Source organism: Myxocyprinus asiaticus, chromosome 29 (assembly GCF_019703515.2).
Source record: "Myxocyprinus asiaticus isolate MX2 ecotype Aquarium Trade chromosome 29, UBuf_Myxa_2, whole genome shotgun sequence".
Classification (NCBI taxonomy): Eukaryota; Metazoa; Chordata; class Actinopteri; order Cypriniformes; family Catostomidae; genus Myxocyprinus; species Myxocyprinus asiaticus.
In genome coordinates this window covers 15,161,457-15,437,091 of record NC_059372.1, presented here as the reverse complement: position 1 = coordinate 15,437,091, position 275,635 = coordinate 15,161,457, and the positions used below count along the sequence as shown (strand labels likewise).

The following is a 275,635-nucleotide window of genomic DNA, read 5'->3' as shown; positions in this document are numbered from 1 at the left end:
ACCTACTTGAAAAAAGTGTGTCAGGCGTGGAATCTCTCAGTAGAAGACAAAAAGACAAAAATAATGATATTCCAAAAAAGGCTATGAACGTCCCTACAGACAAGGCAGCTTGCTATGCAATGAAAAAAGGATCAAAGTCAGAATATTGATCAAATTGTGTAATATGCAGTGTTGGGTAGATTACTTCTGAATTGTAATCTGGTACTGACAGAGGTGGGTAGAGTAGCCAAAAACTGTACTCAAGTACAATTACTTAAAATAATTCCTCAAGTAGAAGTAAAAGTACTAACATAAATAACTGCTTGAGTAAGAGTAAGAAAGTATCCAATTAAAAGAGTATTCAAGTAGTGAGTAACTTGTTACTTGCACAAATGACATAATGGACGGTAACTCCCCTATATTCCATTACATAATACACATTTAACATGCATTACAGTATTATTATTATTATTATTATTATTATTATTATCAATGGAAATTCTGTCATCATTCTCCACCATGTTGTTCCAAACCTGTATGACTTTCTCTCTTCCTTGCACCACAATAAGGAGATTTTAGACAGAAGGTTTGCCTGAGTCACCATTTACTTTCAGTGAATGTGTTTTTTTCTCCATATTCTGAAAGTGAATGGTCACTGAGACTCATTCTGTCTAACATCTTTTGGGTTCCACAGATTACAGAAGGTCACACGGGTTTGGAACAACATGAGGATAGGGAAATGATGACAGAATATTAAATTATGGCTGAGCTATCAATTTAAAGGGATAGTTCACGCACAAATGAAAATTCTCTCATAATTTACTCACCCTTATGCCATCCCAGGTGTATATGACTTTCTTTCTTCTGCTGAACACAAACAAAGATTTTTAGAAGAATATCTCAGCTCTGTAGGTCCATAAAATGTAAGTGAATGTTGGCCAGAACTTTGAAGCTCCAAAAATGACATAAAGGCAGCATAAAAGTAATCCATACAACTCCAGTGGTTAAATAGAAAATCTTTAGAAGCGATATGGTAGACGTGGGTGAGAAACAAATAAATATTCAAGTCCTTTTTTATCATAAATTCTCCTCCATGTCCAGTAGGTGGCGATATGCACAAAGAATGCGAATTGCCAAAACAAAAGAAGAAGAATGTGAAAGAGAAATTGAAAGTGGAGAATTATAATAAAAAAGGATTTACATAAGTTTGGATTACTTTTATGCTGCTTTTATGTGCTTTTTCTACCTTTAAAGTTCTGGCAACCATTCACTTGCATTGTACAGAGCTGAGATATTTTTCTAAAAACCTTTGTTTGTGTTCTGCAGAAGAAAGTAAGTCATACACATCTGGGATGGCATGAGGGTGAGTAAATGATGACAGAATTTACATTTTTGGGTGAACTATCCCTTTAAAAAAAAGTTGTCACAAAAGCAAAAGCAGGTTCATGTACATTTTTGAAGCAGAGTGCAAAAGCAATTTTAGAAACTAAAACTAACTTTACCACACTAATGCAATCGGTTCAGCATTTATGTTTGGATTTCCGCTCCATCTTCAGTGTAATTATGGCTGGTGTCTAGAATTCTGCATAAATATACTACCAAAATAATGTCTAAAGAACAGGATTGGGACTACACTAACAATAAAATGTCTAGTTTTAGCCCTTCATTTCGACACCTACAATAGCAACAAACATTAAAAAAGGAACTACACCAAATCAACTGGCCAAACAAAATACTGGTCAGAAGCAACAGCTAAACAAAACAAACTTTAAATAGAGAGAACAAGTTGGCCTCATAATTATGATCTATGACTAGAGATGTACATAGCTTTACTATACAGACACAGACCTGGCTACCAAACACAATAAAGTGGAAAAAGAGCGGCACCTATTAAACCTTGTGCCCTAATTACTTTAAGTTGGGACGTCTTCTTTCCACACAGCCTATCACCCCAAGTTTTTTCAGTTGAAAACAAATAAAGACAAGCTCCAGTCAGTAGGGCATAAAAGCCAAACTGAAAGAGACCTGCACACTGTGCAACAGATAAAAAAAATTCTTATAGATATCTGTGTGCATTATTGTCTATATGTTTTTATGCATTGGCAATGGAAAGAATTTTACTATACCAGTAATGCTTCTTGAATTTTTAAAGAATATGCCTACAAATGGCTTGAGAGCTTCTTGGGGGGTGCCAGTGGACCAGAGATCAATCTCAGATTGTAAAAAAAGCTAAGACATGGATCCAGAGAGGGCTTCCATTGTTCTCTACAAGCAGCTTAGTTATCATCCAACTGGATTATCTATGTACATGTGTGCGTGTGTGTGTGTATGTCTGTCTGTCTGTCTGTTTATCTCTCAGATGAACACACATTTTATTGCATATAAAAAAATAAATAAAAAAAGATATATACATTTAATATTGTCCCACATACGACATCAAGGAACTTTTTAATTATGTCGTGACATTTTACAATGCCACACCACATTTTTAGTAGCCTTTTAGTGTTATGTTTAGTAACCTTTGAGTTTCAGTCAGTCTAGTGTGCATGCTGGCCAGTTGAGAGTCAAAGTGCATTTACAACTTTCCTTTTCTTAATATTTCTCTAAAAACTTCCTATAAGGGTTCATGTCATTCTACTATAAAAACATACCATAGATTTCAGAACTTAAAACTTAATCTCCAATGCAATAGTCCATCTGGACTACTTTTTAAAATTATGTTTGAATATAAACATGCACTAGACAGACGTCTTTGACTGTTGTCATATATCGTATCTCGCACCGCTTTAAAAAGACGCGTTAAAAAGATGCAATGTGTTGGATGTGCATCATGTGTAAACCCTGAAATTTAGTTTTAGAATGTTGTGGAGATTGTTTATTCTCTTCTGACTGAGTTTCAAATATTTCATGTTAGCCAATCATAACATGGTTGTTTACGTGGAAGTTTAAAGGAGGCTTAGGTCAAAATCAAGCGTTTCAGACAGAGGGCCAGAGACAGACTGGAAAATGATCATATATTACTAAATTATGACTGTTTTGGTGCAAAAAAATTTTTTTTTTTTTACTAACATTATCAGTGGACCTCATGGAAGATAATAAAATTCTTTTTTTTAAAAAGTGTATGTCATGACACCTTTAAGTAATGCTTAAGTTTGCATTTAACAAATTACTCATTTTGTTGATGTGTGACCTAGTTTAAGGCCTCAAGTACAGTGTTTCTGATGAACTTGCTCAGACCATTTCCTCTGATCTCAGAAAAGTACTTCCAGGAGGTGGTTGAACCATGGTTAATAAATGCAACCATTGACAGTGCCATAGAAATTACAATGTCTGGTTAAAGATTAGGTCAATGTGCATGGGTGGTGTGAGCACTAGGCTGGGCAAGAGAACTGGCCCACAAAACTGTACAGAGAGCAAACAGCTGATAGTCTATCCTTTGACCAGCTGAGGCAACCAGTGTCATTGTCATGTCAACATACCCAAATAATTACACCACCCTAAGTTTTCATACCTCTTGACATTAATGCATTTGGCAGACACTGTTGTCCAAAGCAACTTACAGTTCATTAAAGATATACATTTTATCAGTTGTTGTGTTCCTTTGAAATTCCCAGATGAGCCAAAGGAACTCTTCTAAAGGAAAACACAAAGATGCACAAGTTGTTTGGGGAAAAATAACCATAAAGTTTTATTGCAAACCAAACAAGGTCACATGATTCAAACATTTTACAATTTTACAGTACATAAGCATACTTTTAAGTTTTTGTTTCATATACATTAAAATTAATACATAGACTTAAAATATACAAACTTAAATAGCAATACAGTCTTACACAGTGGAATGTGATGTTCAGACAAAACAGTACATGTCTGAGCTGTACGATTACATCTTAGGAAGCTGGAAGACTAAGGTGAGACGGAGCTATCTGATTTGTTGGTCCAGGTGCCTATCAAAATACAGTAGCAGCAGATCCCTCTAGCACCTCCCACTCAAGTCAAAAGAACAAAAAAACTACGAAAAAAAAAGGCAAGAGCTCTTTAAATTAGGAAAATAATGAAGAACTAAATGTGCAACTTGATCCCAGATGCGTAACTGATCACAAATATATCATATATATATACACTACTGTGCAAAAGTTTTAGAATGTTGCATAGTGAGGATGTCTTCAAAAATAATGACATAAATAGTTTTCATTTATCAATTAACGTCATACAAATTCCAATTAACATAAAAAAGGTAAATCAATATTCGGTATGACCATCTTTGCCTTCAAAACAGCACCAATTCTCCCAGGTACACCTGGACACAGTTTTATTAGTTGTTGGCAGATAGGATGTTCCAAGCTTCTTGGCGAATTCGCCACAGTTCTTCCAATCTTTTTAGGCTGTTTCAATTGCTTCTGTGACTTCATGTAATCCCAGACTGAATCAATGTTCAGTGGGGGGCTCTGTGGGGGCCATACCATCTGTTGCAGGGCTCCCTGTTCTTGTATTCTATTCTATTTGCAAAATAAATGTTTGGGAGTCTAAAATGTATATTTTCCATTGACAAACTAAAGCTGACAATACAAATAACCTTCTTAAGATAAATGTTTTTTTGTGAAACATCTCATGTGCCTAAAACTTTTGCTCAGTACTGTATATATATATATATATATATATCTCAGATGCTGATATATTTCAGTGGTTTTAACATCATGATGACTATATTTATATCTGACACTGACTGGCATGCCAGATCATATTAATTAGTTTAAACATGTGTAAAAGGGTAAGGGGTGTTAAGATGACACTTTCTCATACACACACTCCATCCATAATGTCTCGTTCTAACATCAACAATCCTTTAAAAGTAAATAAACTGAAAAAAATATACAATAATAAACATCCATCAGCATCAATCTTCTCGCTCTCTCGTTCACCATCTATTGGAAAGCGGAGGAGAAACCGTGCAGTTGGATGCGGACGATGAAGATGAGAAGTCTTTTATTATGCGTAAAACTCCAGCCTTTTAACAAAGGCCTTTTGAGCTGCCGTTATGTCATATGCGAATACCCCCATCTGGAGGCAGGGAAATGTGACTGGGGTTTCTTTCTCATAGTGATGCACTACAGGTGTTATTCCATGGGACAATGTTTCCATGGTAATGAGCTACAGGTAAGAGTCTATGAGATGCCGTTTCTGCGTCAATGGCCTACAGATAGGAATCCACTGCAGGGGCGTAAGAGAAGCCTAGGAATGCCTCGGCTCCATCTGTAATGCTGGCTGAGATGAGAGCACTGTCCGGGGAGCAGCCAATTGAACTTGGCACTGGCTCATCAGTGAACTCGGGGTCAAAGTGCCGCAAGTCATTAGGCCCCGTCTGAAACAAGAAATGCATGCTTGTCAAAATGATGTCTTTGTATATGACTGATATGCATGTGTGTGTGTAATATATATGTCAATAGTAAAAAAATTTACATTTTTTTTTTGCAGTAACTGATAAATACATATATACATGCTTGTATAAAGACATATGAACGTATATTTTCTATATCTAATATATCTATCTATATCTAATATATAAATATAAAAAGTATGGTATAGTATATATACAGTACATTATATATATTTGTCAATAGTAAAAAATTTACTGATTTGAAGTTAGATTATTTGGACTGCTGTACGTACAGTTGGTTCAAGCAAGCATGTTCTTATCACATATCGTGGCAGCATGACAAAGTTCTCGTTATCTCTAAAATCCAGGGCAATGTGGTAATAACCTAAGATCAACAAAAGAGCAATGGAACGTACCACATTAGGGTTGAAGGGGGGAGTGAGCTTCTTGGCATTCAGATCATCCCAGTTTATGGGAGAGAAGAACATGTGGTTTTTTATCTCAGTCTACGGAAAGAGTGAAATAGATTATAAATTAGATATAAGAGCAAAATAATTTAATATATTAGACATTAGTCAAACAACAAAGTAATATCACTAAAATTTAAACACACTCATACATACTTACAAAGTCATCAGTGAAGCCCAGTCTCTTGGTGCGGTCCTTTTGCAGCAGACCCTCCAGCAGGTGTCTGGCAGCATTGGAGATGTTGGGTTTGAGTTGCAGTGGCTTGTTCAGGATATTATCGTACATTTCCGCTGTGTTACGACTGTAAAATGGAGGCTGTGAAGCAACCATAAAATCAGTTAACCATCAAGCTCATGTAACCATTCAGTACTACAACGAAAGCTCCGTGTGAAAAATCATATAGTGCTACACTGTAGTCAATTCCAATTCAATACAGTTAATTAAGTAAATACATTCAATTAAAGAGGTACAATTAATTTAATTTTTTGCACAAAATACTGAAATAACTCACCAGGCCATATAACATTTCATACAGCACTGCACCCAAACACCACCAGTCCACCGTTCTGTCATATGGCTGCTTATGCAAGACCTCTGGTGCTAAATACTGTAAGATAAAATAGAGTTAGCTTATTTACTGTAAATATAATTGCACTGAGAGAGACCACATTTACCAATCTGTATATACAGTCAGATGCTGGCACTGAATATAATTTACCTCCGGTGTTCCACAGAATGTAGATGTTGTTCCATTGGGTTCTATATTCTCTTTGCAGAGGCCAAAGTCAGTCAGGATGATGTGTCCTTGTGAGTCCAGAAGTATGTTTTCAGGCTTCAGATCTCTGTACACAATGTTCAAAGAGTGTAGGTACCCCAAGGCGCTTGCAATCTCAGCAGCATAGAACCGTGCACGTGGCTCCAGAAAACATCGCTCCCTTTGCAGGTGATAGAACAGCTATAGAAAGACAAAGATAAATGGAGACAGATTAGGCCATGAGTTCCAGATCCTGAATAGCATATATAATCAAGGCTTTCTAGACTCTTCAATCCTGAACAATGGCAGGAAATGAGAATGTACTCTGTTTAAAGAGCCCCCGTCCACAGCCCCTCAGAGACGTTTGTATAGTTAGACCGAGTCTAAACCTCCACAGCTGCTAAATCTAGTTCCCCCCCCCTCACACACTCTCCCTTCCCACTCATTTCCTGAGGAGAGTTTCCTATTCAGAGCTCAGCATCTTCTCTTTGCTTCTCATGACAGGATATCCTTTTTTCTGTCTGCATCTACCACACTGTCTCCATCTATATCTTTTACTATTCTATTTTCTATCACTCCTTTGTCTCTCCCTCTTTCCTGAAATCTCATTCTCTTTTTGGAATTCTCAAGTTTCTCTTTGGAATGTTCAAAGTATAAAGCCCAAAGTATACTTCAGTCAGATGCAAATGCTCTTCATCTCGTCATCAGCAGAGTGTTTGAGCACTGAGAGCATGCAACATGATTTTTCTAACCACGCGTCTTTGAACTCGCAAAATGTGCATGCGCCTGGAGTTATTTGCACTGATTAGTGTGTCCACAAGGTGCAAATTCTCACATTTGAGCCGTTGTGGTCACAAAGAAGCACTAGAAGATGATGCAACCACCGCTAAACATCAAGAGATGAAGCTAAAAACTACAACAGTGGATGTGGAAGTCAAGTGCACATGTGTGAGGAGGTCTGGAGATACCCGCACACAGTTATATGGAGTAAAATTTGACAGGCTCGTGTTCGACTCTATGCAGATGCTCAAAATACAAGTATACCTAGGGCTTTAGTCTCTCAAACTCCCAATCTCGGCGGTGATGTAGAGTAGAAACATAATTATTATATCATTAGAAAGTTGCATAAAATGTGCATCTGTCCAAAATGCATTTCTGGGTAAAAGTTACTCAAAATGATGGATTAGGTCACATTTGCAAACAAAGCTATTTAAATTACATACCTCGCCACCATTGATGTAGTCCAGTACAAAGTAGAGTTTATCAGCAGTCTGAAAGGAATAATGCAGGCCCACCAGGAATGGATGCTTGACATTCTTCAGTAAAACGTTTCGCTCGGACATAATGTGTTTCTCCTTAACATCACAAAAGGAGAGATCATAGGTTAGGGGGTAATGATAACACAGAGCTCTAGCTAAGCAACAACATACTTCAGAGTGCCAACACAAGTATGAGCATGCTGATCGCAACCTTCTAGGATTATTACACAGTTATTAAATTAATGTATTCTCCACAGCTCTTAGAGTTTGGCCCTGGACCAAGACGTAAACTGCAGCAGGATTTGTACGATTTAATACCTCTTTCTTCTTCAAGATGGCTTTCTTCTGCAGCACCTTGACTGCATAGAACTGCTCATCACTCCGGTGTCGGGCCAGCAGAACCTTGCCAAAGCTGCCTTTTCCAATGACCTTGAGAAAGTCAAAGTCTGAGGGTTTGGCAGTGGGGTTGGAAGAGGGACCGAGGTTGATCTGCTGAGAAGGGCTAGGCTGGAGAGGAAAGAGAGATGATCAGACAAATATGGTTTCATTTATGTAGAAATGCGTATATATACACACATGCATGCTTTTAGTGCTCAACCAAGATAATAATAATAAAAAAATAAAAAACTGATTTACCGGTGGGGAAGGGTTGCTGTTCATTAGCTCGGCATCTTGTGGAGGTGTCAAGTTCAAGATGGACTGAACCTCAGGACTACAGCAAGAAAAGAAAATCAAAGATTGATGATCATTTTATGGTTTACAGCGAAGACAACTTTAAACGCAAACAAACAAGAAATGTATGAATATGCACATTGAACACAACACATTAAAATATGATTGGGCTAATACATAAAAAACAAGGCTTTAAACAACATTTCTTAAAACCATGCTTGTTTAGACAATAAAGCTTTAAAAACATCAACTTACTGTTTGCATGCATAATTGTTTGTGGAAAGCTTCTGGATAAAGTCATTCAGTCCCATCTTTCTCTGTTTCATAAACGCTGCACACAAAAAGAAAGCAAGAGAAAAGAAAAACTCATTTAAAAGTGAGATCACTTAATATTCTCCTCTCTCTTTGCTGTAGGAGGCTCGAGTGGCTCCATTCATCTGAAAAACAAAGCCTACCACTGAGGTTAGCAACTAGTCCTCTTGTTTTAGAGTAGGTCAACTCGGGAGCTGGAACGCTCGTCTCCGTTTGGATTGTCATCGCTGTACTTTTCCACTGCGTGTCCGTAACCAAAGCGACACAAAGCGCTACTGAACGCCTACACTACTGTTCCAACTATTTAAAAGTCCGGGGAGGAGGCAAGAGATCGCGTTCTGACCAAGAGGCGGGGCCTGTCGTTTGCTCCTAGCTTGAGGAGGCGTGGCTTGGCTTATGTACAGCAGCAAGTGGGTGTGTTCGAATTTTGCCACTTTGGAGCCGTGACGTCTATGAGGGTCCAAAGAATCTTCTGCTATGTCATACCGCTGAAAACAAGATCTCCCAGGATCTAACAAACTTAACAGAACTACATGTTCTGTTGAGAGGAACGTCAAAGTGTTCAACAGCAATGCACTTCTGGGAATCAGTAAACGTGTCTTTCATAAACAACCCTACAAACATGGATTAAAGAAAAACAAAAATTTAACATATGTCATACTGAACATTATGATAAAAACTTCATGAGTCTACTCATCACAATTGCGGAATAAGTCTTCTTGATTAGTGTTGGGGAAGCTACTTTAAAACTAAATTAAAGCAGTTTACACTTTTAAAACCGTAGTCAGCTACGTAGTTTTAACTGCATTAAAATTATTTAAATACGTATATATATATATATATATATATATATATATATATATATATATATATATATATATATACACACACACATACACACACACACACACACACACACACACACACACACACACACACACACACACACACACACACACACACACACATGACCAGTCAAAAGTTTTGAAACAGTTATTCTTTATTATATTTTTTTTTCTTCACATTTTAGAATAATAGTAAAGCCATCAAAACTATGGAATAACATAAATGGAACTATGGGAATTATGTTGTGACTAAACAAAATCCAAAATAAATCAAAACTGTGTTATATTTTAGCATCTTCAAAGTAGTCACCCTTTGCCTAGAATTTGCAGACATGTACTCTTGACATTTTCTCAAACAGCTTCTTGAGGTATCACCCTGAGATGCTTTTTAAACAGTATTGAAGGAGTTCCCATCTATGTTGGGCACTTATTGGCTGCTTTTCTTTATTATTTGGTCCAAGTCATCAATTAAAAAAAATAAAAAATTGTTTTATTACATTTTAGTTTTATAATGAAATAAATTAATATGGTGGTATAATTATATTTTTGTCTACAGAACTAATTTCAAACATTTAAGCATACGCCTTCAGATCAAAAGATTTTTAAGATCATGAGAAACATTGCAGTCAAGTGTTTCAAAAGTTTTGACCGGTAGTATATATATATATATATATATATATATATATATAGGGGTGTAAAGTAATTGTGTAAAAATACTTAAGTATTATTTTTGGGTGCAATTTAAACGGAACACTTGTACTTTTACTTAATTACATAATAGTACTTTTTACCAGCCCATCTGGCACCAACAATCATGCCACGCTCCAAATCACTGAGATCACATTTTTTCCCCATATTGATGGTTGATGTGAACATTAACTGAAGCCCCTGACCTGTAACTGCATGATTTTATGCACCACACTGCTGCCACATGACCGGCTGATTAGATAATCACATGGCATGATTGTTGGTGCCAGATGGGCTGGTTTGAGTATTTCTGTAACTGCTGATCTCCTGGGATTTTCACACACAACAGTCTCTAGAATGTATTCAGAATCGTGCCAAAAACAAAAAACATCCAGTGAGGGGCAGTTCTGTGGACAGAAATGCCTTAGAAACCCTAACCTAACCCTAATCCTTCCATAAGTATTTTTTCCCATTCATATTTCCATAGGCTTTTCATAAAATCTTTAAATAAAGAGTTTTAAGCCTTGAACCAAACCAACCAGCTCTGAGGTGAATCACATTACAAACTCTAATTTGAAACCAAAAAGTATTTTAAAATCTGACAAAAAGACAAAGGTGCAAGAGTACCATAGAGTACTATGGGTTATAGGGTTGCACAATTAATTGAATAAATAATTGAGAATACAATTACTGCTTCCACAATTAACTAATCGTAAAAAGTTTCCGTCTTACCATCTTTCACGAGCGTACAAACTGCAATCCCACAAAGCATTGTGAATTACATACTCAAATAAAAAATTATGGACATATTTAAAACTACTAATTTTAGGTTGTTGATTATAAGTATAGAAAGAATATATTTTAAGTTTAAATATCTAGTTTGAGGGTGTATGGACTTGGGAGGCTGACTGGATTGCGTCATTCAAAGTGAGTCATGGAAGTGGGCGGTCGCTGCTGGACTTGTTTGGTGGGCTTTGTTAGCTGCGGTTCTCTGATTGGTGGATCTTTCTCTGCTGGACCATGGGTAGTATAGTTGTTCATCAGGAATTCCATTATTCAACACGATTTGAACAACCTAGGAGCTCACGGTAAGTCTGTCTTTAAAGGTTTATAAGTTATCGTTGAAAATCAATTCGTTTATGGAAAAAATGAACGGGATTATTACTTCTGAAACCAAACTTTTGCACTCTGTGATGTTCAGCTGTGACGTCAATTTGTTGGCGAACCCGGAAGGTTAATTTGCCACTGGTTCCCTAAGGAATTTTCCTTTGTTTTTATGACTGTGTGCAATTTATGTTGTAGAACAAAACATCCTAGTATCTTTAAGTATGTTTACTAATACAGACCTTATTTTACTCATAAATTCCAAACTGCCATTCTAAAAACACAAAGGAAAATCCAGATTAACATGAATTGTGAAAATATTGTGAAAATAGCTACTGTAACGCAACTGAAAAATTTAGTTAAGTTAGTAGCATTGCAACTTTTAGTTAGTTACTCTCCAACACTGTTCGACATAACAGTAAAGGTAAAACAGAACAGAACCGTTGACCATACCTGATCATTTGCGACCTGAGTGCCAGTGTCAGTGCCTCCAAAAACAACCACTGCCATCCACGAATGCACAACATTTATTGACTCCGTCCTGGATCTTATTGCAGCTTACTCTTTCTTCCTTTCTCTCTAGTCTTGTTCCTCAAGCCACACTTCAACCATTGTTCTTGATGACGCATGAATGAGACAAAAGCAAAGGGACTTGGGCCAAATTTCAGCCCTCACTGGAAAAGTACTGATTGCAAGAGGCCCAGTGACATCGAGTTTTATGACTGCCACTTCTAGGAAAATTCAAGCATTCTACTGCATTCCTTTCTCACTGTCATTTAAAGTTATGAGGAAAGATCCATGGACCGTGTTAGGAAATTTAAATAATGCAATGCCCTAGTTTACCACAGTTATGCAATGCCATACCCCAGCCAACTATTAATTAACTCATACATCTAATAATAAAAATATAATAAAAAGTTCAAGAGGTTTAGACTCATTAATGGTTGGGGTTGGGGTCAAAGCCATTTTGACTTAAGCTCGCTATATACACTGTAGGATTTTTACAGTCCTTTAAGACTGTTACTTGTCAGACTGATATGAATGCATTGAGATCGCCATGGCACACTGTGCGACATTATGTCAGACTTTACGTTACACATCGGTGGTCCCAATCGTCCCGATCAGTGAACGTGATCGTAATATAATAGAAGTATATAGATCGTTAATAGTGAATAGAAACGAAATGGCGAGATTTTTTTCTTTTCTTTTTCTGAAAGTCAAGGCATCAGCATTTCCGTTGCTCCAATACCACTCCATCACCTGCCAAATAGGCCTTTAATAAGACATCCTGATCACAAATACATACAATTACAGAAGTTGAGATTGAACGCCAGTGGGGGAGGTAGCCTACAGTAATAATTAGCTATCACAAGCAAAGATTCATGGTGGAAAAAAGACTTCTTGCCCAAAAAATGACGAAGTTCTGCGTTCACATTGGGAAAACAAAAAAGGTGGGTTATTGTACGTCTTTCTCCTCTTTTAGATTAGTAACCTATAGGCCATGCAAAATTTCAAAAATTCATGCAGGCTAATAAAATATCGCGCTTGCAAATTCCCTACGGATAATGCACAAACATGACATAGATTTATATAAATATATCCAGTTGTATCTCCTGATATGGATTAAAACGTCCCATAAATACATAACAATATAAATTGTTATTTATATGAAAATGGAGTGGTGTGAATCTTAACTAGAAGTTTACAGACGCTTAAAGTACATTTATTAAAAGTATAATAGTAATTAAAATAATTAATAATTAAGAAAATGCATGATAAATGTAAAGGGGAAAAAAAACATGTTAAGAAAATGCAATCATTTATTTATTTTCGTTTTGTAAGGAATAATGCTTTCATACTGCTGAAGTGTTACACTTTTCTCCAAGTATTTTCTGTTTATTTATTGATAACTGGGCACAAACGTTGCTATAGCGCAGACGCGGAGCAGGTTTCTTTCCAAGGAGCTCAGTGGGGTTTCTCCGAAAACAGTGAATTGGGGAGCGAGAGAGGAGCGGAAAAACATGTAACTTTCTAAACTTACACTCTCATACGTAAAAGTAAACTAGACATAAAAGTACTACATTTTATACATATTACTGGTTTATTTGATATTCTTTAAAATGCAATAATAGAATAAACCTTTTATTTCCGCTGCCGTTCTCATTGCGCTGTAAATCCTGAGCCTCTTATTAAGTGAGGCTCAAGTGTTCTTATCAGTCTGAATCAATATTGATTTTAGTGTTAAAACCGGGTCACGGCCCCAAATGTTACCCACCCACATTCCACCTGGCACAAGTTGGCACTGTCTCAGTACACCCTCTTAAGAAGACCTCTCAAGTGCTCCATCATTCAAATAAAAACAGTTCCTCAATACAAACTTTCAGCGATAGATTCTACAAGTTCACTTACATGTCAGCGATGAAGTTTTGTCTTTCATATAGGCTAGTCAATGAAGAAGGTAAAGTGGCTGAAACACGGTCGATGAGGAAGTTTGGAAGTGAGAGAAGTTTAACCACCGCATTCCATCCCGGCTGATCTTACACCGGATATCTGAGGGGTGGAGTTTTTTTCAGCCCGCTAACAATGTGCTTCTTCTTCAGACTGTTTTCATCGGCAGACCGGTGTCATGCCACTGTCACAGTGTGTCTCAAAACCTGTTAAGATGCCTACCTAGACAACATTTTTGGCCGTAATAGGCACGTGCATGAGGTCAAGAAGAAAAAGCTGCATCTACACTGACAAAACGTTCTAAACGAATGCTAACGAAACTTGGGAATGGGATTCAACGAATCAAATAAGTTCCAACTGGAAACAGTATCCAAAAATCGTTCAAAAATCGTGAATTTTGAAGCCGTATTGAATTCACGTTCGAGGTATGAAATTGTGAAATTTATGTTGTAGAACAAAACATCCACATATCAGGTAATGTTTACCATAGACCTTATTTCACTAATACATTGAAAACCCCCCCATTATAAAAACCATAGGAAAATCCCAAGGGAACCCATGGCAAATTAGACTTGTGGGTTCACCTACAAATTGACCTCAGGGCTGAACAGCTCTATGGAATTGTATTGAGTAGCTTACCAAGCAGAACTTACTTACTTGATTCTTAGAAGACTCTTGTTTGATCACATTAGAAGTGGTTTCAGATTACGGAAATTACACAAGCATTTTGTTTTAGGATTTTTTAACAAGGGTTATGATGCCTATAATTCTGTCTAGATATGCAGTGCACTAAGTTTTAAAGGGGTCATGACATGAGGAATCAAATTTTCCTTGATCTATTGACATATAAGAGGTCATTGTATTATAAAAACATACTGTAAGTTTCAGAACTCAAAACTTCCTCCTCATTGCAAAAAGAGCATTTGTTGAAACCAAGCTGCCAAAACGACTCATTCTCTACTTCCTCCACATTGTGATGGCACACTGTGGTATATATTTGCATCTGACCGCCTCCACAGCAACACATCAACACCTACTTTAGCTATGCTTTTTTTTTTTTTTTTATCCCCTTTTCTCCCAATTTGGAATGCCCAATTCCCACTACTTAGTAGGGCCTCGTGGTGGCAGGTGGTGGAGGACAAGTCCCAGTTGCCTCCGCTTCTGAGACCGCCAATCTGTGCATCTAATCACGTGGGGCCTCGTGGTGGCAGGTGGTGGAGGACAAGTCCCAGTTGCCTCCGCTTCTGAGACTGCCAATCTGTGCATCTAATCACGTGGTTCATTGTGCATGACACCGCGGATACTCCGCATGTGGAGGCTCATGCTACTCTCCGCAATCCACGCACAACTTACCACGTGCCCCATTGAGAGCGAGAACCACTTAATCGTGTACAAAGGAGGTTACCCCATGTGACTCTACCCTCCCTAGCAACCGGGTCAATTTGGTTGCTTAGGAGACCTGGCTGGAGTCACTCAGCACACCCTGGATTCGAACTCGCGACTCCAGGGTTGGTAGTCAGCGTCAATACTTGCTGAGCTACCCAGGCCCCTAATTTAGCTACCTTTCGTTCATGAGTTTCACCTGTACTAATGGATCCCCCAGTGTGAGTTCTTTAATACCACTGTAATTAAAAAAAAAATCTTACCTTACACTTCACAGCAGACGCACTGGAGGACAGATTATATCACAGCAGGTACACTGAAGGTCAGATTATATATTATCAAACATATAATGTGTTTTTTAGATCTTTGTTATGATGGATTATGATAGATAAGATGCGATCGAGAATGCGGTTGCTGGCTATGCGCGCCACCATATTGTTTACATTGCAATGCAGCATGGGATTTTGAGTTCACCATAGAAGCATAGAAGGTACTAAAAACCTAGCCCTTCCACTTTCCCAGCACCGGAATTGGTTAGAATGAGTGACAGATGGAATGTGAGAAGGCTCGAGTGGACTGACTAGTTTGTATATTCTTTGTTTGACATGGCCGTATCACTGCATCAAAACTTTTATTTAGTGATTGTTTGAATGTTTGTAACATAAAAAAATAAAGATATTGTGATGTTGAAAAGACTATTTGAGCAGCTGGTTCATTATGCCAACCGCTTCAGTCATTCTTTGCTGGTAAACTGCTGCACGAATGCAGATCACACCGTGTGAAAGCAGCAACAAAACCGAGCGTTTCTGACCGAGGGTCAGAATGAGGGTTGAAAATGTTCATGTTTTACAAATATATGACTGTTTGTTTTTGTTTGTTTGTTTGTTTGTTTTTTTTTTGTGCAGAAAACTTTACTAATATTATAAGTGAACCTTAAGGAACATACTGACATAATAAAAAAAGGCATGTCATGACCCTTTTAAGACACAAGAGTTGTACTAAACAATGCATGTTCCCTTAAACTGAAGTGAAACGGAATGCAGATTTGGAATGTACAGGTATGCATCTTTGATTTCTGTGCAGATTAAGAGATTAAATTAGTCATCTTTCAACAAACACTGATTATAGTTTATATAATGACTCTTAGTCATTCTTTAATATACATCTTGATATGGGTGTAAGTAAAAAGTAATTTTCTATAACTATGTATGTTTACTCTAGTAAGATTTCTGTGTTCTCAATCATACATTATATTCTCTGTAGTTGTCTCTACAGTTATTCTCCATCATATTCTTTGTAGTTCTCTATTTTCCGCAATAGATTTATGAAAAGTTTTGAAACTTCTCAACTTTCAGTTCTCAGTTCATTACCTTGTGCCCTTCTCATTCAGGTTCCTGTCTCTCTCTCTATTTCTCATTCTCTGTGTAAATTAGAAGTGGTGTGTGTGTGACTGAAAAGGGGTCTGGGAGAGGATGGAAGATATACAGAGATCAACGAAGGTTCAGCCTTAAGTGTCCAAAAATGTTGTTTATTTATGTTAGAGGATGGGGATTACGTAAAATCCCATTTAAATGCAGCTGAGCACTGAATACAGGACCCAAACATTATACTAATGCAGTCTTGAATCATATGCTGGTTTTACAGCATTATGCAGTTTCATTCAGTCACACACATGCATGTCTACCCTAAGTCACACATATACACTTGTGATGACTCCCTCAAGACAAACTGCAGCACATAACAGTTAGAAACACATCAGAAGTGGGATTCTATTCAGTCAAAAATAACCTTTGTGAGGTCAGTTAGACAGATTTAGTGGTGTATGAGCAATGTGAAATGAACACAAACAAATACACACCCATATATTAAAGATGTGCTACAGTTGAAACTTATTGTGCATTGTGCCAAAGAATTACTACAGTACCGCATTGCAGATTTATGAGATTACTTAAATTAAAATTTAAGTCACTGAAAATTCCCCTATCTTCAGAATACTCCATATGTTGGCAGGTTTTTTAAAAATGGGAAAGCACATTTAATCCAGACCTTAATCCAAGGTCATCAATTATTTTGAAGTATTTTCCTATGTACCCCATTTTTGTTTTCAGATAAGCTCATCACCTTTAACTTTTAAATGACTGGTTATACAAAGCCATTTCATGGTTAGAGAATTTTGAAAAACCTTGCACACGTCTACACTGACAGCACCAATAATTTATACATGAAATCATTATTCTTTATCAGGGTTAGGATCAGGTCAACCAAACAAACATATGTTCACAATCACTTGATAAATCTGCATGGTGAGTTAGCAGCACTATCTGGTGTCATTGGGTGTTTGTCATTGTATGGTTTTGAAGTGTTTTAACAGATGTGCTGTTCTGAGCACAGGCCCAAAATAGTTATTAAAGTTTCTAGTCTAAGCCTACATGGCTCAAGGTATAAACTATGCTTAAACCAGCAGAATGGGAGAGAGAGAGAGAGAGAGAGAGAGAGAGAGAGATTAACACAACAACTGGAAGAGGTATTAGGGAGGCCAGCATGGGGTGCTAACCCTGAGGTCTGTGTGGGTCCTAATGCCCCAGTATAGTGACAGGGACACTATACTGTAAAAAGGCATCGTCTTTCGGATGAGACGTTAAACCGAAGTCCTGACTCTCTGTGGTCATTAAAAATCCCAGGACACTTCTCGTAAAGAGTAGGGGTGTAACTCCGGTGTCCTGGCCAAATTTCCCTCATTGGCCCTTCTCAGTCATGGCCTCCTAATAATCCCCATTCATTAATTGGCTCTATAACTCTATACTCTCTCCTCTCCACCAACAGTTGGTGTGTGGTGGGCGTTCTGGCACACTATGGCTGCTGTCACATCATCCAGGTGGATGCTGCACACTGGTGGTGGTTGAGTAGATTCCCCCTATACTATTTAAAGCGCTTTGAGTGACTAGAAAAGCGCTATATAAATGTAAGGAATTATTATTATTATTATAACTCAAACGAGAAGTGCAGTGGAGTTATCAGAGAAAGATCCTTAAAACTTAGAGAAAGTGTGAGTGAATGAGAGAAGAGATGCCAAGAGAAAGAGAGAGAGAGTACTAATATTAGGCAATGAATGAATGAAAGAAAAGTCTGCTGAGAAAAAGACAGAAGGACTTACTGGTGTCAGACGAATAGCAATAATCAGATTCAGGGTATCCATGGTAGTAGAGGTCCATTGCCTGAAGAAAAAAAAAAAGAAAGAGTAATGTAGATCAGCGCAATGTGTCTTCAGTGAAAACAGTCTTTTGTTGTGTTAGTATTGCATGTCTCTTTTGAACTACAGTATACACACAAGTTTAATGACAGAATGGGTCCTTGGTCCTTTAGAATAGTGGTTATCCACTAATTTTGCTACAGGTTCAAGTTTTTTACATTGGACATCAAATGGTGGCTCAACACAGTACCAAAATAGTTTATCCTACAAAAATAAACAAAAATGTCCTTAAAATCAAACATTGAAATTGAATAGTACCCTGAACTCCACAGGCACAATAATATGTAAAAAAAAAAAAAAAAGTCAAATGTTTTCTTCTTTTTTTCCGAATGCATAAAAAATAGAAGTACGATTTACCAGTGTAACACAATAAATCTTGTATTAACAATGGCCATATTACCAAGTGTAATATTTTTTGGTATAGACTTCTGATTGGACACGCAGCCTTTGATGTTAACAACAAAAGATATGGGAAGTGTTTTCTCCTCCCTTTTAAAAGTTGATAAACCTATTTATTTAGCTATAATTATGCACAGTTATATGGTCAGTTGCATCTTAATATTTTATTTCGAAAATTACTCCCTTATTCTCTCTTTCTGCATCTATGTCTCCACATCTCTTTCCTTACAATATTAGAAGTAGGACTTTGCTTCATTAATAATGGACGTCAGATTTACTGTCTGAAAGAAATTAGTCAGTGGGAAGAATTTGAACACATTTACTATCTAATTTATTTTATCACATGTGCACACACACACATTGCAGCTAAATTATAACTTTCAGATGGACTGTCACATTTGTCTTAATATACGGCTAGCAAAAATGAAACCATCTGACATCTGGCATACAGTTTTGTACCCAAAGCAGAAATCTCCCCTTGTGAGGTGAGCAAGAGAGAAAGAAAAATAAGAGGTGGAGAGAGAGAGAGAGAGAGAGAGCAATTCCTCAAACCTACTTCTTAATAACCCCCTTGGAGACTGAGTTAACAGAATGCTAAAATATGTGACGGATACCATTAGCGTCTTTGAACGAGCACCTATGCTAAGCAAACCCAGACCATGTGTCTCACGGCAATTTTATATTTTTTAAACAGCTAAGATAAAACTGTCTGAACTTTACATGGCTACAGCAAGCTCAGCCAAGAAAGAATGAAAAGTAAAAAGGACAAAGTAGATGTTACACATGTAATACTTGTAGACATTTTAGAAATCTGCTGTGCAATTTGCATGTGCTGATTGTGTGCAGAGCCAAATGGATTCTGAATGCAACTTCCAAAAAAATATGTCATCTTTGCTAATTAGGTTGCACAATTATTAAAGGTAAAAACGAAGTGTTTGTCTAAAACGATGTGGCAGAAATCACCCATTCAGTTGTCTAAAAATAGTTAGTCCAATTAAGTTGCACCATCCGCAAATTTAAACTGATTTTCTGTCATCATCTACCCACACTCATGTTGTTGTTGTTTTTTTGTGTGGTTTTTTTTCATGACATTTGTCCATGTGGAACACAAAAGCAGTTACAGTGCATCCAGAAAGTATTCACAGCGCTTCACTTTTTCCACATTTTGTTATGTTACAGCCTTATTCCAAAATGGATTAAATTCATTATTTTCCTCAAAATTCTACAAACAATACCCCATAATGACAACGTGATAGAAGTTTGTTTGAAATCTTTTAAAATGTATTAAAAATAAAAAATAAAAAAATCACATGTACATAAGTATTCACAGCCTTTGCTCAATACTTTGCTGAAGCACCTTTGGCACCAATTACAGCCTCAAGTCTTTTTGAGTATGATGCTACAAGCTTGGCACACCTATTTTTGGGCAGTTTCTCCCATTCTTCTTTGCAGGACCTCTCAAGCTCCATGAGGTTGGATGGGGAGCGTCGGTGCACAGCCATTTTCAGATCTCTCCAGAGATGTTCAATCGGGTTCAAGTCTGGGCTCTGGCTGGGCCACTCAAGGACATTCACAGAGTTGTCCCGTAGCCACTCCTTTGTTATCTTGGCTGTGTGCTTAGGGTCGTTGTCCTGTTGGAAGATAAACCTTTGCCCCAGTCTGAGGTCCAGAGCGCTCTGGAGCAGGTTTTCATCAAGGATGTCTCTGTACATTGCTGCATTCATCTTTCCCTCGATCCTGACTAGTCTCCCAGTTCCTTCTGCTGAAAAACATCCCCACAGCATGATGCTGCCACCACCATGCTTCACTGTAGGGATGGTATTGGCCAGGTGATGAGCAGTGCCTGGTTTCCTCCAGGCATGACACTTGCCAATCAGGCCAAAGAGTTCAATCTTTGTTTCTTATGGTCTGAGAGTCCTTCAGGTGCCTTTTGGCAAACTCCAGGCGGGCTGTCATGTGCCTTTTACTGAGGAGTGGCTTCCGTCTGGCCACTCTACCATACAGGCCTGATTAGTGGAGTGCTGCATAGATGGTTGTTCTTCTGGAAGTTTCTCCTCTCTCCACAGAGAGACACCGGAGCTCTGTCAGAGTGACCATCGGGTTCTTGGTCACCTCCCTGACTAAGGCCCTTCTCCACTAATCGCTCAATTTGGCCAGGCGGCCAGCTCTAGGAAAAGTCCTGGTGGTTCAAAACTTCTTCCATTTACGGATGATGGAGGCTACTGTGCTCATTGGGACCTTCAATGCTGCAGAAATTTTTCTGTACCCTTCTCCAGATCTGTGCCTCGATGCAATCCTGTCTCGGAGGTCTACAGACAATTCCTTGGACTTCATGGCTTGGTTTGTGCTCTGACATGTACTGTTAACTGTGGGACCTTATATAGACAGGTGTGTGCCTTTCCAAATCATGTCCAATCAACTGAATTTACCACAGGTGGACTCCAATCAAGTTGTAGAAACATCTCAAGGATGATCAGTGGAAACAGGATGCACCTGAGCTAAATTTTGAGTGTCATGGCAAAGGCTGTGAATACTTATGTACATGTGATTTTTTTGTTTTTTATTTTTAATAAATTTGCAAAGATTTCAAACAAACTTCTTTCACGTTGTCATTATGGGGTATTGTTTGTATAATTTTGATGAAAATAATGAATTTAATCCATTTTGGAATAAGGCTGTAACATAACAAAATGTGGAAAAAGTGAAGCGCTGTGAATACTTTCCGGATGCACTGTATTATCAAAATGTCAAAGCTGCTCTTTTCCCCTACAATGAAAATGCATGGTGATCACTGGCTGTCGAGTTCAGTTGCAATTTTGCTTGGTTTATAAAATGTATGTATATACAGTATATACAGTATACAGTTGTGCTCAAAAGTTTGCATACCCTTGGAAAATTGGTAATATATGTACCATTTTTAAAGAAAACGTGTGAGCAGGCAAAACACATTTCTTTTATTTCTTATGGGTTTCATATTTAACTGTTGGTTATAACAGAATCGCACAATCATAAAACAAAACATGGCAACAAAGAAAAAAAATGAAATGACCCCTGTTCAAAAGTCTGCATACCCTTAGTTCTTAATACTGTGTATTGCCCCCTTTAGCATCAGTGACAGCGATCTTTTGTAATAGATGTCTATGAGGCCCCAAATTCTTGCAGGTGGTATAGCTGCCCATACGTCTTGACAAAATGCCTCCATGTTATGCAAAGTCTTTGGTCGTCTTGCATGAACCGCACGTTTGAGATCTCCCCAGAGTGGCTTGATGATATTAAGGTCAGGAGACTGTGATGGCTACTTCAGACCCTTCATTTTTTTCTGCTGTAACCACTGGAGGGTCAACTTGGCCTTGTGCTTAGGGTCATTGTTGTGCTGGAAAGTCCAAGAGTGTCCCATGCGCAGCTTTCGTGCAGAAGAACACAAATTGTCTGCTAGTATTTTCTGATAACATGCTGCATTCATCTTGCCATCAATTTTCACAAGATTCCCCATGCCTTTAGAGCTCACACACCCCCCAAAACATCAGTGAGCCACCACCATGCTTCACAGTGGGGATGGTATTCTTTTCACTATAGGCCTTGTTGACCCCTCTCCAAACATAGCGCTTATGGTTATGACCATAAAGCTCTATTTTGGTCTCGTCACTCCAAATTACAATGTGCCAGAAGCTGTGAGGCGTGTCAAGGTGTTGTCGGGCATATTGTAACCAGGCTTTTTTGTGGCATCGGCGCAGTAAAGGCTACTTTCTGGCAACTCGACCATGCAGCTCATTTTTGTTCAAGTATCGTCGTATTGTGCTCCTTGAAACAACCATGCCATCTTTTTCTAGAGCAGCCTGTATTTTTCCTGAGGTTACCTGTGGTTTTTTCTTTGTATCCCGAACAATTCTTCTGGCAGTTGTGGCTGAAATCTTTCTTGGTCTACCTGACCTTGGCTTGGTATCAAGAGATCCCTGAATTTTCCACTTCTTAATAAGTGATTGAACAGTACTGACTGGCATTTTCAAGGCTTTGGATATCTTTTTATATCATTTTCCATCTTTATAAAGTTCCATTACCTTGTTACGCAGGTCTTTTGACAGTTCTTCTGCTCCCCATGGCTCAGTATCTAGCCTGCTCAGTGCATCCACGTGAGAGCTAACAAACTCATTGACTATTTATACGCAGGCACTAATTGCAATTTAAAAAGCCACAGGTGTGGGAAATTAACCTTTAATTGCCATTTAAAACTCTGTGTGTCACCTTGTGTGTCTGTAACAAGGCCAAACATTCAAGGGTATGTAAACTTTTGATCAGGGCCATTTGGGTGATTTCTGTTATCATTATGATTTAAAAAGGAGCCAAACAACTATGTGATAATAAATGGCTTCATATGATCACTATCCCTAAATAAAAGACAGTTTTTTTGCATGATCAGTCATATTTTCAAAATCAATGGCAAAATTTCACAATTTCTGCCGGGGTATGAAAACTTTTGAGCACAACTGTATATATAATGTATGAATATACACTAACTGAGCACTTTATTAGGAACACCTGCACACCTATTTATTCATGCAATTATCTAATCAGCCAATCGTGTGGCAGCAGTGAAATGCATAAAATCACGCAGATACGGGTCAGGAGTTTCAGTTAATATTCACATCAGCTATCAGAATGGGGAAAAATATGTGTTCTCAGTGATTTCAACTGTGGCATGATTGTTGGTGCCAGACGGGCTGGTTTGAGTATTTCTGTAACTACTGATCACCGGGGATTTTCACGCACAACAGTCTCTAGAGTTTATTTTTGAATGGCAAAAACAAAAACATCCAGTGAGCAGCAGTTCTGCGGATGGAAATTTTCTTTGTTGATAAGAGAGGTCAACGGAGAATGGCCAGACTGGTTCGAGCCTAAAGAAAGGCTATGGTAACTCAGATAACTGCTCTGTACAATTGTAGTGAGCAGAATAGCATCTCAGAAAGCACAACACTTCGAATCTTGAGGTGGATGGGCTACAACAGAAGAAGACCATGTTGAACACTTTATTAGGACCATAATGTCCCTAATAAAGTGCTCGGTGAGTGTATATATAAGGTATATATTAGCTCGGGATTTGAACCTAGGTCCTGTATAAAACTGTATAACTAGACAAACATACCTTGCATGCAAAAAATTGAAGAAGTTGTGTTTTAATAACAAGGAAAAAAAAAATATTTCATTTTCTTCATGTCTGCCACTTGTAAGTGTGTATCACATGTTTTTGTAGGTCTGAGAACACTGGCAATAGAAGTAATCATGACCTCCTCAAATTGTCTGCTGGGTACGTGACTTGTGCCACTGGCAGAACTGTTGTTGTTCTTGAGCCTAGATCTGAGTCAGAACTTTGCTCTATTTAGAGTGTGGCACGTTAAGTGTGTGGATCTGATCTGTTGCTATAAGAGAGTGTAGATGTTCACTTATTTGTGTTATATAGGGATACGTGTGTCACTTTTGTGTATTGGGGTGAGTGTTGAAAATGTATGAAGTCTTAGATTCAAGACCTCACTACTTTATGTGTGTGCCTAATGTGTGTACCTGGTAAACTAAAAATATTTAGACACTTAAGCCACACTTAAAAATGACTGAATTTCATTGCATTAAATACAGAACATTAAACTAAGTGGCATCACATGCAAACAAATGATGATTGAGCTTTTCACAGAACTACCTTCACTTTACTCATTTAATTTTGCAATTACTTTTAACAAACTGTTCAACTGAAGTGAATTTATAAAGTCACACAGGTTCCCAAGCAGAGTAACCACATTTGTTGTGCATAAGGTTAACAATGGACTATGTCCACTAAGTTTGACAACCAGAAAATGTCCAAATACTTTTTATCATAATTTTGAACAGTAACATTTTTATATTAAAAATGTAACAAACTTCTATTTGTGAAATGTTTAGCTTTAAAAGTGTGCTTGTCCTTCCTTTCTTTAAAATAAATGCCACTTGGTTTGCTATATTGTTCTAATGCAGTTGCTTTCATACATTTTTAAGTTTGGCTTAAGTGTCCAAAAACTTTTAAGGGCCAATGTAAATCTGTTTGTGTGCATGTGTAAGGGTGTTTGTGTGCAAACCTGTGTGCGTTGACGTGGTTGCCATGCCTCCTCATTCCCATAAGTGATGAAAGGTCCATTGCAGATACAACATTTCTGCAGTACAGGGCTTCCCAGTAGGGGTGACATTGTCCAGGGGCAGATCATGTGCATCTCTGGCTCTGCCTCCTTCACTTTATTATCACTGTGGTGTTGACTGAGCATCTTCCATTTTCTCAGCTGTTGAAAAACACAAATGAGTTTAGTCATTCTGCCAAAAGGGCCTAAAACTTGAATAATAAATAATCAGTCATTTATTCATTGCAATGGAACAACCTAAGGTTAAGGATCTTGCCCAAGGACAAAAGTTCATGGCATTCTTTGCAGCAGGATTTGAACCTACAACCTTTTGGTTGTTTCTAAAAATCCATACTAATTATACCACCTCAAATTGTCAATAGAATCAAACATTTTATCATCGTTACTAAAACTCTTTGTCATGCGCTTTCCACTGTACTGCTCAGATTTACAGTACTGTAAAGAGCTACAAGAAACAAATGTATGGTATCAGGAATCAAAGATTAAAGATCAGAACAAGAAGCAGATCTAAATTTGAATCAAAGATACAGATTAAAATGACGTGTCTGTGGACAACTGTATGCAGGCTAAATTCAGCTGATAAAAGCTCAAGAGTCAGTGAAAAGACGTCATTGCACCGACGCAAGATTATTCTTTAATCCACAATGATGAGAAAGACACACACTGCTACACATACACACACACTTTGCTCTTTGGCCCTTGATTCCAAGGTTGCAGCACAGATTCCAGGGAAAAGTGATCTTGGAACTGTAACTACCCCTTCTTTGGACCTAGTCTTGTGCACACTCACCCAGCCTATCACACATATTTCAACATGAAAACTGACGATTATGTAAGTGCACTTTCAAGAAAATGTTAAGATAAAAAAAAAAAATGTTTACTCAGCAACTCTCCTTTCCTCCCTTCTCTTTTCTTCTGTCCTCTTAAGAGTGTGTGAGTTGACATTTCTCTTGCCAGGCTTTGCACATCCATTGTATTGAAATCCTCTAGACTTACCAGTCGATACAAAGCCATTACTTTCAAAGTCTTGGGGGTTGTTTGTGTCTGTTTATGTGTGTATATGTTGCCAGGGAGAGAAACTCTCATACTGTAAATCTGTTTGAGGAGATTAGACCAAAACCCTACAATGGGATCAGCCTACATAGAATTCACATGGAATTACTCCAGCTGGGAACAAACACTTCTGACATGCTCGTGTCCTTATCCTTTTCATTTTTTTCCCCCCTTGATGTTGTGTGGGTAATCCAGTCTTTAAATCTACAAAACCTACCTCCCTACCCTAAACCTAACCGATAGTGTCATAAAAGCAAATATGTTATTAAAAACACAATTGCTGAAGCAACAACATCGTTTTGTGGTGCTTTTATGTCACTTTTGGCTTTCTCATTGGATTGAGTGTTTTTCCAGCTACTTCATACCCAAGTCCTTCTCTTTACAAGTGCAACGTGTTTGAACAAGCTTGTAAATGTAATTGGTTATGTAATGCAAATGTTACATTTTTTTGCCTTACAAGTCATGCGCTTTAGTAAAAGTGTTCTGATGTCATAAGAAAGCATTGTGTGAGGAACAGAGAGAAAAGCAAATGTATATGAACTGGTAATCTACCATTTTACTCATGATTTTTGTGAAAATGAATAAAAGTAACTGTTGTTGTAGTGCCTCTAGTGTTCATTTCACCAGGAAATTGCTGTGAAATGTACAACAAGGCACATAAAAATTATTTGGCAAAAATGAGACCAGGTAGTTGACATGAAATAGTTTTGGGAAGTTCACATGTCCATCGGTGCTCCATCTAAAACATTTTTAAACAGCATTTTGCTAATGCTTTTATAATTATTATTCATGTAGTTTTTTTTTTAACTAAAATAATTATTTGACACAACACAGGACTATTTAAAATGAACTAGTGATGGCAAAAAGGTGATAAAAATAGTTCAAAAACTTAAAATAAATGGTGACCAGCAGTCAGAAATTAACTTTTTTATTAAGGGACAATATTTGCCTCCTGGAATTGATTTTCAGGGGCAATTCGACCTTAATTAGGACACATTTTTTCTAACCATATACAAACACACTGTATGTCTTTCCTTGTCTTATATTTTATCTTTTCGTTTAAAATACTTTTAATCAATTTATTAAAATACATTTTCAATTTGAGTAATTGTTATTACCTATCAAAATTAAATCAGCATCAACTCATATTTTGTATGATAATATATCAACTAGGCCTGGAATAAAATATATCAGATGATACAAACAAAACAGAAGGATTCATTACGAGGGGAATTCTTTGTACCCACATTTAGAATTTGGATGCATTTTTGTCAATTTCGGTGGCCGAGCCCGTTAATTTATGACCATGGTAACCAGTCACTGCACATAAAATATACAGTACAATTTTCCTTGTTCATTCATATAAATGTTAATGTAAATAAGTAGGCTTATTTACCAAGTAATCTGGATGTTTTTACATGGACCAACACTAACCCAATTCCTAACCCTACCTTACATTTTTTGCAGCTTTTTCAAATGTATTTACTTATGAATACTTTTACTTTTGAGGACATCCTCATCTGAGGAAAATCTGGGGACACTCACACACGCTAAATTCTGTTATCCCACAGTGTTGGCTTTTAGCAGGATTTTAGAGTGATTTAGGAATAATTACAGAATGATTCAGTGCTTTTCTTCACCAGTACAGAGCTCTTTCTAAATATAATACTGTACCAACTTCACCATGATAACAGTAAATACATAAAGTAGGTGAAGGTCACAAACTTCCTTCAAAGAACTTCTACCTAGCTGACACTTCTGGCCCATGCTTTAAAAGTGAAAGGGAAATTGGCTCAGATCCACACTTGACTGGCACAGTACCAGAGAATTAGCATGCAACAACACAGTTCTTGGCCACCGAAAGACTTGGGGCCCAATACAGAGATAAAGAATCACCTGGACCAGTACAGCGCTATTGTCACTTTAAATACTCTAGTGACAATACTTCTGTGTGGCTAGATCGTGTATGTGTTTTCCCCAGAACCTAGTAACCATTAGCCTCATTAACCCCAACCAGAGATTCATAGGGGACAAAGGGCTACAATGCCAGAGGCTGTAGCGTGAACAATCAGATATAAGTCCATTGCTAATTGGTCCACGAGTATATGATGGTCCAGAAGCCATGATTGTATAATCCTACTACATTATACAACAAAAATACGGTTTTGTTTTTTTGTACTTGAAACGAGTGCTAATAAATGCAAAGTCCACAACAGCTCAGCGGGGTGAGGAAAATTGTTGCTTGATCCGTTTGTTTAAGCGAGGAGTCAAAGCTCTGGAATTCCAGTGGCTGACATCAAAAACAGCTTTGAGTTTACAGGAACTAATGACACATGCACTGGATAGTGGACAGGTGATGGTAGAAGAGGTTGGTGTTTTTTTTTTTGTTTTTTTTTGGTTGTGCTTGTCCTGTTGCCCAGAGGAGCATTTTATAGCTCAAAGGTTGCTCTTTCATGGCTTAGGAGACTTAAAAGAGTTCTAAATCATCGTGAATATCAACTTTATCTCAGCTATTCTCCTGAAATTACTTAGGGGGAATACAAATAGAAAGAAATGAGACTATAGTTTACATAAAGTAAGAGCTTTAAAATTAATGTGGATAGCATAGCTCAGATAATTTGATCTTGGAAGAATCTGATGAGAAATGTATCAGCAAATATGAACACATCTCTGCTGTGCCTTTAGAAACTTCTATGTAAACAAGTGAAATGAGTTTCAGAGTGTTCTGTCAGGTCCAATATAGTTTTTAACTGCCCCATCCTTCAGTAACAGTCTCTTTACAAAGTCTGCATTGCATTGTGACGGGTTGTAATACAATGTACCACAAAACTCTCAATTTTCTGAAATTCCAATGTCTCATAGAACATGTTCTTATACCTACATTTTTGCTAAATTATTTTTACATAGCTCGTTGTATGTATCATGGAAGTTTGCTTGTGAAATGAACACTAGAGGTGCTAAAACAACAATGACTTTTATTCCCTTTCACACAAATCATGAGTAAAAGGGCAGATTATCAGTTTATAAACACTACATTTTAACCATACTCCTCCAATAATGCTATCTTATGACATCAAAGACTTTTTACAATGTAAGGCGATACATTTTAACATTTGCGTTACTATAAATTTTCTTCCCTGCCCAGTAGGTGGCAATATGCACAAAGAATGCAAATCGCCAAAAGCAAAAGAAGAAGAATCTGAAAGTGAAAGTGGAGATTTATAAAAAGGACTTAAATATAGATCTGTTTCTCACCCACACTTATCATATCACTTCTGAAGACATTTATTAAATCACTGGAGTCTTATGGATTACTTTTATGTTGCCTTTATGTCCTTTTGGAGCTTCAACATTTTGGTACCCATTTGCTTGCATTGTATGGACCTACAGAGATAAGATATTTTTCTAAAAATCTTAGTTTGTGTTCTGCAGAAGAAAGAAAGTCATACACATCAGGGATGGCATGAGGGTGAGTGAGTGATGAGAACATTTTCATTTTTGGGTGAACTATCCCTTTAATCTTTCAAATCTCAAATGTTTGGGAGAAATATTTACTCACTTTTAGCACCACTCAGTGGACATTTCATCTCCAAACTGCCGCAATAGGTGTAAGGAACCACGTAATATCATTCTGCAAAAGTGTTGACACAATCACCTAATTTTCATTAAATCAGGTTGTATTTATCAGTATGTCATCAGAAAGTTGCAGAAGAGCAGAACCAGTTGTTTTTGCAGCTTAGATTCGATACATGGAGTTCAAAGAAAGTTACAATATTCTTCATCTCAAAAGAGATAAAAATGTAACTCCTCATATGACCAAGTTCAATCAGTGGACTCTATCATAACCAATCAGATGTTATATTGTCGCCATGACAGCCAAAAATCTTATTTATATACAACAATTCTTTTTTTGGGGACTTTACATAAATCACAGAAGATCTCTTTACAGGCCACAGTGCTGAAGCACCCCCTCTCAATCTAAAGCCGAGAGCAATGTGGCCAATCAAACTTTATGTTCAGTTCAACCCAGTGAAACCTGGCAATATAAAACCTGGCAATGCATGTGTGTGTTTGTGTGACACGCAGACATCATGAGCGATGAGTCATCGGTACAACCCCCCACTCCTTGCATCTTTCTGCCACATTAACTTCACGAACAAACACAAACAAGCACACAAACCCTCATGCAGAGTGAGAAGGAGCCCCACTGCTCTCCATATTTTCACAGGGTGTGAAATAAAAATCCTTCCAGGCAATGCTTACTGTAAAACACGATCATGTTCCCTCTTTAAAGTCAATAATACAAACTAAATGAAACACAATACAGATACATCACATGTCCAAGTTGCTGGGGAAGCAGTTTGGAAGGATGTTAAAGGAATAGTTCACCCAAAAATACAAATTCTGTCATAAATTACTCACCCTTGTATGGCTTTCTTTCTTCCATAGATAGATATTTATAGCATAATGTCCAAGCTGCTTTTTTCCATACAATAAAAATAAATGGTGACCACAGCTGTCAAGCAAGATTTTTAATGAATAACAACTTGGAATATTGTGCTTTTATTATTCTTTTATGGTCCTTTTTTATCTTTTGATTAACTTGATAGTCCCTGTTCTCTATCCCTATTCACTGTATGGAAGAGAGCAGAATGAACATTCTTAAAAAAATTATCCTTTTGTAGTACATGGAAAAAAGCAAGTAATTTAAGTTTGGAACGACATAAGTGTGAGTAAATAATGATAGAATTTTCATTGGGTAAACTATCCCTTTAACTACTTCAAAATCACCTCAGCTGTAACTTAAGCAGTAATTATTAAAAGCAATTTAGGGTAATTGCACAGAGAAAGATCCAATCTGACAGTAATGACGAAGGCAGGCAGTGAGAGTGAGTAGAATCAGATATGGCTCAGGCTGCTTAATGAATTCAACTATTCATAGTTGTTGCTGCTCCTGCGATTCTCATCATTCTCACCCTAATGTATATTACATAACATCACCCTCCGGACAGTGACTGGACAGAAAATGATGTGTCATTGCTCTTGCCTTTTCTCGCTCTCGTAATATTTTGTTCTCTGCTCTCCCATTCTCCCTTTCAGGACATATATATTTTTTAACCAAACCTAACCTTGGTATGCAAGCCACTCAGTGTAGCTCCTACTCAAAATTCATGAATAATACAGCTCTTGCATTAGTTTTTTGGTTATTTGAGAACTGTTTGTGGCAAAGCAAATCATTATCTAATTAACCATATATGCAATGCAACCAACACTAGACCAAAGTTTAGCCTTTTTCATCTGCATATTTAAAACAACTATACAGATGATAAACAAAAATGTATTTCATTTTATAAAAGATTTAACAAATGTTTTACATTAATGGAATGTAGTTATAGTGTTTCAAAATAGAGCAGCATAGGAAAGAGAGTAAGGAACAACCATACATGCATTTTGATGCACACATTCAAATGGTAACAGCACTAAAGGAATATTGCGGGTTCAAAACAGGTCAAGCTCAGTCTACAGCATTTGTGGCATAATGTTAATTACCACAAAAATTAATTTTGACCTGTCCCTCATTTTCTTAATAACAAAAGCAGAAATTGGCTATAACTTTACACAGTTAACATGTTAACACACATATTGTTTATATCTTGTGGCTATACTTTTGAAAAAGTGAGTATTTTAATGTTTACGGATTGGCCTCATTCACTTCCAAGTGCCTCATTGTAACCCAGAGTTTTGCTTTTTTTAAAGGAGGGACGAGCCGAAATACATTTTTGTGGTAATCAATAGTATGCCACAAATACTGTTGATTGAGTTTAACTTGTATTAAATGGAATGGAATATTCATTTAAGGCTACACAGCAGAGATTTCTCTCTCTCCCTCTGTAGGGATGATTGTGATACAGACTCCCTCTGAGCTCTGTGTCATATTTCTAATAATCACTGTCCCTGAGAGCCAATGAGATAATGTGGGGAGCAATTGTAGGGAAGAGACAGAGAAAGAGAGAGAGAGAGAGAGAGAGAGAGAGAAAGAGAGCTCAATACAACTAACCTTGGCCAGTCATGAGATGCTGTTTAGCATTGCTAAATGAAAAGACAACACGCTCAGCCTCTTAAGAGTCTCTACGGCATGCTAAGATTAAAAGCTTTGCACCACATGGGATAAGAATAAACTAGCGAAATGGGAAAATATTACATCAAGAGTGGTTCTGTATAGTAGGTCTTGAAGCAGGGACATAAAAATCATTAAAACTGGGGGGTTGGGGGTATGCCCCCCACTTATTAAAAATATGAAATAATTATTACATTTTAAGAGTTTTGATTTGCTTAACTAAGTTTACTAACTGTAAACAAATTGTAGCCAACCATGTAAAATGACAACTTTGCCACAACGTCAGATGTCTATCAGTTGAACAGGCAGTAAACTGAATGAACATGCACACCCGCAGTAGCGGATCCTGGCATAGGCAATATAGGCAGGCGCCTAGGGTGGCAACGCTCTCTGGAGCGGCACGACAGGGTACATGCCAGGCTGCCCCCGCACAGAGCTCGTAAAATTGCGATGGGAGAAAGGTGCTCCGAATTGTGCCACCCCGCCCCTGCACAGCTTGCAAGATCGCGATGGGAGAAAGGTGCCATAATACTCAGCCATAAAGGCTATATATGGTTAGGATTATGGTATTCTTACATTATGAACAAACATAAGATAACCATGATAAACACTAGGCCTATACCATGACACAGGATCGCCTCAGTGGTTTGCAATAATTAGTATCAACCATGTGATTGCTGGGCACATATGACAACATCATTGATGATTTTGCATCAGTGAAAACTAGGAGAGGAGGGTTAAATTTTAAATTAGGGATTAGGTGTAATAGCACAGAGTAGCAGCAGTTTGTAAGAATTCTGCCATATACTTTATTTATTGACTCTATAATTTAACTGTGCAATTTAAGTTATGTACTATATATACTGTATAATGTCAATGTTAATAGATTTATTTATATATATGCTATCTCGCCTAGGGCACCAAGTAAGCCAGAACTGCCACTGCACACCTGAATATGGTTAGTGCTCATTTACATACCTTTTACCCAATCAGGACTACCGGGCGAATGTTATGTTAATTAATATTCATACGCAAAGATTCATAAAGTGTCCCAAACACTTTTCTGATGGTTCCTATACCCCTGTCCTGAAGGATTCATGTATGGATAGATTGATGGATTGATGGATGAATAACAGAAAAGCTGAAACCCAGAGAAACCAAAGACAAATCATTTCCCAACCTTGCATGTGTAGTTTTTGTCTGGCTGGCAGTGCGCGCATGGGGCACAGGGCTGACAGAGAGGGCTGGGTGGTAGAGGGAGATAGTATCCTCCGGGACTGTAGTAGCAGCAGCCGTACGGTGCAGGGAAGTGTGTGTACCACAGATCCTGCCCTTCTTGACATTTTGGACATGAAGACAGAAAACCTTTAGTCTGGACCTTCTCCAAATCCACCTTTGGATTCTGCATCCATCTGCGAACCTAACGGTAAATACACATAAAACACTTTTTGTGTCAATACATTATAATAGTAAAATAAATAAAGATCCTATAAATTCAATGAAACATGTCATGCTGTCTTAACAACATATAAGATAAATATGTTTGTTGTGGACATGGAATACCCAATAAAAGTTTTATTGCTCAGAGCTTTCTCCTTTATAGAACTAAAAATAGTAGAGCTAAAAATAAAAGTAAGTAGTATAGAGCTATAAAATGAATGTGAATGTGCATTTTAACATTTATGGACTGACCACATTTACCTCTATTGTACTGTAAGTAACTTACTGTTACTCTGATTTTTGCTTTTGTTAAATAAATCAGGGACGAGTTGAAATTTTTGTTGTGGTAATCAACATTACGCCACAAATCAGTGGCATAACTTGGATTTTATAGGACCCAGTGCAAAGAGCCTGTCAGGCTCATTCCTTGGGATTGTACATTTATCATGGATTTCTATCATTTAATAACAACCTGAACCATTTATTGTTCAAGACAGGAATGTGAATTTTTAATTTGTGCATTTGCTCATTTGTGCATTTGCTCCTGTACAGGCAGATTGAATAGAACCAGCATGTCAGGGCAAATACTGCTGTCTCTCTTTACAAGCAGTGTAAAGAGTGTATTTAATGACTTCAATCCCTTGAGTGAAAAGCAATTTTCTGGGCCCCAGGAAATCCTGGAACCCAGGGCAAACACCGGCCGAGAGATTTCCATTTCTCGCTTCATTTTATACCTCTGCCAAATGTTGTTTTTTTTTTTTTTTTTTTTTAAATAGGTTTTTTTCAACCTATCATATCGCTTCTGAAGATATGGATTTAACCACTGGACTCTTTTGTGCTGCCTTTCTGTGCTTTTTGGACCTTCAAAGTTCTGGTCACCATTCACTTGCATTGTATGGACCTACAGATCTGAAATATTCTTCTAAAAATCTTTGTTTGTGTTCAGCAGAAGAAAGAAAGTCAAACACATCTGGGATGGCATGAGGGTGAGTAAATGATGAGAGAATTTTCATTTTTAGGTCAATTATCCCTTTAAGCCCTCTTCTCTTCTCTTCTCTTCTCTTCTCTTCTCTTCTCTTCTCTTCTCTTCTCTTCTCTTCTCTTTTGACACATGCTGCTATCTTCATTTCTGTATGCACCAGCCATGTGAGTGTATGCGTGTTATTGCTAAGAACTAGTCTGTCAAGCAGTAAGAAATGAATTATTCTTTTCTGGAATCAAAGACAGAGACGATGGCAACTCAACAAACACTCAAACACAGACACATGCCACTACAAACAATGATGACTCAGCAACACTTTCACAAAACTATAGTATCCATAGGAAAAACAACATAGTGCTGCTCAATGCAAAGCCAGAGAGCAAGTTATCAAATCCACAAGGCTAAAAATACATTGCAGACTGCAGTTGTGTTGTGTTAACGCTAAACACACAGCAAGACAAAACTACAAACATCAACGTTGGCACTCCAGAATATTCTTTCTCATTCTCTTTTTCGCTCTCTCTCTCTCTCTCTCTCTCTCTCTCTCTCTCTCTCTCTCTCTCTCTCTCTCTCTCTCTCTCTCTCTCTCTCTCAGGGCATAGTCACACATAAATACATAATAATCCAAACCTTCTCACTGAGTCACTCCTGACACACCATCTGCTAAGCACGTGTGTGTGTGTTTGTGTGCTTATATGTAAGATTTTGGACTGAATCGCAATTCACATATTGTCTCCTATAACCAGAGGTGGGTAGTAACACATTACATTACTTATTGTTGTCCCTGCATATTGAGCTGGTATAGGAGAAAGTATCTGAACATCAAAACTGCAACTAATTCACTCACACTCACACTCACACTCACCTTCCTCTTGACAAATTGGAAGGCAGAGCAATTCTTAAAGGAAAAAGACTGTTTCTCTGCATTATGGACCAGCAGCATGGCCTCTGGCCGACCCGCACACTCTGCGGTCCCCAGCTTGATATCTGACAGAGGGACAGAGAGGTGAAAACAGGATTTATGTGTCTTTTGTATTGTCTGATGCAAGTATAGGTAAGACCAGTGGTACGAGTGATAACTCTTACCGAACAAACACTTGTGTACGTGTTTGTGTCTGTGTATATAATACATGAGAGGTGGATGTCTGTGCCGGTTGTAATACCTGTGATGCTGTCCTCCCTGGTTCAGGTTGTCGTGATCGTCACTGCTGACCGAAGCTGTCGGTGCTGCGTTGATGTTGTGGGTTCTGTCCAGATGATGCTGCTCGATCTCACAGCATGCCTCTGTGTCTCTGCAGCACCACGGCTGTGTGTGTGTGTGTGTGTGTAAGTGAGAGAGATATAACGAGATGGAATAGAACACACACCTTGTCAATGTGAGAGAGAGACCTGCAATAAGAGAGAACAGCACCTTCCTCTCCTCTTTTCTCTCCTCTCTCTCTCTGTATGGCTTTAGCACTCCCTCCTTCTTCTTTGGTAGCTCTGATGCACACATTCTCTCTCTCTTCTATCTCTCTTCTCCTCCACCCCTTCCTCTCTCTGTTTCTGCAGCAGTGGATGCTCTCTCTCTCTCTTTCAGTCTCTCTATCTCTCCAATCCCTCCCCAGAGCTTTGATTGTGTGAATGGAGGGATAGGCAATGAATGAATGAAGGCTGATGGATTGGATGGGTGTGTTGAGCTTGACCACTGCTGTTACAGGAATAGCTGCAATGCTGCAAGTCTCCTCTGACACACATACACACACATTAAAACACTCTTGCTCTCCCTTTCTCTCTAGCTCTTTTTTTCTTTAATTGTCTTCGTCAGGAATCATTTATAAATGAGCTGTGATTTCAAAGGTGAATGAGTCAACAGGTTCATTACCCTCCCAGCGGTGTATGTGACACATCTGCACAGAGAAAGAGAATGGGAGATGCATGGGGAGAATCAACATTTTACCATGTTACACAGTTAAAGATGTAATGATGAGGTGATCTAACAGCCCTTGTTCTTGTGAGTCTGTATTGAGTACAGCATCCGGTCGACAACATCTAAAGATTTGTTGATGGCTGAGTCTGCGTCATTGTTGTTGGTTATTGGGCTTTTACAGAATAAAGTCAGAATGGATATTTATGGACATTTAGAACACAAACAAAATAAATAAACAAATAAATAAATGTGTTTATTATTTTTAATATAGGCCTAATATAAATAGTGTGCAACAGTTAGTTCCAGTCCACTAATTTGATTAGGTGTATGGCTTTCCAAAATGACAGCACTGAAATGTTGCACTACTCACTCTGAAAGGTAGTGCCTTTGAAGTGTGTACTCTGAAGGGAGCAAGGCTTTATGTCTCATGTGTGTCCGTTTGGACATATACACGAAGACATATACAGCCACTTTATTTTAAATGGGAATGATTCTTGATAACACACTTATAGCACTTTGTTACAACAAATAAGACTGCGTCAAATTTAACCTGCTGTGTCTTTAATTCAATCTAAACATTTCAACTTGTGTACTGTCTTTTCTTGTGGCGCTTGGTAAACATGAAACACGAAAACATCACTGTAAAATCTAATTAGATGACCTTAGGTTTTTGAAGGCAATCAGTTTGCATGCTTTTTCTAAGTAAACATACTTATTTGGCTCAAGTAAAGTGAACTTAATTATTTAAGTACAGTTTACTAGTTACAAGTAAACTTAACTCATCTGTGATTAAAGTATCGTTGTTCTTAATTGTTTAAGTTCAGTTATAGCATGTCTTATAGCCATATGGTGTATTGGATTCTCCTCAGTACTTCTTAGTGTGCATAAATCTGCACTTTTGTAAAGTACATTTGAATAGAAGAATGACCTAAATTTAACAGGCCTTCTTTCTTCACCAGAGGTAACATTAATCACCCTAATGGTGACTTCACACAAATCACAACTATCAACCAGCTATGATTAAACAAAATACCTCTTTGGTCATTTACCTGATTAGTGTGAATGACGAGCTTTGTGTGACTCATATTGCAGCTCAACATACATCTAAGACTTTTATCTAACTGTATCACCAAAAAAAAAAAAAAAAAAAAAAAAAAAAGAAAAGAAAGAAAAGGGAAACATTTTTCTGGATATGGCGGAAAGATAAATGCATTACAATTTTGCAGATTACAGATAAAGAGAAAATGCATTTTCCATCTTGACTGTGAGAGCTGTCTTATTCACTATAACACACTGTATGCTTTTGAGAGCTAAACTGAGAGAGGGAGAGAAAGAAAGCTTTTCATCCTAGACAAAAGAGGTATTCATTTTATGCATATCACTGATCTTGTTGTCTGCTCTGCCAAATCAAACCCATAATGCCTTGAAAGGAGCAATACGCCAAGAAAGAATAACTGCTATTGGAAAAATGACATTATTACATTCTTGCATGACACGCTCTCTACATATTTCATAGAATACTGGTCAAAGTTGCATCAATTTGAGCACTAATAGGAGTCTCTAATCTGTCTGATATAATCAGTTGCTCTACGGATATCTAAAATATACAAAAGACTAGTGAAAATATGCATAATTTCCTGGAGAGTTATTTTGAGTATAACAGCTGCAGCATACTGAGTAAGAACAATCCTTATGCAGATGGTTGGTCACCAATAAGGCTGGATTACAGTATGTTTGTGTTGGTAGATTTGTTTGGATATTTGTGGATTTTGAATAATAAATGTGTATAAATAAAACACACATTCTGCGTTGACTCAGAGCCTCAGAGGGTGTGTTGCAATCACATTTCAGTGCTTATCTTTTTCAATCCTCTGCATCAAGCCAGAAAATTACAAATCAATGTTATTCACACATGACATTTTTATTGGATGTCTGTATATCTAGTATTTCCAGTGCTTTTGGATTGTACATTTAATTGCCCTTAAAACAGTCAATATCTCTCACAATTTTCCCTGAACCATGCTTATCAAAAAAAATTCTAAACAGAGATAAATGCATAGCCTGTCTGCACACAGAAGAGGATTTCTAACTTGCCCTCCTGTTCCTGACTTCTACAAAGTAAACAGAAACAAGTATATTAGGTAGATACAGTGCATCCGGAAAGTATTCACAGCGCTTCACTTTTTCCACATTTTGTTATGTTACAGCCTTATTCCAAAATGGATTAAATTCATTATTTTCCTCAAAATTCTACAAACAATACCCCATAATGACAATGTGAAAGAAGTTTGAAATCTTTGCAAATGTATTAAAAAAAAAAAATGAAAAAGAAAAAAAGAAAAATCACATGTACATAAGTATTCACAGCCTTTGCTCAATACTTTGTTGAAGCACCTTTGGCACCGGTTACAAGCTTGGCACACCTATTTTTGGGCAGTTTCTCCCATTCTTCTTTGCAGGACCTCTCAAGCTCCATCAGGTTGGATGGGGAGCGTCGGTGCACAGCCATTTTCAGATCTCTCCAGAGATGTTCAATGGGCTCTGGCTGGGCCACTCAAGGACATTCACAGAGTTGTCCCGGAGCCACTCCTTTGATATTTTGGCTGTGTGCTTAGGGTCGTTGTCCTGTTGGAAGATGAACCTTCGCCCCAGTCTGAGGTCCAGAGCGCTCTGGAGCAGGTTTTCATCAAGGATGTCTCTGTACATTACTGCATTCATCTTTCCTTCGATCCTGACTAGTCTCCCAGTTCCTGCCGCTGAAAAACATCCCCACAGCATGATGCTGCCACCACCATGCTTCACTGTAGGGATGGTATTGGCCAGGTGATGAGTGGTGCCTGGTTTCCTCCAGACATGACGCTTGCCATTCAGGCCAAATTTGTTTCTCATGGTCTGAGAGTCCTTCAGGTGCCTTTTGGCAAACACCAGGTGGGCTGTCATGTGCCTTTTACTGAGGAGTGGCTTCTGTCTGGCCACTCTACCATACAGGCCTGATTAGTGGAGTGCTGCAGAGATGGTTGTTCTTCTGGAAGGTTCTCCTCTCTCCACAGAGAAATGCTGGAGCTCTGTCAGAGTGACCATCGGGTTCTTGGTCACCTCCCTGACTAAGGCCCTTCTCCCCCGATCGCTCAGTTTGGCCAGGCGGCCAGCTCTAGGAAGAGTCCTGGTGGTTCCAAACTTCTTCCATTTACAGATGATGGAGGCCGCTGTGCTCATTGGGACCTTCAATGCTGCAGAAATTTTTCTGTACCCTTCCCCAGATCTGTGCCTCGATACAATCCTGTCTCGGAGGTCTACAGACAATTCCTTGGACTTCATGGCTTGGTTTGTGCTCTGACATGCACTGTTAACTGTGGGACCTTATATAGACAGGTGTGTGCCTTTCCAAATCATGTCCAATCAACTGAATTTACCACAGGTGGACTCCAATCAAGTTGTAGAAACATCTCAAGGATGATCAGTGGAAACAGGATGCACATGAGCTCAATTTTGAGTGTCATGGCAAAGGCTGTGAATACTTATGTACATGTGATTTTTTCGTTGTTTATTTTTAATAAATTTGCAAAGATTTCAAACAAACTTCTTTCACGTTGTCATTATGGGGTATTGTTTGTAGAATTTTGAGGAAAATAATGAATTTAATCCATTTTGGAATAAGGCTGTAACATAACAAAATGTGGAAAAAGTGAAGCGCTGTGAATACTTTCCAGATGCACTGTATACTGTACACGGGGCCCTATTTTAAGAGCGCTTGTGCTATGCCATAAATCATACATGCAAAGGCAATGGGCATGTCCAGGAAGTTTTGGTATCTTCGTGCAAGCATGTGCTAAGTCTATGCGTAAGCTGGTTTGGCGAAATTGCACACGCAAAGCGCTACTGGGCTGGGTCAAGTGCAATTTAATTTTGAGATTTTTCTCTGGTTTTTGCACCATCTTCATCCTATTATAAAATCCATTCCCTATTCACACCAGCGATATAAACAAAGACAGCACATTCATAAGAAGTCGGTAGTGTAAATGGAATGATTGCAATGAATTAGAAGAATAGAAAATGGACTTACCTTCTTTTGTGCATTAACTGTGTCCCTGTTGAATGTCAGCCATATTTCTATGACAGTGACACACTCTTTGATACGCATGGAAAATGTGGTTCTCATCAGGATTTGGATTTACGCTCTGTTAAATTATAGAAAATGTAAGTATTATTAATAATAATTTTCATCTACTGACACACAAGTCATGGCTAGAATTAACAGTGATTGTATCGGAATGCAGTTCACTTCTACCAGTTCAATTCATGTATTGAAACACAAAAAATTTGACCAAAAATATTTTACATTTCAATTACACTTCAAACGAAATGAAAATATAATCAAAATAACAAAGTGGTAAAACAAAAAATCATACCAAATCCAGACATTTTACTCTCTTCAACTTCTTCCACTGGCCCCTTTTGCAGACTTAAAAATGACTCTACAGCAACAGGTGGAAAAATACCAATACATATTAGATCATAAAGAAATTGTAAATATAAACACAATAAAATTAATTGAAAAATAAACCATGACCTAAAGATAGTTCAACACAAATCTCAAATAATATAAATATAAAATATAAAACGGCTACAACAGTGATTGTCATGGACATAATATACATAAATATATATATACACACATTTTACAACAATAGTAAAGTCATCAAAACTATGGAATAACATAAATGGAACTATGGGAATTATGTTGAACCCAATAAAAGTTCAATTTAGACTCATTATAACCCATTTTGAACAGAATGTAACATGTCAGACATACTTAAATGACAGTATATGCATACAGCAGTTGTTTTATCTTAGAGAGAATAGGGAGGGTTGTATATCTTTCACATTCTCTGCACATAAAGGGAATGATTGAGGGACAGATCGGTTATGCCCTGACTGACTCAACAACACATGGGAGACACAGTGTGTATGTGCTTGTTGTGTGTGAGTGCATTTCATGCTTAAGACTGTAAAAGTGACCATTTCAAATTTGACATGAGGTTAAACCATAAACATATGCTACTCAAGACCCGCCCCCCCCCCCCCCCCCCCCCAACACACACACACACGTCTTCTGTTTTCTTTAAGCCCCTAAACTGCCCGGCATTTTTGAAAAGGTCAGGCCATAAGAGTGGCAAGATAAGACAGAAATAAACAACCATATCTCTGGTGCTAAAACTATGAAGCACCAGAGATATGGCATGGAGAATCACATTATTTTGGCTGTCTGTTTTAGCTGATGTCACAGATTAGCTCTAATGTCTGTTATACAAATAATTACATTGAAAGACAATTTCATTGATATATTTTTTTTTATAGCTGTGATTTCTTCAAAAAATGTCATGTTTTATTCTTGTCCTCACCACAGTTAAAGGGATAGTTCAGCCAAAAATCAAAATAACCTGAGCTGTTAACCTTTACTCACCCTCTTGTTGTTCCAAACCCATATGACTTATGATATATGGCATACTGTGGCAACTCAAAAACAAACACAAAGACAATGTTAAGCATCATTTAATGAACCAAATACCTTTCAACTGTGTTTTATATAATGGCAAGTGATTTTCTAGTACCAAATTAGCAATTTAGCATGATTACTCAAGGATAAGGTGTTGGAGTGATGGCTGCTGGAAATGGGGCCTGTCTAGATTTGATCAAAAATGACTTTTTTCAAATAGTGATGGTGCTGTTTTTTACATCAGTAATGTCCTGACTATACTGAATGCTGAATGCCACTTTGGTGAATTAAAGTACCAATTTCCTTACGAAACAGCAAAAAAAAAAAAAAAAAAAAAGAATTATACAAAAAATACAAAAAACATTTATATATATATATATTTATATGAGATTTATACTTAAAACAAGTAAAAACAAATACAGTGACATTAAACATACATTCTTTGAAACCAAGTATTATGAAATTTTGCTTCTCAGGTAAATGTACCTTATTTTAAGGATGTTTAAAAAAAGCAAGACAAAGAAACTGATTAAGAAAATTATTTTTGCAGTGTGAATGTGTAACTCTTGACTAAGTTGACTGTAGGAGAATTGCAGCTGGACATAAGCATGACATTTCATAAAAAATCTGGAGAAACTCCACTGACTTACAACTACCGACAAACAAGAAGTCACTCACAGCCAAGACCATAAAAAGAGAATATTTAACATGGATAGAAAGAAAAAGAGAATGATAGAGAGTAAATGATGGACAGAGGGAGAGAGATGAGTCAGAGAGATGAAAACAATAAATCTGAGACAGAGTAGAAAGGATGGCTTGTGTTAAAGTGAATTGGATATGAGCAGAGAGATCTCAGAGGACTCGGCCTGGATTTTAACTGTAGGAAAAAAAGAAGAGTACACCTCACTCTGATAGCTGATTGGTCCAGAGCCACCTTCAATTCAACCATTCCACAGGCGGCTTTGGCCGATGGGCTAAAACGTTCAATAATGAGCATCGTTAAGATAAAGAAAACATTAATGACACAAAGAATGATAGAAGTGAAGATCTTCTCAAGAACTTTTGTTTCACACTCAAGCAAAGGAAGGCACACTGCTCTCACAGTTCCTTGAAACCTGTCACATCTGTAGATTTTACAAACAGCCTGAAGTGGAATCTTGACCTAGTTTTGCTTTGCTGCTGCAGTTTTGTGCCATCATGTTAAGAATGCTTAAGAAGAACACAAGCATACACATGCACACATCCTGCGTTGTTTCCTGGAGGCTTAGCAGTCATTAATTGTCCAGTGTGTGTGTGGAATGCCATTGTGCCACGTTACATAACTCCAAAAAGTCTTCCTGGCATTTCAACCAGTGCTGATAAAATTCCACTGCCCTTCAAAATGTCCTTCTAGACACACGCACAAACACACACTCTCAGACTTACCTGGGCTATGACCTCCACAGCACTTATTGTGCATAATGATGAGATGCTTATTATTTAAACTTTTTTTTGCTGTTTCACACCTTGTTGACCTTATATCCCCACCCAGAGGTCAGTTTTATTGCTAAGAGGTTTCTCAGAGATTTAATAAAGCTCTCCAGTCACGTCTCATTTAACCTCCTGATACCCAAGCGTGACTGCGGTGTGTTTTATCCATTTCCCTTTTGATTTGTAACAAGTTGCACCTAATAAACATGCAAAAAATTATAATGTCTAGAGCAAATAGTTTTACTAAAAATGTATGGCAACATACCCCAATCAGCCACAACATTAAAACCACCTGCCTAATATTGTGTAGGTCCCCATCGTGCCACCAAAATAGTGCCAACCCGCATCTCAGAATAGCATTCTGAGATTATATGCTTCTCACCACAGTTGTACAAAATGGTTATCAGAGTTACTTTAGACTTTGTCGTTTCAAACCAGTCTGGCCATTCTCTGTTGACCTCTCTCATCAACAAGGCATTTCTATCCACAGAATTGCCGCTTACTGGATGTTTTTAGCACCATTCTGAGTAAATTCTAGAGACTGTTGTGCGTGAAAATCCCAGGAGACCAGCAGTTACAGAAATACTCAAGCCCATCTGGCACCAACAATCATGCCACAGTCCAAATCACTGAGATACAATTTTTTCCCCCATTCTGATGGTTGATGTGAACATTAACTGAAGCTCCTGACATGTATCTGCATGATTTTATGCACTGCTGCCACACAATTGGCTGATTAGATAATCGCATGGATGATTGTTGGTGCCATACGGGCTGGTTTGAGTATTTTTGTAACTGCTGATTTCATGGGATTTTCATGCACAACAGTCTCTAGAATTTACTCAGAATGGTGCCAAATACAAAAAATATCCAGTGAGCGGCAGTTATGTGGACGGAAATGCCTTGTTGATGAGAGAGGTCAACAGAGAATGGCCAGACTGGTTTGAACTGCCAAAGTCTATGGTAACTCAGATAACCACTCTGTACAATTGTGGTGAGAAGAAAAGCATCTCAGAATGCTATTCTGAGATGCGGGTTGGCGCTGTTTTGGTGGCACGAGGGGGACCTACACAATATTAGGCAAGTGGTTTTAAGGTTGTGGCTGTTCGGTGTATGTGGACAGCGGGACTAAGTTTTGAAATGTTAAATAATACTAAGCTATAGAAAGTCAGATTTTTTTAAATCAAATTGTTTATTATGTTTCCAGGAGTGTTGGTTATTCATGTTTTTTAGATGTTACAGACATCTAAGTAATGGCCAGCATCATCTAATCACTGACAACCATTAAAATAAAATTTTGCATGAAAAATTCTGAATCTATGTACTGATTACCATTGTCCCACAACTGCAAAACATGTTGAGTGGTCCAAGCATCTTCTGCAGCCTGAAACTGAAATTTTGATAGGAAGTTTGGATTGAATGCACTTAGCTGCAGAGAGAGTTATAGGATGCACCCTTGCTCCCTATTTAGTGAATGACTTAAACTCCAGTGTGCTGTCTGTCTGCACTGGTCTCAGAACAGTTTGAAAATGCACCTTATTTTCATCCTAACTCCATGTAAAGCCTCTCAAAGCAACATTTTTCAGCTTTTGGATGAACCCATTGATTCTCAATGTGATAATGCACAGTAAATGTAGGATTTCCGAAAGAAAATGCGCTAAAGTACATTGTGAACATTCTGTTTAGCAGTGTGGCATTTCACGATAAATCATTCAAATTTTAAAAATGGCATATCGGATGAAACAGGTTTCAATGTAGAAACTTTAAAATTAGGTTTCTTACCAGATGTAGTTTTGTTGGCATTTGTCCCAAAGACAAACTCAGCTGTGATCGGCGGTATGTTGTATTGTCACATGACTCCGTGTGTTGAAAGTTTAACCCTTTACTGACAGCACAGAGTCTCCTGAACTGAGATCAGTCATGAATTTAAATTATGCATTGCATTTAACAAAGACAAATTCTTGGGGTCGCACGAGGTGTTTCTCTTTTAATTCCATAGGAGAAATAAAAATAGAAACAAATGAGACAATTGCTGACACAGAGTAATAGAATAGAGTTTTATATTCATGTGGGATAGCAAATTATTCTAAGTTCAGTCACGAAACCTCTACAGTACACGACGCAAGCTGATAGCAGGCCGTCGGGAGAGGCGGGGGGAATCCCAGTGGCCTGGTGACTGATTTGGCTGCTGCCCCACTTGTTTTTATTTATTTATTTACTTATTCATTATGTAAGGGATAATCCACGGCAAAGTGTGCGGTAAACTGGAGGCGAAGAACCCCCGGCGCAAAGCAGAGGGTGGTTACCTCTGCGAAGTGGCTATAGGTGGCACTTCAGCACAGAAACATAATATACACAACACATTACAGATTAAATCATCTTGCATCTCCTTGCTGGACAGCGAAAGATGCATTTAATAGGTCCTGAATTCAATCTCTCACCCTCTGTGCAAAACAAGCTGAATTCCATTATATTAGCTCTGCTGATGAAAGTGGTTAGGACCCTATTTTTTATGTGTTTATCCCCTATATTGATGACCACCCCATAGCCTTAAATACAGAGTCTGGTGCAAAATGAAATCTGAGTGCCCAATACGTCACACATAAAACTCTGAACCTTCTACCAAAACTCTTGGATTTTAACACACCACCAAAAAAAACATGGATTGTGTCTCCATCTTCTGATTGGCATCACCAGCAGGTGGGTGTGTCTTTAAGGCCAAGCCTATACAATCTAGAGGGGGTCCAATAGAATCTATGTAAAATCTTGAATTACATAAGGCACACCCTTGTATCTCTAGATACAGACTTTTTTAGAATTCTAGTCCACACTCCCTCCTCCAATAACAAGTTTAAATCTTTATACTGGGGAACTATGATAATACATGTTTATGGTATGAATGTTAAAGGGTTTGTGCATGCATTTTTATACAGTACGCATGTATGCTGATGTGATTTAAATGTGCAAATCAAGGGAGTCTTAAAGTACTTCCCAATTTGAAAACTTAGAAATGTGCATTCTATCAGATTCGCCCCACCACAGTGAGGGCCGGTTTGCTGATGTGGGCATTTCTGTCTAACATAGTTTAATCAGACCCGCACCCTTTCTCTCTGAGTGGACCCAAAATTAAGACATTTCAGCTACACATTATCAGGAAACAGTTCTCCAGTCAAGATCTACTGTAATCTATACAGTTTGTATCTCCTAAAATATGTAAAAAAACAAAAAAAAAACCAACAAAAAAAACATTGGCTATGTTAATCACTCGGTTTAACATTTAGGAAACTAAGGACCCTACAAAATCACTCTGCCAAGCGAACAAGGATGTCAGCTGATCTAAATGTCTGAGGTCCAACAGGATGACTCATGAATTTCCTCAAACATCAATGAAAATCTGTTGCAAATGATTCCTTGATCCCAGCCAGAGCTCTATGGCTTTAGGTTGCATGTGCTATGAAGGCTTTGGCTCTGGAAAGACCAGTCCAATAGACTCTCACTTGCCTAATACCAGGTATAAATAAGGCCAAAGATCTCTTTTTAGGCCCATGTTTGTCAGTGATGCTTGAACTAGATCCTTCTCTTAATAATAATGGTGGTCACTAAACAAGGGTCCTATTGAGAAACAAATTGGCATTGGCACACATTGAACCAGCACACAGTAAAATAAGACTGTTGCTCCTTCTGTCAAACAGAAAACCCTGTGGCACTTATTCGGGGAGGACTGAGGACAGAGAGGTGATTGAACTGTGGTCTACTATTTTAGCATACCATTTGAGACCTAATAGACAGGTCTGTTTTATTGTCACCCAAACACCATATGTGAGAATCCTCAATTTTCATAATGTCACTATTTGGCTCACCAGACTAGTTAGGATGAAAGTATTTGGATGAAATGACTCAGAACTAATGTTAGGCTAGATTTAGCACTAAACTAGGGTGGGAAATACAGTATATATTAAGCATATGCATTCTTGCCGACACCTCATATCTGAGTCTGTGAGTTGTTTAAGTGACTGAAGTAGGTTAAAGTCAACATGAAATGAAAATTTACCCTATTCACTTTTGTAATAATTTTATTGGTCTTATTGTACAAGATTCTTCAGTGCAGTGTATTCTAAGTACAAAATATGGTTGTCTGCATAATCTTTTATCAAAATGTATAACTTTCTCTGAAATTACTTTCCTTTTTTACTTTAAAGGTTTGAATAGTTAAATAGAACATGGTAATGTATCTCTCTCTCTCACACACACACACACACACACACACACACACACACACACACACACACACGCACACACACAGACACAAATAATTAGACCGAAGTCAAGATTTGTATGGAACCTGACATCACACTAGCCAATTGAAAGTGGTTTATCTGACCACAGAAAGATACAGTCTCCACATGGAAACAATGGTATCCAGGCAACCATATCCCAGCAACTACACATTATTTTAGTGTCTGTGTTACACACAGGCTAATGGGGTGAAAGGTGGTGTAGTTTCTAGGGGCCCACGGGTCCAGGGGCGTACACAACAAATTTTAAAATTTATTTTTTTAATATGAAAGGGGCCCAGACCAAAATATAGTCAGGGGGCCCAGAATTCCTTGTTACAGCCCTTGTTGCATATATAAAGTAATCCATAAGACAACAGTGGTTAAATCCACATCTTCAGAAGCGATATGTAAATATTTAAGTCCTTTTTTACTATAAATATCCACTTTCACTTTCACATTTTGAAAGTAAAAGTTGAAATTTATGGCAAAAAGAGTACGTAAATATTGATCTGTTTCTCTCCCACACCAATCATCTTGCTTCTGAAGATATGGATGTAACCACTGGAGTCTTATGGATTAATTTTATGTGGCCTTTATGTGATTTTTTGTAGCTTCACAGGTCTGGCCACCATTTACTTGCATTGTATGGACCTACAGAGCTGAAATATTCTTCTAAAATCTTTATTTGTGTTCTGCAGAAGAAAGAAAGTCATACACATCTGGGATGGCATGAGGGTGAGTAAATGATGAGAGAATTTTCATGTTTGGGTGAACTGTCCCTTCAAAGTATGCTGCCCTTCTTATTTTTTGATTCCCTGTTTTCTTTTTCTTTTTTTTCTACTGCCCTATTATGCTTTTAATCTGCAAGCAAACAAAAGTAATTAATAAAGTAAACAACAGAAAAGTCGGTAAGAAATGTAAAAATTGAATATCACATTCAATAACTGAGATTCAGGGCTTAAAGCTGCTGCTTTTCACACAGACTATTTATGTGAAAATCCTTATTTAACCTGCGATGGGGGGAGGGGTTGCGCATTAAGGGTGCTGAGGAAACTCTCCCCCTGTCACCCTCAAGGCTGTGAGTCAGGAGTAGACATGCTGTCCTCATCCTTTCTCTCTGCCTGGCTTATGTAAGACTGACAATAAGCATCTTCTTTATCTGATGCTGGTTGGCTGTGACATGCGTGTGATCTAGTGATGATAGTGTCACTATTGTATCTCTATTGAGATTCTGCAATGATTCACTTTCCTGAAATCAGCCTTTGTACTTTAATTCTTTCAGCTTCTTTAGCTATTTACTGTGTCCCAAATGATGCATTATACACTATGCACTTACAATCAGCCGTGTCTCTACATTAGGGGCAAGTGGGGCTAAGCCCCACCAGAGGTGGCGCTGTTGTGCAAATTGCATGGCATCATCATAAATTTATTTTAAGAAATAATATATTTTCCGCAACTTAAACGTGTTTTATGTCCATTATACAAGAAAAAAGTATATATTCTTTTGATAAATTCTATTATTATTAAGGTAAGTTGCGTAAAAGCCATTTAATCATCCTCATTTGCTATGCATGGGCTAGCCCTTCATCCTCAATGTTAATCAACGGAGATCTGGAGAATGTCATGCGCATGTGCAACGAGCGTTCAACGATGGACTGAGGGGCTAGTTTGCCTTTGCCCCTGAGCCAGTCAAAAGCTTTAATCATATTTATGTCAGCTGTTGACATGAGCATCGGACGTTACCGCTCTTGACTGCAGACCTGTGTAGTGAACTTCATTGGAAAGTATTAAAAGCTAATTTCTTTCAAATATGCTGTTGGTTGGATTAGTTAAGCACCGTTCATCATTTCAATGAATTGTATGCCATTGCGCTGAGGTGCTGTGTCGTTGATGCATTGGTTTGTATTAGATATCAATGACTGCTAAATATTGGAAGTCTGTCGTCATTTTGATTAGTTTTGTTATGCTGTTCATTCGAGTTAGTGAGATTATATGCACACACACCCTTTGACGATTTGTGGGTTTACTTTCACAGCCACTTGAGCTTTTTGACGTGGATGTGCACGTCTTAATGGTATTTTGTGCTGAGATTAAATTATTAGGGATGTTTGTGTGGCATCATGTCCAGAGGTTGTCCAAAAAAATGCCTTTATTCGTCACTCTCTGTAAAATTTCTGTCATGGTCTATTTTTATCAGTCATACTTGTTTTTTATAAGTACTAGGGCACTGAGGGGCGTAGCATCTATTATAATGGCACATACATGACAGTAGATAGGCTTTTATGATAGATTTTTTTACTTGTTTGAGTCCGGGGAAACCAGTGAATTCTAGTGTGAAACTTACACCTGTCAATCAACCGCTGCGCCAAAACTAGGTTTTTAAACTTTGCCAGTTAAAGCGCATACACACATGCACAAGTTCACAGAACTTCATAGTCCCTGATGCAAACATAAAGTGTAACATGAGTAGCACATCTGTGAAGCTCAGTTAACACAGTTACTCCACTGAAATAACAGACAATTCTGCTTTAAACGTGATGTTTGCGCTTATTAAATGCATGCATAATTGGCTGAAATGATGCGCTGCTTTTTTTGTGTTTTCTTTTTGTTATTATGCAGTTTGCGCTTTATTATCATACATTACCACACTGAAGTAATGATTGATGTATGCAGTCATGAAATCAGATACCCTCTACTCAAAATCTAAACACAAAAGAGACGCACAATACCAGGTGTAAATGATGATGGTGCCTGTTAATATGCATCTAATACGCACATTAATACCAGGTAATAAACAGGGCACATGCACAGCAGGAATGTGAGGGACAAAGAGTGAAGTCAAAACTTATGCACTAGGTAATTTCTTGTTTCTTTTTTATCTGTCAGACTGACATGTGATGTGTTCCCGCTAGCTTTAGCGCATTAAGCCAACCTCAGTTCAACACTTATATCTCAAACAACGTGCATATTCACACAGCAGATGATGGTAAAGCATTCAACTCACAATTGTAAGATGCAGTCTTCACAGAAGTTGTTTTGTCAGACCAGCAATGCAGCCAGGTAACTCCGCCCCTTCCACTACGTATGGCAAGCTGCGAGCACAGTGCGCATGAAGTATCCAACATTCCACACTCCATTTTAATGGTTGAAGAGTGCATCATCCAGGTACTCGTAGTACACTTCTTGTTGCATTTTCAGTGTAACATACTACTTACACTACTTACACTACAAAATGATGTAGTATAGAAGTGTGCATTTTTGAACGCACATTTATTTTTTTCCCCTCTACTTACCCTTAAAACAATACAGTATAACTAGGTTCCTGAATCTTACTTCCATGTGTGTGTACTTTTTGCTAGCAAACATTATTAGCAAAATCTGACAAAACATCTCTTTTTGAGATATTTGAGGACATCCTAATTCAGACAAACATCATAAATAAGATAAATAAAACTTTTTTAAGTTCTTAAAATGCAGTTTTCTATTAAAGGTTGGATTTGGGTTTGGTGGCTTTTATAAAAACAGTAGTCTATAAGTCTATGGTATGTCCCCATTTACTATAGGTAGAACAATTGTCTATGATTCCTTGTTGTATTGATCATGAATAAAAAATATGAGTGTTTTGTTTTTTCTTTCTGGTGTAAGTTTAGGGCAAATTCTTGCGGTGTTCTGTGTTTGATTACAATGTCGGGTTGAGTCTGCATTGACTGGCAATGGACCTCTAAGACGATCTGTACAAGAATGAGAGCACTAGCAAAGATGTCACTAACAGAAAGGTCAATGACTCTCTTGTCAAAATATTTGTGTTTGTAAAAATGTGGGTAGTTTAAATCAGTTGGACATAGTGAAACATAACAGTTGAACTTTCTTTTCATACAGTCTTATTCCCATAATAAGACAGCAGTTACAAAACTACTGAAATGATCTTCCTGTTCAAAAAGATATATATAATACACTGCTTTACCTTTGCATTATATTGTGATATCACAAGTTTACACTGTGTGTGTGTGTGTAGGCGGGTTTGGGTGGTTTACGAGGACATTTTTTTAGGTTACAAACTGGTAATTACAAGGGTATTATGTTATAAATTCAAATTGCTTTAAAAACATACTAAATTATGTTTTTTTGAAAATGTAAAAAAATACAGAACGTTTTTTGTGTGCGGCTGTGGCTCAGGTGGTAGAGCTGTCCACGCAGGGTTAGCAGTTCTATTCCCGGCCCACATGACTCCACATGCTGAAGTGTCCGTGGGCAAGACACTGAACCCCAAGTTGCTCCCAATGGCAGGCTAGCGCCTTAAATGGCAGCTCTGCTGTCATTGGTGTGTGAGTGTGTGTGTGTGAATGGGTGAATGAGACACAGTGTAAAGCGCTTTGTAGAACTGTTAAGGTTAAAAAAGGTGCTATATAAGTGCAGACCATTTACCATTTTGTGAGGGTTAGGTTTAGGGGTAGAGTTAGGGGATAGAATCTATAGTTCGCACCAAAATGTGTGTGTGTGTGTGTGTGTGTGTGTGTGTCATCTTACTTTAAAATGACTTCTTCATTCTGTACATTCCATTCTGTCTGCTTTTCCCAAGCAAATCATGTGCCCATGCATGAATGTGTTTGTTCAGTAAGTGTGCAAAAGATGATGGTGATGAAGTTAACCATGAGATTCTGGTTTCTCGGACAATCTTAGTAAACAAAAATAAATCCACTTCACTTTTGTAAACTTTGCAAAAATAATCGTAATCTTGGAGCATCCTAGATGTAAGAACAAGTACTATTTTATGACTACAGCTTTGTGAAGCTCCTTTATACTGATTTTTTTATTGATGTAAAACTGGTTTATATACACTAAACTATACTAAGGTTTCAACACTGGACACATATAAAGTGATATATAGAGGAGACCTTACTATTTCTTTCACTTTTTACTCCAGTGAATGTACCTCAGGGTAGGTGTATTTTTAAAAGTCCATTTCTGTATGGCCATATACCTCTAAGTCTTCCCTACAAAAAGGCAATTGAACATTTCTACTTGTATTGCCCAGGAAAAAGATACAGTTCATTTAACATATGTTGACCTTTTATAATAATAGCAGAGCATGTTGTCAGACTATATGGATTAAGTTGTCACAATGTGAACTTTTGTTTCCTAGCTAAATTTAAGAATTAAAACAATTATGAAGCTCAAAATGTTTCATTAAAAAAGTTAATATTCAAATATAATATGCCTAAGTACAAAGTTCAAGCTTTCAGTTAATTAATATGCTAAAGTAGGAAACAGTTGAAAATGTTTTACTTGAAATTGTTTCATAATTGGTGATTTTCGTTTATGTTTTCAGTGTACCAAAATAATTACTGGTAAATACAAGGTGAAGCAAGTTCGCCTCTCCATAGATATTCAGCTAATTAAGGTCTTTGTCTTTGTAATCAACTGTCTCATATCAACAAATTGCAAAAATTATCTTTTGAAAAATCTGTCACTTCCTTATTAGAAGAGGATCGAGGAAGAACTGTGAGGTAATTGTTCTCATTCTCTCCTGATTTCCTCAATCCACACAGCCATAAATCTGAGGGAATCCTTCCTCACACACACACACACACACACACACACACACACACACACACACACACAGTCAGCTTGTCTCCATTCTTGGCTTCTTTTATGCCTTTCTAGGCCTTCGCTGGCTTTAAAATAGCCCCTCTCTTTGGACAGGAAGTTGGGTGTGTATGGACAGGAAGTAGCTGAGAAGAGCTGGAGACAGCTGTCTGCACAACTCAACTCAGGGTCAAGAGTCACACACAACACTAGTCACAACTCTGCAGTAAAGTGGCATATACAGTATGTACACACACATACACACAATAAATAAGTAAAACACTTTTAAAGGAAAAGTTAACCTAAAAAGCATGCACACATTTTACACACACACACACAAATACAAACAAATCTTCACTGCCATCACTCTTTCCTGTCTCTATCATTTGCAAACTATTGTTTATTTTTAGTACTTCATTATTGTTGGACAGAGAGAAAGTTTGATCGTATGTGCAAATCAGGTATCTTTTTTTTTTTTTTTTTTTTTTAAGGGAATATACTGGAAATTATCCTGGAAACTTGTCTCTGACGTCTGAATGTCTAAGTCATTCTCTTTCTTTTAAGCAACCAAGATTATTCTCTCTCTGTTCCTCTCTCTTTTTGCCCATCATACATGATTGGCTGTCTACATTTGTAACCTATGATCAGGGTTGGGGAGTAACAGAATACATGTAACTGGATTACGTATTTCAAATACAAAATATAAGTAACTGTATTCCACTACAGATACAATTTAAATCATTGGTAATTTGAATACAGTTACATTCAAAAAGTATTTTGATTACTGAAGAGATTATTTTGCATTTTATTGTCATTTGTTTCATTTAATATTTAGTCCTTTCAGATGGAAAACATTTATACATATAAATGATGCGATCCAAAGTGCATTTGAACAGCGGTGAAACACTTTGTTATGATGTGTTACATTCATACGAGCAGACAGAGAAGTAAGTTTGAAGTAAGTTTGGAGCAGAAGAAATAGAAATAAACCTTGTGTAAATTGTCAGCTTTACGCTAAGATAAAATACTATTTCTAGCCATTTTACATGCACATTACCAGGCACGATCATATTTTTAATCAAGAAAATTCATAATTTTGATCATAATTTCTTTTTTCTAGTAAGATCTTTGATATTAGGGCAAAAATCATATTCTTGATCATTTTTGTATAGTTTTCCTGTAAAAATATCTAAAAAAATCCTTAAAACAAGATCAGTTAGATATATCTTGTTTTAGAAACAACACTGCACAAGATATTTAGGTTTTTTAGAGAATGTATTTTTAACGTGTATTTTGTCTTACTGTACTGGCAGAGTTTTTGTAGTCAAAACAAGTGAAAAAATCTACCAGTGCTGAAGAAGTAATCCAAAGTATTTAGAATACATTACTGACCTTGAGTAATCTAATGAAATACGTTACAAATGACATTTTACAGCATGTATTCTGTAATCTTTAGTGGAATACATTTCAAAATTAACCCTCCCAACCCTGCCTATAATAACCTTTGAAACTATATCAAAAACAGTTATGCTTTTGGGACATACCCAAGTACATGTATTTGCACATGTGAGGATACACATAACATATCCATTTCATCAGAAACCAAAACAACTTTCACATGTGTATGGAGGCGATGTGGCAACATGTGTTTGTGCACTTCTGTGACGCATATTATTCACATTTCTGACTATGATGATACACCAAAACATGGCAAATAAACACAAATGTAAAGAGAGAATTAAAGATTATTTAAAGATCAATGCAGATTTGGAGGGGGTGGGGGAGTGTACTGTTAGTTTAAGAGAGAGAAAGCATGAGAGTTAGTTAGAGGGAATTTGAAAACAACCATAAAAAAGGAATTGCATCATGCCAATATGGCCAGCTATTGTGCAATAACATCTGTATCAATAATACAGTGATCTGAAAAAAAAAAAAACATTTAGCATATATAAAGTATAAGGCAATCACATAACCATAACTTGATGGGCGCCGTTGAAAAGTAACAGGAGGTCAAGATTTGATAGGTTAGTACAGGCAGTTTGCCCCTCCTGGTAGATGCTGTAACTACAAGCAAAAAGTTTATTCCTCTAGGCTAAAATAAATTGGCTAAAATAAAATAAGACCAGAGTCAAGGGCCCATGCGCAATGATGGTAGTATGCACGTTCAGTAGCGGTAGCTTGTATGGTGCCCTGGGTGAAACCCGCTTCAACACGCCCCAAAAGTTGTTGACCGTGGGGGTTGGGATTGGGTTTGGGTCTGTGTGGGTTCATCATGCACAACCCACCCACCCCCCCAATAACCCCCCCCCCCCCCCCCCCCCACGCAAGATGCCGCCCTGGGCAACAGCCCATGTCGCCCATGCCTAAATCCACCACTGTGCAGGTTGCATACTTCTAAAAATGGAAATGTTAATGGATTAGCTTTCTCCAGGTATTATAGTCCTTGGGCAGCACTTGAGAGCTTCGGGAAGTTTGTACCACTCTAAATTGACTTTGCCTGTGGGAGGCCCTCTGAGATGCCCAATCACATAACACATCAGCTCACTTTAGGGTGGAACAAAGTGACTTTTGTACACTGGTGTCTTTTGTTCACTAGAACCACCTCCGTTTACAGAGGAAACCACTGATGAAAGCAAAACCCTGTTTTATTATGTGACACACACACACATAACACAAGCATTTTGGCCGTGACCAGTGTAGTGTTGCCAGTGGGCACGGTCTGTACCCTCCTTTACTGGAGAAAGGGTTCCGGAGGCAACTATTCTTTCTTTCTTTCTTTCTTTCTTTCTTTCTTTCTTTCTATCTATCTATCTGTCTTTCTGTCTGTCTGTCTGTCTGTCTGCCTGTCTTACTTTCAAACTTTCTTTCAAACTTTCTCTCTTTCTTTCAAACCTTCTTTCAAACTTTGCACCTTTCAAACTTTATTTTTTTAAACTTTTCTTCGAACTTTCAATCTTTCAAACTTTTTTTCAAATTTTCTTTCAAATTTTTACTGATTATCCAAAAAGCACAAGGATAAAAAGACATTTTAAATAAACATATCCAAAGTTACAACGAATTTATGAATCTGTAAAGCCAATATTTCTCAAGTGTAAACTTTATGAATGAAAATGTGCATGGTATGATTTCAGATCAGAGCTTGTCAAGTGTAACATTAACTAAGATACAACATCATATACACTTTCCACTTCTTAAAATGTCTATGTTAATGTATCACACGATTCACACGTGATTCTCATGTATTTATTTATAGCCTAAACCTGAGCACGATGTTAAATTCTTGACCTGAAGTGATGATTTCATGTCAGAGCTCGTCTATCCGTCTCTTAAAGTGGACCACATTTATATCCACATCAACGATTAAGGTGATTATTTGGTTAATATATATATATATATATATATATATATATATATATATATATATATATATATATATATATATACAGGGTTGAGAGGGTTACTTTTGAAATGTATTCCACTACAGATTACAGAATACATGCTGTAAAATATAATTTGTAACGTATTTCGTTAGATTACTCAAGGTCTGTAACGTATTCTAAATACTTTGGATTACTTCTTCAGCACTGGTAGATTTTTTCACTTGTTTTGACTATAAAAACTGAAAAACCTAAATATCTTATGCAGTGCTGTTTCTAAAACAAGATAAATCTAATTGATCTTGTTTTAAGGATTTTTAGATATTTTTACAGGAAAACAATACAAATTTTTTTATCAAGAATATGATTTTTGCCCTAATAGCAAAGGTCTTTCTAGAGAAAAAGAAATTATGATCCAACGTGAATTTTCTTGATAAAAAAATATGATCGTATCTGGTAACGTGCATATATGATTTTTATGATAATAATAATACTGTAATATTTTAATAATAATATTTTTTGCCATATGGGTTTTCCTGCTCATATATTTATCCTTCCCTTAGTGGTTTTGTTCAGAATACTGTAAGATTGATTAAAAATTTTAATGTGTTTAAATAGAAAGAACATAGCTTTGATGTTTCAGCAAAGATTACTTTAAAAGTGAATATTCTCTCCCTCTCTCCATGCCATCTGAGGACACTCCCTGGAAGTCTCCCTGGAGAGTCTCTGAGTCACATTCATTTACCTGCTGCATTCATATAATGTGTGTGTCTCTGTGTGTGTTGGAAGGGCAATGTGGACAAAGAAGAAACCCAGGAAATGCTCCTTTCTCTGCACACTTTGTTCAGGACAGGAAATCAGCTGTTGTGTGCTCATTGAATACTGTAATAACACACATACAGAGACATATGGACTCAAACAATCTCTTGATACACTCCCTGAATGTCTGACAGAGGCGCCTGTCTGAAGCGGAAGGAGTATAATGGACTGAAAGAGACATGAACACAAAGAATCTACACATACGCACAGGGAAACACAGTTGTAGCCTTCTGAGTCAAGATGTCTCTCTTGTGTCTGTTGAATGCCACACCTACAGAGCTCTGAGCACCAGAACAGTCAGGCACAAGACTGTTTCTTCCCTCAGGCCATTCACCTTATGAACAGTTAAAACTGCCCCCTATACTCTCCATTGTGGCAATACAATCATGTGCATATTCAACTATACATTCATATTTATATTCCATTTATATTTATTTGACATATTCTACCTCTTCTGCACAACACATTAAATCACCTTGCACATAACTGTATATCTCTACATATGTATATCACAACATATTTGAACAAAATTATTGCCCTACTGTAGTTTCCTCTATGTATTTATCGTATCTTATTGTTTTATTCTTATTTCACTGTTAATATATATGTTTATACATTGTATATGTATATATGTATGTATATATATATTTTATTTTATTTTTTATTTTATTTTATTTATTTTTTTGCACTGGAAGCTTCTGTCACCACGACAAATTCCTTTTGTGTTTAAGCATACTTGGCAATAAAGCTCATTCTTATTCTGACCTAAACACACCTTTGCTGCAATGGAGTCAAGATGTCTGATTCTCTCTAGGTCCTTTTTCAGTCACATCTTCAAACTGAACATGCCCTCCATCCATTAGCTCAGCCAAAGAAGAGCGGAACTATCCATTGTACTTGTTTTTCTTAGGCAAAATACATCCAATAATTACAGGTATACAGATGGCCTGGAGATTAAACTCCCAAACAGTCTCAGTCACCATTCTCTTTCATTGTATGGGACAATGCAATGCAATGCAAATGAATGGTGACTAAGACTAATATTCTGCCTTACATCTCCATTTGTGTTCCACAGAAGAAAGGAAGTCATATGTGTTTGAAACTACATGAGGCTCAGTAAATGATGGCACAATTTTCATTTTTGGGTCATTTTGCACTTTTCCCTACAGAGAATTTGACCTCCACTTATTATTTCTAATATTTGGACTCCTATTTGTATTTCTAGTTTTTGTCACCTAATGATAAAATTCTTATCATTTGATAACCTGTAAAAAACAAGCCAAAGTGATATGAAGTTATGTCAGCAATGTAAATCAGAAGTCAATTAACAAGCTACCTAATAAAGAGTGATAAGGTGTAAATGATGGTGTTGTGATGCAAGTCCATGAGCAAAGGAAATCAATAAGAATGTAAATAAAGCATTGACGCACTCAGTATCTAGGACGAGGTCAATCACCTGTGTGTTTGCAGTGTGTCTGTGTGTGGAAAGGGAATGTTAAAGGAGGTGTGTTTCTGTCAACCATTCAAAACAGAGGAAAGGCCTCTCATTTAGCCATCTGCCTGAATTTCTTCACTCAATTTCATGAGGAGAACTTGGACAATTGAAAGCATGATTCACCCCCAAATTAATATTCTGAAAGCTGTGTGAATAGGCTTGACAAATTGTAACTCATCTTAGAGTTCACCAAATTTGGCACAGATCTTCAGACTGTTCTGACTTAAGGCCCCGATATACTTCTGGAGAAGTTCTTCTCCGTTCTTCGTTCAAGGGTAAAAAGAAGTTCTAAACAGCCGAGCAACGATATACTATTTGCGAACATTCAGACACCGGTCACACCGCTGTGGGAGGTGTTTAGAGGAGCATTTAAATATGAGGACGCTACATGTAAAATCTTAAAAATGTGTTATCAGTGACTTTATGCCTTATTCTATAAGTAGAATTCACATGATGTCAGTAAAAGAAGATGTTTTAACCACTCATTGATAATTTAAAGTAATATATATGCAGTAGAAAATGCTTATTTTGTCTTGTTTAGATTCTGAATTCATGACGCTAATGCGCTAACACGCTATACGCGGCCATAATGTGGGCGGATTACACGCTGTTATTGTAATTTATGATGACACTGATACAACTGCAAATATGGGTGTATAAAAGTGTAATAATGGGCAGAAGAAGGATGATGATAAGAGAGGCATATCTTACTTTGGGCAGATGTGTGAATTGACTAATAAAACCAAAACAATCGCACGACATTGTCTTGAACGCCGGTGTGTTCATGTTGAATACTAACTGAAAAATGTAAACAAATAGTAGGTTGAACTTCAGGTCACACCGTCTGATGACGTGGACCAGTGGTAGTAAGAAGGTGTTTAGCATCCGGTTAGAAGTTTTCCTAAAAGTTTGCCCAGGCGAGCTGTTCCGAACCACCAAAACTACACAAAAACACCTTCTTTGATTTTCTTTGGCCAGATTTTGTTCCCATTCTGTTAATACGCTTTAAAGTATCATACACAACCTAAATCTCTCCAATAACGTCCCCTAATGACAATAGGAATTAGCACAAGCCATTATCATTTCATCAGAATTGCCTGTGTTGTTTACACATCCAGAACAAATATGCATTCATCAAAAGTGTTTGAGTTTTAAATCAGATGAATGTATATCATTCACTCTGTCTTTACCTCTCTTTTCGATGTGGGTTTGTTGTTTCTCTAAAGTGGAGTGATATGCTGACTCACTATGACGCAGGGTTGTTGATTGATGGGTTGAGATGCTAATTTCATGTGATAAACTGCCTCATTGTTGTGTGCCTCTCTTATGATATTGATGTTGTTTATTTGTGTGGGACACTTCTGACTTATGACGAAAATCATACTATAATCACACTGATGATGAATTTAACCACTTTTGAGTATGTCATCATGCTTTAAGTCAGATCAAGATAGAGACACTGCAGTGTTTATTTTCAGCACTATCATAAAATCATTATTGTCAGCAAGAGCTCACAGTGGTTTCAATAAACCATAATGCTATGAAACCCCCTATATACAGTAGGAAGAAAAATGACAAATGAGATCTCTTTAATGTCTCAGTTGTTTCTCATAGGCAGTAAGGAGATTAAATGGAGAGCAAATGAAGACTTTTGCTTAAGTCTCCTGCTTCTGAGGTTAATCTCCTGATAAAAGACCTCAGAGATCTCAACAATGTCAATCTGCAATTAAAAGTCAGAGATTTTTTATAAGAACTTGGACATATATCTAATCAAATTCTCTAAACAAATTTACACATTGAAAAAGCTGCAACCTGCAAATGTTACCTCAAGTATCTATTTCTACCTAATCTAACCAATAAAAATTAATTTTGTTGGTATACCTAATTATACCTTTGTAGGTTGATTTAGGCAGATAAAATAACACTGAGCAATAACATTTTTCTCTGGACTGTCTCACTGACTGCTATAAGAGAAGAAAAAAATTAAACACTTCTTTTCTGTTAGCTTCCTTCAGTCTGCTTCCATAAAACCCACTGTGACCTCACAATCTCTCTCTCTCTCTTTCATTTCCACACACACACACACACACACACACACACACACACACACACACCGTATCCTTCACACTTAGAAACTCATATCAGACACTAACAGGGGAACACAATTTCACCATCATGCATAAATGTTTCTGTATGTGTGGTTGTGTTTGTGTTGTTACCATGGAGCGAGACCATCTGGAGAAGTTGTAAAACACTAGTCAGCAGAAAGGGATACAGTGAATGTGGTAATACTGAGGAGAACTGGAGACTTTGTCTCACAGAAGACTGTGTGTGTCAGTATCCTGTCATCATCTGACTGACAACGAAGAAGGCTTAAAAAAAGATTATGTCAGAGTTGGGAGGTTGGTGTGAAGTGTACACTACGCACTCTTATAGAGTTGCCCCAAGAAGAAAGCATTATATTGCAAAACATTTCACATAAAATTTAGGTTTAAAATTATAAAACAATAGATGATTCAAATGTAATATAATAATGTATTTAAACAATTTCTGGTTTGTAAAACTTTAACCGTGAACTTGAGGGCAACTGACTGTATTCATCCACTAAAAATCACCTTGGGACCAATTGATTATAATTAAAGTTATCTGCATCAGATGTTTGCAGATACCACTAATTCATCCATTTCTAACAGTGGCTTAAGTATTCAAATACTTTACATTTTGGGGCCATTATACAAACACAGGTTAGTGATCAGTGTGTCCTGACATGACACTGTGGTAGTCCCCTAATCATTTTAAAAGCTCAGACTTCATGTTTGCCCATCCTCCCTCTTGAACACTCACACACCCATTCCCAAACACACAGATAAGTGCCCAAATAATATATACATTGTTAATGTTTGACAGGTTTGACCCAAAATCGTCTTCTTTTTGGCATATCAATGGTGTCACAGAGCTTAAATTTAAGTTAGTTACACAACTATGTTGCATTAAAAGTTGCCCGCCAAAATGTGTTAAATGAAGTCCTACATTCCTATTTGTAGTTTGTGAGAAACAATCCGAAATATAATGTATTATTAAGCGAAACTCTTGAATGACAGTTGATGTTCTGTGCACGTTCATGAGTCTGCACGTGGTTTTAGAGCTCCTACCATCAGTGAATATTTTTACTAAATACATTAGATTTCGGTTTGTTTCTCACCAAACTTTATCAAATGCTTTCATAAAAATTATGAGTCTCATGGAATAATTTATTAGACTTCTGAATTATTCTTTTGAAGCTTGAAGAGGTGGTCACCATAAACTGCCATTGTATGACATCACTGAGCACAACATTTTTTCACAATTTCTCCCTTTGTGTTAAGAAAAAGAAAGAAAGTTATATGGGGTTATAACAACACAGGGGTGAGTAAACAATGACTGAATTTTCATTTTCAGCTTTGTAGAAAATCATTCCTTAATGTCTAATAAACATGCAAGGGACGAATTCTGTAGAGGCTGATTCCGTACAGGCCTAGTCATGAGTTTCATAACAGTGTTAAAAAAAATAATAATATTAAGATTTTGAAGCGTGCTGTCTGATTGATTCCAGGAAGCTTGGCTCAGTAATTGACTGATAGCTGTATGCCCCATGCACATTTCCTAAAATAAAACAACACATTTGAATTTATTATCCTGAATCAGACCTTATTATAGGTCCATGTATTATTTAATTGAAGAGAAGTTTCAAATCATTAAAGTGGCGTGTGATGAGTATAATTTACTGTGTACCTGCCCTAATATATCTGACCTATATATCTCTTCTGCTCTAGTGTAATTCTTTTCCCCACCCATCACTCCTCTATTGGCATGAAGGGCAGACTGGGTGGGTGGTACAGACAAACACACACGTATTCCCTAGACTTCTGTTGCAGGAAGTTTTATTAGCTACGTGATCTTCCGGCATTTTCTTCCTGGGTCACGCACACAAGAGACAAATTAATTAATGAATGGGAATGGGGAGAGGGAGAAGGAGAAGGAGAGAGAGAGAGAGAGAGAGAGAGAGAGAGAGAGAGAGAGAGAGAGTGAGAGAGAGAGAGAAAGAGAGAGAGAGTGAGAGAGAGGGCTTTTGAAATTTCTCCCTCTATTTCCTTGAGTTTATTTAACCTGATTACACTCTAGATTTTTCTCACAACTCTGCAATATTCATCGGAGCATTAGATCCCTTCCACCCAGCAAGGGGCTCGTCGGAAAATTGCCCTGATATGACCTGCTGTTCTGTTCACACAGAAGATTTACACGTATACGTTTATCTGTTTAAATGAGCAAATACCAAGATGTCTGTTGTTTTAAAATAATGATCATTATTGTTGTCATTATTGTTTTTAAATAATGCTCATTAATACTCTGACACAACTAATCATGTTTTGTTTTGTGCTTTGTTTCTTGTTTCTTGTTTTGTTTTTGTTTTGTTTATGTTTGCAACACTGGTATTCATAAATCTAAATCTAACACGACTAATCAAAAACTTTGTTCTTTGTTGTTTTGTTTTGTTTTGTTTCTATCTAAAATATGGCTGTGTTTGAAATGCTGCTGTTCATGAAAAAATCTCAGTCTTATCAAAAACGTTGTTCTTTGTTTCTTACTCAAATCAGAATGAGCTTTGGCAGAACAAGCTTTATGAGCTTTATTGCCAAGTGTTCTCATCTACAGAAGGATTTTTTTTTATTTATTTATTTTTTGGTGATAGGAGAAACAATTGCACACAGAACATTACAGTTCAGAGACAGAATATAAAACAAGGTAGGAGTATAAACAGACACACAAATAATAGGGGTATGTACAGTTATTGAATTAAATATGTGAATTTACATATGTACATGAGATATGTATTTACATTATTGCACTATGGGGGAGTCGTGAGGCAGTTTAATAGTTTAATAATGGCCTGAGGGTAAAAACTGTTCTTGTGCCTGGATGTCCTGGCGCAAACTTCAGGAGCTTGACAGAGGTGTCCTTGGCGGTGCAGTCATTTGTGTACAGGGAGAAGAGCAGTGGAGAGATAACGCATCCCTGAGGAGCACCAGTGGTAATAGTGAGGGTCCTGGATGTGAGTCTCACCAGTCTCACTAGCTGCTGCCTATTTGTCAGAAAGCTGGTGATCCATCGACAGATTGGGGTGGGCACAGGGTGCTGGGTCAGTTTGGTTGAGAGAAGATCAGGCATGATGGTATTGAAGGCTGAACTGAAGTCCACAAATAGGATCTTTGCATAAATCCCAGGTCTGTCGAGGTGTTGCAGGATATAATGCAGTACCATATTGACAGCATCATCCACAGACCTGTTTGCTCGGTAGCAAACTGAAGGAGGCCCAGCAGGGGTCCAGTGATGTCCTTCAGGTAGGCCAAAACCAGTCTCTCAAATGACTTCATGACCACAGACGTGAGAGCGACAGGTCTGTAGTAATTAAGTCCTCTGATTTGTTTTTTTTGGGGGGACCGGAATGATGATGGAGCATTTGAAGCAGCAGGGAATTTCACACTGCTCCAGTGATCTATTGAAGATCTGTGTGAAGATGGGGGCCAGTTGGTCAGCGCAGACTTTCAGACAGGCAGGTGAAACAACATCTGGGCCTGAAGCTTTCCTAGTCTTTTGTTTCCGAAAGACCCGGCACACAACCTCCTGATAGATCATAAGTGCAGATGGAGTAGCAGGATGGGGGAGGAGTGGGGTTCCAGGAGGTGTTGGTGTGTGTGTGAAGTGAAGATCAGAGCAGGGTAGGGGTGAAAGACTGGGCTTTTCAAACCTGCAGTAAAACACATTCGGTTCATCAGCCATTAGTTGATTCTCTACAGAGTGAGGGGGAGGTGTCTTGTACTTGGTGATGCTTTTTAGGCCTTTCCACACAGATGCAGGATTGTTGGCTGAAAATGTGGCTATGTTTGAAACACTGGTGTTCATGAATAAATCTAAATCTGACATGACTAATCAAAAACTTTGTTGTTGTTTTTTTTTTTTCAATCAAATATGGCTATGTTTGAAACACTGGTGTACATGAACAAATCTAAATCTGATGCGACTAATCAAAAACTTTGTTCTTTGTTGTTTTGTTTTGTTTCTTACTCAAATATGGCCATGTTTGAAACACTGGTGGAGATGAACAAATCTAAATCTGATGCGACTAATCAAAAACTTTGTTTTGTTTTGTTTTGTTTCTTACTCAAATATGGCTATGTTTGAAACACTGGTGTACATCAACTAAACTAACACTATAAGCAAGTCCACTTGTTTATTAAGTGTGCAAGTGTATTAGTATATTTTTTTCTTTGTATTATTACCATTTCACAATTAAAGTTTGTGCATAATTACAACACACAATAATAAAACACATTTCTTCCTATTAAGGAAGAAAGATATTGTGCAGGACTGGTCCCGGGGTCTAGGCCAAGAGTGATTACAAGTTGTATCTTCAGATACAACTTGGTACAGGGCATCGTCTGTGGTCAACCCATAATAAAAGCTGCCAGTGAGGGCTCTGCCCTTTGAATGTGGATGGTGTGTGAGCACGCAGGGACGTGACTGAACACATTCACAAGTTCCTTCAGTTTTCTCACACAAACGTGCACACGCCCCTCATTAACTGAGAAAACCTTTCAATACAGATCCAAGATATCACTGTAAGAGCTTTCCCCACGACTTGCCCCTGTTGTGCTTTTCTGCACCAGAGCTTGGCACACACTGACATCAGACTTTTCTTGGTGTGTGTTTGTGTATGTTGTTGCATGCATGTGTGTTTGTTATGTCTGTGCTTTTATCAAACACAGAGACCCCGGTTTTAAACTGTAGGAATCTGTCCCCTAAAAAGTATTATGGTGGTACCATTGTTAAGTAATGGTATAAAATAGGAATACCATGGAACAGTGCACCCTAAAGTCCGCAAAAAGTGTTTAACTAGACAACTAGAAAGTGTACACTATTTGTCTACTATATTTATCGTGTACATATATGCTCTGTTTCTTTACAATGAATGCTACTTGGTTTGATATTTGGTTATTTGTAATGCATTGACATTCATGACAAATACATTTGGGTGTCATTGTAAACTAAGGTAAAAAATGTTTTAACCATGTTCATGTGCCATGGTATTTACAGAGTACTCCAATGTATTTCATGTAATACCACAGAACTGCCATAAAAACATGGTAATGTCATGGGTAAATAAAAAAAAAAAAAAAAAAAACATGGAATTGCCATGTTACCATGTCTAAAAACAAGGTAGTACCATGGTACCTGTGTGTGTCCACTTTTCAAAGTTTGGAAACTAAGGATTAGACACTATAATAGAGAGATTTGTCATGAAGACCAGAGAAGCCCAGCACAGTTATGAGAAAAATGTCAGTTTTATCTTCATGGTGTCCATTACTGGTGTGGAAATCCAGCTCATGAGCTCTGTGTCAAATAGTCAGTTCTCACACTCGGTAAATCTCACACTTGGATAATTCTTGGAAACAGCACATTGATTCACGCACCCAGCTGTGGGAAGTAGCCACAACCCCAATCTTTGTACACATATGGTGTCTTATATTAAAAATTAAAGGTTGAAATAAAAAATTAGATAAAAATTAGATATCTTAAATACTGTATCTAATGTGTTTCTCCTAGACTGCAAAAAGCTTAAATGGAGAGAAAAGTGGAGCAAAGACTTGTGGCTTTTTCTTATATCTCCTGCTTCTCCTGATAAAAATTCTGGTAATCTTATTTTTGCTACAGAGTTTCCAAAGAGATCTAAAAGGGATAGTTCACTCATGCCATCCAAGATGTGTGCATTTCTTTCTTCTTCTGAACACAAACAAAGATTTTTAGAAGAGTATCTCAGCTCTGTAGGTCAGTACAAGTGAATAGTGGACAGAACTTTGAAGCTCCAAAAATCACATAAAGGCAGCATAAAATAATCCATACAACTCCAGTCATTAAACCCATGTCTTCAGAAGTGATATGATAGGTGTGGATGAGAAGCATATCAATATTTAAGTAGTTTTTTATTATAAATCTCTACTTACACTTTCACTTCAACATTCTTCTTCTTTTGTTTTTTGGCGATTTGCATTCTTTGTGCAAATCACCACCTACTAGGCAGGAGGAGAATTAATAGTAAAAATGGACTTAAATATTAATCTGATTCTCACCCACATCTATCATATAGCTTCTGAAGACATGGATTTAACCACTGGATTTATGGATTAATTTTATGCTGCCTTTACATGCTTTTTGGACCTTCAAAGTTCTGGCCACCATTCACCTGCATTATATGGACCTAAAGAGCTGAGATATTCTTCTAAGAATCTTTGTGTTCAGCAAAAGACAAGTCATACACATCTGGGTTGGCATGAGGGTGAGTAAATAATGAGAGAATTTTCATTTTTGAGTGAACTATCTCTATGTCTCAAACTGTGCTCAAAGTAAAGTGTGCAAAAGTCTAAACTTTCAACCTCGAAGATTTCTCAATAAATTCTTCCAAGACACAATTATTTAAGCTATGCTTGATATATTGATTTAACTGCTCTATGCTTTTATTGTTTTTCAAAAATCTATCTGAATTTTATTTGACATATTTTGTTTGACATTTTATTAAAAGCCCAAAAGAGCCAAACAGTGCTTACACTTTTCAGGGTAATTAACCTACTTATAGTTGCCTGTTATTTTAAAAAAACAAAACAAAAAAAGAATATGACACACTTAATGAGGAAACAAAGCATAGTAAAGTACTTAGATTTTGTGATTCTGACTCATGAACTTTATTCCCAATCTTGCTAAACAAAGATGATAATGATTGCTTCCTCTATATAATTTGTAAACCAATTTGAAATGACACATGAATCACACAGAGACTTACTCATCTTCATCTTGAGTGTGTACTGTGTGTTTGAGTACTACTCAGTGTTTGATGGTGACGGCTTTAACCTCTGTGAAGAAGTTGTATGAGTCTTTGCCCCCCTCTCTGCCAATCCCAGAGTGTTTCATGCCGCCAAACGGAAGATTTAAATCTCTGACCAGCCAGCAGTTGGCCCACACCAACCCAGCCTGCAGTTTCCTAGCAACCCTGTGCACACGTCCCACATCTCGGGACCATACCGTGGCGGCTAAACCATAGCGTACACCGTTGGCTCGTGATATCACTTCCTCCTCTTCATCGAAGGGTGTCACACAGGTTACGGGACCAAATATCTCTTCCTGCATCAATGCGGAAGAGTCGGTAACCTCAGAAATGATGGTGGGCAACATGAAATAGCCGCCTGCATTCCGCTGTGGAAGGGTAAGTTTGTCCACACCCTCCCCGCAATACACCTTGGCACCCTCTGCCAGCGCCAAAGCCACATAACCATTAACCTGGGGGAGGAAATGGCAGTCAGTAAAGTAAGACTATTAAGATATGTTCTAAAAGTGTATATCTGTTTTGAGTCTAGATACCTTATTTTATAAGGGCTGTAAAGAGAAACAAGGGCTGTATTCTCTACTCTATTTAACTCCATACTGACATTTTTTTTTTTTTTTTTCAGAGTGATCTCACTGTGAATTCAGCAACATGAAGTTGAAAGTTTGCTTTTGAAATTAGTCTGTGCTTACCAAAAATTCAAATCACTTCCCCCAGTGGCCAAAGCTGGATGTGTTGTTTATGGTATGGCCATGTGTGCGCTCCAGTTTCTGGGTGAAATGTCTTCAGAGTGGTGCCAAAAGTGAGTTGTATTTTTAGTTGTAAATTATGTAACACAGTCAACAGATATGCATATTTTATTAACCATACACCCTAACCCAAACCCTAAACCTAACCGTCAGTGGAGAAAAAAATAAAATTTTTGAGCGAAAATGCAATCTCCGAATCATGCTCACTATCGTTTATGTGAACGCGATTACCTCCTGATTCCAACGGGACCAGAACCCGTGTCTCAGAGGTTGCTCGGGTATTGTGTTATCAGTAGCACTAGAGGGAAATCACGCATGTAACGATACACAAATTTCATGATACGATGCATAGCCTCACGATACGAAACAATACGATACGAGCAACCACAAATGTTTCCTTTAAACTTATTCAAGGATTTGACATAAATGTCTTTTAAATCATAAATGCCACAAAAGTGTCTGACATTGGCAACAAAAAGCAGAGCTCTAAGTAACTTAAACAACAGCACTGCATTTATTTTGTTTGATTGTTGAGAAAAACTAATATGAACTCACAATTTTCTTGAGAAAATAAGTTTGTCTGCACTCATTTATAGTTGTATAGCACTTTTCACAATACACATCGTTTCAAATCAGCTTTTAGTAAATTATGCCTTGTCTGAAAGCCCCATGTGAGCAAGCTGAAGTGACTGTAGCAAAAACTGATCTGCACACATACATTTTTGCCCTCTTCTCCCTGTTTCACTTTGCATGTAAACTTTACCAGCGTTATTACCAGCTTATAACATGTGCGCAAGCATTGTTCTCAAAGCTTTTTACATTTCGAAGTCAAAAGCAGATAATTATAAGTCTCATGTAATTGCAGGTTTCTTACGTTGTCAGATTTTGAATAAGCTGTTTTTTAATAGTTATGACTAATAACTTATGAGCGTCTTGCTGTGTATGTCACGCTCAGTGTCAGCAGGGAGAGGCAGCTGTTAAACTTACTGCTGCTGTTTCTGCCTCACAAATCCACCGATTTGTGAGGTGATGTTGACGTTAATAAAACTACATGTTTGATGTACTGTAGCACCAGGACATGACACCGTTGTTTGGCAAATTCGACAAGCTGTACCTCTACAGTACAATCTACTTGGCATTTGCCATCGATCTTCTCGCCTATATACTGTAAGTGTGTTGCTCTCTTTTCCTGTGAGCATTCAGTGCCGCCTCTCCGGGGAGGAGACTGTTACGCAGCTCTCAGTATTGCACTTCTTAGTTTTAATTACACTATAATGTGTTTGTTTATGTATAGTACAATACATATGGTATTGTATAGTGAGTGTCGTATCGTACGATACAATACAATACAATACAATTTTTTTTACATCCCTAAGAGAAATGTATTCACACTTGAACTGATGCAAAAATGTCTGATGGAGGATGGCGCTTGTCAGCAATTCACTTGAATGGGGTTAACATTAGGGTAAATTAACTTTCGGAGACATGTCGATTTCAAATGTGATAATGTAAGCTTTTTCCACCTTAACACAGTGTCTAAACCTTTCCAGTGCTAATCTACCATGAAAGTGAAAATGCTATGTGATGCCAAATATTCACAGTCAATTAGAACATATGCTAATGTATAATATAAAGTTATGTGTAGTAAGATTTAGGACCAATAAGATTTCACTGTCATTCATCACATTCATGGCTGATTTTGGGCTAAAATGTCTTTGTTTGGCTTTTTAGCATGGTATGGCTAAGTTAGCTCCTGCTGGTAGATGTTGTATCTACACCATTCTGGGGCTATTAAGATAATTGGGAATGCCAACAGATAGCTTTCTGCAGGTATTATAGAACTCCTTAGCTTGGACAAAAACTCATAGAAGATTTAGATAGAAGAGGCTTTAATCACATCGTGCCTAGTTAGGACACTAACAAAATACTATCTACAAACAAAACCTGACACCAAATGAAGCATGTTATGTCAATGAAAACATAGTTATTGTCTGACCTTCTGTAGGTGCTCTTTGCTGATAAGCGCTCCGTTGTTGTTGGAGGGGTCAGAGGGCACTCCAGTTTTCCACTGACGAGTCGCCTCCACAAAACGAGTGAGGAATTCTGGGTAAATGCTCCGTTCAACAAAGATTCTGCTGGTACACAGACAAATCTCTCCCTTAGAGAAAGAAGAAAGAGGGGGGAAAGAAAGACAAGTAAATAAGCTTCTTCAGCATATAATGGACTGAGATGTAAGTACATTTTACAATTATAATTGGGCACCCTTAGCACAGCATTTATGTGTTTATGTGTGTGCCAAATGAATACCTCAGAGCAAAAATGAGAAATATACAGAAAGAGAATAAGTGTAAGAGAACATGATGTACCATGCTGTATTAAAAATATGTATTCTGAGCACCCCGGTGTGGCAGAAAAGAGAACTGCATGGCAGCCGGACGTACTGCTCAACTATGGACTGTTTGAAATGGAATATTAGCATTCTGCTTACTACATACTGTGTTGTATACACTTAATACTACATATTATGTACATTAAGAATAAACATTCCAAACAGTATTGTACATTGTTGTCACATGCCCTCATTATGTGCATGTTTTATTCAGTGATTGGCATATCCTGTTATCATTTCTGAAATAAAAACTTATTTTGATTCTTTTTATTATTATTATTCAATTTTGTGAAAGAAAATGTATTTAGAAGTCCAATCAAAATGAGTCAAGAAAAGGATGTTAGAAATTTCTCACACTGGAAATGGAAGGTCATGTCAAGCACATTGTGGGATACTGTACCTAGCACAGTGTAATATGCACATTTTTGCAAATGTAGTTGCCCATTAATATTTTCGAAGCAAACGGAAAAGTTACATACTCTGCACAGTGTACATACAATATACTGCATAAGTACATGTGATAGTATGCTGAGTACTAGGGCTGAGTTCGGAACAGAGACTATTCAGGCCGAGACAGAGCAGATTGGAAAGCACAATATGGCGGCTGTTGAAATGGAAGTCCTGCCTTACAGGTAAAAGAGCCAATCAGACATTGTCCGTCTTTTTTTTTTTTTTTTTTTTTACCATAATCTGAGGTTAAGAAGCACAATTTATGATACCATTGTTGTCAGATTTTGCTTATTTGATATATGTTCTTTGATCGGTATCTTAACCAACCATTTTGGCCGCCGATGGCCGCCGATTGGAGTGACTTGCCTTAAAAGGGACTTTGGTTCAAAATGGAATACTACCATACTACTCTTCCTATTTCTGCCACATTAAGGCAAGCTATGGCAGAAATAGTAATAGAGACACGTTCTTGAGTTGATTGACAGGTGATGTCTGTAACTAAAAGGCAATTGGCTCTTTTACCTGTAAGGCAGGACTGCCTTTCTATATCCGTTGATTGTTGGGCGTTCCAATTTCTCCCATTCATTGTAAAAGAAGTGGCCCGTCTCTGCGAAATAGTCTCTGAATTTGTATGATTTAGATTGTTTGAGCGCAGTAGTGTCAAATGTTTTGCAACAGAAAGCAAAAGTGTAACTGGCAAAGCTACCGATTATGTAAAATATAACCCGACTGGCCAAGCTGTATATGAACTCACCTGATTAGAGAAGCTTGATCGTACAGTAGTGCTGATGCATTGCTCCATGTCAGCATCAGCAAATATAATAGCAGGGTTTTTCCCACCAAGCTCCAAAGAAAGCTTCTTACAGAACGGCGCACTACGTTCAGTTATCAGTCTCGCTGTATCTGTGCTCCCCGTAAATGAGATCAATGGCACATCAGGGTGGGACACCAACGCATCCCCTGCATGCGGGCCCGTACCAAATACAATGTTAACCACACCCGGTGGAAAACCTAGAAGACACACACCCACATAATGTTTTGAAATATGTAACCAATTCAGACATCATGGTATGTATATTGTGGTCAATGTGATTTTTTCCACTAACCAGCTTCATCCAATAGCTGACACATCATCCAGGCAGTGACTGAAGTCATTTCACTGGGCTTGGCCACTACAGTGTTGCCTGTAGCTACAGCAGGGGCAATCTTCCAGGTCAGGAGGTACAGCGGCAGGTTCCATGGGCTTATAAGACCAGCTACAGACAGACAAAAGGTAATTGCACAAATTACACAAACTATTTGATAAGACCAGCTAAACAAGAGTCATTGTAAAGACCCCTTGTAATCGCTGAAGAAGCAGAGTTTTCTTTACTATGTTGACATATTTCGTAATGAAACAGGAAGGTTGGGGCAGTAGACTACAAATCAAATGGCTTGTCCCTTTATTTTTTTAATTGGCAATAGTTATTAGTTTAAGTCACATCCATGAACACTTGCTATTCGCTAATGCTTGTCGGTGGCAGGTGGAATAAAGCCTAGTGTACACTGCACGACTCAAGTTCGTCTCCTTTGACGTTTTGAGTTGGTGACTGGTCTGCAACGAGAAGTCTCAGATCTCATGACCTTAAATACTCACTGTTTCAAAAGTATTGCCACAATACATAAACAATATGTGTGTAAACATGATTTTAATGTGATAAAATTGCTTTTCTGTGTAAATTTATATCCAATTTTATAACTTTGTTGCCATGACGATGTAATTTCAACAAACCCTAAAATGACTATTCAATCAACTTTACAGCTCAAATTATACAAGAGTTAACAGAAACATTAATGTAAGTGCTTTTATAAAATTATAAGCTTCACATTTCTGTCTTTAAACCAGGGGTGGACTGGCCATCGGGAGAACCTGGACTCTGCAAAACAGGGCCGAATGGGCCGCGATAAGCTGAAATGGGCCGCCGCATTATACAGAACAGGCCACAAAACGGCGCTGCGATATGCCGAAGGGGGCAGCGATATGCAGAAAAAGACAACTTTTGGGCCAGTTTCTATGTAACATCCTGGGCCGATTTCTCTTCCCAGTCCGCTCTTGCTTTAAACCCTCCAAAAATTGGCCACATTCACTTCCATTGTAAGTGCCTCACTGTAACCTCGATTTTTGCATTTTTTTTAAACAAAAGGATGGACGAGTCTAAATTATTTTTTGCCTCAAATGCTGTTAATTGAGCTTGACTTGTATTGAACCTTGAATATTCCTTTAAGGAGGAGGGACATTCTCATTCTACAGAGCATGTTATTGGACAGAAATTTTAAAAAAAAGATTCATCAATATTTTTGGTCTGTTTATCAAAAAGAGAAAGACTGTACATTTTAAGTGTGTATATCTGTTAAGTTAATTTTGTCAACTTTTAGAAGCAGCCTACACAAGCAAATATTGTAGATGGCCTCAGAGCTAATAGATATGTGCTAAACTCCACAAAACTCTCATTTTGATTTCGTGGGGTCTTTAAAATAGTATTATAAACACATAAACACATACCCACTCCCACAGGACTGCGTAATGTGTAGTTGAGACAGTCCATGTGATCCATCTGACTGCAGTCATTTGTATGATGCAGGATAGATGAAGCAAAGTAACGGAAGTTGTATGCTGCTCGTGGAATGTCAACAGTTCGGGCGAAAGTTATAGTCTTCCCTGGGAGAGAAAGAGAGAGATAGTTGGGTAACTGTTACAGGGTAACTTTGGCAGGGAATACAGCATGGACACAGTAATGCTAAAACTGAAAGAAATTGTTCAATGACAGAAAATGAATGACTGATATACCATCCAGACCAATTGATTGGCAGATATGGCGATTATACTGTATATGTATATACAGGGTTGGGGAGTAACAGAATACATGTAACGGGATTACGTAATTAAAATACAAAATATAAGTAACTGTATTCCACTACAGTTACAATTTAAATCATTGGTAATTAGAATACAGTTACATTCAAAAAGTATTTTGATTACTGAAGAGATTACTTTGCATTTTATTGTCATTTGTTTCATTTAATATTTAGTCCTTTCAGATGGAAAACATTTATACATATAAATGATGCCATCCAAAGTGCATTTGAACAGCGGTGAAACACTTTCTTATGATGTGTTACATTCATATGAGCAGACAGAGAAGTAAGTTTGAAGTAAGATTGGAGCAGAAGAAATAGAAATAAGCCTTGTGTAAATTGTCAGCTTTACGCTAAGATAAAATACTATTTCTAGCCATTTTACATGCACGTTACCAGACACGATCATATTTTTTTATCAAGAAAATTCACGTTAGATCATAATATATATTTTTTCTAGTAAGACCTTTGATATTAGGGTAAAAATCTTATTCTTGATAATTTTTGTATTGTTTTCCTGTAAAAACATTTGAAGATCAATTAGATTTATCTTGTTTTAGAAACAACACTGCATAAGATATTTTGGTTTTTCAGAGAATGTATTTTTAACATGTATTTTGTCTTACTGTACTGGCAGAGTTTTTATAGTCAAAACAAGTGAAAAAATCTACCAGTGCTGAAGAAGTAATTCAAAGTATTTAGAATACATTACTGACCTTGAGTAATCTAATGAAATACGTTACAAATGACATTTTACAGCATGTATTCTGTAATCTTTAGTGGAATACATTTCAAAAGTAACCCTCCCAACCCTGTGTATATATATATATATATATATATATATATATATATATATATACACATATACATATAGTATATGTATATATGTATGTATGTATGTATCAGCCTCTGTTATATCAGTGTGACGAGGACGAGGGCGTGGCGTGGCCGGGCCGTGATGGAGCACGGTGGGTGCTGAATCAGATGACCAGCGGGAGAGCGAGATAAGGGGCAGCCGGAGACACCGGTTCGAAAGAGAGAGACGCACGTGGCCGTGCTGCATGTTTGTTTATGTTGGTTGACCGGGAAACGGTGAGCAAGTTCTTCTCTCTCCTCTCTCTCTCTGTGTGTCTCCTCTCACCCTTTCCCTCTCCCCATGCCTCCCCTCGTCTCTCCCCCCAGGTTCACAGGAGGCAGGGTGGGCCACCGGCTGACAGAACGTCCGGAAGGGCAGCGTCTCCACCCCCGGAGATGGGGGGTGGGGGTGGGGTGGGGGGGGTTAGTCCAGTCGGGTGGGGGAGGAGTGTGACGAGGAGGAAGACGTGGCCAGGCCGTGATGGAGCACGGCCGGCGCTGAATCAGCTGATCAGCAGGAGAGCAAGATAAGGGGCAGCCGGAGAGACGCACGCAGCTGTGCTGCACATTTGTTTATGTTGGTTTTAAGTTTACCATTAAACTTTATGTTTCCTGTTCAGCCTGTTCCCGCCGCCTCCTCTTATCTCTCTCCCGCTGATTAGGCCACTCAGCACCAGCCACGCCCTCCTCCTCGTCACATATCCCCACTGCCCAATTCAGGCAGAGGAAAGCTCCGGACTGACTTCCCCACCCCCCCCTTCTTGGAGGGGAGGAGTTGCCCCTTCGGCCATGTCACCAGCTGGTTTTCCCCGCCTCCTGGGTACCTGGGTAGGACGAGTGGAGAGGGAGGGGAGAGGAAAAGGGGGCGGGAGAGAGAGAGGGAGAGAGAGAAAAAAAAGAGTCGTCACTCTGTTGTCGACCACGCCGCCATTTGGTCCTCGGCCAGATGGGTAGCAGTCCTCCGTGACACCAGGCAATGGCACTGGACCTCGCCTCCCAGCGGACGGCAGCTAGCTCCTCTGCCTCCCGGCGGACAGCGGCGAGCTCCCCCGCCCCCTGGAGGACGATAGTGGCTCCTCCGCCCTCTAGCAACCGGCAGCAGCTCCTCCACTTCCTGGAAAATGGCAGCAAGCTCCCCTGCCCCCTGGTGGACGACAGCGGCTCCTTCGTCTCCTGGCGAACTGCTCCAGTACAACCACATCAAGCATCCTCAGTGTCACAAACCTCCGTCAACGGCGAGGGCTCTCTGATGGTGCGCCTTCCTCCAGTCCCAGGTTTCGGCACCAGTGTGGCAGACAAGCCCCTTGTTCATCGGGAAAGGAGGAAGCAAGAACCGGATTAACACTTAATAAGACTTTAATAATAACTTAAAACACTGAACTGCAACATAACAACAGGATGACGCACACACACAGCTCCGTGTGTGTCTCTCTCTCTCCAGCACTCCCGACTCCTCTTATCTCTCTCTCGCTGATTAGGCCACTCAGCACCAGGCGTGCACACTCACAGCCCGGCCACGCTCTCCTCCTCATCACAATCAGCCTCTCAGCTCTCTAAATATTGGTATCAGTACTCATTTAGTGCCCTGTGTTATGGTGTACAGTATCTAGTGTTACCCTGGTCTTTAGACTCTGCCTGGGCAAATTCCTCCAGATGAGCCTCTATCAGGTCTGCCAGTTTAATCAGCACTTGAGATCTCTCAGCTGGGCTCTTAGTTGACCAATCAGGAAAGGCCTCTTTGGCTGCCCTCACTGCAGCGTCCACCTACAAGCACTCAGAAAAGGTTTAACTTAATTACAGATGTCAACCAATAGGCCATATTTCACAAGTTGTCGAGTGTCTTGCTCTATACTAGCAGTTGGCAGGATGTTGTGTCTAAAAAGATTTATGTAAGACCATGAGATATTAAGTGTATTAAAGTGGTGTCGTCCAATTTGTCCAATGCATTAAATAACATGCTGCATATAATATAGCACAAACACACCTGCACTTAGAACTTTTCTGTTCCACTGACCCACACCAGCTTACTTGGGTTAAATAATTATCAAGTGGACCTTGAGCGTCGGCCCACTAGATTTCTTTTGCTTTTTATGACCAGTGAAAAGTATATGGGACCAAAGGTACATCAAACGGCTCAGCAAACAAACTTACTTGGAATTTGTGTCTTCAGCTAAGTAATGTTGTATCGGGTTGCATATTTTATTTTTTTTAAGTGAAACTGCAGTGAAATTTTTACAATTGCATCTAGTTAAAATGTTCACTAATATGCATGTACAGGATTGTTCCAGATAATATTAATGTTTCAAGTATTAGATCTGCAGAGATTCAGAACATATTTGAACTTGTAAAATTAACATCTTTATATGCCGCAATTGAAGAAAAACATCAAGAAAAATCTCTCACCTCTTCTGGTCCACTTTCTGGAACTTTGCAATAAACCTCTCCAGTCGACGGGTCGTAAGAATCTATAAGTTTGGAGCATGGTACAAACTTCCCACCAATATAGTTTTCCAGCACTAGATAATTCATCTTTTTTGCCTCTTTAGAAATTGCAGAAAACTTTTGAGTAAAAATCAGACAAAAAGAGGATCTAAAATGTTTGCACAGCAGTAAGCAGCCCTGTTGCATGTGAGCTTTCACCGGACTGTGGTTTACTCTTTTGCAATGTATTTACTCATGCAATGAGTGGTTGTATAATCCAAAAGGGCTTCTCCAGCAGATATGACAGTCAAAGATTAGTGCATGAGTTGGACATTGAAAAAGACATGCTGGAGATCAGCGCTTTGAGACATTTCTGTAAAAAGTGAATGTGCATCGTTACGAATTAAATGAAATGTGTGACTAAGCCAAGAGTTTTACACAGCCCTATAACTAACAGCAGTGAATCAGACATTCATTTTACAAAGTTACGCTAAACATGGTTGCCTTTGGCTAAAATTATTAAATGTAAATTCATGATAATGAATAAAATGAGTTTATTGATACAGTGACTTACAAAACAAAGATTAAAGAGAACTGTAGTTAGTCAGATAGAATGTAAAGGGATATTCTAACGTTATGTAGTATGTAAAATGCATAACTGAACTGACTGATGGTTCTAAACTCAGTATCTTGGAACTGGATCCAGAATTGAGACATCAACATGTCGACTGTATTTACTTTGGGAGCAACATCATTACGGAATAAGTTAGTAAAGTTTCTTCAATAAGTTACTTCATGTTCTCTCTAGCTTTCTCAACAATGACTATAGAAAACACTTGTGAGAGACACAACTTGATCATTCTGTTTGAGCAAACTATCAGCTACTTCACACTGATAGTTTTATGGGCTGATGATTTTTCTGTTAATCATTGCTTACATGCTATTTTTTGCTGACATTTGCTCAAGTACAGAATGAATGATCTAAAGTATTATATAACAGATGTGTATGATAGAATAGAAAACCCTAAAAAAAAACAGCTCTTTGGCTGAACTTGATTCATTTGTTGACAGTGGTTCCACGTGTTTGAAATTAGCTTTCTTAACTCAAAATTACTATGTAATCTCAACACAAACACTTTGTGTAGAAAGAACCTTGTGGAATTGGGTAAACCCAACAAAATTAGATGTGTCATTATAACTCAGATAAATGTCTTATTTCTTTATGTACTAACTAGTGAAAGTGAATGTTAAATACATGCTGGTTGGAAGCACTACAGAGTGTAGTTTATTAACTTTGCTATGGTTAGCACAGCATTTGCTCAACAAAGATAGCAATCAGTTTCATGCATTACATCTACAGTGCCTGTCCTTGCAGTATTCAGTATAATAGTAACCCTCAAAACTCTAACATAACAGAAACTCTTTTAAATCTCAACATAACAAAATATTAAACACTAACAGGTATCTCCCTTTATATTCATCTTGCACAAAAACACATAAAATAACACTTAATTTTCTCCCTATCGAGTCCTAAGCAAAGCATGCATGCTGCAATTGGAAATCCCCTGCCCAGTTTCATCAAAAATTATTAATGTAGTCGCAACTCAAACGGATTAAGTAAACTTCAGTTTTACAGTTTTAAATGGATAGAACTCAATGAAATCAAGTTGTAACAAAATGTTCTAGAATTTTGTTGCTCAAGATCATTTTAATTAAGTAAATTGAACAAGCAGCAAAAATCTTTTTTGTGTGTAAGCCAGCTAGATTTTATGGATGATCAATAAAAACAGAGATCAAACATAAACAAATCTCTCAGGTTTTACATTTCAGGTTACATTAATGCATATCTTCATGACTGTAAAATGGAAGCAACAGGCTCTTTAAATTTACCAACATAGTTATGGATCTACTCAGTATTGCGTGTATTCCAATTACAAAGTAATTAGTTGCTGTAATCTAATTACTTTATAGTCAAAAATGTTGTGTAATGCATTAGACTTGTAATCAGATTACAGTTACTGACTTTCAATTAATTTCATTATAATTATAAGATTATGGTTATTTCTAATATATTATTTATGTAGAATACATTCATTATGGCCCCGTAATGAGTCATTGTGAAAGAGAAATGTGAGGTGCTGAGTGCATGACTTGTGTGTAATAATGAAAAATAAATATAGACATTATTTTGAATTTAAGCGAAAAAGTGTTTTAGAAAATATCTTAAAAGTAATCAGTAAAATGATAACTTTTTCAATTAAGTGATTAGTGTAATAATCTGATTACAATTTTAGAGAAATACTTAGTAATTTGTAGTGGACTACTATTTTTAAGTAACTTACCCAACACTGGATCTGCTGTACTATAAAACAGACTCTGCCCTCGCAGAGAGAGCTCTCGCGGCCGAAGCTACAGAGGTTAGTTCACTCTCTGTCTCTGTAGCGGATGTAACCCGATCCTTCCGACAGGTGAATACCCAGTAAAGCCGCGGGTCCAGACAGCATTCCGGGCCGCGTCATCATAGCGTGCGCGAACCAACTGGCTGGTGTTTTTATGGACATTTTCAACCTTTCCCTCTCCTTGTCTGTAGTCCCCACATGCTTTAAAACGTCCACCATTGTGTCTGTACCAAAGCAATCCAAAATCACTTGCTTAAATGACTGGCGTCCTGTTGCTCTGACCCCCATCATCAGCAAATGCTTTGAGAGACTTATCAGAGATTACATCTGCTCTGTGCTGCCTCCATCACTGGACCCATTGCAGTTTGCTTACCGCAACAACCATTCCACTGATGATGCCATTGCATCTACACTACACACTGCTCTCTCCCACCTGCAAAAAAGGAACACTTATGTGAGAAAGCTGTTTGTAGGCTACAGCTCAGCATTCAACACCATAGTTCCCTCCAAGCTTGATGAGAAACTCTGGGCTCTGGGCTTAAACAGCTCGCTGTGCAGCTGAATCCTGGACTTCCTGTCAAGCAGACGCCAGGTGGTTAGAATGGGCAGTGACATCTCCTCATCACTGACCCTCAACACTGGAGCCCCACAGGGCTGTGTTCTCAGCCCACTCCTGTACTCCCTGTACACACATGACTGTGTGGCAACACACAGCTCCAATGCCATCATTAAGTTTGCTGATGATACGACGGTGGTAGGTCTGATCACTGACAATGATGAAACAGCCTACAGAGAGGAGGTGCACACTCTGATACGCTGGTGTCAGGAGCACAACCTCTCCCTCAACGTCAGTAAGACAAAGGAGCTTGTGGTGGACTTCAGGAGAAGAGAAAGAGAACACAGCCCCATCACCATCAATGGAGCACCAGTGGAGAGAGTCAGCAGTTTCAAGTTCCTGGGTGTCCACATCACTGAGGAACTCACATGGTCTGTCCACACTGAGGCCGTTGTGAAGAAGGCTCATCAGCGCCTCTTCTTCCTGAGACGGCTGAGGAAGTTTGGAATGAACCCCACATCTTCTACACCAGCACTGTGGAGAGCATCCTGACTGGCTGTATCTCCGCCTGGTACGGCAATAGCACAGCCCACAACCGCAAAGCCCTGCAAAGGGTGGTGCGAACTGCTAGATACATCATCGGAGGTGAGCTTCCCTCCCTCAGGACATATATACCAGGCGGTGTGTGAAAAAAGCTCAGAGGATCATCAGAGACTCCAGCCACCCGAGCCATGGGCTGCTCTCACTGCTACCAACAGGCAGGCGGTATCGCAGCATCAGGACCCGCACCAGCCGACTTCATGACAGCTTCTTCCGCCAAACAATCAGACTTTTGAACTCTTGAACTCTCACGATCAATATACATCAGCACTGCACTTTATTAATCTTACACTGGACTGTCATAAATTATATTCTCTCTTAACAACAAACTGGCAACTGACTATCAACCGACAGCCTGAATGTCAATACAGTACAAAACAACCTACTGTACATTTTATATATACTATATATATATATATATATATATATATATATATATATATATATATATATATATATACTATTTTTTATTGTATAATGTGTATTCTATATTGTGTGTATTGTATAATGTACATTGTATGTTATTATTTGTATATTGTGTTGTGTGTAATTATGTGTATATTAGATTTTAAATTGTGTTGTGTAAATTTGATGTTTATTGTAGGTTGGTATATGTCTCATCACTGTCACGACTGCTATGTTGCTCGGAACTGCACCCAAGAATTTCACACACTATTGCACTTGTGTATATGGTTGTGTGACAATAAAAGTGATTTGATTGATTTGATGTGAGGCGTGTCAAGGTGTTGTCGGGCATATTGTAACCAGGCTTTTTTGTGGCATTGGCTTCTTTCTGGCAACTCGACCATGCAGCTCATTTTTGTTGAAGTATCGTCGTATTGTGCTCCTTGAAACAACCACACCGTCTTTTTCCAGAGCAGCCTGTGTTTCTCCTGAGGTTACCTGTGGGATTTTCTTTGTATCCTGAACAATTCTTCTGGCAGTTGTGGCTGAAATCTTTCTTGGTCTACCTGACCTTGGCTTGGTATCAAGAGATCCCCGAATTTTCCACTTCTTAATAAGTGATTGAACAGTACTGACTGGCATTTTCAAGGCTTTGGATATCTTTTTATATCCTTTTCCATCTTTATAAAGTTCCATTACCTTGTTACACAGGTCTTTTGACAGTTCTTTTCTGCTCCCCATGGCTCAGTATCTAGCCTGCTCAGTGCATCCACGTGAGAGCTAACAAACTCATTGATTATTTATACACAGACACTGATTGCGATTTAAAAAGCCACAGGTGTGGGAAATTAACCTTTAATTGCCATTTAAACCTGTGTGTTTCACCTTGTGTGTCTGTAACAAGGCCAAACATTCAAGGGTATGTAAACTTTTGATCAGGGCCATTTGGGTGATTTCTGTTACCATTATGATTTAAAAAGGAGCCAAACAACTATGTGATAATAAATGGCTTCATATGATCACTATCCTTAAATAAAAGTCAGATTTTTTTGCATGATCAGTCATATTTTCAAAATCAACGCCAAACTTTCACAACTTCTGCCAGGGAAATTGTAGTACATAATGTTTTTCAAAAGATAAAGTATAATCCAGAAACAAATATAAAAATATATACTGTGTGGGTGTATATATACATTACTATATAAAGGTATATATTACACGTATAAAGCATACAGGTAAAATGGGACACTTTCTAATAATTTGTCGTTGTTGTTGTGTTTAAAATATTATCAAAATGGCTACATTAACCGGTGTCATTCCTTACTAGTTTATGATTAACTTACTGTGGGAGACTATTCACACAGTGAAAGACGATTAAGTTGAAGTGTCCCACTTACTTGTGTTCACCTTATATCAGTAGCATTTTGATGGTGCTACAAGGATCATTCAAGATTGGTGATGAAAGTGTTTTTATCTGTTCTGTGTGTTTATGTACTGTATATTCATACACTGATGAGCCAAAACATTATGACCACCTGAATAATATGTCCTCGGCATGTCGGCAAAACAGTGCTGACCCGCCGATGCATGGACTCTACAAGACCCCTGAAGGTGTCCTGTGGTATCTGTCACCAAGACATTAGTAGCAGATCTTTCAAGTCCTGTAAGTTGCAAGGTGGAGCCGTCGTGGATCAGACTTGTTGGTCCAGCACATCCCACAGATGCTCATTTGGATTGAGATCTGGGGAATTTGGAGGCCAGGACAACATAAACCATTCCCAAACAATGTGTGTAGTGTGGCAGGGCGCATTATCCTGCTGAAAGAGGCCACTTCCATCAGGGAATATCATTGCCATGAATGGGTGTACCTGGTCTACAATGATGTTTAGGTAGGTGGCATGTGTCAAATTAACATTCACATGAATGGCCGGACCCAGGGTTTCCCAGCAGAACATTGCTCAGAGAACCACACTCCATCCACCGGCTTGTCATCTTCCCACATTGCATCCTGGTGCATCACTTCCCTAGGTAAATGGGGTACACGGCCATCCATGTGATGTGAAAGAAAACAGGACTCATCGGACCAGGCAACCTTTTTTCGTGTGCCCATTGAAGGCGCTTTTGACGGTGGACAGGGGTCATCATGGGCCCTCTGACCATTCTGTGACTATACAGCCCCATACGCAACAGGATGCGATGCGCTGTGTATTGTGACATATTCTTCCCATAACCATCATTCATATTTTCTGAGTTGTGCCACAGTAGACCTTCTGTCGGCTTGGACCAGACGGGATAGCCTTCATTGCCCTCGTGCATCGATGAGCCTTGGGCCCAAAACCCTGTCTCCGGTTTATCCCTCCTCGGACCACTGTCGGTAGTTACTCACCACTGTTGACCGAGAGCACCCCACAAGCCTTGCCATTTCAGAGATACTCTGACCCAGTCATCTGGCAATAACAATTTGGCCCCTGTCAAAGTCACTCAGGTCTTCACTCCTAACCATTTCTCCTGCATTCAGCACGTTGACCATGAGAACTGATTGTTCGCTTACTATCTAATCTACCCAGACCTTGACATGTGGCCTTGTTAGCAGATGATCAACGTTATTCGCTTCACCTGTGACTGGTCATTATGTTTTGGCTCATCAGTGTATGTCCTTGATAGACACGCAATGAAGATAGATGTGGAAGGGACATGATGAGAGGCCCACACTGAAGCAGAAACACTAAATAAGCCCCATCTCACACAAAGACACAATTCCAATGATTCACTAAACTCCACTACATTTAAAGGGATTTGGTGAGAAAGGTGTGTTTATGATTGGGCAAGTTCAGAGTCGGTGCTTTAATCCTGCACAGAAAAAGAAGCACCCAATATGTTTCAGAAGAACCATGATCTGGAGTGAATTGAACACAAAGCATATACAGGTGTGAGGGATCCATGAGCAAGATCTGTCAGAGCATTACCAGTGTAAAACTGTGTGTGTTTGTTTTGGCTGTGCTGAATGCTGCATGCCTAAAACAACCTGTGCTTCGGAGGATGAAACCTGATCATATCAACATGAAGTTTCATCCCCTGTAGTGGATAAAGAGACTTTAAAATTCCTTTGCTTGTTTGCTGTCCGATTCATGGATGAATCAGAGAGATTCATAAAGCCAAAGCCACATATGGCAGAGACAGTAAGCCTACTTTGCCTGGTGAAGTACACATTTCTGTATGACAGAATTGTTAAAACTTATTTTAGGGCAATGGTGAAGAGGTCCCTAAGACCACGTCCACACTTTTTCAGTTGAAAAACTTGTTTTCTGTTTCTTAACATCATTGTTTTCCAAGTATACTGTATAGACAGTGTTTTTGAAAGTCTCAGTTTTGATTGAGGAAAACGCTGTGGATGAGAAGAGTAGCAAAATCAAAATACATAACTGTTTGGGATTTCTCGGAGCCCAGCGAAGAGAGACAGGCCACACTAATGCTGCCTTCAATCAGACCAGGGAAGGTACCTACAAGTCGGGCATTCGTTATTACGACGTCACGCATTCAGGTGGGAAACCGAATACGGAAGACGGCAAACTTAAACGAATACACCATGAACAACGATGAAAGATCGTTTTCTGTGAATAAGCATAACTGAACACACCTGCATTACTTTTAAACCACCTATACATTATATGATTATTTTAATGAATGGTATCTAATAAATTATTTCCTTAAAATATATTGGTATTTAGTTGACTGTCATACTATAAAAAAACAGTGTTAAGTTTAATTGGATTACAAAGTAATTAGTTACTGTAATCTAGTTACTTTATGCACAAAAAAAGTGATAGCATTCTGAGATGCTTTTCTTCTCACCACAATTGTACAGAGCGGCTATCTGAGTTACCATAGATTTTGTCAGTTTGAACCAGTCTGGTCATTCTCTGGCACCATTCTGAGTAAACTCTAGAGACTGTTGTGTGTGAAAATACCAGGAGATCAGCAGTTACAGAAATACTCAAACCAGCCTGTCTGGCACCAACAATGATCCATGCGATTATCTAATCAGCCAATCCTGTGGCAGATACGGGTCAGGAGCTTCAGTTAATGTTCACATCAACCATCAGAATGGGGAAAACAAAATGTGATCTCAGGGATTTGGACCGTGGCATGACTGTTGGTGCAAGACGGGCTGGTTTGAGTATTTCTGTAACTGCTGATATCCTGGGATTTCCACGCACAACAGTCTCTAGAATTTACTCAGAATGGTGCCAAAAACAAAAAACATCCAGTTCTGTGGATGGAAACGCCTTGTTGATGAGAGAGGTCAACAGGGAATGGCCAGATTGGTTCGAACTGACAAAGTCTTCGGTAACTCAGATAACCACTCTGTACAATTGTGGTGAGAAGAAAATCATCTCAGAATGCTATTGTGCAATGCGGGTTGGTACTGTTTTGGCGGCATGAGGGGGACCTACACAATATTAGGCAGGAGGTTTTAACATTGTGGCTGATCGGCGTATACGTCTGTTTGCGTTTCTGTGACAGCTAAAGGGTGTATGACAATGAACAAGGAGAAAATATAAATTATTCTGAATTTGTTGAGCAGAATTTTTTTTTTACTTTTTTTTAGAAAGTAACTTAAAAGTAATTTGATTACTTTTTCAACAAGTAATCCACAAAGTAATCTGATTATAATTGTAGAGTAGTTAGTAATTTAAAGTGGATTACTTTTTTCACACTTCTACAACTTCAACTACAATTCAACTTCACCTGGCCATTTATGTGCTCGTAACTACGATATTTCAGACTCTACATGAAGGGCACATTAGACAAGGATGGTTGAAGGAAGTCTGCCATCCTCAGAAGAAGAAAAAAAAAAAAAAAAAGGTAAAATGGTGCTGCTGGCAGGAAATCCAATCACACTTAATTTCAGACCCACTTCATTTGCCTGCAGGTCCTCAATGCAACAGGCCTCAGTTCACTTTCTACAGCTTCAGATAACCTCTCTTCATTGAGTTTATCTCCTGAAAAACCAGTGAAGTGCTCTCTTGTGGCATATTTGTTTCTTTGAACTTGAGAGGGGTATTTTAGGGCATTTTCTCAAGGAAGAGAGAGAAACATTCCAGAATACAATCACCTTAAATATGTTTATTCTAAGATATTTCATAAAGACACACAGACCCTTAACAATTTACACATAAACCTCAATAAAGATGACAATAAATACATCATTTTATGCATCACCTCAGTTTTAAGCATGAACCACACTGCGTGTGTCGTAGACAACTGTTTCATGGACACTGTAATGTCTGTTACTCTAAACAGGTTTCTAGTTATAAGCAGTATAAGCATCGCTTAGGGCCCCGAGCCACCAGTGGGCATAGGATTTCACTTAGGGCCCCTATATGCACAGAAACGTCTCTGCTCAAAACAGATGGGTAAACTTGTTGAACTAGTTCCAGGTACATTAAAAGTACCTTAGTGTTCGAAAAGCTCATTGAACTATATTTTTTAAAGAGTACTAGCAAAGATGATCAGATAACAAGGAGACAAAAAAGCAAAAAGTGAAGCCTGTTATATATTTATATAAATAAGCATTACAAAATTAGAACAACAGAAAGAAGAGAGCAGAAAGACTTAAGAGTAGGAAAGTGGATGGACTTCCAAACCCATAAATTTGATTCCTCAAGAAAAAAGTAGAGCCAATCATGAAAGAAGACCTGCCAAGAAAAAGAAAGGACCCTCTACATCTATAAGTGGAATTAACATGGACAAAAATACTTTTCCTCTTAAATGCCATTGTAACTAGTGATGCAGGAAATTAAAGGAAGGAAATGATCATTAGACATTCCTTCTTTAGATGTTTTAAACAGGATCACAGAGCACAATAAGCTGAACTTAGAGAAACAGTACAAAAGAGAAGGATAGGGAAAATTGTCTTTAAGGGTAATTCAGAAAACCCTTTGATGCTCTGTTTAAAGCAGAGCTAATGTCACTTTCCCTTAGGTCTGTGATTAGCATGGAAAAGCACATAAAGTAGGACTTCTTAGAGCTCAATGGAACATTTCGAAAAAAAAAAAAAAGTATTTTGTTACCCTGTTTTAAGTCAGCCACTCTCAGAGCCATAAAATAAGATGTAAAAGTCAAGTACAGTCCCATATTTCTCAGTCTTGTTGCTAATGTTAAATATAGGCAAATCTGCTGGCTTGACATGGTGGGCGGGGTCAAAGCATCATCCAATCAATCACATATCAATGTATTTGCTTTCTGTTAATGGGATAGTTCAGCCTAAAATGTAAATTCTCTCATCATATATTCACCCTCATGCCATTCTAGATGTGACTTTCTTCGGCTGAACACCAAGATTTTTAGAAGAATATTTCAGCTCCGTCGGTCCATACAATGCAAGTGAATGGTGGCCAAAACTCCAGTAGTTAAACCCATATATTTAGAAGTGATACGATAGGTGTGAGTGAGAAAAAGTCCCTTTTTACTACAAATCTCAATAAATCTCACTTTCACATTCTTCTGTTTTTTGGCAATTCGCATTCTACATGCATATCGCCACCTAATGGTTGGGGCTGGTCAAAAGGGGAGATTTATAGCAAAAAGGGACTTAAAAATATATCTGTTTTTCACCCACACCTATCATATCACTTCTGAAGACATACATTTAACCACTGGAGTCATATGGATTACTTTTATGCTGCCTTTATGTGCTTTTTGGACTTTCAAAGTTTTGGCCACCATTCACTTGCATTGTATGGACCTACAGAGCTGAGATATTCTTCTACAAATCTTGGTGTTCAGCAGAAGAAGAAAGTCATACATATCTGGGATGGCATGAGGGTGAGTAAATGATGAGAGAATTTTCATTTTTGGGTGAACTATCCCTTTAACCTAGGAAATTTTAAAGCATCAATATTTGTTATATATTTCCACAAGTTTATAACTTAGTCTCAGTCTCAGTTATATTGACCAAGTCTTATTAAATATCAGCCAGTGTACAGGAAAATTACAGCTCCACACTTTCACATGGTGTCCTTGGAAGAAAACAACCCCTTATCAGCAAACATTTAAACAGATGTGGTGAGAATTTGTAAGAACACTTTTTAACAAGTGGAAAATTATAATTGAGATTTGCTCCTCAAATAAGGTCATACTGCATTCAGCATTACTCTTAATGGTTGTCCATATTTAATCATTTATTTAGCACAAATTAAAATTGCCTGGGGATTAAACACATGTACACAAATATACAAGATGTTTTTGTTTATTTACTGGCTGCCAACACACAGACACAAGTTTTCCACAGTGATTTTTATTTTTCTGATGAAGAAGCTTTTCCCGGATTAAAAACATCAGCCTCAATATACCCAAACATAAAGTTCTTTAAATTAAAACACCTTAATATTAATGTCAAGATCAAATAAGTCAGATACAATAATGTCCTTCAGATGCTTAAAGAGATTGTTTGATTATACACCGATCAGCCACAACATTAAAACTACCTGCCTAATATTGTGTAGGTCCCCCTCGTGCCGCCAAAACAGCTTCTCACCACAATTGTACAGAGTGGTTATCCGAGTTACCATAGACTTTGTCAGTTTGAACCAGTCTGGCCATTCTCTGTTGACCTCTCACATCAACAAGGCATTTCCGTCCACAGAACTGTAGCTCAACTGGTATGTTTTTGGCACCATTCGGAGTAAATTCTAGGAACTGTTGTGCGTGAAAATCCCAGGAGATCAGCAGTCACAGAAATACTCAAACAAGCCCGTCTGGCACCAACAATCATGCCACAGTCCAAATCACTGAGATCACATTTTTTCCCCATTCTGACGGTTGATGTGAACATTAACTGAAGCTCCTGACATGTATCTGCATGATTTTATGCACTGCTGCCACACGATTGGCTGATTAGATAATCGTATGGATCATTGTTGGTGCCAGACGGGCTGGTTTTTCTGTAACTGCTGATCTCCTGGGATTTTCATGCACAACAGTCTCTAGAATTTACTCAGAATGGTGCCAAAAATAAAAATCATCCAGTGAGCGGCAGTTCTGTGGACGGAAATGCCTTGTTGATGAGAGAGGTCAACAGAGAATAGCCAGATTGGTTTGAACTAACAAAGTCTATGGTAACTCAGATAACCACTCTGTACAATTGTGGTGAGAAGAAAAGCATCTCAGAATGCTATTGGTGCTGTTTTGACAGCACGAGGGGGACCTACACAATATTTGGCAGGTGGTTTTAATGTTGTGGCTGATCGGTGTAGATTGCCAGATGAGTTTATGCCTCATTCAATTCTTTCCCATCCACTCCACATCTCTTTCTCCATTAGTCATCCTGCCAAGTCGATTTAATTCTCAACGCTTATGGTTTCCAGAAAATTACTGAAAAGATGTAGTGACGATTGAACAGCAGGTATAATTCACACACTGTCCATGCAGATCTTATGAGAAACTAATGGAGTTGAGAGTGTGCAGCCAGCTTTGTTCTGTTTGTTTTTTCCTGTGTCCCCCCAACTACACACCCTTAAATAATTTGTAATTAAATCTTTAAAACCTTTGACATGAACCAAGGTTAAATGTCCCATATTGCTACCATACGGTCGTCAGAAATATTGAAATTTACAACAATCTAAAAGAAAATGTCACATTATAAAAGAAAAATTAGTTGAGTTGGTTAATCGGAGATGCATAAATGAATGGATGGAAGTACAGGTAAACATTTTGTGTTAAAGTGTATGGATTATTAGGAGGTATTAAGTAAAAAAATTCTGAGGGAAATGTGGGGCTATTACACAGTTCATTTGTATTTTGAAAGCTGAAGAGCAATTCAGACACAAGACGTTCACTCACACCACAACATTAAGCCTTTGAAAAGGTTTGTGTTGTCTGTAAAATGAACTGCGGCTAGCGTCAGGTTGCCTAAAGGGTATCTTTGTGTGTATGCACTTTGTTTTTGTGTACGCTCCGAGGGGGAATTGCACTTCTGTTCAGAGATTTCATCCAGTATGTTCTGATGGATCCAGTTCAGACTGGTGTTTATTCTTTGATCTACAACAGGATAAATACCAACAGTATTAACAAGTTAAAATTTTTATGATGTAATGTCCAGAAATGCTGATGGATACAAGACATTGTATACTTTTCAAGGTCTGTATTTGTTTCAAAGCGTGTTTTACCTCTGTGACGACTCCAGCAGCAATAGTCGAGCCCACATATCTGAGCATGAATCGACCCAGTTCTTTATAATCCTTATAAAGTTCCAGAGCCACAGGCCTTTGTGTTTGAATCTCCACCACTGCGTTCTGTCCTTTACTCAAACACCTGCACAACATAAGTACAACATTAAGACCCTTTTCCTAAATCACAAGTCTAAACAGAAGAAACTTTTTAAAAGAATGGTTACCCCCAAAATTCAAACTTGTCGCATCAACATCAGTCACACCAGGTTTGATGTATCCAATAGCAATGCATCAGGTTTGATTATGTGGAATAGCAAATAAGATTTTAGAGATACAGCGGAGGGGAAGATTTTCATTGAATAACGACTTCAATTTCAGTCTGTTCCTTAGACAAAGCAATTGAATAGGTTCAGAAGACTCGGAATATAGTCAACAAGTTGTATGGACTATTTTTATGTTGCTTTTTTGACCTTTTTGGAGTTTGACAGATCCTGATCACTGTATATTTTCATTGCATGAAAAAGAACAGCACTAACATTCTATAGTGCTTCTTTTGTGTTCTAAAAAAGAGAATTATATTGGTTTAACCCTTTAAGCCATAAAGGTGCTTTTAAAGATTCCTTTTTCAGTGGCATGCCCAAAATTAAAAGCTCATAACTCTACAAAAAAATCAAAGTGGGTCAATTGTTTGGTATAATTAAAAAAAAGAAAAAAAAAAAAAATTATAATATAGATTGATAAATTGAGACACTCAGCCTAAGAAACTGATGAAAAATCACAAAAAGAATGAGTCAAATTAAAATTAATTACTAAATTAAAATTCTTATTTTTCTAATTTGACATTATATATCTCAGGGTGTAAATAAGGTAGCTCCGAAAACTGCTTTTGTTTTTTTTCCCCACCTGTGACAGAGTAAAAAAATTTGTTGATACGACAAAGCAATCAAAAGTTATAGCATTACATATATAATTTATCCTAGTGTTCTAAAACGTCTCCAAGTGTCCAAAAGCAAATAAAACGTAATAGCTTGTACATAAGAACTAATTAAACATGCAAATACAACAATGACTAAAGGTACAGTGCATTCAGAAAGTATTCATACCCCTTAATTTTTTCACATTTTATGTTGCAGCCTTATGCTAAAATGCTTTAAATTATTATAATTTTTTTTTACATCAATCTACACTCCATACCCCATAATGACAAAGCAAAAACCAGATTTTTGATAACTTAGCAAATTTATTAAAAAGAAAACACTGAAATATTACACTGACATTAGTATTCAGACCCTTAACTCAGTACTTAGTTGAATCACCTTTGGCAGCGATTACAGCTTCAAGTCCTTTTGAGTATGATGCGACAATCTTTGCACACACGGATTTGGGGATTTTCTGCCATTCTTCTCTGCAGATCACTCTGTCAGGTTGGATGGCGACTGTCGGTGGACGGCTATTTTCAGGTCTCTCCAGAAATGTTTGATTGGTTTCAAGTCTGGGCTCTGGCATTCACAGAGTTGTCCCTAAGTCACTCTTGCGTTGTCTTGGCTGTGTGCTTAGGGTCATTGTCCTGTTGGAAGGTGAACCTTCGGCCTAGTCTGAGGTCCTGAGTGCCCTGGACCAGCTTTTCATTAAGGATATCTCTGTATTTTGCTGCATTCAGCTTTTCTTCAACCCTGACAAATCCCCCAGTCCCTGCAGCTGAAAAATAAACCCACAGCATGATGCTACCACCACCATGCTTCACTGTTGTGATGGTATTGCACAGGTGATGTGCAGTGCCTGGTTTCTTCCAGGCCAAACAGTTAAATCTTTGTTGCATCAGACCAGAGAATCTAGTTTCTCACAGCTTGAGAGTCCTTAAGGTGCTTTTTTTGTGTCTTGCACTGAGGAGAGGCTTCCGTCTGGCCACTCTGCCTTAAAGCCCAGATTGGTGGAGTGCTGCAGTGATGGTTGTCCATCTGCAAGTTCTCCCATCTCCACACATGATCTCTGGACCTCAACCAGAGTGACCATCGGGTTGGAACAACCAGGACCAAAGCCCTTTTCACCTGATTGCTCAGTCTGGCTGGGTGCCAGTACTAGGTGAGTCCTGGTTGTTCCAAACTCCTTCCATTTAAGAATTATGGAGGCCACTGTGCTCTTGGGAAACTTCAATGCAGCCAACATTTTTTTGTAGTCTTCCCCAGATCTGTGCCTTGACACAATCCTGTCTCTGAGCTCTGTAGGCAGTTCCTTTGACCTCATGGCTTGGCTTTTGCTCCGATATGCATTTTCAGCTGTAAGACCTTATTTAGACAGGTGTGTGTCTTTCCAAATCATGTCCAATCAATTGAATTTGCCACAGGTGGACTCCAGTCAAAGTGTAGAAACATCTCAAAGATGATCAAGAGAAATGGGATGCAACTGAGCTAAATTTCAAGTGTCATAGCAAAGGGTCTGAATACTTACAGTTGAAGTCACAAGTTTAAATACACTTAGGTGTAAGTCATTAAAACTCAACAGATTAATATTAGCAAACTATAGTTTTGGCAAGTTGTTTAGGACATCTACTATGTGCATGACACAAGTCATTTTTCCAACAATTGTTTACAGACAGATTGTTTCACTTTTAATTGACTATATCACAATTTCAGTATCCCAGAAGTTTACATACACTAAGTTAACTGTGCCATTATGCAGCTTGGAAAATTCCAGAAAATGATGTCAAGCCTTTAGACGATTAGCTTCTGATAGGTGGTGTACTGAACTGGAGGTGTACCTGTGGATGTATTTTAAGGCCTACCTTCAAACTCAGTGCCTCTTTGCTTGGCATCATGGGAAAATCAAAAGAAATCAGCCAAGACCTCAGAAAAAAATATTATGGACCTCCACATGTCTGGTTCATCCTTGGGAGCAATTTCCAAATGCCTGAAGGTACCACGTTCATCTATACAAACAATAGTCACAAGTATAAACACTATAGGACCACGCAGCCATGATACCGCTCAGGAAGGAGATGCATTGTCTCCTAGAGATGAACGTAGTTTGGTGCAAAAAGTGCAAATCAATCCCAGAACAACAGCAAAGGACCTTGTGAAGATGCTGGAGGAAACAGGTAGACAAGTATCTAAATCAACAGTAAAACGAGTCCTATATCGACATTATCTGAAAGACTACTCACCAATGAAGAAGCCACTGCTCCAAAACCGCCATAAAAAATGCACATGGGGACAAAGACCTTACTTTTTGGAAGAATGTCCTCTGGTCTAATGAAACAAAAATTGAACTATTTGGCCATAACGACCATCGTTATGTCTGGCGGAAAAAGGGTGAGGCTTGCAAGCCGAAGAACACCATCCCAACCGTGAAGCATGGGGGTGGCAGCATCATGCTGTGGGGGTGCTTTGCTGAAGGAGGGACTGGTGCACTTCACAAAATAGATGGCATCATGAGGAAGGAAAATGATGTGGATATATTGAAGCAACATCTCAAGACATCAGCCAGGAAGTTAAAGCTTGGTCGCAAATGGGTCTTCCAAATGGACAATGACCCCAAGCATATCTCCAAAGTTGTGGCAAAATTGCTTAAGGACAACAAAATCAAGGTATTGGAGTGGCCATCACAAAGCCCTGACCTCAATCCGAAAGAACATCTGTGGGCAGAACTGAAAAAGTGTGTGCAAGCAAGGAGGCTTACAAACCTACTCAGTTCTGTCTGGAGGAATGGGCCAAAATTCCAGCAACTGAATATTAGCTGAGAAGCTTGTGGAAGGCTACCCAAAATGTTTGACCCAAGTTAAACAATTTAAAGGCAATGCTACCAAATAGTAACAAAGCGTACATAAACTTCTGACCCGCTGGGAATGTGATGAAAGAAATAAAAGCTGAAATAAATCATTCTCTCTACTATTATTCTGATATTTCACATTCTTAAAATAAAGAAATGATCCTAACTGACCTAAGACCGGGAATGTTTTCTATGATTAAATGTCAGGAATTGTGAAAAACCAAGTTTAAATGTATTTGGCCAAGGTGTATCTTAATCCTAATACAACTGGTTTAGAATTCCATGACACCGGACATCGTACTACATTTCTGATGAAGTCATCTGATCCAGGAAAGCTAACATGTTTTTAGCCAGATAGCACATTATGTGCTGTGTGCACATTTTGCTTTGTGTGGATTATCTAATGATCTACTCATCCGATTAGATTGTTTGTGGGCTTGTTTTAATGAGAATCCCCTCCTCTAATGGTATGTGATATTTTATTTTTTTATATGATTTTTGATATGATATTTTAGTTTATTTTTCGTGAAGTTATAAGCAAAAACGCAGCTTACAAGCAACACCTGTTTACATGTAACATGTCAAAGAAATGTACTTAGCTATTTTTTTCAATATTTTTGTCTGTGAGTAAAACAAATAGGCTGATTATATGCTACTCTTTGAGAGCTTTCAAACGACATATGACACTATTTGATCAGTTTGATGTTTTTACCGATTTCAATAATATGTACAGTGCAAAATCTTTAATAAATTATCAAAACGGAACACTTGATTTGTCAGCAGATTACAAAGCACTTGTTCAGTTTTGGTCATAATGCCTACATGCATTGTAAAGTACAGCTTCTAAGCTTTAAATAAATACCTATTTTGTGTTGGTCAAGACTGTAGTTAACATTTTGATTTAAAAAAAATTCTCTGCGGGCCCATCTTAAAGGGTTAAGCGTAAATGAGGACAGAGTTTCCATTTTTTGGGTGAAATATTCCTTTCAAATAAAACCCGTGTAACATTTAACAAATAAGATTCCGCTACCATAACATCTATCCATTCACACACTTACTTTGGTTTCTTCTTGAGAACTTCTCCACTGCTCTTGTGTAATATACTGACTAACTTCTTAATTGTGGCCGGTTCACTGACTGTCTGATAATGCAACAGCACCTGAGAATCAAAGACAAGAAAACAGAAAACAAGTAGATACAAAGGGTAATTGAAGCATAACATGTCCATTAACTTTTCTAAAATAAAGATTTTAGTTTAAAATCTATATGAATGCATAAGGAAAAGATCTAGTTTTTCACCATTTAAGTAAAAAAAAAAAAAAAATTGTAGTATCAATTAGTACGAGGTGATAAAAGTTGCATGCATACCTTTGAACTTTCCAAAAGTATCATGTAAACTACCTTAAATACATTTGCACATCCCCCATAAAAATATACTGATATATTTATATACTAGAAATACAAAATATAACTGAATGCTGTGAGATAAAGTGAATGTTTTCTCACGGGGAAGCCTTGAGTAACCGGAACTTCTATATTAAAGAGGAGAATTCTTGCTCGGAACCTTGTACACGCTCTGATGGGCTCTTTGGGATCACAGAATATACATCCAACACTACAGAGAGAAGAGAGCAATGAGAAAACATGATTATACAGAATCATTAATGTATGTTGAATTTTTTATAATTTATTAGGTATAAGTATTATGCAATCAGATATTTCACAAAATATTATGTAATCAAAATGTTATGCTATACAGTAGTATGCTCAAAGGAAGGGAATGTTTTCCACACCAATGTTTGGTTGCATTCTCACTTTATTTTGATGATATCCATGCCAGTTACCGTCAGACTGACATGATGACCAGCAGCTGCCCAGTCTAAAGCTTCATCATGGAGGGTGATCCCTACAGAGAAACAAAAGTCTGCATTCAGCATCCAAAACAAGTAAAACTGTGAAAACAAGTTTAAAACAGTATACAGACAAGGAGTGAATGGCCATTACACATGACATGTCATATTACAGTCCTCAGAAAAATTGCATTAATTTTTTCTCTAATATTTTCATCATTTGGCTGGATAGCAAACAACACAGATTTCATCCATAAACATATCTATTTAAAAAAAAAATTTTTTTTGCAAATAAAAATATAGTATTATATTGTCCTATGGCGTGCCTGTCCTCATCTTTAATAGTGAAATACAGTAACATATCAAAATAAACAATGTGGAAAGGAAATACAGACATTAGAAAACCGAGTTCTATTAAAAAATGAAGGGTCATAAATTGACATTGCCCAAAAAATGGAATATTGACTCACAAAGCAATCTCCTTGAAATTGTCACTAATGAGGACACCAACAGGAGGTAAACAAGACTTGAGACCTAGCTGTTAATTTAGGAAGAGGGAGCATTACCTCCTAATATTAATAAAATTTGTAATATTTATGACAACTACTTCCATGTTTATGTATTCAGTCCTGCAGCGTGACACCTTCACATAACAGAAAGATAGATTTTCAGCATTATTATGCACATAATAGCTAGAGCTACTTTTTTATTTGTGTGGATGCTAGCATATGGTAGTCTAACTGTTGGAAACAATGTGTCAAAACATCTTAATACCTTGAAATGTTCTGCAGTATGACATGCTAACCTCCAACAACTACTTTTTTAATTGTATTATATCTTCTGTGCATGCAGTTTAGAGAGATTAAATGGGAAATTTGTGCTTTTAAAGAAATGGAATCACTGCGCTCTACCGGTTCAGGGTGCGTAGATCCACAACATTTTTTAACAGTCTCAAAAACAAGATGATTCACACTCCTTTTTCTCAATTTCTTTATATTTTATTTATATCTCACAGTACAGGAGAACACAGATATTTCGGCCTCTTCAGTGTCAAAATGTTTACTTTTAAAAATGTAAGACCACTGAAATTAACTAGTGAAGAGAAAAAATTGGGAACTAAAATGGTACCAGCCTATACTTCCCTTCATGCAAATACATACATTTTAATCTTAAAATCCTAATGTTAGGGGAATTTTTTTTTATATTCATGTCAATGTCAACTACAAGAGTTCAAGAGAGAAAAACATATACAACCCACCAGAAGAGGGAGCTGTCACATTTCTTGTCAGCAGGTGGTAACACTGGCTGTTCCATTGTAAAGCAATGCATCTTTCTAGATGATAAATCTGATGAATGTGTGTCTACCTTTCACAGTGCAGGTCTCATTAGGTGGCATGACCAGGGCCTTGTCTCCTGTCTGAATAAAGCCAGCCTCAATCTTTCCCGTCACACAGAACCCAGAGCCCTGATCTGAAAACATAGAGACGCTTTAGCTTATCAGTGTAAACCATCTATTTCTCAACTTATAACGGGTGATGATGGTACAGTGTGAAACTGCGTATGAGTGCAGAAATAAGGCTGTTTCATTGTTGGGTTTCACTTTTAAGATTAAAACATACAAGCATCAACGGCACTGTTTTTAGACTGAAATATATTTTTACTACATACAGTGGCCCCAAAAAGTATTTGGACACTTAAAGGTGAAGTGTGTAATTTCCGCACCAGTTACGTCACCAAACAGAACTGCAAAAATTATGACTATTTTCAAAGAGGTTTCCCGAACATACTCCTCCAAAAGCCATTGGCTGGACAAACAGATTAGCCCTGTTTTAACTAACACCAGTGCCAATATTTAAATTTTTCTGAGAAATTAGATTACAAATAGCATAGTTACAGTATAATTGTTTCTGCATACTAGGATAAGAGAAAATATTTTAACATCAAAACATTTAAAAATAGTAAAACTTTACAATAAGGTTCTGTTCGTTTACATTAATGCATTAGGTATCATGAACAAACAATGAACAATATATTGTTTAAAGAATTTATTCATATTTCTTAATGTTAGTTAATAAAACTAAAATTGTTAGTTCATAGTTCATTAACTAATGTCAACAAATTCAACTTTTGATTTAAAAAATGTATTAGTATGTTAAAATGAACATTAACCAAGCTTAATAAATGCTGCAAAAGTATTGTTCATTGCTAACTAATGTTGTTAACAAATGGAACCATATTGTAAAGCGTTACCTTAAATGTATGAATGTCTTGTTAAACCTATCTTTAATTGTCTTTATTAATAATTTATTTTTACATTTCTTATTAATTTTAAACCAAGTGGCATTTATTTTGGCAAAACACAAAAAAAAAAAAAAAAAAAAAAAACACATTATAATAGTAACTGCAAAAGTGACCAGGAAAAGTGAAGTTAGTTCTGAGAAAATGTCAAGCATCATGTTTGCATTTGCCACTTGCTTCTTTATTGCAATAAATTCCATTCATTTTTAAGTGTGCAAAAGTGTCCAAACAATTTCTAGGGCCACTGTTGATCTACATTGCGAATTTAGATTTAGTATATTTTCCCGTACAAAATCATTCTGTATAATAGTAAGTTTTATTTATATAGTGCCTTTCCACAAGCTCAAGGACACTCTACACTCCATATACATTTAACAGGACAAAGTATATTAATATACATTTCAACATTCATGATGGTTCCCATGCTGACCTTTGAAGACGTCTGACACACAGAGTCTGAATGGCTTCTCCACTGACCTCTGAGGTGGTTTAAATGCATCTGCAGAAAGAGAGATCGAGAGAAAAGAACAGAGATGAGGAAAGCTGCAGTGTTTTTAAGGTTTTCTGTTTGCCTCATCAAGTTTTGGTGAGTCAGAGTAAAACTGCTGAGGATTCTTACAGCTCTGCCGCCAATAAGATCACAGCATCAGAAAACAAGCGCTGCTGTGGTAATCATCACAGCAGAGAATTCAACACTCTTACACACTAACACACACATGTACATGAATAGACTGAAAAGCACACATACACAAAACATGCATATGTTAAGGATCAAATGCACACACACCTATCTGTTCAAGTAAGCATGGCCCAGTGTACCAGGCAGTAAGTTCTGGTACTTTGCTCCTGATGGTCAGATTCTCTCCTGAAAGGCCACTTGTAGGGATGTAAAACACATCTGAATCCTGCAAAAACAATGAAATTTTTAATATGCATTACAAGCATGTTTGTAACCAGGGTTGGGAAGAAACAGAATACATGTAATAATATAATAATAATAAACTTTATTTTATATAGCGCCTTTAAAAAGAGGCCTCTCAAGGCGCTTTATATAGAAAGGAAAAAAATAAAAAATAAAACAAATAAATAATAAATAAATACAAAGCTTAATACAAATAGAAAAAAACATGCATCTCAAAACAACTAATGTTAAAATAGTAAATAAAATGATAGTAATGAATTAATTGAGTACAATAGTATCAATTAAAAGACTCCTTGGAAAAAAATACATTTTAAGATATGATTTAAATTCACTAAAAGACTGAACTTCTCTAAGTTCTGAGGGTAGAGAATTCCATAGTTTCGGAGCATAAGAAGAGAAGGCCCTGTCACTCAGAGCGTAAATGAGTCTGAGGAACAGTTATAAAAAACAGATTTAGAGGAGCGGAGATCGAGCTTTGGAGTGTACGAGGTTAAAAGCTCAGACAAATATTGGGGAATCAAACCATGCAAAGCCTAGTAGGTAAGCATAAGAATTTAAAATAAACACGAAACCTGACAGGAAGCCAGTGCAAGGATTCCAAGATAGGATTCTGGCAGCTGAGTTTTGCACATATTGCAATTTATTTAATGTAGATTTTGAGGCTCCAGCAAGGAGAGCATTGCAATAATCAATGTGAGAGATGACAAAAGTACTGATTAGCTTTTCAGCCACAGAGAATGATAACATAGGGAGCAGCATTACAATGTTTCTGAGGTGATAAAAGGATGTTTTAACAGTATTTTTTACATGTGGATCAAATGAAAAATTTGCATCAAATATAAAACCCAGATTTTTCATTTTTGTTTGAAGCACCAAAACTAAGCTCTCAATGGACAGAGTTAAGGAGCCAGCCATACGGAGCTGGTGAGGAGACCCAATAAGCATAACTTCTGTCTTATTACTGTTAAGACAAAGAAAATTGAGCCATCCAAGTTTTTATCTCAGAAATACAGTTTGAAAAAAAGGTGCCTGCCAAATTTTCTTCAGGTGAAATATCAGTGTATCATCTGCGTAGAAATGATAATTAAGACCCAGTGATCTTAAAAGCTGACCAAGAGGAAAAATATAAATACTAAAAAGTAAAGGGCCCAAAATTGAAACCTGTGGGAGACCAGAGTGGACTGAACCAATCTCAGACCTGTAACCACCTAGAGAGACAAACTGCCTACGATCAGAGAGATAGGACCTGAACCAGTTTAATGCAGTACCGGAGACACCAAAGACAGACTCAAGATGGGTGGGTAAAACAGTGTGATCAACAGTGTCGAAAGCAGTACTGAGATCAAGAAGGATCAGGATAGAAAGAGAGCCTGAGTCTGAAGCCAGTAACAAGTCATTAGTGACCTTGACTAGAGCTGTTTCTGTACTATGAAATTTCCGAAAACCAGACTGAAATGGCTCAAAGAGATCACTGACAATGAGGTGATTGTGTAATTGAGAGGCAACAGCTTGCTCTAAGATTTTTGCAAGGAAGGGAAGATTCATAATGGGTCGGAAGTTGCTCAAATTGTCCAAATCCATATTAGGCTTTTTTGGGACTGGAGTTACAGCAGCAATTTTAAATGCTGCAGGCACAACACCAGTACGCAAGGAGTCATTTATTACGTCCAAGACAATGGGACACAGAGAGGCAAAGCAGGATTTGAATAGACTAGTCAGTAGAGGATCAACTATGCTAGTGATAGTATTACTTAGAGTAACATGGTCGAGTTGAGAGAAATTTGAGAGAGGTGTGCCGGAGAAACAAGACAGGCTGAGAAATGAAACCGAAAAAACAGATGTGGTAGCAAGAATATTTTTCCAAACAGTGTCTGTTCCATCTTAGTGCTAAAAAAAGTTAAAAAACAAACATGTTACACAGTGGAGGTGATGCAGGCAAGGTGGTGGAACAATTACATTTGAGCAATCTATTAATAGTATTGAAAAGATGTCTCGGATAATTTTGATTATTTAAAATTATTTCAGAAAAATAACAGGATCTGGCAGATCTGATTTCTTCTTTGTAATCATGTAAGTTGTCTTTCCAAGCCTGGTAATATACGTTTAGGCCAGAAAGACGGCACTTTCGCTCCATTTTATGACAAGCAGCCTTCATTGAGCACAGATTGTCATTATACCAGGGAGCAGAATGCAAAGAGATAGTCCGTGATTTCAGTGGAGCAAAACCATCTAAGCCAGATGAGAGAACATTGTTTAGCTGAGAAAAATTGTCTTGAAGAAGATCAGAAGAAAAACTACTTACAGAAGAAACAACAGGGTTTGTAAAAGCTGACAAATCAATAGATTTCCATTTACGATATTTTACAGTGTGAGAAGAATTAATGTTTGGTAGATCCATGTTAAAAAAAAGATGGCTAAATGGTCAGAAAGACCTAAATCAACAAAGGAAACCTTTTGTAATAACAAGGTCTAATGTGTGACCTTTGTTATGTGTAGAACAGTCAACAAACTGGATCAAATCAAAACACTCCAATAAAGACAGAAAGTCCTCTGTCAATTCTGAGTCTTTTGAGTCAATGTGGAAGTCCCCCAAAATAAGAATTCTGTTGAACTTGAGGCACAGCAGAGACAACAAATCAGCAAACATTAGTGTTCATTAGTCTTTGGAGGTCTGTAGATGGTGGCGATGATGGTAGTGTGAGGGGCAGAGACACTCAGAACAAGGCACTCAAATGAAGTGAACTGTGGTACAGACACAGGACTTATGTTGTATTTTAGGTTGTGAAGCACCATAATATCCCCACCTCTGCCAGAGGGTCGTGGGAGATCAAACAACCCATAGCCCGTGGGAGTAATTTGATTAAAGAGGAGACCATCACACTGTTTATGCCATGTTTCTGTTAAGCACAAGAAGTCTAGTTTTATTTTTATTTTTTTTATAATGTCCAATAACAGCAGAGCCTTGTTATTCACAGAGCATGCATTAAATAATGCCGTTTTAACCAGACTCGGAGACAGAGAAGACGGGAAACCTCCAGACATGGAAGCGATGACAAATTGTTAAAATCGTCGCAAGTATAAAACAGTCTTTTGGCTTTCCGCTGAAACAGTGGAATAGAGATGGCATTCGAAGATGAGGAGACAAAACTGCGTCTTGAACTGCGATGCATGTAGCGTTTTGGACGCAATATTCCATTGTTTTGACAATGTTCAAGAGTGTCTTTCAGCAAATAATTGTTCCATTTTAAATTCAGTAGCTGCCGTGCAGTGTACCTTAAAGCCATGAAGGGACCCACGTCCACAGTAGCCTCAAAGAGACGTAAATCCAGGGCAAGGCGACAGCAGGGTTGACTCCACCATAGGAAGCTCACAGATAACAGCAGTCCAAAGTTTAAAAGGTAATCTCACATCGCAATGAAGAATAAATAAAGTAGTGCTCAGACTATAAAAACCTAGAACTTCGAGCCGAGGCTCCGAAAATCTGCGCTACCAGTAAAATAAATAAATAACCATTTAAACGGTGACAGGAGCGGCAGCCAAATGCGCCAGCGTTCCCTGTAACGGGATTACATCTTTTAAAATCCAAAAACTCTGTAACTGTATTCCACCAGTTACCATTTAAATAGTTGGTAATCAGAATAAAGTTACATTCAAAAAGTATTTTGATTACTGAAGAGATTACTTTGCATTTTATTGTCATTTGTTTCATTTAATATTTAGTCCTTTCAGATGGAAAACATTTATACATATAAATGATGCGATCCAAAGAGCGTTTAAACAGCGGTGAAACACTTTCTTATGATGTGTTACATTCATACGAGCAGACAGTAAGTTTGAAGTAAGTTTGGAGCAGCAGAAACAAAAATAAAACTTGTGTAAATTGTCCTGTGAACATTTAACTTTATGCTAAGCTAAAATGCTATTTCTAGCCATTTTACATGCATCTGTTACTGGGCATGATTATATTTATATTATGATTCTATTACATCAAGGAAATCCACGTTAGATCATAATTTTGATAATAGGGTATGAAAGTAAGGGTATAAAAGATGTACTGCAAAAATCTTATTCTTGACGAGAATGTTTGTATTGTTTTTCTGTAAAAATATAAAACAATCCTTAAAACAAGTTCAATTTATTTTGTTTAAGAAGCAACAGTGCATGAGATATTTAGGCTTTTTTTCAGAGAATGTATTTTTATCATGTGTATTTTGTCCTACTGTACTAGCAGATTTTTTTCCACTTTAGAGTCAAAACAAGAGAAAAAAAATGTACCAGTGCTAAAGAAGTAATCCAAAGTGCTTAAATTACATTACTGACCTTGAGTAATCAAACAGAATACTTTACAAATCACATTTTGCAGCATGTATTCTGTAATCTGAAGTGGAATACATTTTAAAAGTAACCCTCCCAATCCTGTTTGTAACAAATGACCAGCACAGACACCTATCCATTTATATACTTGAAAAGAGCACTATGGACATTTGGCTAACTATCTTCAGGTTTCACAAAAGAAGAAACGTCATACTGGTTTGAAGACTAGCAAAGGTTTGTAAGCTTTATTTAATGTTTTATTTGTGATATATCTGAAATTTTGTCAGATGAAGTGAATCAGAACATGTGAAAATGTAGTTGCTGGATGTGTCATTGATCAGATAACACTTCACTTTATCATAATGCACCAACACACATACGTTTGTGCAAAGATACAAGAATGAGCATGCACTTAAATGCACTTAAAAGTAACTTGAAAGTAACACCTACAGTTTTCGGAACAAGTTTTATCTTCTTAGGAAAAATTAACTTGAAACAAAATGTACTGGGGCAGAAGGTAATTAATCTAAACACCCTCTATGCACGCACACAACATTACCTTAAAACCAGCTTGCTTCAGAAAGTGACCAAGCTTGGAGACAATTTCCTTGAACCTCTCCTGCTGCCAGTTCACCTGCACAAGTGCACACATAAACAAAGCATAACACAGCATGATGTGATGAGCAAGACTGCTGGGAGTGAGGTTGTAGCCAAGATCTCGTACAAAAATGAAAAACAAAGTTTGCCATTGCAGTGGTTAGTGTATACTGTTGTGGTCACCATGGTTACCCACCTGGTCCATCTTGTTGACAGCAACAGCAAGCTGCGTGACTCCAAGGGATCGGACCAGCAGTCCATGCTCCCTGGTCTGCCCACCTGCCTCAAAACCGGCCTCAAACTCCCCACGGCTGGCATCTATGACTAACAGGGCCACATCTGCCTGCCAGACACACACACACACACACACACACACACACACACACACACACATTAAAGTTACACCACCTTAAATGCACTACCAGCATCCACCATTAATACAGACACCTGGGAAGACAAACATTTCAGAAATGCACACACAAACAAATGTGCTTTTCACACTTACAATTGTTAACCCAGGGTCATTTTTAACCTTGGGTTTAAGTAATCAGGGGTTATCTTGCTCCATGTTTCACACTTTAATACCGTTACCATGTTTGTTCTAATTCTGCCCTGGGTTAGTAATTTAAAATGTACACCTTGTGCATCATAATTCTGCTTAAGCAAGTCTTCAAACCGAGGGTTAAAAGCAAAGCTAACCCCTATTTAAAATGACAAGTGTGAAAAATTGCTTAACTCACGGTTAAAAGTGGCCTTAAAGGAACAGTTCACCAAAAACAACATTCTGATAATTTACTCACCCTCATTCCATCCCAGATGTGTATGGCTTTCTTCTGCAGAACACAACCAAAGATTTTTAGAAGAATATTTCAGCTCTGTAGGTCCATACAATGCAAGTCAACAGAGTCCAAAACTTTGAAGCTCAAAATGCACATAAAGGCAGCATAACTGCAATCTATTCGACTCCAGTGGTTAAATCCATATCACCAGAAGCGATATGATAGATGTGGGTGAGAAACAGATCAAGTCCTTTTTAACTGTAAATTCTCCTCCCGGCCCAGTAGGTGGCGATATGCACAAAGAATGCAAATCACCAAAAACAAAAGCAGCACTCCTCTTGGGAGAGAAGGGTGCTTAAGAGGGTTGTTTGAAAATGGGGATTTGTTGTTTAAAAAAAGGACTTAATATTTATCTGTTACACACCCACACTTATCATATCGCTTCTGAAAACATGGATTTAACCACTGGAGTCTTATGGATTACTTTTATGCTGCCTTTATGTGATTTTTGGAGCTTCAAAGTTTTGGAACCTCTTGACTTGCATTGTATGGACCTACAGAGCTGAAACATTTTTTTAAAACCTTTTGCGTTCTGCAGAAGAAAGTCAGTCATACACATCTGGGATGGTATGAGCTTATTAAATGTTCATTTTTGGGTGAACCATTCTTTTAAGGCCACTTTTTGTTTCCAGAGGAAAAAAATATTTATCCGTCACTGGCAGTTTTGTGTTCTGGTGAAACAGCAAGTTATATGAAATAATTAGCTGGGGAATGTTACTGTTAAAAGTAATGAGTTACATTATTGTGTTACTGATAACAAAAGTAATTGTAACATTATTTTGTATGGAAAGCAGCCCGTTAGTTTCTTTTGCTTTGTTTTTGCATTGAAAAGTGCCTTATTCTCATAGATAATTAGTGTGCAGAGTAAGAGTATAGATGGTTAAAATGAAAACTGATGCACTAGGTTTAAATGATTTTCCTGTTTCTTTTTTATCTTTCAAATGACTGACAGCATTTGGAACTTTTTGTCAATTAAAAAATAAATCTATAAATAAATAAAAAACAGTAAATGACGGAAATTTTATTGGGTAAAGCGACCCCTGATTGTTTCCAAACAGGTTTCCAAAAAACTCCTATCACCCCCTTTTCTCCCAATCCCCTCAGGTCCAAACTCATGCTATTGGTTGGGCCCAAATGCTGTTGAATGATCCAGAAGTTGACATTCAGGACTGTTCAAACAAGCAAAGCAACGTTTTGAAAAAGCCACAGAGAAAGTAGGATAAAGTATTTTAAAATGGAAAAAATTATAACATTCACCTATAATAAAGATCTTATTCCTCAACAAGGAACAAAACGTTAGTACGAAGCTTGCATGCATCTTTCTGAGGTCACTAAACATTTAAGTATTCCATATCAATATTGCTTTGTCACGTCAATTTCAACAGACAACACGCGAGACAGAATAGTAGACCCAATACACACCCACCCGCAATACATACACCCACATTCATTTGCCCCCAAAAACCCTTTCTCAGCAGACTGTTGGGAGGAAATGAGTAAATCCGGCCCGTACAATGTGACTAATTTCATTCATTTCATTTGTTGGTATCAGCCAAATCCAAACACAGACACTCATATACAGAGTACTAGTGGTGGCAGCACCCAAATCCACAAAGCAAAAGTTTCATTGAGACTTTCACAAGAAATTATGCACATGCATCGTTATCCTCTCGTAAACTCACGCGCACATACACACACATGAATAGGCATTTAAAGAGCACAAGGAAAAGCGAGAAGGGAGCAAATGAAAGTACCTGCGCAGCCCCTGTGATCATGTTCGGAATAAAGTCCTTGTGTCCTGGTGCATCCATCAGTGTAATAACCTTAGAGTCGGTCTCAAACTTTGTCATGCCCACATCCATAGTCACACCTCTAAGAGAGGAACAAAAAGTGAGCAGATGATCTTTTGAACAAATGAAGCATGGTTTAGGGCATTCTATGAAATAAGAACAAAAAGACAAAAACAAGCAATTATATTTGGCATCAAGAAAATTACATTTACTTTTAGGCCCAATAAGTTTAGTATTGAAACATTATTTTCATTAAAAACAAATGAAACAATCACATTACCGATAATGCGCCCATGCATTTTGATTTTTTTTTTTTTGTGTGTGTGTAATTCCCATAATCCTCAATGCTGATACTCATTAGATTCCCATTTTTGTAATAAAGTATCTTTGATAATAGTTGTTTGTTTTTACAATTTTTATGATTATACACACTGAAAAAAAAATTATTCCTTGCTTCAGCAAATATTGCTCAATAAAATGAACTGAAACTGAAATACTGAAAATGTAATGTTGTCAACTTTCCTTAAACGCTATATTTGTGACAAGATATTGAGATTATGCTGTACTCATAATAATAAAGAAACTTTGCTAATTATTTTGAGTGAAGTGACAATCTGAAGTTTAGTAAACCCAGCCTAATTTTTGAAGATTCCATGGCAAAACCACGTGATGCAGAATATGATTGAATTTCAAGCAAGCGTATTTGGGGCCGGCTGCCATTTTGGATAAGGAGAGCTCGTGGTGGACAACACAAAGTTTTTGCTAAAATGTTCAACGGTAAATTACTTTAAACATAGTGTGAAATCAGTACAACAGGAGAAATCAGAATCAGTTTTTTTTTTTTTTTTTTTTGCTACCAATTTTTTGTTTATTCAAGTTTCTATTCGCTTAAAGAAGTTACGTTAACTTGCGTTACGTTTAGTTTGCAAATCTACAGTATATTAAACATTTGTCTGCATGAGGCTAATTAGATGTGTACATCTTCACAGTCGAACAAACACAAAGGAGCCCGTGCATTTTTTCCACCAGGCAGATAATCCTCATCTTCAACCGCTGCTCAGGGCCTTCAATCACGTGGCAGCTGCAACTCCTCACTCGCATCGCAGAAACTCAGCAAACAACATGTAAATCCAGCAAGTTAATCCATTTTCTTCAACATTTTAAAATGTTTAATGCAAACTTTAGATGACTTGAGATGACATGAATAGATACATATCAATATCATGTGAAGCATAAATTTCAGTCTGTAATGAGTTTGTTGTGGTTGCCGCATGCCTTAAACTATAGTGACGATGTCAATGAAATAATTAATATTCTGTATGTAGCGCTTACACCATACTTTTCTCATGGAAAATTCTGTGCTCTTTCATTGTCGGACAGTGGCAGAGATGTCCCGCAGATTTTTCCCTGGGAGAATCTTCAACCGCTGCTCAGGCATCACTCACGTGGTAGAAACACATCAGGAAACAGGTACAGTTGAAGTCAGAAGTTTACATACACTTAGGTTGAAGTTTAACCACTCCACAAAATTAATATTAGCAAATTATAGTTTTGGCAAGTCGTTTAGGACGTCTACTTTGTGCATGACACAATTAATTTTTCCAACAATTGTTTACAGACAGATTGTTTCATTTTTAACTGACTATATCACAATTCCAGTGGGTCAGAAATTTACATACACTAAGTTAACTGTGCCTTTAAGCAGCTTGGAAAATTCCAGAAAATTATGTCAAGCCTTTAGACAATTAGCCACTTAGCTTCTGATATGAGGTGTACTGAATTGGAGGTGTACCTTTGGATGTATTTTAAGGCCTACCTTCAAACTCAGTGCCTCTTTGCTTGACATCATGGGAAAATCAAAAGAAATCAGCCAAGACCTCAGAAAAAAAAATCTGTGGACCTCCACAAGCCTGGTTCATCCGTGGGAGCAATTTCCAAACACCTCGATCATCTGTACAAACAACAGTACGCAAGTATATACACCATGGGACCATGCAGCCATCATACCACTCAGGAAGGAGACGCATTCTGTCTCCTAAAGATGAATGTAGTTTGGTGCGAAAAGTGTAAATCAATCCCAGAACAACAGCAAAGGATCTTGTGAAGATGCTGGAGGAAACAGGTTGACAAGTATCTATATCCACAGTAAAATGAGTCCTATATTGACATAACCAAAAAGGCTGCACAGCAAGGAAGAAGCCACTGCTCCAAAACCACAATAAAAAGCCAGATTACAGTTTGCAAGTGCACATGGGGACAAAGATCTTATTTTCTGGAGAAATGTCCTCTGGTCTAATGAAACAAAAATTGAACTGTTTGGCCATAATGACCATCGTTATGTTTGGAGGAAAAAGGGTGAGGCTTGCAAGCCGAAGAACACCATCCCAACCGTGAAGCATGGGGGTGGCAGCATCATGTTGTGGGGATTTTTTGCTGCAGGAGGGACTGGTGCACTTCACAAAACAGATGGCACCATGAGGAAGGATAATTATGTGGATGTATTGAAGCAACATCTCAAGACATCAGCCAGAAAGTTAAAGCTCGGTCACAAATGGGTCTTCCAAATGGACAATGACCCCAAGCATACCTCCAAATTTGTGGCACAATGGCTTAAGGACAACAAAATCAAGGTACTGGAGTGGCCATCACAAAGCCCTGACCTCAATACGATAGAACATTTGTGGGCAGAACTGAAAAAGCATTGTGCAAGCAAGGAGGCTTACAAACCTGACTCAGTTACACCAGTTCAGTCTGGAAGAATGGGCCAAAATTCCAGCAACTTATTGTGAGAAGCTTGTGGAAGGCTACCCAAAATGTTTGACCCAAGTTAAACAATTTAAAAGCAATGCTACAAAATACTAACAAAGTGTATGTAAATCTCTGACCCACTGGGAATGTGATGAAAGAAATAAAAGCTGAAATAAATAATTCTCTCTACTATTATTCTGACATTTCACTTTCTTAAAATAAAGTGAGTGATCCTAACTGACTTAAGACAGGGAATGTTTTCTATGATTAAATGACAGGAATTGTGAAAAACTGAGTTTAAATGTATTTGACTAAGGTGTATGTAAACTTCTGACTTCAACTGTAACTCCAAGTCCATAATTTTCTACACCAATTTTAAACGTTTTAATGCAAATGTCTCGTTGAACCTCTTCATCTTAAAGGGAAACCAGCTTACATTAGCTAAGTGTTGGTTAATGTTCAGCTTCATCAAATGATTTTAGTAGTTCACCCAAATATGCTTTTCTCATAATTTTCACCCTTATGCCTTCTCAAACTAGTATAACTTTCTGTATTCTGTGGAACACAAACCGAGATTTCCACTCAAGTCATATGAACTTCCTTGATGCTACCTTAATGTCCTTTATGGATCTTGAAAGTTTTTAACCTCACTGACGTGTTGTACCAACAAACACATCATATATCCATAAAAAAATCTTTGTTTGTGTTCAGCCGAAGTCAGACAGAAGGGTCTGACATGGCGTAAGAGTGCATAAATAATGAGAATTATCATTTTTGGTTTGCCCAAAGGAGACACCCTGATATCTTGAATCGTATACGTAAACTATCCATACACATACCGGTAGTTTATTTTGTAGTTACAATTATACTGTTTTTATTTTTTTGTCTAACAGGTTAAGGTAATTTAAATAATAGTCCTGGTGGGGCTACCACTATAACTGAGAGTCATCAGAGGTTTTCAAGGCAAAAAATTAAAAGGAAGGAAACACTTTTGGATAACATTGTTCATGTTTCTATAGCACCATTTTAACACATAAGCTGACCTTTAAATATAAATGTATGCCTTTGGTACAGTGGTTAATAATTGTGTGTTTGAAATGAAAATGCTCCCATCATTTACTCGCCCTCATGCCTTCCCAGATTTCTTTCTTCTGCAGAACACAAATGAAGATTTTCAGAAGAATAATCTCAGCTCTGTTGGCAGGGTATCTGCAGGTTCGAAGGAATGAAATTTAAGACTTTTTAAGGCCAACTTTAAGAAAAATTTAAGACCACTTTCACAATAAAAAAAAAAAACATTCATTCATTAGCTGGTAAATACAAAACCACTGAGGCTACTTGAATGTATCTGGACATGTTTTTATATATATATATATATATATATATATATATATATATATATATTATTGTGCATTTATGCGTACAACATTAAAACTCTAAATGAAATCATTAAGAATGCATGTAGCCTAAAGTATGTAGCCTATATTGTGACCCTTCTCTTTAGTCACTTGCTTTCTAGTAAGACATGACGCATTAAACCAATGCTTTGGCAACATCACCGTTTATGTCAAACACATAAGTGGTGGCAAAAACCATGTGCAAAAAAGACACTTTTATTGGATTACGTTGTTGAAAAATTATTCCGAGGTCTCTCGTGTGGCTTTAAGATCGTCAACAGAGCTGACTGGACTGAGGAGATCATTTCAACTCACAACTTTGCAGCGATTATGATTACATGTTTGTTATTAACTCATATCATTATAGTAATTGTATCGCTAAGAACAGAATTCTATTTATGATGGTTTTGTGTCATACTTTCATTTAATCCTCTAATCTGTCAAATCTAACACAGCAATCAGCGGGCTTTCTGCCACCACTTACTGTGCATGCGCTGACATTTTTGTAAATAAGAAGATTGGTCTACAGACCTTATTCACAGTAGCGCCATGTTTGATTTTTAATGGGAATTGAAAAGAGGCTGTGAGGGATAGACTTATTTCTTCAAAGGCATGCACGGTATAAATCTGTAAAAAGCTCCAATATCCCATCTGATTTTCCACAACTCATGTTGTCTGGAGTTTTTTGTCTACTGAGTGTCCTTGAAAAGATATTTTTTTCAATGTTTTGTACACAGGATGATCCAAAACACTTTAAACTGCAGTACATCTCATCGAAGAGACTGTACGTCTATCCTGCACAGCCTTGTTGTCATTCCCATTAAACATCAAAGATACCGATGCTGTGAATAAGGTCTAGCATGTGCTGAATAACATTTATACATTTTTTCTTGGAAGATACCTTTAACAAATACTTTAACAGGTAGTTAAAGGGCAGTTCATTAAAAAATTTAATTTCTGTCATCACTGCTCACCCTTAAGTCTGAATTAATTTTTTTCTGCCATGGAACAAAAAAGGAGATGTTAAGCAAAACATTTAGCCTGTCACCATTCTCTGTCACTGCATCTTGTTTTTCATTCAATGTAAGTGAATGGTGACTGAAACTCCCTAATATCTCCTTTTGATATCCACTGAAATAAAGTCATACAGGTTTGCAACAGCATGAAGGTAAGTGATGACAATTTTACTTTTTGAGTGAAATATCTCAAATATCAGTTACCTTAAAAATTGCCGTTTAAAGTTGACAAGATCTATTGAAAATGTTAACAGATTAAATTATGAAAGAGAAGGAGATGGAGAGACACTGTGCTGCTGCCTTCCCCCTGATTGGTCTGAATAACTCGCAGCATCATGCAGCTTGGCCTGTCTTGTCTGTCCGTGCGCTGTCAGTTTCCTCTTTGCTCCGCGACGTTATCACTGCGTGAGAAAAGGGACGTGTGGCGTGAGAGCGTGAGAACAGTGTCAATTACGTTGGCAGCCCTAGATCTAGAGAGATGGAGATGAGAGATATAACAGGTGTAACTCTGCAGCTGAGTAGTTCTGTTAGCTTTACAATTATTGTCAAAGGTATAGTGTAAAATAAGGAAGCGCAACGATTTGGAAGGCGTCAAAAGACCGCTCCAGCCTTGCGCGCTTGCAAATTGTAATGTTGACAGCTTTGTCGATTATAAGCAGGAGCGACAATGTTAAAATATGCAAAATAACACCATTTGCATTTCTGATTAACGGGTTTATGAAGGTTTATGCATGTGTAACATCGTAAGTTCAGTAAAAAAGCGCTTCCGTGTGCGTGCTCACACTAAACTCAAGCGTCAGCTGCTAAATGACGGATGCACGAGAGAGAGAGAGAGAGAGAGAGAGATGATTTTTACTCACGCAGATTCTGCTGTTTTAAACATCTCCTCTATTCACGCCACGAAAAAAGACTTCTTGTAATTTAAGATATTTAAGACTTTTTATGGCCTTAAATTTTAAAAAGTAAATTTAAGACTTTAAGACTTTTTAAGGACCCGCGGATACCCTGGTTGGTCCATACAATGCAAGTGAATGGAGGCCAGAAACTTTAAGCTCCAAAAAGCACATAAACGCAGCATAAAAGTAATCCATATGACTCCAGTTGTTAAATCAAAGTCTTTCTAGCAAGTCATTCCCCTGATGGCCATCTTTGGAACACTCTCGGGAGGCTATTTCCAGTCATGACAGTGCAGCTCCTATCTACTTGAATGGGGAAAGATGATGATCAAAGAAAAATGTTCAAATCAGCAGTAAAGTCTGACAACACTACAAATCATAAATTGTGCTTCTTAACCTCAGATTATGCTAAAAAACAAAATTTTCCAGGCTTGTACAGCTAATGCGCATTCTCGAGTTAAATGACAGGCGATGTCAGTATCTAAAAGGTGACTGGCATTTTTACCTGAAAGGTGGGACTTCCTTTCTACATCTGTTGACCATGGGCTGCCGTTGGGCTTTCCAATTTCTCCCATCAAATATGAAAGTGGAGATTGTTAGTGAAAACAAATACTTGTTTCTCACCCACACTTATCATATTGCTTCTGAAGACATTGATTTAACCACTGGAGTCTTATGGATTACTTTTATGCTGTCTATGTGCTTTTTGCAGCTGTACAATTATGGTCACCACTCACTTGCATTGTATGGACCTACAGAGTTGAGATATTCTTCTAAAAATCTTTGTGTTCTGCTGAAGAAAGTCATACACATCTAGGGCTGGGCGATGTGACGATGTAATCAAATATCAACAATGTCTTACAAAGATCCCGAGGCCGACTGCGAACAGATGATGATCGGCAATATCGGGAAATGACAAAACCATGGATCTGGGAAGTCGCCAAATATATTAAACAATGGCCAGGGTGTGAAACTAGCACCCGCCACCCGCAAAACACTACAAGGCTGAATCAAGATCACAAGCTCCTTGTTCAAATGTATTTCATGCACGGGTAAGTTTGCTCATCTACCTGCAACAGGCAGATGACCTGTAAGATGTCTCGGAGTGACATATGACAAGAAATGCTGTTAGTCACAAAGACGTGCTTGAAGAAACACACTTTATCATATTGTTAAGAACAGACAACAGAAAAGCCGTCAATGCTTGTGTCTGATTCGCTGTTTGTCCAGAGGTGTGCAGCACGAGCTTGTCATGTGGAACAAATGCATGTAAAGTGTTTACTGTTTTTTACCTGTTTCATTCGTCTGAAAACTGTTTGCAAGAATAATGTCATCTATGAGAAAGCTGAAAATGATCTCCGATCATATTGGGAGGTGCTGTGAGTTTAATGCGCTTTATTTCCTCGTGGTTGGCATGCATTGTGGATTCCGTGATGCAAATGGAGCCGTTGGAGACAGCAAATGTTTGGATTTGGGGAGGTGATTAAATAAGATTTTTTGATCACTTCGTTATTGTATTGCTTTTTTAGTTTAAAGTGCAATTTGAATTTAGAAATATCTTTTGTTTGTTTTTCATGTTTCAATAAATGAATACAATTTTTACACCAAAATCAATAAAGCAAAAAAAATTCACTGACCCTCGGTAGGGGGGTTGACGATGTAATCGGATATCGCAAATAGTTTAAGCAATTATCGCTAAAATATTTTTTACATATCGCCCAGCCCTTTACACATCTGGGATGGCATGAGGGTGAGTAAATGAGAGAATTTAAATTTTTGTGTGAACTATCCCTTTAAGCATAACTTTTTTTTGTACTCTGTAATTATTGATATTTAGGATATTCAATTATGCAAATAAATACTGTGGAAACTGTTAATATACACTGACAAAGATTATGTCTATGCATTTAGGAAGACCAGCTTGACCAAGCATAGACAGGAGCAGATGCCATCATAGCTGGAGCAGGAAGAACAAAAGTTGCCTTTCAACACACTGGATGTATTGATTGTCCTCGAAAATGAGTTGGGGACATCTGTCAAAATGTGGGTAAGTGCACTAAGTTTTTGGGTTACTTTATGCTCTTCATAATAGCTACCCATACAGTAAGTGTTGAATTTTGATCATGGCAAGGCCAGGCCAAATTTAATATCTTTTGAATTAATAGTTTCATTTATAAATACAAACTGTGTTAAAGTATAACTGGAGACAGTTGTCTCCTACCTGTGTATTAGTCTGCAGTGTGCAGTCTGTTAAAATGCATTTAGAATTATTTTGATATTGATTTACTGAAATTCTTTAAATCAATGCACTGCCCACTTATTTTTATGTTTTATGTTTATCGTCATGACTTTGTTACTATTTTTGTATTTGAGAACATTCTGGTTCTGGGATAGCAGGAATATCTAAGTGTGATTGTACATTTGTAAAGAACAGGAAAGTTTTACAGTGTTATTCAGCTTTATATTATTTCTTCAGGTCATTTACTTTAAAGTTAATTAAAAGTAAATGAACAGAACCTAGAATTTTAAGCTGCTAATAGCACTTAAAATTGAGCCAAATGAGCTTAAATTGCATAGTTAGGTAAACCTAGACTCTTTTCTTCCGCTCTTTTTAGGTAACGTTGCTTAAAATTCATAGTGGAATTTGCTTAAAAACTGGGTCGCAAAAATGATGCACTATAGTTTTAAGCAAATTCAGCACAGTATTTTTTACAGTGTAGGTTTTGTGAGATTCACGGCAACACTTCTGATCTGTGTGTGTTAAACTGACCTGTCTCTCTCCTCTCCTGTCTCGTCCAGGACCCATGCATAGGCGAATGAGGCTTTACCAGCTTTCTTGGCTTCCTGCTCATATTTATGCATGGTTCTCTTATTAACATTCCCCAGTAGATACAACACATGACCCATGAGAGTGCTTTTACCAGCATCTACATGACCTGCACACACAGACACACTAGAAATCACTGGAAGTACCTTTGAAACCAGCCTCACTCCATGTACAGTGGGCCTAGAAGTAGTATGCATGTTGTTGCATTTGGCAAACTATTTAAAAAAGAAAATTAAACAAGGGATATACTTGTCAAACTGATGAGAAAAAGCCATTAGACACTGGTTGTAAAACTTAATAGAACATGTTTACTGTTAATGTGATAAACTAGACCTGATGAATATACTTTGGCAAGACAAATATGTAAATCCTTTGGAATTATCTGAATTTATGTATAAATTTGTCTTAAAATCTGGTTTCATCTTCATCTAAGTTACAATAATGAACAAACACAATCTGTTTTAAATAATTTCACACCAATTATTGTATTGTTCTTGTACATATTGAATACATCATTCAAACATTCACAGTGAAGTCTGGAAAACGTATGTGAACCCCTATGCTAATGTCATCAACAAAAGCTAATGAGAGTCAGGAGTTGGCAAACCTGGCATCAATTTAATGAAATGAGATAGGAGGTGTGGGTTAGAGCAACTCTGACTTATAAAAAGCACTCAAACATTTTCAGTTTGCTATTCAAAAGAAGCATCTGCTGACGTGGGCTATACCTAAAAAAAGAGATATCAGAAGACTGATGATCAAGAATTGTTGCTTTGCATAAAGCTGGAAAAGGTAACAATGATATCTCGAACAGCTTAGATATTCATCTGTCCACAATAAGAAAAATTGTCTATAAATGGAGATGATTTAGTACTGTGGCTACTCTTCCTAGAAGTGGCCGTCTAGCCAATGTGACTCAAAGGGCACACCGCAGAATGCTCAGTGAGGTATAAAAGAACCACAGAGTGACAACTAAAGATTTGAAGAAATCATTGGAACTGGTTAACATCTCTGTTCATGAGTCTACTATATGGAAAACATTAAATTGGCATAGTGTCCATGGCAGGACAGCACGATGGAAGTCACTGCTTTCCAACAAAAACATTGCTGCATGCCTGAAGTTTGCCAAAGACCACTTTGACACTCCTCAACGCTACTGGGAAAATGTTTTGTGGACTAATGAAACTAAGGTTGAATTTTTTGGAAACAACATGCAGCATTATGTATGGTGTAAAAAAGGCACAGCATACCTACACGAAAACATCATCCCAACAGTGAAGTACAGTGGAGGGAACATCATGATTTTGGGCTGCTTTGCTGCTTTGGGCCTGGAGCGCTTGCCATCATCGAGGGAAAAATTAATTCCCAAGATTATCAAGATATCCTACAAGATAATGTCAGGATGGCTGTGCGCCAGCTGAAGCTCAGTAGAAGTTGGGTGATGCAGCAGGACAATGACCCTAAACATTTAAGTAAATCCACTACAGCAGGGGTAATTATTACTCAATTAAAGTTCCATTTCCTTCCCAGCAAAGGTCCAGATAATAATACGTTGCTTACACGTACTATTACTTGCCACATTGTCAGCAATAGTACTTTGTAAAATAAAAAAAAATAAAAAAACATTTAAGCAAATCCTAAAGAGTCAAAATAGTCTCTTCAAAACTGGGCAGGGATGAGGACGTTGGGGGCCCAGCCAGAGTAGTGAGGTCTGAGGGATCTTCTACCAAAACATTAAAATATTTCATCAAGACTTAATCAGTCGGGGGCACTTAGATATTAATATTAAAAGATCAACAGTTCATTTTGAAGCTGAATGACAGCAGTCCAGTTTTAGTGTGTAAATATTTTTACATTCAGAATATATATGTACGGGACATAGGAGGCCTTTTGTCAGATAAAAAACACTGTATGGGGGTTCAGGGGTGTCCCTTGAGAAAAAAATCTATTTATATATTCCTTAAAGTGAGAATCTACTTACAAATAAACAATTTACATAACAGTAAAGAATTAAAATACTGTTTGCTTAATTTAACTATAAATAGGCTTTCCTTGCCACCCACGTCATGATGACATCTCTGATTAATTTTCACACAATTAGAACAAAAATCTGTTTTTTTATTATGAAAGGTTCGTAATATGCTGATTAAACTCTACAGGTGGCATGTAAACTTGTCCTTACACAAAGATAGTTTCACTTTGCATCATTTTCGTTTTCTGCAGTGTTTAAGAGAAATATGTCAGTATCTGTGGCGTTGTTTCTGCTACTGTTGTTAAAATAACAGCGCCTGCAACTACGTACAATAACTTAGGCTTTGTGGCGCCTCTATAGCAGGGAGACAGGCAACAAGTGGACAGCAGGAATAAAAGCGTGTTCAGCGCCAGGGAATAACCGCTTAGCGCTGGACGCACTTTATTCAAGATCTAGATAGAAATATTTCACTCTAGTGCTGAGTGTGCTTTATTCCGGCTCTGCGTGTGTATACACCTATGCTTACAGAATCACTTAGCCAGGTGTCAGATAACTAGCACAAAGATTTCGATCTCGGCTCGGATTGAATTGTCCTTCGGTCTGGATCCGGACCGGAGTCTGCCTATTGAGTACCCCTTGACTACAGAATGTCTTCAAAAAAAAGAAAATCCAGCTTTTGGAGTGGCCCAGTCAGAGCCCATACCTTAACCCAATAGAGATGCTCTGGAATGACCACAAGAGAGCCGTTAACACCAGACATCCAAGTTATAAATCTAAGGGTTCACTTACTTTTTCCACATCACTGTGAATGTTAATGGGATGTGTTCAATAAAAACATGAAAGACTATAACTGGTTGTGTGATGTAGCTTAAGCACATTGTGTTTATCTATACTTGTGACTTTGATGAAGATGTGATCAAATTTTATGACCAATTAATGCAGAAAACCAGTTAATTCCAAAAGGTTCACATACATTCTCTTGCCACTGTATAGCCAATAAGAATGGGCTTTGGACCAGTTCATTAAAATTAATTGCAAATAGGCTAGGAAAAGTTCAACTGTTTTTTTAAGAACAGGTCTAGCATCATTTGTTTCCAGTTGCCACTTAGTTTGATTTGTTGTATCTAATAACATAAAATTACACATTTTAGGTGTGACTTCTGAATGTCCAAATACTTTTTAGAGCCATTGTAGTTTACTGATTTTTTTTCCCACCAGATAACTGAATACAATTAATCAAAGGTGTAAATTAATTTAACACCAAATAATTAATACATTGATGGATACTGTATATGGCTGGATGGCTAGAGATAGAGAGAATGTCTCACCTATGACAACTAGGTTGAGTAACTGTTTCCCTCCTTGTCTCTTCTCCAGTTCGGCATGGATGTTGAGCTGTTGTTTGCTCTTTCCAGCAGGGCGGGGTGGGGTAGGGGCGGAAGCGTCTTCACTCACAACCGCTGGCTTGGATGGGGTCTCTATGGCTGGCGTGGCAATGACCTCAGGGCTCGGCCCTCTGCGAACTGATGTGGCAACAACGCCATTTTCTTCCGCTCTTGACAAAAACCCAACAAAAGCAATCATCACCTCAAAGTTTCCTGTTCTTCAAGACAACAGAACTCATTCGTGATAGATGACTTATTTAATTTGACAATAATGAAAGCGAGGCTGTGAGGGATACAAATACAATCGGTTTACTATGTCTAACTGTCTTACGGTCCTAGGTCACATCTACAAGTTTTATTGTCTATTGAAATTGCGGAAATATTTTCAATGTTTTGTTAGCTAAACAAGCAAAATCCTGGTACACGGATACTAAAATACTAAACGTTCTGCACTTCTATATCTCCTCACAGCATCGTGTTAATTTGCTTCCGATTTAAAATGCCATCTACCCCGATTAAGGTCCTTTGCTTCATATAAATGCATGAGTTTAACTTTCTATGTCAAAAACATTTTAACAAGCTCAGTTAATGTAATGTGTTGTTTTTGACAGGAAACATAAAAATTTGTTTTGAAACTTAAACATTTGGAAAGATTGTGAAAACCTCAGCACATGTCCATTATTAACAATTATAACAAACTCATTTGAACAAAATTTTAACTATTAAACAAAAGTTCTACGGCTGCTCCACCTGCAGAAACTCCAACAGCCTTTTTGTTAAGCCCAACGGGTGTGGTCTGTGGCTTTAGGAGTGGGAGTGATAGGCTGTGGGTTAGTGTTTAAGAATAATCTACAGGCACCAGCCAGCTCTGTGGTAAGCAGAGAGACAAACATGGGCCTAGTCTAAACACCTAGACTGATATATTGTACTTATGAATACTGCAAGAAACAGAGTGAGAATGCTATAAGCACAGGTTACCCACTTAATTAATAATTAAGTATTTAACTAATGATTTTACAAGATGCCTTCTTGCATTCCGTCTGTGCTACTCTGCAATTATGTCTATATAGTACATGGATTTTTAAGACTCCACATTGAGTCAAAAGTAGTTCAACTTTGTAAGAAAATTGTAAAATCTCGTCTCTCAAGGCCCCAGCATTTTGTTCTATTCAGTTTAGCTCCATCTAAATGTTTTTAACCCAATAACATGGCCCCTGACAGTACACTCATTAAAGGGACAGTCCCATGAAGCAACTTGGGGTTAAGTTCTTTGTTCAAGGACACAATGCTGATCGATCAAAGATCTTCCCTTTGCAGGGTATGAACCTAAAACCTTTCAGTTAGCAGCCTAACTCTTTAACCACTAAGCGAAAAACACCCCACACCATCTTAATTGGCTTACCTTCGCACATCAAAGCCCATGGTCTGCTTCTTGCCTGATACAGTCATACGTGCAACCTTTGGGACAACCTCTGCTTCAACACGATTTTCTGGAGCCTCCCGTGCTTTGGCTAGGATGTAGAAAACAGTTAAATTTGCACACACCTCATATTTAAATGTGCTTTTGAACTAACAAATACAGATGTACTAACTGAATACTTCAAAAAGGTTCAAAACAAAGAAACTTTTCATCTAAATTAAAAAAAATTCTCAACACAAATAAGATCCCAATGTAACCTACTATTTTGATACAAATCTCTTGACCATAACGTGCTTTAGACCACATACACACTATTTATGCTTTAATCTGAAAATGCATTAATTTTGCTGCGTTCACGGCTTTCATCCTAGGGCTGAATACTGATACAGATTTCACAATTCGGTTCGATTCCGATTCACAAGCTCTCAATACGATTTCGATTCATATGGGTACATTACTGTTATAATGTCCATTTTTCTAATATTTAAAAGAAATTCTCACTCAGCTAATGCTCTTAATTATTAAGGAACCTTCTAGGCAACCCTTCTAGATACAATTAAAAAATATTTATTTTATAAATTGTTTTAACATTAGTTTATCAAATTGGTCACATTTTAGCTTTTGAAACATTTAAAAATTTTCTATTCCATCAGTTAATGTCTTGAAATTGCATATATTACACTGATGAGCCAAATCATTATGACAACCTGCATTATATGCTGTTGGTCCTCCGCGTGTCACCAAAACAGCACTAACCTGCCGAGGCATGGACTCTACAAGACCCCTGAAGGTGTCCTGTGGTATCTGGCACCAAGACATTAGCAGCAGATTCTTCAAGTCCTGTAAGCTGCGAGGTGGAGCCGCCGTGGATCGGACTTGCTGGTCCAGCACATCCCACAGATACTCAATCGGACTGAGATCTGGAGAATCTGGAGGCCATGGCAACACCTTTAACTCTCCGTCATGTCCTTCAAACCATTCCCGAACAATGTGTGCAGTGTGGCAGGTCGCATTATCCCGCTGAAAGAGGCCACTTCCAACAGGGAATACCATTGCTACGAAGGGTCGTACCTCGTCTGCAACAATGTTCAAGTAGATGGCATGTGTCAAACTGACGTCCACATAAATGGTCGGACCCAGGGTTTCCCAGCAGAGCATCACACTCCCTCCACTGGCTTGTCGTCTTCCCACAGTGCATCCTGATGCTATCAACTCCCCGGATAAACAGTGCACACTTACACGGCCGTCCACGTGATGTAAAAGAAAACGGGACTCATCGGACGAGGCAACCTTCTTCCACAGCTCCAAGGTTCAGTTTCGATGCTCACGTGCCCACTGTAGGCACTTACAACAGTTGACAGGGGTCATCATGGGCACTCTGACCAGTCTGCGGCTATGCAGCCCCATGGGCAGCAGGGTGCGATGCACTGTAAATTGTGACACATTCCTCCCGTAACCATCATTAAAACTTTCTGTGACTTGTGCCACAGTAGACCTTATGTCGGTTCGGACCAGATGGCCTTCGTTTCCCTTGCAAATTGATGAGCCTTGGGCACCAAAACACCCTGTTGTCGGTTTGTTGTTTGTCCCTCCTCGGACCACTGTGGGTAGGTACTCACCACTGCTGACCAGGAGCACCACACAAGCCTTGCCGTTCAGAAATTCTATGACCCAGTTGTCTGGCCATAACAATATGGCCCTTGTCAAAGTCACTCAGGTCTTTACTCCTGCCCATTTCTCCTGCATTCAACACGTTGACAACGAGAACTGATTGTTCGCTTATCATCTAGTTTACCCAGATGTTGACATGTGGCCTTGTTAGTAGATGATCAATGTTATTCGCTTCACCTGTGAGTGGCCATAATCTTTTGGCTCATCAGTGCATGTTGCATATATATTTTTGTTACAATTTTATTGTTTACTTGCGTAATTTTTACTATTTTCAAGTATTTACATTGATATGTAGAACACATGCTTAATCTGTACTGTTTCTTTAAGACTAGCAGTATCAGCCAGAAAGCACTTATAAATAGCGAAGTAATTTCTTTAGAGCACCCATGTGTGGTTAGAATTAAATGTTTCTTTTGTTGTTTTTAATCAACAATTGACTGTAAAAAAACAGAAAGGGTAGAGACACTATTTAACGACATTTGGATCTGTGGATCTCATCTTTGTACACAGAACAAGTTAAACCAACTTTTACTCTATACACGCAGTGAAAGGACCTCTGTGCTAATAACTTAACCACTATTCTACTCAATCACTGGTGAGTGAAACTGGAACATTTACTAGCCAGTGGCTAATCATAGACCTTTTTAAATCGCATAGCGTGAGATCTGATTAAACATGCAAGTGATTTATTTGCATGATAGAGGGTTGCCACAAAGTGAAAGATCGATCTTGGGAAAATCTATATTTTTACCCAGCCCTATTTCAGTCACATTATAAAAGCATTTTCCTTCACCGAAAACAGATTAGTGTGTATGTAGCATCAGTTGGTATGTAGAAAACAGTATGCATACTATTAATTTGTACTACTTTCATATTTCAAACAATTACGACCTTTAAATTGAGATGATGCAGCATCTTTCTTGAATTATTTTAAACCAACTCAAATAACATCCCAATGAGAAAGCTCTTTTAAAACATACTATTCTGACACACCGTTATGTCTGAAAATGTATGACAGTGTAAATTTTATGAAAGGCAAGTTTCCTGTTTGGTACAGTATAATAAAGGGTTACTCATTTTCAGATGAGCAGATGTGTGTGTCAGTGCGCACTACTTGTGCTTAGCCTCGTTTTCTCGCTATCTTACTGAAAATTAATGAGTCAACTCCTCCACGCTGTAGCAAAACAGGCTCACAAAGCCAGAGAGGGGGAAGGGATGAACAAAAAAAAGCCTTTTCTGTCCCTGTAAGGTAAATGGCTGTAGGGTTTGCACAGTGTCTCGTCATAGCAGTAGAGCCGTTTCAGTGACAACAGCCACAGCCAGTCATCTCAATCTAAGCAGGGAGTGATCTGGCCAGGAAAGGGTTAACTCCGTCACATCACTTGTACTCCCACACTGACTGTGCAGTCCCATCACACAAAGGGTTAATGCATTAAAATTATGCAATCTGTAACCCACAGAACTAAAGGATGATACTAGAGCACAGAAGTGGAGTTGATAAGGGAGAATACACAATTAACTGTCTTACATTAAAAGAAAGTTTCTCAGGAAAAACAAGTCCCACTGATCTTGATCATTTTTAAAGTACCTTAACGTTTGAATGCATGTATGTTGGCTTGATCTTCTAACAATTATCTAAACAAACAGTAATTACAGGACAAACAATTTTTTATTTTATAAAAAATTAAATATTTTAAAATAGTTTATTTTATAATAATTTAGTATGGTATTATTTTGATAATACTAATATATATATATATATATATATATATATATATATATATATATATATATATATATATATAATTTTAATTATTTACATTTAAACATTTAATGTATTCATTCTTTTTAGCATTTATTAATTATTGTATTTTTTATTACTTTATATTACAATAAGACAATAGTCCCCATACGAGTTGGAATAGCCACACAAAACACCACACAGACCCTCTTACACATACAATGCTTAAGACAGACTCTGATACACACACACACACCTGTTACAGGGACAGGAAGCACTGGGAAATGTAGATACCGGTTCACCTGCTGGCACACACAGACACTCAGCCACACCCACAAAATATCTACCATCTAAACACACACTCAGCAACACTTCACACACACAAACCACACCCACACAACATCTCTTAACACACAGCTGCCAGAAAGTTCTGCACTGCCAAATTCAACACGCTTCTGCTGCAAACAAAGAGATTGAAGGCAAGTTTAATGCATTTATTTGGTAAAAGAAACATATAATTGCTTCAATGTAATAATACGTGCAGAGACAACTATAAGTAAGCCACTGTTATGCTGATTCACCAATAAAGTGTAAAACTGTGAAATCATCAAAACATTGTTCAAATCACCAATGTCTCAACCAATGGTGTGGGTTTGGGGCAGGGCTATGTGTTTGTTGAACAATGGAAGACAGGAATTGTGTTTGGTAAACCTGTTTAAACAGTTTTTATTTTTGCAATTCCATCTGGTGACGTTGGTAACGACGAAATTACACACTTAACCTTTAAAATAGACAAAAAATTCCATCCTCCTCTGCCAGAACAAATACACTAAAAAATTTTCATAAAAGCGTTTGCTGTTTTTCCAAAGAGTATTATTCAGCTATGAAGGAGGTAAAAAAAAAAAAAAAAAAAAAAAAACAGGCACAAAAAAACACTCTGATACACACCCTTCAGGATATGTAAATGTGCTTTTCCTAGAAAAGGGATCCAAGCCTATTCAAACACTAGTGAGACGAGATCCTACCTGATAATTCATCCTCTATTTTTCTCACTGTCAGTCACTGTATGCTATCTCCTAATTTCCTTCAACCTGTCTCTCACTCCCTCTTTCTGCTCTCTATACTTTAATAGCTGTGTACCCACCTGGAACCTCTGTTTGCTGAATATGAATAGAAGTCCTTAATGCAACAGTGATAAAATGCCCAAATCATTCAGAGCAATTTGTAAACCTGTTAAACCAATTAATTGAAAAGAACTGACTCAATGGAACAATTTGCACACAAAAAATTGTCACTATTTACATTACAGGGCTACACAATGGTGAAAATGATCAGCAGTTTATTCTGCTCAAAATTATAATACGATTATTCAGTCATTTAAATTTTTGTTATTTTTTATTATTATTATCCTTCAACAGATTTATTTCACTTTCATGTTAGCCAAAATTAATGAAACATGGTATCACTGTATTTAAAAATAAAAAATGAAAAATATCAGTCAAAATAAAACTGGCCTCCCTCAAAAAAATATTTTATAATTTTTAAGATTTACGCATTTTAATTTCATAACAAAATTTCGAATTAAATTGAAAAAAAATGTTTTCCAATTTATTTTGTTAAAAATGTAGAGAATTTTGTTATGAAACTGAAATTCACAAATCATACAATTATTTTTAATTGTGAGTGCTCTTTTAATAAATATCCTTAACAAAATTAAATTATAATATTCAGTTGTGAGCAAGTTTTAATCTATACAAGAGCAACATTTAACAATAAAATATTTTAGAGCAGAGCAGGACTAGAAATATGTATTTCCATAACTTTTCAGACATGAAAAACATGACATTTCCAGATGTTCCATGACTGTAGGAACCCTGAGGTGGGAATAGAGATTGATACTGTATTCTTTAATGAATTCTCATTAAATTGCCCCTTCCATGGGGATGCATATAGTCTGACAAAACGGGTCTGGAAAGCCAAATATGTTGGATATGCAATTGACCCAGTAGGGGTCGCTAGTGTCCTTGAGTGAAACTAGAAAATAAACCCCTGCAAAAACCAAGAACGTTCTTCTTTCCAAAACATGAACAACCTACATTATCACCTCTCTATCAGATAATCATCCTTCCATCCCCTATTTTTCCATATCAGTTATTTTTGGGGGGTTGAGTGTGGCATGCTTGTCCCACAACTACGGGGAATCCCTGTACACTCACTTCACTACCGCCACTCAAATACCCTCAATTCACAATCACACTACATGAGAACTATTAAAGGATTTTCTCACATACAGCCTTGCCCATACACACCTCCTAAAAATAATGCATGCAATTATGAAAACCTTCAGTCAAAGACCAATAAGTAAAATAGGTCATCACATGAACAACAGATAAGCTCACATCTTTCACTCACTGATCTGATCTGTCTTACTTAATCTCTTACAAAGGACTGAAAGGGTGCATGAATGGAATATTTTTTCAGACCATATCTCATAACTCCATCTTGAGGTTTATTCAAATGAATCCTCTAATTATAGGTGCTTGCTGAGATAAACAACACTATTACTATTGCTCATACTTAGGTTAAGGGACTTGAAGAAAGCCCTAACCCCAAGTTTTAAACTTTGCTGCATAACTCATCCTGCACCATTGTGCAATGAACATAAATGATACCTCAAATTATGCAGCTTGCTGGGGAGTGCTGTTACTTTCAAAGTAATTGTAAATGATTTTTCACCTGGTGGACAATAAAATTGGGGAAAAGGTCCATTGGACTTGCATTGAGTCTTTTGACTTGTGCCAGTAAGCAACCACCTAGAAACCATTCAGAATACCCTTAAAAACCTCAGACATCCAAGACATCCAAGTTAAAAAATTATTTCATCATTCACATGACTTTCGTGCACGCAACATAAAAGGAAATGTTATAGGGATTTACAGTCCCAGTCACCACTCTCTTGCACTGTATGGAAAAAAAGATGTAATGACAGTGAATAGTAGCAATATTTCCATCCAAGTTGCAAATTTAATATATGCGAAAAACCATATTAATCGCAAAAACAATGTGCAAATAAAGCCACGTTTCCAACCCATGTGTTTGAGACTTTCAGACAATTCAGAGAAATTGTAGCCAATAGCTCCTTTCACACATACAGCCTTTTCTGGAAAATGTACTGCTATTTTCTGGTTAGAGGTAATGTGTGAACACGACCCTTTTGAAAATAAACTTTGCTCTGGCAATTTCCCTTAATGAAAAGTATCATTACCTATAAAATTTCATATTGATGGTATGTATGAACGGAGCCATAAAATTACCTGTTTCAGTTCTACGAGGTCAGGACGCGCTGACGTAAGAAAGTTTTGACGGAGATGATGCAATTACTCCGTGCTGTAGCACCGGTGAATCGAATGTAAGAAAAATGTCAACAAATTGGTCAGATAAACTAGAGCACTTCTCTTCATCCAAGCGGATGAAGAAATTTGCAGACAGCATTTCCGTTATGTACGATAAATTCACCAGTCTCCTTCGGGAATGCGCAGACCTCTTTGTAGTGATATACATACACATTACTGTGCTTTTCAGCTGCAGATAGCATCTCTCCCTTCGGATGCTAGCAACAGTATTTTGTTCTCTGTAGTCTCAAGCAACTGCATAAATGTAAACATTTGCCAAAAAATGTAAAACATCAACATAACCAAAACGCAAATGTTCAGATACAAAATAATACCCCGCCATGTTTTCAAACAAGAACGCTACATTTCCAGCGCAACCGTGTAGATGCCGTTTCCGGCAAACGAAGTCACAGAGATTAACGGCATTTGGTGCTGATGTGTGAATGGTACTAACAAAACGGAAAAAAGACGGATGTCATTGCATGTGTGAATTAGTTTTTATGCGATTTCTCAGAATGTGCATAAAAAAACGTTGATGGAAACATAGCTAGTGACTGAGGCTAACATTCTGCCTAACATTTCCTTTTGTGTTCCATGGAAAAAAGAATGTCATATGTTTGGAGCAACATAAAGGTGAGTAAATAATGAAAGAATTTTCATTTTGGGGTGAACTATTCCTTTTGTTATATTCTAATTATCACTTATTTAAATTGACCAAGTTATCCACACTATACAAAGCCTGTCGTATTCAGATGTATTCAAAACCCGGGGAGAAAATGCTAACACTATACGTGAATTCCTATAATATTGTCATTTTTTCCTTAAAAAAACAAAAAAAAAGTGGTGTGATAATCAGGGCTCCCAACCGGGTTAACAACTTCTCTCTCTCTCTCACTTTCTGACCAATCTATGTAGTGCTGCACATCTCGCAGCACAGGCACAATGAGTGACATATCAACATTTTTGCAAAAGCCACAAAGTGCAAAAAAGAGAGAAAACATCAAAGAGCAGTAACAGGGCCAGCTGTAAACCAGTCACTCTTTCCTGTGTGGGCGTCAAAAGAAGGCAGAGAAAGAGAGCGGGGAAAAAAGGGATAGATGACTTGAGGAGGTCAGATGGCAGAGAGATAGAATTTAAAATAAGGGAGGCAGTGAAAGACAGCAAGTGTAAAATGTGAGCAACAGCATGCTTTACACCAGCAGCCCTTCCTGTCCTTCACCCACGCTTGGTTGGCAAACAGAGTGTTAACAATTGTGTGTATGTGTGAAAGAGATACAAAGTGTGTGTAATCAAAGCATTCTGCACAGAACATGGACAGAGCATGTATTAACTAGCTTCTGAAATGTTGTAAATGTAAGTGCAGTGCAGTGATGGTAGGCCAGCTAGGGTGTTGTTGGTGTTTAGCAGGGCATCATTCTGAGTGATTGCAACGTGGTTTCTATGACATTTTTGTAGTATTTTGGGTGGATGCTTACTGGCCCAAGTCAAAAGAGCCCACACCAAAATATCTATCAGTACGTTAACATGGCCAGTAATAAAGGCTAAGGAACACTTCGTTTTTCGGCATGACTGTATATCTCACAAAATCAGTATACCATTTTGACCGAATTACAACAGCTCTGTGATACTCTTTAGTACAGTCAACTCCAGGCACAAGTGCCAGCAAAACGCAAAGACGTGGACTGTCCGCATGTCTAGAAAAAATGGGCTGTGTCTGAAAGTTAACAAACCTGCAGCCTTAGTCTTGCGAGAGTCTCATTCATAGTTACTAAGGTTAGGTTTACTTATGCTACGGAACTGGTTCCACTTTTGTTAGATGTTTATACGGAATCATTAAAGAATGGAAAGCTTCCGCCAACCATGACGCAAGCCTGATCAGTCTGATTCTTAAAAAGGACAAAGATCCAAACGAGTGTAAGAGTTACCATCCAATTTCCCTGATCCAGCTAGACTTAAAAAAAATATTGTCAAAAATTCTGGCTAACCATTAAGTTATGACATCTCTTATACATATAGATCAGGTGGGGTTTATTCGGGGCTGTAGCTCTTCTGATAACATTAGGCGTTTCATCAATATCATGTGGTCAGTAGCGAATGATCTGACTCCGGTCGATGCCATCTCACTTGATGCCAAAAAGGCGTTTGTTATGGTAGAAAGGGATTATTTTAAGATTTTGGAAATATACGGGTTCGGGAAAACTTTTATTGGATGGACTAAGTTACTTTATAGTCACCCAGTAGCGGCGGTACAAACAAATGGATTAATTTCAAATTATGCTACTCTGGATAGGGGCACCCGGCAGAGATGCCCTCTTTCCCCCTTATTGTTCTGTCTGGGCCTGGAACCATTAGCAGCCACTATGAGGAGGAGGATTTTCCAGGGGTGGTGGCAGGAGGTATGGCGCATAAGCTTTTGCTTTACACAGATGATATTTTATTATTCATCTCTGACCCCACTAGATCTATGCATTGCCTCCAAAGAATTATTAATTCCTTTTCTAAATTCTCAGGATACAAAGTCAATTTGTCTAAATCTGAAGCTTTGGTGCTGACAGCATACTGCCCAGTAACAGCTTTCCAGCTGGGCGACTTCCAGTGGCCCAAACAGGGCATTAAGTATTTGGGCATTTTATTCCCAGCAAATCTGTCTGATTTAGAGTTAATTTTGACCCCTTAATAAAAAGGTTTTCAAGCGATGTGGGCTTCATTACATTTATCGATGATTGGGAAGGTTAATGTTATTAAAATGCATTGTATTCCAAAATTCAACTTCCTGCTACAATCTCTCCCTGTAGATGTCCCCCTCTCTTATTTCAAGCAATTTGATAGCATAGCGAAGTCCTTCATTTGGAATGGTAAACATCCCAGATTACATTTCAGTAAGTTACATAGGCCGATTGACAAAGGTGGGCTAGGATTACCCAAGATTTTATTTTATCATTATGCATTCGGTCTCAGGCATTTGGCTCATTGGTCGCTTCCACCTGAGAGAGCCCCTCCCTGGTTTTGTATTGAACAGGAAGTTCTTAACCCTATTTCGCCACTGCAAAGCCTATCAAACTATCCAGAGAGGTTAAGTTAAACTCTGTTATCTCCCATTTGCACTCAGTATGGACAAAAGTGTCCAGAGTGTTTAATTCGGACATTTATTTAAATGTTGCCTCAAGCATACGGCTGAACCCAAAATTATGTATTAATAAGTTCCCTTTCTGCTGGTTAGACTGGATTGTGAGGGGGGTTAATACACTCGGTGACCTATATGAGAGTTGAGTGTTGAGATCTTTTGAAAATTTGGTTCAACATTTTGGGATTCCCAGATCTCAAGTCTATAGGTATTTACAGCTGCGCCATCTGCTCTGTATTGTTTTTGGGAGTAGCATACACCCCCCAAAGCGGCAGATACTCTGGGAGAGGTGATTACTGCTTTTGAAAAGGTCATGAGGCAGTGTATTACTCCCTGCTAATTCAGAGTCTGGGGGATGGAGCTTTAACTTCTATCAAGAGATTATGGGAGAAAGATTTAAACTTGGTATTGGAAGAGGAAGTGTGGGCTAGGATTATAAAAACATCAAGTCTGCATCTAAAGATGCAAGGGTTTGCCTTATGCAATTCACAATTTTACATAGATTCTATTGGACCCCCTCTAGATTGTATAGTCTTGGTCTTAAAGACAAACCCACCTGCTTGCGATGCCAATCAGAAGATGGAGACACAACCCATGTTTTTTGGGGGTGTGTTAAGATCCAAGAGTTTTGGTTGAAGGTTCAGAGTTTCATGTGTGACGTTTTGGGCACTCGAATTTCATTTTGCCCCAGATTCTGTATTCTGGGCGATGGGGCAGTCATAAATTTGGGGGACAAACACAAAAAATTGGTTCCTGACTAGTATTAAGATTGGCAGGCAGATTATTTTAAAGGGATGGAAGTCAGATGGGGCTCCCTCAATTCCGGAGTGGTTTGCAGAGATGAGGGGTGGCAGCTTTTGAGGAGATGTCGAGCAGAGGGCTGGGGGTTCGAGATTTGTTTTATAGGAAGTGGGGCAGGTATTTGGTGTTTTTGGGGGACTCTCAGGGAGGGGCTGTGGAGAGAGAGGTTTAGTTTTAATTATATATATGATTATTATATTTTCTTTTAGGTGGGGGTTATTTTGTTTTGTGTGTGTGTATTCTATTTGTGACCACAGGGGTGTTCGTTGGGGGTCGGGTGGGGTTGGTGATTGGGGAGGGGGGAGGGGTAATATTGGAGGTTAAATGTTGACAATGTATATATGTTGTATTTTTTCTTGGTTATATGTTTGAGCCAATAAATTTTAATTGAAAAAAATAAAAATAAAAAATAAAAAAATAAGGTTAGGTTTAGATTTAGTGGTAGGGTTAAGGTTAGGGGTAGAATTTCTGTAGGACTCCAAATAAAATCCATAAACACAGTGTGTGAACATCGCATGTGGCTCTCACAAGACTTTAGGTAACCAAAAGGTTACCAACAAACACGACCGAAAAACTGGGCTGCACACGGACAGTCCATGCTGATGACAAAATTTGCATTGTATGCGACATGCACCGGCAGGAGGAAAACAAAATAAACTTTGGCCTTTACTTGAGCTACAGCGGGTTTCACGTAGTCAAGCTACAGTCTTTATCTGTCTGTCCAAGTATAACACAATGCGTAATTGAACATTTAAAAGGAATTTGTAAAGTGCATGTACTGTAAACATATGATTTTCTGTAAACATATGATTTGAAGTCCCTCCTTCAATGCAAGTCTAAGTGATTTTTTACCCGTTTTATGGTCCACCAGCTACCGCCAAGGCTGGTCATGAAGAACAGTAACAGCACACTTGACCTCAATAAAGAAAATTATTAAAGGAATCATTTATGCCCATAGAACAAGCTGTAATGATTTACTCACAGAAATGTAATTCTTAAAAAGGATATTTCACCCAACAATCCTCAAGTCATTCCAGATGTGTATGACTTTCTTTTTCTGCTGAACAACACAAACGTGTTCTAAAAAGATTTTTATAAGAATATTTTAGCTCTGTAGGACCATACAATGCAAGTGAATAGGTACCACAATTTTGAAGCTCCAAAAAGCACACACTGATCAGCCACAACATTAAAACCACTGACAGGTGAAGTGAATAACAATGATTATCTCGATACAATGGCACCCGTCAAGGGGAGGGATATAGCAGGTAACAAGTGAACATCAATTCTTGAATTTCATGTGTTGAGGCAGGGAAAGCGGGCAAGCATAACGAGTTGAGCGACTCTGACGGGCCAAATTGTGATGGCTAGACGACTGGGTCAGAGCACCTTCACAAGACCTGATGTTTTGGGGTGTTCCTGGTATGCAGTAGTAGGTACCTACCAAAAGTGGTCCAAGGAAGGACCCGGTGAACTGGCGACAGGTTCATGGGTGCCCAAGGCTCACTGATGCGCATGGGAGTGAAGGCTAGCCCATCTGGTCCGATCCCACAGAATTGCTGAAAACTTAACGCTGGCCATGATAGAAAGGTGTCAGAACACACGGTGCATCGCAGCTTGCTGCGTATGGGGCTGCGTAGCCGCAGACCGGTCAGAGTGCCCATGATGACCCCTGTCCACCACCGAAAGCACCTACAATGGGCACGTGAGCGCCAGAACTGGACCATGGAGCAATTGAAGAAGGTGGCCCGGTCTGATGAATCACATTTTCTTTTAGATCATGTGGACGGCCGGGTGCGTGTGCATCGTTTACCTGGGGAGGAGATGGCAGCAGAATGCACTATGGGAAGAAAGCAGGCCAGCGGAGGCAGTGAGATGCTCTGGGCAATGTTCTGCTGGGATAACCTTGGGTCCTGGCATTCATGTGGATGTTACTTTGACATGTATCACCTACCTAAAGATTGTTGCAGACCACGTACACCACTTCATGGCAACGGTATTCCGTTATTGAAGTGGCCTCTTTCAGCAGGATTATTCGCCCTGCCACACTGCAAAAATTGTTCAGGAATGGTTTGAGGAACACGACAGAGCTCAAGGTGTTGACTTGGCCTCCAAATTCCCCAGATCTCAATCCGATAGAGCATCTATGAGATTTGCTGGACCAACAATTCTGATCCATGGAGGCCCCACCTCGCAACTTACAGGACTTAAAGGATCTGCTACTAACGTCTTGGTGCCAGATACCACAGGACACCTTCAGAGGTCTTGTGGAGTCCATGGCAGGAGGGGGACCAACACGATATTAGGCAGGTGGTTTTAATGTTGTGGCTAATCAGTGTAAAGGCAGCATAAAAGTAATCAATAAGACACCAGTGGTTTATTCCATGTCTTCAAAAGTGATATGCTAAGCGTGGGTGAGAAACAGATCAATATGAAAGTCCTTTTTTAATATAAATTCTCCTTCCTGCCCAGAAGGTGGCAATATGCAGAAAGAATGTGAATCGCCAAAAACAAAAGAATGTGAAAGTGGAGACTGATAGTAAAAAAGGACTTAAATATTGATCTGTTTCTCACCCACACCTTTTACATCACTTCTGAAGATATGGATTCAACTACTCGAGTTGTGTGGATTACTTTTATGCTGCTTTTATTTGCTTTTGGAGCTTCAAAGTTTTGGTCACCATTCACTTGCATTGTATGGACCAACAGAGCTAAGAATGTTTCTAAAAATCTTCATTTGTGTTCAGCAGAAGTCAGTCAGTCATACACATCTGGGATGGCATGAGGGTGAGTAAATGACAGAATTTAAATTTTTGGGTGAACTAGTCCTTTAAGTGTTAGGGATTTGTTCATATCACTAAACCTATTAATGAGCTTTAGCAAACACCACTCATTTTAGGTGAATTTAAGTGAAGAAACTTTTGAACCTTACAAGAACTTTACGATTGGAGCATTTAGAAGTTTTTACCTCTTAATTGAAACTATGCAATGTACATTTATCAACAAAATCAAGACATTCTTTAGTTGAACAGTTTATTTAGGCTTAAATAAACCTAATTTGCAAATTACTCCAAATAACTGGAGGACTTTTAAGAGGACCCACTTTTCAAATTAATATCAGGATTATACTGTTAGACACATCAGGTCCTTGTGTTTTCAGACAATTTTCAGATTTGTGCGTGCGTGTCTTCACCCATGGTGGATAGTCTACCACTTTGAAAGCAAAGACTTTGTACAATCTCATCCAATATGCACTGGGCGTGTTAACACCTTCATGTGACCACAAAGACTCTGTTTTATATGTACATATGTGCACACAAAGACACACACATAAGTAATAAACACCACAAGATCACACACCCAGCAAAAAAACAACCTCCCTTGCACCACCATGTAGTCAAACACTCTCCATCACGAATCTCAGAAATGAAACTAGAAAATCTTTATTTCAGAATATACACAAACATCAGGCCTAAGGTTACATAAATCACAACTGTACATCAGTGCTTTAAAAAAACTTAAAAATGCAGCAGATAATTGAAATGAGGACTGTAGAAAATGTTTATTAAACATCTGTTATAATAACTAAAAAATACACCTTTACAGTGCTGGGTTTACATCTGTGTGGCAAAACACAACACAAATGGGAAAAACTCCAGGTGTCCCCCCTCAACAAAAATGTCTCCCCTCTTTCTGTGTGTGTGGTAAACCAGCAATGCTCCTAATTTCAAAAGGCAGCACAACAGCTGTAGAGAGAAGTTTCTGTTCTTTCCTTTATCTTTTGCACTCTAGCTGCTCCTACTGAGTTGTAATCCTTCTTATGTAGAGTGAGTCTAGAATTTCGTAAGATCTAATCATCAAAATGCAATAAAACTACATAAAGTACAAAAATATAGAATTTGAATAATGAACCTTTAAAAAAAAAAAAATAGTAAGAAAATATGAAAACCATAAAGATTTAAAATCTGGAAAACAGAATCTTTTAAAAGTAATACTTGTCGTAAAGTACTAATACATCTGTCAGAGGTCAGAAGCTTTATGTGCTTTTTTAGACCAAAAAAAAGTCCTGTAATATTTTTCAATGTTGGTTAAAGGGATAATTCAACCAAAAGTAAAAATTATGTCATTATTTACTCACCCTCCTGTTGTGTTTGAATAACACATGACTTTCTTCTGTGGAACACAAAAGGAGCTGTTAGGCAGAATGTGAGCCTCAGTCATCATCTACTTTTATTGTATTAAAAACAAATGTTTTTAATGGAAGTGAATGGTGACTGAGACTAACGTTATGCCTAACATCTTAGTTTGTGTTCCACAAATGAAATTGGGTCACAGTGGTTTGAAACATGAGGGTGAGTAAATGACAGAATTTTCATTTTTGGGAGAACTATCGCAACCAAGGTAAAAGAGAGGTTACAGGGTAATTCATGCTAAACCATTATTATCGAGTAAAAGCTTTTTTCTGATTCGCTTTGACAATGTCATCTGGTGAAGGCGTGTCAAAAGAGAACGGAGTGATGTGATGGAGAGGTGCACACTGCACTCGTTCTTTCACTCTCTCCATCTGTTTGCTATACAAAAAAGCTTTATATCTCAGTCTATTGCGCCGACTTTTCTCTTTTTTCACACGAACACACATAGCCATCGCAAAAACAGATGGTTCTGCAAATACCCGTTTTTGCTGACAATTTGAGATTTGGCTAAAACTCAAAAGGTTTGGTGAGCAACTTTCATGGCGATTCGGAGAAATGCCGGGAGATGTTAGCGACATGAGTGCGCCAAGATCAACATTCTGATTTAAGATTAGTGGGCGGGGCTTAGGCTCAGTAGTAGTAGGTTTGTCCGAAACTTGAGTCGAACGGTCATCTTTTTTACTCTTGAGAAACAAAGAGCATGCAGGGAGTTGCAGCCCAAGTGAAGCTTGGTGTTGGGATATGATGTCGGAAAGGGACGGCATCCCTGAAAAGCCAGGAGGAGCACCTGCAGATGTTGTTTGGATAGGCTGTTTGGCAATTATGTCCAAACTAACGTTTTTGGTGTGAGCATTGTTTTGTGTACCAGTTGTATGCAAATTGTGTGTGTTTTGGAGTCCTGGCAAAGTTTCATAAAGTTTGGGACTGCTGCCTTGATGCTCCTGAATTAGGTCAGCCAATGAAAGGCTTCCTATCTGACCTCCAACCCCAGAGCTTGTGCCAGGCCCAGGCACTCCCAATGGCCCACTGCTTTGCATTACAGAGCTCAAACTACCTATCGAGATAGGAAGTGGAGTGGACACCTGAGAACCCTGCAGTGTCAGGCTACTAAGAGGGTGGAGAAGAGATGAGGAGGATGTCAAACCCAGACCAGCTGGGTCAGTGGCGCAAGTTCCCAAAGAGAGACCAGTGGAGAGATTTCCACGTGAAACAAGAGAGAAACTGGATGATAGTGGGGCACTAGGCCCCTGAGATAGAGCTGTAGAAAGTGGGACAGAGGGACCAGGACAACAACAGAAAGGAATTTTAGGGCCTTGGGTTAGACTGGTGGTAAGAGGTATACTACAGTCCAATGAAAGACCAGTTGAGGGGACTAGAGGCGGGATATTTGCACACTTCTGGTCATGCTGAGCCATTAACTGGGCCAATGAACTTGGCCCTGAAGGTGTAGATTGTACAACCTTGCTGCCCAAATTTTGACTCGATACCATTTTTGAACGGTCTTTTGCCAAACTCCCCAAACCAAGAAGAGAAATCTGAGAAGTGTTTTTGGTCTGGTTTGGCTTAGACATGGCTAACATATCACTGAGGTTATAAGACCGCACAAGGTCGTTCTTGAGGGCTTTGCTTGCTGAGTGTGTATTTTTTACAGTCTTGGTACTATTATATGAAGAAGGAAATAAGGCTCCTTACCTTGCAAGGGCCAATCGTAGTAAGATAGAGCAATCGAAAGGATGAGGTAGGTGAATGAAGTTCATCGGTTAGCCGAGACCACAGAGATAGGAAAAAAAAGGCAATACGTTATTCACATGATAAAATCAAGGATATCAGTGATTAAAGGGATAGTTCACCCAAAAATGAAAATTCTCTATTTTTCCTCACCCTCATGCCATCCCAGATGTGTATGACTTTCTTCTGCAGAACACAAGAATATGCTCTGTAATGTAGGTCCATAGAATGCAAAGGAATGGTGACCAAAACTTTGAAGCTCCAAGAAGTACATAAAGCAGAATAAATGTAATCCAAAAGACTCCAGTGGTTTAATCTACCATGTCTTCAGAAGCAATCTAATCAGTTTGGGTGAGATAAAAACAAAATATAAATAATTTTTCACTATAAATCAGCAGTCTCCTTAGCGATCATGATTTTAAGCTATGAAGCTCTGCGCATGTAAAGCACTAGGACGTGTAATCGAGTTTGAAATCATGATCATGCCTAGAGACTGCAATGGCAAGATGTACAGTGAAACATTTTGGTCTGTTCTCACCCAAAATCGATTAGATCGCTTAAAACATGGATTAAACCGGGCCTGGGTAGCTCAGCAAGTAAAGACGCTTCGAGTTCACGGAGTTCGAATCCCAGGGCGTGCTGAGTGAATCCAGCCAGGTCTCCTAAGCAAACAAATTGGCCAGGTTGCTAGCGAGGGTAGAGTCACATGGGGTAACCTCCTTGTGGTCGCTATAATGTGGTTCGCTCTTGGTAGGGCGCATGGTGAGTTGTGCGTGGATGCCGTAGTGGATGGCGTGAAGCCTCCACACACGCTATGTCTCTGCCGTAATGCGCTCAACAAGCCACGTGATAAGATGCGTGGACTGACAGTCTCAGACGCAGAGGCAACTGAGATTCGTCCTCCGCCACCCGGATTGAGGCGAGTCACTATGCCACCACGAGGACTTAGAGTGCACTGGGAATTGGGATGTTTCTCACAAATATATATATATATATATATATATATATATATATATTATTTCTTTAAGAGACATGGAATGTGGTGGAGAACGCGTATGGACTGCTATTATGATACCTTTGGGTCCTTTTTAAACTTTAAAGTGAGGCACTATCCACAGCCACTGTATTGAAAAGACTAGCTTTGATTTTTAGAAAGACAGACAGTCATACGGGATTGGAACAAAATATGGGTGAGTAAATTATGACAAATTTCATTTTTGGGTGAACTATTGCTTCAAGTTTATTTGGTCAACTTTTAGGAGTACACTAACAAAGTTGGCTTCAAAACTTAACAGTCATGGACTAAAAGTCATCAAACTTTCATTTTTAAATTGGGGTCTTCAACACAGAACCATTTTAGCCTCTGAAACTGAAACATGCCTGACAGGTTTAGGTTCTCCCCACTTTCGGAAAAACCCTGGAGTTTAGAATATTCCCCTGAGACCTAATGCCACTTTTTGTGTGTGTGTTTTTTTCCCCCTTCTATCTGTGGTCTTAATGGAGTGCTTTTCATTTTCATTTCACATCAAAATACATAAGAGGGCATATTTTTAATAAGAAGTGGCACAGATGTTTTCTAAGTAGCTAATGACAACAAGGGTGTGTAGGTTTTTTTTTTTTTTGGTGACGACTGGTTTTGGGTGAAAGGGTGTGTGAGTTTGTGTGTACCTTTTTGCGGTGCAGGTGCAGTGGTTGGCTCGGGCTGTGGGTTGGTTCTGGCCGGAGGGGTGTGTGCATTAGTCTTCTCTTCAGTCAGGACGAAATCAAGGGCTCTTTGAGGGTCGTAGTCATATTTCAGCGCTGCCCGAGTCAGTGTGGAGTCTGGAACTGAGTCTCCCAGTACTGCTCTCATCTGATCCAAACAGGAATACAGTCGACCTGTCCAAAAGAAAGTGTATTAAAACAAAATATGGATTTTGCGCAATTGCAACCCACTCCCAGCATTCCCCATACTGAAAGTTTAAAGAATGACAGGCATGAATACATGAATACACATTTGCACATAAATACAAAAAATAAATGCTTGTTCATGTGCACACTTGGTAGACAACGTGTACCTCTGCTTCACACTACAGCTAGGCAAAATATTGAATATTTATGATATAAAACTTTGTAGGTGATGAACCATTATTGTGAATATCGCAATGATTTTAATGTGCTTTTTATTACTTTCCTAAAGTCAGTGACAGTAAAGTGCTTTCATGCCACGATTCATGAATATGAGAACGCTAAAACGTATCTTAATAGTGTCTGATATAAAACCTTTTTAAAAAGGTTACAGATTAGGAATGTTTGTTTTACATCTGCAAATCAGCTCTTATGAAATGTCAATTTCAGGGAATGAGTTCAACAATCTGCTTGCATCATCACTTAAATTAATATATGGCATTTTACATGCTTTAAAAAAATATATATAGGTAGGTAAATATGTTTACTAATGTAGTGTTATACTGATGCATACAGTGGCAAGAAAAAGTATGTGAACCCTTTGGAATTACCTGTTTTTCTGCATTAATTGGTCATAAAATGTGATCTCATCTTCATCAAAGTAACAAGAATAGACAAACACAATGTGCTCAAGCTAACAACACACAATTATAATTTCATGCATTATTGAAACATTCACAGTGCTGTGGAAAAAGAAAGTGAACTTTTGGATTTAATAACTGGTCGATCCTCCTTTGGTAGCGATAACCTTAACCATGCATTTCCGGTAGCTGCAGATTAGACCTGCACAATGTTCAGAAGGAATTTTGAGCCAATCTTCAGAACTGCTTCAGCTCAGCCATATTCTTAGGATGTCTGGTATGAACGGCTCTCTTGAGGTCATTCCACAGCATCTCTATTGGGTTGATGGCAAGCACTCCAGGTCCCAAAGCAGCCCTAAACCATGATGATCCCTCCACCGTACTTCACCGTTGGGATGATGTTTTCATGTAGGTATGCTTTGCCCTTTTTACGCCAGCTTTTGCTGCGTGTTCTTGCCAAACAATTCAAACTTAGTTACAAAACATTTTCCCAGTAGCGTTATGGAGTGTCAAGGTGCTCTTTATCAAACTTCAGACACGCAGCAATGTTTTTGTTGGAAAGCAGTGACTTCCATCGTGCTGTCCTGCCATGGACACCATGCCTGTCTAATGTTTTCCATATAGTAGACTCATGAACAGAGATGTTAACCAGTTCCAATGATTTCTTCAAATCTTTAGTTGTCACTCTGTGGTTCTTTTTTACCTCACTGAGCATTTTGCGGTGTGCCCCTTTGAGTCATCTTGGCTGGATGGCCACTTCTAGGGAGTGAAGCCACAGTACTAAATAATCTCCATTTATAGACAATCTGTCTAACTGTGAACAGAATATCTAAACTCTTCGAGATAATTTAGTAATCCTTTCCAGCTTTATGCAAAGCAACAATTCTTGATCGTAGGTTTTCTGAGATCTCTTTTTTGCGGGGGTCCTCGTCAGATGTTTCTGTAAATAGCAAACTCAAAATGCTTTTTATAAGTCAAAGTAGCTCTAACCCACACCTCCAATCTTATTTCATTAACTGGATGTTTGAATGATGCATTTAAGATGTACAAGAACAATACAATCATTTGTGTTATTAGATAAAACAGATGGTGTTTGTTCATTGTTGTAACTTAGATAAAGATAAAACCAGACTGAGACAAATTTATACATAAATGCAGGTAATTCCAAAGGGTTCACATACTTTTTCTTACCACTCTATAAATAATAGTGATCATGTTAATTTAGTGAAAAGTGTGGAAAGCAGTGTGGAAAACATGCCCTGATTCGCTTAATGTTGTTTTAACATTCTGAATCTATTTTGCAATAACTGCTATTTGGTTGAAATGATGGTTCCACCAATTAGAATCATTTCCATTTAAGCCATTTCAGAGCAAATACATAAATATTTGGGCATGTTGAAAGGGCAGAAAAACATTGAGATATTAATTTTTAGCTATGTTGCCCTGCCGTTCTTCACATAGACTGGCTGCCAAATGTTTGGAATAATGTACATATTTTGCTCTTATGGAAAGAAATTGGTACTTTTATTCACCAAAGTGGCATTCAGCTGATCACAATGTGTAGTCAGGACATTAATAACGTGAAAAATTACTATTACAATTTGGAAAAAAAAAAAAAAAATCAGAACTTCTTAAACTACTTCAAAGAGTTCTCATCACAAAATCCTCCACGTGCAGCAATGACAGCTTTACAGATCCTTTCTAACCTTTTCATTCTAGCTGTCAGTTTGTCCAGATACTCAGGTGCCATTTCACCCCCCACACTTCCTGTAGCACTAGCCATAGATGTGGCTGTCTTCTCGGGCACTTCTCATGCACCTTACAGTCTAGCTGATCCCACAAAAGCTCAATGGGGTTAAGATCCATAACACTCTTTTCCAATTATCTGTTGTCCAATGTCTGAGTTTCTTTGCCCACTAACATTTTCTTTTTGTTTTTCTGTTTCAAAAGTGGCTTTTTCTTTGCAATTCTTCCCATAAGGCCTGCACCCCTGAGTCTTCTCTTTACTGTTGTACATGAAACTGGTGTTAAGCGGGTAGAATTCAATGAAGCTGTCAGCTGAGGACATGTGAGGTGTCTATTTCTCAAACTAGAGACTCTGATGTACTTATCCTCTTGTTTAGTTGTACATCTGGCTTTCCACATCTCTTTCTGTCCTTCAGCCAGTTGTCCTTTGTCTATGAAGACTGTAGTGTACACCTTTGTATGAAATCTTCAGTTTTTTGGCAATTTCAAGCATTGTATAGCCTTCATTCCTCAAAACAATGATTGACTGATGAGTTTCTAGAGAAAGCCGCTTCTTTTTTTGCCATTTCTCACCTAATATTGACCTTAAGACATGCCAGTCTGTTGCATACTGTGGCAACTCATAAACAAACACAAAGACAATGTTAAGATTCATTTAACGAACCAAAATCTCTTTCAGCAGTGTTTGATATAATGGCAAGTGATTTTCTAGTACCACATTAGCGATTTAGCATGATTACTCAAGGATAAGATGTTGGCGTGATGGCTGCTGGAAATGGGGCCTGTCTAGATTTGATCAAAAATTACTTTTTTTCAAATAGTGATGGTGCTGTTTTTTTACATCAGTAATGTCCTGACTATACTTTGTGATTAGTTTAATGCCACTTTGGTGAATTAAAGTACCAATTTCCTTCTGAAATAGCTAAATCTGTACATTATTCCAAACTTTTGGCCACCAGTGTACATACACCTGTAAAACCAGAAATCAAACATGGGAGTCAGTGTGTACCTTGCTCCAGTGGGTCAAGTGTGTGTGTGACGGTGGGAGAGGTTGGCATCTCCTCCTCTTCCTCATACTCTGCCTCCTCCAGTGTCTCCACCTGCCGTGCTTGCCTTGAGTCTTGACGTGAGTAGATAAACTGTGCGGCTATGAAAACATGAAGCCAGAAACATTAAGGCACACCAGACAAAACTATACGATATTTTTTTTTACTCTTAATGACTCCATGTATATAGAAACGGAAATAAGTGTTCCAACAAATGGCACTGCACTGAGTCACACGAGAACGTAACATTCACTGGGTGGTTTAAATCAAAATGTCATCCATAACAGACTGGTCTGATGATAATACAACATATATTGCCAAAATTATATGATACCAATATGTTTAGTAGGCCTAACCAATTACAAATAAATACAACTAACATCAAGAATTTTCTACATGTAAGATACATTCATGATACTACATGACTGACACCATTACAAGAAAGAATTTACACATTGTTTATAAATGACAACACAAACCAGTGGCAGGAGAGATGCAGTAGTCATCCTCCACGGACTGTCCGTACATGTCATCATCCTCAAAGTCTACAAGCAAGGAAGAAATTCAGAATATTATGTTATACTCCAAACAATAATAGCTAGTTAAAACAGTTCAAACCCTGCATAAACAAAGAGAAATGCTTTGATGGGGCCAGAAACCGTTTTGCTTAGTCAGCCACACCACCTGAAACACTACAACTGTTACACTGAATTGAAAAAAGGTAATCAGCGGTTACACCTTATATGACTTAAGACAAATGATAAAACCTCAGCTGACTTGTGCTCACTAAATCATACTGTAATAATAAAGAAAGACATTTTATAATACTACTGTTTGTTTTTAAAGGCACAAAGAGGTAACCCCTGTTATTTGACTGCTGGGTGGTCCAGCTGAAAGAGTAACACGACAGCAGTGAGGTAATCTGAACCCTGCATGCTACAAAATAAACCAGCTAACTAGCATTCATACAGGCCGCTTGACATAAAACCGGTAAAATATCCTATTCCCCGTATCTACCTTCGTCGTAGTTATAACCTCGTACATTCCTGTGACGGGACATGTTTTGTTCGACGGCTTTCTTTCACGTAAACACGGTGCGCAGGGCGAGAAATCAATTCTCAATGTAAAGCTTTGGCATGCGTCTCACTCAACGCCCGCCATATTGACGGCCATCAGAAACAAGGGTGCGCGCATGCGCAGAAAGAAAATACGAAGAGGCGTTTTAGTTAGCGCGAGGACAAGTGAAAATTCATTTAGTAGAACTTTTGATATTAAACGAAATGACACAAGGATTATGAAAGCAGCTTTCTTAAGTTAAATTAAGATCAGTATTTGTAGCATAATGTTGATTACCCCACTAAAATAAAATTATGATTTAGGTCTTGTAGAAAGAAGAAAGAAAGCATTTATTATTGTCACACATTATACATTTTTGCATATCTACAGTGAAATTCTATTTTTCACATATCCCAGCTAAACTGGGGTCAGAGTACAAGGTCAGCCATGATATGGTGCACCTAGAGCAGATAGGGTCAAGGGCCTTGCTCAAGGGCCCAACAGTGGCATCTTGGTAGTGCTGGGGCTTGAATCCCTGACCTTCTGGTCAGTAACCCAGAGCCTTAACTGCTGAGCCACCACTTCCCCGATTAGCTATTTTTGAAACCGTAGCTGTGTCCAAAATCGCGTACTGTCAGATTCTGTACAGTTGTTGCATCGAAGTGTGTTCCCCGCCTGAATTTGTTTCGCCCTAGCCCCGATAGGGTATGGGGTTATGGTTAGGGTATGTAGGGTAGTGTAGCTTAGGGTTAAGGTAGGTAGGGTAAGGGTAGGGAAGGGTTAAGGCCGAAACATACTTCATGCAAGTACGCGAACACAGACGCAAGTGCTTGGCCAACACATGGCCTACGCGTGGTCCCTTTGTACATACTGTACATGCACTCTTGCAAGACCAGCTGGTCACCAGCTTATATTGTATTATTACGGTTACTATGGTTTTTTTTTTGTTGTTGTTGTTGTTGTAATTTTTCACTTTGAGAAAAGATTTAAAGCTATAAAAAGAACAAATGTTGCTTCTAACCTTCTAAAATGAATGGACGCTTGGTCACTTGCACAAAGTTTATTAAAATTGGGAGTAATGGAGGAAATCGTACATTTCTCACTGTAGGCTAATTTTCCATATTGTTAAAACATGTTAAAACAGGCAGAGCTACTGTAACTTTTTAACTTGGTGCTTGAACGGCTGCCCCTTAGAAATACTTTAGTTTAGTAAATTTAGTTTGTCAACTATATTTTTACATTTTCTGAAGAAACAGTGCTACAGTAGGGTGTTGTGGGTGGTTGCCAGGCCATTGCAAGGTCCTTGCTAACTGGCCCAAGTATTCTGTTTTACGAAATGGCCCAGGTCCCTCCTTAAATGTAATGGGGCTTTTCCACTGCACGGTACAGCTCGACTTGACTCAACTCTGCCCACTTTTTGGGGGTTTTCCACTGTGGATAGTACCTGGTACCTGGTACTTTTTTTAGTACCACCTCGGTCGAGGTTCCAAGCGAGCCGAACCGATACTAAATGTGACGTCAAAACCCTGCAGATTACTGATTGGTCAGAGAGAATTGTCACTACCAGCATCACTGGATTTGCGACACGGGACAACAACCAGCTAGTTTTACAGTTAGCAACAGCGATAGCAATATAATTTGTTCACACGACTTTCAAATTGTAAAAAGAAATACAGAACCATCAAGGACCACAACAGCCGGAGTGGTTCAAACAGAAGAAAGTGGAAGTGATTCTACCAAATGGACGTTATCTATGGCAATAGACCGGCAAGCAATGGGAGGGAGAGTGCCCTGGACTCGGCGATGTTGAAGTCCACGATGGAGGATGGTATGTTTTGTTACGGTAACTCTATATTCTGCTTGAAAGCTTCACTTTATTTAGTTGACCAGCTACTGGAAAGCTTGCTTCTAAAACAACCAGGCCGATTTAACTGTTACACTTGTGTAAAATCACCATGCAACAACTGCTTTATGCAGCACAATGAGCTAGTAGCTAACAGCTAGCGGTCGTGTTATTGTTTATGGTCAGTAATGTTTGTGTCGCATTTAAGATGATGTCACAGCAGTAGAGGCGGCGCAACTATGACGATCAGCCTATAATCCCACCCACGTTGAGGCGGCACTAAACTGCAGTAGAAAAGCAAGCTCAAAAAAGTAAAGCGAGCCGAGTCGAGTCGAACCGTAACGTGCAGTGGAAAAGTGCCATAAATCTATGGGATTTCCTTTGTCATTTTTTATCACGTTTGTCACAATGAAATAGTTTGCAACAAAGCAGATCTATATGAACTGCCAAGTTGCATGTTTAAATTATCTTTTGACCTTCATACAGTTACCTAGATGGAGAGAAAAAATCCCTTAAAGGGTTAACTATAACAAAAAACAAAAACAAAAAACTGTGCAGCTGCAGAATTTAGTCCTGGAAAGCACCTTCAATCTCTCTTACCATCCCTTTTGTATCAGATTCTTCAAGAACTTCATAATTTGGTAAGTTTATGCAGTATTCTGCCCTACTTTGATTCTTGGGTATGTTCAAAGGCAGGGTGATACCCAAAAAGTGTTGAGGAAAATCAACTTGGTTCCATGTTCATTTCACATAATTGACCAACTTCATCTTGAAACAAACGTGCAGTATAATTAAACACTTCAGGGAGCTCTCTGTAAACCCTAATGTTGTCATTACTGGAAAAATCAAGTTGTCTTAATTAAATATTACTTGAAATGTCAAATTTTGAGATTATAACTCAAATATCTACCCTCCTTGAACTTATTTTTATTACAAATCCATAAACTTAATATCTTGAGTACAACATTGAGGCTATGAGGAATACCCACAATGCCTTGCTTAAATTATTTAATTATGTTTCCTTTGTCAAAGGGAACATATGGGGACATTTAAATAGCTGTTATTAAGAATTCATAGAGATTTTAGCTCTTTTGTAGTATTGTTGTTTTGTTGCAAATAGTCGTTTTGTGTGATATCACCATTAGGGTGATCTGTGTCCCCTTTGATCAAGTTGGACCTGTTAACATTATTTCAGTTTTCCTTGTGCATGTGAAACTGAAGTACAGGTGTCAATGCAGTTCTGTGGAGAAATAATTTTATTTAATGATTGACCTAAAATCAGTTATAATCTAGTTTATTTGAGCTGTGTTATTGTATGACCTAAATTTGAGTCCATTCAATTAAAATTATTGAGTAGAAACAACCACGTTTCAATTGAAAATCTGAGTTAAGTCCACTTGCATATAGTGAACTTAATTAGCTAAGTTCATTCTATATGATCACCTAGTTAAAGGGGTCATGAAATGGAGATTCAAATTTTCCTTGTTATTTAGACATATAAGAGGTAATTGTTCTATAATAACAAACTGTACATTTCAGAACTCAAAATTTCCTCCCCAGTCTAAAAGAGCATTTATAGTTGCCACCCTGCTGAAACATCTCGTTTTGAAATCTGTCTGTTCGTGACATCATGACACATTGTTCATTTGTATTTGCACATCCCACAACATATCATCAAACCCTTGGCGCTGCCCACTGGCGCGCAATTCAAGTCAAGTGAGCAGGCCTTGTGTGGCTACTATTCCTAACATAACACCTAAGGGGACCCATCTGGACAATTTTGGATTATTTTTGAATATATTCATGCACTACACAGACTCTTTGACGACTTGAAACATATCTCGTGCCGCTTTTAAAGGTTACAACTTTGTCAAGTTACAAAAGAGGGAAGCAACTGTCTTTCATTCAGCTGCCGCCTCTTATTTATTTGAGCTCAAACGCATCATGGACGCGTTCATTTGCCCATCTGCGCTTTTTTAATTCTTGGTGTATGCACTGTAAAAACAGTCTGTAATTTTAATGGTAAAAGTCTGTAAAAATGCTACAGTAAAAAAACGTACATTGGTTAATCAGTAGTTACCGTAAAATATACATAAAATGTTTTAATAAATTTTAAAAGACAATTCATGTAGTTTTATGGTAAAATGTTGTAAAAATTTAATTTTTTGGTTGTAAAAAGTATGATTTTCCTGTATAATTAATGGTTGAAATTTATATTATGCTTAACAAGAGAGTGCATATACTGTTTTTACAGTAAATTATTGTTAAAATTACGGTTAAAAACAGTAATCGAGCATTCCCAGAATTCCCTGTGTGACCCATTACATTTAATTATATTTTATGGGAATAGTTATGTTTCTTCTTATTTTTAATATCAGTTATGTACTTTGGGGTGTTCTGTGTTATATTTGATGTAGTTTATTTAATATTTACTGCATTATTTTAATTTCACATGTTACCTTGATGGTGTTTAGTGTTTGTGTGTGACACTGAGCACTGTCTCTCCATGTTTATTGGGCATTGCAACTGGAAGCACCACTATTGATGAACAGCATGTTTTCATGTGCCCTTTCGCAATTACTATGGTAATTAACAATACATTTTAAAGTGAAAAGCAGATGTTTACATTTCAGAAAATTAATATATTAAGTTTATCATTTGATAATATAAACAATGGTACTGTACCGTAATATATACTATAATAACAACAGTTTCGGGGGAGGGGCAGTTAAAAACACTTCAAAAACTTAAGTAAACTGTTTAATTCATGAATATTTCAAATGTCATGATTGTTTGATAGTTTATGGTGCTGAGTGTTAACAGTTGTGCTTGAGATGAACAGTTTAATAAATTCAGATGCAATGTGTTGGATGTGCATTATGTGTAAACACTGGAGTTTTGTTTTATAACACTGAAGGGCTTGTACATTCTCTTCAGGTTGAATTTGCTAAATTTTAGGGGCTGCATATTGTTAGCCAATCATAACAGTGGGCATTAAGTTAAAGCTTTAAAGAAGCGCTTAGCCCAGAACCAAGCGTTTCAGACAGAGGGCCAAAAAGAGGGTGGAAAATTATCATATATTACTAAATTGTGACAGAAAAAAAACTTTCATAATATTATCATTCCTCAGGGATGATAATAAAATGATAAAAAATAGCACTTCATGACCCCTTTAAGTGAACTTAATTGCACAAGTTTTAGAGATGCCATTACTCAATTAAATTAAGGGAGCAGGTTTACTCAATCAATTGAGTGAAGTCAACATAAATGTTCACATTTTTTGATTACCTGTTGCATCAGGAACAAAATTATGATGTTGTGAATGAATTTGTTCTGTTCACAACATGTGGGATACAGCTCTCATACTGTGTGGGTGAGAAAGCGACAGTAAGAAAGATTTTTACCACAGTTACTAATCTGGTACTGTCTGTACTAAATAAGTTTCATTCACATCTGCATGACATTTAGAACTTTGAGTACATGTCTATATTTAACTTAAAAACACACTCAACACAACAGATATACAGATGCTTCATTGCATCATGCTTTCTTAGAGTGACCCAGATACACCGAACAGCCACAACATTAAAACCACCTACCTATTATTGTGTAGGTCCCCCTCGTGCCGCCAAAACAGCGGCAACCCATATCTCAGAATAGCATTCTAAGATGATATTCTTCTCACCACAATTGTACAGAGCAGGTTATCTGTCTTACCATAGACTTTGTCAGTTCAAACCAGTCTGGCCATTATCTGTTGACCTCTCTCATCAGCAAGGCATTTCCATCCACAGAACTGCCACTCACTGGATGTTTTTTGTTTTTGGCACGATTCTGAGTAAATTCTAGAGACTGTTGTGCATGAAAATCCCAGGAGATCAGCAGTTACAGAAATACTCAAACCAGCCCGTCTGGCACCAAAAATCGTCCATGTGATTATCTAATCAGCCAATCATGTGGCAGCAGTGCAGTGCATAAAATCATGCACATACGGGTCAGGAGCTTCAGTTAATGTTCACATCAACCATCAGAATGGGGAAAAAATTTGATCTCAGTGATTTGGACCGTGACATGATTGTTGGTGCCAGACGAGCTGGTTTGAGTATTTCTGTAACTGCTGATCTCCTGGGATTTTCACACACAACAGTCTCTAGAGTTTACTCAGAATGGTGCCAAAAACAAAAAACATCCAGTGAGCAGCAGTTCTGTGGGCGGAAATGCCTTGTTGATGAGAGAGGTCAACAGAGAATGGCCAGACTGGTTCGAATTGACAAAGTCTAAGGTAACTCAGATAACTGCTCTGTACAACTGTGGTGAGAAGTATGTAATCTCAGAATGCTATTCTGAGATGCAGGTTGGCACTGTTTTGGTGGCACAAGGGGGACCTACACAATATTAGGAAGGTGGTTTTAATGTTGTGGCTGATCGATGTATATAAATTCTACAGAGAGTATGTTGCAAAGGCATTCAGTGGGAGGGGTTCTTCCATGTGCAGAAAAAGAGGTTTATTGCACAACACATATATATATGCATTATTAATTAGTGTTTTCTTGTTATTATTAACAAGTGTTAAGGGATCATTGAAACTAAGGTTCTTAGTGGGCCAACTATTGAAAGACAAGACAGGAGATAAACATTTGAGTGCTCCTCGATTCACCTTCTCTGCGGTGTGTGTGTGTGGTAAGGGGTTGTTTATTCCTTTGCATCTTTCTAAAAAAGGTGTTACCCACAGGTTGTACCAATGACAGGATATAATGGGAGGAAAAGATTTACAAAGAGACAGACACAACACAAGGGAGAAAGTTCACTGTATAGAAAAAGAGTTCATAGATTTAATTAGGTCTTCAGGACAGCAGTGTCAACAATGAGTGTATGGTCTGTGTGTGGTGTCTGGTTCCAGACTGACTCACAAATATTTTGAGGTCACAAAGTGACAAAGAAGCTGCAATGGAAAACTATGCACTTTAACATAATCACACACATGCACACATTTTAAGTGATGCTCCCTGTACGTTTGATGTTTCCAGACATGTTTTAGAAGCTTCAGAAACATTACAGTTTGACTGGGGGGCAATAGAGTTTGTTGAGTTGTAGAGTCCAAGTTGTCATCCACTTTTGGGCACTTCCCAAACCCAAATTTCCAAAACTGAGTTTACTCAAAAAACAGTGATGATGTCATAGGGCCTTACAGTTGAGCAATGCTCTTTATAAAGATATACTTTCACAATCATTAACCGTATATCCAATTTTAATTATGTTCAGTTATTGCACTGTTCCAAAATCTAGTGTGGTGCCTATACATCACCGCATTTTTACACATCATAATTGGGCTGCACTCTCCCAAAATCAAATTTTATATTTATATATTTTTATATATACATAATTTTTACATGAAAAGGTCACATCGCTATATGTCCCTGATCATAATGAAGTACAGACGCAGTTAAGTTTGATTACCTGCTGTGAATCTCTGAAGCTGTAGTAGGTGTCTCTACTTGCTTGAGTAAGGTTGATACTGTTTGCTTTTATCTGTTCCCTGTCCTATCATCTTTCATTCTTTTCATTCCGATCTAAGGGGGAGAGATTGAAACTGCACCTGGCTGATGCACACTCTGTCGTGGGGATGCACATCCCTCGAGAGCACACGCTTAATGCAGCTAGATTATAACATGATGGCTCACGACTTATTGAATCATAATATACAATTGTGCTCAAAAGTTTGCATACCCTGGCAGAAATTGTGAAATTTTGGCATTGATTTTGAAAATATGACTGATCATGCAAAAAAAACGGACTTTTATTTAAGGATAGTGATCATATTAAGCCATTTATTATCACATAGTTGTCTGTCTCCTTTTTAAATCATAATGATAACAGAAATCACCCAAATGGCCCTGATCAAAAGTTTACATACCCTTGAATGTTTGGCCTTGTTACAGACACACAAGGTGACACACACAGGTTCAAATGGCAATTAAAGGTTAATTTCCCACACCTGTGGCTTTTTAAATTGCAATTAGTGTCTGTGTTTAAATAATCAATGAGTTTGTTAGCTCTCACGTGGATGCACTGAGCAGGTTAGATACTGAGCCATGGGGACCAGAAAAGAACTGTCAAAAGACCTGCGTAACAAGGTAATGGAACTTTATAAAGATGGAAAAGGATATAAAAAGATATCCAAAGCCTTGAAAATGCCAGTCAGTACTGTTCAATCACTTATTAAGTGGAAAATTCGGGGATCTCTTGATACCAAGCCAAGGTCAGGTAGACCAAGAAAGATTTCAGCCACAACTGCCAGAAGAATTGTTCGGGATACAAAGAAAAACCCACAGGTAACCTCAGGAGAAATACAGGCTGCTCTGGAAAAAGACGGTGTGGTTGTTTCAAGGAGCACAATACGACGATACTTCAACAAAAATGAGCTGCATGGTCGATTTGACAGAAAGAAGCCAATGCCATAAAAATGTCCGGTTACAATATGCCCGACAACACCTTGACACGCCTCACAGCTTCTGGCACACTGTAATTTGGAGTGACGAGACCAAAATAGAGCTTTATGGTCACAACCATAAGCGCTATGTTTGGAGAGGGGTCGACAAGGCCTATAGTGAAAAGAATACCATCCCCACTGTGAAGCATGGTGGTGGCTCACTGATGTTTTGGGGGTGTGTGAGCTCTAAAGGCACGGGGAATCTTGTGAAAATTGATGGCATGGTTAGTGTTCATGATGTTTCTGACCAACTCCTCTGTTCTTTATCATCTCACATTAGCCTTCACTTGTCTGTCTAATGAGAAGTCAAATAAAAAAAAATCAACCTTAGAAGCAATGTACATATTAAATGTACAGTTTTGCCAGGATTGAACAGTGTATTTTTTATGAAAAAATAAAAAACAACAACAATCTGTACACAGTAAAATAACAGTATAGCACTGCATTGTGGGTTATAATGGTGAAATACCCATAAGCCTTTGCACTTGAATAAGAATATGTGCTTTGGCAATGCATTGGAGCTACAAAAAATAAAAAATAAAATAATAATAAAAAAAAAAAAAAAAAAGAAAAACACGTACAAAATTATTTATTCAGACTTAATAGAAGTCTTAGTTTAATTAGTGTTGTTGTTTTGTTATCAATAGTTGTGTTTTGATTGAAGTCACCATTATGGTGATTAGTGATCTCTTGAGCAGGCACCTTGGACCTTCTTTATTATTATATTATGTTCTTCCAATCAGTCAATTTATGTTAAAGTAAAATACAAGTTATTGCACTGTGCTACTTTGAAGACAAAACCTAAGGTCAGACTGAATATCTGATCCTACCTTGCAAATGGCACTATTTGTGGCAATAGTGATGCATTACACATAAAAACATAAAAGCAAAAACAGTAAAGGATATTTCAGCAAAATGATATCAGCAAATTGAGTGTTTGATGTTTTTGATGAACTTACAGCATAACTTGAGTTGGTATCAAGACACACAGATATCAACTCTCGGCATACAAAACGCAACAGTGGTGACAATTAACAAACATACTTTTAGCTGTTAATTTCAGCCACAGCAAGACACCGTTAATTTTACAGTAATATGCTGGCAATGCTGCTGCCAGTTCTTTACTGTTTTTTGACGGGAAAATCTTTAAGAGTGTATGCAGACTTTTGAACAGGGGTCATTTCATTTTTTTCTTTGTTGCCATGTTTTGTTTTATGATTGTGGCATTCTGTTATAACCTACAGCTGAATATGAATCCTATAAGAATACGCAGCTTTATTAATATGAGAGAGTTTTTTTTTTTTTTTTTTTGTGAGTTAAAGTTGGATTGAAGTGAACAGAAAGGTGAAAGGGTAGTCTTCGCCCCATTATACACTACAAAAAAATACATTTTTGTTTTGGCTTTCCAATATAAATATCTAAAACTCCTTTATCAAATCAAATCAATCAAATCACTTTATTGTCACACAGCCATATACACAAGTGCAATGGTGTGTGAAATTCTTGGGTGCAGTTCTGATCAACATAGCAGTCGTGACAGTGATGAGACATATACCAATTTACAATAACATCAGATTAACACAACACAATTTAAACATCTGTTATACACATAATTAAACTCAACTTAAAACATCAAATTAACACAACACAATTTAAACATCTGTTATACATAATTACACTCAACTTAAAACATCAAATTAACACAACACAATTTAAACATCTGTTATACATAATTACACTCAACTTAAAACATCAAATTAACACAACACAATTTAAACATCTGTTATACATAATTACACAACTTAAAACATTAAATTAACACAACACAATTTAAACATCTGTTATACACATAATTACACTCAACAATATACAAATAATAACATACACTGTACAGTATACAATATGCTGTTTTTGTTTTTTTTGTTGTTTTTTACTATATAGATACTAAATGTACAGTATTGTACTGTATTGACATTCAGGCTGTCGGTTGATAGTCAGTTGTTAAGAGAGACATAATATAATAACAGTAAACAATGTACATTTACTTTAGCAGCTATACTGCAGAAGAAAACACTTATCTGAGAATGTTGAATATAATATTAAAAATACAAATATTTTAATATCTAAAAATCCTTTAAAAAAACCTGAGAAGCAGCATATAAGATATTTAGACTTGCTTTTAGGGAATAAATCTTGAATATAAGTATATTTTGTCTTTACTGCCCTCACAGAAGTATAACCAAGTAAAAAAATACAAAACACACTTATATTTAAGATACATTCTCTTAAAGCAAGTCTAAATATCTTATATGTTGCTTTTCAAGTAATTGTATCTTGTTTTAAGGATTTTTAGATATTTTAAAATTGAAAACAAGAAAACACACTTGATGACAATAGGATTTTTTGCAGTGAATTTCTTTACTGAATTAAACTTAAAAAGTATATTTTTTTCCTTTAATTCAGTGAATGTCATTTAGAGGTATTTTTAAAAGATGATTTTGTCCTCTTTATTGTTAGTAAGCACGTTTAATATAACCTTTTAAGTCAGGCACAAGATGAATAATCGGTTAAGAGCTAATGATTAATCATTGCAATAATCGCCGAATAGTCAAATAATCGTTCTAATAATCAGATTAATCGATCATCAAAATAATCATTAGTTGCAGCCAAAAAAATATAAAAATATTATCTGTAAAATATTTTCTCTAAATGTTTCATTTATTAAGTTTACAGTGTTTTCTAATTAGAATTTTTTTTTTCACTATTAATGTAAGATGTATAAACTTGGAGAAATGTTTTTTTTTTTTCAATTAAATTAAAATTTATTTGTAAAGTGCTTTAAACAATAAAAGCTGGTGAAAAGGTGACAGCTTAAGGTTCTAGAAATATTTGTATCACAAAACTATATGCAGATTTTATTTTATTTCTTATGACGATTAACGTTGTGATTTCCGATAATGTCACACATTTTTTTTTTTTCTTGAAATTTTTCACAGACCTCCTATAGCACCCACTTACAGGCTCCTGAGAGTCATGAGTTTGAAATTCCCTGATCTAGCATGTTTGCAAATGCCAGTTGGTTTGATATTGTATTAAAGGAATATTCCAGGTTCAATACAAGTTAAGCTCAAATGACTGCATTTGTGGCATAATGTTGATTACCAAAAAAATTTATTTCAACTATTCCCTCCCTTTTTATAAAAAAGGAAAGGGTCTTACAATGGAAGTGAATGGAGCCAATCCGTAAACTTTAAAATACTCACTGTTTCAAAAGTATAGCCACAAGACGTAAACAATATGTGAGTTAACATGATTTTAGAGTGATAAAATCCTTCACTAACCTTTACTGTGTAGAGTTATAGCCAATTTTACAACTTTGTTGTCATGACGATGTAACACCGTAAACACTAAAACCCTAAAACAACCATCAAAGCGACAATTTGAATTTTACAGCTCAAATAATACACACGTTTTAACAGAATATTTAATGTAAGTGCTTTTATAAAATGTATACGTTTCACATTTCTGTCTTTAAACCCTCCAAAAATTGGTCCCATTCACTTCCATTGTAAGTGCCTCACTGTTACCTCAAGTTGTGCTTTTTTTTTTTTTTTTTTAAAGAAAAGGACAGACGTGTCGAAATTCTTTTGTATGATAATCAACATTATGCCACAAATGCTGTCAAGTTATCTAAACTTGTATTGAACACAGAATATTCCTTTAATTACGTTGAAATTCATACATAAGTATCATAAGTGTGGCATAAGTCTCCAAATACTTTAGGGCCCACTTTATGACTAAACACAATGAAGTTTCACATATCTCACACACTTTATCTGATTACACAACACATTATCCTAAATATATCATTATTGTTGTATAACTGTACTGTATGTCACCACAGCTAACAGTAGTTTTAAAAAAATACACAGTTGTGAGTTGTGTAGTCTGAAAGAGCCATAAACCATGCGTGGTAATTATTTCATAGGGAAGTTGGCTACACTGTAAAAACATCCTGTTAAATTTACAGTAAAAAACTGGCAGCTGTGGTTGCCAGAAATTCTCAGTAAAAAATACGGTAACCACTTTTCAGGCTTTATGGGATGTAATTTTGATGCCTGTATATTTTACGATGCATTACCATCATTTATATTATTAAATAATAAACTTAATATATTAACCTTCTGCAACTGTAAAAATCTGCTTTTCACTTTATAATGTATTGTTAATCACCATAGTAATTACAAATGGGCACATTATGACATCCTGTTCATCAATAGAGGCGCTTCCAGGAGCAATGACCAATAAACATGTAGAGACTCAGTGTCACTCACACAAACACTAAACACCATCAGGGTAACACATGTGAAATTAAAATAATGCAGTAATTATTAACTAAACTACATTAAATATCACACAGAACACCCCAAAGTACATAACTGATATTAAAAATAAGAAGAAACATAACTATTCCCATAAAATATTATGAAATGTAATCAGAATAAGAATGAGCTTTATTGCCAAGTATGCTTACACATACAAGGAATTTGTCTTGGTGACAGGAGCTTCCAGTGTACAACAATACAAAAACAGCAACAAGACTTTTAAAAAATAATTAAAATTGAATAAAAAAATAGATAAATATTGAAAAGAAAAAAGTATATATAAAATACACAATAGACAATATATATATACATATATATATATATATATATATATATATATATATTCATACATACATACATATACACATACATACACACACACACACACATATATATATATATATATATATATATATATATATATATATATATATATATATATATATATACACACACACACACACACACACACACACACACACACACACACACACACACATACATATACGTAGTGCAAATCTAAATACAAATCGGTTATGTATTGTGCAAGGGAATGTAATGGCAGAAGAGGTAGGATGTGTTGGATAATATAAAAAGACTAAGCTGTGTATTGCACATTAATTATTGCTCAGTGGGGCAGTTTTAACTGTTCATGAGAAGGATAGCCTGGGGGAAAAAACTGTTCCTGTGCCTGACAGTTCTGGTGCTTAGAGCTCTGAAGCGTCGGCCAGAAGGCAACAGTTCAAAAAGGTAATGGGCAGTGTGAGTGGGGTCCAGAGTGATTTTTCCAGCCTTTTTCCTCACTCTGGAAGTGCATAGTTCTTGAAGGGGGGGCAGGGGGCAACCAATAATCCTCTCAGCAGTCCGAACTGTCCTTTGTAGTCTTCTGATGTCTGATTTCGTAGCTGAACCAAACCAGACAGTTATTGAAGTGCAGAGGACAGACTCAATGACTGCTGAGTAGAACTATATCAGCAGCGCCTGTGGCAGGCTGAATTTCCTCAGCTGGCGAAGGAAGTACAACCTCTGCTGGGCCTTTTTTGCAATGGAGTCAATGTGTGTCTCCCACTTCAGGTCCTGTGAGATGGTAGTGCCCAGGAACCTGAATGACTCCACTGCTGCCACAGTGCTGTTTAGAATGGTGAGGGGGGTCAGTGTTGGGGTGTTCCTCCTAAAGTCCACTTTCATCTCCACTGTTTTGAGCGTGTTCAGCTCCAGGTTGTTTTGACTGCACCAGACAGCCAGCTGTTCAACCTCCCTTCTGTATGAAGATTCATCGTCATCTTGGATGAGGCCGATGACAGTGGTGTCATCTGCAAACTTCAGGAGCTTGACAGAGGGGTCCTTGGCGATGCAGTCATTGGTGTAGAGGGAGAAGAGTAGTGGGGAGAGCACCCATCCCTGGGGGGCACCAGTGCTGATTGTATAGGTGCTGGAAGTGAATTTCCCCTGTCTCACAAGCTGCTGCCTGTCTGTCAGAAAGCTGGTAATCCACTGACAGATAGACATGGGAACAGAGAGTTGGTGTATAGCAGGGATGATGGTGTTGAAAGCCAAACTGAAGTCCACAAAAAGGATCCTTGCATATATTCCTGGTCTGTCCAGATGTTGCAGGATGTGATGCAATCCCATGTTGGCTGCATCATCCACAGACCTGTTTGCTCAATAATCAAATTGAAGGGGATCTAGAAAGGGTCCAGTGATGTCCTTCAGGTGGGCCAACACCAGTCTCTCAAATGACTTCATGATCAGAGTCAGGGCGACAGGTCTGTAGTCATTAAGTTCTGTGAATACTTAACATACATCAAATACATTGCTCCAGTGATCTGTTGAAGATCTGTGTGAAGATGGGGGCCAGCTGGTTAGCACAGGATCTAAGACATGCAGGTGAAACACCATCTGGGCCCTGTGCTTGCCTTATCCTTTGTTTTTGAAAGACACAGCACACATCATCTTCACAGATCTTAAGTGCAGGTTGAGTAGCAGGAGGGGGGTTGCAGGAGGTGTTGGTGTTTGTGTGAAGTGAAGGTCAGAGTGGGTGTGGGGTGTGAGATTGGGCCTTTCAAATCTACAGTAGAACACATTCAGGTCATCAGCCAGTTGTTGGTCTACCACAGGGTTGGGGGTAGGAGTCCTGTAATTCGTAAGTTGTTTCATGCCACTCCACACTGATGCAGGGTCGTTAGCTGAAAACGTGTTTTTCAGCTTCTCAGAGTATCTTCTTTTAGCCACTCTGATTTCCTCATTCAGTGGATGGGTCACACAGGGAATTCTGGGAACGCCCGATTACTGTTTTTTACCATACTTTTAACAATACTTTACCTTTAAAAGTACATGTACTCTCTTGTTAGACATAATATCATTTATACTGTTAATTATACAGAAAATCATACTTTACATAAAAACATTTGTTTTTACAAAATGTTACTCTAAAACTACATGTATTGTCTTTTTAAATATATTTTAAAATTTTCACTGTAGCATTTTTACAGTCTTTTACCACTTTTTTACAGTGTATAATAAAATGGCGACTAGACTAGGTGTTTTCTCTGTTAATGAAGCACCCCATATTAACCCGTTTTGCAAAGCATGGATGAGCGCTCTCAGCCAGCGCGCAGACACAACAGAGGCGCGCTCCCGAGCTTCGCTGAACACGTGAGCTCCAGTGGTCAGAAACAATTGCTCTCGCTGAGCGATATGATAAGTGACTGCCACAGTATGCCAACCAGTGGGCGCAATGGGTAGACAAAAACATAGCAGACTACAACCCTCAAGGATCCTGTGATCAGTGGGTGCATGTGACAAAGAAAGAGAGAGTTTGCTGGTATATGATTACGCAATTACACACACTATCACATCATGGCAACAGGTTGGACATGTAAGTGAACTTAAAACAAGCTTCTCTATTTTTCAATCCAAACTAATAGCCAAACCGTGGATTTCAACAGCAGAATCACAGTGATATATGTATTGTGTAACTGCGACGCAAAGTGAAATTATAAGCAACCCAGAGGTGGTACATTTCTGACAAAGTAAAAGCGAAACCATTGTAACCCTATGAAAGTGAGAAAAGAAGACAATATAAAATAATTAACAGGAAATAACATTTTATTTTAACTAGGTGTTTTCAGAGTTATTGGCTCTCCGTAAGTGAACACCTGCATGCTCAGCCTCAGAAACAGTGCTGATGCCCGGCCGGACCCTTCACGCTCTGTTTCCCCCTCGGTTTGCCACACTTTCACTCCCACTCACAGTGCACATTGTCCTCTAAGAACCACGCTGCCACCCCTCCCTGCCTTTTTACCACGAAAAACACAATATAATTGTTCTAAAGGAAAAACACAGTGGAAGATTAGCGCGCAGCTCTACCTCAAAGACGCTCTGGTGAGTGAATAGTTGCGCGCATGCGCAGGACCCGAGGCGCCAAATTTAGCGGGAGGGAGAGGCAGTCCCAGCTTTGTCTGATGGATCTGTTTACAGTGTCGCACACTCCGCTACAGAGTTTAATATCGGCACTTCCTCCTCGAAGTGCAGCCTACCGTAGGAGCTGACAGCACTCCACACTTCAGCACCCTTGAGCCGCGCGCACTCATTATCTCCTCTTTACCTTGTCTTGAGCACCGGGATGGCGAGGCGACCTAGACACAGGTGAGATTTAAGAGTTAAACAGTTTGATGTGAACTTTTGCGCCTGTTTTATTTCTCACTTTAATAGATTGCGCTCCACGGACACATGTGGACATTAAGACATAAGATTAGACAGCTCTTACGGGTAACATAAATGCATGCTCAAAATGTATTTAGTGGCATTTTGAAAACACATTCATCTCTCAACGGATTGATTATGAGCTTCAGTTTGCAGCGCGCGCCGCGCTGAACAAGCGGACATCTGGCATGTGCGCTCCTAGCTCGCGCCCGCGCGGTGGTCTCGCGCTGATGTACATTTAAATTTTCATTCATTCGCCGAGCGCACTGGTAGCGCGTGCGGGTCCGCTCAACAGGTTACGTTGAGATTCGGTACTTCCCCAAAAAAATTACACACACACACACACACAATACGATTAGGACTCAATGGACGAGAAAGCGCAGTGACAGCTCGGCGATGTGCTCGAAAAATAGCGGGCGACTGCAGAGAACATCTCGGCATGCTCGCATATGTTGTTTTTAAATTGTTTGAGCGTCTTATAATAAATGTAACGCGCGTTTAAGGCGGTGCGACCGTATTAGTGTGTTTACATTTATTTCTGAGATTAGCCTAGATGTAAACGGCATGGATTATTTTTAGAGTTTTGAAATTTCCTGTCCCGCAGCTGTCGGATTTGGAGTAATTAGTAGGCTGTTATAGTGTACAGTTCATGTTTAAAATTACATAAACATCGTGTAGTTCATAAGACTTTGCTAATTTAGAGAGACTGTGGGGTTCTCCCGTCCAGAAAAGTATGTCACTAGTGCACTTGTTACGCCGATGACTTTTATTAGCCCGTAAAATGACTACACGAGCAAACAAAAAGTTGTTGCGGTAGAGAAATACAGTCATACAGCCCAGCAGCATTTGCATAAGGAGCCCCAAACTGGAACCATTTATACTTGTATATGTTAGTATATAAAGAGATAGTGTATTAAGCTCAGGTTACAGGTGCACAAATGGAGGATTTGTTTAATAAATGAATAAATTGCTCACATAAGATTATGATGAACTACAGCGAGTTGGGGTCTGATGAAAAACTAATGTTTTAAAAATTCCTCTGAATAAGCTTTCAGCCACAATGACACAAGTCAGCGAGGCAAATGCAAAGCATAAAAGCTGTATCTATTTGACTAATTTGGCTTTATTTCTGTGAGCTTGGAACGTTTTGAGTTTGAAATTTCCTGTGAAATACTTCGGAGTCAAGGAAGTGACTTATCATCTTCTGTATCTGTTGTTTTAAGTAATAGCGGTAAGGACAAACACTGGGTTTAAAAGTACACACACATGCATATGCACTCATACACCTGTGACGCAAAGTCTAGCGGAACATTGTTCTCCACGTCTGTCTATGCATCATCCTGATTGGCTAAGAGCCGGCCAGGTGAGATGGTTTTGACAGTACCTGTGCAGGTCTGAACACGCTTCCATCATGAAACAGTGTGAGTCCACACACACGCTTGCTGTTTCTGTGGAAACCAAAAACATAAGAACAGGTTTCTCTGAGCGTGTCCCCCCTGCATGCTAACCTGCCGGCTGTACTGGTTCAGCCACTCTAGTTCTGTGTTGACTGTGTTATCGCTTAATTTTTCTATAATCTGTGATAGGAGTGTGGGGGTGAAAGGGTGTTGTTTTATGTATGTCAACAACATACATCTAAAGCTTACATGCTAATGAGGATCCGTTCTTGTTTTCCTTCCTGTCCCCCATTACTTTGTTTTTTTGCCCCTTGTCCTTCATATTTGCTCTTTTGCTTGACCTCTATTTACCCCCCACCCCCCAATTTCCTCTGTCTCTCCACTCCATTCCACTTACCCTTACTCTCTATTGCCCCCCTACTCTCTTTATCTCTCACTCTATCATTTTCAAACACCCCCTACCTCCAGTGTTTACAGTAGCGATGAAGATGATGATGATGTGGAGATTTATGATCATGACTACGATGGTCCTCATGCCAAGACAGGAAAACGCCACCTCGGCAAGACGCGCTGGACACGTGAAGAGGTATGCAAAACTGGGTGTTTGTATTGGATTAAGCGTTTATTTTCAAAGTTTACAAATGACTTTTTTTGTATTCTGAATGATTTTGATAGCAATGATGTTTTTAAATTAATAATGTTGGGTAAAATTCCAAGGACAAAAGAAACTTGTATTTTTTGCCTTATTTACTGTTAACAAGTGATGTCACTTTTACAACATTATTCCGAAGTGGAATAGTATTTATTTATTTTTTGTTTTTTTTGTTTTTTGTATTCTATGAGTTCATTAATAATTTTATCGAAAGTCTTTATGTAGCTTTTTGTGAGGTGTGTGTATTTGCTGAAACATGCATTATTTAGTTGATTATTTATTTATGTATTCAATTCTAAAATGTTTGGATTATTCCTAACAGGATGAGAAGTTGAAGAGGCTGGTAGAGCATCATGGTTCAGAGGACTGGAAAGTCATCGCCAGCTTTCTGCCTGTGAGTGTGTGTTTATGTGAGATTGTTTAAGTGTGTATGTGTCTATGTGTGTAGTTTGTGTATTTAGACTTTAGGGGTTTAGGTTAGTTTAGGTTAGGTTATGTTAGGTGTGGTGTTTTTAGATATATGCATTTGCATGTAAATAGCCAAAGGATCAGGTCCTGCAGAAGTGTGTGTGCACGTTTTGGAAAATTTTGCATAATTGGGCATTCCTCATTGGTTGGCCTAGTTTGGAACAGAGTCAAATGGGGGCGGGGGGGTGGCAGGGTTTCAGAATCCACTGTGCACCTGCATGCACACACGGATGTACAAACACACACACAAATGTGCACTCAGGTAGAAGCACACATTCACACACAGACACATATAAAGAAATGTGTACAGACACATGCAATGCACACACTCATAGATACATGGAGATACTGTGGTCTTATTATAGCCAAGAATCAAAATCTAGATATAGATCGTTATGCGTACATCTCGGCACATGAACAAGAATCAGAAACTGAAGTTGTTTCATTTCTGAATCACTCTGTGGGGTTTCCAAAACACCTGGCAATTTCATTCAGAGAACATCTAACTCAAATGCATTGTTTTACATCCATCCAATTCAGTGCAAGTTACTCTGTTTTCTAACGTTATTTTTTCCATCCATTTATGTGTTCATAGAATCGCACAGATGTTCAGTGTCAGCATCGTTGGCAAAAAGTTCTCAACCCTGAACTAATCAAAGGACCGTGGACTAAAGAAGAGGACCAACGGGTAAGACCAATGGCATCTAGGACACAAAATAATTGGACTCTAAGCTAAAACCCAACATATTACCATAAGATAGGAGACCACAACCAAAATGTCACCTCAGAAAAATCCCAAACAACCAAAATACAACCGCAAAATTGCTATTACACAACCAACTAATCCTCATACAACCAGGAGAGAATTGAGGGGGGGGATAAAGATCCATAGAGTGGGTGTTGTGTTGTAATGATTAACTGTTGGGACCAGGTGCTTCTCTATTTATCATAATTTTTATGACCCAGCAGAAGTCATTCGCAGGTGTATTTTGCAGATATTCAGTGTAATACCACTATCTGTATCTGTGTGCAATAATAAGACACTTATGCAATGCAAGTTCCTTTTCTCTCTGGGTTTTTTGTGGGCTTCTAGTACTCCCCCTCTTTCAGTTCTAGCTACGTACTCCTCCTTTTCCTTTTCCCATGCTCTAAGTCAGTGTTTCCAAACCGTGTGTACCCACAAGGATAAAGTACCCCTTCATCAACACTGAAATGTGTTCCTTTTAACTCGTATAATACTGGATTACTTTTAAAAGAAGCTGGATGTGTTCAGAACAAAATCTTGAATTTAACTATGTGTAACCTTTTGACATCCTCAATAATATAAGTCACAATTTCTATTTTAAAAGCTAAATATTTCCAAGTTCCCCCTGGAACCTGCCTAAAGAAATAGTTCACCCAAAAATGAAAATGCTGTTATCATTTACTCACCTTCATGTTGTTCGAAACCTGTTACCCTCAGTCAACATTCACTTTCATTGTACTTGCTCACTTTTGGTCCCTTTATTTATTGACTTGTTTATCTCTTTTCTTTGGTCTCAGGTGATTGAATTGGTTCAGAAGTACGGTCCTAAGCGTTGGTCTGTGATCGCAAAGCACTTGAAAGGTCGGATCGGTAAACAGTGTCGAGAGCGTTGGCACAACCACCTGAACCCAGAGGTGAAGAAGACTTCCTGGACCGAGGAAGAAGATCAGGTTATTTACAAAGCTCATGAGAAACTTGGAAACCGTTGGGCGGAGATTGCTAAGCTACTTCCGGGCAGGTAAGAGAATGTAAAAAAAAAAATGCTACTTCAGAGTTTGAATTATTTTTATATTAGGGTTCCCACAGTCAAGCAAAACCTGGAATCATCAAACTATTAGGACATTTCAAAATTGTGTTTTCAAGGACTGGAAATGGTATAGAAATTAATCAAATATATAAAAAAGTTATAAGTTTTTCTAGTTATGTTCAGTTCTAAAATGTTTCATCAGCTAGAAATTGCTGTTTGTAAGTGCAATATCTATAAAAGGATATCAGAAAATCCTCATCCAGTAATCACAAACAAAATAACAAATGAAAAATTCATTGGTAAAAATGTGTGGGAACCCTGTTATATGTTTGTTAATGAAGGTCTAATTATTATTCTTGTATTATCAGAACTGATAATGCCATAAAGAACCACTGGAACTCCACTATGCGGCGGAAAGTCGAGCAGGAGGGCTACCTGCAGCACGCCGCTAAATTGAGCCCCACTCCACTTAACAATGGCTACGCTAAACCTCCTCACCTACTAAACTACAATCACACAACAAGCAATGCATCCATGTCTGCCTCTTCCATAAACAATCAGTATCCATACTACATGTCTGACTCACAACGGGTAAGAATAATGAATGTTATCTCACTCGTATTTACCTATTTAAATTATGCAATTTTGGTCAAAGAGGACACACTCAAGGTAAATGTGGTGTTTTGCATAAATGTTATTTCTTGTATCCAGGTGCCATTTCCACTTGCTCTTCAGCTGAACATCTTGAACATTCCTCAACATGGCACTGCTGCTATCCAGGTAACCAAAGAGCAATAATGTTGAAGCTATTCTGAAAGTGCTAATGGTAATGGAAATGACCACAACACCACTTGAAAATGTTGAGCTTTAATAAAAGCGTAAATTATCCTAATTAATCTTTAGTCAAGTAACTAACAGGATGTAGGACTAAGTATATGTCAGTCGAAAGGAAAGGTCGTTTTAGAGGCGGAGCAAGTTATTACATTTTGAAAAAAAGATTATGAATACAAACATTTAAACTTTATTATGCACAGTAAGATCAGTAACTTGCATTAAGAATTGTCTTTAAAGTAGAAGAATACATCAAGTTTTGTTCACTCTATACCGTCATTGTTCTTGTGTTTTAGAGACACTACAGCGAAGAGGACCCCGAGAAAGAAAAGAGAGTGAAGGAGATTGAGATGCTCTTGATGTCAACAGAAAACGAGCTGAAGGGGCAACAAGCACCACACGTAAGTGTGTAAATGTACTTAGCCATAGTTTAGGGACACATGTGTAACCAGTAGTTTACTAAATTTGGCAAAACCTCTCTTTGGGGACATTTGGGCATGTCCTCATTTGGAAAACAATTCATAAATAGAATACTTTTTTTTTTTTAAATGCAAGAAGTTGGAGAAACAATTAATAAATAGAGTAAATATATGCGTGTCTGTGTGTGCATGTGTGTGTGTGTGTGCTTGTATGTGTGTGTGTGTGTGTGATTAATTGGAGGAAGCATCTGGGGGTCTATTTCACATTCTAACTGTTTGGCTTAATGATGCAATTGTCCCTTATCACACCACAAGCTCTGTTTAACTCCTTGTGCAACTCAGACCCCCCTCCCAACACTTCACATCATTCAACTCGACAAGTTCCCTTTCTCTCTGATCATTCTTCCTCCATCCATCCCTCTTATTTCGCTCAATTTTTGCCTCAAACAACCCCCACTTACGCACATAAACACAGTTTCTCTCTCTGAAACTTGATCTTTTTCCTGTTTTTTCTCTTTTAGATCTCCATGGCTGGCTTCGGTGGGTGGAACCGGGGCTCTTTGACAGACAGCTCGGCCGGGGTGGCTGTTTCAGTCCCAGCCCCATCCCTAGAACAGGGCTGCCTTCCAGAAGAGAGCGCCCATGGCAACACAAACAGCCCAAACAATGACAACAACTCCACCTTGCCAGAGTTTATTGATGCCATTGATTCGGTAAAAGACAAAGAATGTATATTATACTAGATGACAAACCATCCAAACAAATTTAAAAGGATTGGTGACCTTTTAATGTACACATCAGTCAAAGATTTGGATACACTGGTCTTGAATTTCTCCTTATCTTTAAAAAACCTTTTGGATCCAAAGGCTTATGTTTAAATGCTGTAAATTACTTGTGTAGACAAATATAAAGTTGGACCAGATAGTTTTGAAAAAGCAGCCATCAAGCATACATGGGAACTCCTTTAAAACTGTTTAACTCAGGTGGCACCTCATGAAGTTGGTTGAGAGAATGCTTGACAAAGGGAGGCTACTTCAAAGAAGCTAAAATATGAGATTTGTTTTGTTTTTTTTTGAACATTTTGTGGTCCCATCCCATACTTCCATTCTGCTATTTCTAGGCTACTATTATTCTAAAATGTGGAAAATAGAAATAATGTGTAGTGTACTGTATGTGTCCAAACTTTTGACTGTGGTGCCTGAAACCGCCATTCCATAATCAAAAACCCCATCCAATCAGTCACCCAATTATCAATGAGCATTATATTGATTATCTGAGCCCCATGAGTCTAATCAATCACACTAATAGATATCAATCTGAATGTGCAAAATGCACAAGGATTCATAAATTCATGTTACCAAATATAACCATATTTCTAACCCCTATGAGTGTGCATTAGGGTGACATAATGTGTGTGTAAGAGAAAATATATTAGATTATATTACTTCAGCTCTATTTAGGTTGCTCATGTCAGGTTATTCTGGTTAATGTTGTGTTTTTACACCTTCATGACACCCTTTTAACTCATTTTATCTCTACAGAATGAGTGTTTAAAAAGTGGCACTGTTGGTTTTGCTTGATTTTATTAGTTCCCTGGTGATGTCAAGCACTATATAGCCAAGACAGCAATCAACTTCAGTATCAGAAATTATCTTTTTTGATTCAGCTGAGTGTGTTGTGTGTGAATAAGGAATGTTGTCTTGCCTTCTTAAATGCTTGGGGCAGATTGAAAGGAACACCCCATTAACGCCCTGTTATCAGTGTACAATTTAAAGCATGCAGTCACTTTTAATTCACTTGACAGCTATTCATGTTACACTTGTTGATTTTATGTTCAGCAAATATTTGCAGGTGTGTTTTCCGTGGCATACCAGTATTTCTCTGGTAGTAGAATATCGTAACATCATGCCAAAATATTGATCTGAGCCTAGCATTAATATTTAAAGGAATAGTTCACCCAAAAATTCAAAATTAAGCTCATGTTGTATCAAACCCATATGACTTTCTATCTTCTGTGGAACACAAAAGAAGATGTTAGACAGAATGTTAGCCTCAGCCACCATTCACTTTCATTGCATGTTTTTGCCATACAGTGAAAGTGAATGGTGAGTGAAGCTAACATCTCCTTTTGTGTTCCAAGGAAAAAGGTTATACATGTTTGGAACACATGAAGGTGAGTGAATGTTGACAGAATTTCTGAAAATTCTTCTTTTTTTAGAATACACTCTTCCAAAAGCATTTAATAATATTTACATTTATATATAATTATATATATTTTTTAAATATAATAATTTTATTTTTATCCAGATTTTGTTCCTATCTACATATCATCTTAAAGCTCTGAATATTCAAAATGCGGTTTGTGTGTTTAGTATCTAATTGTAGTGTTTTTCCCTTCCATTGTAGTTCTTCAGTGCATCAGTAAACCCAGACTCGGACACCGTCACGCCTTCACCTGTCTGCTCCCAGAAAGCACTGCAGCATGAACTTGCTCTTCGATCTCAGAAAGAAAATGAGCTGTAAGGAGCCATTACATTTTCTCTGCAATTGTAATTGGGTTAGAATTTATCACACAACATTTATTTTTGTGATAAGATTTTTAACAAAGTTTTTAAGCAAAATCACAGATTATATGTGATTAAGACTTTGTGTGTTGACATTTTAAAGGCTAATTATAATAGCATTATAATGAGATGCTACATAATTCAAAAGTGCCTATATATGGGTGTCACATTTCAGATTCCGTACCCCCAATCTGAGGCGTTCCATCATGGAGTGCTCTCCTCGCACACCCACTCCATTCAAATCCGCACTGACAATGCAAGACACCAAATATGGACCTCTGAAGCGGGTGAGACTCTTTTGATTTGTATATATAGACCTTTATGTATGTGTGTTTGTGTGTGTGTTAGGGCTAGGTATTGATACAGATTTCCCGATGCGATGCGATTCGATTCCGATTAACAAATTCTCGTTTCGATCTGATTTGATATTGATTCATATGGGTATATTTCAGTTATAATGTCCCTTTTGCATGCATATGAAAGAAATTCTCTCCCAACTAATGCTGTTAATTGTACAGGGGACCTTCTAACTAGGTACATTACAAAAATAACATTTTTACTAATTATATTTTATTTTTTCATCATTTTGGTGACATTTTAGCTTTTTAAAAATGAACAAATCCATGTATTCAATCAATAATTTTGTTACATGTTTATTGTTCAGTTGCATAATTTGTACTATTTACAAGTACTTACACTGATTTTTTTCCCATGCGCTTTTAAGTCCTCAATCCGGGTGTCAGAGGACAAATCGCAGTTGCCTCCACATCTGAGACCGTCAACCCACGCATCTTATCACGTGGCTTGTTGAACATGTTGCCACGGAGACATAGCGCGTGTGGAGGCTTCATGCCATCCACCGCGGCATCCACGCTCAACTCACCACACGCCCCACCGAGAACGAACCACATTATAGCGACCACGAGGAGGTTACCCCATGTGACTCTAACCTCCCTAGCATCCAGGCCAATTTGGTTGCTTAGGAGACCTGGCTGGAGTCACTCAGCACACCCTGGGATTCATGCTAGGCAACTCCTGGGGTGGTAGCCTGTGTCTTTTACCACTGAGCTACCCAGGCCCCCACTGGCACTGTCTCTCTAAGAAAACTGGCATTTCTGTAAACATCGTCTGTAAATGAGCGCATGTTCATGAGAGAGACTCAAATGACTTTATCTCATCCATGCTCTGCATGATTAGAATTAAATGTTTGTTTGTTTTTTGTTTGTTTGGTTGTTTTTTCTCCCCTTTTTCTCCCCAATTTGGAATGCCCAATGCGCTCTAAGTCCTCGTGGTGGCGTAGTGATTCGCCTCAATCCGGGTGGTGGAGGACGAATCTCACTTACCTCCGCATCTGAGACCATCAACCTGCGCATCTTATCATGTGGCTTGTTGAGCGCGTTGCCACGGAGACATAGCGCATGTGGAGGCTTCACGCCATCCACTGCGGCATCCACGCTCAACTCACCACGCGCCCCACAGTGAGCGAACCACATTATAGGTTACCCCATGTGACTCTATCCTCCCTAGCAACTGGGCCAATTTTGATGCTTAGGAGACCTGGCTGGAGTCACTCAGCACGCCCTGGATTCGAACTCACAACTCCTTGGGTGGTAGTCAGTGTCTTTACTCGCTGAGCTACCCAGGCCCCAGTTTTTTTTGTTTTTGATCAACAACTGTAAAGAGCAGAAATGGTATTAAAAGAGACATTATTCAATGACAAATGGGTTGCGTGGATTGCGTCTTTGGACTAGGAACAACTTTTACTTTCAACACGCAGTGAAAGGATCTCTCTGCTGAATATTCCACCACTATACTACACAATAACTTATGAGTGAAATCTGAACATTTACCAGCCAGTTGCCCAATATATACATTTTTAGTCGCATAGTGCGAAATTTGGTTGCAAATGTGAGTAAATCCTCTCACTGTAGAGTGCTGCGCATAGAGTAAAAGATCGGTCTTGGGATTTAAGAATCGATATCGAGATCATTCATATAAAGATCGCGATGCATCAGAAAATCTATATTTTTACCCTCCCCTATAGTGTGTGTGTGTGTGTGTGTGCATGCATTTAAGTTTGTTAGGAATATCTTGTTCTAAGATTCAATTCTGGTGCTGTTTTAGGCCCACAGTCCTTCACTGGACTCTGGAGTGGTTGGTGCTATCAAGCAGGAGCCTCAGGAGTGTGAGATCAGTGTCAGAAGTGTGCACTTGGACCAGCCCCCACTGAAGAAGATCAAACAGGAGGTCGGTTTGCTCGTACAGGCTTACGTGAGCTCTTTGTGTTCCGTCATTTGAATACGTCTCTATGTGATATTCAAATTGCAGAAATGTAAAAACGTCTTGTCTGTACGTTACTATTTGAATTTGTTAGTAATATCAGTCCACAGTCAAACTTGTTTTATCCGTCCACTCAAGTTGATGAATGGGGAATAAATTGGATGTTAGACATTATATAAATAGGATTATGAATGTAATGTACTGTAAAATATAAAACGATATAATATATAATGAATGTATCTGGCACTTTTTTGTAGGTGGAGTCAACCTGTCTGCAGTGGGAGGGGCAAAATCTACACACACAGCTCTTCCCTTCCAGTGGCACCGCCCATGACATGCCTGTGAGTACCCTGGCATCATATTAAGTTCATGCTATTTTTTTCCTCTGTTATGCAATCCGTTTTGATTTCCTAACAATATTTGATGGCTATGTTCTCTGTGGCTGTAGGATCTGTTGACTAGCTCTGTACTGATGCTTCCCACAGCAGAAAAAACTGAGGATGGACACAAAGCCGCCCACCTGCCACGCAGAGCCATGGGAAGTCCTCTGCAGGTACCAGAGCTACCATTGTACCCATATATACACATTTACAATGACCCTAAAAAGTATTTAAACCCTGAAGTCACACTTTGTTCACACTGAAAGTCATAACAAAATGTTGATGTTGTTATATAATGCATATTTTTAAACACTGGGGTTCAAATACCTTTTGGAGCCACTGCATATACAGTATTTACATATTTATTATACAGTATACATTTATATGTATTATATATTTTAATGTCTGATTAATAAGCTGTATAGCTGGTGATTATACCTTTATAGAGTCCTTTGTAGTAGTGAGTATTGACTTAATGATTTTTATTGACTTTAATATTCTTCTCTCCCTTTCCACTTCTCTTCTGCCGCAGATGAGCACATGGGAACAGGTGCTTTGTGGGAAGACGGAGGACCAGACAATGCCCTCTGAATCCTCACACAAATACCTCAGCAATTATTCTTCACGAGCACTGGTCATGTAAAGAGACAACAGAAATATAGAAAGGGAAGAAGATGGAGGGAGAGTGAACTAGAAGACAACCATTCTGAAAAAGAAGCAAAAGAGGAACACTCCAAAACTTTTGGTACTTAATTTGGGAGAGGCTCAAAGCCATTGTTTAGAATGCACAGTCAATGTTAGTTGGCCATGTTTAAGCTGTGCCCGCATTCATTTGATTGAACCAACCAAAGACATTTTTCATGTGTTTTTTCTACCTTTCTATTTCATTTTAATAATATTGTATTATATATTTTGTATTATATACGGGAAATGAATTCTCTATGTGGGTTCTAATTTTATGGATTTTAATATAAGGAACAATTTGCAGTAATTTATTATTTTGTATTAAGAATATCAATTAACTACAGTGGCCGCCTTTGCCAGTGTTTGACCCCAGTATTTGGGCTTCCTGCTCATGTCTTAATCACTAAGCGTGTTAATTGTAAGGAGCTTGAAGGGTCCTCCTAGCATTATCAAAATCATACACCCAAAACTAGACAAAATTAAAAACCCTTTTTGTGTGTGTGTCGAACTGAACTGCCCTCGCAGAGATCAAACAAATGCCTAACAGGACTGCTATGCATTCCTGGCCAAAACAGGCATTAGCAAACCGATTATGGCATCCCTGCCCAGCCCCTACAAAAATCACTTTGCCAAATTTGAAAATTTTAGATGTTAGGTGATATATCTAGTTTACAAATGTACTCTGCCAGTTTAGTAGTGTTGCCATTTCAAGAGTTCAAGATCGAAACCACAACGTTGAGATTTCATTATATTAGCACTATTTCAGGTTTTAGATCAACTATGCAGAGATTTCAACAGATCAAAACTATTTTTTTTATTTTATTATTATTATTATTTTATTTTATTTATTTATTTTTTTCATTTTTGTATTTGCTAAAGAAAAAAGTTTACCAAGCATTTTCAAATCAAGGGTTTAAACTGTGAAAATTTGCCTTTGAATTAACAAAACATTTCTGTATCCCCTTTTTTTTTTTCATAAAAACTTTTTAATAATTCATTTCAGTTTCTGACCAGATTTACATTGGTATTTGTAGTTTTTAAAACACTGAAATTATTGTTGCTTTTATACCTAGTAGGCTTGTTTTTGATACAATCATCCTTTGATACTACGATTGCAGAGTCCAATCAAAAGAAAAGCATTTAGCAATAACGTTTTTGTTATTCGCTGTATTTTTTGTATTAGCTTCAAGTACAAACACTTTTTTACACTGATTATGAACTTTTCATGCGTTTTTATACTTTTATAACTGCCTTGTAAATACAGTGTGTGTTTTAAAAAACATTTCTGGCCTTGTATCTATGCTTTCCTTTCCATTATGGAAACTTAAGAATTTCTAAAGCTATGTTGTTTAATGATGAACTGCCCCACTGTATGTATGTACGTTTATAATCTAAAAATGTTTTATATAGCCTAAACTTGCTTTCCGCATTCCTTAATGCTTCATAAATACTATTCACTGGCAGAGATGTGCATTACACCAAAATGAAAACACTATATATGATGCAAAGTTTCATACAAACCTACAGTATCATTTAATCAATTTAATGTAATCAGATACAGTATGTAATGTGATGGCCTTTACTGTGTATAAATAATGATTTTTACCTTAATGTTCTTGTGTGACAAAAGAAACAGCAAAAGAGACCCACACAAATGAACGCAGTTGTTTTACATACACCATTTTAGTATGCCAAACAAGTGTGGTTCACAGTATTTACTTAGATACTTGTGGGCAGTGAGATAACAGCAATTGTGTAGTATTCAAATGGGTCAGTATGGGTTGTAAGATGAGAAAGAAATGATAAAGGCTGGTAAAGATTAGTATGAATGAGGAGAATCAGGAATGACCCATTAACACTATCAGCGAGCATAGTAAAGGACATGCAAATGTCACCAACTGTATACTCTCAGGCTATTTTAGGAATGCTTTCCCTGAACGCAGATACATACACACATCACACACTTTTCTGTCTCCTCAGATAATTTTAAAGAAAATGTTTTTTATTTTATTTTTTTATTTATTTTTTTTAACAATCGTTCTGGTTTCAAAGGATCAATTATTAAAACTTAAAAAAAAATTATTGTGTCTCTTCAGTTGCATTTTTCCAAATTTAAAAGGTGTTTAAATGTTACATTTGCTAGAGTTTCACTACCCTACCAAGACTTTTTAACTTCCTCTCTATAATTGTATAAAAAGTGTTAAAAAAGGGGAATTCTACTTTGCAGTTTTTCATTAGAACTTAATGGTGACCATGTTAATTACTGTTTATATTATTAAATGATATACACTTGATACACTAACATTCTGGAACTATAAAACAAAATCTGCTTTTCACTTTATAATGTATTGTCAATCATTGTAGTAATTGCAGAAAGGCACATGATGACATAAAGTTCATCAATAATGGCCCTTCCAGGAGCAATGACCAATAAACATGTAGAGACGGTGCTATTAAAATAACTAAAAACTAAACCCGGAACACCCCAAAGTACATAACTGATATTAAAAATATGAATAAACATAACTATTCCCATAAAATATAATGAAATGTGATGGGTCACACAGGAAATCTGGGGACGCCTGATTATTGGGTGTTACCATAATTTTAACAATAATTTACCATAAAAAGTACATGTTCTCTCTTGTTAAACATAATACAAATTTTTTACCATTAAAATTATGGAAATTTTTTACAATGTACAATCACTATTCTCAATACTACTGTCATTACCATCAGGTAAAGCATTTTTGAAAACAATTACATTTTTCATATATATATATATATGGTTGTCATGGGAATGAGATATAAGCTTAAAGATAAAAAGTGGCATTTATTTTAGGTTTATTAGATGTTACCTTTTGAGAGAATTTTAATTAATTAACAATCAATGTATTTATTTTTTCATGGTTAATTGACTATACTAATTTGTTGTGTTAGTAAGTTAAACCTTTTCTCCAAAATTTAAGAAATCTTATTACCATCACATGTCATTACCATCCATTAAAATTAGCATAAATCCTCACCATCACACATTTTATATATATATATATATATATATATATATATATATATATATATATATATATATATATATATATATATATAAACACTCAATCAAAACCATGATCACATCCCAGGACATTAATTTTTAATGTTGATTAATGTTGTAACAAAAATGAAACCCAAAAAAATATATTTTGTCGAAATTGAGTTATGATCGAAATTAAAGGGATAGTTAACCCCAAAATTTAAATTATCTCATCATTTACTCACCCTCATGCCATACCAGATGTGTATGACTTTCTTTTTTCTGCTGAACACAAACAAAGAATTTTAGAAGAATATTTCAGCGCAGCAGGTCCTCACAATGCAAGTGATTGGGTACCATAATTTTGAAGCTCCAAAAAGCACATAAAGGCAGTGTAAAAGTATTCCATATGACTACAGTGGTTAAATCCATATTTTCAGAAGCGATATGATAGGTGTGGGTGAGAAACAGATCAATATTTAAGTCTTTTTTTACTATAAATTCTCCTCCCTGCCCAGTAGGTGGTGATATGCATGAAGAATGTGAACAAAAGAAGAATGTGAAAGTGGGGATTGATTGTAAAATAGGACTTAAAAATTGATCTGTTTCTCACCCACACCTATCATATTGCTTCTGAAGATATAGATTTAAACACTGGAGTCATATGGATTATTTTTACGCTGCCTTTATATGTTTTTTGGACCTTCAAAATTTTGGTACCCATCCACTTGCATTGTATGGACCTACAGAGCTGAGATATTCTTCTATAAATCCTTGTTTGTGTTCAGCAGAAGAAAGAAAGTCATATACATCTGGGTTGGCATGAGGGTGAGTTTTGTTTATGGGTGAACTACCCCTTTAAGTCTCTTACACTAATAACTGTCCTATGACAGACAGGTTTAGGCTCATCTACTGTATATTCAGATTTAGAGAATACTGAGACTATTTTATAATCCACATTTTGCAAGACCAGGGGTTGGCAACCTGAGGGGTAATCTGGCCAGAGAGAAACGTCAAGATACAGGAGTATATATTTAATTTATATGAAGTCCCTCACACCTGCAGGCCAATCTACCTATGGATTGGCATTGACAACATGACAGTGATTAACAAGGAAAATTTAAATTGGTGCTTCATTTCACAAAAGTTGCTGACCCCTGGGCTAGACAATCAAAACAATTTTAAGCCATTTTTCTCCATTCATGAGTTGCTGTAGTTACTGCGTTTTGGCTTTGTAGGGCAGTATCCACCTTATTTTTCAGCGAAACTAAGATGCCACCATTATCAACCTTGAATGTGGGCTACTTCTGGTATAAGCCACTTCCAGCTATTTTAGCGATACAAAAATACTACATTATGCTGATTTATATTACAGACTGGCAATAAATGTCGACATATTATTATCATTAATTACGTTTATTATTTTCATAAACTCATTGGTTTAGAGCGCATATAGTTTTATCGTTTATCGCATTTTGCCATCGTTTTATCACACACTGTTGCACAGGCAGAATGAATGAAATCAGGCGCTGACATGGACAGTCCTCTGCACCGTCTGACATGCCTCCACAAACTTTACACAACCAGCAGAGAGAAGAAAGATGCTGGGAAAATGCTGCTTCAACTTTCTTTGCACCAAAACTGCATCTTGTTTCATCTTGGCAAAATAACAAATGCCTTTTACTCTCCGTTCTTGAGTAAACGGTGCATAGTTAAAAGATACGCAGATCTCGCATTCAGCATGGCTTATGAAACATCACCTTTGAAAATAAATAAATGCATCATCGGAAGTTATGCAGGTGCATATGAGGTTTACATGGAGACAAGAAAGACTGTATCGTCACAATTTCGGTAAAGAAAGAAGCAGATTTTCTTCAATACAACACACAGCAACAAGTGAATGATTTACCCTTTTACTATAAATGCTATATTACTATAAACTATCCAACATTGGCACATAATTCTGCTGTACATCATGTGGTTGTGTGATAGTTTATAAGCCCATATCACTAAATTCTGGTATTATAACCTTCTAGTTATTTACACTGCAGTCAATGGCAGCGGAACTTAGTCACATTCGCCGGAAATGCAGCCCCTTCTTACTTCCGTGTTGCAAAATAAGATGGACAGTTTAAAGAAGTTTCATTTTACAAGATTAAATGTAGTCAAATGTACCCCTAACTGAAGAATCACCATCATATAAGTGTGTTGTTTGTGTGTGTTTATTTGCACACTCTGCCCTGTTTTTGAGGGATATTTGGGGGTTAGATCTTTAAGTGAGCTGTTTTGTCAAGAGTTCTGAGTCCCCAAGGTCTTCACACTGATGGCAACACTTTCCAACTCGACCGCTAACAGATGCTCCCCCCTGTGTGTGTCCATGGGGGTGAGAAAATGAACATGAGAAAAAAAATGTCCCTTTATGGGTTGTATACAAGTGTTTGAACATGGATAAGTGTATTTGTGTGTGTGTTTGTGTTGTAGAAACTCTGGTTGAGTCTCTTGAGGATATAACTTTTCCTGTGTGGCTGTTGGAGGCGGAGGCCTGGCTCAGACCAGGGCCTAAATTTACAGTTGCCCAGCTCTCACATCCCCCATCTTAACCACCTGCTTGCAGGCCTGCCCACACCCACATCCATCTTCAGAAACACACTAGTGGTGCCAAATATACACTGATACAGCAATACTAAGAAGCCTCTCCATTGTTTAGTGCTATTCATGGTTCAGTAAACTAGAATAATATAACAACCCTCAACCACATGTAAGGTTGATTTACTGTAACGAGATCTAGATAATATATATTCAGAATAGACTGTTTTATGTAGAGATCTATCCATCCATCCATCCATCCATCTATCCATCCATCTATCTATCTATCTGTCTGTCTGTCCTTCCATCCATCCATCTATCCATCCATCCACCCACCAGTCTGTCTGTCTGTCTGTCCATCCGTCAGTCTATCCTTCCATCCATCCATCCATCCATCCATCTATCATCTATCTATCTGTCTGTCCGTCCGTCCGTCCATCCTTCGTCTGTCTGTCAGTCTATCTATCTATCTATCTATCTATCTATCTATCTATCTATCTATCTATCTATCTACACAGTGCATATTTCATCAAAGATTTGCACAAATCTAAATTTTGCACATGGCTTTATATTGTCTTATAATCTTATTATTTTACCATTTCTTTAAAAAAAAAAATTAAAAAAAAAAAAATGCACATACAGCACAACTTTCTATTGCCTTCTAGTCTTATCCTTTTGTTACCATTGCTCTTTTTTCACTTATTTACTACAATTCTTTTATATATTAAATATTTACTTCAATGGTGAGTGCAAAGAACAAAGTATTTCATTGTCATCAAGTGCTGCTGGTGTTGTGTTTTTGAACAAATGGCAAACTTTGACTTGACTTTGAATGTGTAAAAGAGAAGCAAAGCCTGAGAATGATCAAACGTGAATGATGGATTATTGGTTTTCATCTTCATCATTGTCTCTACACCATTATTTTTAGCCTCAACAATGATTCTTTGTAAATGAAATGTTATACTGATAAAGCAGATGACTTGAATGAGGGGAAAAGATATGACTAAAGAAAAGAGAGAGAGAGATGAGAGGAAGAAACAGAGAATTATTGAAAGTAGTGAAAGTCATACAAATTCATATGAGTGCAGTCATATGATATCATACGAATTAGCCAAATTCAGAAAAGTCATATGAATCCTTATGATTTCGCCATGAGAGTGTGTAGCAAGCATCTGTTCACTATATGTGTGCATGTGTGTGTGTGTGTGAATGCTGTGGGTTACAGGAACGGAAAGGCCTGTCAATGAAGAGACACGAGCAGACTTTCAGAACAGGAGCGCAGCCCCCCAAAACCCCACACACCTGCTCTCTGTCTGAGAGAGAGAGAGAAAGAAAGTATGATGTGGTGTTAGTGTTAGTGTGTGTGTTATGGTGACACCAAAAAAACAAAAACACAGGTGCAATGAGTTCCTTCCAACACAGAGAACCACTCATACACAGACACAATCCTCCTAGCATGACCTTTATATTGGAAACATGGTGTGCGGAACTTTTCCGAGCTCAATAATGACATCACAAATGTCTCTAAAGGCATCCTCCAATCAGAACTCAGGAGGTGAAAACATTTTTAGCTAACATATTGAAAGAATCAAAACGTTAACAATCATAAGTGCTGTCAATATTTATTCACTTTATAACAGATTTACAGTGCACTGCAAAAAAGTGTTACCCTTCAGTTGTTACCTTAAGGAGCTATTTCTACCCGACCTATCTCTTAAAATTTGTTTTGTTGGTTTAACCTCAGGTTGATTCAAACTTGTTAAAGAATATTTTTGACTTAATCCAACCAACCAAGTTAATGTTGATGTTACCACATGAAGCACATTTTTGGGGGTTAACCTTTTGTTTCAGTGTATATCAGACAAGACTTTAGTGTTTTAAAAAAAAATAAGAGTTAGCTTTTGACTAAAGGATCGGATCACGCCTGGGCTACTGCGTTGCCTTCCAAAGTATACATTTCTGACCACGATTGAATACGAATGCATTTGACGCATGTGCACTACTATGGTTAGTGATACTCTTTTAGTACACTCAATGGCCCGAGCATACGCCGACGATGCACACAGACAATGATCGCGTCAGCAGGTCAAGAAAATCTGAGAGGCGTGCGGTCAGGCTGTGCGGCTGTGCTGGTGATGAAATTTGCATCACGCATACTGTGCGCGGAGCGATCAGCAATGTGGACAACTGACAAATACTTTGGCCTTAACTGTGCTGGGGACCCAAAATACAGATTGCGCTCTAAAAACTACCTATAGAAATTCCTTTAAAAAAGTTATGTCATTGTTTAATTCGCACAAGGTCAAAATTGATTTATTTTATAGCTTTATTCTGGCTCATAAATTCTTAAAAACAAAGAAAATTCCTGCAGCTCTATCACAAATTTCACAACATTTTCATTAGGGTACAACAGAGCTAAAGGCCCACCGGGGTAAAAGGCATTTTTTATTTTATTTTCTCCCAACACTAAACAGCAACAAAAACTACCACACTACTTTCCTAAAAACCTGTTTATCACTATACACTGCAAAATATTCATGATCCATAAGATCATCGCAGACAATGTCTAAAGTTTGATTTTGAGGTAATTTGATCTAATATTTAATCATTTTTAAAATGTTGCTAATTACAATCTCAAGTTATCACATTTACGTTTGGACAACATACTTATTTATAATTTTCTGTTTTGTTCAAGGTCATTAAATCAAAAGTATTTTAAGAACTGTCCAATAAGTAGAAGGATAGCATTGCCACATTGTTTTTCTTAAGTGGGGGGAATTGATTTGTTAAGAAAATGTTCCAAGTCTGCTCACATTGACGGACCCAATCACAATGGGTATTAATGTTTTTATAGAATACGTGCGATGTCATGACATGCCAAATGTGATTGAAATTAACAGAAAATGGTGCACCCTTTTCTGAAGTGGTTATTTTGAATAAATATGATCATAATTAGTTTCTCAAAAAGCTTCTTGCTGTCTCAAAAGTGTTTGCCTAAGTTGACAAATTTTTCCCTATAACTGTTGTCCCGATATTTACAAGATATCACTTTAACCCACCTGGGGGCCTTTTACCTCAAATTTGGGGTAAAAGGCTTCCTTGCCACCTTTTTTCAATTTTTTAATTTCTTAATGAATTTTAATCAAAACAACCTTCCGTTATTATTTATTTTCACACAAATGATGTTGCTCCATCAATATTCAATAAAAAGAAATATATTTTGATACACTTCTTGATCAGAAAAAAAAAAGCTAATTTTCCTTAAGGTGTGCCTTTCGCCCCGTTGTACCCTACTAATGACCCCAGCCAATGTTGACTCTAACTTGGGTTTAGGCTCAGTTGTATAATCAAGGCTGTTTGTGAGATAATGTTGCAGGATGGTCAGCTCTGACCAATTTACCTGTCAGTGGTTAGTTTACATGATGACACTATGAAAACAGACACAAACACACAAACCTCAATGCAAACTCCACCTACAATGCAGCTACAACCCCATAAATCTTGTGCAAAACAATTAGAAGCGTGCATTTGTTTATGGCGGCAATTTGAATTGATTTGTATGTCAGAAAGAATAAATAACACACACTGAGTCTATAGGATTTCCTTTATGGTTCTAGACTTAAAATGCTGTACATTTGGACTTCGCCTCATGACATGAGGTGGCAAGAATTACCATGGTATTCTTTCATACCTCATGGTTGGGTCAGAGCTCTTTTTCCTCTGTGTGTAAAACAGGGCATCTCTGTGTCGCAAGTAGATTGGCACATAAATTCAGTTCGTTCAACCTGTCACAATAAATTATTAGCAGGATGTTGCAGCAGAACCATATTTTTTCACCCAGGTCCTCTCTCTTGTTCTCTGTCTTACTCTTTTCTGTCTTATGAACACAAGCACACACACACACACAAATACCCACTGGGAAGATTACAATAGGCTGATTTCCTTTGTGGTCAGGCCTAGTAGACACTCCCCGTTCCACTGGCAGGTACAGTGCCTCTGAGCAGCTATGATAAGTGTATGTGTGTGTATTTGTGTGAAAGAGCTACAAGGCTGTCACAAATTGGCTATTTTATATTACGTTAATTCATTATACATGAAAAACTGCTCCATTGTTACATTAAGGTGCTATTTCTTCTTCATCTGACCCTTTAAAATTACTTTTTGTTAGTGTCACCTAATGTATTCAGGTTGATTAAGTCATGTGAAATAAATTTTTTGGCACTTTTCAAGTGTGTCTAAAGATGCTTTGATTCATGCATTAATTGATAATAATTATCAAACATATCAATAGCACAAACTAGGGCAGCACTTAGATAGAACAGGTTTGTCTGCTGTATCATTTCAAATTTCCAATAATAAATCTTCCAAACCACAGCACCCATTTATAAACATGGCATTTGACGCATACACAGCTGTGTTTAATATTTTGAAAAAATCAAAGATATGATCTTATGTTAGATCATAGAGATGTATTCTTAACAGCTACTGACAGTTAAAATTAAGTACGTTTTAATATGAGATTGGAGGTGTTTAGCATATTGTTTGCCTATTATTAGTAAGAATTACTAAATCATTTTACTTGGATAGGCTACGGTTATGACATTTTAAATAGGCCCTATATATTTAGTATTATTTTGATGGCCTTTTATTTTGGTTCATCACAAAGAAAACATAATCCAGAGAGCCTCTTGTGAAATGAATGAGTAATCTTTTTTTCTATAGGCTTATGTTATAGAGGTCTTATGAATATATTGTGAAATTTTTACAGAGCACAGCTGGGGATTTTTAAAGATGAACATGACTAGCTTTGTATTCTGAGTCAATTTAGTATGCAAATCAGGCTGACAGATTCAACCTGTAAACAGAAAACTTTCTCAAATCAGCCTGAAGTACAATTTAAAGTTGCACTAAAGTCATGTACCAAATTAATTGTAGCCTAGGCCTCACACATGCAAACATGAGCTCTAATGAAACACTAAATTAATTCACACTGAGTGCCTATAAGGGAAAATATTTGTAATTTTTCTCCCAATAATTTTTTGTAATCATTTATAAAATAATTTGTGTTTTCACGAGAGATGTCTGCATACAAAAGTATTTGTAATCCCACACTTGAATGTTTTGCAACTATTTTATAGTGGAGGGGATTTGATTTAGATTCATTTACAGATTCTCTTGTGAGAATACAAATTTTGCAACGGACTGCAAAAGCACACTGAAGAAAATGTTAACTTAAAAAATGTGTTTCATGCATAAAATATAAATTAATTAAAATATTATTATGTTAGGTTAGACCAGTAACTAATTTTCAAGGTTAGATCAGGTAGAAATAGCTTAATTCGTTAATGTTTCAACTGCAGGTTACCAATTTTTTACAGAGCATTTTTTTTTCCAACAAAAGTTTTCCATCAAAATGTCCCCTTACATCTCCTTAGAAATCCAGGCACTTGATACTAACAATAATCATGATTTATAATGATTTTAATAACATTCCTCTACAAGCACACATGTTAGTGCAGTTCAGTACATAATTAAATGTAATATGATCACTTTACTAATTACTTCATTGAAAAAGTAATTACATTACTAATTACTTTAATTTTAAATTACTTTATTAAACATTATTCCGCTCAACAAATTAAAAATAATTTCTATATTTCTTCCTTGTTCATTGTTGAAGTCATACACTCAGCACCTCACTTTTCTTCTTCACAATGACTCATTACCATAATTCATGTATTCTACATGAATAATATATTAGAAATAAGCATAACCCTATAATGTACTTAAAAGTAATTAAATTGAAAATTGAAAATCTGTAACTGTAATCTGATTAAAAGAACTGAAAATGTAATGCATTACTACTTTTTTGACTAAAAAGTCATTAGATTACAGTAACTAATTGCTTTGTAATTGGATTACACCCAACACTGATCAACGGTTAAAGTTTTAAGACTTAGGCCACATCCACACAAATTCGTTTCACTGTAAACATAAAAAGTTGAGTAAACTTTCAAAAGTTAGTCAACCAGCTGCAAAACATTTTTGAGTTTAATGAACTTCAGGAAAATTAGTTGTACCAACTTAACAATTTAAGATGGACTGTAAGTTCCATGAACTCAATAAAATATGTTGAGCAAACTCAAAACTATCAATGATTATTTAGTTCAATAAAATTGAATTTTTAAGTACAGCTGTCCATAATTTTACATTTTCTTGAAAATAATATAATAAGATATTCTTTATTAAACAGATCTACATTTCAACATAAGATTGTGTGTCAGCACCACCAAGATACCAATTAGTTGGTCCAACTTAAAAGGTGTTGTAGTAACAAGCTCTTCAAATTTTAACTAAAGAAACCTGACAGACACAAACATCTGAAATACACTAATGAAATTAAACATAATTTCATTAAACATGAAAAATATAATCAATCTCTTTGACTCAATTATGAGAACAGCACAAGGAAGAAGAGGGAAAATGAGCTGTTTAGGTAAAAGTTGAAATGATGACGGAACACCGTGAGATAAAGAGAAAGTATGTGCTGATGAAGTGTAAATGAAAGAAACCAAAGTTACAAACACACACACACATGAACACAGCGAAGGATTGAGGTGGCAGATGGTTTATTAGCGATACACAGCAAACCCCTGCCCAAAACGATCTGACTGCACACAGCCACATAAACACAAACACATGCATTCTCAAACTGAGAGAAAGCACACACAGATTGAGCAGATAAAGAGAAGAGAGAGAAGAAAGGAGACAAAGAGGAGAGGGAGGGGGAGAGTGCTGCGCTGAGGGTGATTAGCTAAAGAAACTGTCTCTGTCCTCAGATTTGGCCATCTTTTGGCATTCGTTTGTTTGACAGTTCGTTTGTGAGAGAGCAGAAAAATATTTACAGCAGTGTGCCAGTGGCTGATAATCACAGAAAAACTACATTAACTGTAAACACAAAAACAACAGTACAACAGTTAATAGATGAGAAGTAGGTCAAAGAGAAAGAAACAGTGATGCAAGAACAATGAAGAAAACAAATCGCTTGAGACATAAAGGCAATAAAAGAGAATTGAAGACAGCAGGAAGAAAATCACCGAAGAGATTTGTTCTTACAAACAAAAGAAGATGAAGTCAACAAAGAAAATTCAAATATAATAGTTCATTGTTTTGGACAATAGAATTCAAAGGCCACTTCCACACTAATTTGTTTTTATTTGAAAATGGTTTCTGTTTTTGTTCAATTTCCTAACGTCATCGTTTTCCATAGTATGCGCTAATAGAGAGCTTTTTTCGAAAGTCTCTGTTTTTGGTAGAGAAAAAGGGAGTTCCAGTACAATGTTTATAGGATAGGTTAGGTTTATGACAAGTATGGATAAGTGATGTAAACAACGTAGTGAAATCAATGATTTTCAAGCGAAAACATATTATGCTGCCTTCGTGTGCTGTCGAAATTACCCTACTTCCCACATCTGAAGTGGTATTTACGAGTACGTCATGTTCAAGGCCTTTGTTGTCAGAAAAAACAGGAAAAATGGACGACACCATAATACATATTACTCAGTAAGCTTGCGGACGATAATGGATTTTAGTCAAATACAAGCTATATTCACAGTGTAAAAATTTACAACATGCATCAAATGGCTGCTGATACACAAATGAATATGACCGAAACGGCAAGCGGTAAAAATGAGCTAAAAAATGAATAAAACCATTCATTCTCTACATAAGCTATACTCTCTTCTGCCATGTTTTTTCTTTTTTGTTTTCTCCCATTTTCTCCCCAATTTGGCACGGCCAATTCCCAATGCACTCTAAGTCCTCGTGGTGGCGTAGTGACTTGCCTCAATTGGGGTGACGGAAGACAATCTCAGTTGCCTCCATGTCTGAAACCGTCAATCCGCACATCTTATCACGTGGCTTGTTGATCGCGTTACCACAGAGACGTAGCACGTGTGGAGGCTCACGCTATTCTCCGCGGCATCCACGCACAACTCATCACGCGCCCCACCGAGAGCAAACCACATTATAGCGATCACGAGGAGGTTACCCCAAGTGACTCTACCCTCCCTAGCAACCGGGCCAATTTGGTTGCTTGGGAGACCTGGCTGGAGTCACTCAGCACACCCTGGATTCGAACTCGCCACACCAGCGGTGTTAGTCAGCGTCTTTACTCGCTGAGCTACCCAGGCCCCCCTCTCCTCTGCCATGTTGAAAGTTTACGTTTTCTCATATCTCAGAAACTCTGGTATCAAAATGATCTCAGAGTTTCCTAGTGGTGATTATGACTTGAGGGGTCGTTCATGTGCAACTTCCGAGTGGGAAACTCGTATTTATGATAATTCCGATAGCACATGAAGGCAGCATTAGGATGGACCTGGCCTAAATCCTAGACCCAAAAGTCTTGTTCAGTGGTTAAAGTTTTAAGACTTAAGCCACATCAACACAAAATCGTTTTGACATTAATCCATTTGTGTCTCCGAACATGATCATTATCTGAGGTATTATTTACAAGAGAGCGTTTTTGAATGTCTCTATTTTCGGTGGAGGAAATTGCTGGATGAGAGGTGTAATCGTAGCAAAATCAATGTTTTTTCAAACTTTTAGTGGTGTAACCTAATTTGTCAGGTTGATTTAGTCTGATTAAATACCATTTTTGACTGGAAAAAAAATATTGTTTGAAGTTTCTGCATGAAGCACATTTTGTTGGTTCTCTGAATTTTTTATTTTTTATAGTGAAGTGTCTGGGTTGTGTCAGAATTACACTGAATTCCACTCTGAGCAATTCACGTCCATAAACTCATAAATTATTTTGGTAACACTTTACAATAAGATTCTATTTGTTAACATTAATTAATGCATTAGATATCAAGAACAAACAATGAACAACATTTTTTTTTACAGCAGTTATTGATCTTTGTTAATGTTTGTTAATAAAAAATAAAATTGTTCATGTTAGTTCATAGTGCATTAATTTATGTTAACTAATGTTAATACAACTTTTGATTTTAAAAATGTATATGTTGAAATTAACATAAACATTAAGTACAGGAAAAGTATTTTTAGTTCATGTTAACTAAAGGTTTTAACTAATGTTAACAAATAGATAATAATTATAATTTTCTTTATTTATCACACATTTGCACATATACAGTGAAATTCTTCTTTTTCACATATCCCAGTTAAGCTGGGGTCAGAGTGCAGGGTCAGCCATGATATGGCACCCCTGGAGCACATAGGGTCAAGGGCCTTGCTCAAGGGCCCAACAGTGGCATCTTGGTGGTGCTGGGGCTTGAACCCCTGATCTTCTGATCAGTAACCCAGAGCCTTAACCACTGAGCTACCACTGCCCCTTAGCACACCCTTACCTAATTATAAAGTGTTACCACTAATTCCTTCTATACGGCAATGCTAATAACACCCAATAAATCCATATGTGACTTTGTTATTGTTGAAAACGAAAAACTTCATCACTACACATATTCACTTTTGTATTCTTTAGCAAAATAATTTTGCAAAGAAGGCGCACCAGGTAACATTGGCTATATTGGTTGTATCAAACATATCATGATACCTATATTATTAACTGTTGAAGCCATTTTTGTTGTTTTTATGACATAACAGCGGTCACAAAGCAGAAGGTGGATCACTTGTCAAATTCAGACTTCACAGCAAGACGTGAATGCTTTTACTGATTGAATTACAGAATTTCTGATAAATGTAAACTCAGTTGAATGTACAACGCAAGGTAACCTGCAATTGTTACCTTCAAGATCTACCTGATCTAACCCTCAAAGTTGTTTTGTTGGTGTAACCTAATGTATTCAGGTTGATTCAGTGATGTAAAATAATATTTTTGACTTTAATCAAACCCATTAATTTAGATTTTACAACATGAAATATACAGTACTGTGCAAAAGTCACATAAGATGTTTCACAAAAACATTTGTCTTAAGATGGTTATTTATAGCTGCTACTTTAGTGTGTCAATAGGAAATATACATTTTAGACTCCCAAATATTCCTTTTGCAAATAGAATAGAATAGAAGAACAGGGAGCCCTGCAACAGATGTCATGGCCCCCACAGAGCCCCCCCACTGAACATCGGGTCAGTCTGGGATTACATAAAGAGACAGAAGCAATTGAGATGGCTGAAATAAATAAAAGAACAGTGGTGAATTCTCCAAAAAGATTGGAACATCCTATCTGCCAACAACCAAGAAAAACTGTGTCCAGGTGTACCTAGAAGAATTGGTGCCGTTTTGAAGGCAAAAGTGTTCACACCAAATATTGATTTAGCTTTTTTTATGTTTACTGGACCTTGTATGATGTTAATTGATTAATCAAAACTATTTATGTCATTATATTTTTAAGAAACCTCACTTTGAAAGTTTTCACAAGTGCCTAAACTTTTGCACAGTACTGTATTTTTCGGTAAACAGGGTAAAGAATGATGTAAACTCAGCATAAGAATGGGATCCAAATAATTACAATGCTGAGTTGATGAATTTCAGGTCAACAAATATAAAAAACAAAACAAGCATAAGCACAGTTCACCCACATGCACACACTTTTTGACACAGGTGGTCAAAACTAGACCTACCACTCTTGATAAAATTGAAAGCCGAGAGGGGCCTGTTTGGTGACTGTCCTGTTCAGGATAATTAAGAATGATGACATATCTCTATGGGAATATGAATCCTTTTTATCACATTTTATGCAGAATATATTGCCAAAAAGCCCATATTGGTAGGCCTGGCTATTCAAACATTAATTAGTCAGTCCTTTAGAGGGGTTATTAATGGGACAGTAAAAATATAAATTAACAGGCATATGTGTGCATGTGTTTATATGTGTTGTGTGGGGGTTGGTGCAGTTTTGTTGCCAAAAAGTAAAAAGCAGTCTCTTGCTTCCCGCGCTACATGAGTTTGTGTATGTGTGTGTTGTGCTCCATTCACTTGGTGAAATAGAGCAGAATGAAAAGACTAAATGGAGCTCATTATTCATCCTAATACACACTCCACACATATACGCATGCATGCCCCCTGCCCTGAACCCCCAACACCAGGTTGCTGTCCACTCTTTTGTTCCCTTCTAAATGATCCTGACAGCAAATGAAGCAGCACACACATTGCGATTTAGGATAGTTGTCATTGGTCGCTGGACATCACCAGCTCTAATATCTCCAAACGTGTCCCTTAGTTACATGACTAAGACCATTTTAATTGTGCCTGTATCTCCATTTGTACTGTGATGGGTTGGTTTAGAATTCTGTGAAATGAAAGTGAAAGTTCATGTTTGAATGATAGTAGTAGTTGGTCACAAGTCTTTCCGGTTTCTATGCTTCTCTGGGGTTTGAAAGTGAACAATGATTTTTCCAAAGGACCTGTCCATTTTGTAGTGTCATTTCAAACAAATTCACATTCAATTTTCGGATGCAAACTTTGCAACTTTTCTCCAGCTTGTTAGTTCAAATGACTTTTTTCATGAAACACAAGTAGAATTAATATCTAATTAATCATTCATAAAACCATTTTTAGGTAAATTGTCAAATGTGACATAATGAAGAATAATTGAAGATTGGTAAAAATAATTGTGCGCAACATTGCCGACAACTTTTTCAGCCTTGTTGGTCCCAGAAGTATTTTTCTCATTCATTTTTGCAATAGGGGTTTCATAAAATCCTTCATAAAAAAGTTCTAAGCCATGAACCAAATCAACAAGCTCCGAGGTGAATCACAACATTATAAACTTTGATCTGAAGCAAAAAAGTATCTGAAAATCGGACAAAAAGACAAGGGTACAAGACTGTGAACTTATTGTCTTTCATGAGGAAATGAACTAAATGCCATGAAGCATTGCGAATGATGTAATCAAATTAAAAACAGTGGAAATATATAAAACTATTGATTTAAGAATATAAAATATATTTTAATTTTATTGCAAAATATTCATATATATGCAAATATTAGTATTAGTGTAAAAAAAATTAAGCATGATTAATCACATAATTTTTCGTAATTAATCGTGATTAATCGCAGATTTTGAAAGTGCTGAAATTTTACTTTAAATATAGACTACTACTTTTCCTGTCAAAATGCATATATTTCCTTCTTAGGAAAAAAAAAACCAATATGTAACAATATAATGCTTTATTAACACTTTCCAAATAAAGCCTTACACAGTATAAAGATAGAAATGCACTAAAATATCATCAATTCAAGTAACATTAAACATTTCCCAAAGTCTAACTGGGAGTTTGACTAATTGAAATAACTAATCCCCACATAGGTTGAGGGTACTTAGGCTAAAAAAATACTTGATTTCTGTCCCAAGTCCCACCTGGACTTGTTTTGTACAAAAAACAGCTTCAAGAGCTCCTTTCTCCATCACTTTGTGTGTGTTTGTGGTGTGTCCATCAATGTAATGTCTCCAGGCTGACACACTGCAAAGGTTCCGCCCTTCTAACAAGTGTTTATGCTGGTTTATGCTGTATTAACAGTAAATACGTTAATTGCAATTAGGACAAATTAACGCGTTAAACCTTTTAAATGAATTGCATGCGTTAACACGTTCATTTTGACAGCTCTAGCAAACATATAAGCAGGCTTGGGGAGTAATGGGTTACTTGTAACGGCATTAGGTAATCAGGATACAAAAATTAGGTATCTGTAATCCGTTACAGCTAAATTAAAAACCCATCGTAATCAGATTACAGTTACATTTTTAAAAAATTGGATTACTGTCAGGAATACAAATTTTAATTTCTGACAAAAGAAGAATGAGAGATGGTTTAGATACGCGTTCTCTTCGGGTTCTCTCTCATGACTCACTTGAGTCAGGAACGCCTCCTACTGCCGCATGTACAAATAACACCTGTCACACGTCAGCACTCTGCTCTTGAGGCAAACAGCTGCTTCATCCCGATGGCCATGGAAGAACATGCATTATTTTCTTGGAAATTTCGACATTGTTCGCTCTTTAAAAGAGAAAAGCTTAACAACATTAAAGTTCAGTGGAATTTATGCCTTCCAGTTGTGAAGATGCTCTCATTATCCAAGGACCTAAGAATTTGAAGGTAATAAGAGCCACACAGAAATCACATTAGCTAGGTTAGCTAAAATTATTTAATATTAAAATGTGTTAAAATGAGTTAGCCTTAGGGCTCAAAGAAATTCTTGGCCCTCATCATTTGGCGGGAGCAGGAATAGCTGACAACATTGACAGGATTTGTGCATCATTGCTGGTTCAGCATAGAAATCCCCTGGTTTGCATGGTTGCAAATGTGAACTATACTATATTAGCCAGGACGTCCTGTATGTTGTTCCATTCCGTATTGAAGCTGAAAAAATTACCCATCCCCCAGGTGAACGGTACTTAAACCTTCATCATTAAAAAAAGTTTTTTTTTGAATACAACAACAATACAAAAATCAACTGAAAAAATACCCCTGGAAAACCTGCTATGACTTTCTCTTCTGTTTCATCTCTCATGATTTTGCATCCCTGATCATTATTATCAAATCCAAATTGTACACATAAATACCAGATTAATTGAAAATGTGTTTTAAATTCATAGGAAAGAAAGTTCAATGAAGAATTTATCTGATTTTGATAAATTATTGTTGAGAACAGTTCAAATGTCTGGGTGAGGGAGACATTCTGGCAAATGTAACATGTTCAACACTTATAGTAATTAGGAATAAAATCTGTTTGGATCTATTCTTTAAAACTAGATTTTGTTTTCTTTTTGGAATCGAAACTTTTTTCCCCCCTGTAAAATCCTCCTTAAACAGAAACAGAAACATAGAAATCAGCCATAAACTGTGAGCTGTTTGACTTTGGATCATGAGCACTCTCCAGCATTTAATTATGACAATAAAAATGATGATGGTGATGATGATGATGTTAATGTGCGATGTACCTATTGAATACAGTCTGAAGTTAATGAATAGTGCAAATAACAATTGCCTATACACACTAACTGCAATGCATGGTAGAATTACACTTTGCAGTGTTTTTGAACCTGAGGTATATCCTGTCAGATTTAGTTTAATGTTAACCAAGACATAATTCAGTGCATCTGTTCTGATTGTGTTTGCTTTATGAGAAATTTTCTTTTTCTGTAGCAGACAGAGAACTCACCTGATTACTTTAAAAATACTGACTTGTTCTACATGAACAGCTCATTTTCTGTTTTCTTGGTAGGGTGCAGTGTACATGTTTCTTTTCCTTAGTTACAATAACAGCTACAACAGTCCTCATAATATTACTCAAACATGTTCTGCTTGCATTCAAGGCATAATTTAAAGTTTTAGAAATCATATTGATTTTATCATGACTTTATTTACATATGTGCCCTTGTGGTAATCCAAAAGTAATAAAAAGTGATTGTATGAAATTACTTCCATATTGCTGTAATTGTATTACATTACTGATTACATTTATTGTTAAGTAATCAATAATCTGTAATGGATTACATTAAAGAGTAACTCTCCCAACCCTGCATATAAGTAGTTTGTAAGTGTAGGAAGGCCAGCTCGATTGCATCTTTAACAGTGCATCATGGAAGTGGGCGGTCACTGCTGTGCTCATTCAGTGTGCCTTTTTTCACCACGATTCTCTGACTGGTCGATGTTTTCTCTTCAGCATCATGAGTAATGCAGTTCATCACCAGAAGTTCTGCTATTAAACACCTTTTTTTTTTTTTAAATGAAGATTAAATAATATGGACTGATGGCCTCAACAGAAGCGTATACCATCGGAGTTCACGGTAGCTCTGTTTTTAAAAGTACGTAAGTTATTGTCAAACATAAATTTTCCTTTGGAGATAATGAATAGAATTTTTACTCCCAGAACAAGAATGTTATGCTTCATTGTCTATTGTGGCAAATGATGTAAATAAAAATGACCATTTTGTAAGAATGAGCCATTTTCTCATGCAACAATTTAAGAAGGTTTTATGAATGATTTTCTCAGAAACTTGTTCTTCGTTTGTGTTTCATGAACAAGGGCCAATAAGTTCATTGTTGTTATATATGTCTGTTTATTATAATTATGTGTGTGTTGCAGGGTGGGGCATGCATGCAAGTCCCGATGAGTATGTATGTGTGTGTGTGTGTGTGTGTGTGTGTGTGTGTGTGTGTGTGTGTGTGTGTGTCTGTGTGTGTGTCCTGGTATTCCCTACGTTGTGGGGACCAAATGTCCCTGACATTTTTGACATTGTGGGGACAATCAGTCAGTCCCCATGAGGAAAACAGCTTATAAATCATACTAAATTATGTTTTTTGAAAATGTAAAAATGCAGAAAGTTTTCTGTGAGGGTTAGGTTTAGGGGTGGGGTTAGGGGATAGAATATAAAGTTTGTACAGTATAAAAACCATTATGTCTATGGAGAGTCCTCATAAAACATGAAAACCCAACAAGTGTGTGTGTGTTTAATTGTGTAGGGCAATGCAGTCAGGGGATTCCACAACACCTGCTCAAGCGTTATCACTACTTTTATAGTGGCACTTACTACAGTACTGCTTCCATAAATACACACACATGCAAAACAATCAATCAGACACAACTTACATTCATACACACACCCTATCAGGGAATTATCATGATATTATACACAATGGCTTATTGTGAGGGGGTTTCCAAATTTGTGTGTGTGTGTAGGGTTTGTTTATGCATGCATAGGTATATGTGTTTTAAATGCTGTGCTGCAATTCAGGGGCTCTATATGAAACATAAGCATTGCAATGTGTTTTAGAGCTAAGTATATTTTAAAGACAAGGTGTACTGTGTGTAACTATGTGTTGAATACACTTAAATAAGCACTGGATTAGTTTTCACACACACACACACACACACACAGGTACATAATACACAAAAGAAAAGAAAATAGGAGAAGTAGCGTATGTGTGCGATTTGTTAGTGGTTAGCGTAAGAGAGCTGGAGTACGAAATGAAAACAACTCGTCAAGTCACTTCCCCCTACACACACACACACACACACACACACACACACACACAGACATACACACACACACATGTTGGTGTGGCTATCCTTATGAGGACTCCATATACATGATTTATATACTGCACAAACTATAGATTCTATCCCCTAACCCTACCCCTAAACCTAACCAAAAATGTTCTGCATTTTTTAATTTTCAAAAAAACATTTTTTTAAGTGATTTGAATTATGGGGACACTAGAAATGTCTTTATAAACCACATTTATAGCATAATACCCTTGTAATTACCAGTTTTAACCTAAAAAATTGTCCTCGTAAACCACCCAAACCCGCCCACATGCACAGACACACACAGACACACACACACCCAACAATGCCCCATGAACTTCACTGAAATATCCTATTAGGAGAGTAGGGGGAGGGATTTAGAATTTTTGGTCATTCATTGTTTGTGTGATTGAGTATTCTGTAGGAGAGGTTACATATTTTATTACATTGTTATATGCATGTAATAAACATGTTTTGTGATGTTATGCATCAGTGAATAGTGTATGTACGTGCATTTGTGAAAAAGAGTGACAGAAGATGCATGGATGTTGGGGAAAGTGTTAAAAAAAATATGCTGATGATGTTTAGAAGAAAACACAAAAGAGAAGAGAGATCGAGAAAGAATTTGGCCAACTGTAAAACTTCGAGCTTACTGTTAACACATATTCCACTGTGCCCAAAATAAGATAAATACATGTGATGGATGTGAAAAAAATAAGCAGACAGTTTCAAACAGTTTGTTTTTATTTAACACATATTTAGAAAGGAGTCACTTTACAGTATGCATGTGACTAAAAATTATGTTATTAGCTATCAGAGTGCAAATCTTTAATGTCAAGAAACCTACAAGAGCAATATTACAGGTAAAGGTGTTTGCAAATAATTATTTTTGAAAACTTAAATACATCTCTATCAGTGTTAAAAGAAAGGCATTTGTAATTTTTCAAAATGAAACAACACAGCACAAGTCAGCACTGTTGTCCGCACTGTTGTCACACATTTATGCACATACACATAACTCTGCAAGACAAAAGGTGGAAAATGCATTCTGTGTTCTCTCCTATCCACCCTAAACCACATCGTTAATAAACTGGGAAGCCACCTCTCTGGGTTCCCCTTCACACACATAAACTCACACACACACACACATACAGAGAGAGAGTGAAAGAGAGAGAGAGAGAGTTTCCGTTGGCAACTGGCAGCAAGATAGATGAGTTCCTGATATAACATACATTTTTTGCCAGAGACTATATGTTTTTATGACTCAAACATTATATAAATAATTGGATACTACATTAAGAACACTAGAGGCATAAGTTTATTAAGGTAAAACCTCTAACAAGTCTAAGACCATCCTAAAAATATCAAATATAATCAACACATCGAGCTAATTTCTAGCCAAGCTAAGATTCCATTGCAGTTAAAACTGTTGTAGACATCACAGGCCTGCCTAAGGCTGAGGCATTTTTCAAAAATGAGGACAAGCTGGAAATAATTTATCCAGCAGAAGTTAAATCTAGCAAAGAAAAGAAGATAAAAGAGATGGTTTGAAGAGAGAACCCAGAGGTGCTTCTCTCTGACTACAGTGGAGCAGAAGACAATAGAGTCCGCTGTAACCTGCTCATCTTTACTGAAAACCCATCAGCCTGGCACCAATAGCTGGTGTGTGGTGAGCGTACCGGAGCACTATGGTTGCCGTCGCACCATCCAGATGGATGCTGCACGCTGGTGGTGGTTGAGGAGAGTCCCCTGTTCACTGTGTAAAGTGCTTTGAGTGTAGTGTCAGAAAAGCACTATATAAATGTAACGTTCATTCATTCACAACACCCTCTGCCTGTGCCATGACCTCTAGCAGAAAAGGGGGCATCAGCAAAGACAGACAACTAAATCTGGAAGGCGAAGAAGAGATAAAGCTGACTGTGAACCTTTATCGCAACGGTACAGTCATGGTCCAGGGGCCAGAGTCCAGCCTTAGTGAATTTCAGAGGAATTTCAGACACTTTAAGATGGAGGTTCAGAAGCTAAGTCAAATCCTCAGGTGATGAGTAGTGCAGAAGTTGTGCCCAGTGCTACATCGTCCACCAGCACCAGCCCCTGCTCGAGTACCCCTCTAACATGAAGACACACTGACACTCCTGTCTCTCCTAAGATTAAGGCCCTGAGAGACAGCATTGCTGAGCTGGAGCAGGATTACTTCCTGTTTAAAAAGGTAACTACCAGCAGCCTCTGCCAGCTCCAAAGCCAGGCCAGCCTCCCCAGTATTCAACTACTTCAGCAGCTCTGCTCTGCTGTCAGACAGCTGGAGGAGACCAACCAAGGACTGCGGCAGGAGTTGAGGAGTATGAAAGAGGAGGTGTTGCGATGAGAATAGCACAGCCAGGAGCTAGAGAGACAGCTGGAGGAGATGAGAAACCAACTTTACAAGAACACTGCAAATTTCACAAACACAGCACAACATCAGCACTGTGTCAGCATACAAACTCACAGCACCTCCACCCCCATAACCCCTCGGGCTTCACTGAACCCCAAGAGGAAAGACAACAGCAGCAGGCAGAGCCATCCACCTACCACAACACCACCCAACAGAGAACAGAGGAGAAAGGACAACATTGTCATCCTCTGTGACTCCAACAGCAACCACCTCGACCAGAGATGGCTGTTCCCAGGGAGGGTTGTGAGGAAATTCTGGTGTTCCACCACCGGCTCCGCTCTGAAGCTGCTAAGAGAGGGTGTATTGGGCGCGCCCTCTCACATCATACTGTACACCAGGACAAACGACCTCAGCACCAGAAGGGTGGATTTCGCCAAATCTCTGACCGACGTGGTGAAAACAGCTTCCAGCATCTACCCCAGTGCTAAGGTCATCATCTCTACCCTTCTCCCTCGCAGAGACGTTCCACAAAAAATCATAAATGCAATTAATACAGAGATAGCTAGTGTTTGTGCACCAATGTCAAATGTGCACATTGCAAACCATTAGCACATCACCCCTGAACATCTAAATGACCGCCTGCACATTCATCGAGATGGCATGAGACTGTTTGCAAAATCCATCAAGGACGTAGCTCTGAGGAGCCCCCAGAGAACACGTCCTGTCAGTGAGGAGAGGGTCACACAGCATCCCGGCAGACAGTCAGACAGCTACGCCGCTGCTGCTGTTGCTGTTAGAGGTAGTTCAGAAACCAGTGACCTTAGCCAGATAAAAAACATGCTGAAAATTATATGTGAAAATCTATTAGCTTAATTACCTACAATGTGAGTTTATTCAAGCATATTCTTTATTCCTTTATTATTATTATTATTATTATTATTATTTTGTAATGCACTATATTGGAGAGAAAAGCACTAACCCTGATTTTTTAAATATTGTATATAGTTCGGATATAATTGTATTACTTGAGACATGGAGTCGTTTAGAGTCTCAAACCTACACTCCTTCAAACTACAGATAGTTAATTATACCTTCAATCAAAAACCCTCATGTTAAAAATGGAAGAGATTCAGGAGGAATTATAGTTTGGTTTAAAGAGCATCTTTTCCACTGCATTCAGCCTGTAAAAAAGGGAAAACACATATCTGGATGAAACTTAATAAGGAACTCATTTGTTCAGATGAGGACACTTATCTATGTGCAGTGTATATCCCCCCATACGAGTCCCCCATTATAATGAGGACATCTTACCTACACAACAGTCAGAGATCATTCAGTTTCAGTCTCTAGGCTCTGTACTCTTAATGGGGGATCTGAATGCAAGGACTGGAAAGGAACCAGACAACATTAGTTCATCTGGAGATAAATATATTAACAGTACACATATACAGCAGAATCAACTCTTTACTAAAGCACGTCAGAGCTATGACAACATGATAAACAGACACGGGAAACACATCCTGCAGCTCTGCAAAAGCCTGGGTTTTTATATAGTTAATGGCAGGACAAGGGGAGACTCTCTGGGTCGATTTACTTACTGCTTACCTCGAGGCAGCAGCACAGTAGACTACGCTATAACAGATATAAACCACAATAAGATCAGCTACTTCATGGTGATGCCACAGCTTCCTTTCTCAGGTCACAGTCACATATTCATAAGTCAGCAAATCTGCCATCTGATCAGAAAATGTAATTGTATTCCTTCCCCACCAAATTTATATGGAAAAATGACAGTCCTGCATGGTATGAAGCTGAGCTCCACAGCATTCATGTTCAGAAAATTATAGACATATTTTTCTACACCAAATTTGGACTAGACAAGAAAAGTATCAATTTGGCAACAGAATAGTAAACTAAAAATATTTCTACAGTGGCCAGCAAAGCCCTGAGAAAAAGAAAAATATACAGAAGTAAAAAAGAAACTGTGAAAGCCGATTGGTTTGACAAAGATTGTCAAACATCAAGATAGGAATTACGATCATTATCAAATGAAAAACACAGAGACCCTGCAAACCAGCACACATGAACCACGTATCATCAAATCCTTAAAATGTACAAGTCACTACTAAGAAAGAAAAGAGCTGAACATACGACAGCAAAGCTCAACAAGATTGAGGAAGCTGTCAATGAAAATTCCTTTTGGGCTTTATGGAACAATTTAGATATATTCCAAAAAGTCAAATTCATTCCCATCTGTAACCCAAAACTCTGGACAGAACATTTCAGAAACCTCTATTCACAAAATGAACCAAACCTCAGCCAAAAACATTTGGCCTCCCAACTAAATAATCTGGAACACACAATAAAAGCTCAATTAAACCATTCGGACACCCCCATACCACTAAATGAACTAATTGACACTTATACAGAAATATGTTCAGCAAACAAAACATGGTAAAATATTTGGCTGCTTCATTGACCTTAAAAAGGCCTTCGATGACCTCCTGCTGCTGTCACCTAATGAAGAGGGACTACATGAAAGCCTCTCGATTTTAGAAAAATATAGCAGTGATTGGGCCTTACCAATAAACATGGAGGAGTCCAAAGTCACTTGGAATTAAACTGTGGCTGAAAGTCTTTGACAGCATCATCAAACCTATACTTCTATATCTGGGGAAATCTGGGGCCCCAAATATAAATTAAATGATGAGTCCTGGGATAAAAGCCCTGTTGAAATTTTCCACCAAGAATTCTGCAAAAACATCCTGGTTATTCACAGAAATGCTCTAAGTCTGGGTTGTAGAGCAGAACTGGGCCGGTTCCCTCTCCTCACTGAAATCCAGAAGAGAGCAGCTAAGTTCTGGTTCCATTTGTCAGACACACCTACAGATAACTACCATCATTGTGCCTTTACACACAGGGCAGGACACCCAGAGAGTGACCTTATGCACTATTCAGTGGGAAAATATCAACTAAATTCATCCATCCATTTCGACTGGCAAAACTGAAACAGACAGAAAGAACAACCCAGGAGGGATACATTCATGATTGGCAGCACAAAGTCACACAAGTACATAAATTAAGCTACTTCCACAGAATCAAGAATGATTATAGATTGGCACCACATTTGATAAATATTAAAGACTATAGACAAAGAATGAGTGAGCACAGTCTGTCTGTATAGACGGGCCAACAAGGACAGACTGTGTTCACACTGCACTGAAGGAGTCGTGGAGGATGAGCTGCACTTCCTCACTCACTGCACTAAATATGAGACAATTAGAAACACTTTCTTTACACAAATAGCTCATTCTACCTGAATTCCAGGACATAAATAATTTAGACAAACTCTCCCACTATCTTGTGGGAGAGTGTATTCAGCTGGCAGAGCAGTATGTGTCCACCTGTCAACATATTTTGGAGAGAGGCTGACCCCTCATGATATTACAGCTGCTATTTTAATTTCCTTTTTTCTTCCCTTTCTCATTGCTCTCTGTATTTTACTTTGTCATTTGTTTGTATTTTATTTTATTGTCATTATTATTTATTTATTGTATATACATATTTTTTTATGTTTGTAATATGTTTATTACTCAATGATTTGGCAACATTGTACATTGTATATGGTCATGCCAATAAAGCTAATTTGAACTGAATTGAATTGAGAGAGAGAGAGAGAGAGAGAGAGAGAGAGAGAGAGAGAATGCTTGGGTATTATCAGAGCACAGCACTTGGGTAATGTGACATCAGAAGCAATAGGGTTTAAGACAGACCTAAGCAAAGATAAGAGTGACACAAACCACAGACACCGAGAGAGAGAAAGTGGTGGATAGGATTGAAAAAAGTTGAGGCACAGAAGGTCAGATAGATAAGGCATGTTGTTTTTTTGCTTGTTGTTTGATAGATAGAAAGTGAGAATGAAAATATATAAATGAGGAGGAAACTATGACTTTTCAAGTCATCTATAGTCACCATCTCAGAAATAGAATTTCAAATTGAAATGTTCAAACAAGTTTCTTTTTTCTTTTATATATGTCAATGTATTTATACTCCAACTTGGACTCATAGAATCATGTTACAATGCAAAATTATTTTTACATGGCTCATTGTACAAATCGGGGCAGTTTCCTGGTGGAATAAACACTAGAGGCGCTACAACAACGATGACTTTTATTCCCTTTCACACAAATCACAAGTAAAACGGCACATTATCAGATAATAAACACTTACTTTTCACCCTGTTCCTCACACAATGCTATTTTCCGACATCTAAACACATTTACTATAGTGCTTGACTTATAAGGCGACACATTTTAACGTTTGCATTACATAATGACATTTATAAGCTTGTTTGAGTGTGATCAAGCTGATAGAATGTTGCACTTGCGACGCAAATGACCAAGCTACGAGACCTGAAGAGCATGCAAGTCGACACGTGAGCTGAAAGTGTCATAAACGCAACACAAAATGCTGTTGTAGCTTCAGCAATGCGGTTTTCATGTCACATTTGCTTTTTTAACACCACTGGTTAGGTTTAAGTAGGTATGTAGGTTTTATTGATTAAAAACTTGATAGAGTATGAACCTTAAAAACCTCATCAGTTTGGGAGAACATTTAACTCGCTTTTAGCACCTCACAGTGGACATTTCACTTTGAAACTGCCTTGATATTTGTTCACTTCGCAAAAATGTTGCCATGTTGTCATGTAATTTTCATGAGATCAGGCTGTTATACTCCGGCATTCCACACTCATGCAGTATGATCGTAAATTCTTTGTGCTAAAGGTTTTCTTAATATTTATGAGTGTTTATGTGATCTTTCATAATCCACTTTTGAAATTCACTTTACCACTGTTAGACTATATTAACGTTTATGCATTCAACATTTTATCCAAAGCAACTTAGTTCATTCAAGGTATACACTTAATTCGTACATCAGTACAGCATTCCCTGAGAATCGAAACTACGAAATTGGTATTGCTAGCACCGAACTCTACCATTCGAGCTAAAGGAACATTATCACTATTTTGAGCTACTGACACTATAATCGAAGCTATACTGATTCTGATTTATATTATTTTGCTAATCTCAGCCTTGCCTCAGAGTGTACTTTCCTCATTCAGACAGCAAAAATGTAATCATAAAAGTAAACAAATCAAATGTCACAATGTCTTTTCAATTTCCTTTTACAATTTGACAAATAATCTGTTGTCATAGTAATTTATATGTTGTCAAAATCAGTGTTGGGTGTAATGCATTGCTAAGTAATTAATTACTGTAATTAAGTTACTTTTTCATTGAAAAAGTATAGTAAGGATTACTCTTAATTCTTTCAGCAATTTACTTCTGATGTAATTGCATTAAATACAGTATAGACTCTAGAACAATTCTATATAAAACAATAGTGAATTTAAAATCGAAATGTAACGTCTAACGTTAAAATGTATGTTTTCTAATTTAACGCTGCCCCCTTAAATTATCTGACCAGTTCATGAATAATTTATTTGATTTTATATGATTTATTTGAAAGAATTAAAAGAATGGTTTCATGTCTATCCTTATATTTTTCATATGGTCGAGGTTGATCAGAGTTTTACAAGTAATTAGTAATAAGTAATGCAATTACTTTTCAGAAAGAGTAATTAGTACAGTAATCTAATTACACAGTAGAAGATGTAAGTAGTAGTTAGTAATTTATTACTTTTTAGAGTAACTTACCAAACACTGGTCAAAATAAAGACACACAGCATATTTAAAAGATTAAATATAAGTCTTAAATATTGTCTCATATATTTTCATTAGTTACTAAATATATCACAAGCAAAAGAGAGAAAAGAACAGAAAGATAAATGAACACTAATAGTAAAAGTTTATCTGAGAGAGATTTACCCATTTCATCTTCAGCCAAGTCTCCATCACTGCAGCGATTTACCCTCAATTTTTTTCCTTTAAAGTTCCTAATCTTTCTGTAGGCTCATACACTATTCTCAAACAATACATCACACACAGACACATGTTATCTATTAAAATTTGCTGTATTCTCACTTCATCCTTTGAAATGTGAAAAATATGACAAAATATAAATTACACGCAAAGAAACGCAGGTATGTGTGAGTTGATTGAGCAGAGTGACCATCTGTTCGTTTCATCGGAAAGGGGAAGAGAGAGCCTTGGAGTTATGCAAAACACTCCTAGATTCAGCACTACTTAGAATGGCTGACTCATTACACTGCTTTTAGATCAACTTTGGCAAAGGATTTGGCCTATGATGATGTTTATGACAGAGGATAGATTAATATTAGTTCTTCATATGAACATACAAACCAAACCAGTCGCTTGCTTTCAATGTAAAGTTACTGTATTGTCTTTATACCACAAATATCACAACCTTAGTCTACTTCCTAAATACTCACCTACCCTATAAACCATAAGAGAACCAAGGAAAAGTCTCAAAATGTGTTTCAGAGCATAGCTAAATACTGAGGTAAGGTAAAATTCATCATATATCTTCATGCTAATGTCTTGTTTTGATCCACAGAGAATATATATATATATATATATACACACTACTGGTCAAAAGTTTTGAAACACTTACTCATTTTTATTATAATTTTTTTCACATTTACAATAATAGTAAAGTCATTAAAACTATGGAATAACATAAATGGAACTATGGGAATTATGTTGTGACTAAACAAAATCCAAAATAATTCAAAACTGTGTTATATTTTAGCATCTTCAAAGTAGTCACCCTTTGCCTAGAATTTGCAGACATGTACTCTTGACATTTTCTCAACCAACTTCTTGAGGTATCACCCTGGGATGATTTTTAAACAGTATTGAAGGAGTTTCCATCTATGTTGGGCACTTATTGGCTGCTTTTCTTTATTATTTGGTCCAAGTCATCAATTTCAAAAACTTTTTTTTTAATTACATTTTAGTTTTATAATGAAATAAAATTAATATGTCAGCACAATTATATTTTTGTCTACAAAACTAATTTCAAACATTTAAGCATACGCCTTCAGATCAAAAAAATTTTAAGATCATGAGAAACATTTCAATCAAGTGTTTCAAAACTTTTGACCAGTAGTGTATGTATATATATATATATATATATATTATTTTTATTTTTTTTTTATTGAAAAGTCAAAGTTTAAAATACTAGGCTAAAATAAAATGAAAACACACTAAAAAACCTTTTGAAGTGTGACTTTGACAGTAGCTGTAAATATACATAATTTTGTGTTAAAATACAAAATATAAGTAACTGTATTCCACTACAGTTACAATTTAAATCATTGGTAATTAGAATACAGTTACATAAAAAAGTATTTTGATTACTGAAGAGATTACTTTGCATTTTATTGTCATTTGTTTCATTTAATATTTAGTCCTTTCAGATGGAAAACATTTATACATATAAATGATGCGATCCAAACTGCATTTGAACAGCAGTGAAAGTCTTTCTTATGATGTGTTACATTCATACGAGCAGACAGAGAAGTATGTTTGAAGTAAGTTTGGAGCAGAAGAAATAGAAATAAACCCTCTGTAAATTGTCAGCTTTACGCTAAGATAAAATACTATTTCTAGCCATTTTACATGCACGTCATATTTTTTTATCAAGAAAATTCACGTTGGATCATAAGTTCTTTTTTTCTAGTAAGACCTTTGATATTAGGGCAAAAAATCATATTCTTGATAATAATTTTTGTATTGTTTTCCTGTAAAAAATATCTACAAATCCTTAAAATAAGATCAGTTTGACTTATCTTGTTTTAGAAACAACACTGCATAAGATATTTAGGTTTTTCAGAGAATGTATTTTTAACATGTATTTTGTCTTACTGTACTGGCAGAGTTTTTATAGTCAAAACAAGTGAAAAAATCTACCAGTGCTGAAGAAGTAATCCAAAGTATTTAGAATACGTTACTGACCTTGAGTAATCTAATGAAATACGTTACAAATGACATTTTACAGCATGTATTCTGTAATCTTTAGTGGAATACATTTCAAAAGTAACCCTCCCAACCCTGGCCACAGCACTCTGCTAGTTGCTAACTATCCTAATGTTGTGAATCTGCGCTGATTTATGTTATGCTAATTCTGACATTGTATTGCAGAACTCACAAAGTGGATGTGAACTCTAAGTCAAATAAAAAATTATATTCATGTTGTTGGGGTAGCCAACTGAGGAATATGCATAGCCAACAGTAAGAACACGAAAGAAATGTGAATACCCGAGAAAAAGAAACATGATCAAATGGGAAGTCGGCATGTTGATCCCAAGAGTTCTGGTACATTATGCGACTCACCGATAAGTGCCACGTCCTGCAAGGATAGGCATTAATGGGCAGAGTAAAAAATTATTAATCAAACATTTGATCTTTAGAACACTTTACTTATAGTAGCTTTGACATGCTTGTACTTTTACACAACAGGATCACAACTAACTCAAAGGAACACTAATCTCCCCAAGGGTAACTAAAAATAACACATTGTCATGTAAGATACAATTGCATATTTAACACTAAATGTAACCTGAAACAGAAATTATAACCCCAAATTATTTATAAATGACAATTAATAGCATCACCAAATAGTCCCTAAACCTAGCACAGACCTACCTCATTAATTATTTCAATACAACAGCCAATGGCTTGTCCCCAAGCATAATTAACAACAGCAGGCCTTACAATATTTTTATTTCCTGTCGCAAACTTACGTAACGTGATTCTGTGCACGCCACAGTCTCAAAATGTACGTTTGCCAGTTCTGTGTAACAATTTTGAGAAGCAGCAGCATGGATATATAATAACGTGGTTTAAAGAGTCATCATTTATTTCAACCAACATATACAGAGTGCAAATCAGAGTGGAGACATCAGTAGCTGGGTCTCAATCTAAATGTTTCACATTTTTTAAGTGCATTTCTAAACATTTTACTAAAGAAAATACAAATCATTCTGTGTTTCCATCCACTACATCATGTGCATTGATGAACAATGAAATTTTGCCTAAGGTGGGTAAGGGACCGCTGTCTGAAAATGTCAGACAGCACCCAGACGCCAAAATCCCATATACTGACACTGAAGGGGGCATCTGAGCCATACAGGGAGTAGAATCTTATAGAGATTTGGGCTCTTTTGACTTGGGCCAGTAAACACCACCCAGAGCACCCTAGCAACAACCTAGCAAGCCCTAACAACCACCTAGAACACCCTAGCGATCATACAGAAATTCACTATAAACTACTAAACGTATACTGGAATAATTACATTTTTCATAAGCTTCAGTTTTCCTTCCATCCTACTATAGGTGCATTTCCTGATCAGTTTGTTCAGGAACTTGAGCTGGTGTTGCTCAGCAGATCACAGCATATAATACAAAATGACCACTACAGACTGGTAGAATTTTCTTAAAGGGATAATTCATCCGAAAAAGAATATTCTGATGTTCATGTTGTTCCAAACCCATATGACTTTCTTACTTTCGTGGGACACAAAAGAAGACTGAATGATGGATGGATTGATTGATTGATTGATTGATTGATTGATTGATTTCTCGGAAATTATATTTGTGTCAGATTGTACATGGTCATCACCTTCATGTGAACACAGGCATCAATTAATACTATCTGATAATGTTATCCTGATGAGAGTAGACATAAAGTTTTAAATAGAAAGACACAAGACATGGAGCTGCTGTTTCACTGCCAGTGTCTGTATTGTCTGAGCAGCGCGCCCCCTCCCCCTAAAGGTGAACACTCTAAAGGGCTGAAAACGGGTAAGTCTGTGTGATCTAACCCATTGCTTTATTCCACAGGTTGCTGAGGCTGGATGACAGGTAAGTAGTAGTACCCATAGTCTTCATCCTCTTCTTCTTTTGGACTTGAATCACCTTTGTCTATGTTCATTGGTTTCCCTCCTTTTCTCTTTGTCTTTGACTCTGTCATGAGTTCAACTTCCAATGGCAGTAATCACAAGGAAACAAGAGATTGCGGTGCAGAACTCTAGAACTTCTTCTTCCTTGTTCAGGTTTTACTTCGTAGATCGGGCCAATCTCTCCCACTTGGCAGACTATGGTGTGTATGACATCTTCCCAGTGATTGCGAAGCTTCCCTGTTCCACCCCTGGCTGTTAAGTTCCTCAGAAGGACACGGTCTCCTGGATGCAACACTGAGCTCCTCACTTTTCCATAATAATTTCTCTCAGCTGACTTCTTTGCATTCTCTCTGGTGATTTCATAGGCTTCCTGCATTTCTTGCCTCCATCTTTTCACATATTCTTTGTGGTCAGTGATTCCTGTTTCTGGAGTTAAACCAAAAGCAGGTCGACAGGTAGTCTTGGTGATCATCCGTATAGAATATAAAACGGTGAAAATCCTGTGACTTCACATTGTGTACTGTTGTATGCAAAGGCAAGTTTATTGAGTGACTCTATCCAATTGGTTTTCTGTCTTTCGGTTAATGTCTTTAACATCTGAAGTAAAGTTCGGTTGAAACATTCGACTTGTCCGTTTCCTTAGGGGTGGTATGTAGTTCTTGATCCAGCAATACCACAGCTCTTTTTCAACTGGGCAAACAGTTGGTTTTCAAACTCTGCTCCCTGATCATGGTGAATTCTTTGGGGAAATCTGAATTTGATTGCATAATCATTGAATATCTGATCAGCGACTGTTTTGGCAGATTTTGAAGTAGTGGCATAGACTTGCACAAATCTTGTGAAGTGGTCAACTATGTTTCTTTTGTTTTAGGTAATTGCAACTTTTTGTTACATAATGCTCAATTTCATGTTGCATTTGTGGCCAGACAAATCGGTCTCTGATCAATAACATAGTCCGATCCACACCTTGATGTCCCATTTCATTGCTTGTCCCAGTTGCGCAGTAAACATTTACTCTGTGCACTGAATGTATTTAGTAGGTGACTGGTGGGTTTTGTGTCTGTCAGCTTGCATTGTACTACTGGTCCAATGTGAGCATCGTCTCTCTGTGCTTATCGTATCTATTCCATAGTAAGTGACTCACATGACTTTGCACTTGCTGTTGGGTCATAGAGAGAGATCATTGCTGTCCATGACACATTCGAGTCTTGAGCTTCAACAGCCTGGATGGTTGCTTCTACATGATCAGATGGCAGTACTTCTGTACATTCCTTCATCATTGTCTCAATGTCCAAGTGCATTCTGAATATACTGTCTGCATCCACATTTTCTTTACCAGGGCAGTATCTGATGGGGAAATTCAAGTCTGCAAGTTCCGCTACCCATCTATATCCTGTCGCGTTGAGCTTGGCACATGTCAAGACATAGGTGAGCTGGTTGTTGTCACTGTATACAGTGAATGTAGGTGCGTAGTACAGATAATCATGAAATCTTTCTGTGACAGCCCAATTCAAGGCTAAAAACTGTAATTTCCCTGAGTGGAGATGATCATTCTTTTCAGAAGCTATCAGTGTTCGAGAACCATAGGCGATTACTCTGTGCTTCCCATCCTGTTTCTGGTACAACACACCACCAAGTCACTGGTTTGATGCATTTGTGTGGTGTATAATTGGCTGCGAGAAGTCTGGGAACCAAAGTACTGGTGGCTCAACCAGGCAGTGTCTCAGTCTCTCCAATATCTTTTGGTGCTTGTCAGTCCATTCAATGGGCTTGTGATACGGCACTCCTTTATTCTTTCCTTTAGCATGCTTGGTTTTAGTCTCCTTGCATCTTTCTTTGTCTATCTCAGCTGTCCCTTTCAGCAGGTTATAAAGTTGACCAGCAATATGAGAGAAACTTTGATGTATTGTCGGTAGTAACTTAACAGGCAGAGGATTGCTCTCAACTCTCCAACAGTGTTTGGTCTTTTCTCTTTCAGGGCTCTCACTGCAGCAGTATCAGCAGGATCCGTTTTACTTCCTTCAGCAGATACAATCCTTCCCAGGTAATGGACTTCATGTTTAAACGTTTTACATTTACTTGGTTTCAGTTTGATTCTGTATTGTATCAAATGTTGCAGAACCTTCCTTACATCATTGACATGATCCTCAAAGGACTTGCTGAAGACCAATGTGTCATCCAGGTATGGGACACAAATGTGATCCCTGAGATCTTCCAGGCACTCTTCCATGCAGCGTTGGAAGGCTGCGGGGGTGTTCATCAATCCGAAGGGTACATGAATCCACTAGTATAATCCCCATGGCGTTACAAAGGCTGTTAGGGGTCTGCTGTCTTCGGCCATGAAACCCTGATGGTTCGCCTTTCCCTGGTCAAGGAGTGAGAACCAGGAACTTCCTACTAGACTGTCCATAATATCTTGTACACGGGGAATGGGCTGCCAGTCAGGATGAGTTTTACAATTCAACTCTCTGTAGTCAATGCACAGACGTAATCTGCCATCCTTTTTACAGACGCATACCACAGGTGAGGCATACGGTGAGTTTGACTTTTGTACCCATCCTTGTGCAATGAGATCATGCAGATAGTCCTTCATCTCATTGTAAAGCAGTTTAGGTACTGACTGGTAAAAGCGTGCAACAGCAATGATGTCTTTCAGTGAAATAGCCAGCAGCAATTTTTCTATGCAACCAATGTCATCATCAGATTTGGAAAATGAAGCTGCTTCCTCTTTTAACATGTTCTGCACAATTTGTTTTTCAGTCTCACTGAGGTGGCTTAAGCTGACTGTCAGATCCCATGCTGTGTTTGAGTTTTGGCTGGTTTCATTTGTAACTTGATTGATTTTTACAGGTGTGAGACAAAGTTCCTCAAAAGCAGCAGTTGGGTACATGGCCTGTACTGGATGCACTGTGCTTATGACCGTCTTGCCAACTAACATTATGTCATGGTCTGTGGGGTTTTGGACACTGACAATGATGTATGGCGATGTATGTTGCTTCACAAGAGTTTCACAGAACTCCAATCCCTCAGTTCACTGTGGGTTCACATCAGGCTCAAAGATTAACATTGCATCTTCTTTTAGCGGACACATCTGCACTCTGCATTCAATGTGAATTTGTCTGATCTTTGTTTCTTCTTAGAAGATGCAGCATGTACATTTGCACTTGAATACTGTTTGCACTGTTTTCTATGGTTAGTCCAGTGATCTGCTTGATATGCTTTTGAGCAGTACTTTGTATGCTTACAGGTTGCTCATTATCTCAATTTGAAGTCTGGATTTGTGACACCACAATATGCACAGCATTGAGGGGACCTTTTTGTATTCCTGTCTTGTTTAAAGCATTGTCTCTGTATGATGTTGGCTTTCTCACTCTACAGCCAGCCAGGAAATGGTCGCTGCTGCCACATCTATAACAGTGAGTACAGTACACATCCAAACCACTTTGCCTACAAGCCAGGCATTTTCTTATATGGGCATTGGGGGCAGTTTGAAGGATGAAAGTAATATTGTGCTGGAACCCGTTGTTGGTTTTGAATGGTCTCCCTTCCCTGACCATAGGGAGGTGAATAACCTTGAAGTGGGTATTGAGGCTGGTGTGGCGACATGCTGGTTTGGCCTCTTACTTGGGTGGGACACTGTGCTGACATGAGCTGAGGATGTTTAGTGGACTCCTTAATATGAGAAACTTCTGCACTGAGATCTTTCAACAATGCCATTTGTGAGTGTATTTCCTTTAGCTGACTTAAAATGTCAGATTCAGCTTTCTCTGCGTTCTTCAGACACTGTGTTTTCCCTTTCTTTTCAACAGTGACATCACTGGATTGAACTGAATGTGCTTTGGCTGGATACTGCTGGACTATGAGCGTCTTTTTGCTTTGACGCTCAGTTTCTTTTGCACAAGCAATATTGACTTTGTCAAAGAGGAGTTCATCACTCACATCAATTTGTGTCAGGTAGGACTGCAGGTCACTTCTGATACTGTCATTTTACAGGCCATTAAGGACAGTGTGGAGAATCATACTCTGAACTAGAATGGGGTCATAATTTAAACTAGATTCAGCTTCTTGTGATGCGAACAGGATTTTCTGCCACAGATCTAAACAGCGAACAAGAAAGCTTTGTGGGGTCTCTTTGAGGCTCTGTACTTCTGAAGTAAGTTGTTTATACAATTCAGTTGCACCCCTTTCTTGGTAGTGTGCTCGTAGTATTCGTCTTAATGTGGGCAAGGTAAGGTTTGTTTTTCCTTTCAGGTAACTACACAGCTGCATGCTGTGTGCAATTGCTCTTATTACAGCAAACAATTTCAAGCTCAGAAAACCCTCTGTTCAGCACATTTTCAATTTGGTGAGCTTAACTGGATAATGTGAGTTTGTCTTTTTGTCCAGGTTCACCTATCTGTCCTGATATCTTGAATTCTCTGTTCCATGATGACATAACTGGTTGAGCTGGTGCTGGATACAGATTTGAACTGTTGTTTTGTTGTATGCTAAGGCTTTGCTGTGTGTTTGAATTTTGTTGTGTGCTAATGACTTGCTGTGTGCTATTCATTGCATTCTGTTTTTGTTGAATACATTTTTGCAGGGCTAACTATAATGTGTCAGTTTCTTTTTGCAGTTTTTCTTGCTCTGCTTTCAGTGCTACTGAATCAACAGTCATTTGCTTAGGGGTCTGTGCTGCGTGTTGTTCTGAATAATTTTAATTAGTCTGCTGAAATTCACAGATTTTGTCTTTTAGACACAGAAGTTCGGCCCTCATCTTCAAATTTCTCTAATCCCTACCTCTCTAGATGTCTCACAATAGTGGAAATAATAAAAGAGCGTCTTTTGATAATTACAGACTGATGTTTAGACTCTGAATTTCCCAGAAAATCACATAATTCCAAAAGTTTTTCTTTGGACAACACATACAATGCTCCTATCACCTCATGTTTCAAGTGTATAAATAACTGATCCAATTTTCACTCAAACTTTGGATTGCGCAGTGTGATGCAGAAAATGTCCTTAGCTGGTTGGGATGTTTCAGTGCTCCTGGTATCAATGATCAACCTCAGACTGCATGCACTTCTCTCCCTGGCTCAACACGGACACTGGACGTCCTCACTCTGCCACTCTCCTTAGCTGAGTTGTAGGCTGAATGACAGTGGAGATAGACTGCTGTCACTGGAAGCCGACCCTCATTGCATTCATCCTCGCTGGGGCCTCCAAGATGTAGCACCCTCACGCCTGATGAGGGGAGATATAAAGTGTTAAATAAAAAGACACAAGACACGGAGCTGCTGCTTCACTGCCAGTGTCTGTGTTGTCTGAGCAGCATGCCCCCTCCCCCTAAAGGTGAACACTCCCAACAGAAAATTAATAAGTAACTCCATTGGACCACACTGAGCAGGAATAATCAAATAATTATCTATAACACAAAAGGATTATTTTATACCTGTATAACCAGCAACACATTTTTAAACAGGATAGTAAAGAAATATTTGTCTATTTAAAGAAATAGTTTTTTCCTTTTATTTTTTCATTTTTATGACTACCACACTCATACAAGTTTTAAGCATGCATTAAGTAATCTGTTTAGTTTTTGCTCTAAGCTGTACTGATATATTATTATACATACTGAAACCCCATATAGTAGTATACTCTGGAACAAACGTAAAATGTTTTAAATTGCACAAAAAGACCTTCTGTGAAAATAAATGTGCTGTAGTACCTTACATATAGAGACAGTATTGTTACTCCAGGATAGGTGAGATTTAGTATATTGTATACACCCAAATACTTGTAAGATGAGACATGTTTGATTATCATACCTGTATTCAAATGAACAAGTCACACCACTTAATAAGTCTTTCCACCTCCTCTTGAAACAGGTCTACAGCACCACCTAAGAAGGATATTAAGGTAGTGTCATCTGAGTTCTTTACAATGAAATAATTAGGTGAACAGGTAACACAATAATTAAGGGGAAACAGTAATGGCGAACTACACAGCTGGATGGGAAAAAAAGATGCAATGAAAGTGAATGGTGATTGAGACTAACATACTGCTTTCTAGGTGAACTATCCCTTTAACAGCTTTCTGCACATGTTGAAAGAAGCATCAGAAAGTACAGTCTAGTTTAAGGGGTTCCCTGGATGACGTAAATTCACCACAAGCTCAGGATAGTTTTCCTTGCAACACAATTCAAAGTACTCCACCAGCTTCCTGTACTCTAAATCATCTCCAATGTTGATGCAGCCTACAATGGATGACTGGTCTGAATACATTTGCAGGGGAATTCTCATGGTAAAAACAAAAGAAGATAGGTGAGTTTCCTGTGGTACCTCAAAGCTGCTTACTACTATTTCAGACACCTCAGCTCTCAGTGTTTAACGAATATGCCCAATGGTCCACTATCCAAGACTCCGAGAGCCTATTATCTTAATATGCACTATTATATGATTATTTGCCTTTTATTATTTGCATATAATATTGTCTTCTCAAAATAGAATCACAAAACAGACCTGATCAGAATAGACATGTTTAGGTCACAAGACTTGCAACCCACCAGCTGAGAACCCATGGGATCAGAGCATCATCTACACCAGTGTCAGAAATGTACGTGTTTATTTCACCTTATTTCAAATATAAGGTGCATATTTAGATCTATTAGCCAGAGTTCCCCAATTTCTGCTGGACAATAACTAACACAATAGTTCTATCAGGACACAATAGTAAACAACACACGCAGGTGACCTCGAATAAACGTATTGTCTGACAGACCAAACAATCCCTCGACCACAGACACACCTTGCACAGATACACACAAACACAAACAAACAAACTTTTGTACCACACCTTTATCCCACACTCCCACACAATCACTTGAAAAACACAAAATCTAATATTTACTATATTTTATTTATTTTCCATCCAAGTCTCCACCCTAGCGATTGAGATCTCTAAGATCTTGTCTCATACACTCACAAAAACACTTTTCCAAGGAATGCATGTTTATCAGAGCAAATATTTAACATGAGAAGAGAGGGAAAATCCAGGCAATGATGTGATCTTATTAGCTGTCATTATATAATATCACCACACTAACATGAGCATACAGGTATGTAAAGTGGCTTTGAGACTGCCTGACAGGTGAGCCATAAAGAACAGGTGCAGAGCCTTGATACCAGATAAGACCTTGTCAACCCCACCCCCACTTCCATGAACACACACACACAAACACACACATGCATTTATACACATTCTAACTCACACATTCAAAGGTGCAGTTGTGATGATACAAACATTGGACGCCTGAATGCTTGGGGTGCTTACACAACAGGAAGTAAGACTATTACTTCGTTGACAAATAAGGTTATCCATGGTGTTAAAATGAGACATATTTTCAAAATCTAGTTTAAAACACTTGTGTCATGTTCTCAGCAATGTATCTTTGTGTAAACTTTAAAACTGTCATGTGGTGCAACCATCAAGTAAAACGTATTATAAGACTTTCTTTGCACACTGTATACATGAGAGTATAAATAAATTCATCATTAATTCCCTAAAAGTTTTCACAGTATATATATATATATATATATATATATATATATATATATATATATATATATATATATATATATATATATATATACAGTTGTGCTCAAAAGTTTGCATACCCTTGGAGAACTGGTAATATAGTATGTACCATTTTTAAAGAAAACATGAGTGAACAGGCAAAACACATTTCTTTTATTTCTTATGGGATTCATATTCAGCTGTAGGTTATAACAGAATGGCACAATCATAAAACAAAACATGGCAACAAAGGAAAAAATGAAATGACCCGTTCAAAAGTCTGCATACCCTTAGTTCTTAACACTGTGTATTGTCCCCTTTAGCATCAATGACAGCTTGCAGTCTTTTGTAATAGTTGTCTATGAGGCCCCGAATTCTTGCAGGTGGTATAGCTGCCCATTCGTCTTGGCAAAATGCCTCCAGGTCATGCAAAGTCTTTGGTCGTCTTGCATGAACCACACGTTTGAGATCTCCCCAGAGTGGCTCGATGATATTAAGGTCAGGAGACTGTGATGGCCACTCCAGAATCTTCACCTTTTTCTGCTGTAACCACTGGAGGGTCAACTTGGCCTTGTGCTTAGGGTCATTGTCGTGCTGGAAAGTCCAAGAGCGTCCCATGTGCAGCTTTCGTGCAGAAGAATGCAAATTGTCTGCCAGTATTTTCTGATAACATGCTGCCATCAATTTTCACAAGATTCCCCATGCCTTTAGAGCTCACACACCCCCAAAACATCAGTGAGCCACCACCATGCTTCACAGTGGGGATGGTATTCTTTTCACTATAGGCCTTGTTGACCCCTCTCAAAACATAGCACTTATGGTTGTGACCATAAAGCTCTATTTTGGTCTCGTCACTCCAAATTACAGTGTCCCAAAGATGTGGCATGTCAAGGTGTTGTTTTTCATGGCATTGGCGCAGTAATGGCTTCTTTCTGGCAACTCGACCATGCAGCTCATTTTTGTTCAAGTATCGTCGTATTGTGCTCCTTGAAACAACCACACCGTCTTTTTCCAGAGCAGCCTGTATTTCTCCTGAGGTTACCTGTGGGTTTTTCTTTGTATCCCGAACAATTCTTCTGGCAGTTGTGGCTGAAATCTTTCTTGGTCTACCTGACCTTGGCTTGGTATCAAGAGATCCCCAAATTTTCCACTTCTTAATAAGTGATTGAACAGTACTGACTGGCATTTTCAAGGCTTTGGATATCTTTTTATATCCTTTTCCATCTTTATAAAGTTCCATTACCTTGTTACACAGGTCTTTTGACAGTTCTTTTCTGCTCCCCATGGCTCAGTATCTAGCCTGCTCAGTGCATCCATGTGAGAGCTAACAAACTCATTGACTATTTATACACAGACACTAATTGCAATTTAAAAAGCCACAGGTGTGGGAAATTAACCTTTAATTGCCATTTAAACCTGTTTGTGTCACCTTGTGTGTCTGTAACAAGGCCAAACATTCAAGGGTATATAAACTTTTGATCAGGGCCATTTGGGTGATTTCTGTTATCATTATGATTTAAAAAGGAGCCAAACAATTATGTGATAATAAATGGCTTCATATGATCACTATCCTTAAATAAAGGACAGTTTTTTGCGTGATCAGTCATATTTTCAAAATCAATGCCAAAATTTCACAATTTCTGCCAGGGTATGCAAACTTTTGAGCACAACTGCACATATACAGCTCTGGAAAACAAATTAAGAGACCACTGCAAAATTATCAGTTTCTCTGGTTTACTATTTATAGGTATGTGTATGTGTAAAATGAACATTTCTGTTTTATTCTATAAAGTACTGACAACATTTCTTCCAAATTCCAAATAAAAATATTGTCATTTAGAGCATTTATTTGCAGAAAATGTCAACTGGTCAAAATAACAGAAAAGATGCTGTGTTTTCAGACCTCGAATAATGCAAAGAAAATATGGTCATATAAATTTTTAAACAAAACACTACAAATTTTTTAACATAGGAAGAGTTCAGAAGTTTTCATCACAGCTTTCATGCATCTTGGCATGCTCTCTACCAGTCTTTCACATCACAAATTCAAGCAGCTCGGCTTTGTTTGATGGTTTGTGCCCATCCATCTTCCTCTTGGTCACATTCCAGAGCTTTTCAATGGGGTTCAGGTCTGGAGGGGCTGGCCATAACAGGGTCTTGATTCGGTGGTCCTCCATCCACACCTTGATTGACCTGGATGTGTGGCATGGAGCATTGTCCTGCTGGAAAAAAACAATCCTCAGAGTTGGGGAACATTGTCAGAGCAGAAGGAAGTAAGTTTTCTTCCAGGATAACCTTATATGTGACTTGATTCATGCGTCCTTCACAAAGACGAATCTGCCCGATTCCAGCCTTGCTGAAGCACCCCCAGATCATCATCGATCCTCCACCTGGTCGTCTAATGGTTAGACGGAGACCTGGAGAGGCCTTCAAGCCACAGTGTCTCGCATCCACTGTGAAATTTGGTGGAGGGTCGGTGATGATATATATATATATTTTTAAGAAATAACAATAAAATATTATTCTGCACTTGGAAGTAAATGGTTTGTGTGAATTGCATTTTTTTTAAATGTATTTTTTATTTAATAGATCTGGACAAAAATGAGCATCACTTCATTGATCTTAAGGAAACATGGCCATAATATGTACTTTACCTCTGTTATTGTATTTTATGGTGAATCTTATGAAAAGAATCAATGTTATGATCATGAAAAAGGTTTTTTCTAGTTCGCTCGCACACTGTCACAGACACATATTTTTTCTACTTCAGTAACTGAACTAATAAAGGAAGTTTGGGTTATTTCTATGAAGGATGCTTAAACAGTGGTGCGAAAGTGTTTTATGGACAAAACCCTGCAAATTGCTTGAATTAAAAACATGTACATGTTTTAACTGTACACTGTACAATATCTTGCCTTCTGTTCTCTTCTTTTTAAAGAAAGACAAAATATTTCCTTAAACTGTTCTCTTGGCCATTTTTGAAAGTGTGCGAAACTTTTGAAAAGTTGCATTACCTGAAGTGGCGTAAGTTTCATGTGAGCACTAGAAAGGACAAGTCAAACCATCGCTAAACTCCAACATAACTGTTTGCCAGTGTTCTCAGATAACTGCCGTCTTTTCGCAGTGGAGAGAGAGCTTACGTGCTTAAGGGTGCGTGACTAAAGCGTCACAGTGTAAAGTGTAAAGATCTGATTGGGGAATTCACCTATAGAAATCTGGCAACCTCACACGTCGAAATTGTATGCTAAAGTCTGTTATTTATCAGAAGTAGAAAATTAAATATTTTACTAGCATGATTAGTAATACATGGCACAATTGATATAAAGGGGATGGTAAAGGGGAATGGTGGTTTTACAAGGGGGATACTTTTTGGTATTTCTTACAACAAGGGTATGGCATCACCTCGCATCCCCCCCTCAAATCGAGCCTTGACTATACTATACTACACTATACGGCACTATATTAAACTACTGTATAACATTTAGAATTATTCTATACCATACTGGACTATACTATACTGTACTTTAGTGTAGTATGCAACACTGTACTATAATATTGTATAACATACAGCATTATACTATTCTATACTATACCGTACTGCACTACACTGTACTATAGTGTACTATACAACACTATACTATACTACTGTTTAACATACTGTATTATACTATTCCATACTGCACTATACTATACAGTACTATAGTGTAATATACAGCACTACACTATACTGCACTATAAAACTGTAAAATATACCACACTATAATATACTATAGTGTAATATATACTATACTATGCTATATGGTACTATACCATGCTATACTATAGTGTTCTATACTACACTATACTATATGGTACTATACCATGCTATACTATAATGTACTATACCACACTATACTATATTATGCTATATTGTACTTTACTATACTATACTGTATTATAGTGTACTTCTACAACACTATAATATACTACTTTATAACACAGCATTATACTATACCATACTGCACTATACTATACTGTACTACAGTGTATTAAACAACTCTATACTATACTACTGTATAACACACCGCATTATAATATACTATAGTGCACTATATTATACTATATACTATCGTATAATATAATGATACTGTACTATGTATAATGTATTGTGTACTATACTACACTACACTATACTATGCTATATGTTACTATAAAATGCTATACTATAGTGTACTATACTATACAGTACTGTGCAAAAGTTTTAGGCACTTGTGAAAAATGTTGCATAGTGAGGATGTCTTAAAAAATAATGACATAAATAGTTTTCATTTATCACTTAATGTCATACAAAGTCCAGTAAACATAAAAAAGCTAAATCAATATTCGGTGTGACCACCTTTGCCTTTAAAACAGCCCCAATTCTCCTAGGCACACCTGGACACAGTTTTTCTTGGTTGTTGGCAGATAGGATTTTCCAAGCTTATTGGAGAATTCACCATAGTTCTTCTATCTGTTTAGGCTGTCTCGATTGCTTCTGTCTCTTTATGTAATCTCAGACTGACAAGATGTTCAGTGGGGGGGCTTTGTGGGGGCCATGACATTGGTTGTAGGGCTCCCTGTTCTTCAATTCTAATCTTTTCTATTTGCAAAAGTAATGTTTGAGAGTCTAACATTTATATTTCATATTGACACACTAAAGCTGAAGATATAAATAACCATCTTAAGAAAAATGCTTTTGTGAAACATCGTATGTGCCTAAGACTTTTGCACAGTACTGTACTTTTGTATGATATACCACACTATACTATACTTTATGGTACTATACTATACTACACTACACTATACTGCACTATACTATACTATACTATAATATACTATACACAAGGCTTCATTGCATTCTTTTTCCATACAATGAAAGTGAAGGGTGACTGAGGCAAACATTCTGCCTAGCATGTCCTTTTGTGTTACACGGAAGAAAGAAAGTCACACATTAGGATGAGTTCATGATGAATTTTCATTATCACATACAAACACTTTTTGAGGGCCACAGGTACCCATCTATGTAAACACACACACACACGTGTGTATGCAGACGTAGACGCAATAGAAAGGTAAGAACAACAAGAAAAGAAAGGACACGGTAGAAAAGGAGGATGTAAAAGTGGAGCTATGTGATCCTTCTTGCAGAACTAGATTGCGATAATAGTCACAGCAGGCTCGGCTCGTCCCTGCCCCCTCACCCTCCCATCACACCCTTGACTTCTTCCCTGGGATCCAGAATCAGTCCAGACACGCTAACACATATGGCACAACCTGGACATGCACGACTAACCTGTACTGTCACCCTGTTCCTCATTCACTTCAACAACATCACAGAGAAAGAGAAGTGTGTGGGCCGAATGAATGAAGGACAGATGCATGTCATGGGTGTGCTGAGTATTGTATGGAGAATCAATCTTGGGAAAAGGCTGTGCAAATTGGACCTTTTGTGCTTTTTGTTTGTGTGCAAGTGAGTTGGTAAGTGGCCATATATAAGCATGCTAACCTGTGTGTGTGTGCTGTCAAAAGACTGGCTCAAAGTGAATAGAACTGTATTGAATTTACATATATTCATTTGTCAGACGCTTTCATCCAAAGCAGCTTACAATGTACATGTGTACAAGGTACACATTTTAGAATCAAACCCAAAGCTCTACAGAAAGTATAGAATACCAATGGTTCTCAACTGGTTTTGCTTCAGAACCCAGATTTTGCATTGGACATCAAGTGGCAAACAAACACAGTACCAAAATGGTATCTCCAACAAAAGTAAATAAAAATGTATTTAAAATCCTTATAATCACACAAATAAATGTATTCATATTCATTTCAGAATCAGAATCAGAATGAGCTTTATTGCCAAGTATGCTTACACATACAAGGAATTTGTCTTGGTGACAGGAGCTTCCAGTACACAACAACACAAAAACAATACAAAAACAGCTACAAGACTTTTAAAAAATAATTAAAATTGAATAAAAAAATAGATAAATATTGAAAAGAAAAAAGTATATATAGAATACACACACACACACATACATACACATATACATACATATATATATTATATATACAGTTGTGCTCAAAAGTTTGCATACCCTTGGAGAATTGGTAATATATGTACCATTTTTAAAGAAAACATGAGTGAGCAGGCAGAACACATTTATTTTATTTCTTATGGGATTCATATTTAACTGTAAGTTATAACAGAATAGCATCATAAAACAAAACATGGCAACAAAGAAAAAAATGAAATGACCCCTGTTCAAAAGTCTGCATACCCTTAGTTCTTAATATTGTGTATTGCCACCTTTAGCATCAATGACAGCTTGCAGTCTTTTGTAATAGTTGTCTATGAAGCCCCAAATTCTTGCAGGTGGTATAGCTGCCCATTCGTCTTGGCAAAATGCCTCCAAGTCATGCAAAGTCTTTGGTCGTCTTGCATGAACCACACATTTGAGATCTCCCCAGAGTGGCTCGATGATATTAAGGTCAGGAGACTGTGATGGCCACTCCAGAACCTTCACCTTTTTCTGCGGTAACCACTGGAGGGTCAACTTGGCCTTGTGCTTAGGGTCATTGTCATGCTGGAAAGTCCAAGAGCGTCCCATGCGCAGCTTTCATGCAGAAGAATGCAAATTGTCTGCCAGTATTTTCTGATAACATGCTGCATTCATCTTGCCATCAATTTTCACAAGATTCCCCATGCCTTTATTGCTCACACACCCCCAAAACATCAGTGAGCCACCACCATGCTTCACAGTGGTCATGGTATTCTTTTCACTATAGGCCTTGTTGACCCCTCTCCAAACATAGCGCTTATGGTTGTGACCATAAAGCTCTATTTTGGTCTCGTCACTCCAAATTACAGTGTGCCAGAAGCTGTGAGGCGTGTCAAGGTGTTGTCAGGCATATTGTAACTGGGCTTTTTTGTGGCATTGATGCAGTAAAGGCTTCTTTCTGGCAACTCGACCATGCAGCTCATTTTTGTTCAAGTATCGTCATATTGTGCTCCTTGAAACAACCACACCATCTTTTTCCAGAGCAGCCTGTATTTCTCCTGAGGTTACCTGTGGGTTTTTCTTTGTATCCCGAACAATTCTTCTGGCAGTTGTGGCTGAATTCTTTCTTGGTCTACCTGACCTTGGCTTGGTATCAAGAGATCCCTGAATTTTCCACTTCTTAATAAGTGATTGAACAGTACTGACTGGCATTTTCAAGGCTTTGGATATCTTTTTATATCCTTTTCCATCTTCATAAAGTTCCATTACCTTGTTACACAGGTCTTTTGACAGTTCTTTTCTGCTCCCCATGGCTCAGTATCTAGCCTGCTCAGTGCATCCACGTGAGAGCTAACAAACTCATTGACTATTTATACACAGACACTGATTGCGATTTAAAAAGCCACAGGTGTGGGAAATTAACCTTTAATTGCCATTTAAACCTGTGTGTGTCACCTTGTGTGTCTGTAACAAGGCCAAACATTCAAGGGTATGTAAACTTTTAATCAGGTCCATTTGGGTGATTTCTGTTATCATTATGATTTAAAAAGGAGCCAAACAACTATGTGATAATAAATGGCTTCATATGATCACTATCCTTAAATAAAAGACAGTTTTTTTTGCATGATCAGTCATATTTTCAAAATCAATGCCAAAATTTCACAATTTCTGCCAGGGTACGCACACTTTTGAGCACAACTGTATATATATATATATATATATATATATATATATATATATATATATATATATATATATATACATAAATACATACACACAAACATACATACATACATATACACATATATACACACATATGTGAATATATATACATACATATACATACATACATACATACATACATACATACACACACACATAAACATATGTAGTGCAAATCTAAATACAAATCGGTAATGTACAGTGCAAGGGAATGTAATGGCAGAAGAGGTAGGATGTGTTGGATAATATAAAAAGACTAAGCTGTGTGTTGCACATTAATTATTGCTCAAAGGGGCAGTTTTAACTGTTCATGAGATGGATAGCCTGGGGGAAGAAACTGTTCCTGTGCCTGACAGTTCTGGTGCTCAGAGCTCTGAAGCGTCAGCCAGAAGGCAACAGCTCAAAAAGGTAGTGGGCAGGGTGAGTGGGGTCCAGAGTGATTTTTCCAGCCTTTTTCCTCACTCTGGAAGTGTATAGTTCTTAAAGGGGGGGGGCAACCAATAATCCTCTCAGCAGTCCGAACTGTCCTTTGTAGTCTTCTGATGTCTGATTTCGTAGCTGAACCAAACCAGACAGTTATTGAAGTGCAGAGGACAGACTCAATGACCGCTGAGTAGAACTATATCAGCAGCGCCTGTGGCAGGTTGAACTTCCTCAACTGGCGAAGGAAGTACAACCTCTGCTGGGCCTTTTTTGCAATGGAGTCAATGTGGGTCTCCCACTTCAGGTCCTGTGAGATGGTAGTGCCCAGGAACCTGAATGACTCCACTGCTGCCACAGTGCTGTTTAGAATGGTGAGGGGGGTCATTGATGGGGTGTTCCTCCTAAACTCCACTTTCATCTCCACTGTTTTGAGCGTGTTCAGCTCCAGGTTGTTTTGACTGCACCAGACAGCCAGCTGTTCAACCTCCCTTCTGTATGCAGACTCATCGTCATCTTGGATGAGGCCGATGACAGTGGTGTTGTCTGCAAATTTCTGGAGCTTGACAGAGGGGTCTTTGGCGATGCAGTCATTGGTGTAGAGGGAGAAGAGTAGTGGGGAGAGCACACATCCTTGGGGGACACCAGTGCTGATTGTACAGGTGCTAGAAGTGAGTTTCCCCTGTCTCACAAGCTGCTGCCTGTCTGTCATAAAGCTGGTAATCCTCTGACAGACAGACGTGGGAACAGAGAGTTGGTGTAATTTAGTCCGGAGAATAGCTGGGATGATGGTGTTGAAAGCCGAACTGAAGTCCACAAAAAGGATCCTTGCATATGTCCCTGGTCTGTCCAGATGTTGCAGGATATGATGCAATCCCATGTTGACTGCATCATCCACAGACCTGTTTGCTCGATAGGCAAATTGAAGGAGATCTAGAAAGGGTCCAGTGATGTCCTTCAGGTGGGCCAACACCAGTCTCTCAAATGACTTCATGATCACAGACGTCAGGGCAACAGGTCTGGGATGGGGATGATAGTGGAACATTTGAAGCAGCATGGGACTTCACACTGCTCCAGTGATCTATTGAAGATCTGTGTGAAGATGGGGGCCAGCTGGTTAGCACAGGATCTAAGACATGCAGGTGAAACGCCATCTGGGCCCTGTGCTTTCCTTATCCTTTGTTTTCTAAAGACGCGGCTCACACCATCTTCACAGACCTTAAGTGCAGGTTGAGTAGCAGGAGAGGGGAGGAGGGAGGTTGCAGGAGGTGTTGGTGTTTGTGTGAAGTGAAGGTCAGAGTGGGTGTGGGGTGTGAGATTGGGCCTTTCAAATCTGCAGTAGAACACATTAAGGTTGTCAGCCAGTTGTTGGTTTCCTACAGGGTTGTGGGTAGGAGTCCTGTAATTCGTAAGTTGTTTCATGCACTCCACACTGATGCAGGTTCGTTAGCTGAAAACTTGTTTTTCAGCTTCTCAGAGTATCTTCTTTTAGCCATTCTGATTCTCTTTTTCAGTGTGTTCCTGGCCTAATTGTACAAGACTTTATCCCCAACTCTGTAAGCATCCTCTTTGGCCTGACGAAGCTGCCTAAGTTCTGCTGTAAACCATGGTTTGTCATTGTTAAATGTTAAATAAGTCCTAGTAGGAGTGCACATACCCTCACAGAAACTGATATATGATGTAACAGTATCTGTGAGCTCGTCCAGGTCTGTGGCTGCAGCCTCAAAAACACTCCAATCTGTGCAATCGAAGCAGGCTTGTAGTTCCTGCTCTGCTTCATTGGTCCATCTCTTTACAGTCCTTAATACAGGCTTAGCAGGTTTTAATTTCTGTCTGTAGGTCGGAAGAAGATGAACCAGACAGTGATCAGAGAGTCCCAAAGCTGCTCTAGGGACAGAGCGATATGCATCCTTTATTGTTGTGTAACAATGATCCAGTATGTTCCTGTCTCTGGTAGGGCATGTGATGTGCTGTTTGCATTTGGGCAGTTCACGTGTGAGATTTGCTTTGTTAAAATCTCCAAGAATAATAATAACTGAGTCCAGGTATTGTTGTTCCATGTCTGTGATTTGATCAGCCAGCTGTTGCAGCGCTGTTTTCACACACGCTTTTGGCGCGATATACGCACTCACCAGAATAAACGAGGAAAACTCCTTTGGCAAGAAGAAAGGCTTACAGTTAATAAAGAGCGCTTCCCAATTAGGACAGCACATCCTCTTTAACGTTGTTACATCTGTACACCAACTTTCATTGATGTAAAAGCATGTTCCACTGCCTCTCGTTTTCCCCGTTAACTCTGAGATGAAGTGTGTAATTTCTGCGACACTAGCTGCACCAAACATAATTGCAACCAAACACTACCCCTGTCTTACATTGGTTGTTACAGATAGTCCCGACTGTCCCACCCCAAACTCATGGCAATGTTGCTGTGTTGGACTGGTCAGGATGCTCAAACAAACAGAGCAATGTTTTGAAAACACTACAGAGCTAGAGTGTTTACAATTTGTGGGAATATCAACCTATGAATGGCTTGCTTATTGTTGAATGCAAATTAACCTGGGATAGGAGAAAATATTTATGCATCAAAACAACTACACACTCTCCCTTTAAATTCTTTGATGGTTACTCTTTAAAGGTTGTCATCCTTTTGTTCGCAGCCACTTTCATTTTTCTGCAACCTACCCACACTATATAAGATTAGAAATGTATCAATAGCAGGAAGTAATCAAGCACTTTTTTTTCTTAAAATAAATCTTAAAGGTGCAGTATGTAAGATTCAGAAACCCTTGTTATTAATGACACCTTTGGCTGTTAAGTGAACTGCAGCCAGCTACCTGTTGCTCGTGCTCGTGCACACACTCCATAGGGACGCGAGCAAGCGAGCTTATCAGCTAACATAGCATACTGATACACATATACAGCTACACACTACCGAACTATACCAGACAGTTTACTGTTGCACTGTTATGTTGCACTATTGTATGTTTTGTATGTCATATGTTGTATTATGAATAAGAAACCAGCATATTTGCTTAAATTTATCCTGTATACCTGACTTTTAGTATAAAGAGAAGATCGTTGAAAAAATTTGAAAGTTAGGAAGCAAGGTAGCCTGCAATTCTTCAGCGTTAGCAAGCAAGATCCTTATGGCACTATATTTCACATGCTTTACAGTTATATAAGCTTACCTGCCCAATAAGAATAACACCAATTCAGGGTCGGTTTTGATCCCCAAAACCGAATGAAGGTCCTTCCAGGAATCAAATGCCCTGCCGATGTTCACTCTACTTTTCGCTCGACCACGATCACGTATCCGCTTAGCCAGACGGAATTCAGTATATATATATATATATATATATATTGATTTTTTTGGCTTACTTGGAGTTTGTATAGGAGTCAGAATTTTGCTGGGAGCCGGCCGTTTGCTGGATTCCATCTCTAAGATAACGTTACCTAGTGTTGCAGTTTGTTGTCACTGTTGAATAGCGGAAGCACTGAGGCAAGGCTCTCAGGAGCATACATAAACGTCACATCCTTTGGATTTTCCCGGCAAAACCGACCCGCTCCCTTCACATGAAAATCAGTCTACAGGCTTTAATAGGCAAACTAGGAAGTCCGGGAAGGGCTCATTTTTTAAGTTGCGTTACAAGCCGTTCACACATTGGCAAAAAAAGCCGAATATTACATGAAAATTGTTACATATTACACCTTTAATACAAATTTCATAAAGATATTATACAAAAAAAAAAGGATTTTTGTGGGTTGTTCAGTTTACTTATTTTACAAACTAAAGCAACACAATTCTAGAACAATTTGTCACAACTTGATTTAATTGCATTATATCATATTAAATTTGTAAAAGTTTGAAGTTTGAAGTTTACTTAATCCATTTATAATAAATAAAATAAATTAAGTTGGACCAACATAAGAAAATTAATTAAATTAAACATTAGTAAATTTAGTTTGATGAACCTATTATAGTTTAGTTAAAAGTACATTACATTGATTTGACCTAATCCAATTATAATTAAGTAAGGGTAATGACTTCATTTTTTTAGTGAACATTGACAGGGGGCTAAAATCTATTGAAACTATAGATTAAAAGTCCAGATTCTAATGCTGTGTTAAATTGCCAACTATTTAAACATTTTAGAAACAAAATGGAAATTCTCATTGACAATTAACAAACAGTATCATCATCCTTAATAAACAGCAGATGTCTCATATATTTCACACGACAATTATCCAGACAGACTAAACACAAAGACCATCTCAAAAAACTGAAGCAAACTGAGAAGCATCCTTGTGACACTTTATAAGATTCAATGTAAAAAGCAGTGTCACAGATCTGGTTTCTGTAACACCTATACAACTAAAGGGGAAAGTATTAATTATAAGGCAAATTATAAATATCAGTCCAAGAATGACACCAGTGTATATACTGTAACTACTACTCTGAAGTCCCCCTTCAAAAAAGAAAGCCAAGATAAATTGCAGGTAATACTTACTTATAGATATGGAATTGCAGTGTCAGTAACTATTATATCTTCTTTCAAAAATACAAATATAAATATACTGTAACTGAAGATGCTAAAGCTGTGTGTTATACAATATAATACTAACACAACAGGTTCTGGTGGCTGTGGACATTAGAACTTTTGAAAGAGTGAACATTACAATCTAGAAAGATTATTTCTGGCTTGTGTTGAGGGTTCTCAAATATTTGCGCACTGTCAATTTGTATACAAACAGCTGAAGTAAGTGTAAGTTCCCAAACAGTGGAATCATAGGTGGCTGCAGATTTATTGTATATATTTTATTTGTTCAAGCTAAATATTGTACAATTTCCGGTGCCTAGGTAATCCTGCAACTGTTTCTCCAATATAATCTTCAGCGGAATGAGAACAAACTGTGTGTAACAATTACAATGTTTATTTATTATTGATCAAACATGATCTTTTTGAAATGATTGACATTTTATTAGGTTGAAAAGGCAGTTCCTTTAAGAATCCACTCCATCCATAATTAAACACCAGACCCAATCAAATGGCTTCATCAATACTCTTCAACTCCCATTTCTTCACTGACCCTCTGTGAAATATTTAAATTCAAATACAGGATATCTCAGATTCAAAATAGGGTGTTGACCTGTATCTCTTTGTGATATTCAAAATAACATAATTTAGGTGAAGTTGTTTCATTTTGACCTCAACCATATTGAGTTACATACACCACAGCCAGAACACACACAAAACTTGAACATACTCACAAATATTAAATAGCAACAATATCCTGATACAACAACATATAATATATAAAACACTAAAACCATGAAAATATAAGTCTCAAGTAGTCTTATTTAAAAGTCTGATTGAGGTAGGCACAAAAGAGTTCCTAAAATGATTCGAACTACTAATTGGGATTCTATATCATCTCCTATAGGCCAAAAGACTTGATTCCTCATTCAAAAAATGGGACTGATCATAAACAATTCCCTGGGCTTGCCTCAGTGCCATTTGCTCAAACAATACTTGAATAGGTCGGTTTACTTTCCAGCCTATTATTTTCATAGCAGTTTGCACAAGGCGGGAAAGTTTTGTTTTTAACTGTATCGATAAGTTCCTGTGCCATGCTGTTATTCCATATCTAATAAGACTCTCAAAAATTGACTGATAAAATAAAAAAACCTAATGTTCTGGCTTACCCCATATACTCCAAGTTTCCTCAAGAAATATAAACTCTGTTGCAATTTTGCACACAAACTCTCAATATGGGTATTCCAACTCAATAAATTATCAATGTAGACCCCCAGACACTTAAACGTGGAGACCTGTGTAATGGGTTCATCATATATTAACACTACACTATGATCCTCCTGGGGTCAAATATCATTTCTACTGTTTTGCTCTCATTTAAAATCAAACAATTACTATCATACCACTGTACAAAATGATCAACTACTGTAAATACTCTTGAGAACAAGTATTCCTGTACATTAAACTTAAAATAGCAGTATCATCAGAGAAATTAAAAATAAAGTTATTTTCCAGGATACTAATACAATCATTAGTATACAAAGTAAACGAGAAGGGGGAGCTGACACACCCCTGAGGTGCACCAGTATTTACCACTTTAACATCAGAGAAGGAATTGTTAACATTGACCTGTTGTGTTCGATTAGTTAAAAATGAATAAAACCACTTCACAACAAAAGGATTAACATTCAACTCTTTCAGTTTCTGAATAAGCAGATGAGGTTGAAGAGTATTAAAAGCAGAGCTAAAATACTGTTTAATTACTCTGTGTAAATGGCTCAGACAGCTGCCTGTTATGGACTGTGCAGAAATGTTCTATGGAGCAGCGCTTTTTGTCTTTTTATTGGTCATTTGTCAATGCTTGTGAAATATGTAGTTTCACAAAATATCATAACGTGATTTCAAGTACAACTAGGGAAAATGATACTTGAACAGTTAGACTACAAAGTGTTTTACACCAGTAATCTGATTCAGTTTGAGTGTAAATAATATTGATAGAGTCATTACAAACATTTGAATATGCAAAAAGAACACTGCAGAGATATTTCAATGAATTTGAACATTTTCAGCTTATTTTAATGAGTGGGGTTCAACTAGGTCACAGAGATGCATACTGTATAAATATCTGATACTACACACACTCTATTACATGCTAATTACAACAGTGTATATCTTCCCTTAAATCCAAGTGGGACCCCTAGAGTTTCCTGGAAGGTCATGATTGTTCTCATGGGAAAGTGCTGGACCGATACTCCCTCAGTCGGGACAGAGGATCTGGAATCCCGTCAGGCCTGTTTCCACTTTCTCCTTATTCTCGGAGTTCCAATCCCAGCATGTCCCAGCCCGTCTTGGGGCAGACTTGCCGAACTGGAAGATATTGTCATGTTTTATTATACGCTGTCAATGACCTCATGATACATTTTTGAATGTTTGATCTGACTAAAATAAGGTTAAAGGTGAAGTGTGTGATTTCTGCACCACTAGTGCAGTGGCAGTTAACAAACCACTTATTAAGAAGTCACAGCTTGATTCTGGAGAACTGGCTAACTATAGACCGATTTCAAATCTCCCATTTATGTCGAAAATACTAGAAAAGGTAATGTCCTCCCAACTGTATATATGAACAATTTCAGTCAGGATTTAGGCCCCATCAAAGTACAGAGACTGCATTTATCAGAGTTACAAATTACTTGCTCTTATCATCTGATCGTGGCTGCATTTCTCTTCTAGTGCTTTTAGATCTTAGTGCTGCCTTCAACACCATAGATCACGACATTCACTTGAATAGGCTTGAGAATTATGTTGGCATTTGTGGACTTGCATTAGCTTGGTTTAGGTCCCATTTAGCAGACCGCTACCACTTTTTCTGTGTAAACGAGGAATTGTCAAATCAAACAAAAGTATGGAATGCCACAGGGATCAGTTTTAGGGCCTCTGCTTTTCTCTTTATATATGCTTCTCCTGGGAGATATTATCAGGAACCGTGGAATAAGTTTCCACTGTTATGCCGATGTTGGGCGCTTCGTTCAGGAGCGGGTTTGGTTATTATCAATATTTATCAAAGATAATTATTAATTATTCAAATCAATAGAACATTGATTAGAATCAACATTAGCTTATTAATCCTTCAAATCAACAATCATCAAAGATAACCATAAATTATAAAAATCAATAGAATATTAATAATCATCAAAGACAACTATTAATTATTAAAATCAATGGAACATTGATTCAAATCAACATTAGCTTATTAATCCTTCAAATCAACAATCATCAAAGATAACTATTAATTATCAAAATCAAAAGAATATTAATATGGATTAATATTGCCGGGGCACCACCCTGGAATCAGGGACTAATAACCAGACAGTATAGCAGTCTCAATGTTGGATTGTTCTCTTAGGAATGTCGACTTCTGGAGAACATCGACATTCAAAAGGTAAACAATGAAGGCTTGAATCCGAGCACTGACATCCCCTGCCAGCCCTTGACACAGGTGCATGCAGAACAATACCAAAACGCTTCTCTTTAAAGTATAACAAAGTTTAATGATGCAGTAATATCAAATAATAAACAACACAATGCAGTTGATAAACTTCCGACTTCCAACTACAAACTAAAAAGTAAATGGATTAGATATGGAAACACAATACATGAGAGGAGGGTAGAGATGTGTGTGTGTGTGTGTGTGTGTGTGTGTGTGTGCAAGGAGAGAAGGAGAGAAGGTGTGCACAAAATGGCGGACGTGGCTCTCGTGGGGAGTATGTCACTCAAAGTTTCTGGCCAGAGAATGTGGCCGTGAATGTGTTCGGAGAGACTCCGCTGGTACGATAAAGGGACAAAGCTGGGCTCTATAGCCAAGTTATCTGTTCGCCAAATGTGTGTGCGGGTATGTTTGTGAGGGGTTGTGTGTATGTGTGTGTGTGTGTGTGTTTAGTACGAGAGAGAGAGAGAACAGCCGAAGCCGGTTTAGCGATCGTGGGAGAGACGGCAACCATTCGTTTTATCATTCAGAGAGGCAGTGAACGGCTCTTACTCCGTCTGCCGCGGTTGTTGGTTCTTTAATGTATAAACTCTAAAAAAATGTTTATCGGTCTCACTCGCAATGGCGGAAATGCACAAACAGCCCAGTGTGGTTGGATGACAACACAGCAAATATCATTCATGGTAACAGTAAGTTACAATAATACCTTAAGTATTATTAGCAGCAATGAGCGGAGTCGGCGGTCCGTAAACTGTACAAACAATAACCTTGATACACAAGAGTAACACACTATAATAATCTATCTCTGCCCAGACGTAAACCTCTTACTTGAGTCGCATGAGGAAGCAGGTAGAATGTGTGTTCGTCCGTCGTCTGACTCCGACTCAGTTCCTCGAAGCTCAGGTGTAGACGGAAGGCCGTTTCCTCGCTCTGTCGGCGGGCGGTATGGCGGCTGATTCTCAGCGGGTTGGCAGAGATATCAGCGAAGCTGATTCGGTTGAAGAAAGAAGAGAAATCTTCTTTCTTCACTTCTGTTGGCAAAGGGTGAGATGCGGATTGCTCGGCATCTCCTTCGGATCCGTTAGCGTGCTCGGTGGAACACGGAGAATCTCGGCTAGTCCAGCGAGATGGAGATTGTATGGCCAGAATTTCATACCTAGGTGTAAAGTGAGCAAGGCTTGATGGGATCTGTAGTCTGTTTGGTCTCTCTTTGTTTGATTTTGGCTTGTTATGAGGCTTTGAGTGTTCCTACAGTCCTCAGTCAGACTTTATGACTGTGTGTAGGCCTGCCTTTGTCTCCTATCTGAGCACGAGGCCCAACAGCCGAAGATACCCAACTTTATATTTCTTCAAAACCCAACGAAATTTCACAATTCTCCAAATTAGCAAAGTGTATCAATGAAATCAATGATTGGATGGCCAGAAATTTCCTTTTACTCAATTCCGACAAAACAGAGGTACTAATTATTGGACCAAAAACCTCTAAAAATAAGCTGCTAAAATATAATTTGACTCTCGATGGATGTACTGTTACATCGTCTTCTACAGTGAAGAACTTAGGTGTTATATTTGATACCAATCTGTCCTTTGAAAATCAAATTAACAGTGTTTGTAGAACAGCATTCTTCCACCTCTGAAATATTGCTAAGTTATGACACAAGCTCTCAAATCTAATTAATGCGTTCATGACCTCAAGACTAGATTATTGTAATGCATTACTGGGAGGATGTCCAGCAAGTTCAAAAAATAAACTTCAATTGGTTCAAAATGCAGCAGCCAGAGTGCTGAATATAACCAAGAAATATGATTGTATTAGCCCCATTTTATCATCGTTACATTGGCTACTTGTTAAATTTCATATTAATTTTTAAATTTATTTAATTAATTGTTACCTACATACAAAGCTTTAAATGGTCTAGCTACGTAGTACTTAAGTGTCCTTCTACCATGCAATATTCCATCACGTTCATTACAATCACAAACTTCTGGCCTGATAATAGTTCCTAGAATATCAAAATCTACAAAAGGAGGTAGATCCTTTTCCTATTTGGCTCCTAAACTATGGAATAGTCTCCCTAACACTGTTCTGGATGCAAACACACTCACTCAGTTTAAGTCTAGACTAAAGACTCATCTATTTAGCCAGGCATACATCTAATTTATCCATCAACTCACAATTAGGCTGCTTTAGTTAGGTCTGCCAGAACCAGAAACATTTATCAGAAACATTTATCATGATCTATAATTCTGCAAAAAATGTAATGCCATCTACGCTAATATTATTCTATTTGTTTTCATATCCTGAGGTTACCAAAGCTGGCCAGATCAAGCTCCATTCCTGCTTGGTGTCGGACTCCACTGCTACGTGTCTCTGAGTGATGATGACTAAATACAGCCAGTGCCAGCCAGACACCATTTAAGTCTATTACGATGGACTTCAGGGGATGAACTGATGCCAACTCCAACCATAAGACATGGGACACTTCATATGCCACTGTCCAGGGATGGACTGGGACTAAAAAGTGTAGGCCGGCTGCCTATATCACTTGTTAGATGGGCCGGCACTTACACAGAAGCGGGCCGGCCCAGATTACCCAGCGGCCCAGTCTAGACTCTAGACTGTCATTTAAGGGTTAAACTTCTGGCGCACAAGTCACGTGACACAACAGCATGGCGTCGATTTCCTTGAAGCGCTTTTATGGGTGCAGAGTCAACAAAAGTGCCTCTGGTAAGAAACCTCTAAGTTTTTTCATTGAAACCTGTTAGGGTGTAAAGAGTAGCATCTCTATTTTCGTTTGATATGCCGCTTTAAAAAATTCATACATTTTTTGTGCGTCAACGCGCTGATAAACATGATGTAAAGATACATGGAAAGTGGGACAGTATTCCCTCAAAAGTTGAAAAAACTTTCAGCAAACACATCTGTTGGTCATTTTGCTTCATTTTAATTTAGATTTTGTTATATTTTATTTTGTTATCACTGTACAATATAGTCCTATTCATTAACATTAGTAAATGCATTCCTATATTTACTGTGCATTATTACATTGAGAATCAATGGGTTCATCCAAAAGCTGAAAATGTTTGCTTTCAGAGGCTTTATATGGAGTTAGGATGGAAATAAAGTGCATTCTGAACTGTTCTGAGACCAGTGCAGACAGACAGCACACTGGAGGTTAAGTCATTCACTAAGCATGGAGCAAGGGAGCATCCTATAGCTCTCTATGCAGCTAAGTGCATTTACTCCTGTCCTAAAATCTGACCAAAATGTTTGGCAGACATGGGACAACGGTAATCAGTACATATATTCATAATTTTTAATTTTATTTGAACATGGATGGCAGTGATTGGGTGATGCTGGCCATTACTTTGAATCAGAATGAATTGTGCTCATTTCTGATGTAACGTCTGTAACGTCTCGAAAACATGAATGACCAACACTCCTGGAAGCATAATAAACAATCTGATTTTTGGACATAAATCTTTAGGAAAACTATTTGCTCTTGAAATGTTTGCTTGTTTATTAGATGTAACTAGTTACAAATTAAAACGGGAAATGGAAAATGCACATAGCAGTCATGCTTGGGTTTCAGGAGGTTTTATTCTTAGCTTTACATGTTTTTTTTTTTTTTTAAGAAGTTGAATAATGATTCAAAATGTATTCAGAAAATACAGCACAATCCAATGTGGGACTTTTGTTGGTGTAGCACCAACCAACCACATGATGCACAGAGGTTAAATTTCTCCTAAAGCACAGAGCAGGCCTGGAAACATTCTGATGTACACGGATAAGCCCAACCCCTGCCTCTCTTCCTCTGTTCTGACACTCCCCTCCTCCACTACTTCTTTCCTCTAAATTCCAGAGATAGAGGAAAGAAGAGGCAAACAGGATAGACTGGATCTGACTAATATATAGCTTTGCCAGCAGACAGAAGTTAGGATTCTCCATCACAACACGGGAGGTTAATCACCCGCCTGAAGCTCTGGCAGCAGGCTCCATCGAGTTTCGCCTGAGAAGAATAAAGTCATTTTTCCCATAAGCCGTCAGTGTGCCATGGACAGGTTTTGCAGCCCGAATTCTTAACTCGGATAAACCACAGATTCATAGTTACAGTATAAAACTTTATATCTGTAGTTTAAGGTATGTTGTGTTAAAGGATATAAAAAAGGAATAAAATGATGTAATCATTTACTCAAACTCATGTCATTACAAACTCTTCTACTGAACACAAAAGCAGAAACTCTGAAGAATGGGCATTATTTTACATACAATTGCATTGAAAGGGGACTGGAACTTCCAAGCTTCAAAAAGGATGCAAATGCCTGTCAGTATCAAAAAAGTGGCCCATGTGCATGCACAAATTCTAACCAAAGTGTTCTATTATGGTGCACCTGTTTATCTTAACTTATTGTAGTGTATCATGTTTGTTACTTTGTTACTTTACATCACAACAAGGTTGAAAAATGAATCATTTTAAAGCAAACTGTTTTAATAAGAGTATCTTAGCATTATTTTACCCATTATGATGTAACTCTCTCTCTCTTTCCCCCTCTGAAAAACACCTGGCATTGTTTTGATGGTCTTCTAGACACACCTTGTCACAGGTCTCCTCATTTGCATAACATTTGCAAGTCAAATTAAATGTCTGCCTGATATAAGGCCAGGGGTCTCAGTAGACAGGCTCCCTCACACCCTCTCTGCTAACTTTACCTCCCACACACATCTTAAACTGCCCCTAAAACATAGCCTTTAGCACAGATACCTCCATCAAATTTACATATCAAAACATACAATGTCAACTTCTAAAACTCCAGAGAACATGATACACCTGTTAATGAATTTTAGCAAAAATACATATATATATTCAAATGTAATATATCAATGTAAAATATTAACTACACCAGGCCATGAAGCTTTCACATAGACACCAGTGTTCATTTTCACATTTGTTTGTATTTTAATATTTGTTTGTGAAAAACTTATTAGTTAAAAAGAAAGTTTGTGAGAAAGTTCGAAAGCAAGTTTTTTTGTATGTTTGAAAGTTGGAAAGTAAGAAAGTGCAAAAGAAATTTCAAAAGAAAGTTTGAAAGTTTGTTTGTTTGATAGTTCTAAAGAAATTTCACAAAGAATGATCAAAAGAAAGCAAGTCTAAAAAAAAGAAAGTTCAAAAGACAGTTGAAAAGTTTGAAAGTTTAAAAGAAAGTTCAAAGAAATATCGAACGAAAGTTTGAAAAAAGAAAGAAAATTCCAAAGAAAGAATGTTCGAAAGAAAGAACAACCTAACAACCTCTCATCAGGAATTCTTGGTAAGGAAGTAAGAACATAATGTTGCAAGAACACTTTGGACCACTGTACTTGTAGTGAGGGCAGAGACTGTCAACGTGATTCTACATGTGTGAAATGCAACCAATACGCTTCCAATGTGTGTCTCCCACTCAGCCTTCTCGACTATACATACTTACCTTTCCTCTGTCTCAGCATGACCCCCAAACATACGTACACAACTGGCAGACACATGACCACCTCCTTGAAACACCCTTACTCAGGTCGCTCATTTGCATAGAGATTTGCAAGTCAAATGACATTGTATATTCCCTGTGTCAGTCCAGGGCTAGAAGTCTCCAAGTTTATGTTTCCCCAACATGTGCACACACACATTTCAGTCCATGCACTTCAAGTCTCACACAAATTCTAGTCCTGATAAACATGCAAAATATTCCTGGTGCTCATAATTCCCCACACACAAACAACAAATCTCTTAGTCTCAAATACACAAATTTAAGCACTAAATCCAGACCTTATACTGTTGTCTGACCATGACATATGACAGTGAAATCCTTCTATTTTGCATTTGAAAAGGTTAAATTGAAAAATTAACATGAATTTGTTTTAAGTGTGTGCCCCTTTTGTTTTCATGACAGCATGCACTCAAGCTGGCATGGATTTCACGTTTGTGCAAAATCTGATGATCCATGTTGTTCCAACATGATTTAAGAATATTCCAAAGAGCATCTTGTGAGCTTCAATTGAAGTAAAGAACTCTGACGTTTTGTACAAAGGAGTTAACATGGTCAATGTCATACATTTGCATATCTGATCAGTGACCTAGAAATAGTGCAGAATCTTAAATATTTCTTGGTAATTTTAAATCATAATTTTTCACATGATTACATTTATTAAACTCCTAAAAATTTCTGCTCATTTCCATGCTTAAATTAGATTTTGAACCCCTGATGTTTAGACCCCACTATATGACCAGAAACATATGACTGCTCACTGCAATGGCAGAAATGTAGTCATACACCTAAAAGTAACAAATGAACTAAAACATGAAATGTGCGAGCACAATGTTTTCATCATCTTGGTAACTTCTCACTCATAACAGAGAAAGAAAGACACTGTGAGTCAGTACGTGTTCACAGAAGAAGAGCTCATTGTTTGTGACCTAATATTTGACTTCAATTAAACCTTAAAATACGATAATTGAAGCAGACAAACTAGCTCAACTAAACCTACAGGTTTAACCTATTGAAACACTTTTTTCCTATTAATTGTCTCTCTGCCTGTGTGAAAATTACAATACACACTCGTACACACAAACAGCAGCTGACTCATGACACGAAGCGGCCTCTCTCTCTCACACACACACACACACACACACACCTATTTGTAATGTTTACGATTGCAATAAGAACAGGTGAGAGACAGGTGTGCATTCCCTCTGTTTATGGGGGCTAATAAAAAATACATGAGATTGTGAAAAGCATAAAGGTAGTATTCAAACACACACATAATAAAATGTGTGTATTTGTCAGAGGATTCTATATGCATGATGAATTTCATAGTTTGAGTAGTATAAATGTCTACATCAGGGGTGTCACAGTCATAGCCCACAGGCCATATAGCCCATGACTGAGTCAAATCCAGCCCATGGGATGATTTAAATGGTAAAAAATTAAAAACATCAGAAAGATTATTATGCTAAAAAAATGGGCTGAAATTTAAGTCATCATTCAATGATAATATCTCCCTTTTGTTAACTGCTGCAAATCTAAGTGCATAGAGGAGACCTAGGGTTGATGTCAAGGTTTTTCAGAATAATAACTTACATTTTGTTCTGTTTCTCACAAAAAGCTATCTTTAGCTTCCGAAGATTTGCAATATAGTGCACCAGTCATTTGGACCACTTTTATGATATTGTTATGGTGCTTTTGCATCATTTTGGAAGCATGAAAGCTTCATTGTATTTGCATGGAAAAGGGTGACCAGCAAAGTCGTAAAAATTCCTCCTTTTGTGTTTCACAGAAGAAAGTAAGTCATACGGGTTTATTTAAGCTTTATTTATTTATTTATTTATTTACTTACTTTTCTTAGCTCCAGAAGAGTATGTGTTGTCTGAATGGGTACACCAAGGTTCAACAAATAAATAAAAAACTGTCCCACATAAGGTGATGTTTTCAATCCGGCCCTCAACCGGACCAAATTAGTTGGTCAAATGAAGCAACTTACACAGTAATGAAACGAGTAATGAAGGAGAGTAGGAAGAGATAAGAGGAGACGGTGACAGGAAGAAAGAGAGAGGGAAGATGGAGGGAAAGAAAGAGAGAGAGAGAGAGAGAGAGAGATGGGGGTAGTGAAAAATTAACCCTTTCCTTCCCAGAATCGCTGGCTTACTCATTTACAAACTCAAGTGACTCTCACTGGGAAAGTACCAACTCTAAGCCAGAACAGAGGTTACACACACACACATAACACTTGTACAAGAAAAACAACACATTTTGCGAAAGCAAAAAATAATTGTATTATTTTTAATTCTGAAGAAATGCAATAATAATGCGGTTGTAGTCCTGACAAACGTCAATATAGATGTGGTCACACCAGTCACAATGGGCCTTACGCGGCTTTGTGTGGGGTGTAAATATTTCTTGTGTAACATGCACACATAAAAACAGATTATGTCCAGTGAATTTAAACATTTAATTTGCACCTCCTGCTAAAACTTGCATATTATCTGAACTCAACTTATATAACAATAAAAGTCAAAGTGCACTTGAAACTGATGTTAACGTCATGGCAATATTATATTTACCGTTGGTTCACAAATACAGAGAAAAAAATATTAAATGTGTTTACTTCAAGTTACGGGTTCAAGTGCTTTATTGTGTTGTGACCCCTGACCTTCGGTTGTTTAGCCTCCTGTCAGTAGTATTGTCTCCACCTGCTTTTCAAACACACAAAACACCTCTAGTGAGATTGTCTACACACATGCTCTCAAAACAAATCTGCAAATAGATATGAAGGAACCCCCTAAGAGGAATTGTACTCCCAGGTAAATAGGTAAATGTTCAGAAACGTGAACAAAGAGTGTGTCACGTGACCAAATGAGAAGCCAATGACTTTACAGTGTTCCTTTAAATCTTTGGCTTGACTTTGCATTGCAAATTAGTTCATACAAGTATGCAAATTCAAACTCATGAACTTGCATGGCCTCACCATCGTTTTATTTTTCCACTCTTATCGCATCTTTGCACTGCAGCTCTTTTTCAGTTTCTTTGGAAAGTGCCATAGTTCATCAGTTAGATATCTTTATCACCAGTCTAAGGAGTATTTCTAATGGCACGTGGACCTTCCTTATACCTTAAGCGCCCTCTAGTGGTGTTTTAACTCATTTTGCTCAGAAAGGTCACTCTCGTTTACTTGTCTTGAGAAGTCCTATTCATTTACGCGAATCGGTTCGTTTCGGACGGTTCAGTTCATATAAACGGTTCTAAAAAGATTCACAACCGAGTCATCAATCAAAAGTGTTCTCAGTAGTTCCCGCCCGGCATTTTAACTTCCGTTTTCTGTTTGTCACATTATTTTCACAATTACTTTATATAGGTTGTGTTAAACGTTTATCATTTCAACATTACTGTTAACAGCATTGTTAAGAACACTTCAGTGTATTAATATGTTAGTTATTAATAGTATTGATTATTTCCATTTGGTTAACAACACTGTTCCCATCTCACAGTTCCTAAGCAAAGCCATCCCTTACAGTTGGGTGATCTACCAAAGCTTTGCAAATCGGTTCTATCAATTTATTAAAGAAAGAATCATTTCAAAAGAACGATTCATTTGTGACATCACTATCGTTTCCTAAAGACGTTTAAACAGACTTAAGCACCTACATCAATTTAGTCAACTCCAGCTGATAAAATACTAATTATAAACGTAAAGGAATAGTTCGCCCCAAAATGAAAAATCTCTCGTCAATTATTAACCCTCATGCCATCTCAGTCATGTATGACTTTCTTTCTTTTGCAGAACACACAAATGAAGATTTTCAGAAGAATATCTCAGCTCTGTAGGTCCATTCAATGCAAGTGAATGGTGACCAAAACTTTAAAGCTCCAAAAAGCACATAAAGGCAACACAAATGTAATCCATAAAACTCCAGTGATTTAATCCATGTCTTTTTAAGCGATTCAATCGGTTTTGGGTGAGAACAGACAAAAATGCAACTCATTTTTCACTATAAATCTTGACATCTGCAGTCTCCTTGCTAATCATAATTTTAAGCTCGATTACACTTCCTAGCGCAATCTCCCAAAGCACTAGGAGGTGTAATCAAGCTTGGTTACACCACTGGAGTTGTATGGATTACTTTTATGCTGCTTTTATATACTTTTTGGAGCTTCAAATGTCTGGCCACCATTCACTTGCATTGTGTAGACCTACAGAGCTGAGAAAAATCTTTGTTTGTGTTCTGCAGAAGAATGAAAGTCATACATGTCTGAGTAAATGGGTGAACTATTCCTTTAAATAAGCTCTTGACTATGAATATGTCACCCAGATCTGCTGTAATAAATTTTTGTACCACTAGTGGCACCAAACAAAATCTATATGTCAGCCAAAAGTGCAGGCCTGATTCTTTTTTTTTTTTTTTGGCCATTTACAGAGCCTAGTACTGTAATAAAGACAAGAGTTATTTTTATTTGTGTGTGATATTTAAAACAACAACTACAACAACACGCTTATAGCAGCTTCAACATTCTCTTGCCAAATTCTTCGCCAACTTGTGGAACAATGTATTTGCGTTATGGAAAGGGGGCGTGGCATTAAATGTAGTCCAAAAGTTTCTCATTAGAACAGGTGCATTTTCGAAGATAAACAAAAATAGAAATCCTATGCCAGATATAGCAGTGGGGGTGAGACTTTACAGTGCAAAATTCCACTCTGTACACCCTCCTGTCAGACCAACATCAACATGACTGACGGAAGCAACTGATCAATCAGATTTTCAGCGTGTAACCATTTCCTGTCTCGGTAGACCAGCATATCCTCTCCATGATAACCTTTAGTGATTGGAAGGATGTGGTTTACAGACACAACAAACATATGCAACACACTGCAATTATTCCATCAAATAAGCATCCACCCACACACACACACACTTGGCCAGACAACAATAGTATAAACACTTTTCTTGCATATGTTATAGGTCCGTGTCTTTTATAAAGTGTGCTTATGTATGTGACCAGGTAGCTCATTCTCCATCCATTTTTAAAGGGTTAGATCACAGAAAATGTTTTTATTCTGTCTTCATTTACTCACACTCATATTGTTCCAAACCCACATGGCATTCTTTATTCTGTGAAACACAAAAGGAGATGTCACCATTAACTTTCACTGTATGGAAAGATGCAATGAAAAAGAATGGTTACTCAGATTGTCAGTCTCTAAAATTCCTTTTGTTGCGTTAAAGAGTCAGGCAAGTAAATTATTACATTTTCACATTTGGGTGAACTATTCCGTAATAATTGCAACAAAATTACTAAAAATATTACTTACGCATTTAGTTTTGTATTTACTTACATGCTTCAAGGTTAAAGGGATAGTTCACCCAAAAATGAAAATACTCTCATCATTTACTCATCCTCATGCCTTCCCAGATGTGTATGACTTTCTTTTTTCTGCTGAACACAAACGCAATGCAAGTGAATGGTGATCAGGCCTTTGAAGCTCCAAAAGGAGATAAAGTCAGAATAAAAGTAATCCATACAACTCCAGTGATTTTAATCCATGTCTTCTGAAGCGCTCCAAAATATAAATCCTTTTTCACAACTGCAGTATCTAGGCTCAATCATGATTTCAAGCTCAATTACACTTCTTAGTGCTTGATGCATGCGCAGAACGCTAGATGGCGCTGTAGGAAGTGATCGAGCTTGAAATCATGATTGCCAAGGAGACTGCTGTTAAGACGTACAATGAAAAAAAGGAGTGAAATGTTGGTCTGTTCTCACCCAAAACCAACTGGATTGCTTCAGAAGAAAGGAGTCTTATGGATAACGTTTATTCTGCCTTTATGTGCTTTTTGGAGCTTCAAAATTTCGGTCACCATTCACTTGCACTGAATGGGCCTACAGGGCTGAGATATTCTTCTAAAAATCTACATTTGTGTTCTGCAGAAGAAAGTCATACACATCTGGGATTGCATGAAGGTGAGTAAATGAGAGATTTTTTTTTTTTTTTTTTTTGCTGAAATAACTCTTTAATAGTAATAATGTTGATGTAGCTGTACACACTTTTAAAGGGGGTAGAAAAAATACATTTCAAAAGCTTAGAGCTTGTTTATTGCCTTTGAGAGCAAAACTGCACTTTGTAGGAGAGGATGAAAGTACAGCAGAAAAATGGATTCATAAATTAAGAGCAGAACAGGTACCATTTTTCTGAACTTAAACATTGAAGTTGTTTAGAGAACCTTCGTTAGTACAACTAGGTATCAACATTCATTTAAAGACATCAGTTTATAAAAACAAAACAAAGTTAAAGGAATTGCATAGTTCAGCCATCTGTAAATCATATTTTGAAAGTAACTGGATTGCTCATAATTGCATTGCTATTTAGCCATTTACATTCACAATTAACAAGTCCTTTGTGTAGAATATTTACAAATAAAAAAATAAAAATCAGCATGTACAAAAATGATGCCTGCATAAAAATCATCATTGCTCCAAAACATGCACAGTGTACTCTGATGGAAGCCCATGTTATAAATTTAGAGAGAAAAGGGGGAAGGAAAGAGAAACAGTGCAACCAACATAGAAAAAGAAATATGTTATTAGTCCATGACACAACTTTGTTCCTGGTAGACTTTAAGGTCAAGGGTCAAAGGTAAATGCGTCCCTGGCTGTGTCTGGTGTGATGGAAGATCTGTAAACCAAAACAAAACTAAAGTCACAACACAACTCAATGCTCTCAATGTGAACACTGTCATTGTCAAACTGCATTCTTAACTAAAACCTTTCTCAGTTATTGTGAAATGTCAAGGGTTCTGATCTTTCTGTGCATTATGTAATAATGCTATAGCACAAATACAGGTGTAGGAAAGATTTGAAAAGTGGGACAGACAATCCTATCTCTTTGACATAAGACCACAAGTCTTTCAGTAAGCCACACTTAGATTTAATGAAAATAAATAGCTAAAAATGAATTATTATTATCTTAGCAATGATATTAGCATTTTTAAATAACACATTTTAATAAGAAACACTGTTATATGTAGAGGGAATCCATTGGTAGAGGATTCAACTGGGTTTTAAACTTGTGACAACTGCAAAGGAAAGCGTGATTAAACATTGCCCTCTGCTGGTCTAAATGTTATTCTATTAAATTATTTGACACTTGATCTTAGTGCAAAAGAGAAATGGACAGCATAATGCACAGGGAAGGGTCAAAAGACATTATTGAATCCCACTCGAGCCATCCCAGCTAGTTTATGATCCATTTCCCAGGTCATGTTTGCATGTTATTTTAATTTTATGCCACTTGGGAACTCCATCTCACCTCTGCCAACCTGATATAAATTTGCTTATCATCTACAATCTAAGGGGCCAGTTTCTTGGGATGGGCACGCTGTGACTCAAGAGCACTCTCATTTTCAGAAGCCACAGCAATGATTGATCATGAAAACACAAATAATACAAATGTAAACATTTTTATTTGTAATAGTGTTTGGTTACGATGGCATTTATTTGGTAACTTGTTACTTTCAGGCCAATAGGGGGATTATCAAATTTAAATTAGTAGTATTATAATACCAGGTGTACACATGGCCTGAGTCGGGGACGAATGGTCGTGTAGTTGATACACTAAAGTCCCATTCACAAAAAATATTTTATTAAAAATATATGAAGGTTAATAAGCTTTTTATTAAGCTACTATACATCATTGCATATAAAGCCAAGTGCACACTACACCACTTGAAATCGGCACCCTGTGACTCACAGTCCTGCTTTTCGTCATGCTGGTGCGAACACTTCAGGACTTCAGTGTATCAACTACATGACCATTCGTCCCCGACTCAGGCCATGTGTACACCTGGTATTAAGATGTGTTTTGGGTGGTCTGATCACAAATGTACAAGCGAGACATCACCGTTATACCTGGTTGTCTCTTTTGACCACTTGTGTTCCGATTTCTTGAGGACATTCATCGATAATTACATTTGTGTTTTGCTGGATGATAATAAAGTGCAAAGAAGTAAAAGATGAGAAAGAAAGTGCAAAAAAATGGCGCACAGTTTCTCTTAATTATAAGCACACATACCATTTAGAGCAGAAATCTGAATTATTTTAGTGTAGTACCTGTAACTTTTCTGTGTCTCTATTGTGCATGTTCATACATACGTTTTTTTACATTTTCCGATCGTACGCTTATTTCCCTTCTGCACGTAATCGGCGAAAAACTGGCCGTTACAGCTGCCTTTCGCATCATCCCGTTTCAAAGGGATCACCCAAATGCATCTTAAAATTTATCAAATACATTCACAAACTCGTGCAGTTTATTCTTGTAAAACAAACAACAAACAAACAAACATGAAAGAACGTCTCGCGCCCATTTTTACGTGTATTTGCGCTAATTTGCAAAGGAAAAAATAATAAAAACAGCTGAAAATAATAAAGACAGTGGGTAGGGAGATGTGGGAGAAGTTCTCTTTTATTTGTGGTCTTCTGCTTCCTAATAACTTGCCCTCCTCTTGCGCTCTCTCTATATTTAATTGGCTTTGGCTCATTGTCTGTCTCTTGCTTGTCGCACACCTGACGACAAGACGTCTAGATATCAAGCTGTTTTGAAAACTGTCGTCGCCTCTGGGACTAGTCTGGGCCTGTCACAGCAGTGTACACACAACAAGACTGTTCGTCTTGTATATATCAAATATCGTCAACAGGCTAAAAAATACAGAGTTTTAATTTTCGTAGCCTTATCGCAAAAACATCACACAGCACAAGATGCTGAAAACAACATGATGTAACCTCCAAAAATGTCTATTTGACTTACATATACTGTTGTGCTCAAAAATTTGCATACCCTGGCAGAAATTGTGACATTTTGGCATTGAAAATTTGACTGTTTATGCAAAAAAAACAACTGTCTTTTATTTAAGGATAGTGATCATATGAAGCCATTTATTATCACATAGTTGTCTGGCTCCTTTTTAAATCATAATGATAACAGAAATCACCCAAATGGCCCTGATCAAAAGTTTACATACCCATGAATGTTTGGCCTTGTTACAGATCCACAAGGTGACACACATAGGTTAAAATGGCAATTAAAGGTTAATTTCCCCACACCTGTGGCTTTTTAAATTCCAATTAGTGTCGGTGTATAAATAGTCAATGAGTTTGTTAGCTCTCACGTGGATGCACTGAGCAGGCTAGATACTGAGCCATGGGGACCAGAAAAGAACTGTCAAAAGACCTGTGTAACAAGGTAATGGAACTTTATAAAGATGGAAAAGGATATAAAAAGATATCCAAAGCCTTGAAAATGCCAGTCAGTACTGTTCAATCACTTATTAAGAAGTGGAAAATTTGGGGATCTCTTGATACCAAGCCAAGGTCAGGTAGACCAAGAAAGATTTCAGCCACAACTGCCAGAAGAATTGTTCAGGATACAAAGAAAAACCCACAGGTAACCTCAGGAGAAATACAGGCTGCTCTGGAAAAAGACGGTGTGGATGTTTCAAGGAGCACAATACGACGATACTTGAACAAAAATGAGCTGCATGGTCGAGCTGCCAGAAAGAAGCCTTTACTGCGCCAATGCCACAAAAAAGCCCGGTTACAATATGCCCAACAACACCTTGACACGTCCTTGGAGTGACAAGACCAAAATAGAGCTTTATGGTCACAACCATAAGCGCTATGTTTGGAGAGGGGTCAACAAGGCCTATAGTGAAAAGAATACCATCCCCACTGTGAAGCATGGTGGTGGCTCACTGATGTTTTGGGGGTGTGTGAGCTCTAAAGGCATGGGGAATCTTGTGAAAATTGATGGCAGCATGTTATCAGACAATACTAGCAGACAATTTGCATTCTTCTGCACGAAAGCTGCGCATGGGACACTCTTGGACTTTCCAGCACGACAATGACCCTAAGCACAAGACCAAGTTAACCCTCCAGTGGTTACAGCAGAAAAAGGTGAAGGTTCTGGAGTGGAAATCACAGTCTCCTGACCTTAATATCATCAAGCCACTCTAGAACTAAGGGTATCCAGACTTTTGAACAGGGGTCATTTCATTTTTTTCTTTGTTGCCATGTTTTGTTTTATGATTGTGCCATTCTGTTATAACCTACAGTTGAATATGAATCCCATAAGAAATAAAAGAAATGTGTTTTGCCTGTTCACTCATGTTTTCTTTAAAAATGGTACATATATTACCAATTCTCCAAGGGTATTCAAACTTTTGAGCACAACTGCACTTACTGTAGACAAACCAATAAAATAGTGCAGACGGAAATCACTACATTGCAACATTTCTCGCTATTCCTCTGTCCTCGAACAGTCAAAATGACCAAAATGCACATTCCTACTGGTTAGAAATATTTTGGCAGTGTGTAAATAGTGAGCAATGGAAAAAGAGGGGACCTACTTTGGGTGTGTCTGGGCTGCTGAACGGAGAGGGTTCAGCCGAGCAGTTCTCTTTACCAAATGAATCTTCTCTCTGTCTGTGTGCAAACTTTCGTTTCAGTGCTTCAGCGATGAGAGCTGCGGGGTCAGAAGAACATGCTATGCCTTTACTTCTCCGTCTCCTTACTGGAGTTCCACCTGGAGACCTAAAAGCACGCACGCGCGCGCACACACACACACACACACACACACACACACACACACACACTAATGATTTTTCTGCAGCTTATGTCAAAATGCTCAGTTCAGTATTGCATTCACAAAAAGCATTTTATAAAACAATACCAGTCAAAAGTCTGGCCACACTTTATTTTTCTCATTATCTTAAAAATGTGATCTTGATTCTTATTTTAAAGCTTATGCTTAAATTCTTATAATTAGGTTTGTAGATAGATATAAATTAAAGACACTAAAAAAGTACTTTATGTACTTTTTCTGTTAAAATACATTCCACTAGTATTTTACTAATTACATTGACTGATTAAAAATGAAAACTCTCTCATCATTTACTCACTCATGCCATCCCAGACTTTCTTTCTTCTGCAGAACACAAATGGAGATTTTTAGAAGAATATTTCAGCTCTGTATGTGCATTTAATGCAAGTGAATAGTGACTAGAACTTTGAAGGTCCAAAAAGCATACAGTATAAAAGCAGCATAAAAGTAATCCATAAGACTCCAGTGGTTTAATCCATGTCTTCAGAAGTGATATGATAAGTGTGGGTGAGAAAAAGATCAATATGTTTTTATTTTACTATAAATTCACTTTCACCTTATTTTGATTTTTGGCAATTCGCATTTAGGAAGGAGAATTTATAGTAAAAAAGGACTTAAATATTGATCTGTTTCTCACCCACACTTATCATATCGCTTGTAAAGACAAGGAATTAACCACTGGAGTCATATGGATTACGTTTATGCTTTATGTAATTTTTAACGCTTCAAAGTTCTGGCCACCATTCACTTGCTTTGTATTGACCTACAAAGCTGAGATATTCTCCTAAAAATGTTTGTTTCTGTTCAGCAGAAGAAAGAAAGTCATACACATCTGGGATGACATGACAGTGAGTAAATGATGAGAGAATTTTCATTTTTGGGTGAACTATCCCTTTAATATGAAAAAACAACCATAAGTAAGACATTCATAGATTGATTTCCTTGAAATAATGTTTATTTGTACAATTCCAATTGGTGGTGCAGAAATTACACACTTCTTCAGAGACTGAAGGAAAAACAGTTAGTGCCTAGCATATATGGGAAATCTTTCAATACTGATTAAAAAGCATCCCAGGTAGATAGGTGCACAGAGCTGTAATCTATGCAAAGATACACTACATAATCACTACATAATTCCCATACTTAATTTTGTGTTATTTTGTATAGTTTATATGATTTTACTTTTGTTTTAAAATGTGGGGGAAAAAATGGGTATGGGAATGGGTAAGAGTGTCCAAGAGTGCGGAACACAGATGGGAGTAGAAGTGAGGACAGGAGTTAGAAGAGAAGTAGAACATGGAGTGGCAGGATCACCTGGAAGGCCATGGAGACAACAGATGAGCAACAGATATACAGCAAAAGAGGTATCAGAAAATGAAGAATAATAGGGGTCATATCATTATTTTTTATTATTGCCCCAAAAACACTCATTATAACCACTGTCACCATCTCTCTGAACTTTAAAATAAGAAACATGCTATTTTTGTTGCTGTGCCTTTAAAGGAATATTCCGGGTTCAATACAAGTTGGGCTCAATCGACAGCATTTGTGGCATAATGTTGATTACCACAAAAAATAATTTAGACTCGTCTCTCATGTTCTTTAAAAAAGCAAAAATCTGGGTTCCAGTGCATCACTTACAATGGAAGTGAATGTGGCCAATCTGTAAACGTTAAAATACTCCGTTTTAAAAGTATAGCCACAAGACATAATACGCGTTAACATGATTTTAGTGTGATAAAATCACTTACTGACCTTTTCTGTGTTAAGTTATATCCAATTTTAACATTTTGTTGGAATGACGAAGACGTTATGCCTTGAACACTAAAACCACTGTAAAAACGACGACTTAACTTTACAGCTCAAATAATACATGAGTTTTAACAGAAGAATTAATCTAAGTGCTTTTATAAAATTATACGCTTCACATTTCTGTGTTTAAACCCTCCAAAAATTGGCCCCATTCACTTCCATTGTAAGTGCCTCACTGGAACCTACATTTTTTGAGAAAAGAGTCAAAATAATTTTTTTTGTTAATCAACATTATGCTACAAATGCTGTCGACTGAGCTTAACTTGTCTTGAGCCTGGAATATTCCTTTAAGAAACGCAACCTGCATTGTGATCCATGTGTAAAAATAATATATTCGACTTTTTTTTTACCTCGCTGTAACTGTGCAATTTTCTGAACATTGAACAGGCATTATCACCATGTAAATGAGGGTGTCAGATGTCAGAAACCTGAGAATTTCAGAATGAGTTGTTTTTGCAGCTTCGTTTCAATAAATGGTTATTTTGGACAGTATGTAGTTACAGTATGTAACAGTACAGTATAAACCATGTATACTTAAAATACAATCTGATCTTTGTGAATTGGGTTTGGAGCTAAAAAAGCAGATCCCTACAAAGAGCGTGTCTATTACTAGAGGTCTCTGCAGCATCACAAACAACCTTACAGCATTGCCAGACTGACTACGTATGGTACCTGCTGGAGCTGTGACTATCATAGCAATCTGTGCCCGTAGTCTTTGGAGTTCCTCTTCCAGAGCTGAGATCTTCTGCAGGGCCTCTGGCTGGGTGCCCTGCCCTAGCAGCCTGCCTCCTCTCTGTGCATGCACGGACACAGATATTTGGCCTTCAGACCCCATTGAGGGAATCTCAAAACCTTGCGGTACACAGTGTTTCCTCAGTGGGATAACATTCCTGTTATAAACATAAACAAATTACAAAACAAAACATTTGAACACAAAAATTATGTACACACCCTGTTAAGTACCCAGGGCCATATTACAGAAACATATTACATTAAGAACTAACAAGTTCAGAGCTCTAAATTATATCTTAACTGAAATCACCATGATTACTATCATTTTGGATCTTACGATGTGTATGTAATACGGCCCCGGAACTATATTTAGAACAGTAGACTTCCAGATCTATTTTTAAAATTGTACTCTGACAGTTTTTAATGTCTGAATACCTGAATTTAGTGTGACTGTCTCCTTCATCTTCCACCAGCCACAACACATCAGCTAATGTAGGAATAACTGGAGTGTCCACTGAGACATCAATATGGCCATGTCTACTAAGTGTTTGCAGGGGAATCTGGAAACAGAGAGTCGGAGCTTATTATTGATGGAGCACTTTAGACAGTTTTTCGAGTTCATCTTGTAAACATTGTACGTGCTACGTACAAAGAAACTTTAAAGTGCTTCCCAAATGCTTATTAATATTCTAAATTAAGATAATGCATACATGTTGTGAATGCAAGCATGCAATGTGTGTGAAAAGCTTTTAAAGGGATAGTTCACCCAAAAATGAAAATTCATCATTTACTACCCTCAATGCCATCCCAGTATTCTTTCTTATGCTGAACACAAACTAAGAGTTTTAGAAATATATTTCAGCTCTATAGGTCCATAAAATGCAAGTGAATGGTGGCCCGAACTTAAGGGTTCCAAAAACCATATAAAGGAAGCATAAAAGCAATCCATACGACTCTAGTGGTTAAATCCATATTTCCGGAAGCGATTATGATAGGTCTGGGTAAGAAACAGAAAAACATTTACGTCCTTTTTTACTATAAATCTTCACTTTCACCTTATTTTGATTTTTGGCGATTCACATTTAGGGAGGAGAATTTATAGTAAAAAAATAACTTAAATTGATCTGTTTCTCACCCAAACTTATCATATTGCTTCTGAAGATATGGATTTAACCACTGGAGTCTTATGGATTACTTTTATGCTGCCTTTTGCACCTTCAAAGTTCTGGTCACCATTCACTTGCATTGTATTGACCTACAGAGCTAAGATATTCTTCTAAAAATCTTCGTTTGTGTTTCGCAGTAGTAAGTCAGTCATACACATCTGGGATGGCATGAGGGTGAGTAACTGATGAGAGAATTTTCATGTTCGGGTGAACTATCCCTTTAATCTTAAAAACATTGCATGCCTAACAGCAAAGCATCTGATTTGCAAAGACTGTCAACACTGATTTCAGAATAGCAAAATCCTTTGGGAAATCCAAATGGTAAAGGTGATATCTGTTTTTAAATAGGAAAAACAATAGTAACACCAGTGCACATCAGGATCAGAATTAGAAGTCTTTCTATACCTGAAACTGCAGTCTGGGGTACGGAGAGAGAAGTAGGTTTGTCCCAATCATACGGATTATGCTCCGGTACTGCCCACACAGGGTACTGTCCCATACTGGAACCAGCTGCAACAACATATAGTGCATCAGTGTTGGCAAAGATATACTCAGCAAAATTATGTATTTTGTAGCTCAGAACGTAAAGAGCATATGCAAAAAATGTTTTGCATGTGATATCTGCACATCAAATTGACTTGCCCAAATCTTAATTCTCTTTACCATGTCAGCTGGTACTCCAAAGTATTCCAGGACACATCGCAGTAGATCAGCAATGTCCTCCAGCAGAGACATTGCCAGTATTTCTAGTAGTGTGTTATTCCACAGTGCAGACAGATTCAACTAACAACACTCACTGAACCAAACTGTCTTCTCCACGTGACCTGAGGGATCAAATCAACTGCATTACATTCAATTCTGTAAACAAAATCACAACTTTAACATGTACCGTTTCATTTAAAATCTTGAATATTTTAAATATTCAAGAATCTAAAGACAACAGCTCATAACAAGTGTGGCCTACAGTTGTATCAGCATCACATATTCAACATCTACCACCGAGTACTTGACAATGTACACGTATTTCAGTCCTATGCGTTACTGTGCAATATATCTTTGGTTAATTTATGCACATGTATATTATAAAATTATTAAAACGTTTTAATCACAAAAAGTATTAAATAAATAAATAAAAATACAAGCACATTTTTCGCTTTACCTTCCGTGTCACGCTTTTCGCGCATGTACACTCAAATAAAGCTGTTTGAGTGAGATCGTTCGTGATTGGACCAGAGGAGGCACATGTAGCCAATCAGTTTGAAGGATCAGAAACGTCGTCAGAGGCCGTCGACCAATCATTTCGTTCAAACAGAAGCAGTGGGAAAATTTGTGTTCTGTGTTGGGGTGAGTACAGTTTAATGTTGTGTTTTAATCAACATATTTCACAAAATGAGCCGCAACCTTATTGTTGGGAATGTACAAATAAGATTGGAGGAATAAAAGTGGGTTCTCCGATTATTTTTTAAAGGCTATAAATCGCCCAAATACTGGAGTCCGAAGTCAACCCAAGTAGCGAAGTGGATTATTGTCAAAAACTTGAAGACTGTATTACATTGTTTTCTGTTTATTGTTATATGAATGTAGTGTTGAAGGTGTATATTATTAATAACGTAGTTTAATCCCCGTTTTAATATAAAGTTGTATTTTATTGTAGACCAGTAGTTGTCATGTCTATAAGCATGTGTGTGTTAGTGTTGTATATAAATTACAAGGTGCTTACTCAAAAATAGGAGGAAGTGTTTATGAGTTTTGAATATGGACTTACACTGGTGGCCAACAGATTTTGCTCTTATGGAAAGAAATTGGTACTTTTATTCACCAAAGTGGCATTCAACTGATCACAATGTATAGTCAGGACATTAATAACGTGAAAAATTACTATTACAATTTGAAATTTTTTTTCAGAACTTCTTAAACTACTTCAAAGAGTTCTCATCAAAAAATCCTCCACGTGCATCAATGACAGTTTTGCAGATCCTTGACATTCTAGCTGTCAGTTTGTCCAGATACTCTGGTGTCTTTTCACCCCACACTTCCTGTAGCACTTGCCATAGATGTGGCTGTCTTCTCGGGCACTTCTCACGCACCTTATAGTCTAGCTGTTCCCACAAAAGCTCAATGGGGTTAAGATCCATAACACTCTTTTCCAATTATCTGTTGTCCAATGTCTGTGTTTCTTTGCCCACTCTAACCTTTTCTTTTTGTTTTTCTGTTTCAAAAGTGGCTTTTTCTTTGCAATTCTTCCCATAAGGTCTGCACCCCTGAGTCCTATCTTTACTGTTGTACATGAAACTGGTGTTGAGCAGGTAGAATTCAATGAAGCTGTCAGCTGAGGACATGTGAGGCGTCTATTTCTCAAACTAGAGGCTCTGATGTACTTATCCTCTTGTTTAGTTGTACATCTGGGATTCCACATCTCTTTCTGTCCTTGTTAGAGCCAGTTGTCCTTTGTCTTTGAAGACTGTAGTGTACACCTTTGTATGAAATCTTCAGTTTTTTGGAAATTAAGCATTGTATAGCCTTCATTCCTCAAAACAGTGATTGACTGATGAGTTTCTAGAGAAAGCTGTTTCTTTTTTGCAATTTTTGACCTAATATTGACCTTAAGACATAACAGTCTGTTGCATACTGTGGCAACTCAAAAACAAACACAAAGACAATGTTAAGCTTCATTTAATGAACCAAATAGCTTTCAACTGTGTTTGATATAATGGCAAGTGATTTTCTAGTACCAAATTAGCAATTTAGCTTGATTACTCAAGGATAAGGTGTTGAATGATGGCTGCTGGAAATGGGCCTGTCTACATTTGATCAAAAATTACTTTTTTCAAATAGTGATGGTGCTGTTTTTTACATCAGTAATGTCCTGACTATACTTTGTGATCAGTTGAATGCCACTTTGGTGAATTAAAGTACCAATATCCTTCTGAAACAGCAAAATCTGTACATTATTCCAAACTTACCAGTGTATGTATTCGGATTTGTTTCTAATAATTTGTTTTCATGGTTAATAGATATCCACAAAAATGATGGACGCCTTGTCAGTAGTCACACAGCTGCGGGACTTGGCATCAGAACCACAGAATCGGGAGGCTATTGTTCAGGACCAGGGCTGCCTTCCAGGTCTAGTGCTGTTCCTAGACCACAAAGACTCCAAAGTGCTCTTTGCCACTCTCCAGGTACACTCCAGTTTCTACAACTGTCTTGTCAATGCACACAATTCGTAGAAATAAAAGTTAGATATATGGAATATTCAACCAACATTTTTCTAGAAGTATACTGACCCGTAAGCTTAAAGGAATAGTTCACCCAAAAACGATAATAAAGCGATTATAATATAAACGATTATAAAGCGTTTTTATCCATACAATGCAATTCAGTGGGGTCCAGTACTTTCAAGCTCCATAAATGTAATCCATACGACTCGAGTGGTTTAATTAATGTCTTCTGAAGCGATACGGTCAGTTTTGGGTGAGAAACAGACCAAAATGTAGCCCCTTTTTGCTATTAAGGGAGTAGTTCACCCAAAAACAATAATTCTCTCATCACTCACTCACCTTTATGCCATCTCATATGACTTTCTTTCTTCTGCAGAACACAAACAAGGATGTTTTGATGGAGATATAAGGTGTTTCTGTCCATACAATGCAAGTCAGTGGGGTCCAATACTTTCAAGCTCCATAAAAGTAATCCATACTCGAGTGGTTTAATTAATGTTTTCTGAAGCAATACAATCAGTTTTGCGTGAGAAACAGACCAAAATGTAGCTCCTTTTTGGCTGTTAAAGGAGTAGTTCACCCAAAAATGAAAATTCTCTCTAGTGATAGACTGATATATCGGCCAGACCGATTTATCAGCCGGTGGAGATAATCGCAAAAGGGCTAAATATCGGCCGATATCGGTCTATCACTAGAGAGAATTTTCATTTTTGGGTGAACTATTCCTTTAACCGTGTTCGCTTGGCTGATTAACGAGAGTGTCAACTTTCACTTGGGTCAGTTTTAAAATCTACCAATATATTTGTCAATGGATAGTCAACACTTTGTTTTCAATGTTTTTTCTTTTCAAGTTTATGCAAATTTTAGGAAATATTCCAAAAAATAAGTGTTTGTTTCACATAAGAAATGATGTATAAATCTGATTTGCTGCCTATAAATTGCATTATGTTTATCAGCCTTTGTACCGGCCATCCTGCTCTCAAGATATCAGCATTGGCCATTGAAAACCCCATAACGGTCAAACACAAATTCTCATTATTTACTCCCCATCATGTAATCCCAGATGTGTATGACTGGCTTTCTTCTGCAAAACACAAACAAAGATTTTTAGGAGAAAATCTCAGCTCTGTAGGTCCATTCAATGCAATTGAATGGTGACAAGATCTTTGAAGCTTCAAAAAGCACAAAGGCAGCATAAAAGTAATCCATAAAACTCTAGTGGTGTAATCAATATCTTTTAAAGCTATTTAATCAGTTTTGGGTGAAAACAGACCAAGATGTAACACATTCTTCTCTATAAATCTTGACATCCGTAGTCTCCTTAGCAATCATGATTTCAAGCTCAATTACTTTTCCTAGTGCCATCTAACAGTCTGCGCATGCATCAAGCACTAGGAAGTGTAATCAAGCTTGAAATCATGATCATGCCCAGAGACTGCAATGGCAAGATGTACAGTGAACAAGGAGAAACATTTTGGTCTGTTCTCACCCAAAACTGATTAGATCGCTTCAGAGGGCATGGATTTAACCACTGGAGTCTTACGGATTATTTGAATGCTCCCTTTATGTGCTTTTTGGAGCTTCGACATTTTGGTCACCATTCACTTGCATTGCATGGACCTACAGAGCTGAGAGATTCTTCTAAAAATTTTAATTTGTGTTCTGCAGAATAAAGAAAGTCATGAACATCTGGGATTGCATGAGGGTGAGTAAATGATGAGAGAATTTTTATTTTTGGGTGATTATTATTTTTATCTCTGAATCTGCAGTCTCCTTGGTGCATGCGCAGAGCATGTGTGTATGAATTACTTTTATGTCCTTTTTTTGAGCTTGAAAGTGTTGGACCACATTGACCTGCATTTTATGAATATAAACGCATCATAAAATCTTCATTTGTTTTCTGCAGAAGAAAGAAAGTCATAAGTTTAAGACGGCTTAAGGGTAAGAAAATGATGATGAGAGAATTATCAATTTTGGGTGAACTATTCCTTCAGATGTACTATGCCTCCTCAGACTCTGCGATACCTGGCTGAATCACCCCAAAATATCAACACCATGAAAAATGAGCTTGGCATGATGGTTAGCCTGGAGTCGCTGATGAAGAGGTGTGTGGCATTAGTGTGATGTTGCTCATTTGACAGACTCCTAATTGAACATTTAGTGTTCATATTTATGAAGAGTTTTTGAAAGCTAAAAGTCTTAATCTAAGAGCTTTTGTTCCCTTTTGTACTTGGTTTAACTGGACCAAATGTAGGTGATCCTAGATCTAACCTTTGCATTTCATTTTTATATATATCCCTTGAAGGAGTGCAATGACAACAGATATTACAGACCTTGCCAAAGAGGTGTATGATGTGTTGAGTGCTCAAACACCGAGACAGGCATGTCAGACTCCTGAGCAACAGAGGAGGACGAACAAACCCCAGTTCTTTATCAACAGCACCAACAAGAAAGCAAAATCGGTTACTCTGCACATACAAGGCTTAGATGGGGCAGTATGTACCCTGTGAAACTTTCATATATGCATTACTTTGCTCTTACCTGGATCCATCAATAATTTACTCTAAGTGGCCATTTATATATATATATATATATATATATATATATATATGCAGATAAATCACGTGGTGTTGTGTTGACAGGATCAGAGAGGTGTCTGTGAAGAGGCACTTTTGAAGGTGAAAGGTGTGATCAGCTTTACATTTCAGATGGCTATGAAGAGATGCACTGTTCGCATCCGTGCAGACCTGCCCACCGAGGTACATACAGCCTTTATATATATTCTTCTTTCTGTAAAGAGAGAGTCAAATTTAATAGGGCAAAAGCCTCATTCTTAAAGCGGTCATGAAGTGCTCTTTTATATATCATTTTATTGTCTTCCCTGAGATCCACTGATAATGTTAGCAAAGTTTTTTATTTTTTTTTTTTTTTTTACCAAAACAGTCATAATTTAGTAATTTATGATAATTTTCCACCCTGTCTCTGGCCCTCTGTCTGAAACGCTCGGTTTTGGCCTAACGCCTACTTAAAGGAAAAGTTCACCCAAAAATGAAAATTTGCTGATAATTTACTCACCCTCAGGCCATCCAAGATGTATCTGAGTTTCTTTCTTCATCAAAACAGAATTTAAGATTTTTAGGATTTCATTTCAGGCCTCCTCCTTTAAACAATGCAAGTGAATGTACTCCATTGTTTTGACGGTCCAAAATGCATATTTAGGGTGCATCAAAATAATCCACACGACTCCAGTCGACAAATAAAGTTCTTCTGAACCCAAACGATTGATTATTTTTAGAAACAAAACAATACTTATATATTTTTAACTACAAATGTTCGCTTCCATTCATCTCTGTGATGTGCGCTCATGAGAGAGATGATGTAAGCTCGCTGGTAAGGTCACACGTCACGTGGAGGAGGAGGCAGGAAGTGTATCATTGTTTACAAGAGAAACTTGCACAGACTACAGACCAAGCGCCGTTCTCAATCCAAAACAGTCCAAAACAATTTCAAACACGATGTCTGAGGATTTTGATTTTAGAAGAGAAGAGGAGATGGCATTTTTTGCCCAACCCTACCTATTTGAGCCTGAATACACTGATGAGGAACTGAGGGAGATGGAGGAGGCTGCAGCAGCAGCACAGTCACAAGTCTCGGGGAGGCAGAGATCTATGGAGACATGGTGGTGCACATGTAGTAGCCTGTGCTGCCATGATTGGACCATAGCAATCCCACCGTTGGAAACAATTAGCGAGGCAGCTGGTGAGAACACTCCTAGTCCTAGCTGCATTACCGAACAGATTGGTTTTCCACCATTACTGAGCCCCAGCGTTTTGGAGGTGTTTTTCAGTTTGCCACAAATAAACTGGAAGCGCCGTCTGAGGCCAGAAGGAGCCAATGGCACCCTATCAGTAGAGTAAGTATCATGTTTTGTTTGTTACTATAGCTACTATATAGAAATATATAGGCTATATGACAAAGATTTCACACATACCTGAGTTCGCTGGAAAAACAGCACGGGCACAGCCGATGAATTCAGATATCGACCCTCTGAAATTCTCAGGGGTAAAATGTTCACTGCACACCCTCCAATATTTGAGAGAATGTAGGGGTTTACTGATATCCAGGTTCAGCGCGATAAGCCAGAGCTTCAATCGCTCATGATCATGTATAGGCAATCGATGAAAAGTTTATATTTTTCCCAGTGTGCATTTACTTTGGGGTTTTTTGAAGGTTGTAGTGTCCAGGATACACACACCAAATGACCATTTTGAACAATACACTTAATCAATACACAAATACAAATCTACAGCAAAGACAATTAAATTTTGTACAGCGCTACTTCTCTTGTAAACAATGACGTGCTTCCTGCCTCCTCCTCCACGTGACGCGTGACCATACCAACAAGCTTATGTCATCCCTCTCATGAGCGCGCCTCACAGGGATGTAACGAAGCGAACATTTGTAGTTAAAAAGTATATAAGTATTGTTTTGTTTCTAAAAATAATCAATCTTTTGGGTTCAGAAGAACTTTATTTGTCGACTGGAGTCGTGTGGATTATTTTGATGCACCCTAAATATGCATTTTGGACCGTCAAAAAATGGAGTACATTCACTTGCATTGTTTAGAGGAGGAGGCCTGAAATGAAATCCTAAAAATCTTAAATTCTGTTTTGATGAAGAAAGAAACTCAGATACATCTTGGATGGCCTGAGGGTGAGTAAATTATCAGCAAATTTTCATTTTTGGGTGAACTATTCCTTAAAAACATAATCGTGCAGCCTCTCAAATACAGCCATATTTGAAACTCAATCTGAAGAGAATGAACAAGCCCCTCAACATTATAAAACATAAATTTCAGGGTTTACACATAACGCACATCCAACACATTGTATCTGAATTGATTACAATGTGTTGGATTCATCTCAAGCACATCTCAAGCACAACTGTTAACACTTTTTATTTTATTTTATTTATTTTTTTACGTTTACTTACATTTTTGATCATGTTTTTAACTGCCCCAATCTTCAAAAACAGTTCCTTTGCAAAGCTTGAATCATATTATGACTGGTTCACAAGTAATAAAACTGAACATACATAGTCCAAAGCACGGTGAATAGATGCACACACATTCAGTATCACATCGCTGGAAACGCATAAAAACGGTCACAGATGTCCATCTAGTGCAAGTTTTCTCAACAATTAAAAAGAGCGCAGATGAGCGAAACAAAAGCGTCCAGAACACATTTGTGTTCAGAACAGCAAGACCTAGCTGATGAAACCGAATGAGCATGTCGAGTGAGCATGCACGTCTAGTGCATGTTTATATACAAAAATAATTTAAAATAGTCCAGATAGGTCCCCTTTGGTGTTCAGGAATAGTAAAGCCACACTAGGGCTGTGTGTCCTGCGCGCTCTCTCTCTCTCTCTCTCTCTCTCTCTCTCTCTCCGTCTCTGTGTTTACGAACTGAAGCACCAGAGGGCGGGGCCAATGATGCAGTGATGTATAGTAGGCGTTGATGTGTTTTTGCTGTAGAGGCGGTCATGAATTAATGGGCCCCCAAATGATGTAGGGAAGTAGAGAACGAGCCGTTTTTGCAGGTTGGTTTCAATAAATGCTTTTATTGCATTGGGGATTAAGTTTTGAGTTCTGAAATGTATAGTATGATTTTAATAGTAGAATGACTTCTTATATGTCATAATATCAAGGAAAATTTGATTCCTCATGACATGACCCCTTTAATACATGGATGAAAAATGACTAAACATCTCTATCTCTTATGCAGAGTCTGGCCACTGCCATTGCTGCCACCAAAGTGCTCTCAGTCCAGCAGGTAGTGAAAAATGAAAGTGGAGAGGAGGTGGGTTTGGTTGTTGCTCTTGGTTTTAAGCATGTATAGAAAAGTGTCTCGGTGAGAATGATAATCTCTGATTCTATGTTTATATAGTTGTTTATCAGACTATAAATACAAACAAGAAACAAATTATGTTTACATGTGTACGCTTTGATATTTATGATATTTTAGGTGTAATTTAAATCCATAAAACGTGTTGTCATCAATTATTTACGGGTCTTATCTGTACTATGGTTCAGGTTTTCATCCCACTGCACACCTCTGGCGCAAAGGTAGAAGAGAATTCATACCTGCCGGATTACCTGCCAGAGGATGAGAGTCCTGAGAAAGAGCTGGACCGCGCCGTGTCCCGTACCGGTGCCAAACAGGACACTAGTGGAAGCTGGCTGAACACAGCAGCCAGTTTCCTTACTAAAACCTTCTACTGGTAAAGCTTGTCATAATGATGACAGCAGGCCCTTCCTGCTTTGTCCTCAACCACTGTTCAACAAGGTAGATTGGCCTAAAAGAGCAACTTGGATCATTATCAGAGCTCAAATCTCTAAGGAAATTCAAGGGACTTGCTACAGAAGAGGTCATTAAGTTCAGTTGATTATAACCTTTCACACAAAATATGCTTCCACATGACACATGAGATCACAGCTGCATTACAGCTGTCTGAAAGCTGTTCATTTTGAGCCCATGTTGTAATTTTTTTTTTTACTGTCACCAAAACAGGACTTTCCTTTCCTCCCTCTCTAAGGGATTAGAAATGTTCCTTTCTGTTTCTGTGTTGTCAAGTTTTGTCTGTTTCTTTCCACCTGATTTGTTGCAAATGTTGACGTTTTGATGTGTTTATAGGTGGAAAGTTTAGCTCTTGAGTCTTCTCAAGAAGATGGAAACAATTGAAGAAGAACAAATGCATATTTAATGCTAATTTTGGGATAAAATAAAGGTTAGGAAGGAAAAGGCTATATTGGTTATTCTCTCTAAAAAAATTGTTTTATTTTTTTTTAAAAATCTAAATACCTGATTTTAGTTTTAAGATACAATATGGAGAAAATTACTTGCATATATATATATATATATATCTTTTTTTTTTTTTTTTTTTTTGCCCATACCAAATAATTTTGTATTTAGTTATAATTAATCAATGTACAGTCTTTAATTTAGTTATAATATAAGGTTTATTGATACAAGTGGACAGTATGTAGCTTGAGAGGCTTTACAGGATAAAAGTTGGAAACTAAATGACATATTTTAGTTAAACTGCAGACATGAAAGCATCATGCAACTAAATTTTACAGTAAGTATTTATGTAACATACATTAAACTTTTTCATTCAAAAAGCAGGTTGAGAAACGTATGGAAACATGTTGAGGTATCATTTTGTTTAGTCATTACTAACACTGAGAAAATGTTCAATATGTTTACAAATGCAACAGCAGAAAGTGAAGTGTGTTGGGAGTTTAGCAAATTTATCACGTTTTCTCCTTGCAGTTCCTGAAATTGCCACTAATGTCACAGATTAGCTCTCAAAATCAAAATCGATGCATGAAGACCTACACTGCCATTCAAAAGTTTGGACACATCTACTTATTATCTACTTATTTAATAAGTAATTAAAACTATGAAATAACACAAATGGAAGTATGAGAATTCTATAGTGACCAAAAACATTAAACACTTTGGGTTCTTCAAAGTACCCAACCTTTGCCTAGATTACAGCTCTAAACTCTAGATATTCAACCAACTGCATGAGATATCCTGGAATGCTTTTAAAACCATATTGTGCCCAAATCTTGACTGGTAGTGTATTTCATTTCCATGTAGTAATGCAACTATTACATTAACAGTACAGTCTAAAAGATAAAGCTTTTACATTTCAAACTGAGAGCATGAATTTGTATGACTATGAATATGTCATGGCAGAATATACATGTATAATAAATATATGAAAATATATGTTTAGAATATAGGTATCTAATAAATATAGGAAAAGCAATAACAATAAATAATTACAAAAAATAATAACTTCAAATAAAACTGTCTTTAAAAATCATAAATCCAAATATGTCATTTAAATGACCAACAAAAAAAAAGCAGTCTCTGACATCAATGAGTGGTTGGGTATGTCAGCAATCTGCTACACTTTCAAATGTAGATGGACATCATGAATATTGAATATTATGCCGTGGTATCCACAGATCTGTTATTCAATACAAACTGAAGAGACAAAGAAAAGATGTATTAACAAAAACATCACCTTTGAAGATAGAAAAATGCAAATACGGAGTTTGAGTATTTTGTAAGACGCACTCTATAAGGCCAATTAAATTCAGTTCAGTTCAGTACTCATTTTTATTTGCTACAAACACCAAACCAGGTGTGTCTACTTACTTAATTTTCTCTAGTTTACAATGTGGATTGTCCAGTAGGACAGATAGTGGTCTCACGGCTGAGTCTGTCAGATTGTTTTCACTTAGGTCCATCTCTCTTAAAAGTGAGTGATTAGACGACAGTGCTGAGGCTAAAATTGTGCAACCTTCCCCTGTGACACCACAATTAGACAGCCTATAGAGAACAAATATTAGTTACATTCAGTATTAGCTTATGTCTGAACATAGATACATTTACCAAACCCCTTCTATTTTTCAGCAAAGGTGTAAAATGCCATTTTAAAGTAGCAGAATTAGCTGAACGGAAAATCACAATAAACAGTGAAACTGTTTAGTACTTTGCTGACTTCATGTCTGTGAACCTTGAACATTTTAGAGATATTACCTCAAAGTTTCCAACTGACAGTGTGGATTTACCAATCCAGCACAAAGTATTTTCACTCCCAGATCTTGCAGGTTATTTACCCCCAGGTCCAGTTCTCTAAGACTTGAGGATTTTTCTCCAAATATTGAAGCCAGTGAATCACAACAGTCCATAGTTAAGGCACACTGACTCAAACTAGTAAAGAAACATGATGTTTATATGAAAGCATGTACATTTCATGAACATAGAGTATCTGATATATTAGAACATATTATTTAAAATATTTTTTTACAGAACCTACTCCAGTTTCATGATCTTGCTGCTGTGGTTCCTCAGCACTGGAGAGAGGAGCTTCAACCCTGTGTCTGCGAGGTCATTTTTACTCAGGTCGAGCTCTTTCAGATTAGAGGTGTTTGAGTTTAAAGCAGCTGCGAGGACAGCACAGCCTTTCTTTGTGATGCCACTGTCCCCTAAACTATTGTGAGAGAAAAACGAAGGAGGTCTTTGTCAAGTGTTGAAAGTTTTTAAAAATACTCGAGGTTTTAATGGTATCATAGAATTTTTTTTACCCCCTGAAGTCCACTTGTAATGTTAGCAAAGTTTTTATTTCTGCCCAAATCAGTCATAATTTAGTTTGCATAATTTTCCACCTTTTCTCTGACTTAGTCGGGCCATTTTTATGTTGCTAAGATATGGAGGACCAAAGCTGCCTAAATTAAAAATGAATGAAAATAAATTAATATATTTCCAAAGAAATGTTTACAAAACATTTAATCAAAAAGTGTACAAAGGAATACATTTTCAAATATGACAAATGAGTATTTATACTTTTATTTCCTTATGTATTATATTTATTTATTTGTGCATTTTATACATTTATTGTATTTATTTTCATATTTATTGAAACGTTTGTATTTCAATATTTATTTATTTCCACATTTTACTTATTTTTACATATACACATTATTTCTACATTTCTTTGTATGTTAATGAGGGAGGCATCTCTTTCTACTTCAAGGATAGGCATAGTCAGGGCGTGCTGAGTGACTCCAGCCAGGTCTCCTAAGCAACGAAATTGGCCCGGTTGCTAGGGAGGGTAGAGTCACATGGGGTAACCTCTTCGTGGTCGCTATAATGTGGTTTGTTCTCGGTGGGGCGCGTGGTGAATTGAGCTTGGTTGCCGCGGTGGATGGCGTGAAGCCTCCACACGCGCTATGTCTCCGTGGCAACGCGCTCAACAAGCCACGTGATAAGATGCGCGGGTTGATTGTCTCAGACATGGAGGCAACTGGGATTCGTCCTCCGCCACCCGGACTGAGGCGAATCACTATGCGACCACGAGGACTTAGAGCGCATCGGGAATTGGGCATTCCAAATTGGGAGAAAAAGGGGAAAAATCCCCCCAAAAAAAAAACAAAAAAAAAGAATAGGCATAGTCGAACAAAGTCTTGTGAAGCTTTGAGGCTTTCTTTCGGGATGTGCAAAAACTTTACCAAAGCACTGCATTTATTTTTAATTTAAGGCAACATTGGGCCTCCATATTAAGACTTCTGCTTCTGTATAAATGCCCTCTTTACATGTTAAATAAGAAAATTCACTTTGCTCTGCTCACACGCAGGTTGCAGAGTTTTTATTTGTATTCAAATCTGAAGAAGAACTTTTAAGATCATACTGTAACTGATTTTAGAGTTTTGTATCCAACAGCAAAGCATTTAAAATTAAAAGTCTATAATGACATCAAAGTTCCAATTCTTCTACTCACCGTAGGGTCTCTAGCCTACAGCTGGAATTCTCAACCACTTCAGAGAGTCTTGTTACACCAGCGTCTTTTATGTGGTTCTGTCTCAGGTCCAACTCTCTCAGTGGATCAGGATTTGAAACCAGAGCAGAGGCCAAATCGGCCACACCTACCTCTGTGATCTCACACAATGCCAATCTGAAAAGACAGGATATGTCACAATATATAAGACCATGTGTTTCTGTTCAGGATCTAAATGGAGGTTTGAAACTCTTACCTCAAAATCGATATTTTGCAATGTTGGCTTCCGAGCCCATTTGAGAGCATTTTTACGCCTTTGTCATGTATTGCATTACCGCTCAGGTCTAGAGCCTTCAGAGTAGAGAAGCTGGATCTCAGGGCTGAAGCCAAAGCCTCACAGGATTTATCAGTGAGCAAACCATAACTCAGCCTGAGGGTAGAAAAGTACCAGACAAAACCCATGTGGTAAAATGGAACATTTACAGACAACTATGACTATATATTTTATGAATGGCAAAATTCTACCAAAACAAATAGCAAACATATACCAAAGGGTTTCAAGCTTGGAGAGTGGATGCTCTAAAACAGCTGAAAGCTTCTCCACACCATTATCTCCTGGATTATTCCAGTGCAGGTCAAGCTCTCTCAAGTGAGATGGGTTGGACTGCAGAGCTGAGGCAATTGCAAAGCTGCCTGCAGGTGTGACTCTGCAGTCCTTGAGTCTATGTATAATGAAATAATATATTATCATGAAAATAAAACAAATTCTACATTTGGTATTTTTGTTCCATTTTTACTGACTGCCTTAAGTTTGGTAAATTTGCCTTGCCTCAAGTGAGTCATGGTGGCTTGCAGAATTCTATCCATGGCACTACCTACCTCAATATCTCAAGCGTACATTGCTGATTCCTCAGGTAATTGGCCAAGATCCTAATTCCTGATTCTCGCAGACTGTTTTCACTTAGGTCTAATACCCTGAGGTTTGGAAGGTTTGGAAGAAGTTCTGATTCCAGAACAGAGCAGCCCTGCGTTGTGATTCTGCAGTACGAGAGCCTGAGGGAAGGGTAACATATGCATCACTAAACTTTTACAAGTGCTAATGTATTAGTGCTGTAATTGTGGCAATAAAGCCAAACTAACAGTTTGAATTGATTGTGCTGAGGAAATTACAACCAATTTTAAATCTAATAGGTTAAAACTTTACAACCAGAAAACTTATTTCTAGTCTTGAATATATTGGATGTTTTATGTATGCTCTTCAAATGTAGTTGTATATAACAGGTATGGTAAACGTATAGATTTCATATATTAATTATGATAATTGGGGAAATATTATATATTTATAATATACATTTAAATGTGATATGAAGACCAGAAGGTAAACCTTAAAAGACAGCATTGTTGTCCAACCTGTATGCTTTATCAAAGTGAACTAAAAGAGTGAGCAAGAGCTTTACCTCAGTTCCTCTAATTTACACTGTGAATTTTTCATTCCAGCTGACAGTAGCTCTAATCCTTTGTCCCCAATGGAGTTACTGCACAGATCTATCACTCGTACATTTGAAGAGTTGTAACTGACAGTGGAGGCAAGAGCTCTACAACATCTCATAGAGAGTCCACAATTATCCAATCTGGAATAAAATGGTAACACTTCACAATAAGGATGTACAGTATGGTTTACCATTAGTTTACACAGTATTTAACATAAATTAACAGTGATCAACACCTTTACAGCATTTATTATCTTGGTTAAAGGAATGTTCTTGGTTCATTACAAGTTAAGCTCAATCCACAACATTTGTGGCATAATGTTGATTACCACGATAAAAGTTTTGACTCATCCCTCGTTTATTTATTTTTCTAGAAAAAAAAGAAGCAAAAATGGTAGTTACAATAAGGCGCTTGCAATATAAGTGAATGTGGCCAGTCCAATAACGTTAAAATATACACTTTCAAGAAGTATACATTCTACATGTTAACATGATTTTACTGTGATAAACTACCAAATCAGGGTAAAGTTACATCCAATATTGCAACTTCGTTGCCATGACGCAACGCTGGTAACCCCTGTAATGTTGTTTACATTTTGTGGCTATACCTTTGAAAGAGTTTTTTTTTTTATATTTATGAACTGGCCCCATTCACTTCCATTGTAAGTGCCATACTGTAACCATGATTTTTGCTTTAAACGAGGGACAAGTTAAAATTATTTTCTGTGGTAATCAACATTGTGCTACAAATGCTTTCAATTTAGCTTGACTTGTGCTGAACCTGGAATATTCCTTTAATGTTAATTTCTGCATATTCTAATACATTTTTAACATTAAAAGCATTAACATGAACTAACAATGATTATCAAGACTAATAGATGTTGTAAAAAATTATTGTTCAGTGTTAGTTCAGGATACCTAATGCATTAACTAATGGTAACGAATAGAACCATATTGTAAAGTGTTACCATTAAAACAAGGTTATAAAGATTGCACTATAATGGGCAAGAACACAGCCTACAATATGTATGACCTTGCTTAAGCTGTTAGTATAACTACCCTTACAATGTACAGTATAAACAAAAGTGGAAAGAACCAAAATGAGCTGAAAAACAGTTAACTTTTGAATAAAACTCACAGAACAGACTCTGAAACTTTCACCACTGGCAGCAGTCTGGTAAGGCCTTCATCTGATCTAATGTACTTCTTTAGGTCAAACACATCCAGCTTCTCCTCTGATGTCAATAATACAAAGACTAGGGCAGACCATTGGGCAGGGCTGAGTTTAGAAAAATGTCCTGAATTCAGGAAGCGTTGGACCTCTTTAACCAAAGATAGTTCGTTCAGTTCATTGAGACAGTAGAACAGATTGATGGACTTTTCTGGCAAGGCAGTCTCCTCGATCATCTTCTTGATATATTCAACTGTTTCCTCTATGCTCTGAGAGGCTCTGCTACCAGCTTGAGGTAGTAAGCCTTGTAGAAGCCTCTGATTGGACTCCAACGAAACACCCAGAAGGAAACGGAGGAAAAGGTCCAGGTGTCCATTCTCGCTCTGTAGGGCTTTGTCAATGGCACTCTTGTGCAATTCAAACAAGGTGGTCTCATTAAGGTCTGTTGTGTCATGTTGTTCCTGATCAAGAACGTTGCAGTGGTTGATCTTAAACATGAAGTATACATACATGGCTGCCAAAAACTCCTGAATGCTTAGATGGACGAAGCAATAGACTTTGTTCTGGGTTAGTGCAGACTCCTCTCTAAATATCTGTGAGCACACTCCAGAGTACACTACTGCTTCCTGTACATCAATGTCACAAGCCATTAGATCTTCCTCGTAGAATATCAGATTGCCCTTTTTCAGCTGTTGGAAGGCGAGTTTACCTAGCTTCAAAATCATATCTTCATCCATTAGACCTGGCTTGTAATCTTTAGAGTATCTCATATTTTTAGCTCTGGTTTGGTTGAGAAGGAAGTGTGTGTACATTTGAGTGAGCGTCTTGGGTATTTCTCCATCCTCTGCTTCATTGAACATTCTCTCCAGCACAGTAACTGAGAGCCAACAGAAAACTGGTATGTGGCACATTATGTACAGACTTCTTGATGACTTCAAATGTGTGATGATTTGGCCAGAGAGGCGTTTATCATTAATTCTCTTGTTAAGGTACTCCTCCTTCTGAGGGTCATTAAACCCTCGAACTTCAGTCACCAGGTCAATATATTCACGAGGGATCTGACTGGCTGCTGCTGGTCGAGATGTTATCCAGAGGAGAGCACCAGGAAGCAGGGTCTTATTGATGAGATTTGTCAGAAGAACGTCAATAGAGGCCGGCACGGTCGGGTTGCACAGTTTTTCATTATTCTGGAAATCCAGAGGGAAGCGGCATTCATCCAGACCATCAAAGATAAAGAGAACATTATGATGGACATCTTTAAAGACTGCTTCCATTTTAAAGTGCTGCAGAAGTTCGACCAAGCTGAACCGTCTCCCTTTCATCAGGTTCAACTCTCGAAACGGAAGTGGGTGAACAGACTCAATGTATTGATTAGTTTTTCCCTCAGCCCAGTCCAGTATGAATTTCTGCACTGAGACCGTTTTCCCAATGCCAGCGACTCCCTTTGTTAGCACACATTTGATGGGTTTGTTGTTATCAGGTAAGTGTTTAAAAATGTCATTGCATTTAACTGGGATGTCGACTGTGGTTTGTCTCTTCAATAAAGTCTCGATCTGTCTCACCTCATGCTCTTTGTTGATATTCTCACTTTCCCCCTCAGTGATGTAAAGCTCTGTGTACATGTCGTTCAGTAATGTGGGATATGTATGACTGGACAAGCCATTGTGAAAGCATTGATATTTTGCTTTCAGTCTTGATTTGTACTCCTGTTGACACTCCATGGCTGAATTGGAATGGACTGCTGCGTCAAGTATGTTGTTCTTGTGATATCTTTAAAGAGACATGTTTAATGACTAAACTCTCATGCAGAGAACAGCAAATTCATCAACACCAATGGAAATGACATGATGTTTTAATAAGCTCTGTGTGAGTTTCTTACCGTTCATCAGTGCCAAAGTCTTCAAAGTTGAAAGAAATTGGATCAGTCAGTGATGCTTCACTTTCATTTGACAGATAATTTGGCTTGATCTGCTTGCCAAACCTTACAAATGTATGAGGATATTTAGAAATTGCACAACATGTGAACATATCCACTGAATCCAGGCTGAATCAAATACTGTGGTAATACTGTGGTTTTTTCTTGATGGGTTCATGTTATTAAAATTGTTTGGGATGCTCAGATTAAGCTGGTCTTGATTTTACCTTGATACAGTAGAGGGAAGATCCTTTTTAAAATCAATTGGTTCCAACATAGAACTGGCACTTTTTAAAAGAAACATGGCTGTGTTGATTTAGTGATTTCAGCCTTGAATGACAGAGAAGCCTTTTTAGAAATATGTTATGACAATAAACAAATGTCATGTGGAGGACACATGCACATAAACACACTTTACGTACCGTGGAGTGCTTAAACCCAGACGATTAATTATAAATGTAAGCACAACCATCCACATATTTCTGTTAAACTTGATGCCCTTGGAGAGTTCAGCAGCTTAGACCTGCATACATTAAAAATATGATGATATGTAATCAACTAGAATCTACAGAACAGTACCATGGGCTTAAACATTTACTGTTAACCTCACTGGTGCTATATACAGTAAAACAAAACCAAAAAAATTCATTTGCAGGCATTTACTATTGCTTGTCATAACTGTCAACAACTGGTCCAGGACAGACCAGGAGCAGGAAAGACAAGTTTTCACAGACTAACCAATACAGATAATGTCTGAACATACTGTAAGAAGAGATGCCAAAATAATTGCTTAAAGGAGTTAGGTAATCAGTTATGACATTCTGGGGGAATTTTGCTTAGTTTAATGGTGCCCTTTAAAGAGCCCAATAAATAAAAATTGGGTTTTTTTGGCATTTAGTCTGTCTGTGAGCTTTGAGACTATCTATGTCTTAGTGTACTCCTTAAAAGGATAGTTCACCCTGAATGAGAAATCTCTCATCATTTACTCATCCTCATGCCATCCCAGATTTGTATGACTTTCTTTTTTCTGCTGAACATAAACAAGATTTTCTAAAAAGATTTTTAGAATAAAATTTCAGCTCAGTTGGTCCTTGCAATGCAAGTGAATGGTGACCATACCTTTGAAGCTCCAAAAATCACACAAAGGCCACATAAAAGTAATCCATAAGACTCAGATACATCCATGTCTTCAGAAGTGATATGATAGGTGTGGGCGAGAAACAGACCAATAATTAAGTGCTTTTATACTATAAATCTCTACTTTCATTTTCAAAATAAAAGAATGTGAAAGTGAAAGTAGAGATTTATAGTTTAAAAAAAGGACTTTTATATTGAGCTGTTTCTCACTGACACTATATCGATTCTGAAGACATTGATTTAACCACTGTAATCTTATGGGTTACTTTTATGCTGCCTTTATGTGATTTTTGGAGCTTCAAAGTTCTGGTCACCAGTCACTTGTATTGTAAGGACCAACAGAGCTGAGATATGCTTCTAAAAATACTAATTTGTGTTCTGCAGAAGAAAGAAAGTGAGTAAATGATGATAATATTTTCATTTTCAACCATCCCTTTAAAGCTGGCAAGAATTACTTTTAACAGATATAAGCATTTATAATTCTTCCAAGTGCAGGGCTTTATTTAGTTCCAGAGCAAGATAATACAGAGAACATGCCATTCAAGACACTTAATCACAAGACAATTAAATAATGTCATACCCATGTCAGCAGACCTGTATGGAGACCGGATTTCAGAGGGATTTCTCTTTTTCTATTAATGGTGTGTAATGTCAACAATTATGTTGCAGTTTATAAAATTGAGCAATAGAATGAGGAACTGGTCGGTTAGGGTGTGGAAGTTAGATACTTTCTTGCATCCACTAGTGTTTTTTTGTTTGTTTGGTTTTTTTTTTGTTTGTTTTTTAAAAAAGGAAGGAAAATGAGGTTTTAAGAAAGGATTAAATTTGACCTGAAGTCACAAAACTGCCTTTTGTTGGAACAGGCATCTGGGAGGCTGTGCATGTTCTGAAATAAGTCTTATCAAAAATGTTATAAGCATTTAAATATGTTAATGAGCAGATAAATAGGACTATAACTATGTACACTCATTTAATTGTATGATTTTGATGTCATGTGATTTTAAGGCCAACACATGGAGAGAAAAAAAATCACCAGTCCTAACAAAAGCAGTATTGCATCATACATACGTCTTGAACTGCTGATAGCATGACAGTAACAAGCATTAGGCTACTAAGGAAGGTGCTACAGTGACTCTTTCTAAAATTGCCCTCATGCCAGTAACAGTAAACAAAGTTTGTTATTAAAGTAATAAACACACCCAGTTCAAAATAAAGCATTTGAAATTGTAATTGTCAAATGTGATGTTACTGTCAATCTTAAGCATTTTCAACAGCCTTTTTTTTTTTTTTTTTAAACTGCACAAACTAATTTAAAAACTTTTGGCCTTCAATATGCAACTATGCATTATAAGAAATATACCACCCCTTTCTTTCCCTTTTTCTCACTACATTGATACTGGTCATATTAATCAAGGTTTTGTTTTGGGACTGATTAAAAGAGATTAAGTAACACTTACAGTTAGTTAGTTAATGCATTATGTGCAATGAACAATATACTATTAAAGCTTTTATTAATCTTGGTTAATGTTAATTTATAAAAATATAACTGTTAGTTGTAAGTTCAAAAATAATGCATTAACTAATAATGCAACTAATTAAACTTTTAGTTTAAAGAAATTAACATTAACCAATATTAATAAATTCTTTAAATGTATTGTACATTGTAAGTTCATGTTAACTAATGTAGTTAACTAAAGTAAAAAAGGAACCTAATTGTAAAATGTTACCAGAAATTAATGACAATATGGAGAGAATGAATGAAAGATAAACAGAACACAACACAACCCTGTTAGAGAGACTTTCTACAAAACACAGTCAACTATTTAGAAACAAGCTTTAAAATGAAAATGAATGTAGTCAAATATTATAATTAGCTGTCTAGCTGTTACTACAGCTAAAGTAGCCTAAGTCAACCAATGCGCACTAAAAAGAATACACAGATTGTGAATGTGAAGAATACAGTATAAAAGTGTACAATTATACCTCATCATATAATCATTTTAAAATGCCAGCCCTTATGCCAGTTATTCAAGAAACTATAACAACTTACGAACAAGTCGAGTATACTTCCAAATCAGGAACTCATTCTAGTTTCGCTTCAATGACATCGCCCCTGCCAGTCAATGATCACGTGGACAGAAAAGGGCGGGTGCTCGTGCACTGGCAGATGTCGGCGTGCTATTCTGCTAAACTGATTTAAAAAAAAAACATCTGCACTTCACATGTATATTTCAGCTTATTTTTTTAAGAGGAGGATTTTAATAAGGAGTATGAACTTTTAAAATTCAGTTTTTTATTTTTTATTATTATTTTTTTTTTTTTTACAAAAGTGTTAAATTGCAAATAAGCAGCTACTTTAGTTTGGCATTAATTGAAGTAATTATAGACATGCTTAGCAAAGTTAAGCATATTTAAATCAATCTAATTTAAAGCTTCTTCCATTTGTGTTACCTCACAGTTTTGATGACTTTTACTATTATTCTAAAATAATGTGGAAAATAGTAATAATATGGTTTGAGTGGGTGTGTCCACATTTTAATCCTTAATTATTATTAAATAGAGACTGACATTTGTACAACCCTCCCCCAACCCCGTATTGAAATGTAATAACACTAACTTTACTAAAGTAATAACACCAAAGTTATGCCTTTCATTTGTGATTTTTTTTTTTACCTTATAAATATGTAATTACTAAATTACTCCATTAATTTTCATATAAAATAAGCTATTTTTATTTTATCTTGCCTTCACTTCAATAAAAACCTTAACTTCAGTTAATTGAAAGACAAAATATAAAAATATGTCATGCATTTGGGGGTTTCTGCTGGTGTCTACTGGAATAAAAATTACATTTACAATTACATGAATTGACAGTTATAACCACGTAGATGGCTTAAGTGATGTCTTTGACCCAATGTTGTATCAAATAACATTTCTAAATATTTTTTCAAGTTATACACTGGATATATATTTAGACATTATAAAAGAAAAATATTTGACGAATTGTAAAAAAGTTTCAAACCTCTTTTGTTAAAATGTCAGATTGTAAATGTCAGATCTGAAATGTCAATGATGCAACAATATGTTTACAGTCAAACCTGACCATGTTGTAACAAAGAAAAGACATAGAGTAAGCATTTTGTTGCCAGTTATCAATTATTTCAAGCATCAGCATTCTAGCATAAACTTTCTTGGTCAGACTTTTTTATCTGTATGTGTGTGCAGATGTGTCTATACTTGTGAGGACCAAATGTTATCACTATTGACACTATTGTACATGATTGTAATAATATAGTAAAATTGTGAAAAGGGGCATTTTTTGTATCCTCACATTTTTTGTATCCTCTTTACATTATTTAGTGATGCACAGGTTTGTGTGATGGTAAACAAGAAAGAAAATATCATTAGCCTGATAGGAAAACAATGGAAGTCTATGAGATGTCCTCACAATCTGTGTGTGTGTGTGTGTGTGTGTGTGTGTGTGTGTGTGTGTGTGTTTCTTTGTTTGTTTGTTTGTTTGTTCTGCATTGTGGTTGTGTTATATTCTCAATCCTTTATTTCTGTGTTTATGTTCTGAATTTTGACTGATTTATTTATTTGAGAAATTAGAATAATTGCTCTGTGTTTTAGTCTCACCCATTCATTTCCTATGGCTGGACAAATCTGACACAGACATGATGAGTGTTATGCTGTTTTACACTGTTTGATTAAACCACCTAGAATTATCAAACTGAGTCTAGATTTTTTTGCATGTACAAATAAGTGTAGGATAAGTCACCAAGCCTTGTACCACTCAGATGAAGGAAACCATTTTCATTAAATTGGTCAAAAATTACCTGAACATCACATATGGGTTAATATGCAAATTGTTTAAATAGAGAAAACTTTAGAAATGCTTAAAGAGAAAGTAAAGAATTTTAATAGAACTGAATATTTATTGACCATAAAATGTCTACAAGAAAACTTTATAGGCCTTCTCCAATCCTTCAGACCCTCCTCTGGTGCGACCTTTATGTGGGGCTCCAAACAGGGCTGGAGTCCAGCCAAACCCCTGCCAGGCTCCAAAGGGATGTGCGTGTGCAGTCTGAAAGTCAGAGGACACAAAAAACATGAAGCCAAGGTCTCTGCTCTGTGTCCCGCGGCTTTGTCTATTTGATAACGCTAATCATCAGGATGTCAGTTGCAGCTACAGGCGGCAGGTCGACATCGGTGCTCCGGAGCACAGTCTCGGTCAGCCGGAGGAGAAGAGGGCCAGAGATATGCACTTCACTTTTCAGCTGGAGAGATCTTACGAGCCTCTCGTGGATGAAGACAACACCCAACAGAAACGAAAGGAGGAAAAGAAGGCAAAAAAGAAAGCAAAGTATAAGAAGTACAAAAAGGTATGTTCAATTGTTTTTCTTTATTGGGTTATTTCCTAATTTTGTGCCTGTGCATACAGAAATAGTAACCATGATAGCATCATGGTTAATTATAATAGCATCATATCAAATTAATTTGGGATCTCCTTCAAAGAGTAAAAAGGTATTTTATATATTTATTTGATCTTTTTATTTAGACATCGCTTTTTATTTAGACAATCGACATTTAGACATTATTTAGACATTTAGACTAGCAATATTGTACTCTGTATTATTTGCTTACCTGCATGTTGGATATCAGTGGAATGTTTTCATGAAATGGCCCATTATTTTTCTCATTTCCATAAAGTTTTAGTGAACAGGTGTGTTAATTTTTGGTGATTCAGCTATGCTAGAACTGATTCAGTGTATATCTTTAAAAGTTTATATATAGTGGCTTTATTGACAGACAGTAGATACGTTGGTCCTAAACCTACACTTTTTCTCATTATCATTCATTCTAGCTGTATTTATGGGTTTGTTCTATGAAATTATACATTGGTACAAGTCCGATTTATATTCCATATTATTGAAAAGCTAACAATTAGCACTAACTTTGAATTAGCCACTTGAAAACATGATCAATGATCAACCATGATCAATTAGATCATGCATAGCCAATCAGGCACTCAAAATTGAAGTAATCAGTCAAGATCAAGAATCACCTAAAAACAAAACCAATAGATTGTCTACTGAAAATGCACTCCTCTTCTTTCATTACATTAAATATCATTATATGGCATTGCATTATATGAAGCCACACTGTGTTTTGGCCATAGAGACCTTTAACAGTGTACCTGAATCACAATGAGGCTACATAGTCAGACTTTCAGGCATTTACAGTTATTATTTTGACAGGAAGTGGGACACTCAGGTCTCATGCAGTGATCCATTGTCATGTAGCCGAAATTTCCTCCCACAAGATGAAGCTGTACATCCTGTTTCTGAGGATATACAGTACACAAATAAAAAGTGACTCCCTGTAACAATTATATGCCTGTAAACAACATGTTTTTTTCTTTTTTCTTTTTTTACTGTGTAGGTGATAAAGCAGTTGTTGAAATTATTTAAATTAGTTCAGACTTACTGAAGGCCAGAGTGTAGTGGACAAATAAATGTCCTCTATAAGATCTGACATAACAAGATCTGAAAACAAATTATTTTATCATGCAGTTCTGTTAATTCCATTTAATTTGATTATTGAAATAGTTTCACAGAATGTAATGAATTGGGATTAATATTATACCAGTGATGTATGTATTGTAGTAATGTGTTGGTTGTTTTGTACTGTGGCTCCCCGGCCTGAAGCAAAGGAGGGAGGAGTGTGGCAAGGAGGAGGGCGGGGCCGGGCCATGATGAAGCACGCCTGGCCCCTAATCAGGCTAATCAAGCTGACGAGAGGGATAAAGGCGGCCGGAGGTGGCAGTTCGGGAGAGAGAGAGCTACAGGCAGCTGCCCTGTATGCGTTTGTGTTTATGTTTTGTCTTTATGTTTAATTTATCATTAAACATTATTTATATTGTCAAGCTGGTTCTCGCCTCCTCCTTTCCCTTTTACCCTGTTACATTGGTGCCGAAATCCGGGAAGGAGGAGGGATGCGCCGTAGTAGAGTTCTCGCCACTACCATCCACCCCAAAGGAGCAGCAGCAGCCATCCACCGGGGGACTGAGGAGCCCAGCCGCCTGAAAGCGGAGGAATGACCGTCGACCGCGAGGGGAGGAGGGGCTCCTTACCGACCGCCTGCAGCGGTTGGGCCGCTGCCAGGGGTGGAGGAGACCCCTACCTGCCGCTAAAATGCAGCGGGGTCAAAGAGAAGACCGCCGTCTGCGAGCGTGGAGGGGCTCCCTGCCGACCGCCTGGAGCAGGAGAACCGCTGCCAGGGTGGAGGAGACCCCTACCATCCACCAAAACGCGGCAGGGTGTTCCGTCCGCCAGGGGCCGGAGGACTGCCTCCGATCTATCCGGGGAGGAGTGGCTGTCATCCACTAGAGGGTGGAGGAGTGACCGAGGACCAGGCTATGGCGTATAAGAGAACCGGCGAGTAAGTTATTTTTTTCTCTCTCCTCTCTCTCTCCTGCTGTCGCTCCATGTTGTCACTGTGCCAGGGGCTCCCCGGCCTGAAGCAAAGGAGGGAGGAGTGTGGCAAGGAGGAGGGTGGGGCTGGGCCATGATGATGCATGACCGGCCCCTAATCAGGCTAATCAAGCCCACAAGAGGGATAAAGGGGCCGTAGGTGGCAGTTTGGGAGAGAGAGAGCTACAGGCAGCTGCCCTGTATGCGTTTGTGTTTATGTTTTGTCTTTATGTTTAATTTAACATTAAACATTATTTATATTGTCAAGCCGGTTCTCGCCTTCTCCTTTCCCTTTTACCCTGTTACATGTACACTGTAAAAAAAAAAAATCATAATTTTAACGGTAAAAATCTGTAAAAATGCTACAGTAAAAAAAACTTAAATTGGTTAATACCGATTATACCGAGTAGTTACCGTAAAATATACGTTACATTTTTTAAATATATTTAAAAAGACAATACATGTAGTTTTACAGTAAAATGTTGTCAAAATAAAAATTTTTAGATGTAAAAAGTATGA

General features: G+C 37.6%; 8 protein-coding genes across 22 annotated transcripts in view; 3 read left to right on the top strand and 5 right to left on the bottom strand.

Annotated features, from left to right (window-relative positions):
• Positions 1 to 3,639: 3,639 nt before the first annotated feature.
• On the bottom strand, positions 3,640 to 35,996 carry sgk1 (serum/glucocorticoid regulated kinase 1). 4 transcript variants are annotated; one of them, XM_051662949.1, is made up of 14 exons: positions 35,852 to 35,996; positions 35,554 to 35,675; positions 33,447 to 33,686; positions 25,039 to 25,236; positions 18,443 to 18,503; positions 8,765 to 8,840; positions 8,474 to 8,549; positions 8,156 to 8,344; positions 7,802 to 7,933; positions 6,543 to 6,779; positions 6,336 to 6,431; positions 5,984 to 6,139; positions 5,773 to 5,862; positions 3,640 to 5,341 (listed from the first exon to the last, which is right to left on the bottom strand). In XM_051662949.1, exons 2-14 carry the CDS (start codon positions 35,629 to 35,631, stop codon positions 5,174 to 5,176), a joined length of 1,797 nt encoding a protein of 598 aa, XP_051518909.1. In that variant the 5' UTR covers positions 35,632 to 35,675; positions 35,852 to 35,996; the 3' UTR covers positions 3,640 to 5,173. The 4 variants fall into 4 exon arrangements, with proteins under 4 accessions (XP_051518909.1, XP_051518911.1, XP_051518912.1 ...); XM_051662951.1 differs by lacking the exons at positions 18,443 to 18,503; positions 25,039 to 25,236; positions 33,447 to 33,686; positions 35,554 to 35,675; positions 35,852 to 35,996 and adding an exon at positions 13,867 to 14,000; XM_051662952.1 differs by lacking the exons at positions 18,443 to 18,503; positions 25,039 to 25,236; positions 33,447 to 33,686; positions 35,554 to 35,675; positions 35,852 to 35,996 and adding an exon at positions 11,911 to 11,995.
• A 27,817-nt stretch (positions 35,997 to 63,813) lies between these two features.
• On the bottom strand, positions 63,814 to 78,032 carry aldh8a1 (aldehyde dehydrogenase 8 family, member A1). Its single transcript, XM_051662953.1, has 7 exons — positions 77,771 to 78,032; positions 76,984 to 77,131; positions 74,160 to 74,315; positions 72,724 to 72,873; positions 72,372 to 72,628; positions 70,775 to 70,936; positions 63,814 to 68,484 (listed from the first exon to the last, which is right to left on the bottom strand). The coding sequence occupies exons 1-7, from the start codon at positions 77,993 to 77,995 to the stop codon at positions 68,032 to 68,034; spliced, it is 1,551 nt and encodes a 516-aa protein (XP_051518913.1). The 5' UTR covers positions 77,996 to 78,032; the 3' UTR covers positions 63,814 to 68,031.
• Positions 78,033 to 89,892: 11,860 nt separating this feature from the next.
• Positions 89,893 to 144,095, bottom strand: hbs1l (HBS1-like translational GTPase). 3 transcript variants are annotated; one of them, XM_051661322.1, is made up of 18 exons: positions 143,945 to 144,095; positions 143,407 to 143,472; positions 142,891 to 143,028; positions 139,276 to 139,485; positions 120,940 to 121,048; positions 119,481 to 119,707; positions 116,124 to 116,289; positions 107,261 to 107,378; positions 104,864 to 105,010; positions 104,630 to 104,704; positions 99,622 to 99,739; positions 99,265 to 99,333; positions 97,902 to 98,006; positions 96,502 to 96,592; positions 96,193 to 96,301; positions 95,745 to 95,845; positions 90,919 to 91,063; positions 89,894 to 90,790 (listed from the first exon to the last, which is right to left on the bottom strand). In XM_051661322.1, the coding sequence occupies exons 1-18, from the start codon at positions 143,985 to 143,987 to the stop codon at positions 90,779 to 90,781; spliced, it is 2,049 nt and encodes a 682-aa protein (XP_051517282.1). In that variant the 5' UTR covers positions 143,988 to 144,095; the 3' UTR covers positions 89,894 to 90,778. The 3 variants fall into 3 exon arrangements, with proteins under 3 accessions (XP_051517284.1, XP_051517282.1, XP_051517283.1); XM_051661324.1 differs by lacking the exons at positions 139,276 to 139,485; positions 142,891 to 143,028; positions 143,407 to 143,472; positions 143,945 to 144,095 and adding an exon at positions 124,626 to 125,812 and having other exon boundaries at positions 89,893 to 90,790; XM_051661323.1 differs by lacking the exons at positions 89,894 to 90,790; positions 90,919 to 91,063; positions 95,745 to 95,845; ... (9 more) ...; positions 119,481 to 119,707; positions 120,940 to 121,048 and adding an exon at positions 135,107 to 137,566.
• LOC127419700 (armadillo repeat-containing protein 1-like) lies at positions 141,865 to 260,588 on the top strand. 3 transcript variants are annotated; one of them, XM_051661330.1, is made up of 7 exons: positions 141,865 to 141,878; positions 252,374 to 252,538; positions 254,591 to 254,682; positions 254,883 to 255,072; positions 255,220 to 255,336; positions 258,361 to 258,435; positions 258,669 to 260,588. In XM_051661330.1, the coding sequence occupies exons 2-7, from the start codon at positions 252,386 to 252,388 to the stop codon at positions 258,858 to 258,860; spliced, it is 819 nt and encodes a 272-aa protein (XP_051517290.1). In that variant the 5' UTR covers positions 141,865 to 141,878; positions 252,374 to 252,385; the 3' UTR covers positions 258,861 to 260,588. The 3 variants fall into 3 exon arrangements, with proteins under 3 accessions (XP_051517290.1, XP_051517288.1, XP_051517289.1); XM_051661328.1 differs by lacking the exon at positions 141,865 to 141,878 and adding an exon at positions 250,666 to 250,703; XM_051661329.1 differs by lacking the exon at positions 141,865 to 141,878 and adding an exon at positions 250,748 to 250,801.
• myb (v-myb avian myeloblastosis viral oncogene homolog) lies at positions 160,160 to 173,938 on the top strand. 2 transcript variants are annotated; one of them, XM_051661327.1, is made up of 15 exons: positions 160,160 to 160,349; positions 162,272 to 162,389; positions 162,778 to 162,849; positions 163,519 to 163,611; positions 164,466 to 164,686; positions 165,064 to 165,286; positions 165,407 to 165,475; positions 165,823 to 165,927; positions 166,467 to 166,658; positions 168,352 to 168,464; positions 168,685 to 168,796; positions 170,634 to 170,756; positions 171,047 to 171,130; positions 171,275 to 171,342; positions 171,702 to 173,938. In XM_051661327.1, the coding sequence occupies exons 1-15, from the start codon at positions 160,327 to 160,329 to the stop codon at positions 171,703 to 171,705; spliced, it is 1,620 nt and encodes a 539-aa protein (XP_051517287.1). In that variant the 5' UTR covers positions 160,160 to 160,326; the 3' UTR covers positions 171,706 to 173,938. The 2 variants fall into 2 exon arrangements, with proteins under 2 accessions (XP_051517287.1, XP_051517286.1); XM_051661326.1 differs by having other exon boundaries at positions 160,161 to 160,349; positions 171,238 to 171,342.
• On the bottom strand, positions 239,504 to 250,573 carry LOC127420205 (mitochondrial fission regulator 2-like). The gene is made up of 7 exons (XM_051662259.1): positions 250,519 to 250,573; positions 250,023 to 250,183; positions 249,765 to 249,869; positions 248,629 to 248,753; positions 248,100 to 248,351; positions 245,396 to 245,579; positions 239,504 to 241,671 (listed from the first exon to the last, which is right to left on the bottom strand). The coding sequence occupies exons 2-7, from the start codon at positions 250,092 to 250,094 to the stop codon at positions 241,627 to 241,629; spliced, it is 783 nt and encodes a 260-aa protein (XP_051518219.1). The 5' UTR covers positions 250,095 to 250,183; positions 250,519 to 250,573; the 3' UTR covers positions 239,504 to 241,626.
• Positions 259,577 to 270,756, bottom strand: LOC127419697 (NACHT, LRR and PYD domains-containing protein 12-like). 7 transcript variants are annotated; one of them, XM_051661316.1, is made up of 14 exons: positions 270,694 to 270,756; positions 267,929 to 268,029; positions 267,734 to 267,836; positions 267,471 to 267,572; positions 265,559 to 267,361; positions 264,388 to 264,561; positions 263,810 to 263,983; positions 263,479 to 263,652; positions 263,187 to 263,360; positions 262,934 to 263,107; positions 261,473 to 261,646; positions 261,193 to 261,366; positions 260,809 to 260,982; positions 259,577 to 260,634 (listed from the first exon to the last, which is right to left on the bottom strand). In XM_051661316.1, the coding sequence occupies exons 3-14, from the start codon at positions 267,808 to 267,810 to the stop codon at positions 260,625 to 260,627; spliced, it is 3,384 nt and encodes a 1,127-aa protein (XP_051517276.1). In that variant the 5' UTR covers positions 267,811 to 267,836; positions 267,929 to 268,029; positions 270,694 to 270,756; the 3' UTR covers positions 259,577 to 260,624. The 7 variants fall into 7 exon arrangements, 6 of the variants coding, with proteins under 6 accessions (XP_051517276.1, XP_051517278.1, XP_051517281.1 ...); XM_051661318.1 differs by having other exon boundaries at positions 267,734 to 268,029; XM_051661321.1 differs by lacking the exon at positions 267,734 to 267,836 and having other exon boundaries at positions 267,471 to 267,733.
• Positions 270,757 to 272,695: 1,939 nt separating this feature from the next.
• si:dkey-126g1.9 (uncharacterized protein C1orf115) overlaps positions 272,696 to 275,635 on the top strand; it is a 6,079-nt gene continuing 3,139 nt past the window's right edge. The window contains exon 1 of the mRNA XM_051662781.1: positions 272,696 to 273,025. Within this exon, the coding sequence (XP_051518741.1) occupies positions 272,753 to 273,025 (273 nt within the window). The 5' untranslated portion in view covers positions 272,696 to 272,752. The remainder of the gene's footprint in view (positions 273,026 to 275,635) is intronic.

Excerpts from the sequence above, each read along its gene's own strand:
- LOC127420205 (XM_051662259.1), bottom strand. The coding sequence starts at position 250,094 with ATGTCTCTGCTGGAGGACATTGCTGATCTACTGCGATGTGTCCTGGAA. Across the intron at positions 245,580-248,099 it reads CAGTCTGGCAATGCTGTAAG|GTCTCCAGGTGGAACTCCAG; the intron begins GTTGTTTGTGAT and ends GCGTGCTTTTAG. Across the intron at positions 241,672-245,395 it reads GCAGCCCAGACACACCCAAA|ATCTTCCATCACACCAGACA; the intron begins GTAGGTCCCCTC and ends TTTGGTTTACAG.
- LOC127419700 (XM_051661330.1), top strand. The coding sequence starts at position 252,386 with ATGATGGACGCCTTGTCAGTAGTCACACAGCTGCGGGACTTGGCATCA. Across the intron at positions 255,073-255,219 it reads TACAAGGCTTAGATGGGGCA|GATCAGAGAGGTGTCTGTGA; the intron begins GTATGTACCCTG and ends TTGTGTTGACAG. Across the intron at positions 258,436-258,668 it reads AAAATGAAAGTGGAGAGGAG|GTTTTCATCCCACTGCACAC; the intron begins GTGGGTTTGGTT and ends ACTATGGTTCAG.
- myb (XM_051661326.1), top strand. The coding sequence starts at position 160,327 with ATGGCGAGGCGACCTAGACACAG. Across the intron at positions 164,687-165,063 it reads GCTAAGCTACTTCCGGGCAG|AACTGATAATGCCATAAAGA; the intron begins GTAAGAGAATGT and ends TTGTATTATCAG. Across the intron at positions 171,343-171,701 it reads CCATGGGAAGTCCTCTGCAG|ATGAGCACATGGGAACAGGT; the intron begins GTACCAGAGCTA and ends CTTCTGCCGCAG.
- LOC127419697 (XM_051661318.1), bottom strand. The coding sequence starts at position 267,810 with ATGTTTCTTTTAAAAAGTGCCAGTTCTATGTTGGAACCAATTGATTTT. Across the intron at positions 267,573-267,733 it reads CTTCCCTCTACTGTATCAAG|GTTTGGCAAGCAGATCAAGC; the intron begins GTAAAATCAAGA and ends TACATTTGTAAG. Across the intron at positions 263,653-263,809 it reads TGTACGCTTGAGATATTGAG|ACTCAAGGACTGCAGAGTCA; the intron begins GTAGGTAGTGCC and ends CATTATACATAG.
- aldh8a1 (XM_051662953.1), bottom strand. The coding sequence starts at position 77,995 with ATGCAACAGGGCTGCTTACTGCTGTGCAAACATTTTAGATCCTCTTTT. Across the intron at positions 72,629-72,723 it reads TCAGCTATTGGATGAAGCTG|GTTTTCCACCGGGTGTGGTT; the intron begins GTTAGTGGAAAA and ends TGTGTCTTCTAG. Across the intron at positions 68,485-70,774 it reads GCAAAGAGCACCTACAGAAG|GTTAATGGTTATGTGGCTTT; the intron begins GTCAGACAATAA and ends TTCCTCCCCCAG.
- hbs1l (XM_051661322.1), bottom strand. The coding sequence starts at position 143,987 with ATGTCCCGTCACAGGAATGTACGAGGTTATAACTACGACGAAG. Across the intron at positions 143,473-143,944 it reads AGGTTATAACTACGACGAAG|ACTTTGAGGATGATGACATG; the intron begins GTAGATACGGGG and ends CCTTGCTTGTAG. Across the intron at positions 116,290-119,480 it reads ACTCAACCTAGTTGTCATAG|GTCATGTAGATGCTGGTAAA; the intron begins GTGAGACATTCT and ends CTGTGTGTGCAG.
- sgk1 (XM_051662949.1), bottom strand. The coding sequence starts at position 35,631 with ATGCTGCTGGTCCATAATGCAGAGAAACAGTCTTTTTCCTTTAAGAAT. Across the intron at positions 33,687-35,553 it reads TCCAATTTGTCAAGAGGAAG|GTTCGCAGATGGATGCAGAA; the intron begins GTGAGTGTGAGT and ends ATTTACCGTTAG. Across the intron at positions 25,237-33,446 it reads ACAAAAACTACACATGCAAG|CTGAGAAAATGGAAGATGCT; the intron begins GTTGGGAAATGA and ends GTTTTTCAACAG.